The following is a 288,358-nucleotide window of genomic DNA, read 5'->3' on the forward strand; positions in this document are numbered from 1 at the left end:
TTCTTTTATTTCTCATTCAATTTAAAAGAAATTCTACATTTTGATAAGGAGACACAGCAACACTATTTTCATACATGTTCTTCTTCTTCATGAGTCGATGGAGAGAAGGGCACCTGTAGAATTCCAGGTCTCGAATAGCAGCAAACTTAAAGATTCAATGTGTCCATGAGATCTTCTTCTTCCCTTCACGTAGATGTGGTGTCCGTGTGGACGAATAATTGAAGCAACATCACCATATCTTTGTAGGGTATGGCAAGATCATCCCAGTAAATTCCATGGTAGAAGTGTGTTAACTACTTTGCACTCCTCCGTGCATTAGCGCACTTCACAAACTTGAAAGACTTCAGACTTCAGTGATGCAATGTTTGCTGAGAATGTCCCTATTATTCCTGCATCTTCTGTGTACGCTACAAATGCACCATCTTTAAATATGGACTGTCTATGCTCACCATCATAGAAACCCTGAGCGTCTGCAATGATGTTAACGCCTTGAGATCCCACTGTGGAATACTCTAGGTACGGTGTATCACCTGTTCGTTTATACAGCTCGTTGCACAATACTGGTGAGAGGGCAGTAGTTGATCACATAGCCATGGAGAACTAGAGCATATGCAGCAGTGTGTTCTGGGAAATTTGTCAAAGATTCAAATTCAATTCGCACATCTATAAGTCCAGACTTACTTATCTCGTTCTGTTTCGAGCAGTCTATTACGATGATCGATAATAGCTCCTTGAACTTCCATGACTGAGTTGACACCCTCCTCCTCCTCCTCCTCCTCCCCCTTCTTCTTCAGCACTTTCATAGTAAGAAGCACAAACCTTGCATTCGTGTCATATGCTAGGCTGTATACATTTTCATCCCACTGCAGGTGTAAATTGTCATATGGGTAGAATTCTGAATTCAGGTAGACTTTGGCATTAGTTAACTTGCAGTTGTTCGAACACGGCGGAATCATTTGCTATGTTCCATCTTCTATCAGTATGAAACGCAAGTACACTCCTGGAAATTGAAATAAGAACACCGTGAATTCATTGTCCCAGGAAGGGGAAACTTTATTGACACATTCCTGGGGTCAGATACATCACATGATCACACTGACAGAACCACAGGCACATAGACACAGGCAACAGAGCATGCACAATGTCGGCACTAGTACAGTGTATATCCACCTTTCGCAGCAATGCAGGCTGCTATTCTCCCATGGAGACGATCGTAGAGATGCTGGATGTAGTCCTGTGGAACGGCTTGCCATGCCATTTCCACCTGGCGCCTCAGTTGGACCAGCGTTCGTGCTGGACGTGCAGACCGCGTGAGACAACGCTTCATCCAGTCCCAAACATGCTCAATGGGGGACAGATCCGGAGATCTTGCTGGCCAGGGTAGTTGACTTACACCTTCTAGAGCACGTTGGATGGCACGGGATACATGCGGACGTGCATTGTCCTGTTGGAACAGCAAGTTCCCTTGCCGGTATAGGAATGGTAGAACGATGGGTTCGATGACGGTTTGGATGTACCGTGCACTATTCAGTGTCCCCTCGACGATCACCAGTGGTGTACGGCCAGTGTAGGAGATCGCTCCCCACACCATGATGCCGGGTGTTGGCCCTGTGTGCCTCGGTCGTATGCAGTCCTGATTGTGGCGCTCACCCGCACGGCGTCAAACACGCATACGACCATCATTGGCACCAAGGCAGAAGCGACTCTCATCGCTGAAGACGACACGTCTCCATTCGTCCCTCCATTCACGCCTGTCGCGACACCACTGGAGGCGGGCTGCACGATGTTGGGGCGTGAGCGGAAGACGGCCTAACGGTGTGCGGGACCGTAGCCCAGGTTCATGGAGACGGTTGCGAATGGTCCTCGCCGATACCCCCGGAGCAACAGTGTCCCTAATTTGCTGGGAAGTGGCGGTGCGGTCCCCTACGGCACTGCGTAGGATCCTACGGTCTTGGCGTGCATCCGTGCGTCGCTGCGGTCCAGTCCCAGGTCGACGGGCACGTGCACCTTCCGCCGACCACTGGCGACAACATCGATGTACTGTGGAGACCTCACGCTCCACGTGTTGAGCAATTCGGCGGTACGTCCACCCGGCCTCCCGCATGCCCACTATACGCCCTCGCTCAAAGTCCGTCAACTGCACATACGGTTCACGTCCACGCTGTCGCGGCATGCTACCAGTGTTAAAGACTGCGATGGAGCTCCGTATGCCACGGCAAACTGGCTGACACTGACGGCGGCGGTGCACAAATGCTGCGCAGCTAGCGCCATTCGACGGCCAACACCGCGGTTCCTGGTGTGTCCGCTGTGCCGTGCGTGTGATCATTGCTTGTACAGCCCTCTCGCAGTGTCCGGAGCAAGTATGGTGGGTCTGACACACCGGTGTCAATGTGTTCTTTTTTCCATTTCCAGGAGTGTATTATGAATCTAGGTGTCTCTAGCTGCGAAGAGGTTTTAATAGCCCATGTTTGTCTGCTCGCAGTCGGTAACACTGGGTACTCGAAAACCTCGTATGAGTGAAATGTCAGTGACAGAAATGTACCGGAATTTCCACTATTAAAAGCTTCAAACGAAGCTCGTCTGGTACACTGATGTGAGGTTCAAATGGCTCTGAGCACTATGGGACTTAACATCTGAGGTCATCAGTCCCCTAGAACTTAGAACTACTTAAACCTAAATAACCTAAGCACATCACACACATCCATGCCCGAAGCAGGATTCGAACCTGCGACCGTAGCAGTCGCGCAGTTCCAGACTGAAGTGCCTAGAACCGCTCGGCCACCGCGGCCGGCAAAGGATGTGAGGTATTTTCCATGTTATCTTGCTGATTGTGATCATATTTTCCTCTTGAGCTCCTTGAACATATGAATTATTATCCGTCCCAGTCCGTACCAGAATGAGTTCCTGTTTAGCGTTCATAATAATCTGCCTCATGTCCTCCAAGTTACCCACAAGCATTTTTAGAGGTATAAATGCAGTAAATCGCTTGTACTCTGCAACTGTTCTATCCTCTGGATCGTCTATGAACCATTCCACATTTTCGAAACTATGCAGATCCGCAGGTGATACAGAGACGTATGTTTTAAGGATTAATGTTATGCTGACACTGTGTGTACGGTCGATCTCAGACCCATTGAGTTCATAGTGTATCTCTTGGAACAGAAATGCTAAAGCTTTATGTGTAACCTTGGATCCCACTGTATCGCTGCCGTTGGTTTTCTTGAATGACTCCCCTAGATATACGAAACTCTTGCATGGAAGCGTCAGCGCATCTTGGTGCCGGATGAAAAATCCTAATTTCATCGTTCTTGTTAAATGTGGTTGAAGCGTAAGTTGAGATCTAGAACTACAACGTGACCAGAAAATTTACGGACACCTTTCTACAGGTCTTCACTGATCTGCTCTGTACCTTTAACAATAATCTTTATCCAAATTATTTTGCATTCAGAATCTGTAACAAACTCAGTCGGTATTATAGTATTACTTTGCGGCTATAAAAACGCTCCACTATCGGTTTACAGCCTATCTTTGGGATATTCATTCCTGTTGGAATGTAGAATTGCATTGCTATTAGCATCTGGTTTCACCAGCATTCTGCCGCTAGTAGTATGTGTGCCTTATTACTGTTCATAAGTGAAACTAAAAGTAAAACGATGATAATGGAATGGAATCGAATTAAGTCGGGTGATGCTGAGGGAATTAGATTAGGAAATGATACACTTAAAGTAGTAAAGGAGTTTTGCTATTTGGGGAGCAAAATAACTGATAATGGTCGAAGTAGAGAGGATATAAAATGCAGACTGGCAATGGCAAGGAAAGCGTTTTTGAAAAAGAGAAATTTGTTAACATTGAGTATAGATTTAAGTGTCAGGAAGTCGTTTCTGAAAGTATTTGTATGGAGTGTAGCCATGTATGGAAGTGAAACATGGACGATAACTAGTTTGGACAAGAAGAGAATAGAAGCTTTCGAAATGTGGTGCTACAGAAGAATGCTGAAGATTAGATGGGTAGATCACATAACTAATGAGGAGGTATTGAACAGAATTGGGGAGAAGAGGAGTTTGTGGCACAACTTGACTAGAAGAAGGGGTCGGTTGGTAGGACATGTTCTGAAGCATCAAGGGATCACCAATTTAGTACTGGAGGGCAGCGTGGAGGGTAAAAATCGTAGAGGGAGACCAAGAGATGAATACACTAAGCAGATTCAGAAAGATGTAGGCTGCAGTAGGTACTGGGAGATGAAGAAGCTTGCACAGGATAGAGTAGCATGGAGAGCTGCATGAAACAAGTCTCAGGACTGAAGACCACAACAACAAGTGAAACTAGTCCTGGGACCTTTGCTATGACGCTCATGTACTTCTCATTGTTACTACGCAACCTAATCTCTCGTATCTTATACATCTGATCCGTGGCGAGATATAAACTGTTCAGTCACATTAATGTGACCACCAGTAGAACGCTTGGTTCAAATGGCTCTGAGCACTATGGGACTTAACAGCTGAGGTCATCAGTCCCCTAGAGCTTAGAACTACTTAAACCTAACTAACCTAAGGACATCACACACATCTGTGCCCGAGGCAGGATTCGAACCTATGACCGTAGCGGTCGCGCGGTTCCAGACTGAAGTGCTTAGAACCGCTCGGCCACTTCGGCCGGCTAGAAAGCTTGAATAACCACCATTTGCAGTGTGAACCACTGCGAGACGTGAGGGAAGAGAGTGAGGTTCTGGAAGGTATCGACAGGAATGTGGTACCGTGCCGACACCAGTGCCATAGTCCGTTGCGCTGTTTTTGTCGGTTGAGGGTCCGTGACGCGAACAGCACGTTCGAGCTGATCAAACAGAGTCTGGATTGGGTTTAAAATCCTGTGTGTTTGGTGACCAGGGTAGTACGGTAAATGCATCCTGGGATTCTTCAAACCACGCACTCACACTGAGAGATACGTGACATGTTGCATTTTCCTGCTACTAGATGTCGCTGCGCCGAGGAAAAACAAACTGTATGCAGGAATAGACATGGTCCCCAAAGATAGATGCATACTTGTGTTGATCCAGTAGGCCTTCCAGAATGATGAGATCATCGAGGGAATGTCACAAAAACATTCGCCATACCATAACACTCCCACCTCTGGCACTGACCCTTCCAATTATTGTTGTAGGTTGTTTGCTTTCAGACGTTTCACGCCGTACACGACAACGGCCATATGTTCGATGGAGCATAAAACGTGATTCATCTGAAGAGTCACCTGTCGCCTCACAGTGGGTCCTGTTATGGTACTGGGGCGCAAATTTTAACGTTCATCGCTGATGAACAGCAGTCAGCATGGGTGCTGTTGTAACTGCGACCAGGACGGTCGCGGGGTAGCACTGACGGAGGGCGCGGCGGGACCCGCGGAGAGGCCAGCGAGCAACAACACAACGGAAAAGGACGGACACGACCAACATAGGACAGAACGAATACAACACCGAACAACAGAGTCACAAGGAAACAAACTCGTACACGAACCAGGAAGTAAGCAGTTTAGCGCAAGCGAGCAGTAAACGACGTAAACGATATTAGACTGACTGGCTGAGCTTTTTTTTTTTCCTTTATTGATATTCAATTCTCCCCAAAGGGGGTGGGCTGGCAGCAGCTTAGTACGCTGCTCTACAGCCTACAGACTTTTTTAAAAACGGTAGAAGAAAAGAAACAAGAAAAACAGGCGATAAAACGGTGACTTAAAGTGTAAAATGGTGGAAAAATGCGGAATGTTAAAACAGAAAGCAAAGGGGTTGGCAATGTTAATAAAATACACAGGAATCAGACAAGTAACATAGTGGACACACAATTAAAAAAGCATGGCGACAGTCTGGTTTCTGTTCGCAAGAGATAAAAAAATCACACCCAGCGACAGTATGATGGCTGTTCACAACACTTCCCAAAAGACACACAACACGGAACACTCACTGTGAAACACTCACTGTAAAACACTGCACGAAAATGGCGGCACAAAGATGACACTCCCGAGCCGAGGGCAGATGGGGGGGGGGGGGGGGGGGGACCTGGAGGAGGGGGAAAAAACAAGGAGGGAAGAGAGGAAAAAACGAAAAGGGGGGGAACCGAGAAGGGAGAGGACGCATAAGGGGGAGGAGGGGCAGGGCAGATGCGAGAGGGAACGAGGAAAGGCAGAGGAGAGAAATGCAAAAGGACTCAGAGGAGAGAAGGGGGCAGAGAGAGGGGAGGTGGGGAAAAAAGAGGATGGAAGGGGAGGAGAGGGAGCCCGGGAAAAGGACAGAGGAAAGGAGGAGGAGTGAGGATCAGAGTTGATAGGAGGGATAAATGGAGGGAGAGAGGGCATCATCCAGGAGGGGGAGTTGATGGAAGCCGCCTTGGGAAAGGAGATGAAGGGTGTAGAGGCGGAAGGTAGGGGGGACACAACAGTGAAGACGTGGCAGGGGGCGGGGATGGTAGAGAAGAGGAGCAACCAGGGGGTGAGGGGGATCAAGGCGGCGGGAGGTAATGGCTGAGCGAGTGGCCGGGCCTTAAGTACGCTATCGGGGGCGCCGCTATTGGCCGCTGGGACCACGTGTTCCGCTGTGGCACCCCCACACTAAAAGCGGGCCAGGAGGCGAGCGCCGCCACAGCTTGCGGCGCGATGGTGCAGAGACCTCTATGGGTCCTCGACGTCCCTGACGTCTGGCGCGGATTCAAATTCCGCAGCGCGCGGTACAGAGGTGCATGAACCAGCCGCCTGCTGCAGAGTCCCATACACAGCAACGTACGCTGAACAGTCGTTGAGAAGGCACTGTTAGTAGCCCCTTCGTTCATCTGGTCGGTCAGTTGCTCAACAGTTGTTCATCTGCTCGCCTGTACACATCTCCGCAACCATCGTTCATCCCTGTCATCTATGGCCTGTGGTGCACCACAGTTGCCTCTGCACCAGTTTTGGTCAGCGCTGTTTTGTCATGCACGGTATACTATAATCACTGTGGCACACGATAAGTTTACAAACTTAGCTGTTTCGGAAATCCTTCCACTCATGCCCCAAAAGTCAATGATCGTGCCCTTTTGGACATCAGATAAAGCACTCCAATTCCGTATTATGACAACGACTGCATTGTTTCCTGTGTCCCCTCCACACGGTTTATATGCCTTTCACTGCTAGTGTCCCACCCACCTTCTGTGAGTAGTTACTGCACATTGGCGTCGAACATAGTTGGTGGTCACATTAGTGTGACTAGTCCATGTATGTTGGAGGAATCAGAACTGGCTCACAGTTTTCCTCCATTGTCGAGTCTCTAAATCTAGTATACAGGGTTTCACGAAACTGCTCACCTCTCTGCTCTGTAACACTTTCGTACAAATAATAGCGATTTGTTATAGTACTAGTGGCCAACAGCCATACCGCAGCAGTAACACCAGTTCCTGTCATATCGGCGAAGTTAAATGTTGTTGGGCTTAGCGAGCACTTGGATGTGTAACTGTCCAGGTCTACCGAGCACTGTTGGCAAGCAGAGTGTCTCAGCCCTTGTGAGACCAATTGAGGAGCTACTTGATTGGGAATTAGCAGCTCCTATCACGAAATCTGACAATGGCCAGGAGAGCAGTGTGCTGAGTACATGCCCCTCCATCTATGCATTCAGTCACCAGTCACACTTGTCGGCTGAGGATGATACGGCGGTCGGTCGGTACCGTTGGGCCTTGCGAGGCCTGTTCAGTTGGAGAGAGAGAGAGAGAAAGAGAGAGAGAGAGAGAGAGAGAGAGAGAGAGAGAGAGAGAGAGAGATAATCCTTGCAACAAGTCTCTGAATTCGTTCGAAATCTGTTGTCATGCAGATTATAGAAGGTTTCTATAACTGGTCCGACTATCGTCTTGTACACTGCTTCTTTTAAAGATGCACCACACTTTGCAAAAAACCTCCGGCAAATGTAAGTCCCCCAATCACCTTCCTTACTACTCATTCCACATGTTCATCCCACTTTGTGTTCTTTCCTAGCATTATCCCTAAATGTACAAACCATATCATAAATTAGGAAGAGAATCTTTGAGAATGAGAACACACCTGTCAGATCTCTAAACTCCTGATCTGTTGAGGAGAGGATATTACCAGTTTTCTTCACCATAAACGATGAGTTGAGCCACTTGGTGCTCAGCTGTAAAAGAAAACAGGACCCGAAATCACTCGAAGACAACCCAGACCCGTCAGTTTCTTCCTTCGCTGTGACAATACTCCAAAATGCCAATCAAAAATAATTATCTAGCTGCAGTATTATTCAAAGTACCTGAGCGCCTTAGGTACAGCATTGAGCTTGCTCCGTATGACTATCTCGTTTCCAAAACTGAGGACTCTGTTGGAAATACGGCGATTTCCTAGGGATGGAGAGCTGCCAGATAGCTTCGACAATGGATAAATTTTCATATCTCCCAGAAGTCACTTGAAAAAAGAGTTGCTTTGAAGATAAAAAAGCCACTTAGAACTATAAAAATCACTTAGAAAAACTAATTTTTTGAGGCTGTATTGCAAAACTCTCCTACTAACCACCTGACCAAGAGAAGTTTCGCACGGATTCGGGAAGGGCAGGGCTGAAACACCGTTCGGCCATTCATATTTAGATTTTCAGAGGTTTCTTGTAGTCACTTCAGGCGAATTCTGCGATGATTCCATATAATACAGCACAGATGATGTCCTTCCCTATCCTTGCCCATCCGTTAAGCGTTCCACATAAACGACCACGCCGTTGACGGGATTTCAAATTTTAACCTGCGTTTTCCGTACCCTTAAAACTTAATTACGGCTGGTTGAGAGCCCATCCATATCATTTTCGAGAGTTCGCTATGTCGTTATTTCCTTTACTCTTTTGGCTCCAAGTGTTGTTTCTACATTTCTGGCAGCCTGCGCGGCGTTTTGATTAGGTTTCAATTCGTAACGAAACAGTAGATGCCCTTACAGGCATGCTGTGTCCGGATGACATAAGAAGCTAGCTGTCAGTTAAATCGTTCCTCACGTGCGAGGATGCGTACAGTTGTCTGCACAACGCTCCAATAGTTATCATCGGACAGTAGGTCACTACTCCCATAAACTTGAAACTTTGTGTTCTGCCTTACGGCAGGTATTGTCAGAGAGGTCCACCGCATGAGCGTCTAGGGAAGTGGTTCCAGTGGTGGTTTCCCGTTGCCTTCCACTGATGGTGATGAAATGATAATGAGGACAACACAACACCCAGTCACTTAGCGGAGAAGGTCTCCGATCCAGCCGGGAATCGAAACCGGGCCCCTCGGCGTGACAGACCGCCGCGCTCACCACTCAGCTATCGGGACGGACAATGCCATAAAAAGTCGGGGAAATACTTGAAAAAATTCGTTAAGAGAAAGCATAGAGTGAACTGGCCAAAGAAACAGTAATTTCTATTCGATACATAAGGAAGTGTTATCTGCTATTTCTTTGTGGGAGTCCTACAGGGTGAATCTCAGTTCCACAGGAAAAATGTCACAGGCTGTTCAGGGATATTTTCTGAATATTTTGATAGAACGGACCCGTGGTCTCCGGTGGTTCGTTACACAGTAATTGAATTTCGTTTAATTTCCTACCCCCGCTTATCTCTGTATTGCACTGAAAATATTTGCACAATCGTGCAGATGTCGGTGGTATGCACTGTGTGTCTCGTTGGGAAATAAACATGTTACGTCCGTTCGCACACGGTACTTTCTGTTGATAACAATAATGCTCACTTTACTTTTCGCCCTGAAACGTGAGTTCGGTGCTAGTCGGTTCCGTCTGGTGTTTGGTTTTCCGACAGTATTAGTTGTACATTAACACTGATATGGGTAGGGTTACTGATGAAGAGTTGGTCGGCACGCACCGCGTGCATGGGTTCACTGAATACGAGGGAAGAGCAGCATAGCGACGTTATGCTGAGCTGTTCCCGCAGCGATGGCAACCACATCATTGCCCTTTTACATTTTTGTAAATACTGATCGCAAACTTCTTCTTCGCCCCTGAGCGGATGCTGCTGGGAGCAGAAGCTCGCGATCGGCTCGTAGCACATTGTCTGCTGATACGACCCCTGCCTTATTTTCCCAGAGCAGCCAGCTCATACCGTTTAAAAGAATCCACCGTGTAATGGGTTAATGCGTCGCAGAAGTGGCGCGGAAGTTTACGACGAGTCGCTGGAAGCACCAGGTACCGCCTATTCCCCACTGTATTCATAACTGCTATTTATTGTTACGGCGCACAATACCGCTAGTAGCTAAGGTTGACAAAGAGTGAAAATATTCCGGAGTGCCACAAACATAACCTTCCGCCGATCTCAGAGAGGGTCAAGTAAAAGTGTGCGGCCTATAGGCGCCTGCGAGATACAGCATTCTTCCATGTTTTTGTGATAATATATTGCAGGATTTTTCATTCTTGTGAAGGTACTTTCACACAAATAAAGATGACTGGAGTAACAGACAAGTTAGTCGGAATTACATTGTTACTCTGTAGACCGCTCAGAATTCGATGGTCTCAAGAAGAAAAACGGTAAAGGACCTATGGACAGCGTACATCTGTGCGCCGTAACTAGTCGATTTCTCTTCGTCATCGTAATCCATGCCCGTTCACTTTGTTCTAAGCTAAATCCACGTCAACCTAGTTGCGTAAATACTTGTACTGATGTACAACAAAGTCACAAATACTTTACGTTCTTTCAATGATATTAAGTCTTACTGAGTTTCCGTTGTTTTTATTTTCGTCTAAAAAACCAATAAAATTAATTAAAAAGTTATTTTCGTCTCTGATTGTCTATTGAGGCTCCAATTTAATAGCGTAGGCACTTCGGTAAAAAGTGTCATTCTCTAAATCGAAACTGCAATTATTACATTCAGGTCTTTAATATTGGTATAGTTTTCGAAGAATTTTCCCTGAACTGAATGTTAATACTGGAATTTAATTACCTGTTGCATAGTTTTTTGGCTTAAATTTCGTTAATCTACTTCAAGAACTTGCTGAGAAAGAAGAAATAAATAAATACTGAAATAACTAAGCCCTACAACGACATACATTCTTGTTGAGAGTTAACACGAAACACAAAAGGAACTGAAGAACCTTCTGTTGGACACAAAACTGTTGCATTTCCACCCAGAAATTTGACCTATTCTTAATGTTCCTAACATTTTTTTCATTTATTTCACTTGTTTGTTTCTACAAATTGATATCGCACTTTGAGCACATTATTCGTATTTTTATATACATTTTCCACGCTAGTCTTTGATCCTTCCCACATCCCAATTTGAAACTTCTTTCGCTTTTTCGATTTGTGTGGTCGACTGGCATTCTTGCTCCTGTCCTGCTCTGTTTGTTTCCCGTTCGTGGGTTTATTTATCAACAGAGGAATGAACGCTTTACCCTTCAGGTTATTTTTATTTATTTGATTGCAGATGATCCACGCATTCATTTCTGACATGTCTAGGGTATTGTAAAAAGACATACACCGGCCATATCCTGCAAGCAACTTTAGTGGGATATTTACGAGTAATTTAATGAACGACGTCCACACCCCAATTTGTGGCGGTTACAGAAGGTAACAGTTTCCGTTTTCTTCTTTCATTTTTCGCTCATTGCTGCATCAGGATCTTGTTTGCTAAGAATTATGACATTCTTATTCTTCTTCCCTTGGTACATTGTCAAGTGCACTCTGACTTATCAGTCTTTTTCAATATGATGTTCGAAGATAAGTCAGAATTGTTCTTCTTCATGCAGTTGGGCGTTTATCGGGAAATCTTGTTCAGTGTTCTCACTAATGACGTTTTCTTCGGTTCCAATTCCTTGGCAAGCTGAAGGGATGTGAAGAAGTTGTTTCTTCGTTTAGAAATGGCTCCATGAGGCGAAGAACGACATATGCTCCCACTAGCTGGCTGATCGGCATTTCTCCTTACCTGGGTATGGAAAGCCATTGAAAATTTAGTTAGTCTGCAGCTGTCCAAAACTTGAGTCCGTATTTACCAAGCTGGTTTAGAAGAAAGTGGGTAAACCTGTACCTTGCTTTATTTGGAAGTAACTGCTCATCATTTGCAATATTTTGACCAGGGTGGTAACAGCGGAGGCAGTTTTGCACGAACTTTTTTCAGAAATAAGAGCGAACTTGTCAGCAGGGATGTGATAAACTCGGGATGACTTCTCATCGAAGAAGACGAATCAGGGACCTTCCAGTCCACTCCATCTTTAACCGTCATCTTCACTGTTGTGACAATTGATTCGATTGTTGTGAATAGAACTGAGATGAGGAGACATCTAATGACGGCAATTCCTGTCTCGCTATTTTCATCGTCAGATCGCTCTGACTGATGATCACCATCCGAATCTGACGAGTAAATATCTGAGTCTTCGCAATAATACATGAACTCTTGTATTAATCACCAGGAACATATAAGTGACATGGACCCGATGCAACACGCGTGAAATTCACGGCGAAATGAAAACATTTGCTCATTTAGGTGTCGCAAGAAACAAGAATTAATGAGAATACACCAACAACCTGTTCAAAAGGCACCACACTGCGCAAAAAGTATATTTTTGATTTTCGTAAACCAAAATTTGACAGTCGATTTCATGATTAACATTCGGAAGCGCAGTATGACAATTATAAACGAGTTCTGTGGCGGATGCCACCATTGAGGGAAGCTGAAGTCACTAGTTCGAACAATTAAATAATTATTTTATCACGTGAAAATTAGAAATATAACAAGGCAAATGCGATCTGCTTGCTTTCTACGTACCTACACAACTGTTTACTTCTTTTATTATCTATTTTGAGCTTGTAGAAAAAAAATGCATTTTTGTAAATATACTGTAATATATTTCGTTCGATGACAGCTGTTAACTTGAAAGCAGTAACAAATTAGCGTAAGCAAATAGCTTCTTGTAACACTATTGGTATGGTAAGTTCTGCTTTCACGAACTGTGGTACAAACGGAGTCAAAGCTATGTCTGTAATGACAAAAGAATATATTCTGTACCAACCTTTCTCAACAAAATCTTGAAATAACATAGTATTATTGTAAAATATGACAGTATGTGAGCTATAATCAATCTTTAAGAAATTCCTGTTCTTACAGCACAACATCAACTACATACATGTAGTGAACTGCGTCGAACATCTGCGCAGAGTCTCGATTTTGTCGACTGTGAAATTCGTGGTAGGCTTCGTTGTTGATTGTGGAATTCAGTAAACACTATCATTACGTGAAACGGAAACGACGAAATTGTGTTTATAGGTTGAATTGATACTGTGAAAGGTAAACGATATGTTTGAAGTCATTTTGTATGGGAAATCGCTCGCAATGACTGTTGTTACTGTACTAACTTTCGGACGTCAGGAATCGTAACTCAGTGACGTAAATATTGGTCAGTCTTGACGGGATATCTAAGTTCGAAGTATATCTGGATGATACTAATGACTCAAAAATTTAAGTTAACAGCTTGAATACTGAACGGAAGTGCTGTAAAAAATCTTGTAATAACCAACATGGCAGTTTGACAGTACAGGAAGAATTCTATGATACATCAGGTGATGAGTGATACTTCCCACATTGTAATTTCCACTTACGTTTACTCGTTAAATTTTTCTCACATACTCGGCAAACATTACATAGACGCTGAGTTTGACTTAGTGCGTTTCTGTGTGTTTATAATTTGTTACCATTGGATAGGTTTTGTGGTTCTTTAATCTGTCAGCTTTATAAATGTTTCTTTCTAGCCCATAAATCAACTGGGTATGTGCCTATTTCCCGCAGACATTGTGAGAGCAGTCAGAAACTTAAAAACTAGTTTTATAGGTGAGTTGTTCGTGCAACACCATATGCGTCTTGGTGGTAATTGTGTTTAGCAAATTTAATGAAATTTACGGTGCTAAGAGCCCAAGACCCTCATTTTCATTATTTTATATTACAAGCAGTACCGCTAACTTATTTATAATTCGGTTACTACTCGAAATCGTCGAAGAATGCTAAAGACAACATAATTTGTGCATATTACTTTGTGACATTGTATTTCTTTGTTAGGTGCAGGTGCATGACACAACTGCCCTTTTAAGCAAAGTAAAATTAATTTAAACATTTCTATGCCTTATGGGACGATGGATAGACCTGTGTGTGTTGTGTGTCCCAAGGAAATTTTGGAATCCAGTGAAGATCTGTTACATTTGTGATGTAGCAGTTCTGTTCCAATAGGAGTTATAGACGTGAATGTTAAATAATGTATTCTGCAGTTGCCGGTGAATCGTTTTTAGTGAAAAGTGTCATTAAGAGACTTGATACCTTGGTCTACTTGTTATTGTCTGGTAACTGGCACACCATCCGTTACATAGAACATTCAGTAAAAACTCAGCTCTTTTCAACAACACTAATTACCTGACATTTAAAACTTAGTCTTGTGTCTGTGGCAGACTCGTAAAACATTTTCTGCTAAGTAGGTTATGTCCCCAATCTGTCTGTATAGTCAGTATGTATAATATAGTACTTCATGCTATAATGTAATTTCTGTGATAAATGAAACTCTACAGTTGAATTATTTTTGTGTAGGAATGCACTTAAATCAATGTTATTTCCATAGACAATAGAAAGAGAATTTAAATATTTGCCAGTTGTAATGCTTTAGACCCTTGTGACTTTGATTTCAGTTTGTTATTGTGTCATATAGGCCTGTAATATTTTCCCTATGCAAGAAGGTGCAATGGTTAAGGCCCTATGGTGCTATTTGGGACAGTTACCACTCAAAGCATGTGATTCTTTTAATTTAACTTCTGTGTATACAACGGACGATTTCTTTAACAGGCCCTGATTAACTCTATTAACTGTTCCTACCAAGTATCTGCTCTATTTTGAATGACATCACTGTTGTCATATTATTAAATGGCAATCCTTTTTTCCTGTCGTTATCCATTCATAAAATGTTTTGGTGGTTGATGTCAGTCTATGTAGCTTTAAGGATGTATGTCCTTTGTTATGTATTTTTTAACTATGTTTGTATACACTACAGTAAGTAGGTTTGTTTCTGGGTCAAGAGGAATGTTCAGTAGGAGTCGTTGGCTTTGACCAGTGACATAATATTAATGGCTGCTGTCGCATTACTTTTGTGCGTATATTCTGTTTTGGTGTTCGTTGGTGAAGCCAATGAAAATTAATCGAAAAAACTGGTTTTGTTGGCAGATTGATCTGTAGCTTAGCCTAGGGTATAATTTAGGTTGGAAGGTAATGGTTTTGTTGAGAGTTGATGAAGCCAATGCATGTGAGACTAAAAAGATGTGCTTGTGGTGACAGACTGATCTGTTGTTCAGTCCGTTTGAAAAAAATGCTAATATCATCATATTACTGTTGCCATGTTGTTTACACCATTTGTCACATGTCATTGGTCAAAGCTGATGACTCGTATTGAACATGCTTCTATATCCTTGTTTCCAGAGAATATTATTAATACAAAGCCTATCCCATCATCTTACAGGTTTGCATGTGGGACAGTCTGTATCCCTTCTGATAGTTTACTGAAGATGGCTGTATGGTTATTGGCTGAAATATTGGCAGCAGAAATACTTCTGTCTCAGATGCATGCCCAAAAGGTGATGGGATATTCTGTCAACTAGGAAAGCTTTGAAAAACGAAACATAAATCCTGTTTAACATATCTTCTGTTGCCTTAGTTTGTTACTAGATGTTTATGAATCCACTGATTCTACCGAAGTTCATTTATTTCGGTTATACTGAAGTATCCTTATGGTACTTCTTTCCCCCATTTAGGTACACTTGTTAGTTTTGTAGTACATAATATCTTGCTCCCTATCAGCTGTGAATTAAATCTACAGCCGGAAGATCCATTAAAGCATTTGAAATATATGTTTAAATTAATATACAAGTCTATTTAAATGTATGGACTTATTTCTAACATATAATGAGCTTCCACATAAGGAATTCTCTTTGCTTAACTTAGCAGTACAAATATGTGGTTTGCCTCGAGTTCATCTCGTTTGAAAGCTACTTGTGTAGTGTAATATTCACATTGTGTTTAAGGTCGTATAACTAGTAAACTGATTTTGCTTTACTGATTGTTGTTTATTTCTAACTAGTTTTTGGCTTATTGGGCCACTGTCAGGAAACAACTGACTAGCATCCGTAAGTCAATTGCTTCCTGAAGACGGTCCAATAAGCCAAAAATTAGTTAGAAATAAACAAAAACAGTTAGCTTGTTGTTCAACCTTAAATATAGAATTGTTCTACCAAGGCACGATGAAAAAAATCCATAGATAAAGACTCATATTGCGATGAATCCATAGCTTTATTTGCTGGCAGTTTGTTCAGTTTTGTCAAGTAGTTTTTCCAGTATCAGGTCTGCTTACTTTTTGCTTCTATTGTTGTTTATGTGGAACACTGGCTTCTCCACAGATTACTAAGATAAGTGTTGCTTTAAATTGTGATGCCAGTATCTGCAATTACATTAACAGGAGTCATCCCAGCTATTATTCTCAACTTGTTTACTATACTTTTTTTTTTAATTTGGTACTTCTTTCCACTCAATTAGTCAACTGAATTGCAATCATGTGTGAAATTATGTCAAAGGTACTTACGTAAATATTCTTGGTAGTCTGTATTTTGAAAGTTCAATCACAAGCAGCAGTTTTGGTTGGAAGTGAATAGCTGTAATTAAAAATAGGTGTAGTGCCATCCTGGACACTTTTCTTCTACAGTATGTAGGTGGCAATATATTAGTTTTGCATAGTCAAAAGGAGGATAGTTTTAGGTTCCAATGAGAGGCAAGGTGATAAGTGGTGCGCTTTTGTGGTTTAAATTGTAGGTTTTCAGTATTGTTCATACTTTATCATTGTGACAAAAATGATGCAGATGGAGTATGGGACATGTAAGTATGTTTTCTCCTCACCCTCCACCAATTGCCAGAATATGTGGTGTAGCATATTTAGTAGTTCTGCGCATTTGCAGGTAGCCATTTTTTAAACACATTGCATGTTTGGAGGTTGTGGTTAGGTTGGAACATGAATGGGCAGCATAAATTTTAGCTGCCACAGTGACAGTTACTTGCTTAAAACCAGCTGCAGCAAGTACTGCAAATATTGCTATGTCAAACAAATCAGTAACAGCAGTGCCCTTATTCTTAACTTTTACCAGGCAAACAATTCTGCCACACACAATTTCAGTACTACTTGCCTCTTGTTAATGTCGTCATCGTGGGTAGGAAGTTTAATCCGTACCTACCTTCCTTCCTTCCAATTTCACAATTCTGCTGCTTGTGTTTCTGACACCGGTTTGTAATTTTCACAAGTCTGTTCTCTAAAGGCACACTATATTTTATTTTTTTAATCTTAAAACAACATATCAACATTCCTGTGAAACTTTTCATTGTGAGCTGCAGCTAAGTAGTTTACAACTGACAGACCAGTGTTATCCCCCTAGTATTCACTAGTCTACATATTTTAAAGATTTAATTTTTGACCTTCACAGAGTAACTATCACATTTATCTGGATTTCAGGTATCACATAATACTGGCTAACATTTATTGAGCAATGAGTCAAAGACACAACTACAATGGAAGCACTAGAGATGAGGAGAGATGGGCACTCATCTACGATCACAATTGTGTGGTGTATTTTTGAAAGAATGGAATAGGTAATAGGAAGTCGGTATCATCCAAAATAAGCTAGGAATAACTGAGAGGACCACTGCTATTTGGTGATATGCTTTCTGAACATCCTTAACCGACTCAATCACACTATGTCAGTTGCATATTGGACACACACTAGGCCCGCCCACAGCTACATCTTAGGATTAGGGGAACCACCGCTGTATTCATATGATGCTGGCTTGTATTCATGTTGCTTGTACCACTTTAAATAAATGGAGTTGTAACTAAAGTTAAGTGACTTGTTGGTGACGTACAAGTAGCAAGTTTGATCATATTATTTGTAAGAAAGAGTGGCTGTAATTATAAAAATTAACAACTGTTACAGTATAATGTCGGTTGCCGGTTGGATTAAAGAAAGAAATTGAGACAATCCAGAGGCACGCTGCTGGTAGGTGAATCCCAAAAAACATTATTGAGAGAGCTTAAAGTACCAGCATTTTTGACTGAGTGTAGAATGATTGTTCTGCCACCAGCATAGTTCTCACACAAGGTTCATGAAGGCAAGATAAGGGGTATTAGGGCTTGTATGGAGGCATGTAGATATTTGTTTTTCCCTCACTCCATTCACAAGTGGATCAGGAAAGGGAATGACCAGTAGTGGTACAAGGTACAGTCTGCCATGCACCACATAGTGGCCTTCAGAATATGGATGTAGGTATAAACAAGTCCGCAGCTTGTGGTCTTGTGGTAGCGTTCTCGCTTCCCGCGCATGAGGTCCCAGGTTCGATTCCTGGCGGGGTCAGGGATTTACCCTGCCTCGAGATGACTGGGTGTTATTGTGTCATCATCATCATCATCATCCCCATTCATCCCCATTACTGTCGGAGGAAGGCAATGGCAAGCCACCTCCGCCAAGACCTTGCCTAGTACGGCGGTGCGGGTTTCCCGCATTGTCCCCTACGCTCCTCGGAGTATGGGACCTCATCATCATCATCATCGTAATTGTAATCAGATAAACAAACACCTCAGTGTAGGGCCTGAGGGACCTTCAGCTGCACCTGGCCCTGGTGCTAACATAATTTACAAACATTTATGTCCTTTTAAGGGTTTCCCCAAGCTTATATTTTAGGATCCTCATCTCAGAGACATTTAAAAAAAATCATAATAAAGGCCAATTTTAGCACTACCTAATACAGGACACTTTGGCCAGCTGCAATGAAAAAGAGCTTTGTGGGTATGTTTTGTCTTACAGTTGTTGACCCTACTCTCCCCCCCACCCCCCCCCCCCCCACCCTCCTGCGCCCCTTCCCATGCTCATCTCCAATTTCTACATCTCTGCTATTCACAATAAAGTGCCTGGCAGAGGGTTCAATGAACCACCTTCATGCTGTCTCTCTGCCGTTCCATTCTCGAACGGCACACGGGAAAAACAAGCACTTAAATTTTTCTGTGCGAGCCCTGATTTCTCGTATTTTGTCGTGATGATCATTTCTCCCTATGTAGGTAGGTGCCAACATAGTGTTTTCGCAATCGGAGGAGAAAACTGGTGACTGAAATTTCATGAGAAGATCCCGTCGCAATGAAAAATGCCTTTGTTTTAATGATTGCTACTACAATTCACATATCATGGCTGAGACACTATCTCCCCTGTTTTGCAATAATACAAAAAGAGCTGCCCTTCTTTGTACTTTTTTGATGTCATCCGTTACTCCCACCTGATGGGGATCCCACACTGCACAGCAATACTCCAGAATAGGGCAGACAAGCGTGGTGTAAGCAGTCTCTTTAGTAGACCTGTTGCACCTTCTAAGTGTTCTGCCAATGAATCACAAAATTGTCTATGTGATCGTTCCAATTTAGGTTATTTGTAATTGTAATCCCTAAGTATTTAGGTGAATTTACAGCCTTCAGATTTGTGCGACTTATCGCGTAATCGAAATTTAGCTGATTTCTTTTAGTACTCATGTGAATAACTTCAAACTTTTCTTTATTCAGGGTCAATTGCCACTTTTTGCACCACGCAGATATCTTATGTAAATCCTTTTGCAAGTCATTTTGACCAACTGATGACTTTATAAGACGGTAAATGACAGCATCATCTGCAAACAATCTAAGACTGCTACTCAGATTGTCTCCTATGTCGTTAATATAGATGAGGAAGAATAGAGGGCCTATAACGCTTCCTTGGGGAATGCTGAAGATTTTTTGAACTTCTATTTTACTCTATCACTTTCTGTGTATTACTACAAACTGTATTGTACCCCATGAACCATGGACCTTGGCGTTGGTGGGGAGGCTTGCGTGCCTCAGTGATACAGATGGCCGTACCATAGGTGCAACCACAATGGAGGGGTATCTGTTGAGATGCTAGACAAACATGTGGTTCTTGAAGAGGGGCAGCAGCCTTCTCAGTAGTTGCAGGGGCAACAGTCTGGATGATTGACTGATCTGCCCTTGTAACACTAACCAAAACGGCCTTGCTGTGCTGGTACTGCGAACGGCTGAAAGCAAGGGGAAACTACAGCCGTAATTTTTCCCGGGGTATGCAGCTTTACTGTATGGTTAAATGATGATAGCACCCTCTTGGGTAAAATATTCCGGAGGTAAAATAGTCCCCCATTCGGATCTCTGGGCGGGGACTACTCAGGAGAACGTCGTTATCAGGAGAAACAAAACTGACATTCTACGAATTGGAGCGTGGAATGTCAGATTCCTTAATCGGGCAGGTAGGTTAGAAAATTTAAAAAGGGAAATGGATAGGTTAAAATTAGATATAACGGGAATTAGTGAAGTTGGTGGCAGGAGGAACAAGACTTTTGGTCAGGTGAATACAGGGTTATAAATACAAAATCAAGTAGTGTTAATGCAGGAGTAGGTTTAATAATGTAATACAAAATAGGATCGCGGATAAGGGCTACTATGCACAGCATAGTGAACGCGTTATTGTAGCCAAGATAGACACGAAGCCCATGCCTACTACAGCAGTACAAGTTTATATGCCAACTAGCTCTGCAGATGATGAAGAAATTGATGAAATGTATGATGAGATAAAAGAAATTATTCAGGTAGTGAAGGGAGACGAAAATTTAATAGTCACGGGTGACTGGAATTCGAGAGTAGGAAAAGGGAGAGAAGGAAACATAGTAGGTGAATATGGATTGGTGGTAAGAAATGAAAGAGGAAGCAGTCTGGTAGAATTTTGCACAGAGCACAACTTAATCATAGCTAACATTTGGTTCAAGAATCATAAAAGAAGGTTGTATACATGGAAGAATCCTGGAGATACTAGAAGGTATCAGACAGATTATATAATGGTAAGACAGAGATTTGGGAACCAGGTTTTAAATTGTAAGACATTTCCAGGGGCAGATGTGGACCCTGACCACAATCTGTTGGTTATGAACTGTAGATTAAAACTGAAGAAATTGCAAAAAGGTGGGAATTTAAGGAGATGGGACCTGGATAAACAGACTAAACCAGAGGTTGTACAGTGTTTCAGGGAGAGCATAAGGGAACAATTGACAGGAATGGGAGGAAAGAAATGAAGTAGAAGAAGAATGGGTAGCTTTGAGAGATGAAATAGTGAAGGCAGCAGAGGATCAAGTAGGTACAAAGACGAGGGCTAGTAGAAATTCTCAGGTAACAGAAGAAATATTGAATTTAATTGATGAAGGGAGAAATTATAAAAATGCAGTAAATGAAACAGGCAAAAAGAGTACAAATATCTCAAAAATGAGATCGACAGGAAGTGCAAAATGGCTAAGCAGGGATCGCTAGAGGACAAATATAAGGATGTAGAGGCTTATCTCACTAGGGGTAAGATAGATACTGCCTACAGGAAAATTAGAGAGACCTTTGGAGAAAAGAGAACCACTTATATGAATATCAAGAGCTCAGATGGAAACCCAATTCTAAGCAAAGAAGGGGAAGCAGAAAGGTGGAAGGGGTGTATAGAGGGTATATACAAGGGCAATGTACATGAGGACAATATTATGAAAATGGAAGGGGATGTAGATGAAGATGAAACTGGAGATAGGATACTGCGTGAAGAGTTTGACAGAGCGCTGAAAGACACGAGTCAAAAGAAGGCCCCGGGAGTAGACAACATTCCATTAGAACTACTGCCTGCCTTGGGTGAGCCAGTCCTGACAAAACTCTACCATCTGCTGAGCAAGATGTATGAGACAGGCGAAATACCCTCAGACTTCAAGAAGAAAATAATAATTCCAATCCCAAAGAAAGCAGGTGTTGACAGATGTGAAAATTACCGAACTATCAGTTTAATAAGTCACAGCTGCAAAATACTAACATGAATTCTTTACAGATGAATAGAAAAACTGGTAGAGGCCGACCTTGGGGAAGATCAGTTTGGATTCCGTAGAAATATTGGCACATGTGAGACAATACTGACCTTACGACTTTTCTTAGAAGAAAGATTAAGGAAAGGCAAACCTACGTTTCTAGCATTTGTAGACTTAGAGAAAGCTTTTGACAATGTTGACTGGAATACTCTCTTTCAAATTCTAAAGGTGGCAGGGATAAAATACAGGGAGAGAAAGGCTATTTACGATTTGTACAGAAAGCACATGGCAGTTATAAGAGCCTAGGGACAGGAAAGGGAAGCAGTGGTTGGGAAGGTAGTGAGACAGGGTTGTAGCCTCTCCCCGATGTTATTCAGTCTGTATATTGAGCAAGCAGTGACGGAAACAAAAGAAAAATTCAGAGTAGGTATTAAAATCCATGGAGAAGAAATAAAAACTTTGAGGTTTGCTGACGATACTGTAATTCTGTCGGAGACAGCAAAGGACTTAGAAGAGCAGTTGAACGGAATGGACAGTGTCTTGAAAGGAGGATATAAGATGAACATCAACAAAAGCAAAACGAGGATAATGGAATGTAGTCGAATTAAGTTGAGTGATGCTGAGGGAATTAGATTAGGAAATGATACACTTAAAGTAGTAAAGGAGTTTTGCTATTTGGGGAGCAAAATAACTGATGATGGTCGAAGTAGAGAGGATATAAAATGTAGACTGGCAATGGCAAGGAAAGCGTTTCTGAAAAAGAGAAATTTATTAAGATCGAGTATAGATTTAAGTGTCGGGAGTCATTTCCGAAAGTATTTGTATGGAATGTAGCCATTTACGGAAGTGAAACGTGGACGATAAATAGTTTGGAGAAGAAGAGAATAGAAGCTTTCGGAATGTGGTGCTACAGAAGAATGCTGAAGATTAGATGGGTAGGTCACAAAACTGATGAGGCATTGAATAGAATTGGGGAGAAGAGAAGTTTGTGGCGCAACTTCACAAGAAGAAGGGACTGGTTGGTAGGACGTGTTCTGAGGCATCAAGGGATCACAAATTTAGCATTGGAGGGCAGCGTGGAGGGTAAAAATCGTAGTGGGAGACCAAGAGATGATTACACCAAGCAGATTCAGAAGGATGTAGGTACTGGGAGATGAAGAAGCTTGCACAGGATAGAGTAGCATGGAGAGCTGTGTCAAACCAGTCTCAGGACTGAAGACAACAACAAAAACTACTACTACTACGACGACGACGAACTGTGACCCTTCTGACAGGAGAGCTGTGCTCTGTTTTTGTATAAAGGCGTGTTTCAGCTTTGAAAATATTGACAATGTTCACAAGACCAGTCATATAAAAGATTGCTACTGTTTTCTAATTAAATCATTATTGATTTGTGGAAAGGGAACAAACAGGGACGTCATCAGTCCCATCGGATTGTGGAAGGATGGGGAAAGAAGTTGGCCATGCCCTTACAAAGGAACCACGTGGCATTTGCCTGAAGTAATTTAGGGAAATCACGGGAAACATAAATTAGGATGGTGACAAATCTGGCAGACTGTCTCCGAATTGCATCAATATCTTCCTTTAATCTCACCTGATGGTGATCCCAAGCACTTGAAAGGTACTCAGTCGGTCGCACTTGTGTTCTATATATGGTCGCCTTTACAGATGAACCACACTTTCCTAAAATTCTCCCAATAAACTGTAACCAACTGTTCACTTTCCCTACTATCATCCTCATGTGCTCATTCCATTTCATATCACTTTGTAATTATAGGCTTAGACATTTAATTGACATGACTGTGTCAAACAGTGCACTACTAACGCTGTATTCGAAAATTAAGGGATCGTTTTTCTTACTCATCTGCATTAACTTACAATTTTATACATTTGGACATATAACTGAACTTATAACTGGACAGTTTAGTTACTTTAAAATCAGTCCTATAAAGTTATTGACAACCTGTTTATAGCAGTCAAAATCAGTAACGTCTATTCAGTGAGCATCAAACACACATAATTGAACATGTGTTAAGACCTTTTTTTTTGTTTAAAAAAAAAAAAAAAGACAGAAACTAAGAATACTACCCATAAAAAAATAACCAGAAAATTGTTTCCAGATGTAACATTGTGTACCAAATAATGACATGGGTGGTTTATTGATGCAAAGTAGATTAACTGCAAGACTTTTTGGAAAATGATGAGACATTACATCATTTTACCCCAAAACTAATACAAATTCTATATTTTTTAACAAATTTCCTATGTGCAGTGTCTGCATATTGACTGGATTAATGGTTCATTGTTAGCTATTATTATTCTTACTTTCATGTCCATTTTGGAGTGTGATGTGGGAAGTTACATAAGAATCACAGAATTGGCTCTCAAAGCTGTATTTTGAAAATTTCTAAAAGTTTTTACTTTTGTGGGGTATTAATTGTAATATTTAGATTATGCCAGTACAGTATAAAATATAATGTCCTATAGAGGATTTTTCAGTAGGGCACATTATAATGTTAGGTCTCTGTAAAGAAAATAATAGTTTAGTTGCTCATACACATCTAAAGTTACCCTTAAAGTGAGTGGATTTTCTTACATAAACATTTCTGCCAATGTAGTGTATGATAAACCCAGTTCCCCGAGAATCATTTCTATCTGTTGTATACTTATAGTATGTACATAAAACACTAGGAATATTACAATTGAGAGATTTACAATAAATATATGCAGTCAGTGGTGAAAGTATATTTCAAATAATTCAATGAGACTGTAATCCCATATCAAATAAAATTGTGAAATTAATGTGCTTACAAGAACTGTAAGTGCTTCATGAACAACGCAATATGGATAAACATCTTTTGTTAGATTTACTAAATGTCATGGGCACTGTATCTAGTTATTACTTGGGCTTGTCATGGTTGCCCATAGTTATCACTATGAGTTTTGGTCTTCGTTAGGAGTAGTGACACAGAGGAAAGCTGTTTTCCTTACTTACATTAACATTATCACAGTGTTTATGTCTAAGAGACACAACAGTTTCAATGTGTAAAATGCATGTTTAACCTAAGATTTAGATACGCGATGTAATTTACATGAAAGGAATATTGGGAGCTGGAAAGAAAGGTGACTGTATAACCCTAACCCCTTCTCAATCGTTAACCTGAAAGAAAGACCCTATGCTAATTGAAAGTTCCATGTCATGTTTAGTAACATGAACACAATATTCAGATATGAAGTATGTTTAACGTGATTGTTGTTGAAATACAGGTCTCCTTGAAATTGATGGCAAATTTATTACACTGTTAACTTACTGTGGAGGGGTGTTCATAACATTTCACGAACACGAGATTGGTAAATTTACTGCCGTATGATATACTCAACTTCTTGCAGGGTCTGCCAACATTCAGTATGGAATGGAAATGCTAAACTGTGAACATTGTTTTGTGCCAAACTTGTTTTAAGTAAATGTACTCTGTGCTGAGAAGAGTTTTAGAAGTCATTGTACAGACAAGACTGAGGCGTATCATGTATTTCTGTTTCTTTCTAGGGTCACTACTTAGTAGTTAAACAAAACGAAAACAAGGTATTGTCACTAATTAAATGGTTTTTGTTTCCAGGCATTTGCGATCAAAATTCAGTTGTTAACAATGTCGGTTTTAAACCAAAGTGGAGAAGAACAAGTAGAATGCCCATTGTGTATGGAACCACTGGAAGTTGATGACATAAATTTCTTCCCATGCACATGTGGCTACCAGGTTTGATTCTCTTTGTTTTGTTTTATTGTGATGAAACTCTGAACATGTCCTCTAGCTTAAATGATCAGTGTGTGTGATGTCAGTAACGTTGGGAGGGGACAGCGCAAAAGTACCCTTATGTGTATAGTGTGTTCCTGAAACCAATTTAGAGGCAGTTGGGTGGTGCATTGTCTGCTAAAGATAACAGTTGAGTGTGATGTAAGTGAACAAATAGATGCACATGATTAGATAGTAGCTTTCTCTACTATGTTCCAGTGGCAAACATTGGGCAGATAATATCAGGGTCCTCATTTCATCCCATGTTCACTCTTCCACATCAGAATACTTCCACCATCCTTTGAGATTGTTGCATTCAATAAAATAATAAACATACAGTTACATTCAGTTTAGAAGTTGTAATTTGAGGGGGATGTTTTTTTTTTAAATAAGCATCTCTACTGTGGTTTCAAAGAATTAATATTCTCTCTCACTCTCACACACTCCACTTTTTTATGGATGAATTATTTCTTGTCTGTATTTGTTTTTCTTTGGCTTGTTGAGGCAAATATAAAAGGAAAGTTCAACTCACTTGCAGATCTGCCGATTTTGTTGGCATCGAATCAGGACTGATGAAAATGGGCTGTGCCCAGCATGTCGCAAAGCCTATCCAGAGAATCCTGCGGATTTCAAACCTCTCACACAGGAAGAAGTACAGAAACTGAAAGCAGAGAAACGACAGAGAGATCAACAACGAAAGCAGAAGATAACTGAGAACAGAAAGCATCTAGCAAATGTCCGTGTAGTGCAAAAAAACTTAGTGTTCGTTGTTGGATTACCAATGAGACTTGCAGATGCTGAGGTAAGTAATGGTTTGTCGTGTTACTAGCTACCTTAGGCCAAAAAACTGTTCCTTCCAAAAATGTGCACCAAATAAGTGAGATGAAACGGTGATTGACAATTATTCTGTAAGAAAGTGTTTGATTTTACCCTGCCAGTCTAATTTCGTTTTTTGTTGTTTTCATATCTTTTTCTTCAGTAGTCTGTAAATGGCAAACTAATTACAACAGCCAGCTCACTCAATGAAGACATACTTGTCACACAATAATCACTGGTGGGTATGCGTACCATGTGGGAATAATGCTGTGAAAATTACTGCTTATGATAATCCCTTACTCAGACATGTTTCCTGTAACCTTGTGCTCCCTGAAACAGTCTTCTGGAGAATAGCACAGCAATAGCTATTTTGTATACATAATAAGAAGGTATCACTCTTTCTACACTGTATCCAGAGGTGTTGTATTGATAAGGTAATTGTGCTGATTCACTAGGAGTTCACACAGAGTTGCAAATATGAAAGGTTATGCATTAATGACCATAATTTGCCTTCTTCGTAATGTGCGTATAGTGTCTGTTGTTTCCAGTTTTGGATTAAAAATTGAAAAATATATCAGTTGAAAGTTGATACGTAAAGAGGTTTCTCCAGGTGGTTATTAGTGGTTTGGTTGTAGCAATTACATTATTATTATTATTATTATTATTGTTGTTGTTGTTGTTGTAGGTTTGGCAGGCAAACTTCATAAATTCCAAATCTGTAATTGCAGATACTGGGTGAGCTCTACTTCTCATGCAATCAGAGCTCCCACCTAACCTCCTAATGTACTGCCCAATAGGGCACATGAATGACCATTTTCATTGACTAATTACAGGTTTTGGTGCTCAGTGTGCATTAAGAATCATTATATATTACCTACTACTGTATGAAACAATGAACTACAAATAAGTAGTGCAGCAACTTCAGGTTACTGATAGGAAGACTCTTCCAGTAAATTCCTAATTTGTATTAGTGCTTCAGTGACCTGAATGTCAGTGGGATATTAAACTCCAAGAAAAACAGCAGTTAAATATGTTGAAGTAATAGAGAAACTATTACATACATATGTGACTTTTCTATTTGATAATCCAGAGCCTGTTGTTGGATACTATCGGAGTCTTTCTCTTTGTTATTGGCATTATCTCGTATTGATCCACATTCAAACTGGAACCTGCCAGCAATTTCTGCCCATTCATGTTGAAATTGTTTGTTTTCTTAGACTTCATAGTCGGTACCAAACAATTTGGTGCTGTGGTAAAACACTTTCTGTACTGCAAGAAGTGTCATAGTTTTGTCTGCAGATCTGTTCACTAGACAGTATGATGCAGATAGCCACAAGCAGTAGATACATTGGTAATTTAGTTGCAAAAGTAAGTAACAAAATGAAATAAAATAAAGCTAGGAAACATACATCACACACAGCCATACACACCACAAAAATTTACTCTTCCCATATGACCAGGTGAACTTATCAAGCAAATCACTGTTTACATCAGTTGGAAAACATTGCCAAAAACGATTTTAATAGGAGATTATGAAAATACTTTCCCACAATTTCTTCCTACCCTTCTCTCTCCTGTCTGACAACCTCAATCCTCTTATGTACTTTTCTGGTTTTCAATCATACCGTAGCTTAGTCTTCCTCCACAGTTTTTGTGCCCAACACTCTTCTTCCTTTGCCCTCAGTCTTTCTTCATATACATTATGACATTCCCACAATTAAATACAATCGCTTCATCCTCCCCCACCCCCCTTCTCCAGTTTGGTATAGTGAATATCACTTCAGAAATCGTATATGCAGCATTTGCGTCATCCTGTAAACAATACTTTTTTTTTGTTTGTTACTTATTTGCAAGTAGTAGGGTTCTCATCAAGTCGTCAGTGCAATTAATTTTATTACAGCAGCAATTCGTATATGATTAGAATTTATAACTCTAGATCGAACACCTTCATTTGTTTTTATTAACAACAGTAGCCTGTTTCTACAAGTGCTATTATTATTTCATTAACTCATCAAAATTGAAATCTACCCTTCTTTAACTACCAGGAGGGAGAGATCCTGTTCTTATATCAACACTTGATGCTTTGGACACCCAAATAATTTTTACTACGATTTGGAATTTCATACATTGTTTGCCAAGAAAGTGAAAAAGCTGAGTTATTTGGTACATGAGTAATAATTTATGCTACACTACCAGTTGGATGAAATAGATTTTGATGTGTGAATACTTGTGTGTGCGGTTTTGATATAGGTTGTAGATACTACACAAAGTGCTTAATATCTCGACCCCAGAAGTAACTTTAAAGAGTATAATAAATGTCCAGCAATCAGTAGACAATTTCAAAGATGACTGTGTTACAATGAATTCTTAGGAAAATATGCTCAGTTGCCATTCTATTCTCATCTGAACAAACAGTTTAATGAAAAAATCAACAGATTTATTACTCTTAGAACGGACTGAAAAATTTGCACCTATTTTTGGAAAATTTCGTAAATTTTTGGTGAAATTCACTGTGTGTGTGTGTGTGTGTGTGTGTGTGTGTGTGTGTGTGTGTGTGTGTGTGTGTGGGGGGGGGGGGGGCGGATAGTCAAGTTTGAAAGGTAGTCACACTACTAGTGTGATGCTGAAGCCTTAGTGCTTTGAAATTTACTTTAAAAAAAAAAGTGGTGATTGGGGAACTTTTTGAATGGGGTGTTTGCTTTTGCAAGAACTTCAGCAGTTTTTTCTGAAATGGCTTTTGTTCTCTTTTTTTGGTTGTATTTAAGCTTTCAACAATTGATCTGCAGAAATGTACGACCAAAGCATTCAGTAATGGTGAAGTTGACAGTGTCATAAATGAGGTAGTTCAGCCCCAGCCTTTACTAGTATTTAACGCAGCCACAGTTCAAAACACTGCACGCACCATCTAAAACTGCTTTGTTAAAGTGTCCGCATTGTAGCAACTTTTGGACTTTAGCTAGCAGGCAGATTTCTGCGTTTCTTTGTTACAAGATGTTGGGTCCCACAGCCAAGTATTACATTGTATTATGTGACATGTATCTTATACAGACCATTCAACCACCCGCAGTTGATGTGGGGCCAGAGCATCAGAAACACTGATAGGTCATTGCTTTTGTGCACTTTCCATTTCGCACTCAGTCTTGTAAGTGAAAATTCATTACATTTTCGATATTTATCTGCAGAAAACAAATCTACTTCAAACTATCTCTGGCAAAATAGTTCATCTGTTAGATAATTTCCTGTTTTCACATTTTTCAGCAGAACTTGCATATGTATTCTCGTTTATCACAAACTGCAAATTTTTCAAGTCCCCAAGTATTAGTAATTTATTCATCGAAGGATAATTTTACAATAATAAAGGGTGTCAGCTTTCTAAAAGGAAATGGTAAGTCTTATACACGTGTTTAATGAGGTCAGGACTGCTGGTCAACCACAGCCATATTCAAAGAACCATCACAGCATTTGTCTGAAGTAATTTAGCAAAGCCCCAGAAAAGCTACATTGAAATTTCTGGACAGATTGAGTCTTCATCCTCCCAAATTTGAGGCCAGTGTCTTAATAAATGCACTATCTTGAGCAGTTGTACATAATATAAAGTTCTCTTATTTTGTACATATTTAGAATAATTTAGCTTAGCAACATATAAAATAATTAGACACTGTTCATTCAGTCGAAGTGGGCAACATAAGTACCTATCTAACATATGCGAGATGCAGAAATACTTAAACATTTCATCCATTGTAAGCATTTATCATGCATTAAATGTATCCCAGTATGTAATGAGCACATATATTTCATGTCCAGTAATAGTTTGTGTTCACAGAATTAATATATGTTGACACAACCCATTGATAATAGGAACAGGGTCTAGCTAAGTGAAGTTCTCACCTGCGATGTCACGCCACACATTTATAGTGAATCATTCTTAGCACCACCTCAACAATGATAGAGGCTAGACATCAACCTCCTTTTTGGATATTTCTAAACCTGCGCTGCCACGAGTTTTCACTGCCTCAAATTTATAAGTATTTTGCATTACACTTACCAAATAATACCCTTTGATTCTCTACATGTGATCAGGACAAATTATAGAGTACTACTGTAATTCAGCCATTCACTTTTAAGGAAAGTTATTATATAAGAAATAATTTAGTTGGTATATGTTTTACCAAGTTATAATCTAGTCGCAACAAAATCCATTGTGATCCAGGAATGTATTTATATGCTTATTCCAGTTACCAATCACAAATTTTTAATACCAGTTTGTTAATTTCAGTCAGTAATGACCATCTTCAGACCTATGAAGCAGGGGCATCTTGTCATACAAAGTACACAAAGTTTACAAAGCAAAGTATCAGAAATCAGTTTAAGCATAAAAGACAAGTCACAAACCTGAGTACACACAATTTTCTAATCACTCCCAGTCAGCAGATATAAAAATGATATAGTCAAAGTAATCAGTCAAGCATGCTCTGTCATATTTACATAAAACTAGCTGAGTACCCCGCATTGCCAGGACATGTATTTGTTCCAGTTCCATTAGTGCATCTGCTTCCCCTTCTCTCTTTCCATTTTCTGTGCCCATCTCTTCTCCTTTCCTCCCCTTTACTTTCTGTGCCTGCCTCCAACTCCCTCTCTCTGTGTCCATCTCCCCTCTCCCCGTCTTCCCTCTCTCTGTCCATTTCCTCCTCCCCCATATCTTTGGCCATGTCCTCCTTCCCCTTCCCTGTCTGTCCATCTCTTTCTCCCCCTTCTCTAACTGCATGTTATAACCCCAGCACCGCAATAGGAGGTTGCTAGTTCCTTACCCCCCAGAGTATTTCTTCCCAGATAGGAATATGTGTACCAAGTTTGGCTGAAATTGGACCAGCGCATTAGTAGTAGTTTCTCACTTGTGGCTTTGCCTGGATACTTGCGACACATATATTTCAGATATATTTAAAATATTTCACACACATTTTTGCACAAAAATTTCACCTGCAGGTCTAGCAACTTTTGCCCTGCACTTTTGTTTTCAAACTGTTCGGTGTTTATAATATCATATTGCAAATAGGTAGTAGCAAAGAAGTAATAATTTTAAACATCCTGCACATTGCAGCAGTTATTCGTGCATACAAATGTTTGTAATGTCATATCTCATGAGCTGTGTGCAGTGCAGTGATATAATTATGCAGGTATATTCAGGGATATATGTAACTACAGTCTGCAAAATGTGTTGTGAATGCAGTTAGTAGTAAAGAAGTAATACATTAAAACAGCATGCCTGATGTGGCATTTGTATTGCATGAACAGCGAAAATGTATTAAGTGATAAATTTTTGCTTCAGTTATTTTGTGGGTTTTTTCAGTGAAAAAAAGATTTTTTTTTAAACATTTCAAATTGTGTAAAGTTTGTTGCAAGTCACTAAGTGCTCTCATTAACAAATATGGGATGAACAAAGTCTGGTATTAGCGCATTGTGGGCTGTACTTCTTTTTCACTCCAACCAGCATCTGTTTGATGAGAAGATAGTTCTTACTCCCAAAGTGACTCTTTCCTGACAATGAGTGATATGTGTACCAAGTTTGGTTTAAATCAGTTCAGTGGCTTAGGAGCAAATGTGGAACCTACATACTGATGTGTCACACTCTGCAACACAGGAAAACAGTGTCCAGGATATAACAAGTTTGTTGTTGTTGTTGTTGTTGTTGTTGTTGTTGTGGTCTTCAGTCCTGAGACTGGTTTGATGCAGCTCTCCATGTTACTCTATCCTGTGCAAGCTTCTTCATCTCCCAGTACCTACTGCAACCTACATCCTTCTGAATCTATTTAGTGTATTCATCTCTTGGTCTCCCTCTACGATTTTTACCCTCCACACTGCCCTTCAATACTAAATTGGTGATCCCTTGATGCCTCAGAACATGTCCTACCAACCGATCCCTTCTTCTAGTTAAGTTGTGCCACAAACTTCTCCTCTCCCCAATCCTATTCAATACCTCCTCATTAGTTATATGATCTACCCATCTAATCTAATAACATGTTTATTGAGCAAAAAAGTCTGCTTCAATAGTATGGAAATGAAAGCCAAGAATACAGTAACAAGAGTAGCACGATAGGTACAAAATTAACTGTGGATCACAAAAAGGTCAGACTGGCACTAAGAGCCAGAGCACTGGTTGGAGACTTACGTTCACAGAGAAAACACTGGCAGAATGCTCCATTCAGAACTAAACACTGCTTGGGGGAAAGTCAGGAATGAGCACTTGCTGGACACAAAGTTCAGCGATGAACACTGGCTGGATGCTAAGTTTGTGGCCTGTAAGCCTGAGTCCAACAATGGTGGCTGTTCTGGTTTAGGTGCAGTAGGATAGCACTTGGAGTTGGAGGCTGAAGGCCTGAATGTACAATTCAGAATAATGTCACTAATGATGAATACACTGTGCTGCCGTAGAAGCCAACATCCCTGGATATCAGCTGGTGTGAGAGTCTGGAAGAAGGAATAATGTTGACATCTGACAGTAACTTTTGTCCCTAATCATGGACTTGGGGAGCTGCCCTGTTTGATGAGGTGAGTAGCACCCATCACCTGGACCAGAAGAGGCTCTTGAAGCATGATCTGACTCATGCTGCCCTGTCACTGCCTTATATATCTCCCTGCAGCGGAATACTGTTGGAACTATTACCATGTGACATGGTACGCAAATGCAGATAGGTTCCATGTTGACAGGTGCCAGCTTCTCATTCAGGTGAGCAGTCTTGATGGCGTTGTGTTGTACCTACAATGCTGAGGTGTGCAGGGGCAGTGGTAGCTGCCAACATGATGGAGCTGCCCAGAGGGTTGCCAGTGTATTAGGCGAGAGCCTTCGGCAAGGCTCGTATGTATGTACATATGTACATACATACATACATACATACATACATACATGCATGCATGCATGCATGCATGCATGCATGCATATGTCCATTTTTTTTGTAATATGTATGGATGTAAATAGCACATACACAGTTATGGCAGACATTTTGACTCAATGAAGCAGCATTAACTGATATGCCTATTTTTATTGATGGCAGTTTTTAGCAATGTGCTTCTCAAGCTACTCTCGGATGTTGGCTCCCACTCTCTCTAACACTGCTCTGTCAATTTGAACGACTTCCACATGAATTGCTCCCTTCAGTTCTTCAAGTGTATATGGCTGATGTTCCTATACACTTGACTTGATGTAGCTCCACAAAAAGTAGTTACACTTGGAGAGGTCTGGGGAATGAGGCGGGCAACTAATGTCACCAAACCGGGAAATGATGCAACCATGAAAAACAGTCCGAACAGCTTCCATTGACATTCTTGCTGTGTGAGCTGTGAGCCCGTCATACTGAAATTGAATTCGCCAGACAGGAATAAATTTTCTTCTTAGTTCAGGTAGGAAGAATTCAATGATCATCTGCCTATAGTGTTGCGAGGTTGCAGTTACAATGTTCCCATTATTGTCTTGGAAAAAGTATGGACCAGTAACATCTGCACCAGTTAACAGCACATCAGTCACATTGGGACTAAGCAATGGTGTCTCAAGCATTAGTTTTGGATTTTCACGGGCCCAGTAACAGCAGTTCTGCTGATTTACCATGTCATTCAAATGAAAAAGCTTCATCACTCATAAACAAAATAATGTCATTTTGCTCAAGTATGGCGTCGTCGTCTCAAGCAAAATTTAGCCACTGTATGTAATCTAGGGTTGAATTGTCGCACCATGACCATTTTGTAGGGATGAAATGCTAGAGCAATACGCAAAATATGCCTTACTGAATGATTACTGAGGTGCAGTTCAGCAGAATGTCTCCTAGCAGACTGATCAGGACTATGGAGTTTGGCTTGCTGAGCTCTTACAACATTTTCTGCAGTGCGTACTCAGCGAGGAGCCCCTAGTGGTTTTCTATTCATCATTGTTCCTCGTAAAATAAATTATTCAGACCAACGTAAAATGGTGTTAAGATTGGGTACACTATCATATCTTGCAAGATTGAAATGGCTATGAAACTCCTGCCGAACTGCAATGATAAACTCATTATTATGAACAAAACTATCATAAGCAAATGCACGATGTTGCACAGTCCATGGCTCCATGACTTCGACTAAGCAAAATGGCAGGAGCTGCCAAACATGTGACCACATCAGTCCCCCTCCCCACTCTTACTACTTGAGCCTGACTACTATCTGTTCTAAAAACGTCCATCCTTTCTTATATAGTTACAAATAGAGCAGAGGCTTTATTTAATGTAAGTAATAAATATTACAGAATATATTTTAGAAAGTAACTCTGCATTATTTTAAACAGAACCAACCTGAAGCAAAAATTCTAATCCACTGTCTGGAAATTTATATATGCAGAATAAATGTCCTGCCACTACAAACCTGTGACATCAATACTTTTCGTACCTTACGAGAAAATGCATCAGACACATTTCACATCATAACAAGGAGATGGCAGTGCAAAACAAAAAGGTGTTCCATCCAGGACGAGTGCAGCATGATAGTACATCCAGTGACAAACAGTGATAGACAACCAGTTATGCACATGATGGAATGAAAGAGGTCCTGTTGAACAAAACATATTTAGCAAAACCACCTTACATATCAGCTGTTTGTAGCAACTCGATAAAATTCGTGAAATATAAGTTAGAGATCTGATAAAATAAATGGAACAACTATAAAATAAGAACGGGTATAATGTGTGTCCGTGCTACTTCAGTATGCATATAATCTGCTCATTGAAGTTGTAGTGTAAAACAGAAAGTGTCAGTAAAAGATAGTACAAATGGCTATTACATATAAGCATTTGAAACTTGCCATATACCATGGTCAGTTAAATAGTTTTCTGCCTTACATCACAGATGAGATAGTAGTTGAAAAAAAGAAACTTTCATATGTATTAAGTGCTGTATATGTTAGCTTACATCAATATAAAATGTGGAAATCTAGGTAACGTATGTAGATCAAGGCTCCCATAAAATAAAACAGTTATAAAATATGAACACCTAAATGTGCCATGCAAAGTACTGTTTGAGTTTCAACACTGGATTAAATTATGTTATAGGGGCAATCAAATATAGCATTGACTATTTACCATACATTTTAATTAGCCAATCATTGTTCTTAATGAAGTGGTAGGCAGAATAGTCACTGAAAGGACAAACTTTTATGTGTGTTCAAAGGTGTGTACATTAGTTTACATCAGTATAAAACAGCCTTTATACTGAAATAGAAATATAAGCAGAACAACTAAAACTGTGACAATACAAGGTTGATACAGATAATCTAAAAGCCCATGAAACATGAGATATGAACATGGTTTTAAAAAGCTGTACTTATTCATCCATACATGCCTCCCGAAGCAGCCTTGGTTGAGGGAAGTAAAAATTGGCAGAGTTGTGTTAAATGTCATATGGATCCCTACACTGTGTATGTTATTAACACAAAGGTAAGTGAAGAAACTTCACAAGCCAAGATCACGAAAAATGTATTTTATTGGATGACAAGTTTCAACACAACTATGCTGTTATCACCAGATCTTATGCTTTAAAATATTAAAACATATTGTCCATCAGTGCTGCAAGTCATTCCACATTGCATATATACTTCACAGTATCATGAAGATCACTTCAAAGTGGCATGTGTAGAAACACAAATGTCCATCACCAGTTGCTGGGGAACATGAACACTTACAATTTGCACAATAGAGTTATATTTATGTTTGTACGTAGTAATTTTACATTTGACATGCTGATTTGTAGTGATCTTCATGATACTGGAAAGTCACTCAAAAACTGATATTACTTGTGACCACTGTATTTACTAATTTTATACTGCCTTAAGCATTTCGGCCTCCAAACTGTCACACATGGATACAGAGTATCTGGTCTATATTATTTGATGACATCAGAGTGTAAACTTAGGTGACATCAAATAATGTAGACAAGATATTTTGTATTCATGCGTGACAGATTTTCATTTTACCTGAGAATGGGGTTAAGATATTTTGAGTCTTTGAGAGTGGCATAAGTCCGAAATGTGTAAGGTAGTATAAAATTAATAATTACAGTGGTCAAGACTAACAACAGTTTTTGAGTGCATTACAGAATGGCCGCAACATTTCACAAAGCATTTATGCATTTTGCTGCTGATACCGGGAAGCGTATATGCAATGTGAAATGACTGATGGACAATATGTTGTAATATTGTAAAGCATAAGATCTAATTATGGCAGCATAGCTCTGTCAAAACTGGTTATCCAATAAAATGTGTTTTTAGCCATGTCTGCTTGTGAAATTTTTTCAGTTACCATACACTGCAGATCGCCCCCATACTGTCAATTTCATGAATATATAATAATTATTAATACAACTCATGAAATTTGTGGCCCAGATGGAAGGAGAGAAACAGCACAGTGGTCAAAATGAAATATCTAAGAAATCAAACCAGAAACAGATACTACAGGTGCCTATCTAAGCTTTACTACATGCTTCATATGACTCCCACGAACCAAAGAGATAGTTTTTTCCACAGAAAGCTATCAAATGTTGTGAAATATACAGCATGTGCAAAAGAAATTTGATCATTAAGCATTCTGTCGGGTTGAGTTTGACATTTGTAGAGCTAATGGCTCCAGTAGACTAAGTGCGTTGTGGAGAATGTGCGTACTCTTTCTTGTATGATCTAATTAATGTCCACTTTTAGACAAATGTATGCTGTATGCAGCCCCATTCTTCAGTCACAAGTATTCATTAAACCTTACATCAAATGAACTACAAGTTTTTCCTGTATAATAATGATCACATTGGCCACAGTCAGTTCTGTATAGAATAGAATTACACACAACATAGAAAAGAAAAACAGATTTTCAGTGTCAGAGGTACACAGGACTGACTGTTGCCAATGTGACTATTATTATATAGACTAAAATGGCAGATACATTCGATGTAAGGTTTAAGGAACACTTGTGGCCACAGAATGGGTTCGCATTCAGCATACATTCGTAAAAGAGTATGCACATCTTTCGCAACATGCCAGAAAGGATATACCTTTGATCTACTGGAGGCATTAGAGATCTATAAATCTAAGAATCAGCCTTAATCAACAGATTTATTTTTCACATACTGCAAAGTTTGTCCTATTCAGTAGCTTTCTATGAAGAATTCTCCTCTTCTGTTCTTTTACCATTGGAGCTACATCGACTATGTAGTAATCCTTAGATAAACACCTGCAGTATCTGTTTCTGTCTTGACTGCTTAGACTTTATTGATAACTGTGCTGTTTCTCTCCTACCAGGGCTCCACATTTTATATGTTGTATTAGTGACATACATTATGTGAAATATTGTATGACATTTAATATAGCTTGTCCACTTTTCAATTCCCTCAACAGGGACTGCTTTGGGATGTGTGTATGGATAAGGTTTAAATAATGATGGTCCAATGAGTACAGCTTTCTAAAGCCATTTTTGTTACTCATGTCTCATAAGCTTTTGGATTATATGCTTGAACCTTATGTTGTCACAGTTTATACATTTTATTGCTTTTAGCCAATCTTCTTTTTGTATTTTTGAGTCTTAAGTTTCATATTATTGTAAAATAATGCATACAGCATTTAACACATGGAAATTTGTCTTTTCAGCTACTATTTTGTCTACCAAAATAGTGATTGGCCGACTACGATGTGTGGCAAATATCAGATGTTATATTTGATTGTCTGTTGTAATACAATTTAACGCATACTTTGTTTTATTCTACATATCTGATGAGCAGAGTGCAAGCTTATTGAAGCTCCAACAGTACTTTGCATGGTGGAGTTCACTCATTCATATTTTACAACTGTTTTACTTGTTTTATCAGAGCCTCAATCCATATATGTTCAATAGATATCCACGTGTTTTATATTAATGTTAACTAATGCATACAGTACTTATTGCATATGAAAGTTTGTTTTTTCAACTGCTATGTTGTCAATGGCATAGTACAAAATAATGTTTGACTGTAAAGCAAGGCAAATGTCATATGATTCTAGATAATTGTAATTTGTAATATATTTTTGTCATATTTTGTTTTATACTACAATTCTGATTGGCAGGTTAAAGAATATTGAGGATTTAACTGAACATTTCATGATCTTACCCATTTGTATTTCATAATTGTTTTATTTATTTTATCAGAGCTACAATCTGTTTATGATGAACTTTTTTTATAGTTACTACAAACAGTTGATATGTAAGACAGTGTTGATAAATATATTCTGTATGACAGCAGCCTCTCCATTCCATCATGCAACTCGTTGTCTCTCTCTGTTTGTCAAAGTATGTATTATCATGTTATGCATGTACATATGCCAACAGTATATTAGAATTTTTGCTTTAGGCTGGGTTAGTTCAACTACTGTTTTAAACAATGCCATGTTACTTTTTATATCTAATTTTTATTATTTATTACTTACATTAAATAAAGGCAGCCCCCATGTGTGTAATTATAATATTCTAGTGTCCTGATGAGTGCACTTATATTAACTTCATTAACACCTACTGAAACGGTTTTGAGTATTCGTTTATTCTATAAATGGCTGATGTACAATTAATATGTACTGCCACACAGTAGCAATATGTAGCATGCAATAAAGCAGGCATATCAGTCGCCAAAGCACAGCAGCCTAAGATGATTCATAGAGTCAACATGTCTGCCAGAACTGTGCATGTGGTACTTTCATGTTATAAAAGCACTACAATGCTTGTTTGGCTTATTTCTTTGGCTGTACTATTTTTATATCTGCTGGCTCAGAGTGATTAGAAAATTGTGTGTACCCAGGTATTTCATTGTCTTTTATGCTTAAATTTATTTCTGGTGCCTTGCTTTGTATATTTGGTGTACTTCGTACCACATGCCTATGTGTTGCATAGGTCTGAAGACCGTTGTGACTGATTGAAATTAATAACCTGATATAAAATTTTTGATGCATAACTGAAATAAATATTTAAATATGTGTTATAAATGTATTTCATTAGTATAGTTGGCTGTGCTACCAGTACAGTCTCATGAGTGTTACTTTTAAACAGACACATCACTGAATTTTGTAGACTGACACCCTACATTTCTCTAACCACTTGTTTATACCCAAGTATATTCTTTATTGAATCCTCACTCACACCATAATAATATAGAGTACTACTCCAGGGAATGGAATAAAGGTACTCATCCTACTTCTTCAGGGCGATAAACACTATCTTATGATAAGAGAAGCATGAGCTAAACTGCTTGTAAGGCAGCTGTATAGTTGTTCTCAACCCAAAGATTTTGGATTTATTTTTTGAGTGCTGAGGCAAGGTCCTATTGGGAATAGTTATATAGGGACCTAAAGTTTCATATAGAAGCTGGAAGATGAAATCAACAGGAAGTGATCAAAAAGTTCTTAGAGCTAATTACTTTGTCATTTAGCCAGTCCCACAGATTGCATATAAGGAGCTGAATACAGTGTGTTATTGTGGCTGAGTGGCAGTTTGCTTTCTTTTAGCCATTTTTATCGACCACAGAACATGCTATGGTTGTGTGTCTTTCATAGTGATACAGATAGCATGTGTGGTAAAATATTTCAGGGGTAAAATAGTCCACCACTCAGATTTCCAGATGGAGAATAATTGGGAGTGTTTTTTGTAACAGTGGAAAAAAATGCCACCTTGCGGGTTGGAATAAACTATTATATTCATTAATCAGGCAGTTAGATTGGAGACTTTGAAAAGAGAGATGGATAAGCAGAAGTTGGATATCGTGGGAATTAGTGAAGTGTAAGGGCAGGAAAGAAATTGCAGAAAGGTAGGAAATTAGGAAAATTGAATTAGATTGAATAAGTTGAAAGTACCAGAGGTTGTTGACAGTTTTGAAGGAGTCATTAGGTTGTAATTGACTTAATAGGAGAAAGGAATACAATAGAAGACAAATGAATAGTTTGGGAGTGAAGTATTGTAGGAAGAAGAGGCTCAAATAGTCAAAAAGACAAGGCCCAATAGAAATCCTTATTTAACAGATGAGATATGGTATTTAATTGGCAAAGGAATGAAATACAAACATGCAGTAAATGAAGCAGGCAAAAAGGAGTACAGGTGTTTCAAAAATAAGATGGTTAGAATTCGCAAAATGCCAAAACAAGAATAGCTACAAGAGAAATGCAAAACTGTATTCTAGGATCAGAATAACAATATGATTGGCAGCTAGTTGTTGACAGTGCAGCTGCCATTACAACCAGTGAGGGAACAAATTTGATCACACTATCTTTTCTATTCATTGTTGCCACAGTACTCGCACTGTCGTTAGTAGGGCACGTGAGTGTGAGTGCAAGTGCACTGAATGTGGGTAACTGCGTGCGTGTGTGTGCGTGTGTGTGCGTGCGTGTGTGGGTGTGCGCGCTCAAATCACCCACAAACTGCATCAGCCGGGCGGGGGTTGGCCACTAGAGACTGCCGGTAGGAAGTGTGCACATGGCATGGCCTCTGCCGCGCCATCTGCCTGCTGCCTGTGCCTATATATGAATAGAGCAATGCTGACTCAACCTCTTACATTTCTTGTCTGTATCGATCACACTAGTGTTCTGTGTCACGTGGAGTCCCTAGAGACTTAATGTTCAGAGGTTATGAATAAAGCCCTGTTTGTGTGACTTGGATCACTTTTATGTATTACTTGCTTACTACACAATTGGATCCCATCCTTGTTGCCAGTTGTGTAGTAACCAACTATACACAAAACCGATCCAAGTCATGCAAATGTGGGTTTATTCATAACTTCTGGACATTAAGTCACTCGGGGCTCCACAAGACACAAAACGCTTGTGTGTGCAATACACACAAGAAATAAAACAAGAGATTCATTTAGTCAGTGCTGGTCTGTGCATATACAGGTGTGGGCCACTGGTAGACGGAACGACACACCATACCATGTGCACGCTTCTTACAGGCGGCCTCTAATGGCCAGCTCACACTGATACAGTTGGCGACTGATTTGAGCACACATGCACAGCGACCCACACTCGACACATTCACACGCACTAGTAACGGGATACAGCAGATACGATTATTTCTTTCCACATCCTTTCCCAATCAGTGTTTGTACACCATCTCTAAGGACTGCATTGCCAACAGTACAGTAACCTTTAATCTTGATTTATTCATACTCACTATTATTATGCAGTGCAAATATTCAGTAAAAACACATGAATGTTACAAAGGTGCTGTATGTACATATAGACATTACTTTTGCAAACATAGCTTCCACCTTTGTAAGAATTGGTGACACACGCACTTTTTAGTTGTGTATATAATTTTTTCACATTGTGGTATTACAGTATATTTTTGGGATGGGGTGGGGGGGGGGGGGGCATGAAAGAAGTCACTTGCCATCTTTTCATTGACTACTTTGCTACTTGATTTTTTTCTAGTGCCACAATTTATCTAACTAATCTAGAAGATCCAATAATGTGAACTTTGTTTAAGCAGTGCCCCAGTATCCTAAGATCTTGTTTTATATTTGTGGCTGTTACAAATTCACCATCTTTCATTGAGGAGTTACGTATGTAGCGAATACTCTTTACTGTGATACGTATTGCACTACTTTGTGTACATTATTTGCATCTAGCTGGACCCACATTTGCTTTGTATCATAGTGTTGGGGAACTCCTTTGCTCTTCCAGTTTCCTTTATTGTATTTATTTCAAACTGTAGACAATGTTTAATATAATAGAGGGAAACATTCCACTTGGGAAAAATATATCTAAAAACAAAAATGATGTGACTTACCAAACGAAAGTGCTGGCAGGTCAATAGACACACAAACAAACACAAACATACACACAAAATTCAAGCTTTCGCAACAAACTGTTGCCTCATCAGGAAAGAGGGAAGGAGAGGGAAAGACGAAAGGATGTGGGTTTTAAGGGAGAGGGTAAGGAGTCATTCCAATCCCGGGAGCGGAAAGACTTACTTTAGGGGGAAAAAAGGACGGGTATACAATCGCGCGCGCTCGCACACACACACACACACACACACACACACACACACACACACACACACATATACAGATACAAGCAGACATATTTAAAGACAGAGTTTGGGCAGAGATGTCAGTCGAGGCGGAAGTGCAGAGGCAAAGATGTTGTTGAATGGCAGGTGAGGTATGAGTGGCGGCAACTTGAAATTAGCGGAGATTGAGGCCTGGTGGGTAATGGGAAGAGAGGATATATTGAAGAGCAAGTTCCCATCTCCGGAGTTCGGATAGGTTGGTGTTGGTGGGAAGTATCCAGATAACACGGACGGTGTAACACTGTGCGAAGATGTGCTGGCCGTGCACCATCCCCTCATCCCCTCAAATCCAGAACCTCCCACAGAAGAACCACAAAAGTGCCCCACTTGTTACAGGATACTTTCCGGGACTGGACCAGACTCTGAATGTGGCTCTCCAGCAGGGATACGACTTCCTCAAATCCTGCCCTGAAATGAGATCCATCCTTCATGAAATCCTCCCCACTCCACCAAGAGTGTCTTTCCGCCGTCCACCTAACCTTCGTAACCTGTTAGTTCATCCCTATGAAATCCCCAAACCACCTTCCCTACCCTCTGGCTCCTATCCTTGTAACCGCCCCCGGTGTAAAACCTGTCCCATGCACCCTCCCACCACCACCTACGCCAGTCCTGTAACCCGGAAGGAGTACACGATCAAAGGCAGAGCCACGTGTGAAAGCACCCACGTGATTTACCAACTGACCTGCCTACACTGTGATGCATTCTATGTGGGAATGACCAGCAACAAACTGTCCATTCGCATGAATGAATGGACACAGGCAGACAGTGTTTGTTGGTAATGAGGATCACCCTGTGGCTAAACATGCCTTGGTGCACGGCTAGCACATCTTGGCACAGTGTTACACCGTTTGGGTTATCTGGATACTTCCCACCAACACCAACCTATCCGAACTCCGGAGATGGGAACTTGCTCTTCAATATATCCTCTCTTCCCGTTACCCACCAGGCGTCAATCTCCGCTAATTTCAAGTTGCCGCCACTCATACCTCACCTGTCATTCAACAACATCTTTGCCTCTGCACTTCCGCCTCGACTGACATCTCTGCCCAAACTCTTTGTCTTTAAATATGTCTGCTTGTATCTGTGTGTGTGTGTGTGTGTGTGTGTGTGTGTGTGTGTGTGTGTGTGTGTGTGTGTACCCGTCCTTTTTTCCCCCTAAGGTAAGTCTTTCCGCTCCCGGGATTGGAATGACTCCTTACCCTCTCCCTTAAAACCCACATCCTTTCATCTTTCCCTCTCCTTCCCTCTTTCCTGATGAGGCAACAGTTTGTTGCGAAAGCTTGAATTTTGTGTGTATGTTTGTGTTTGTTTGTGTGTAGACAATGTTTGTTTTATGTGATGGTACGCAGAACATATTTTGAATTATTCATTAGCCAGTTAGACTTTTCATCACATTTTGTTGAAACAAAGATGGGGCATAGTGTAAAATACAGTTCCTGGCTATTGAGAACCCGATATTTCTTGAGGATGCATTCTCTAAATGTATCATGCTTCACACAAAGAACAGTAATTGAGAACTATTTGCTTAGGGACACTGCTTTTTTGTACATGAGTAATAATGTCACATTCGCATAATCGCAAGCTTTCCCCACAATCATATGCTAAAACTGATGAAAATAATTGGATCATCATTAATTGTTTTAATGAAAGTAATATGATCCTGGTTGATACTGTTCTGTTGATTGCTCACTTCACCTAATTTTGTAGTTGTGTGTATGTCGGTGTGAAGATATTCAGTATGTGCTAAGTTAGATTAGTTTTAACAGACATTTTGAGAGAAATAAAGAACTTTTATGTACATTATGGTAACTCCTACCATAGACATTAATACATTCGTAGAGTAATTGACTGTCCAAAGTATGTTTATGTATTTATAAAACTGGATATGTGATGACTAATAAAATGTTTATCCTAAAGTGTTCTAATCTTGATATTTCACAGATATTGAAAAAGCATGAATATTTTGGGAAGTTCGGGAAAATTCACAAAGTTGTTATTAACCAGAGCACTACATATGCAGGCTCTCAGGTAGGTGCAATTGCTAGATGTAAAACTGAATGAAGTGTTATCGATCAAGAAATATTTTGCTAATTTTCACAGCAGTGGTATTTGATGAATTATTTCAGTGATACATTTGTTTGTACAGAGGCAATTTTAATTAAAACACCTGAAGTCATAATTTTTTGTGTTTTAATAAAACACACAATGCATTTTGGACCCTGTGGATCCATCTTCAGGCATAAATTGTCTAATACAAAATTTACATTTGGTCTCGACTAAGGTGAAATGCATTTTCCTCGTGTGAGAAAGTTAGATCTTAGGTTTCATACTTCGTGAATCGAGTGCAGAAACAGTGGAAATAACAGAGAAAAATTTACTGAACACATAAGAAAAAACATTTTCAATCTTTCGAGTTCAGCATACATTGGTTTATTCATAGACCTACACTACTGGCCATTAAAATTGCTACACCAAGAAGAAATGCCGATGATAAACGGGTATTCATTGGACAAACATATTATACTAGAACTGACGTGTGATTCATTTTCACGCAATTTGGGTGCATAGATCCTGAGAAATCAGTACCCAGAACAACCACCTTTGGCCGTAATAACGGCCTTGATACACCTGGGCATTGAGTCAAACAGAGCTTGGATGGTGTGTACAGGTACAGCTGCCCATGCAGCTTCAACATGATACCACATTTCTTCAATAGTAGTGACTGGCGTATTGTGACGAGACAGTTGCTCGGCCACCATTGACCGGATGTTTTCAGTTGGTGAGAGATCCATAGAATTTGCTGGCCAGGGCAGCAGTCGAACATTTTCTGTATCCAGAAAGGCCCGTACAGGATCTGCAACATGCGGTTGTGCATTATCCTGCTGAAGTGTAGGGTTTCGCAGGGATTGAATGAAGTGTAGAGCCACGGGTCGTAACACATCTGAAATGTAACGTCCACTGTTCAAAGTGCCATCAGTGCGAACAAGAGGTGACTGATACGTGTAACCAATGGCACCCCAACCCATCACGCCAGGTGATACGCCAGTATGGCGATGACGAATACACGCTTCTAATGTGCCCTCACCGTGATGTCACCAAACTGGAGGCGACCATCATGATGCTGTAAACAGAACCTGGACTCCTCCAAAAAAATGACATTTTGCCATTCGTGCACCCAGGTTGTTGTTGAGTACACCATCACAGGCACTCCTGTCTGATGCAGTGTCGAGGGTAACCGCAGCCATGGTCTCAGAGCTGATAGTCCATGCTGTTGCTAACGTCATCAAACAGTTTGTGCAGATGGTTGTTGTCTTGCAAACATCCCCATCTGTTGACTCAGGGATTGAGATTTGGCTGCACGATCCGTTACAGCCATGTGGATAAGATGCCTGTCATCTCGACTGCTAGTGATATGAGGCCATTGGGATCCAGCATGGTGTTCCTTATTACCCTCCTGAACCCACCAATTCCACATTCTGCTAACAGTCGTTGGATCTCAAGCTACGCGAGCAGCAATGTCGCGATACGATAAACCGCAATTGCGATAGGCTACAATCTGACCTTTATCAAAGTCTGAAACGTGATGGTACGCATTTCTCCTCCTTACACGAGGCATCACAACAACGTTTCACCAGGCAACGCCGGTCAACTGCTGTTTGTGTATGAGAAAGTGGTTGGAAACTTTCCTCATGTGAGCATGTTGTATGTGTCACCACCGGCGCCAACCTTGTGTGAATGCTCTGAAAAGCTCATCATTTGCATATCACAGCATCTTCTTCCTGTCGGGTAGATTTCGCATCTGTAGCATGTCATATTTGTAGTGTAGCAATTTTAATGGCCAGTAGTGTACTATCATTGCACATCACTTCACTCAATACATACATTTGTTTACAACTGTTTAAATACATTTCACAGATGTAGTTTAATCTGATGTGATCAAAGATGAATTTTGTCACATAGTATCAGAAATATTAGATGTAAGAAGTTGTTATATTAAAGGAATAAATTTAAAATAAGTCTTTAAAACTGCTAAAATACCTATGGCTATTGAAATATGTTTGTTCATTTAACATAGATTCATGCTTTTTGATTTTGTGGTTGTATATTTCGAATATTGTAACAGATTTTGGATCTTGCCATTGGCTTCATTGTGTAGTATTACGAAATTGGTTTCTGTCTTGTTGATGCTGTCCAATAACTGATTTTTCTATGTAGTTGAGTCTGAAAGCATTTGTGTGTTCATGAAAATTTTGTCCTGTTTCTCTACATAGTAGGCAGGGAAACTGGGGCATGATACTTTATACACTCCATTTCTGTTGCATTTTTACTTCTCTGTTTTTGTGTTGTGGACTAATGTTATTTATTGTTAGTGGAAAATGCACTTGTTTTGTTGCTTTTTTATTTTATTTTTTTAAAGTTTCGAAGCTTTTTTGTGATGTGGGGCCTAGGTGTGGGATGCTGATAAATATTTTTTCTTCTTTCTTAGTGTGACACTTTGTAGTCTTATTTTTGCTTTGTGTGTCCGAATTATCAGTAGTTTTTGCTGTGTGTCCATTGTATATGGCAGTAGTTTTTGTTTTTTCCAATTCTGTCCTAAAGTCTGTTTCCTTCCAAGTCAAGTGAGTGTGCTCTGTGTAGCATGGTCCTAAAGGCAACATGTTAGTGTGCAATGGGATGGCATGATGAGTTTTCAATTGTTATATCTGTGTATCCTGTGTGTGTTTTTGTTGGAGGTTGATCATTTTGAGATCCAGGAAATTTATGCTTTTGTTGTCCTTATAATCTGCTGTAAATTTTTTACTTCTGCAGAAATAATTGAAAACTTCAAGTAGTTCCTCAATCTTACCCACCGAGCGAGGGGGCACAGTGGTTAGCACCTGGACTCACACGGGGTCAACGGTTCAATCCCGCATCCGGCCATCCTGATTTAGGTTTTTTGTGATTTCCCTAAATCACTCCAGGTAAATGTTGGAATAGTTCCTTTGAAAGGGCACGGCCAACTTCCTTCCTTGACCTTCCCTAATCCGATGAGACTGGTGACCTCGCTGTTTGATTTCCTCTCCCAAACAACCCAACCCTCAATCTTCCCTTTCTTGCCATCATATAGTTGCAATGCATCATGAACATGCTCCAGCAATATTCTATTTTACTTTTGAACCTTTTGATTTCTTAAAAAGAACTATTTTCCAGATAATTGAGAAATAGATCTGCCAGATAATGTGATACGCTACTACACAGAACACACACTTACACAGATATAACAACTGAGAACTCATCATGCCATCCCACTGCACAGAAACATGCTGCCTTCAGGACCATACTACATACAGCACACTCACTTTACTTAGACGAAAAGAGCCTCTAGGACAGAATTGGATACAATAAAAGTTTTGCGATATACAGTGGATGCACAGCCAAAACAACTGATAATTTGGACCTGCAAATACACAAAAGTAAGGCAACAAAGTGCAACAATTAGAAAGAAGAAAAAGTATTTGACAGCAATCCATTCCTAGACTACATATCACAATAAAATTGCTAACAACTTATTATTAGTTGAGAATGCAATTTTGTGTGTGTGTGTGTGTGTGTGTGTGTGTGTGTGAGAGAGAGAGAGAGAGAGAGAGAGAGAGAGAGAGAGAGAGACACACACACACACACACACACACACACACACACACAATTGCATTCTCCACTAATAATAAGTTCGGACACTTACTAGTCCACGGCATAAAAAAAGGAACCAATAGTTCAACATAAGTGTAGTGTATAAAGTATCACGCCCCATTTGTCCTACTACTATGTAGGGAAAACAGGCTGAAATTTTAAAACCCATTTCCAAGAACTCACAAATGCTTTGAGACTCAACCATTTTGAAAAATCAATTATTGCACAGCATATGCTAGAAACCAAACATGTGATATTCCAGGAGTGCTAATCTTACAAGTTTAGCAGGAGAACTTCTGTGAAGTTTGGAAGGTAGGAGACGAGGTGCTGGTGGAAGTAAAGCTGTGAGGATGGGCCTTGAGTCATGCTTTGGTAACTCAGTCAGTAGAGCACTTGTCAATGAAAGGCAAAGGTTCTGAGTTTGAGTCTTGGTCCAGCACACAGTTTTAATATGCCAGGAAGTTTCATCTCAATGCACACTCCACAGAAGATCGTGCATTTCATAGAAGATAGAAAACAGTTTGGTATTACTATACAGTGAAGCCAATGGTAAGATCCTAAATCTGTTACAACAGATCGAAGTATATTTCCACAAAATCAGAAAGCATGAATCTATGTTAAATGAACGAGCAGATTTTGGTAGCTATAGTTATTTAAGTAATTTTAAAGAGTTATTTAATCATTCCTTGCATGTATCGGCTTCTTAAAACTCAGATATGACACTATGTGGTAAAGTTTATCTTTGATCAGCTTAAACTATATCTTTGAAGTGTGTTTAAACAGTTGTAAACAAAGGTGTGCCTTGAGTGAAGTGATGTGCGATAAGTCTGAATAAACCAATGTATGCTGAACTCAAAAGGTTAAAAATGTTCTTCCTTGTATCCTCGGTACATTTTTCTCTGCATTTCCACTATTCATCACATATTTCCGTACTCAGTTAACGAAATACAAAACCTAATGTCTGACTTTCTCATACCAGGAAAATACATGTCCCCCAATCAAGATCAAATGTAAATTATGTATTAGATGATTTGTACCTGAAGATGGATCCATAGGGTCCAAAGCGCACCATGTAATTTAATAAGACACAAAAAAATTGTGACTGGAGGTATTTTTATTCAAATTTCCTGTGCTCCAGATGCAGTCACATTCACAAATGCAAAATATGGATAAAGTTAAAAAATATATATATCTGTGCACCAAGGAAAGTCAGAAGAAGATTATGATCACCTACTCACCAATATTTGCATAGCACCATGCACAACTCTGTCTGCATATATTTAGCTGAGTGTCCTTTTATATTTTCCCACAGTATGTGTATAATATGTGAAGATCTTAGTCAAGACAAGCATGGTCTACAAGTAATAGCTCACACTAGTTTGTCCGTAAAAGGTGAAATTAATGCCAGCTGCCTTTATCCCTAGCAGGGAGCCACATAATAGGCATGGCAATATGCTGTAGTGGTGTGCTAGTAAGAAGGCAGATGTGTGTCATGGTTACCACACAGAGGGAGAGGGCATATTTCATGGCATTGCCAGTGTGCTCTGTGTCTTTCCTAAGCCACACTTTCCACTCATTACCTACCCCAGTAACTATCAATTCTGGGATAAGCACCACATTGGGCAAGTGTATTTGCTTTTGACTGTCTTCCAGAAGGATTTATATCCTCAGAAAACTGTTGCTTTTGCTTCTTAAAGTAGGATTTGTCATTTTTGCTTTTCATTGCCCATAATGAACTCTACAATGGCCAAGTACCTAAACTGACATGAAAATCAATGCTAAATTTTGTACATGTAGCCCAAAGAGCTTGTGCTACAGACAGATGTGGCGGGATGACACTGTTGGCTGTAGTGCCACATGGTACCTCATGCCATTGCTCATTACCTGATCACCCGCCTTCTTATGTGCACAGTCAGGAGTGGTTGCGACCTGCAACCAATAAAATAATAATACAGTGGACATAGTGTGAGAACAAAGCTCACTTTCAATGACCAGTAAGTTAGATGCATTTTTGAATAATGGTGGTGTAACAGAATTTCATGTGATCAAACAATTGTTATGTCATCCACATGACATACTACTACTACATTGTTAAGTTATAGGATTGCCTTTGTATTACTTATAAGCACATCCGGAAATATTGCTTACATAATTTTCCTACACTATTTCAGCTACTTCTTTAATGACTTTATATATCCCCAGGTTAGAGACTAAAATTTGTTAGTGAACTTTCATGTTGTCTTCCTCTTCACAATGGTTTCTGTTGAACACTCATAAATTAGACATGCTTTCAGAGACATATGTCTGCACTTTTTGAAAAATGTTTTCATTGTCCACTTTGTTATGTATTACTCAATAAAGACAAGTGATCTTGATGAAGCCTGCCCTGCTCCTCTTGCTTGCCATCCTTTGTGAACAGAGGACATGGAGGTCAAGGTTCTTGAGTCTTCACTTTCAAAATCTTTGTATCTTGGAAGTTGCAGAAAAGCGATGAACCTGGAATTTTTATATTTTCATCCAATCATAGTGATGTTCAGTTTACTGTTGAACTGGAGTATTATAGTCAGCGTAATGTCTTATTATGAGAAATATACACTGACATATTGTCTAATGGAGAAACAGAATCTGATTACAACAATTAACAAATGTATTTATCTAATAACTATTCCACAATATTCTGTAAGCATAATACATTTAGGATGTTTATAGCTGTCATATGATATTTCATTGTTACACAAATTGTCACAACATGATTTTTCAAGGGCAGCAAAATACGATGTATACTGTATAACACCATGTCAGTATGTCTGATATAAATAGCTGCAGCAAAATTATTTACTACATTTTCATGAACCACATTACAACAGTTAACTGCCACATCAGAAAGTGGCTATAACCTTTGGTAACTGGTGGTATGTATGACCTACATTACTTTGTGTGATCATTACTAAATAAAAGCATAGGTAAATAATGAAAAACCTTTGGCTCATTTAATGCATTGTAAATATATTCACATTGAGATTTATGCTAGCATTCCTGTTTTCTTATTGATGCTTGCGAGGACCCAGGTAAGTAGAATCAACGACATTTATATTGCAGACAGTATAACATTAGACATATTTCACAAACAGTCCAGTTTTGGATAAAACTAATAAAATTCTTCCCCTCATATACTCAGTGTTGCAAAGAATGAATTTTGATAGTAATAAAAGGTTATATGATTTTCTGATCTAAAATTTATTTCTCTAATAACAGATGATTGAAAATAATCAGAATGCTGGATAAATTTTAGGTTAATGATGGCCATTGTTGGCCATTGCAATGATAATAACTTTGATTTTGAAATTGTATTTGTTACTGGAGTTAAATCTTTTAATCTTTTTGGGGCATATACAAGTTCTGTTCAGTGTGGGAGATGTGCTCAAAGTCAAGAAAACTGCCTGTGCATGATATCTGTTGAGTCTTCATCTTGTACATAGTGTTAGTCCAACACATGTTCACATTGGTTTTTCCGAAATGTTGCTTAAATGGTGAATACTGATATCCTCCATAGGGTGTTAAAATTACAATCCTTGCTCTGTAATACTATTTCCAGAGTTGATTGAGTTCTCAGATTAAGGCCAGATGGAGACTATACAGTTAACTTTGCATTGTCTGTAAACTATCATTGTTGCAGAAGAAATTGGAGATTCAGAAAGTATAGAGTGAAGGTTTGTACAGCAGTCACTCTTAATAAATCAGGAGCTATATAATGCACAGCCTGTTCTAGGTTCACAGTAGTGTTGTAAAACTGAGTGACATCTTCAGTAGATGGATTGGGTAGTAACAGAATAATAATGGTTTACAGAGTACATTCAGCAAGTGAAACTGCAGATGCCAACTAATGTATATGATGATAACAAGCAGACCAGTTATGAATAATTAAAGAAAAATAACAATTTAGTTGCTGTATATCCAACACTTAAACTTGTGTGTAAGCTGAGATTATGATCATTTTGTACTCTTACATTCTCTGCCACAAGAGATTTTAGATGAGGCAGGAGATGCAGCAACTCAGCCAGAACACCTGGTCAGTTCCTTGCAGGGGAAGAAAATCAGTCCCAGCAAAGTAACTGCTAAGACATGGTAACATGTCAGAGAATTAATGTTGTTTTTGGTCATGATTTACTAGTTATTCCTTTTGTCTTAACTGCTGCATCCTATAATATCAATGACTTGCCTCATATACTCATACCTATCCCTGCAATAATTTCCTTTCACCATCACGTCAATTACACTTTTCAGCACCAAGTCATGTTGTAATATGTGCTCAACCATTCTGTCACATCTGTTCATTATAGTATTTGCTAGGTATTGACTTGTTGCAAGAAATCTTCATTCTTTACTGATCAATGGATCTGTTCTGCAAGGGTTGCCTGTAACACTGTTTCAATGGCTTTTAGTTGTTTAATTTTTGTCTTCCCCATTGTCCATATTTTGTACGCATACAGATCTGTGCTCCAAACACAGCTTTCATGATTTATTTTGTGGCCTCAAAGTTTGTGTTGTTTGTTAACAGCTGTTTCTTTATGTAAGAAGTTTTTTCTCGTGGTACAATCTTGGCTGCAATTACTTTCTTGTATCATCATTCTTTCTCTTCTACTTCTGAGAGAGCTAATTTTGTTCACCTCTTAGAGTGTCTTTTGTCCATGTTTAATATTAGCTGTCTTTCATCTCCATCTGTTTCATTTTCTTTGTATTTGTGTGCATATTATAGCCATCAGTTAGACACACATTTCATTTCTGTTCACTTCCAGCAACTGCTGCTATACCATTACTGAATCATATTCTGCCGATTTTGTGTGACAAACAACTCTGACATAGAGCTGTTTTACTACTTTCATTACTTCTTCAGTATTCAGTTTGTCAGTGGTAACAATGAACAATCCTGCCTTACACCTTCCATTTTGCACCATAATATTTTGACAGCTTCCCTAGTTGGAGTCATGATTTCCTGTCAAGAAGGTCACAGTTCATAGCAATCGACGGAAAGCCATCGAATAAAACCGAAGTAATATCTGGTGTTCCCCAATGAGGTGTTTAAGCTTTCTGCTGGTCCTAATTTATATAAATGATTTAGGAGACGATCTGAACAGCCCTCTTAAACTGTTTGCATATGATGCTACAATTTACAATCTAGTAAAGTCATCAGAAGATTAAAACCAATTGAAAAGTGACTTAGGCCATATCTGTATGGTGCAAAAAGTGGCAGATGATTCTCAATTAGAAAAAGAGTGGGATCATCCACATGAGTACAAAAAGAAATCCACTAAATTCTGGTTACGTGATACATCACACAAATCTAAAGGCTGTCACTTCAACTAAGTACTTAGGAATTACAATTACAATTACAAACAACTTAAATTGGAAAAGTCACATAGATAATGTTGTGGGGAAAGCGAAGCAAAGACTGTGATAATTGGGAGAAGCCATAGATGATAGGATCACATATACTAAAGACACTGCCTGCACTAGTCTTGTCCACCCTTTGCTTGGCTACAGTATTACTGCACAGGGATCCTTACCAGAGAAGATTGACACAGGAGATAAAAAAATTACAAAGAAGGGCAGGTAATTTTGTATTATTGTGAAACAGGGTGGGAAGAGTGAGTTTTGATATTCATCATTAAAACAAAGGTGTATTTTGTTGTGGCCAGATCCATTTACAAAATTTCAGTCACCAACTTTGTCCTCTCAATGTGAGAATATTTATTTGATGACAACGCACATAGGAAGGACTGATCATCCAAGAGAAATCAGACTTTCATACAGAAAGATTTAAATGTTCATTTTTCCCAAGTGCTGTTCAAGCGTGAAATGGTAGAGGGAAAAGTATGGAGGTGGTTCGATGAACCCTCTGCAAGGCACTATAGTGCAAATTGCAAAGTACTTATTTAGATGTAGATGTTATTTAGGCATTGAGTGCAGATTTCATTGCCTGACACCTGTGAAAGATAATTCAGCATTTTTTGAAATGTCATGTAAAAAAAAAATGGCAGCTTGATTGCAAGCTTAAAAACTTGTAGTAAATTATCAGTTTAGTCAATAAAGCCTGAAAGATCATGAACAGATTTTCTTCTTATCTACTTCCAATTTTTCCTTCCATTCTTTGATAAAGTGCTATTGTGTGTGTGTTTGACATGTGTGATAACAGATTGATTGTTAAACAGTTTTTGCATCTGATCACTTTTGCTTTCTTTGGAAGTGTAATAATTACATTCTTTTCAAAATGTGATGGAACTTCCTCAGTTTCGTAAATTTTTTTCTTGAGCTTGTATAGTGTGTGACCCACTGTTAGTTTGAGGTCCATAACAGTTCCACTGGTAGTTCATCATTATCAGGACATTTATTCCTTCTGGTTTCAAAGTTTTTTGAAATTTGAAGATACAGATTGGATCTACTGTTGTCACCTTGATGCATTGTATCATCATTTCCAATCACACTCATTTCTTTTCGACATTTGTTATGGTTATAAAAGTATTTTCCCCGTTTTCTCCCATTATTTTCTGCTTCAATTACCCAATTAACTTTTCTATCTTTGGGCTATGTTCTCCATAAAGTAATTGTTTATTAGTATGTGCACAGTATTCATTTGAACATCTTACAATTATTTTTGAACTTTGTGATGCCTACCTTCCATACTTTTAGTAACTGATTAATTTCATTTCTAAGTGATCTGTATTGTTACTTTCATGTTCAACATTTTTGTCATTTATTTAATTCCAGTGTTTTATTTGTTATCCATGGCTGCCTTGTTTTGGTCTGTGTGAGTCTTTGCACTTATTCTGTTGCATTTATTATATATCTTGTAAAGTAAGCTCCATTGGTTTTCCACACTGAAAACTCTGTTACAATACTGTCAAGAGTTATGATTCGTTTAGCTTGTTGAGGTTAAAATATATTTTAACTGCTTTCTCTTTTATTTGAATTTCAAGTGGCATTCCATTAGTACAATGTTACTGTCACTATCGGTGCCAGCACATGGGTAAGTCTTCAAGCCCTGAATCTTTGGTTTACCAAAATATAATCAATCTGATAGCTTCCTAGATCCCCTGTCATTATCCATGAATACTTTGTTCTCAGCGGTTTCTCGAAAACTGGAATCAAAACAACTCACTCACACTTGGCATAGAATTGTATTAATTTTTCTCCCCTCTAATTCTGTTTGACCGAGTCTAACTCTCCAGTTATTATTGCTGATATTGATGTATCATTATTTCATTCAGTATGAATAAGCCTATAATCCTCTCAAGAAAGAAAACCTCTAGCCCTCACAAGTCACTGATTCTTAACATTTTAAAATTTTGTTTAGTGGGGGTTCATGGCCTCAACTATTTTTAGAATGAAAAAATGGTCCAGCTTCATTTTACGTAGTAATATATTGGTGGTACATGTGGATTGGAATATATTTTACTTCTTTGTATATGTGACACAAAAATAATATACCATTGCACATTGATACATCTATTAGCGGACACAAACAGAAAGATGACATCTTTTTGTTTGTGTTGGCTAATAGATGTAACCATGGACAATAATATATTAATTTTGTGTTACATGCACACAGAAGTAAAATATAATCCAGTCCACATGTACCACCAATATATTATTATGTAAAATGAAGCTGGAAGCTTAAGATACATACTTGAAAATGACCAAATGTCGAAATTGGCCAGTCACATAGATAATAAAAAAAGAAAGAATACAGCCCACCTGGACAATGTTTTCACTCTCGATTCTTAAAATATCTGTCTGCACCTTTTCCATTTATACCATTAGATTCTCTAGTTTCCCACACATTCAGTGTATCCGACCATGATTAGCGTTCTTCTTCTGTTTGGCAACTCTACACCATCTGGATACCCGTATGACTCGTCTATTTTATCTGTGGACTGTTTCACCCAGAACTAAGCCATCATTACAGTTTGAGCAAAGAAACTGCAAGTACGAGGGAAAGAAAATATGGTGGTTCCCCATTGTCTTCCACATTTCCACATTGCAATACTGTGGCCATTAGTCATCCCAACCACACCTAATGGAACCAAGCGAGTCAAAGCTACTCGGTCACGAAATGAGTATGTAAATAGTTGACAGAATGATGATTAGAAAATACATGAACAAAGAATCAAATAATTAATAAAGTATGATAGAGAGTATAGGAATAAATAACACATTACAGAGAAAAGTTCTCAACTATGGTGAGGAACTCTTGTACAGAATAGTAGTAGTGTGCCACAAGGAAAGCTTTCAAATAGGATTTGAGTACTTGGAGTTTCACTCAGTTTTTTGGTTTTGCTGGAAGCCTATTGAAAGTGCAACCCACTGAATAGTGCACACTTTCCTGTACAATGCTGAAGGAAGTTATCAAAGTATGCATTGTTTTTCTGTCTAGTGTTTCCTGAGTGATTGTTGCAGTTTCTCCTGAAAGTGTCACTGTTGTCAACAACGTTTCCCGTGATGCGATATTTGTACAGGGACGCAGAGTTAGAATTGTGACACATCTTAAAAACTGCCTATATGAAGTTCGCTAACTAACACTGCAGATCAGTGTGACCACCCATTTCTAGTTGAGTGCATGAATTACCTCAAAATGTGGCACCATACAAGATAATAAAGTGAAAGTAAGCAGATGAGCCTTGTGATTCAATGTCAAAGATAATGGAGATCTTTATTGTAGTGAAGATAGCAGTGTTCAGCCTCAGCACAAGATTGTGAACATAGTGCTTCCCAGAATGCCTTCCATCTATCCTCAGTCTTAGGGATTTAAAATGCTTGACTTGACTGACTGACTATCTTTGTACAATAAAATTTCACTATTGTTGTTGTTGTTGTTGAGTAAAGCTATCAAGTAATTATTTGTATTTCTCTATCTTTTTGACAAATTGATTCACATCCCTAAAATAAATATGCTTTTGTTTTGCTTTACAGGGTCCTAGTGCAAGTGCATATGTAACGTACCATAAAGCTGATGATGCCTTGAGGGCTATTCAGGCAGTTAACAACATTTCTGTAGATGGTAGGACTATAAAAACATCATTAGGCACTACAAAATACTGCTCTCACTTTATGAAGAATCAGCCATGCCCTAAACCAGACTGCATGTACCTTCACGATTTAGGTAATTTCTGAAATCAATGGACTGTTGTTATCTTATTACATACTCTTATCTTTCATGCTGCAGTGGTTGAGCAAGAGAACAAAAAAAATGGAATGAGAGATTTGTTGAAGTTGCTGTTTTAAAATCAGTCCTCATGTAATATGAGACACACAAAGCCTTGCACTTATAGTTCATTTTTTACCTTCAAACTCATCCTTGTGTGTTGTTCTCAAAAATGTGTATATATATTTTTGCAAGAGATGCAGAATGGGAAAGTGAGTACTCAATATTCTTATTATTCTTTTTTTATGGGAGGAATGTTGCATTCGTACATGCCTGTCCTCCAAGTCAGGAATTAGACTGACAGAAATATGTGACCGCAATTGCAGATATTAATTTTTATCTCAAATCTGTAACGTAACTATTTTTACACATTCCAACAATGCTGCATTTGTATTTCAGTTTGACTGTTGAAATTTGTTGTTGCACAGTTAGCTAGAAGAATCCTAATACAACATTTTATTAACTTGTTCAGGTTTTTGTGAATGCTTGTTGACATATTGCCTGTTTGTATTTATCTTGGGATCGTTAACCAACATCTGATTAATAATTTTTCTGATGTTTTGGTAGAAGTAGGGGCTTTCATTGTGAAAGGTTCACCCTCCATTACTGATAGTAGACTGGATCAGTAGTGGAAGGTGAACCTCTGACAGAGCCAGCTACTCCTGCTAGTGAAACATCAGAAACGTCACCTAGTAAATGTCAGCCAAAGAGCCTGAGGCAAAAGTGATACATCAGAAATATTTTACATTTGTAATGTTCCTTTTGTCTCTTATTACCAGAAAAAAAAATTATAATAATTGAATTCTGGAGCTACACTATGAGTTTCTTTATGAATGAAATATATAAAAAATATAATTGAGGAACTAAAGAGGCATCTATGTTGCACTGACAACACTGATAGGAAAGTATCTGTATATCCATCTTTTTAGAGATGGTTGCAGGACTCACCTGTCCAGTACAGAATGTCAAATTGAACACCTTTCAGCCGTCTAATTTCCAAACTGTTATTTTATTTGGCTGCGAGTTCTGGCAATTTACTACCCCATCTTCAGGTCCCCTGGCTGATGTGTAGGAAGATACCAACCTCGGTTCGTGTCAAAATAGGGGCCAGCATTCAAATACTGGTATCTGTAGATTTCTGTTTGATACAGTGATCACTTCAACTATCATCTACCTTCTGTCAGAAGATGATGATTGAAGTGATTGCTGTATCAAGCAGAAATCTACAGAAAACAGTATTTGAATGCTGGCCCCTGTTTTGACTGGAACTGAGGTTGGAATCTTCCTGCACATTGGTCATGGGGCCCGCAGATGGCGTAGTAAATTGCTGAATCTGGTAGCCAAATAAAATAACAGTTTGAAAATTAGATGGCCAAAAGCTGTTTGATTTCTGTAATGATAGGAAATGGTGATTCACGTCTAGATTAGAAACAGGTCAGAGTTTCACTTATTATCAATGGAGACATGTTTGGAAGTTTTCCTAATGATTAGATGTTAAGCTATTAATATGATGCAGTTGAGAGTAGGGACATAGAGGATGTTGCACATGTATTTCATTTCCTCAGCATTTGACTAAAATTTTTGGTGTGGATAATGCTTAATTTATGTAATAAGAACAGCAGAATGTCCCCCAAAATAATGAGCACATAAGGCCACTTACTTTAGAGGAAAGCACACACCTCCAGCCCCCATCTCTCTCTCTCTCTCTCAGCGGTGACAATTATTTTGTGTTGGATGGCACACCATTTTTAGGATATTTAGTGTCAGACTCAAAACAGTGGGAGTGGCTTGTGCTGTTCCCATGATGGTTCTGCTCTGTCTAACTTAAGGCAAATGTTTAGATGAGTTGTGTAACATATTCATGTATTCACATTGACAGAAAGTCTTATTGGCCACTGTTATGTCTGCAAAATGTAATAAAATCATCAGAACAGCTTATCAGCTGTGTTTTTGCTTTGGATTTTTCATAAGTTGTGAAATTATTGTTTGAGCATTGGCATTGGTTTTCGTAATCTGCCGGACCTGCGTATCACACTGTGTGGATTTTGTAATAACTTTGGTAGCTGTGGGTTCTTTCAACCTGATAGTTGTTATAAATATTTGGCCTGCAATTTCATTCACTGGTAGCAAATTTCTGATGGGTTATAAATTTATTGTCAGATGTCAGAAAATTCCAAGAACTGGTTTCCAAGGCAGAACCTGTGAATATTCTTCAGCCTTCTCACTCTTCAGCAGAGACTGTGTAGATGAAAGTAGGCTAACAACTACTCATATAGATGTGTATAACCCATCATTTTCCCATACTCAGTGCACATGTTTGTCGTTCGCAGAGTGTACATGACATACTGTATCATTAATGTTGACCTAATGGTCAACTACTCAGTGTCTGTATTGACACACACTGTTAAGTTATTAGAAATAACTTTAAACTTAGTTATCTCTGGTTGCCAACCATTACATCATATTTATGCATGTTACTGTTTAAACTGTAATTGATCCATGATAATGGAAGTTGATCTCTGTGGCTTTGGATTAAATTACTTGAAGAAATACATTAACGTGCCTTGGCACAAATAAAGTTTTATAAAAGCTACTGGTTCAGAGTGCATAAGCTGACAAAAAAAACCCTGGATTTCCTGGTTGAAAATACACTTTTTCCCAGGTGAAAATACTCTTTTCCCATGTTGAGAAACAATATACTTCCCTGGGAGATGTAAACCCTTTACCATTCAAAGGACTGATTTTCTTAAATCACAGAGCATTCGACTCTCATTCAAACACTGATGTACAACTTCCCGGAACTTTAGGAAATGAAAAAGACACGTTTTGAAATATCTGTGGTGCACAGTGACATATTCAGTGCACATTTTTCATGTTATGACAGTATAAATATGAATTCCACCAAATACAGCCTGGTAGCTTCCGAAGCACTGGAATAAAGATTTGGAATGTGCTCATGTCAGCCAGTGACAGCAGATATTCAGAGCATAGGACACATGACGTAGTCAGCCAATAGCAGCATCACTGTTAACTAGTGTGAACACGCAAATTGGAAAAATTGTTTTGAATTAATATACATACAGTATAGCTAAAAGAAAAGTTAAGTTTTCACATATAAGTCTTTTTTTAGCACGTGTTACCCTTTAAGATTTATTTATTTATTGGACCAGTAAAATTTTAAATAATGACATAGATGGCTGGTCTTCTGGGTCCAAAACTTTTTTTTATGCGGCTGGTCTACAGGGTGTTAAGTTTTGAATGAGAGTCAAATGCTCTGTGATTTAAGAAAACTGTAACATAATTCATATTGTGAGAAAGGAATACATTTCAAACCGCCATTTGCAATATTTTCCTGTGACCTGTTATGGGTCCCACATGTAAGTGATGGATCGCAGCAATCCGTCAAATGTGATATTGCCTCTAATCGGTCACTCGCCCTGACACTTAGCACACGAGCAATTTTAGTCAGTATTACGAACGTCACTGCTATGGAAAATGAACTGCTATATTTAGCAGCAGTTGCAGCTGATTTCCGTATCCCCAGGAATACTTGCAAAACATAAATTTGAAATAAATGAGAATTGTACGAGGGTGAGTCAAATGAAAGCCTTAAATTTGTAATAACAAATCGAAATTTCGTGCCGTTATCCAGTAAGTTGGTAAGCATGCTACAAACAACATGCAGAATGGCCTGTAGGTGGCAGCATAGTGCAGATGCACACATACGATTGCAGTATCAGTATAAAACTGGCTGCCCCACTTGTGACTTGGACCAGGGAAGAACAGTGTTCTGTTATTCGGTTTTTGCGTAGTGAAGGTGTGAAACCTATTGAAATTCATCGACAAATGAAGGTTCAGTACGGCGATGCATGTTTGTCACAGCAGCAAGTCTATGAATGGAGTAGGAAGTTCGCAAATGGTGTGATTTCAGTGGAAGATGCTCCTCGTCCAGGTCAGGCACAACGAGTTGTGACTCCACAAAACATTGCAGCCATAGTGAAGGAAAACTGCCAAGTGACACTGAATGACATTGCAGCATGTTTACATGTCATGGGTCAGCACACCACATTGTGCATGATGTGCTCCAGTTTCACAAAGTGTCTGCAAGATGGGTACCACGGCAACTGACTCCTGAAATGAGAGAACAACATGTTGGTGCATGTGAAGAACTTCTTCGGCGCTTTGAATGAGAAGTGATGGCTTCCTTGCAAGAATCGTTACTGGGAACGAAGTCTGGGTTCACTTCCACCAACCGGAAACGAAGGGAGCGAGCAACCCAGACCTTGCCCCCAAGTGATTTCCATATGTTTGGACCACTCAGAGATGCAATGGGAGGAAAGAAGTTCCATTCTGATGAAGAGGTATGCCAAGCGATGCGTGAGTGGTTGCACGGACTACCAAAAGAATTTTTTTCTAAAGGAATTTATGCGCTTTGTCCCAGTACATATACACCCTGTGGTTGCATAATTTCTTCAAATAACTCTTGAAACTATAAAGTGTGGTGACAAATTGATTTGGGCACTGGACTAACATTTTGTGACCAATAGGTTTCAAATTCCTTGTGAGGCCAACCAGATGTAGGTTTTCTGTTGCTGTGTATCATTCATGTGGAATGCCAGAAGAGTTCATTTGAAAAAGAGACAGCCAGTTCCACTGCCCCTTCTTTTCCAATCTAAGCTCGTGCTTCATCACTAATGAACTTATCATCTATATAATAAGCTGAACCATGGTTGTTGACGAAATTTATCACACAGTTTAGTTTAACCTGACAGGATCTGTATTTTGATAAACAACAGAAGTGTGAGCAAGTTAATTGTGATACACAATGTAAAGAAATAATTTTAAAAAAAGACCATTTATGAAACACATCCCCAACAGCTTAAAAAGTCAGTGGTTTCAACATTTTGCTTGCTAGATCAACCAGAAAAATAAAATTTGTTTTAATAAGAACCTGCCTCACATGCACATACACTGTGATCAAAAGTATCCAGACACCTGGCTGAAAATGACTTAAGTTTCTGGCACCCTCCATCAGTAATGCTGGAATTCAATATGGTGTTGACCCACTCACTCTCGCAGGAATATGTTCAGTCAGGTGCTTCAAGGTTTCTTGGGGAATGGCAGCCCAGTCTTAGTGGAATGCTGCACTGAGGAGAGGTATCGATGTCAGTCGGTGAGGCCTGGCACATAGTCTGCATTCCAAAGGTGTTCAGGAGGATTCACATCAGGACTCTGTGCAGGCCAGTACATTACAGGGATGTGATTGTCGGGTAACCATTCGGCCACAGGCCGTGCATTATGAACAGGTGCTCGATCATGTTGAAAGATGCAATCTCCATCCCTGAATTGCTCTTCAACAGTGGGAAGCAAGAAGGTGCTTAAAACATCAATGTAAGCCTGTGCTGTGATTGTGTCACACACAACAAGGGGTGCAAGCCCCCTCCTTGAAAAACTCGACCATACCATAACATCACCGCTTCCGAATTTTACTGTTGGCTCTACACGTGCTGGCAGACGACTTTAACAGGGCATTCGCCATACATACACCCTGCCATTGGATCGCCACATTGTGTACCGTGATTCGTCACTGCACACAACGTTTTTCCACTGTTTAATCGTTTACGCTCCTTACACCAAGATAGGCATCATTTGGCATTTACTGGTGTGATGTGTGGCTTATGAGCAGCCGCTTGACCATGAAATCCAAGTTTTCTCACCTCCCACCTAACCGTCATAGTACTTGCAGTGGAACCTGATGCAGTTTGTAATTCCTGTGTGATGGTCTGGATACATGTCTGCCTATTACACATTACGGCCCTCTTCAACTGTCGGCAGCCTCTGTCAGTCAACAGATTAGATCGACCTGTACACTTTTGTGCTGTACATGTCCCTTCACATTTCCTCTTCACTATCACTTCGGAAACAGTGGACCTAGAGATGTTTAGGAGTGTGGAAATATCGCGTACAGATGTATGACACAAGTGATACCCAATCACCTGACTGTGTTCGAAGACCATGAGTTCCGCGGAGCATCCCATTATGCTTTCTCACGATGTCTAATGACTACTGAGATCACTGAGGCAGAGTACCTGCCAGTAGGTGGCAGCACAATGCACCTAATATGAAAAAGTATGTTTTTGGGGGTGTCCGGATACTTTTGGTTCCTGTATGTCCTGAGCGTTTCTCTAATAAGTACTAAACCTACAATATAAGGAAAAGATAGATGTGACTGACCATAAAGATGACATGTAAAGTTGCGCGCACACACACACACACACACACACACACACACAACACAACCACCATGTCTGGCAGCTGTGTGTGTGTGTGTGTGTGTGTGTGTGTGTTTTCCTTTTCTAATGAAGGTTTTAACCGAAAGCTAATTTGTGTCGTCTCATTGTGCCTGTCTGCAACTCTACATGTTTTCCTTATGGTGAATGGCAATCCGTGTTTTCTTTATGTTATTGTTATTATTCTGACCTGGCGTTTCGATTGTTTAAATACTGTACCTAGTGTAATTCTGAGCTTTATATTCCACTCCTAAGTGGTCTTGCAACACCATATATAATTTAGTCAAAGTGTCATTGAGAATATTGAGTACCACATTATTTTGTGTGCTGTAATTTTATACCAGGTTTTTCTCTATGCTGAATATTTTTAACAGGTTCAGTGTTTAAATGTATAGTTTGAGGTGAGCGTAAATGATGACTGAAATAAAATTTTATATGAAAATCCTCAAACTATTCACTACACAGAGGTGGCAAAAGTCGTGGGATAGCAGTATGCACTCATACAGATGGCAGTAGTATCACATACACGAGGGCAGTGGATTGGCGGAGCAGTTATTTGTACTCAGTTGATCCATGTGAAAATATTTCCAACATGAGTATGGCCACACGAACGGAATTAACAGACTTTGAATGCGGAATGGTAGTTGGAGCGAAACACATGGGACATTCCGTTTTGGAAATCATTAGGGTATTCAATATCCTGAGAACCACAGCGTCAAGAATGTGCCGAGAATACCAAATTTCAGGCATTACCTCTCACCACGACAAGACAGTGGCTGATGACCTTCGCTTAACAATCAAGAGCAGTGGCATTTGTGTAGAGTTGTCAGTGCTAACAGACAAGCAACATTGCGTGCAATAACTGCAAAAATCAATGAGGGACATGCGAGGAATGTATCGTTTAAAATTGTGTGACAAAATTTGGCTTTAATGGGCTATGGCAGCAGATGACAGATGCGAGTGCCTTTACTAACAGCACGAAATCACCTGCAATACCTCTCATGGGCTCGTGACCATATTGGTTGGACCCTAGACAACTGGAAAACCATGTCCTGGTCAGATGATTTCAGAGTTTGCTTGGTAAGAGTTGATGGCAGGGTTGAAGTGTGGTGCAGATCCCATGAAGCCATGGACCCAAGTTATCAACAAGGCACTAGGCAAGCTTGTGGTGGCTCGACAGTGGTGTGAGTTGTGTTCACATGGAATGGACTGGGTCCTCTGGTAGACCTGAACCAGTTATTGATTGGAAGTGGTTATGTTCGGCTACTTGGACACCACTTGCAGCCATTCATGGGCTTCATGTTCCCAAACAAAAATGGAATTTTTATAGATGACAATGTGCCATGTCACCAGGACACAGTTGTTTGCAATTTGTTTGAAGATTGTTCTGGACAGTTTGCGTGAACGATTTGGCCACGCAGATCACCTGACATGAATCCCATCAGACATTTAAGGGACGTAATCAAGAGGTCAATTTGTACACAAAATTTTGCACTGACAACACTTTCACATTTATGGATGGCTGTAGGGGCAGCATGGTTTAATATTTCTGCAGGGGACTTCTAACGACTTATTGAGTCCACGCCACACCGAGTTGCTGCGCTATCCTGAGCAAAATTAGGTCCAACATGATATTCGGACGTCTCCCATGACTTTTGTCACCTCATTGCGTATTGCACATAGCTCTGTAATTATTACCAAGTTTGTTTGGACACCTTCATGAAATGGGAATTTATCTTTTATAATGTCATTCTGCTGGCCAGTGTCATAAATAAAATTGAAGTACTTTTGCTGACCATTAAAAATTTTTTCTTGCTATTCTTTTAAAGGTGATCCAGAAGCGAGCTTTACAAAAGAAGAAATGCAGCAGGGGAAACATCAAGAGTATGAGAAAAAGCTACATGAGCAGCTTCTGAATGGCTACAACAAAGACAGGTATTGTTAGATTTAGTATGCATTACTTCCCTTAGAATATTCATTTGTACATTACTTTTATCATTGACAGACTCATGTAATACTTCAGTAGCTTCATTATGATTCTGCTTGTGTGTGAGCACGATAAACTAAATTTAACTTTTTATGTTCCTTGTGAGGAGAAAGACCACATGTAAATAATGATTATTTGTTATTGTATCTTGCAGTTTTTTAAAAACGCATATATCATCTTCAGTTGTAATTCTTTCCTTTTTTGGGGGGAGGGAGGGGGAGGGGAAGGATCTCAAATCTGATATTTCTATTTCTTGATATTTACTTTGTGATTGTATTTATATCAGTTGTTTGAAAGAATGTTTCACACACTTTGCACTCTAGATGGTGTAGTCCATTTTAGGGAAATAAGAAATAGACAGTTCTTCTTTTAGATTCTCTTAAAGTAATTTTTTCCGACAAAAGATTTTCAAATTTAGAAATATCTTTATAGACGTCACAGGTAAGTACATTGTTAGGTATTTTGTTTGTTTGCTGTTATCTTAAATCAATCATCTGTAGCTGACAGAAGGATAAGAACTGTAGCAGTTCATATCATTCTAGAGAAATGTAACTTGTGTGGGGAAATTATACGTGTAATTTTGTCAGTAAAAATGTTTTTCATTGGCCATACTGCATTTTTGTTATCTAGTTAAATTTGTATTTATGAAGTATTTTTTGTGAAAAATTGTCATTATCTGTCTTTGCCAACAGATAATCGTTGTTTGCGTCTGCATAGAAGCGCATTTGAAGTTCTTTTATTTGGTTCTTGAAACTCGTAGTACTGAAAGCACTGATCACGGAATTTTTATGTTTATTTGGTTCGTTTTGACCATTCAGGATCATGGATGACTTGGTCCTCCGACCCCCCTGACTTCTTTCATGCATTTGGGTTCTTGTTGGTAAATGTTTTTTCGTTCATCCTCATGATGTGCCCAGCAAATCTTCTCCTACATATCATACTTGAAATAAGTTCAACACACTCATAAAGTTCCTGCCTTGATCTGTATATCCAATCCTCACCAATTTTTTTTCCCTTCAGAAGTCTCTCGACATCTTTCTTTCCTCCTTTTTTCCAGATGGATACAGGCTCTCTTGCCAAACGTGGTAATCTCCATTGCATATAATCCAGTATTTCTAATTGTTGAAATAATGTGTCCCAGTTTGACATTTCTAAACTGGTTTCTCTTTCCAAATGTTATCTTTGCTACATATCATAGTTTCTGCAGCATTTGGCACCTGTCTGTTATGTTTTTATGGGTCTGTAACTAACTTGTTATATTTTTTTCCCAAGATGGTAGAAGCTGTTCATATTCTCCACCACTGGTCGTACTGTACACTGTCTTGAGGGCTGACTGCTGTAACTACAGCAAGATATTTCAGTGCCATTTTGCATCATCTTTGTTCTCATGTAGAAATTCCATATCATCAGCAAAGACTAAGCCATCTACTGTGGTGTTGTTATGTTTTATTTTGTACCGTATTTGTACACCATCAGTAACCATGGTTTGGTTCGTCTGTCTTCACTGTTGGACCATTTCATCCAGCAACAAGTTGGACAGAATCAATGACAACCCATCTCCTTGACAAACTCCTGCCTTTATTTCAAAGTTTTCAGACACTGAGCTTTGGTACCTGATCCTAGAAGTTGTGGCTTTCAAGGTGTTCCTTACTAATTTGTGTTTTAAAATATGAAGTTGTTTCCAAGTAACATTAACTTTTGAAGAAAAATGTTATGGGCTCCTACTTACTCTGCATGTTGCTGCAAATTAGTTTCTCATACTACATTTTTCTAACTAAACATATCACTGCTTTTTATAATTTGATATCACATTGTCTGGCTTATATTTGTATGTACATAAAGTGACAGTGTGTTAGTGCTGGAGCACATTTTTCAGTATCCAAAAGTTGTAGACTTAGTAATCAGCTTTGAATGAATGGATAAACAGAAATGGAATGGGGTATGTTGTGTGGATGAATGGGTGGTGGAGTAGGTGATAATAAGTTTCATATTGTCACAAAGTATAAAATTTGTCATCGTCTATAAGAGTATGTATTTTGAGTAAAACATATGAACAACACTGTAAAGTAGTTGGTTCTGAAATACCTTTAATTTGAAAAATAAATTTAGAAGCCTCAGTTGCACAACAATTTATACATACACACACACACACTCACACACACACACACACACACACACACACACACACACACACACACTTTTTTTCCTTTTAAAAATTTTTCTTTGCCATATGGCATTATTTTGGTAGATTCTGATTTCTCCAATGATGTCTGACACCACTTCAACCAGCTGTTTGGGAGTACGTAAATCAGTTGATAATGTATATCAATTCATTCCTTCCCCTTTTCTATCTTCATTTATTTATTTATTCATTTTGTAAGTCTACATTAGACTTGGCATCAATATATGAATACTTCTGTTGTTTCTTACACATATTATTATCATATGTACATAGTGTTTATGGCAAATGTTAAATCCAAAGATGTTATTTTTGTACAAAACCTAAATCCACATTAGCTGCTGAAGTAATGGAAAGAGCAGAAGTCAGATAGAAAACACTCATGAAGTCACTAGGGACCAAATGAAGTGCCGGAACACGTTTTGTTGTTATAACTGAAAAATGTGCTTGCTATAAGACGTAACTATTATGGAGGTGATGTGTGTCTGCCTGAAATTTTGGAACCAGTTGAATTCAATAGCAGTATTGCCTAAAACATTTTCTGGCTGTGAAGATTCAGTGGGTGTAGACTTTAAAACCACTTTCATTAATGGATTCAAAAAGAATAAAAAGTTACACATGATAAATTCTCCAGTTAGTGCAAAATAGAATTGACTGTAGGTCTGAAAGTAAACTTTCTTTAATTTTAGGAGGAAATGTAATGCTGGATCTCAATTGGAAGGACAGAAAGGATGTTGACGTTTTATCAGTTTACACAAAAATGAATACAGGAAAGAGGAGGATGATACTTCACGGCAAGTGTGAAATTGTTGAGATATTCTAGATTTCAACCATATTAATAAGACTGTTACCGATCATAAATATTTTGTGGTAATGGGGAATTCTTTTCAGAAGCATTATTTTTGGCAGTGTGCCATTTTGAATTGGAAGTCCACATCTTTTTTTTCGCTATAGTCATCTGTTTAAAATTTCCTTTCAACTTATTGATCATTGGATCTGAAAATTATTCCCTGCCTATAAGTGAAGTGGATGTTCCTTGTGTTTCTGTGTCATTCATCACATCACATTTGCGTGCTTAAATCTTTCCTGCTTTTGCAATAGAAGTGAACATAGCTTATGTGTTGTGTTTCATTACACTTCAGTTCTCTTTTGATTCACTTTTTTCATCTTTTAAAGAATTTTAAAATTTTGAATATTCTTACTTAATTTTAGATTATACTTTTATAGCAGGCCATGGAAAATCTAATGGAGAAATCATTATATACAGTTGTTTGGTACATGTGCTTTCATATTCAGTTAAGTGAAATTCAGAAACTGCACAGCCATTATTACATACTCAGCAAAGAAATTAATGCTTTCCTGGGAAAGTTTATTCTTACTAGTGAATTGATTTCATTGTTTTGTGTGTTATATCAAATATCAGTGCAGTGAATACACACACAAAACTTCCAAAAGACAAAAAGAGGGAAAACATCAAGAAGACAGAAGTTACCTCTTACATCATCATAATTTTCATGAACATTTGTGAACTGTGATAATAATACACGGGATAGCAAGCAATATGATTTTTACTGTGTTTCATTCCGAGCTGTTTTTACAATATTTGAAGTAATAAGGCACAAATTCAAGAGAAGTGTTTAAAAAAAAATCAAGAATTTGTGTGGACTCACCTGCCCCCACTGTGATAATTATGTCCCCATGAATTGTTTGTGATATACAGTCAGAAGTTGCAGAATCACCAGTTTAGACGTGAATTCGGCAGCCTTTGACCTGTTCCTAGAATTGCGACCTATACTGCACATTGAGCATTTCTTTGTATAGGAAGAGAGTTCTTCACTAGTTGTTGACATGTTGAATAGTTCTGTAGAGGTGATTGGGAGCATTTCAATACATTTGGATGTAGCAAATTTTTTGTGGCAGAGGAAGGAGCTCAGTTTGAATGTTGAACATTTGTGGCACTATTTTGTTGAATATTAAATTTTAAAGGATACACAAAGCTTTTCATGTGCAATAATAATAAGAGTCAAAACCTTGAGGCAAATTGATGGAGAACTTTGTAGTTTAAGTCCAGACCAGTAACTACAAAATTTACTTGTTCTGTGAAACTTCACTTTACTAGAATAGCTATTATAAGAATGAAAGTAGATTTTTCACTGTTTCTCTGTCATAGTTGTGGAATTTGAAAATTGTAGTAGTCATGTCTATTATTTTCAACGTTTTCTAGATCACCTGATACTACTTTTGTTGTACGTGTGATGTCGCAAAAACAAAGTAAAATATGTGTAACAAGAAATTATTAATTGCATATCTTATGTGCTCAAATGGGGAAATGTTGGCAGAAGATGAAGAATAATATATATTGCAGAATAGGGGAGTGTGTGAAAAACATAGTCAGCCGAAGGTTAAACTGTACTTTGTGCGGGGGGGGGGGGGGGTTGGGGTTGGTTGGGGGGGGGGGGGGAGGGGAAATACTGGCATGTAGTATTATGAATATTATAACTTTCAGCCTAGTCTTGGCATTGCGAGTTGAGGAGAGGATAGAGAAAGGTAAAACTTCAAGTGGAAAATATGCAAGATTGTGTGTTGGTGATATCTACAAGAGGTGGAAAAAGACCTCAACACACTAAAACATTGCAAGATATTTTAATTGCTGAGAAATTTCAAAAACAGTACTAATGAGGAAAAATCTATACAGTGCAGTTAATTGTTGAACTGGGAGTGGACAGGAGAATATGGGCAAGAAATAAATTAGAAGAGAATGAAAGAAGAAAGGAAAACTAAAGAGGGAAAGGATGAAAATGAACTTAGAAGAACCAAACCAGTATATAGAAGGATCAGTATTGTCTGAAATGAGTATTTACCCAAACATGATGATGACTGCCAGAAAGATAATACACTCGTGGACATTTGAATTGGATCCACCCACTTAAATTGCATGCAGCACAACCCTTCCTGCTGACGACAGCAGTAATTGATCATGATGTGGCAACCACGAAACACTGAATGTGTTGGGAGTCATTCTGATCCATGACCATTCAACACTGCCCCAACTCATGGAAATCGTTTAGATCTCAGTTCAGTGCATGTCTGTCTCAGTGGCATCCTGTGTATGCTCAAAAGGATTGAGGTCATGTGACCTGAAGCCACAGAAACACCCTTGTGCCATTGGGGTATTCTTCAAGCCATTATGGCAGACTGTGAAGCAATGGTGTGGCATGTTGTTTTGCTGAAGGTACAGGTCATCTGCAAGGGAATGTAGGCATACAAACGATTTTTATTTTAAATTGCAGGCAACCACAGCCAGACTTCCAAATTTTGAAGGAAATAATCCACTTTGGCTGTAGAATACTTTTATTAAAATGACATGACTGGTTTCATGCCACTAGAAGATGCAACCTCAGGTGTTAAAGATTCTTTTTAATGGATCACCACCAAAAGGTAACTGGCCTCAGAGCCATTCCCTGTCATTCGTATCATGTTGTAAACAAATAGCTTGCTAAAAGTGGTAATATTTATTTAAAATGAAGGGGGTAGTAGAACTGTGCAACAAGTGGGAAGGTGGTTAAGAAGCAGCAGCAGCAGGCAAGGCAGTGCTGCCTTCTGTGACTTGTGTTGGCCAGAGGGAAGGAGTGTGGGCCTCTTTACCCCTTAAAAATTTGGTGGTTCTGAATAATATGGTTGGTAATTGTTTTTTTTTAATCCATTATTGAATCAGTGAGTGCTTCATTTCACCATAGCTCTTCTTGCCACTGTTATGCTCAGGTACCCAGGGTCTGGCTTCGATCAAATACATATATATCTTGCATTTTGTGCATCCTGCATTTAGTTGTCTTGCCAGTGGTCAATAAAAGACCTAAAAACATCCCAGTCACCTTAAAAACAAGATGGTTTCATTTTGCATTGTATCAGGATCAATTTCTAACTCAGCGATTGTATTGATTTCAATTGCTTGTGGGTGTACACACTGTGCCCTGTAGTAGAACACACTGTGCAGCACAGAAGTAGTGGTCTAGGTACTTGCTTCACCTTTTGTGTTGCTTAGACACTTATCGTAAAATTGCCATTTCATGATTAGAGGAGTGAGAACATTCTTTAGAGCACAGACTACCAACTTGGTCTTTTCTAGAAATTTCTTATTACTTTCTCCTGTCAATTTACTCTTTGTCCGTTTTCCATCTCTTCTTCTCTGCCTCCCTCTGTTCTTCTCTCCTCAAACACTTTATTTTTAGTGTTTGTTGTATCTTGTTAGTGCTGTGATTAGTCAACCATTTATTCAGTATTCTTTTTGTACTAGTTTGGAAACATACCTCTTAATGCTTCTTCCTTCTGTCCAAACAAAGTATACTCTGAATACTCGAAAAATTCTTAAGCATTTTTAACATTGTCAACCATACACACTAATATTTGTGAAATCTACTGCATGCAGAATAATGCATGTGTCTGAAATGAACTTTGTACCACAGATAAGGTATGGCAACACACAAATGATTAGTGGATAAAAGTTGCACATTACTTCCAGCTTAAATGATTCAGTATGTTGTGAAGTCCCTTTACAATGCAGTCAGAGTTTCCAAACACCATATTATAGAATTAAATAGGGCATGGATTTGTTTGTATGGTAGAACAGGAAGTATCAAGGAGGTCTGTGATGAAAGAGTTGCCAAGTAACCATATTTTAAACATCTTTGATGGATGACATATCAATCAAACATGCAAGACAGGGCAGCAGTGCCAGTCTTTCAAGAAGTCGTTCACATAAATCACCAAATGTGGACAAGCATATCCTGCTGAAATATAGCATATCAAACTGCCTGAAGGAGGAACAGAGAACTCTAAAACTAACTATATATGCTGTTCAGACTGCTCTTAATATGTAGGAATTGAGATTGCATGATGCCCCAAACAGGCAAACATGGTATTTTTCGGCTATGCCACTAAAAATGCAGACTGCCAGTCAGATATTTTATCTGTTTCGTTTACCTGTTTGTACATAGAACACAACATTCAAGCAATGTTACTGAACCATTTGCCTACAGACCCTTTATCATTTGTCAGATACCCCGATACATGTGACAGTTAGTTAAATTGACACTATCTAATTCTGAAAACTGTATCAAAATCCCTCATACAAACAGAAAATCACAGCAGTGGACTTCAGTTTAGTAATACATATAGATAGTACAATAGTACATACCTCTCCCCCCCCCCCCCCCCCCCCATTTGGAGTTCTAGAGTATTAAACGTCAGAAGTGTTGAAATATTTAGTACCAAATTAATTAATTTTATTTGTGAATGGTTTGCATGCTTATGCACTTAACAGCATGCCATGTTTCGCATGTACCTTTCGATTATGCTGAGTAGAGCACCTAACTTAAGCCACCTTATTACCTTCTGTGTATTGAAATGGGTGTGGCCATACCTTTCTTTGTTTTTTTAGTATAAAGAAATTTCGGGCATGTGTTCTTTGGGTTGTTATCTGTTGTTCATTTTGTAGTTTAGGAAGGAGGGAAAAAAATACTTTTGCTTGGAATAGTGCAAGCTAGTCGCAAATGCTGTATACCTTATTTTGTTTCATGTGGATTGTAGTATTATAATAGTTTTCATTACTCAGTACTTCAACTTTTTTAGACTTGTGTGTGTGTGTGTGTGTGTGTGTGTGTGTGTGTGTGTGTGTGTTAGTTACATGCCTCACTGTACAGTGCTTAGGTCTGCTGCCTGAATATTCATATATTGTTTGGTTGATAACTTGCATACATAATGATGGAAACTACATTACAAACCAGAAAAGTAATTTTAAATGTATGTATATTATTGAGGAAATTATCAATTACAAAACCTATTGTTTTTACACTTTTTACAAAACAAAATGGAGTTTACTTGCAAAGTTAAGAGAAAGTTTAGCACTGTATCACATAAATTGCTGTTGGCAGTTGATTAGAATTGGTTAAGAAGCGTAGTGATTTCTATTTATTATGGACATTGATTAGTTGGTGTGTGCTAGACTAAAGTCAAATGGTCCAGGGATCAATCCCCAGTCAGTCCTACGATTTTTTTGTCACTTACTGTTTCTTTCTTTTCTGGCAACAATTATTTAATGTGTGAAAATGCTAAGTAGCTCCATGGTTCAGATAGCACAATGAACTGTAGATCCTCCTATAATTGGCTGGTTAAATCAGACCAAAGGTAGGAGAAAGGCGCTTCCAACAGGACCATTCCAGCATAGTACTTACATCAGTGCCATGTAATGCTTGGCAGATCTGTTATTTGCACACATGTAGTGCTTATTCATACTCTCATAAATATTTGTTTCAAAATGATAAAACATTACGATAGTGGAATAACATGCAGCAACCAGGATGGAAATAATTCTCAGTTTTTTGAAGAAAGAAGTGTGCACAAAGTTCCAATAAATGCCAAAGACATTGTTGAAAAAGTGATTTCCTCCTAGACAACAGATCAAATAAGTATATCCCCTCCCTCCCCACTCCTTTTATCCAGTTATACTAGGACATGCTGAAAAGTAATGCCTCTGAAATTTTTATGTGAAAACTCATAAAGCTATTTAAATAAAATAAACATTATTAACATTCTGTATCTTTACTCTTTATGTCCACACATTTGCAGCCCTCTGCCACTATAAGGCTCTGAATTGTAACATGGCTGTGTGTAACATAACTATGTCAGTGTGTGAGAAACATCATGCTGAAGTTGACTTTCTAACTGCAGAAAGAGTTCGTCCATACATGGAGCACCCTCTCCTTCAGTATGACAATGCCAGACCACATACGCTCAGTGCAATATCTGCAGCAGTCTGATGCCTTGTGTTCACTGACATCTGTCATCCTCTATTCAGTCCTGACTTGGCCTCATCAGATTTTCATGTGTTTCCAAAACTTAAAGAACATCTTCGAGGACTTCACTTCGATAGTGATGAAGCAGTGCAAATAGAGGTGAGGTTGTGGCTCCATCAACAAAGTCAGACAGTATCAACAAACTGGTCTCCCATTGGGAGAAATGTGTTCATTGTCAGGGTGACTATGTTGAAAAATAAATATGTAGACAAGGATAGATGTAGAAAGTTAATAATGTCTGTCTTATTTAAAATGCTTTTGAAGTTTTCATCTAAAGAAATTCAGAGGCATTACTCTTCCGTACACCCCTACATTATCACTACCAGACTGAAGAAATGCCAAATTTGTACCATGTTTGTCTCTCTCTAAGATTACCAGCCTGGCAAACCTTCTCCTCTGAAGTGCTGTTCAGTATCGACCAGGAGAAAGCAGTTGATTAGGTGCTACTATCATATGTACTGGAGGCGCAACAATTCCCTTCTCCTTGTGTCCTCCCTGCCAGAAGCCTGTGCAGTGATAACCTGAAGAGGTAGTAGAGGCCATTAGAGATTATAGAAGAGTGCCCCAACAGCATAAACACTATTCATCAATGAACAACTTAACTTTGATTAGTAACCACAGGTGAAAATGTAATTTTTAATTAAAAATTAAGATAAGAATATTGGAGCAATATGTCTTCCTTATGAGGTTATATACCACTGTACCCTCAAGTATGGTATAAACTGTGTCACTTTTGTAGTCAGCATTTGCCGGCAGGAATCTTTGGTGTCTGTGCAAATGGAGCCTTTTGCACTGACCCTAAGAATATCACCAAACTTCTAGAGACACACTTTACAGAAATGTCTGTATCCAGCAGTTACCATTGTGCCTTTACAAATTGCTGACACCTGAATGAACACAACACTTTATCCTTCTGCTCTCAACACCTAAAAACTTAGTGCTCAGAGCCATTTGAACCTAAAAACTTACAATGTCCTTTTAATGAATGGGAACTCACAGCAATTCAGCTTTGTATCCAGACACTTAACCAAGACACAAGAAGGTACATAATTAAGTGCTACAATACCTCAGCAATAAGAGTAAAACGAAAATATCAGTGTGTTTTAATTGACTGTGCCTAAGAGAATTTCCCTCCCTATTGGAGGAGAGCATCATAGTAGTCATCTTGAAACCAGGAAAAGATGCACAAAATGTAGGTAATTTCAGATTTGTTCAACAGCCAGCCTGTGTGAATTGTTTGGAAGAATGCTTAATAAGTGACTGCATTAGTCCTTGGAAACCAGAAAACTTCCATCTCAGTGTCTGTGTGGTTTCTGAGATGAGTGCACGACTGAGGTACACCTGTGCCTGGAATTTGCAATTTGTGATGCTTTTGCAAATTGCCTGCAACTTATCGCTGTGTTATTTGATCTTCTAAAGGCATATTATGCAACATGGTACTATCATGTTTTATCCACATTAAATAAATTGAGCTATTGGGACACACTGTGCCAGTATTTATAGAGGGCTTCTAATCACTTCCATTGTTTCAGGTCTGAGTGAGCACAGCCCTTAGTAGTTGACACATCAAGGGCAGCAGGGTCCTACAGGGGTAGCAATGAACAATATCATAATTGCTGCCTGTAGCATTGTACATTGACGGTTTCTGCTTATCTTACAGCCTCACAGCATTGCACTAGAGAAAGTCAACTTCAGCAAACTTCACATAACACACGTGACAATATTCAGAATCAAGGGTAATGTTTCTCACCAGTGAACTTCCGTGTTATACACTGATGGAAAAAAAACCAACACCAAAAATAAATAATTTAGAATAATGAAATTTTGGGAAAACTTTTGTCTAGATAACATATTATTTAAGTGTTTAACGTTGCAAGTTCCTCATGTTAATACAAGTGTGCGAAAAGCCAATGCAAGTGTGAAATTCTGGTACATTAATAACTGGTGGAACTGCCAGAATGTTGGAATGCAAGCATGCAAACGTGCATTCAGTGTCTCATACAGGTGCTGGATATCAGTTTAGAGAATGGAGTCCCATTCCTGTTGCACCTGGTCGATCAGTATGGGGACAGTTCATGCTGGTTGTGCATTAGGATGGAGTTGTCATCTGATGATGCCACACACATTCTCGATTGGAGGCATCTGCTGATTGAACAGGCCAAGGCAAAGTGTTGACACTCTGTAGAAAAAGTTGAGTTACAACAATGGTATGTGGGTGAGCATTATCCTGTTGGAAGGCATCCCATGAAATGAAATGCTGTTCATGAATGACAGCACAATACGTCAAACCACCAGACTGATGTACAAATTAGTGCTAGGGATGCATAAAATAACTACAAGTGCATTCCTGTTGTTATATGAAATTGTACTCCAGACCACACACAACTCTCAGGTACAGGTCCATAGGCTGCAGACAGGTTCGTTGCAGGTGCTCTTCTGGCCTCCTCCTAACACACACTCAGCCACCACTGGCACTGAGGCAGAACTGGCTTTCATCAGAAAACAACAGACCTCCACTCCACCTTCCAGCGAGCTGTCAGTTGACACCACTGAAGTCGCAGACAGTGCTGGTTTGGCGTCAGTGGAACGCACACTACAGTGCATCTGGCTTGGAGCTGTTCTTTAAGCAGTTGATAGTAACATTTTGTAATGTCACTATGGTGGCTGCTGCTTGAATTGCTGCTGCCGATGCAGCACACAACCATACACCAAATATGAAAAATGTACCCCGTGGCCACCCAGATCGTGGTTGTCTTGTGACTATACCTTCCTGTGACCACAGCCGCCAGCAAGCACAGACAGTGACTGCATTCCTGCCAAGTCTTTCTGCAATATCACAGAAGTAACATTCAGCTCCTTGTGGCCCTGTTACACGACCACAATAAAAATCCTTGAGCTGTCGATAGTGGTATCTTGGTCGTCTTAAAGGCCTTCATGACTAATCTCAACTCACTGTGTCCTTTCTCAAAAGTAATTTATGCTCACAACGGTTATAGCATATATTTAAAGCAAACCTGATTTGCATACTCATAGTGGCACTACCAGTGCCACTCTTATGCGACTGGCACGAAATTTGATTAGATGTCATATTTCAGGTGTGAAAACACAACTCCCAACGTCTGTTTATCTTGCACAACTCATTCTTGTGTTGGGAATTTTTTTTCCGGCAGTGTATATTTTTGTAGTCTCAGATCTGTAGATGCCCACCCTGAGCTCAGAGTGAAATTTCATTCTGTAAACAATCCTTCAGGCTGTGGTTAAGCTATCCTTCCAACAACTAGTTGAGCAACTCTACTTTTTAGGTTTACTATTTGATAGCAGACTGACATGGTTACCAGATGTACAACAAATAAAAGCTAACTGTATTCAGGAAAAAAATGCGATCTGAGATGTGGATCAGATGATTTTATTATGGTGTCATAAAACTTTAATTTTATCTTGTCAGTGGTTCAGCAGCACCATTCATACTTCAGTTGTTAGACTTCATATACTATAGTGGAGTGAGACTAAGAACTGTAGCTTTCGATGTAAATCCATTAAACAGTTTCCTTAAAGAAGCAGATGTACCACCTTTGAGAGTCCACAACACCTGTAACTCCTGGTAAACTGTGCAATCACGATCAACTAGAGGCCCAAACACCCTTGTTATCCTGCTCTGTTCCGAAAACAGAGAATTGCACTGCATCTCTAGACAGACCCACTGAGGTGCTATTTAAGGATGTATACAGTGAGTTCCAATTTCACCATGCTTGCATTTATACACAAAACTGTGTCAGACTCCCCCATTGTATGTCTACTGTCCAATAGTTTGAATGGATGTGGTCCCAAGGAAAACACTGACCCACCATTTACAGTCACATATTCTATTCAGTCCTTCATGATTATCCACATTTTGAATCATTTATGCAGAAAGCTCAATTGACGGTCATGATGTTGGTTTATGCCTACATGCACACGAGTGGCCACAAGCAACACTCTACCAAATGTGGGCAGCATATTCACCAAAGAAATGAAATGAGCATATGGCATTTATTCACCAAAGAAATGAAATGAGCATATGGCATTGATGGCTGGGAATTGCCACCTGGGGAAGTTCAGGTGCTGAGGTGCAAGTCTTCTCAGCTGACACCACATCGGATGACTTGCATATCATTGATTGTGAAATGGTGTTGAGGGAAATACAACACCCAGTCCCAGAGTGGAGAAAATCTCCATCCTGGCTGGGAATCGAACCTTGGCCCACTGCATGGCAGTCAGATGCACTGACCACTCAGCTAGGGGAGGCAGATTTCACCGAAGAACGGACACCAGTGTAATGGATTCTACAACAGGTCTAAACTCTCCCAACCCAGAAATTTCTTGTGTGCAATAATTCCTTAAGATGCAGTACTCATCACCAATTTATACAATCTACTGTATGATCTGTACAGAGCTGGAACCTCCATAACTTCCCTTAGGACACCCAGCCATGTGGGCATACCAGGCAAAGTTTCAAATCTGTGCACACTCCACTCATAGTGAAAATTAATTGTGGAAACAGTCCCCCAGGCTGTGACTAAGCCATGTTTCTCCACTATCCTTCTTTCCTGGAGTGCTATTCTCACAATGTATACAGAAGAAATTCTGTGAGGTTTGTAAGACAGGCGATGAGATAATTGTGGAAGTGACATTGTAAAAGTGGGGAGTGAGTAGTGCCTGGATAGCTCCATTGGAGTGCTTGCCTGTGAGGGGCAGGGGTCTCAGATTCAATTCACGGTCTGGCACACAGTTTTAATATGCCAGGAAGTTTCATATTTGTGCGTACTCCATTGCAGAGTGAAAATTGACTTGGGATTACAAGATTGTGTTGGCTCAGAACACTGAGTTTTTGCTACTGTGTGTCAATGCCTCTGTGAATGGACATTTGCAGATAAGGTTTTGAGCAGCAATAAAGGAGCTGAGAGAGAGAACTTTTGCTGTGCTACCATAAAAAAGTTCCTATCCAAGCTCATAAAATGTATTAATATCAGGATCATTCTGAGGAATGTAACTAACGTATGTTTTAAAAGTATTAGCTTAATGTGAGAATAGATAGGTCCTGAAATGTTTTCTTTGCATTCCACAGTCCAAATAACTCTCTTCTGTTTCTCACACATTAGCATAGTTAAATTATACACAGCTGTGTTACACACTACAATTCATAGCCCGCCAGTGCAGAGGGCTGCAAATATGTAGACATAAAGAATAAAGATGTAGAATGTTAGTAATGTTTGTTTTATTTAAAAATCTTTAAGAGTGACAAAAAAAAAAATTCGGAGGCATTACTTTTCAGCATGTCCTCTTAAATATCTCTGGTGTACATTACTGTCAGAAATGTTTCTTGTTGTTGTCTCCTCTATATCAGCTGAATCATCTACATTTTAGTTATGATCTGTAGTTGAATGTATTGTTAGCACTTAACTGAAATAAACTTGGGCATCTACAAATACAAGGTAATTGTGATTACCATAATGAGTAAACATTCGTAAAGATTTCTGTTTATATATTGTATATTACAGTTTGTTTAGAAAATGTTTGTGCAGAACACTGAAAATGATTTATTAGGTTTTCAGTGATTTGTTTGTAATTATTTACCCAAGTGTGCATCTGGAAAGGACCACAGAATATGTCTATTTGTATCAAGTTGTAAATTTGAAAGGAGATCTATAACCAGAAATATTTTGGTGTATTAAATTAGGCTAGTATGCTTATGGAAGACACACTTCTGTTTTGAAGTCTAAGATGTTGCCTGAGCTGAAGAAAAAAGTTTTTGAGCCATATAGACTGCCAATAACAACTTGCAGCTGTGAGACATAGACACTGAATGGATTCATTGTTAAAAAAACTAGTAGTAGACCAAAGAGGAGTGGGAAGGTCAGTGTTGGGCCACACAAAAAAAAGACAGAAAGAAAGAAATCAGTTGATATCAGATGGACAACAAAGGTCAGTGACATAATGCAATGAATAAATTCCTTGAAATGGAAATGGGATATTCATATTGCTTGAAGAAAAGTGGTCAAAATAAGTAACAGATTGGTACTGGAGCCCAATTTAAAAAAAAAAAAAAAAGACAAAGGGGAAGACCACTGGACAGATGGGACAGAGACTTAAAAAAGACAGCTGGATGGAATAGGAAGCTCAAGATAAACACAAATGGAAGAACCTGCAAGGCTGCTATGTTGCACACCAACTCAAGTAGGCCGCATCACTGGGTGATCGAATTGCTGCTGCTTCTGGTGGTGGTGGTGGTGGTGGTGGTGGTGGTGGTGAAATAACCTAAATCCATTACTTAGTCACTTCTAGCTGTTTTTCTGGAGTGTATATATCATGCATATAGTTAACATAGTTTTTCTATCTTTTGATTGGTTGGGGATTACAGATGAATTATGAGGAGGAGGCTGAATTTGAGAAAGCAGAGGAAGGAGGAAAACTTTTAACTGTTGTGTAACAGTGTTTTCAGCGGTATTGACAACAAATTTTCATCCCAAAAGAAATACATTGGTATTATGTCAGTGTATCAAATCTGGAATAAACTAGACAGATACATGGGACTTCCTGTTGTATTAGAGCAATGTGCCAGACTGGCGCCTGAAACCAAAACCTTGCCTTTCATGGGCAATGCTCTAACCAGTTAAAGCGTTTCATGCAAAATGCGTGTTTCTGAGTTCAAGGCTTGGTCCAACACGCAGTTTGAATTTATCAGGAAGTTTCAAAACAGTGTTCACTCTGCTACAGAGTGAAAGATTCATTCTTGACCAATGTATGCGTTAGTAAGTGAGGTATTTGTATACAAAGAAAAACTTTCTTTATACTGTCTGAGAATCTTTTATTGTAAGCAGATGATGATACCATTGGTGACAGGATTTACTTAACTGGAAACTTGTCAACTCGGGCAGAGACCAAATAGCTCTTCATTTGATTTGCTATCTGAAAATAAATAAATGAAATTGAAGACACATAACCACAAAACATCTGCAGATTAACCTACAGTGATGTGTAGCTGCACTTACAACAAAATATTGCACCAAGTGGTCACTCTTCTTTTAGCTATAGCTTATGTGCCATCCTCCATCTCACTTAAAACACAACACACATACGGTCATGAAACTGTGTGTGTGGGTGTGTGTGTGTGTGTGTGTGTGTGTGTGTGTGTTTTTGTTTGTTTTGGCTAGAAACATACACCTATTGGAAAGTATGTCGTAATGGATGGGCATTCTGTAAACATCAGGCTTATAGGCACTAACTGCAATGTGCTGGGCATCAGGACACAAAATAATGCTTTTCTACTAGGCTTCAGCATTATTTTGATGTTGAATGGCAAATGCTTATCTTTCATCTGATTCTCTTGACTAATCCTTATTCTAAGTTTATCATCTTTTTTTTTCTGATGGGTGGTACACAGCCTGATGAAAGAACAATTCCAGCCATAATGTCCAGTCACTCGTCATTAATTGTAACGGTCGTACTGGCTAAGTGCAATGTAGCAACACTGCCCCAACCTCCCTGTACTCCATATTCAGATTGTCCAGGTTTCTCTTTATTACTTCAAATGAAAAGGAGCTCCAGAGGATGTTGTTTCCAGATTATTGAGGGGACCAACTGTGACAGGGTTCATGAACAGTCTTTGCAGTTGTTGATTTCTTGTACGCATATGATGACTAAAAACTATTACTATCAGTTCATTATTGATGCACGAGGGCCGCATTTTGATGAATATTAACTCCTTGGAAGTGTTTTTCACAATGTTCTATTTGTGCCTTCGGTTTCAGAATAGAAAAAAATAAGGGAAAAATAGATAATCATGAAAATTCATATACATGTAAATTTGTATGTAACTGTCCATTGAGTGTTGTCATTGACAAAGTGAACTATGAGAAATAAATAATAAATAGTGTCGATAGTTGTTGAGAAAATGTTGTAGGTGGTACATAAGCAAATTTGTGCAGTGACTGGATGTTTGTGAGGGAGTGGTGACTGTGTTAGCTAGAGATGAAATTGATGAAGCCTGTATCTTTGTTGTTCTGTGGGCAAAAAAACGTTGCCGCTTCTGGCATATTGACAACTAATACCTCAGTACTGAAAAAGCCAGCTTAAAAAGTGGATGAACTATTGATATACCTGTGCCACAGATGTGTACGCTGAGATTTGTATACACAACTCCATTTTAAATGCCTCTTTAAGAAGTTTACTGCATCTGGCCCTGTATGAAGACACTGGAATGACAGGTTCGATGGAATACATAGCTGTCCAGCCCACAAGTTACTGAAAAATGGGATGGCCAGTGATAGAGATACTTCAAAAATGCAATACAAAGGCAGATAAAGATACACAGAAACAAATGTACAGGCAATTCAACAGTGTTGCACACCCATAACCTGCATGCAGCAATTGAGCAACATGTTGAAGCAAAAGCACGTAGACGTCCCGATTCTAAATAATGTTCCCTGCATTTATTGCTCCGAGCAAGATGGCATAGAGGTTAGTGTACTAGACTCGCATTCAGGAGGACAATGGTTCCTATTCCTGTCTGGCCTTCTAGATTTCCCTAAACCACTTAAGGCAAATGCTGGAATTGTTCCTCTGTGAAGGACACAGCCAGCTTCTTCCCTGGTCCTTTTCTAATCTGAGCTTGTGCTCCATTTCCAATGACCTCATTGTCAATGGGATGTTAAAAATCTAATCTCCCTCTCTCTAATGTTTCTTCTACTGGCATACAGCCTACAGTTCAATCAAGACACATGCTTCAGATATACTGTATTTTGGCAGTAATGGGTCTCAAACAGGATCTTAAAACTGCACAGAGGAAAGTAGATGTGTCTAAAATACTAGATGTGTATTTAAGTTAAACTGGATTCAAATTCCCCTTTCAATTTCCCGATTTATGTCTTCCACAGTTTCTCTAAAATCATATCAAATGGCTGATAAGGGCTGCTTCAAGAATGTCGCAGTAATGAAAATTTGAGGTAATAGGTAAACTCTGTCAAAGTCAATCAAAAGGGGAAAAATGCCTTTCTTATGCTTTGTTTGCAGAGGATAGCATTGGCAGAGTTCGAGATAAAGTGGCTACACTTCGGTTCATGACATTGGTATTCATCCCCTATTCCCATTCAGTGGAGTAACCAATGTCTTAACGTACATGAATTGAAAAAGACATCATACAAAGCATGATAAGCAATGTGAAATCACATATGATGCCGCCCTTTCAGCTCTGTAGAACACACTGTCCCCACTACCACCACCAGTATCACCCACAGCTAACATGTTTGTTCATGATAGTGGTAGATGGGAAAAAGAAATGTATAAGCATTAATATCATTTGTTACAAGCAGAGGCTTCATTGTATAAGGAGCACTCGTGGTAGTGGAATAGTTATTTACCTTATCGAGGTATCAGGCAGTACCCTTAAGAACGTAATTTTTGCATCAGCCAAGGTTTGCTTCCACTTTGTTGTATTCTGTTACTCTGTAGAAATTCTAATTATCATGAGTAATCACTGAGCCTCCTCAAAGTTTTTGTTATTTCTTTTATTTTCTTGTGTCTTTTTATGCATGCTGGCTAAGAATACAATTGTATAGTCTTCCACAGATACAGTTGTCCTCACTCAGATGGAGATATTTAGATTTAATTTCCACATTAATCCAAGTGAAATCTTTTTGTACCCTTTTCTTTCTACAAGGTATACACAAAGCATTTACATCATGAACAACTATCAAATTATCAGACATCCAGCTTTACAGGGAGACCTTACCATTTGTATTTGGTGTCAAGAAACAGCCCGTCCCTTTGTTTATGATTGCAATAATTATTGAGGAAGGAAAAAAGTTTTACTCAGTATTGAAGGCTTTGGTGTTCTACCATAAATAACTTCACCAATATTTCTGATATTTGTGAAGAAATCTCAGCATTTATCATATTCCCAGCAGAAATGTAAAGCTCTAGTGATAAAATGCGTAACTGATGCTCTATGAACCATGTGCTCCAAAAGCAAAACAAATGTTCCTGGTGCCTCATGTTTCTAATTGTCACAAATAATACACTGTATAGAAACATGTAGATTCTGTTACCAGTGTTCACATCAGTTGTTTGGTTTATTCAGTTTGAATTAAAGTTTTTACTTATCCAGTTTTTGCATTTCCACTTGCATGCAATGAAAGCTTTCCTACGGCATTCAGCATAGTTTCTTGTGCAGTTGGTCTGTACCTGTATGCTGCAAGTGAATTCATAATAAATTTATCAAATAGTACCTTAAGCAACTGGTTTTTTTATTCATCTTCTCTGTAGAATTCATTCAAATCTCAATATTTATCCATTGTTAAGTGGTGACATGGCTTCACCGATTCTTTTATATTTAGTTAAAGCATCAGCAATCGTTGTTAACATGTAAGTTGAGAGATACTGGACAAAAAGTCTGCGATGCCATATGTGGGAAACCCAAGAACGTTACATTTTCTGACGGGATGTGTTAAAAGATGTCACTTAGATCACGCCATTAATTCCTGCAGGATTATTTGATAAAATCATTTGTTTACTGGCTGTGTAAAACCTTATCCCATCTGTTGAAATTGGAAGAGGTTATTGAATAACATTCACAACCATAGTTGTAACCATACCACCATTTCACCTAAAAATGATTTATGATAATCCAGAGACAACTACTACACAGCAGGCAATGACATAGCTCCTGTGCAATAACTTTTTTGTATAGTTAATATCGATTCAACTTAAAGCTACTACAAGTTTTGTTCATTTGTAGATAATTTTTGTAAAGTTAAATCACAATTTTTTTTTCTTGCACAATGTGAAGTTTATAAGGATGAAAATGAAGGCTGAGAAACCATTGCACTGAATTAACAAAAATTAAAAAGCTGTAGAATGTCACTGAACAGAAACATTTGCAATATCTTATTGCATTTGTAAAGTCTGCACAGCATGTTAATTCTCTCCAGATGTACTGTTGCTGTCATATCTTTTTAAATCAAAGAATATAATCCACATCATAATTGTGAGATATTTTCTCATTTTCTCATTATATATATATATATATATATATATATATATATATATATATATATATATATATATATATATCAGATTTTTGAATTTTGTAGTTTTTGCCCTTCAGTGTTTGTTAAGGAGACCAGATAAAAATCAAAATTACACACTTGATAGACATTTATATCATCAGACTGCAGTATAAATTCGAACTTTCAGTTGGAAGGTATGAAAAAAATAACAAATATGAGTCAAAAATATGTTTTTAACATCTGCAATGTGCAATAAAGTATATCAGTTATGTAATTTGAGCATATCCATGACTACTTGTTATTTTACTAAAAATGAGCTGTCTAATTATATTATCTTGTTTTTGTCTCATTTGTTTTTACTATGTTCTTCATTGAGCATCTCGGAAATTTCTTCACTCAGTTAAGGTGTTAGGTCAAAAGTTCAGCCAGTCACAGTTGTAAATTTCAGGGGAGACAGCTTCTTAAATACATTTTTAATTTGTGTCCAAACTTGATACTTCTCAACTTTTTTAAACGATGTCCTTGGTCATGGTGGATGGTAACATGTAACATGCACATCTTGGTTTTGTCAATTGATATTATTAAGTTCAACAATCCACAGCTGTTTATGCTAAACACAAGCCACTATGTTGTTATTTTGAAGTGCAAGGTAACAAGTTTTCCACAGTGATGAAGTTCACTGTAATGGGATGTGAATGCGAAACCACACTTGGGCAAGTTGTGTGACTGCAGTATAAAATGGTGAAAAGACAGAGTACCTTTAATCTTCTGATAAGTGTTGGATTTTTCCTCTAAGACATTGGTATAGCGTTCTTGTATTTCCTCACATTTTACAGAAACATAGGTAATTCTTTTCACCTGTTCTTTACAGAAGTTACATTTTTTTTGAGGTATCCAAATTCGGTTAAATGATGATGGCGTCCTCGTGGGTAAAATGTTCCGGAGGTAAAACAGTCCCCCATTCAGATCTCCGGGCGGGGACTACTCAGGAGAACGTCGTTATCAAGAGAAAGAAAACTGGCGTTCTACAGATCGGAGTGTGGAATGCCCGATCCCTTAATCGGGCAGGTAGATTAGAAAATTCAAAAAGGGAAATGTATAGGTTAAAGTTAGATATAGTGGGAATTAGTGGAGTTCAGTGGCAGGAGGAACAAGACTTTTGGTCAGGTGAATACAGGGTTATAAATACAAAATCAAATAGGGGTAATGCAGGAGTAGGTTTAATAATGAATAAAAAAATAGGAGCGCGGGTAAGCTACTACAAACAGCATAGTGAATGCCTTATTGTGCCCAAGATAGACACAAAGCCCACGCCTACTACAGTTGTACAAGTTTATGTGCCAACTAGCTCTGCAGATGACGAAGAAATTGAAGAAATGTATGATGAAATAAAAAAATTATTCTGATAGTGAAGGGAGACGAAAATTTAATAGTCACGGGTGACTGGAATTCGGTAGTAGGAAAAGGGAGAGAAGGAAACGTAGCAGGTGAATATGGATTGGGGCTAAGAAATGAAAGAGGAAGCCGCCTGGTAGAATTTTGCACAGAGCACAACTTAATCATAGCTAACACTTGGTTCAAGAATCATAAAAGAAGGTTGTATACATGGAAGAAGCCTGGAGATACTGACAGGTTTCACATAGATTATATAATGGTAAGACAGAGATTTAGGAACCAGGTTTTAAATTGTAAGACATTTCCAGGGGCAGATGTGGACTCCGAAGAAACTGCAAAAAGGTGGGAATTTAAGGAGATGGGACCTGGATAAACTGACTAAACTAGAGGTTTTACAGAGTTTTAGGGAGAGCATAAGGGAAAAATTGACAGGAATGGGGGGAAAGAAATGAAGTAGAAGAAGAATGGGTAGCTTTGAGAGATGAAATAGTGAAGGCAGCAGAGGATCAAGTAAGTAAAAAGACGAGGGCTAGTAGAAATCCTCGGGCAACAGAAATATTGAATTTAATTGATGAAAGGAGAAATTATAAAAATGCGGTAAATGAAGCAGGCAAAACGGAATACAAACGTCTCAAAAATGAGATCGACAGAAAGTGCAAAATGGCTAAGCAGGGATGGCTAGAGGACAAATGTAAGGATGTAGAGGCTTATCTCACTAGGGGTAAGATAGGTACTGCCTACAGGAAAATTAGAGAGACCTTTGGAGAAAAGAGAACCACTTGTATGAATATCAAGAACTCAGATGGGAACCCAGTTCTAAGCTAAGAAGGGAAAGCAGAAAGGTGGAAGGGGTATATAGAGGGTCTATACAAGGACAATGTACTTGAGGACAATATTATGGAAATGGAAGAGGATGTAGATGAAGATGAAATGGGAGATATGATACTGCGTGAAGAGTTTGACAGAGCACTGAAAGGCCTAAGTCAAAAGAAGGCCCCGGGAGTAGACAACATTCCATTAGAACTACTGACGGCCGTGGGAGAGCCAGTCCTGACAAAACTCTACCATCTGGTGAGCAAAATGTATGAGACAGGTGAAATACCCTCAGACTTCAAGAAGAATATAATAATTCCAATCCCAAAGAAAGCAGGTGCTGACAGATGTGAAAATTACCGAACAATCAGTTTAATAAGTCACGGATGCAAAATACTAACGCGAATTCTTTACAGACGAATGGAAAAACTGGTAGAAGTCGACTTCGGGGAAGAACAGTTTGGATTCCGTAGGAATATTGGAACACGTGAGGCAATACTGACCCTACGACTTATCTTAGAAGCTAGATTAAGGAAAGGCAAACCTACATTTCTAGAATTTGTAGACTTAGAGAAAGCTTTTGACAATGTTGACTGGAATACTCTCTTTCAAATTCTGAAGGTGGCAGGGGTAAAATACAGGGAGAGAAAGGCTATTTACGATTTGTACAGAAAGCACATGGCAGTTATAAGAGTCTAGGGACAGGAAAGGGAAGCAGTGGTTGGGAAGGTAGTGAGACAGGGTTGTAGCCTCTCCCCAGTGTTATTCAATCTGTATATTGAGCAAGCAGTGAAGGAAACAAAAGAAAAATTCAGAGTGGGTATTAAAATCCATGGAGAAGAAATAAAAACTTTGAGGTTTGCTGACGATACTGTAATTCTGTCGGAGACAGCAAAGGACTAGGAAGAGGAGTTGAACGGAATGGATAGTGTCTTGAAAGGAGGATATAAGATGAACATCAACAAAAGCAAATTGAGGATAATGAAATGTAGTCAGATTAAGTCGGGTGATGCTGAGGGAATTAGATTAGGAAATGAGACACTTAGAGTAGCAAAGGAGTTTTGCTATTTGGGGAGCAAAATAACTGATGATGGTCAAAGTAGAGAGGATATAAAATGTATATTGTCAATGGCAAGGAAAGCATTTCTGAAAAAGAGAAATTTGTTAACATCGAGTATAGATTTAAGTGTTAGGAAGTCGTTTCTGAAAGTATTTGTATGGAATGTAGCCATGTATAGAAGTGAAACATGGACGATAACTAGTTTGGACAAGAAGAGAATAGAAGCTTTCGAAATGTGGTGCTACAGAAGAATGCTGAAGATTAGATGGGTAGATCATATAAATTGAATAGGATTGGGGAGAAGAGAAGTTTGTGGCATAACTTGACTAAGAGAAGGTATCGGTCGGTAGTACATGTTCCGAGGCATCAAGGGATCACCAATTTAGTATTGGAGTGCAGTGTGGAGGGTAAAAATCATAGAGGGAGACCAAGAGATGAATACACTAAACAAATACAGAAGGATGTAAGTTGCAGTAGGTACTGGGAGATGAAGCAGCTTGCACAGGATAGAGTAGCATGGAGAGCTTCATCAAACCAGTCTCTGGACTGAAGACCACAACAACAACAACCACCAAATTCGGTTCTCATAGGTGCGCTGCAGACTAACTTATGTGACAGCTTGCTTTGTTGTATTCTCTGGGCATGATGTGAAAAAGTGCCATTTTACATAAAGTCCTAAATATTCTTTGTGAAAGGAGAAAATATATATTTGCAGTTGAAAAGTGTGCAGTTAGCGTCACCCATTGTTTGTATTCTATATTGTCAGACGTCAAATTGTAGTCTTCAGATTCTTCAGGCATGTCAAGTAAAGCTTGTTTGCCTGGACAATCTTTACATTCCCCTCCCCGTCATGTAATTTCCAATATGGCATACCAGAATTTCCTAAAGGTCTTTATAGTTAACTCTAAGATTAGCTCAATCTATCAAGAACTTGACATTCTGATGATACAAACAAAGGTAAATGTTATGGGTGCCAGAGGGCCCTGCAACAGTGTACCATTTATTTCTGAACGTGCAAAATTTCAACCTTACGGTTTGTAATGTCAGAATTTTCATTTTAGAATTCAGTAAATAGTTCAATTAAATTACACAGCATCAACCTTTCTTGTCTTTGAATCTTAGTACTATTTTCTTTCACAGAAACACAATTTTTTTTGCCAGGCATCAAATGGCTATTTTGTCATCTTCATAAAACCTTTTAACCTTGTTTTCATCTGTCAGGTCAGATGCATTTTTCTTTTGTAATGCAGATAAAATTCCCTGTTCTTTTACTACATGCCTTGTTAATATAACTACACATTCTGACACAATAATCACTAACTTTTGCTCGATTCCAAGAATTCGGCAGTAAACTAATAATCTCACACTTACACACATTGTTTGAAATACAGTATTTGGTGTTTAGTTCTCATATCAAATCATAATATTTGGTTGGTGAATTTTTAGATTTTTCACGTGGTTTAGTACAAATTTGCTTTTGAAATGAAATTTCCAAATTCTTGTTGCCTGTAGTTGGCAGTTTCTCAGTTTTTGCAGTCGGGGCTAAAGTTCTTTTTTCTTCAGTTAGTTTATAACTGTACTAGCTGACAATAACCGAGCGAGGTGGCGCAGTGGTTAGACACTGGACTCGCATTCGGAAGGACGAGGGTTCAATCCCGCGTCCGGCCATCCTGATTTAGGTTTTCCGTGATTTCCCTAAATCACTCCAGGCAAATGCCGGGATGGTTCCTCTGAAAGGGCACGGCCGACTTCCTTCCCTAATCCGATGAGACCGATGACCACGCTGTCTGGTCTCCTTCCCCAAACCAACCAACCAACCAACCAAGCTGACAATACACCTAGGATTTTGCAAACTGAATCTACTTTTTCATAGTTCCTATTAAGGCACAAAATTCTTTTTCTGAACTATCACTACCCCTTTCTGTATTAATTAAAAACGTCTTAGAATAGTGTGTTGGGTATGATAATTTTCCTGGTATTATATTTATGAAAGAGCTTTTACTTTTATAATAACCGTTTGTTATAAGCTTCTTACATTTCTTAAAAGGTTTCAAGTAAGACTGGAGAAAGAGGTGATTACATTTTTGTAAGTATTTCATTTCATAGTACTTGCAAGTTGATTTAATCTCTGAGTCAACTCTTGAATACAACAACACTTCTTCTTCTTCTTCTTCTTCTTCTTCTTCCTTCTTTACCATAATCTTCAAGTAATGTCATTAGGAAACATGTCATATACACTTTTATGACAAGCTTTGTTAACAACACCAGTAGAACACTGAGACTCCATTTTTAAACTGCACACTTCGAGAGCTCATTGTTAACTGAGTGCGAGTGGAGATATGTTGGTGGAAGGGGGACGACAATGCACAGGATTGTACAGGTTTGTCTGTGAGCTTGTACAGACTTGCAGATGCTGCCTGCAAGCCTGCTGAAACTTTCAGAAGAGGATTGCCTCCTCAGATAATCATTAGTTACTTTGATTTGATGTGTTTAAATTATATAATTGATATACTTTATTCCAATAGCCTAGATATTGCAGATGGTAAAAAAGTTTTTTTACTCATATTTGTAATTTTTTTTTTGTAACTTCCAATTGAATCTTAAATTTAAAATTTATGCAGAAGTTTGATATCATAAGAGACTATTATGTGTTAAATTTTGATTTTTATCTGGTCCCGTAACAACAATCCTGTAGACAAAAAATGAAAAATTCAAAAATCTGTTTTTAAAATATTGTTATTTTTAAGTGTTAGCTTCTTGCCATTGATGCCGAATACAAAGTAACTGTACTAGTTAGTGTAATAGCACAAAAAATATTAAGGCTGAGAAGTAACTCCTTCTTTGATGAGAATATAAAATGGAAAAAGTACATTTTGGAACTCCTAAAACTTCAGCCACATTTGCACTTAGTCATTGCAAATCTTGGGGAAAGACAAATCACCAAGTTGGCATATTTTCATTCAATGATGTCATGTGGAATAATGTTTTGGGGTAACTCATCTTTAAGAAAGTAAGTCTTCGTTCCTCAAAAACAAAGCTGTAAGAATAATGTGTGGTGCTCACCCACAATCATCTGTTTAAGCAGTTGGGCATTCTGACTACTGACACTCAGTATATTTAATCCCTCTTGAAGTTTATTGTAAATAATCCACTATAGTTCAAAAGGAACAATTATGTACATAATTACAATACCACGAAGAAATATGACATTCATTATTCCACATTAAGATTGTCTTTAGCACAAAGAGGGGTGCACAATGTTGCAACAGAAATTTTTGATCACTTGGTAACGTGCCGGGCTGTTTCCTCACCCGGGGCACCACTTGTAATGTGCTGGGACACGCCCTTATTTATTAGTGCCACTTGAAGTTCACGTCACAACCAGATGTAGCTGTATTGAAACATTTCCTCACCCAGTAGACAGTGCGCAGTGTTCTCGACCTACCTTGCTTTGTTTATTCAATATTGTCTTCCCAGTAGCTGCGTACATCTCACCTAAATCACACTGAAATTAAGTAGCCAGGATCCTAGGTGAAGTTTTCCAAAATCAAAAGTCAAGATCGTATTCATTGTTGAACATTTATGCCAACCACAGTGCGATTTATTTGTTATCACTCGCACACACAGTATTCATGTGACCAGGCCTCTTACACTTAATCGTCACAATAGGTAGGTCAAAAACTTCCTGTCTTTAACAAAGTTCACAATTACAATTACCGAAAAATTAACCAACTTGCCGCACTTTTGCTCCAAGAGAATTTGACCGAGAACTAACTAGAGCTGCACCAGCTCGTACCTTATATAGACGAGCACTTGAATATTTTACTATTTCTGTTAGTATATTATAGTTTATAATTTCCCTGGGTTAAAATGATCCTTTCTAACTGGTTTTGAAGTTAACTATTGGGTTTTACTATTTAAATAACATGAGTGAGCTATATCAATTTAAATACGCGGAACTAACTTACGCATCCGCCGTGGGAATTCCCGACTTATAACCATGGCAGCCCTTTTGAGCAATAATTTTTACATATTCAAATTTACTTAATTCTTAATTAATGCACTTACAAAGTTGAGACTGGAGTCATTTTATGTAGAAAAATAAAGGTAGCAAAAGTATCAAAACAGATCTCGGAATTATTTAGTAGTTTGGTCACAATTGGAACTGAAAGTCATACAGGCTACAGATTTCAAGTCTTAATATCTATTTAACTAACAGTCTTTAGGTTAATTTAAACACTTTGCTGGAATCAGTAAAATTTAGGCTTTCTTTTGGATGCAGTCTTATAGCTGAATTTGATCTATTAGCTCACTCGAATTTTACTTAATATGTATTGCACAATATACGTCATTGTCCATAACTGTTAATAGTATGCATTTCCAATAAAACTGATTAGCTCATTACTTTCAGAATAGATATTAGAATATACTGAAATAATAGATTTTACTAGTGGAATTTTATTTAAACTATTTCTGAATTCCGTACTATGAGGCTGAAGGCAACAGAATCTGTAGTCGGAATCTGAGTAGTGAAAATGAAAAAAAATAAAAGTTCATTGCTTAACTAAGTTACTGAAGGAGTGTAAAACCAAAACAGGATAGCAGTGGGCAACCCTGCTTCGTTACAACTTACCCATTGATATACACTGAAGCGCCAAGGAAACTGGTGTAGGCATGTGTATTCAAATACAGAGATATGTAAACAGGTAGAGTATGGTGCTGCAGTCGGCAATGCCTATATAAGACAACAAGTTTCTGTTGTAGTTGTTAGATTGCTACCGTGGCAGTTTATAAAGATTTAAGTGAATTTGAACGTGGTGTTACTGTCAGCACACGAGTGATGTTACACAGTATCTCCGTGGTAGCAATGAAGTAGGGATTTTCCGTTATGACCATTTCATGAGTGTACTGTGAATATCAGGACTCCAGTAAGACATAAAATCTCCAACATAGCTGAGGCTGGAAAAAGTGTGATATGGGAGTGATATGGGATTCCTGATATGGCGGGGTACTATTCTGACAGGTGACACATATGTAAGCATTGTTTCTGATCGCCTGCATCCATTCATGTCCGTTGTGCATTCCAACGGACTTGGGTAATTCCTGCAGGACAATGCGACACCCCACACATCCAGAATTGGCTGCAGAGTGCTACAGGAACAGTCTTCTGAGTTTAAACACTTCCACTGGCCACATTATTGAGCATATCTGTGATGCCTTGCAATGTGCTGTTCAGAAGAGCTCTCTAACCCCTCATACTCTTACGGATCTATGGACAGCCCTGCAGGATTCATGATATCAGTTACCTCCAGCACTACTTCAGACATTAGTAGAGTCCATGCCATCTCGTGTTGCAGCCCTTCTGCGTGCTCGCAGAGGCCCTACACAATATTATGCAGGTGTACCAGTTTCTTTGGCTCTTCAGTATAAAATGTCTGACAAACAGCAAAGTAAAATTAGAAAACAAATTGATGAAATTCCTCCTTGACAACTGCGTCTATTGTGCAGATTAATTTGTGTTACTGTAATGTGTTCAAGGTGCTGGGTAAGAGTTACTGACTCTTATCTATATATCTTCCTTCTTTTGGTATTTTAAAAAAAATTAGAAATGTTCAGTATGTAACCATATGAACAAATTATTTGTGATGGGAATGTAAAATGATGTGTTCCACATCATTATGATGTGTCGTGCAAAATGATTCATGGAACATGTAACATGTAACTAACTACTGTTCACAAATTGAGTTTTTAAATTTGCAGCCAATAACTTTGAGCTATTAAAAATATACTAAAGAATACTTCAGTTAGGTGGTAATATTTCTAATATGCAGACCAGAGTATGCCAAACTAATGCTTTTTTATTTGAAAGGCCTATGGCAACCCATTATTCAATAATTTAAAAAAAACAGACACTTGCAGATGCAAAAAAAGCATGTGGCCTGAAACAAAAATGGCTGCCATTTCTAAATGATAGACAATAAAAATATTTTTTAGTCCACTGAAGATTAGGGGCTTCAGCCAGCAAATATCAAATTTTTCTTAGATGGTCAAACAAGAATGACCCAAAAACGAAATGGTTGCAGTTAGAAATTTTCATCAGGAACAAGAAGCAAGAATTATAAAAGGCATGAGACTAGGATGTGCTCTTTCAGCTCATATTCAGTGCTTACATCCAGGAAACTACAGATCAAACTTGTGAAACCGGTGAGATGGTGATCAAAATTAAGGGGCAGAAGGTAGATGTGCTGCTTCATGCAAATGATACTGCTGCAGTAACCGAGATGAAAGATGATGTACAGAAGGTCCTCTGCACAATGGGATAGATGTTCCATAATCAATATGTTATAAGAATAAACAAGCAAACTACTAAAGTAATGGTATGCATTGCTGAAGAATAATGTGTGGAGAGGAGGAGGGAAGGAGTCACTGGGGATGACCAAGGATGTCATACATGTAGCAGAGTATGAATGGTGTGGGATGCACTAAGTACATGGAAATAAAGGAGAAGGCAGACAGAAAGGGTGAGTGGGGGGGGGGGGGGGGGGGGGAGATGGCAAACTGCTGCGAACCAACCTCAGAGTAGAACACTTCAAAGGGAGATTATTCATATAAACATGATGTTATTGAAATATAACACAAAATTGATTTTGACTGCCCTGTATCAGCATACAGTGAAGGTAAACGTGATAATGTAACTTGTTCACTTGCTGGAGTTGACAGTAAGCAAATGGAAACACAAAGAAATAGCATACCAGTCATTTAGTCAACCATCTTCAGTTGAAGGTTTATGCAAGTACAATGTACAACAAGGTAGAGATGCTACTCAACTATAGAGAATTTAACTTAGCAGAACAGCAATTGCAATAAAGTGGAAAGGTGGGTTCTTGTCCATATATCGCTCACTGCAGAGTTCCTCTGCCCAAGTTACATTGAGCCACAATTTCACACATCAGAAGGTTTTTAATTTTTTTTTTATTTTTTCCCCCTCTCCTGTTTATTGTTTCCTTCTCTACATTATCAAAACATCTTGCACATATCTGTGGCATCAGGAATAATTCATCCCACAGAAGGATTTGTTTTCCTCAACCATATTGTACTGAAGGAAATGGTGACACAGCCGTAATTCCATATGTATGACATAGTATCTCCTTTGATTGCTCCTACCACCTGCTAAAACACACAGCGAGCAACATGTTAGAGTAAGCGGTGAAAAAACCCTGAAATAGCTAATATTTTGGAATCTCGTTTAGTGTAACTGCAAATAAACTATTTTTCAAGCTTCATATTGAAGGTTGCTCCATATTATAACAACTTAGTTCTGTCATATGTTTTGTTCTTTCTATTTTTGTGTTGTGTAGTCAAACTTGCATGACTCTTCTTGGTACTTTTATTGGCCTAAGTAAATTAGGTTGCAAATAATAGATACTGTAATTATTTCTCATGCTTGTTATTTTCTTGGGGCGTTATACCACGTGTGTGTGTGTGTGTGTGTGTGTGTGTGTGTGTGTGTTTTCTAAGTGTATAGGCGTTTTTCATGTCTCGTGTAGTCTTTTGCGGAACATTTAACTTGTGGCCAAATACGTTCTCAGAAAGCATTTGCTTTACACTATTTCTTGGTAGCTCATAAAATTTTTCATGTTTCCAGTTTTATTAAAAGACTAATTTAGAAATGCATGCCACCCAAAAATTATTGATTAATATTAAGATAATTGAAAACCATTAATGGGAGGTTTCTATTGGGAAAAGTTATAATTGGCTATCCTGAAGAGTTTTAAGATAAGAATGTCTGAACTGGCAGTCAGGGTTCAAAACATGTTTTTGCACTACTTACTTCAAAGTGATAAATGGGATGTATTGTAGTTTGTGACTGAGATCATTTTATGTTCATATTGAGTAGTAAGATCAACAAAAACCTTTAAAAATTGTTTTTTCGTGGACCACCAAAAACAGAGTTATGGTTATACACCATGTTACAACTTCAGTTAAAACAAAAAGCAAAACGAAAAATTATGTGAGATTTTACCAGATATAGATATTGCAGATACTGAAATGCCATCTTTTACTTACAATTTTCCTACACATTAGGACATCGTCATCTTTCATTGGTTATAATACAAATGCCCTGCCCACCACACTATCAGTAATCTTCATCCCGCAATTTCCACGGTTTACGTAAATTAAAAACTGTATAATTGTCTTTTTGTTTGGCAGATGTTCTGAAAAAAAAAAATGTTGTGATACCATCCAGTCACAGTATGTCTAAATTTCAGTGATTGATTAAATGAATCCAACTTGTGAAATGTCTTGGACAAAGAGAAAACAGTGACAGTTTTTGTGTAGACAGCATTACAAACATTAATGACACTCTAATAATGAACTCGCAATAATCTACACTTATATTCAAGATTTGTAAATACTTTCATTTTAGGTCCCAACAATTTTTCCATTTTCGCTCTTTCTTGTAACATTAACTAGAGATCACACAATTGGCAATTCCATAAACTTTTGCTCATTCTTGTAACATTAACAAGAGATCACACTTGGTGTGAAGACAAAATGCGATGTGCTAGTAAGTGTTGCAATAAATACATACTAAAGGTCAGCCTTTAGTTGTATTACTGTTTGCCGGCCGGAGTGGCTGAGCGGTTCTAGGCGCTTCAGTCTGGAAGCGCGCGACTGCTACGGTCGCAGGTTCGATTCCTGCCTCGAGCATGGATGTGTGTGAAGTCCTTAGGTTCGTTAGGTTTAAGTAGTTCTAAGTTACAGGGGACTGATGACCTCCGATATTAAGTCCCATAGTGCTCAGAGCCATTTGAACTATTTTTTTGTGTTACTGTTTCAGGCAACTATTTTTTATCAGTAGCACTGTTTTTACAGTGTTTCCACATTAAAGATAGAAAAGTCACTGTTGGCATATCACAGGAATCTTCTTCCATTCATACCTTACGAAATTCACATTAAAAATGCATTCAGTACAGATCTTTCAGTTTTCTTATTCGCCACCAGAAAATATTGGGTGGACTGCAAAAGTGGAATTAATAAAGATCACAATGTACCACATAGTAATGGTATTATGTGATAGCTAGGCTCATAGATAAGAACTTGAACATAATACTTCTGCTTATACACTTGTGTTCATTACTAGAAGGTGCACCAGATAAGTACAACAGATATTGTGTGTCCCTGCTTATTGCACGCCTTTCGATTTGACACTTACTTGATCCCATTTCAACATATTGCACTGCTGTGGGGAAAAAACCAAAATAAGTACACTCCCATAAAGGTTTCTAATTCACTGCATATTTATTGTTGTCACAGTGCATGTGGAGTACATGAAATGATTACATTTACAGATCAATAGGAGAAGCAATTCTGAGTTAGCATGTAATGACCCATGCTGAAATGCCCATATTAATACATGTCATAGCCTCCACAGGCATCGGTGCTGGTGCTGTCTCTGGCATCCAGTTGATCATACAAATGGTGAATACTGCCCTGGGATACGTTATGCCACACCTGCTCAACCTTTTCACATAGTTCTGTAAGAATTGTTGGTTGACGAGCTGCACAAGTCTCTTTTTCCCCCTTCATATCCCACACATGTTTAATTGGACACAAGTCTGGAGATTGCGCTGCATTTAATGGGCAGCATGTGGATGGGTATTACCATGTTAGCACAACACATCACCTTCCTGTTGCAAGAACGGCAAAAAATGGCTCTAACAACATTCTGGATGTACTGAGTGCTGCTTAACATCCGCTCCAGAAACACTAAAAGTGAATAAGAGGTGTAGCTTTGTCTTGATCTGATGCAGTCTACAAGACACCACTCACCAGATCTATGTCACACACACAAATGACCATACCTTGCATCCTTTCATTGCTGAAGACCACGGTGCAGCATTCCATCTTCCAAGTGATCCTCTGACGGCATCAGTTGAGCCGTGCATGTCAATGCTGTGGCATGAGTGGAAGATGAGCTGAAAATATTCATGTTGACATGTCTGGGGTCACAAGTTCTCTTATCTGTGCTGTGGTAGTTGTATGATCTACCACGTCTAACCGTACAATACCCTGACTGGCGGGTGTCTGTGCTACTTGAATGTCCAGATCCTCGTTTTCTAGTGCGAGAATGTTCACATGACCAATGATATCAGCATCGTTGCACAGCTGATGCAGCACATCCAATTTGTTTTGCAATTCTTCAAAACTACCATCCCACCACTTGGAAGGACACAATTTGACTCATTTCAAACTTGCTCATTTGGCTGCAGAAAGCACGAGTGTGTCTCCATAGTGTGGTTGCCCACTTGCTTCACATGTTTACACCACACTCATCCCCTGTTAAAGGGTAGACACAGATCGCCACTATGCTATCTGTTGGTGGACAACGTTGAAACCATTATCAGTACGCCAACTACATTCCAGGTGGCATATGCCATCATTCGATCAAAATTAACGTTGCCTTTCAAGATACTCCCCTCCCCTCCCCTCCCCTCCCCTCCCAGTGTACATGTCATGTCGGTGCGTTATTTATTTGAGTGCATTTTCACTTTGTTTCATAAGGCTCAATAAATTCTGTTCCATAGCCATCCACCCCAAAAACCTCTTGAGGTAGTCAGTGATAATCAAACCCAGAACCTTAGCATCAGCTGCCAACATCATCATCCAGGCTGCTTAGGAGGTCAACCCTATTAGGTAAATGTAGCATATTATTAAGACACTGGGCTGCTGTTCAGTAGTGGTGTTCCCAGCCCCACCTGGCCATCTAGATTTATATTTGTATGTTTTCCCCAAGTCATAACATGTAAATTCTAGAATGGTTCCTCAGCCTTTTCCAATTGCTGGAGTACTCTATATCCAATAACCACACCAGTAACAGAATGTTAAACTCATAAACCACTTTCTACTTGCATAGCACAGGCAGTTTGTAAATGTTAGAAATTTAGATGTGGTTCAATGCATTTCCTATCTTTGTAAGGCATGAACTGTGTTTGATCACAGAGAAATAGTTTCTTAGGTAACCAGAACATGATGGATGGAGGAAAACCACAAATGCAGATCCCTAGAAAATTTTTACACAAAAAAATTTAATTACTTGATATATTATCTACAACATCTAGAACTAGTTTTTGAGCAACTTACTTTTGATATCAAAAACTGATTTTTTCAGTTCATTCACTATGCTTTTTCATTGTTGGATGCATATACATTAGCATGTCACACACACTTTAGAGTGTTTCAACTTGCTACACTTCTGGATCATGCAAAATTTTTTTGGAGTATGTTGTTTGAGACCATTGAACAAACCCACTGTAATAGACAACAGTACTGATAGTATGCAATAACAAAGGACTGCAATGAAAAAATCGCAAATATACCAATAACTCTTAAAATAATTCTAACATCTACATTTTGAAACTCTTGCTCTCATCTGAGATGACAGCAACATTAGATAGTGTGTTAAATTTTTGTCCACACAGGTTAGCACATGGAACTCACAATTTGAAGATGATGGTTCAAACCAATGTCTGGCCATCCAGATTTAGGTTTTCTGTGATTTCCTGAAATCACATAAGGCAAATGCCGGGATGGTTCCTGTGAAAGGGCTCAGGTGATTTCCTTTTCCGTTCTTTCCCAATCTGAGCTTACACTCCATCCCTAATAAACTCATTGTTGACAGGACGTTAAACACTAATCTCCTCCTCCTCCTCCTCCTCCTCCTCCTCCTCCTCCTCCTTTGTCCACACAGTGGTTTGACATGTGTGAAACAAACTAGAAGAGCTCTCTGGGTTTCATTGAGAGTGGATTATTAGAAATGCAATAGTGCTAGTGTATAAAAGGCCGTCAGTGAATGAGAAGTTGAAATCGAAAATGAATGAATCTGTTTCAGAATGGTTTGGTTATTTACCAGTGACCCCTGGGTCAATGACTTTCCCATGTTTAATTTCAGGGGTACCATGCAAGTTGACCTGTAAGGAAAGTAGCCAAAATATTTGTGGTTCTATATTTTTAATTAATGTGCTTTTGAACATGTGTGACAAGTTAAAGTTGTGTGCTAGAACTAGTGTAGTTGCACTTCTCAGACACACTCAACGGAGAGAGACACTTTTATCAGCTGGTCACTTGTTTCCCTCCATGCTTCCTAACCACGAAAGTAGTAGTTCTCAATCTGCAGGGTGCTGCTTCCTCCAGCCCCCCCCCCCCCCCCCCACACACACGGGGGGGGGGGGGGGGGGGGGGAGGTTATGGGAAAGAACAAATTTGAATTCAAAAATAGAGAAATTTACTGAAAGTATTGTGAAGCAAATTACAGTCTGATGTAATAAAAAATGCAAATCCACATTTACTCTGATATAATGCTCTTATAAATAGAACTGTGTCAGTACCACAAAACACATTTAATAATTAACTTTTCAGTACTAAACTAAAAATAACTTTAGTAACTGTCAGTGACTCACTTGGGCCTCGCCTGCTGAGCAAAGATTTGTGAAAGAGGATTTGATATTAGAAATAGACAGTGTAAGCTCATTATCTACGTTTAGCTGAAATTTGTCTTTTGTCGTGAAAGCAGCCAATGCAGAAAATCCAGTTTTGCAAAGGTAGGATGTTGAAAATAGCATATGAAATGCTCTTGTTTCCAATGCAGAAAATAATCATCCACCCCTGCCCAAAATTAAAAGAAAGATTTCTTCCTAAATTCTTTTGATTTCACCACTTGCCGTGAAGTCTATGAAAATTTCTTCTTCGGCAGTTGGGAGACCTTCGGGAGTATTTTTGCGTGCTACCTGTAGGACAGAGAGGAATAAATGGCCATCAAGTCTAGTTTTTTCGGTGTACCATATGGGTGTTGTGAAGTAACAATAAATTTAGTAACTCTTTTTAATTTGTAAGGTTTGTAACTTTCATAGCTTTAGCATCAATATACTCGGCATATGTATATTGTTATCGTATGAAGAATGGTGTGTGTGTGTGTGGGGGGGGGGGGGGGGGAGGATGAAAATTATGGTTGAAAATTGGGTCACGAATGCTGAAAGGTTGAGAAAAACTACATTAAAGAGTAAAAAGATACCATCTCCAATATGCTTTTGTATTGCTGCAGTTTAATGGCACTTATAAGACGCATAATAGTAACAGATATAGAAGCTTGTCTTGAAATGACTTCAATATATTAAAGAATTATTGTGTATGGTTTGCAGTTCAGTTCATGTTAGTCGGATTAAATCTTTATACTGGAACATATTTTAGTCACTATGATGTGGTATTCAGGAAGGGTAGAGATAATAGTATATCTTTCTATTCAAGAGATTAAAGCACAGTTTATTCAAAACAAAGTTCTAAGTTGAGGACAATGTTAATTAACCAACTTTGTGTTGGTAAAAACCTCAGTGATCCCCTTGGCACACAGGAAGAGTGATAGATGATTTGGTGGCATCCAGTGTCATCTCTATTAAAACACAAACACACACATATTTTCCAAAGTGTCCATTACAATCATCCAAACTGTATAGATATACTCAATAAATGTGTTGCAATTAGACAGTTGCATTTCATCTCCACTAGGGCCTAACTTTGAGTGAGTGGGGAATCAGGCCATGTTACCACCTCGTTCATATTGTTTACTAGTACTGGTTCATCTGTGCTTAGGAGTTGCTTCTTAATGGGTGTGTTAAGTCTAAATGAGGCTGTTCCAGTGCTGTCCCCATGAAGCAAGGGTGCCTGCCGGCTCAGCAATGGGTAGGTGCAGGTTACCAACTATGGGACCTTATTGCACCAAGTTCACATTTGATTCTGTCATGTCCTTGAGCCATTTGCCCACCCATCTAGGCTGTTGGCTGAGCCATTGGTTATGAAGGCTATAGCCTGGCTGCCTGACAGCCTTTGCATGAGCATTTTGTCCACTTCTGCACATAGCCATGCTGCTGCTTGTGCTTGGACACTCAAAATGGAACAGTCTGGTCAAAGCTGTTAGACTTAGGTCATAACAGTTTTCTGGCCAAAATGCAGGTAGTTACAGTAATAGATGGATATTGATCATGTCTAACTTGTCTGTGAGTTCCAATGTTTTATGAAGAATTAGAGTAGAATAGTAGCTATACACTTTGATGAACTCTACTTCCTGACAACTGTGTGCCAGACCTGGAGTCAAATCTTTATCTTTGCCAATATCAGGTAAATCTGTTTCTTATTAGCAATCTGATAATGCCTTCAGTTGATTCAGGGTCTCAATTCTCACATTACCCAAACTCACTCCCTCCCCCTCAATTTTTTGTTGTTTTAGTAATTTTTGGTACTCAAGACCTTTTTTTATTTCCCATGTGAAGCTTTTTTTCCCCACGTAGTCATAAATGTGGGGAGATTTTATGTTTAGACCGATAGTCATTGTTGATTTTCTTTTTATATTCACTAAACTGTTTTCTGCTCTGACCAGTTTAAAAATGAAGATTCAAATATTCCTGCTGAAATGACTGCTAGCTTAGAATTCTACAGTTTATTGCCATATTGTCCATCTATTTTTATCATTTGCTTGCTAAAGTGCATTTGCACAAATAGCATCAGCATGGACTTTTCAAAAAATGCATTGATTGGCTCTGTGAGTGAGGTGCTGGCCTCATATTTAGGTTTTCTGTGGTTTCTGTAAATTAAATCTTGTAAATTTTGTAAATTTTGGTAGGATTCATTAAAAATAATTAAGACTTTTTACTTCCCACCTTCCTCAACAGAACTAGTGCTCTATCCTTAATGACTGATATCAATGGTATATTAATCTTCAATAATTCTCTCGCAGCAACATTTTAGTTTTGCTCTCTTGGCTGTTTGTAAAACAGTTGCCATTATGAATGCGATTTTTTACCAAAATAATGTAAACAGTTTGCTGCTATTTTCACTCTGGTATGTGATTGTACATATATGGTGTAGTGTTTTCCACTATGATCAGTTTCACAAAGAAATCTTTTGAGCATTAAAAAATTATTACATTCCTGATAACTGCCGCAGTAGAAGCAACCTATCATGTTTTTGTATGAAGTTACTGATTCAGAATTCAGAGATTGTTTGACGGTGTATTTAATAATTGCTAGATTTATCTGTAGAATATATTAATGAATTTTAGTGGGAAAGATACAGCAGTTTCATAAGTAATGCATGACTTAGTGAGGCAAAAGGAAGTGTGACACTTCATAAGATGCATATTGCAAAAGTTAGATAAAACTACTCCAACTTTCGAAATGCTATCTGCAGCACAAATATTTATTATTATTGGGGGCAGTGCTTTGCTCTTTCTTCATGTACATACTCTCACTGAATATGTATCAGGAACCTGTCTGAAATTTTCACAACTCATCGTCCTTTACAACACAGGTTAGTTAATATAAAGGGTTGCAGTAAATGTAGTTGAAACCTTCAGTACACACTCATATTGATACCATTGTTTGGGAATTGTTGTGATAACTATTAATATGTATTCAGCTCTGTGGAATAGTAACTTACGGCATGATTGTGTAAGCTGTTCTAATAAGCTGTGCACAAAACAATAAATTAGTTGTCAAAAATTGTTGAGGCTACCATGGCCACTTGTTGACTTACACCTGTCAGGTTTCATCTCAGGATCTTCGGTCAATGTTGTGGTCAAATATCAGAAAAATCGCAAAATTACCATCAGTTGAAGATCCCAACACAAAAGCCAACAGTCAATATGCCATTAATTAGTAGCTTTGTGTCATGAAGTTGTATGATGTCAATAGATGTGATGGAAGAAGCCTGTTAATAGTCCTTCGAAAATTTCTCTCACTGTGCGCTGTGCAATGTGTGTCCAATTGTATTCTTTACCTGCGTGTCAGTTCCCATTAACAATAAGTCAGTTATTGTGCATGGTTTAAGGGCAGGAACAGTACAGAATGAAACTGGAATTAGTGTCAGTTTTCAGGATTTTTAAGCTTGACTTCAGACTTTGTTGCTTTTGATAATTTCTCTTAAGTCCCAGACTGTACACACTTGTGGCCACTGTTTCCAGTGTGATCCATTCACATTAATTTAGCCATGAAAAACACAAAGTATTACAGGAGAATTTGTTTCATAAATATAGCTGGAAGTTGTCTGCAGTGCCCCCATTGCAAATGGGTGCAGGTATACTCTTCTTCCAGTACGTTTATATCACACAGAATCTTAAGAATTACTTCAGATGTCCTCTTCCTCAGTCCTGTCTCTTTACTACACAGAGATTGTAATTGCAGTATGTTACAAATTACAGACCTATTGTGTTGTTCCCATAGACTCTTTGGTACCTTGGTTATTTTTACTTGCTGTAACATTGTATGTATATAAAGGGTCTTTCACTCAGAGTGATATTTCTTAAAATTTGAAAGAAAAATATATGCGTCTCACGTTCTAGCCATAGAATGTGAGACCACATATATTGAAAATGTGATTTCACCAGGATGGCATTACATGCCACATAGCTGATGCTACACTTGATTTGTTGAGGGAGAAGTCTGGTGACTGGATCATTTCAAGATGGGTATCTGTGAATTGGTCATCACAGGTGTGATGACAGGTCTATGCTGACAAGTCACAAACTTGTGAAGATTTTGAGGTAAACACTCACCAGGCTATCACAGATATCGTGCCACTGATATTGAACAGACTGGTTAACAACTGTTTGTTGAGGGAGAAGTCTGGTGGCTGGACCATTTCAAGACGGGGATTTGTGAATTGGTCATCACAGTCGTGATGACAGGTCTATGCTGACAAGGCACAAACTTGTGAAGATTTTGAGATAAACATTCATCAGACAACTGCTACAGATCCATGTTGTACAAATTTCTAGCCATAGAAATTTGCGTAACATGGATCTGTAGTGGTTGCCATTGATGGTAATGGTTCTTGCCTCATCTCGAAAGAAATAAGGCCAAATGACGTTGCCACATCATAAATTGTACCACACAGGGTGTTTTCCTAAATGAAATCTCGTCTCGTGAATCACTTGTGGATTCTTCTCACTCCTTTAATGAAAATTTTGCATATAGATGAAGCCACTAAGATAAAAATGCGCCTTGTCTGACACAATCATTTTTCCACAGACATCAGGATCAGCTTCCAACTTCTGCAGTGCTCAAACAGTGAACTCATGATACAATCTGTGATTGTTTGGCTTCAACTCTTGAGTCAGTTAACTTTTTATGGCTGCAGACCCAAATCCTTTAGCAGGATTTGCCAAGTTGATGTCTCAGATAGCCACCTTTATTGAGATCGTCTTAAAACAGACACATTCAGCTCTTCCTCAATACTGGCCACTACTGCTGTGATATTGTCCTCACTTCATGCTTTACATTGGTGGCTTCTGGTCGTGTAGAGTGAAATCTCACTCAGACTTGGTCACAGTATGCTGTAGAGCCTGAACAGAGAAACTTTGATGATCAAGTCTCTGGTGAATCAGCGATGAGCACCCACAACTGAGCTGTCACTTTGGTAAAAATATGTAATGACTTGTAAATGTTCGGGATGCACGAGTTGCTGTGACGGAATTGCAGATTGCAATGGGTATTTTCACACTTAGAAGTGCAAAAAAAGGTTACATTTTAAAAATGTATTGCCCTTAATGAAAGACCTTTTACTTTTGAAGACCTTTTACTTTTGAAGACATTATTGCAGTTCCCTTTAATCTAACTTCTAAGGAAATCATTCAATTCTTATCTTTTACTTCCTCTTTATTATTGTGTGGCATGATTTGTAAGATCTTGCAGCCAACCCAGTTCCTTCTCCATTCCGAGTCTTGTATTTCACTGGTTATATTCAGTTTAATTTATTTCTGCTTCTTTTTCTGGGTGTGAGTGCAATATGCTTGATTTTTGTGGCTGTAAATATGTGTATTTTATGGTGCATATTGTGTGGCTTATGTTACCTGGTATTCTGAAATGGGTCATCTTTTCCCCTCTTTATCACTGTAGTCACTTTTATCCTGCTGAACTTCAATTTAATTTGGATGTAATTTGTTGCAGTATCTGTTTGTGGGTTGTGTGTTTGTATTATATTCACATGAAAGGTTTCAAAAACATAAATGTAACTTGTTACACTGTTTATCATTATTTTATCAAAGAGTAGCAACAACCACATCACTGAGTGCCTTAAAATCATATTGCTTATGAACTTTTCCTCTATTGATGATTTTGCAGTGGCTGATAATTATCGTGTACATGCTTTACTTGTTCTGTGACAATCTGAACATGCATTCTTGTACTTGAAATAACAATTCCCAAGAAAACATGAGTTTGCTCTGAATAATTGCTTACTTTTTTGGCAGTTCTCAAATCTATACATAAAAAGAAAGAAGCCAAATTTTGTCTGCGTTGTAGAATCAAACCTTTGCAAAAACTTTCATGTATGGAATTTTCATTTGCAGTGTTGCTAGCTCTGAAAGCTTTTTTCCATTAGTCTCTTTGTACATCTGTTGGATTCAGAATATACATGAAGCATGTTGCTGCTGTAGCCTAAACTGATGTTTGGTTGTGGGTCTAGTTCCATGTCTGTGCAGTAACTTTGGTGTAGTATGCTTCTCTGTATTACTACTTAACAGAGTGCTGAGCATTCATTATGCTTGTAGAAACTGTTTAGTATGAGCATAATATGATAGATAACAAAGTTTGATGTGATATATGAAGTGCCTCTAAGGCTACTAATAGTTATTACACTTAGATGTCAGTGTTTGAGGTTCAAACTTTTGTAACTGATGTGTTTATTGTAGTTTTGTAATATTGCAAAGAATGACACTAAATACCATTCTCAAACAAATGTAACAAAATACAGTTTCTGAATTAAAAATTATGTGGAATGCTTGGAAGTACAAAGAAACCCATAACTTGTTGTATGGGTTATACAAAGAAAATGTTTTTGTCACTCAAGTATATACATATTTTCATTTTTAACTGATGTATCAGATTTTTATCACATTATAATATTATTATATTTCCTCTTGTGAAATGGGAGATAAGTGTCTTTGTTATTGAAGTGAGATAATTTTATTAATTATTTTAGAGTGTTAATGGTTTTATAGCAGCAATGAGCAACGGGAGAAACATGGATTGAAATTACTGGAGGTTAGCTGTACACATTGGTGGCTTAATCGAAAAATAACATACAGTAAAAATAAATTTAAGGTAACAATTGACTATCTTGTCCAAAGTATAAGCAGGCTACTTTGAGGTTAACCCTGTTGTCAGAAGAAAGAACGTTTGTAGTAAAACAGTGGAAAATCCAATTGCTACTCACCATATAGTGGAGACGTTGAGTCGCAGGCAGCCACAACAAAAAGACTTCCAAAGCCAAAAGCTTGCTATTTAGCAATCTTTTTGTTGTGTGTATCTGCGGCTCAACATTTCCTCTATATGGTGAGTAGAAATCTATCCTTTTCATAACATTGTCATTATAGAACATTAATAGGATGGTATATATTTGCATAGATTAGATAAGTTAAAAGTGAGTTGTAGATTCACCATCAGTTATGTACTTCATTGATTTCAAAGTTACTCGTAGTTGCTCTACAGGCATAAACTGCGTCAGATCTGCAAGGAATATTTCAGACCTATTTTCCCAATTTGTACAGTCCTCAAGTTCGTGAGAGCCATTACTTTAAAAGAATGGGATGGGAGAAGACACAACAATTTATTTATATTTATCATAAGTGAACTAAGATTAAACTTGTAAAATAAATGTGATTATTGTGCATGTACAGTTAAGATTGATTTTGAATTGGGAAAATACATTAATAATGGTACTGAGCATGTTATTTTTTTAAACTAATCTGTCACGGCTTTAGTTTGTGTTGTCTAGTGACCACACATTTCCTATCTTGGTTATTGTGGACAATGATTATTGTAAGTTAAAATATTAACTACCTTGGGTGTGGTTTTTTGGGGGATTTTTGGATTTTTTCTGACCTTTGCTTACTGTGCTTTTGCTTTGCTTTACTTTGTGGCTTCCTCTTCATTCCATTTCAATACTAGCATTGTACCATATTCAGAGGCCACAGCTGCTTCCTCTCAATTCCTAATTATTTCCCTTGTGTGCTAAGGGTACTCTGGGATCAGCTTCATACTCAGTGGCACACAGATCAGGAAAACTCAAGAGATCCTAAGCTTCCACACGGGAATAGAAGGAAAGGAAAAAAAAGAAGAATGTTAGTCATTAATCAGCATAACACTCGCTACAGACAGTCTCAAACTAAAAAAGGGCAGGTCGGTCCAGATGTGGCCCGGTCTAGGCCATGTTCCGGGTAAGAAATATTAAAGTTCTGTTTATTTAAAAAAAAAAAAAAAAAAAAAAAAAAAAAAAAAAAAAAAAAACTCAACAGGTAGCTGGCTGAAATGAAACTTGGTACTAGAATTGGAGACAGTGGTCAGATGATTCCTGATAGTAGAGTGTTGGTCCAGTTCAGCAGTGCTGGAGCATTTTGTGAGAAAGTTTCATTTCAACAAACTACCCAGTAATAGTTCTCCTTAAAATAATATAATACAATAAACATTAAGTTGACTTGGTACTAGCCACTATTCTGTTACACCAGGTGTGTAAACCAGGATTCAGCATTTATTTCTTCAGTGGTGGAACTGATTCAATAATTAATCTTGTGCATTAGTTAGAATTTCGTCCTTGCACATCAATGGTGTATTCTGCAATAATAATATTATTCTTTGAATTCTGTCCAGAAAACCGGGATCCTCACCACCTCGTAGCACACAGAGTTCTGTATGTGCATCTTCAAATTCTCCATTGTCTTCAGGCTCTGCATCTACATCGTCCCAGTCACAAGTGAATAAACAAGGCTGGCAACATGCTTCTGCCAATGGTGAGTATTTTGATGGAAAATTGTTCAGTGAACAAAAGGAGTGTGTGTGTGTGTGTGTGTGTGTGTGTGTGTGTGTGTGTGTGTGTGTGTGTGTGTGTCGGAAAATTACCTTCTCTAATTGTCACTTCAATGCTCAAAAGATGTTCAGGTGCTTCTTTTGTATGAAATTAGATTTTAATGAAAAGAAGTGAAGGGGTATCTATTAACATTATTTTAGTGCATTTAATGACTGGATCGATTGAAGCCTATTTTGTCCTAGTTGAAAATTTAGTTTTGAAGTATGCTAAACAGAAATTTTAAGGAATTTGGTATTTGGAGAGTAACTGATATTTCTGTGACTTAAAAAAATTCTACTGATAGTCAGTTTGGATCCCATCATAATTGCCACTTACGTCTGTTCATAGCCAGCATTTTTCCAGACTTCTAAAAAAAATATTAGATTCAGCTGCAGCAGTTTGTTTTGACTGGTATTATTTCATTAAACTTGAGTATTCCCCAATTGATCTGTTAGTTGTACTTTGTGAAGAGAAACTGGCAACAGATGTGTGCACAGGTACATTATCACAGAGAGAGAATTTAAGTGCTTTGAGTGCCAGCCATGTTGCAAAAGGGTCTGTAATGTCAGTGAGAGATTGATTGTGTGGAGTATATAGTTTAAAAATCCTGAGTAAATTAATGAGTGCACATGTGCAGAAACTGGGCACAGTCTTGCCATTTGCTGACTTTGTGATGCATTGAGCATTAAGCAGAAATGATACTTTGCCGATGAATATTCTCACAGAAGAGATACCGAATACCTGAAAGCAAACAATTATTTCAGTTTTACAGTACTTAGACAAAGAAATAGCCTACATTCTCCAAGAATAATAATATAAAGAGAAAAAAATGTTTTTTTAACGAACATTGTTTCAATGGAGAAACGGTCAGCTGTATAAAAGGAAAAAAGATTTTGGATGTTGCGCTCAAAAGAATCAAAGGATAAAGTAAAACGATTATATGAATGGCCCTCTAAACAGTGTGTGATGTTTTCCTATGTATACAGGGTGTTACAAAAAGGTACAGCCAAACTTTCAGGAAACATTCCTCACACACAAAGAAAGAAAATATGTTATGTGGACATGTGTCCGGAAACGCTTACTTTCCATGTTAGAGCTCATTTTATTACTTCTCTTCAAATCACATTAATCGTGGAATGGAAACACACAGCAACAGAACGTACCAGCGTGACTTCAAACACTTTGTTACAGGAAATGTTCAAAATGTCCTCTGTTAGCGAGGATACATGCATCCACCCTCCGTTGCGTGGAATCCCTGATGCGCTGATGCAGCCCTGGAGAATGGCATATTGTATCACAGCCATCCACAATACGAGCACGAAGAGTCACTACATTTGGTACCGGGGTTGCACAGACAAGAGCTTTCAAATGCCCCCATAAATGAAAGTCAAGAGGGTTGAGGTCAGGAGAGCGTGGAGGCCATGGAATTGGTCCGCCTCTACCAATCCATCAGTCACCGAATCTGTTGTTGAGAAGCGTACGAGCACTTCGACTGAAATGTGCGGGAGCTCCATCCTGCCTGAACCACATGTTGTGTCGTACTTGTAAAGGCACATGTTCTAGCAGCACTGGTAGAGTATCCCGTATGAAATCATGATAACGTGCTTCATTGAGCATAGGTGGAAGAACATGGGGCCCAATCAACACATCACCAACAATGCTTGCCCAAACGTTCACAGAAAATCTGTGTTGATGACGTTATTGCACAATTGCATGCGGATTCTCGTCAGCCCACACATGTTGATTGTGAAAATTTACAATTTGATCACGTTGGAATGAAGCCTCATCCGTAAAGAGAACATTTGCACTGAAATGAGGATTGACACATTGTTGGATGAACCATTCGCAGAAGTGTACCCGTGGAGGCCAATCAGCTGCTGATAGTGCCTGCACACGCTGTACATGGTACGGAAACAACTGGTCCTCCCGTAGCACTCTCCATACAGTGACGTGGTCAACGTTACCTTATACAGCAGCAACTTCTCTGACGCTGGCATTAGGGTTATCATCAACTGCACGAAGAATTGCCTCATCCATTGCAGGTGTCCTCGTCGTTCTAGGTCTTCCCCAGTCGCGAGTCATAGGCTGGAATGTTCTGTGATCCCTAAGACGCCGATCAATTGCTTCGAACGTCTTCCTGTCGGGACACCTTCGTTCTGGAAATCTGTCTCGATACAAACGTACCGCGCCACGGCTATTGCCCCGTGCTAATCCATACATCAAATGGGCATCTGCCAACTCCGCATTTGTAAACATTGCACTGACTGCAAAACTACGTTCGTGATGAACTCTAACCTGTTGATGCTACGTACTGATGTGCTTGATGCTAGTACGGTAGAGCAATGAGTCGCATGTCAACACAAGTACCGAAGTCAACATTACCTTCCTTCAATTGGGCCAACTGGCGGTGAATCGAGGAAGTACAGTACATACTGACGAAACTAAAATGAGCCTTAACATGGAAATTAAGCGTTTCCGGACACATGTCCACATAACATCTTTTCTTTATTTGTGTGTGAGAAATGTTTCCTAAAAGTTTGACCACGCCTTTTTGTAACACCCTGTATATTCTACTGAGCAGACAAATCTAGATGTTTGGAAATGTTTTGACTACACTTTTCCTATTCTTTTAGTTCTCAGCAGTGTGGAGAGTTTAACATTTGACCTTTGTCAAGAAAATACATTACAAATTTTGCTTAGATGATTAAAGAAATCGTATGTTATTGCTATTTCTTAACACAGAGAACCGAAGCATTTGAGATGTGGTGCTATAGACGAATGTTGAAAATTAGGTGGACTGATAAGGTAAGGAATGAGGAGGTTCTACGCAGAATCGGAGAGGAAAGGAGTATGTGGAAAACACTGATACGGAGAAGGGACAGGATGATAGGACATCTGCTAAGACATGAGGGAATGACTTCCATGGTACTAGAGGGAGCTGTAGAGGGCAAAAACTGTAGAGGAAGACAGAGATTGGAATACGTCAAGCAAATAATTGAGGACGTAGGTTGCAAGTGCTACTCTGAGATGAAGAGGTTAGCACAGGAAAGGAATTCGTGGCAGGCCGCATCAAACCAGTCAGTAGACTGATAAAAAAAAATACTACTCCTGTACTACAAATTGTTGTGTGAGAGCTGATACCTTATGACCCCTTTTTCACTGTGCAGAACTAGTTTAAAGATCATACAGCACTCCAAACACATTTAATTCTGATATCAATGTGTAAATATCTACGACCAAATAGGAATAACACACCAAGGACAGCGCAATAGACTCGCTTGCTATGAATACTTTATTCAGGAAAGTGTCTCCTGCAAAAGGGGCTTTAAGCTCTCACTATGCAATAAACTTCATAGGTAGTTTTTAAAACCACACATTAGGTTTCTCTGATTTTTCGGTAATGCAGTGTATATATGCAAAGTAAATAATTGATAAGTAGCAAAAATTCAGTACTTATGTTTAGAATAGTCCTTAATTTAATGTTAGTGTTCAATCTCATAAGAAATGTTTTCACATTTTCATACTGTCAGTAGTTGGAGTGCATCAGAGCCTTCTAGAGATGGGAGTGTATTAGAGGATATTTTTGCCCCATTTCAGTTATTGCATGCATCATTTATGTTTCTTTTAGTTGCAGGAAGCAACAGCCCAATATCAAGTGTCAGCAGTGGCTGCAGCAATTCCATGGGTCGATCAACTGGTGGTGGAAACCAGAGACGTTCAAAGGATTCTCACAAGAAAAGGCATGCGCTACCTGATGACAAAGGGTGTGTAGGCATAGAATGACAACTGATTAGTTTTTATTGAATATATTGGAAAGGGAGGACCCCCGCCCCCACCCCCCAAATTATGTATTGCAGGTTTTTCAGGATGATTGGTACTGGTGTAGTCTGTAATACACGAGGGTTGAAAGTAAAAGTGTGAAGATGTCCTGTAATCAGAAAGTGATTTGCAGTCTTTAAGTTCTGCATTAACACACAAAAGCTGCAGTCTGTTCAGATCTCTCAGCTTTTACCAAAATGTAACTTGTCTTCTCACTGCAATTGTATATTGACATTAATGTTCTATTAAAATTCTAGACACATCATATGAACCCAGCCTTAAATTTCCTAATAGAGCATCAAAGATTACAATATATAGTCCAACTGATTTTACAATAAGAAAACTTATTCTTATTGTTTTGTGCCTCTTTAAAACTACACTCAACACATGTTGGATGTGTTTATGCAGTATACAGGGTGATTCACCTAAGACTTGGCACCATAAATGTTGCTGAAATGGGAAGTGCTAGTGATGTGTGGTATCCACAGAATGGAGTGGTAATCAGGGGCTGGTATTGTTAGCCAATAAACATATTCTAATAATATTTATGAAGTGTATTTTTTGTGCAGATGTACACTTTTTTAATGGAACAATGCCTATTGAAATGAACAAACTGAAAGCAGGGTAAATTAGAATGACAGTTCCAGAATGAGATTTTCACTCTACAGCGGAGTGTGCGCTGACATGAAACTTCCTGGCAGATTAAAACTGTGTGCCCTAATCTGCCAGGAAGTTTCAGAATGACAGTTGTCTGTTATAGGATTCTAGTGGTGATTGTTTATGAGATATCACATTTGGAAAAGTTTCCACACTGAAACTTGTTTGTGCCATTCAACGTGCATAGTTGCTAGGTACGATGTTGTTATGTTTGCTTACGATGTGCTTATGTGTTCCTTGAGTGCATTGCAGCTTGCTTGTCAATTAGTGTGTGACATTCCTACATTTTTGTATTTATATCCCATTTTTATGAATGTGACAACTTTTCCTTTATCCATATTGAATCTACATAAATATGTACGGAGATGGATGAATGAAATTCCAGGTATTTGTGCACTGTCAGTCATGTTCCTTCAACACAAACACACAATTTCAGACTGTAATACTTCTTTAAGGTTGAATAAGAAGTGCACTATTTTTGTTATACTGATTTTCGTTTATTTCAGATCAATAGAACAAAAACAGTGTGCTTGTTATTCAGCCTTAAATATAGAATTGTTCTACCTAGAAGTAACTGAAGAATCCGCAAATAAAATTTAATACTAGTTTTATTGTGTTAAGATTATGCCTCTTAATGAGTAGATTGACAGCATTCTAATTTTTTTAATTCAGTCTGTAATTACGTGAAATATTGAAAATCGAATTTGTGTTACTCCCATGCTACAACTGGTGCTGGGTCCTGAGATACCACTTTGATAATGTAGATATGAGATTTAGCATCCATTTGAAGGAGCCCTCTCAACTCTGTGTTTACACTTTGCAGCAGAGTTCGCCCAGGGCTGGTCGTGGTGCCAGAGAAAATCCATTAAACATTCATTCTTGTGCTCAGTAGCTGCTCCTATATTGACAGGTCATCCCAGCACTATATTTTTCGTTTTTAGGAAAGATGTTTCTAGCTCCCCATACGTCAACAGCTGACCTTGTACCTTGTTTGTTAAAATCCTTTCACATTTTTCCTACATTTTCTGTTACGTGGGTAAGACCCAATTGGTTTCAAAAAAATGTATACATAAAAAAAGAACACACACCTCTCCATTAAAAGAGATCGCGCATATACTATGTGATGCCATTAAATATCTGACTGATGTTCCTGTAAAACTAAAAATGTTGGCACTCTGAGCTTTCACTTGAGCTAGCATATATGATTGTCATGGTAGGATTCATCTCTGACGCTGGAAAAATGTCAGACAAATGACGTGGAAGTGAATGACTATCAGTATGCCCCGGGGGACGCATGTGTAAGCTCGTGTACATCCCTGTTGTGCTGTGTTTTTGTAGTTTTATGTTGTTTGTTTATGCTGGGGGTTTCACATTTTATGTCTGCATCTCAACTAGTGAATATTCCAGTCTGTCGGAAGGCTTCAGATGTTACATTTAAAATTGATATTTCACCATTAGGTTTAAGCATTAATTGCTGTCATCAGAACACTTATTTAAATTTTACAGTAGAAATGCTAAAATGTAACAGTGCACATCAGTTCTGGGAATAAGATCACTGGACAAAATACTACACACACCCTAAAAGAGCACAGTGGTCACTTTGGAGTGCTATATGTACCACTGAACTGGTACCAGACCTTCATATGACCCTCCATTGCTGCAATAAGTCATGTCAGTGAGTTGATGTGTATGTGCAAATGGGTTGTATGGAATCAGTAGTGAGAGATTGATTGACATATGTGTGTGACAGAATGGCAGAAAGAAGTTACGGTGTTTGGACCTGTGGATGACCAAACCAGATTTGTTGGTGTATCAACAAGGACTGTCCAACATCTCTACAACAAATACTGTACCACTTGCAGGCATTTAACACTACTCAGAAACAGTGGTCACAAAAGAGCTAAACTGACAAGTACCAGAGACAAGTGTCATGACTTCTTAATGAGAGTTGTCATCAAACCCAACAGGAATTGCAGCTGTCGGTGAATGCAGGTCCCTCTTGACCAGTTGCCAAGTGAGCATTGTGAAGGGAACTGTGTGGAATGGACATTTAGGCTATTGGTAACAGCAGCGTATAAAGCTTGCATGTCTTCACAGGGTCAAACAACACAGAAATTGGGAAGTAGGTGACTAGAGGAATGTTGTATGGTCTGGTTTTGCACAGCGAAGTGTTGATGCACAGACTGGCCAGTTGTAGATTTAACCCACAGTGTGTGGAAAGTGTAATTCAGATCAGAGGTGGTTCTTGATGATGTGGAGTGTTTTTCATGCTATGCTTAGGATCCGCTAAATCGAATTATCGTCAATGGAGATGTTTATTTGAACAGCCTCAGTCATCAGATGTTATGCTTTCTTCAACATCTTCAAGATGGGTATGCTGTTTACCTCCCACCAATGAAGATAACAGCTGTTTTTACAAGGCTGCATTCATGCATTCGTAGTTTGACAAACACTCGAGCTATCATCCTATCACTCCCTGAGTGGCCTGCAAAATCACCCGATCATAATCCCATAGAAAATGCCTGTAACTGTTTGCAAGAGTGGGTGAAATGTAGCAATCAACATCCCCACATTTTGGTAACTGTGTAATCTAGTAACCGATGAACGGCTTCAGCTAGATATGGCATACCTGAAGAAACTTGTGGACACTTCTCGCAGAACTAAGATTATTACCAAGACGAGAGGAGATATTACGTGGTATTAGCGTGATTCCTCATAGTGGTGATTATTTTTTGTCTAGTGTGCTTGTTAGACCTCCAAAAACAGTTAACATAATACTGTCCTTCATGTTAGTGTAGACTGGTGACTAGTTCGTAACACATTCTTTATGTTTTCAGAATTTCCACTTGTACCACATCCAAACATGTATATACATGGTCATGGTTTCCAATTTTGGAGATACAGTCAGATATGTTACAGATTTTACAGTTCCTTCATCATCTGGTTTTTCTATTCTCAGAATCTGGCTTCCAGCTTTTGTGATCAATTTTCATCACACCAGTCAGTTTTTTGAAGCTTTCATCAGGACCTGTGAACAGTTTGATAGTTGTGCACAAAGTCTGTTATTGCAAATAGGTGTGTACCTTTTTTATTTGTGCCATATTGTGTTCCAATGAATTAGCTGGTAAGGTACCTGCTTGTAGAGTGTAATGTGTACAGTGTGAACACCTGTGAGAGACAGTTTAATGAGAGGTCTTCAGTTGAATGTATCAGATGAATGGCCAGAGATATGCGTACCCTCTTGCTCTTTCTCTGCCTGTGCCTGTGCCTCTCCTCCTCCCTCCCGCTCTCCCCCCTCCCCCCTCCCCCTCTCCCCCCTCCCCCTCTCACCCCTCCCCCTCTCCCCCTCCCCCTCTCCCCCTCCCCCCTCCCCCTCTTCCCCCTCTCCCCCTCTTCCCCCTCCCACCTCCCCCCTCTTCCCCCTCCCACCTCCCCCCTCTTCCCCCTCCCACCTCCCCCTCTTCCCCCTCCCACCTCCCCCTCTTCCCCCTCCTACCTCCCCCCTCTTCCCCCTCCCACCTCCCCCTTCCCCCCAACCCCCTCCCACCTCCCCCTTCCCCCCAACCCCCTCCCACCTCCCCCTTCCCCCCAACCCCCTCCCACCTCCCCCTTCTCCCCAACCCCCTCCCACCTCCCCCTTCCCCCCCAACCCCCTCCCACCTCCCCCTTCCCCCCCCAACCCCCTCCCACCTCCCCAACCCCCTCCCACCTCCCCCTTCCCCCCCAACCCCCTCCCACCTCCCCCTTCCCCCCCAACCCCCTCCCACCTCCCCCCCAACCCCCTCCCACCTCCCCCTTCCCCCCCAACCCCCTCCCCCTCCCACCTCACCCCCTCCCCCTCCCACCTCACCCCCTCCCCCTCCCACCTCACCCCCTCCCCCTCCCCCTCACCCTCTCCCCCCTCGCCCTCGCCCTCTCCCCCCTCGCCCTCTCCCCCCCTCGCCCTCGCCCTCTCCCCCCTCGCCCTCTCCCCCCTCGCCCTCGCCCCCTCCCCCCTCGCCCTCGCCCCCTCCCCCCTCGCCCTCGCCCTCTCCCCCCTCGCCCTCTCCCCCCTCGCCCTCGCCCTCTCCCCCCTCGCCCTCTCCCCCCCTCGCCCTCTCCCCCCTCGCCCTCTCCCCCCTCGCCCTCTCCCCCCTCGCCCTCTCCCCCCTCGCCCTCTCCCCCCTCGCCCTCTCCCCCCTCGCCCTCTCCCCCCTCGCCCTCTCCCCCCTCGCCCTCTCCCCCCTCGCCCTCTCCCCCCTCGCCCTCTCCCCCCTCGCCCTCTCCCCCCTCGCCCTCTCCCCCCTCGCCCTCTCCCCCCTCGCCCTCTCCCCCCTCGCCCTCTCCCCCCTCGCCCTCTCCCCCCTCGCCCTCTCCCCCCTCGCCCTCTCCCCCCTCGCCCTCTCCCCCCTCGCCCTCTCCCCCCTCGCCCTCTCCCCCCTCGCCCTCTCCCCCCTCGCCCTCTCCCCCCTCGCCCTCTCCCCCCTCGCCCTCTCCCCCCTCGCCCTCTCCCCCCTCGCCCTCTCCCCCCTCGGCCTCTCCCCCCTCGGCCTTCGCCCCCCCCCCGCCGCCCTCGCCCCCCCCCCCCGCCGCCCTCGCCCCCACCCCCCCGCCGCCCTCGCCCCCACCCCCCCGCCGCCTTCGCCCCCCCCCCCGCCGCCCTCGCCCCCCCTCGCCCTCTCCCCCGCCCTCCAAATGTCACTTATGTACCATAGCATGCTTTAAACAATGTCTTCATGAGATCTTTCTTAAGATGTTCAACTATGAAGCTGGCTGTGGCAAGTTTCTTCTCTTCATAAAAGCAGTTTACCTGGTAAATTCAGCTTGCGATATCCCTCTTCGATCATCCATCTGATGTAATTTTGCTCCCTAGATAGGTGAAGGATTCAGTTGTCTCCAGTCACTCATTGTAAAGTGATCATTGGGCAACAATGTTTTGCCTACTCATAACTAAGATTTTTCTTTCAGCTTTATTAATTCCATGTTATAGGGAGGGTGAGAGTGGGTTCCATTGGGACTAGCATACCTTCTAATTTTTCTGCATTTTCAATTGACATTGTGATATCATCAGCAAATCTCAACATATTTATTTTCTTATTCTGGACTACAATTATTGTCCCCTCGCTGCCACAGGGAAGTAATCATCGGGAACTTCCTTTCATCGATCTTAGGAGCAAGACGACATTCCCTAGTTTCTCTAGTACATTTAGAGAGGATCTTGATCTGATACACCATCTTAACTTGTTGTTTTCAGGTAGTTTCCTAATCCAGCTGCAGTAAGTGAACTACATTCTTACCTCTAGGCCATAATACACAAACAGTTAAAAGTATGAAAAGCAGTAATGGACATTCTGTGGCATATTCATTCCACCCTCCTTAATCAGTGCCAAAACCAGGAAGCGCAACTGTACATCAACACCACTCTCGCTGTAGCAAGTCTAATGACTGGTGACCAATTAAGGAAAAGAAAATGCCATTACAATAGAAAGAAGGGACAGAATTCTTTCATTGTTATATTAGTGTCATAGATAGAAATTGTCATCCAGAGGAAGACTTATACAGCGATTTCATTCTGCTCCTTCATTAAAAGAATGGAGGGGGGGAGGAAAAGTAACTCCATGGTTGGACCCCATGATACTGACTGGCCTCTCTGACATCCAGTGAGATATGGTGTCATTTGTATGTGATATGGAGGGACATGGGATCAGCAGTTTATTCATAAAATTATTTTCATTGAGTTATAAAATTTGTACATTAATGTGGATACTATAAATTCATTTTTAAAGTTTATCAGACAAAGAACACAGTTTTATAAAGAAATCCTTGCCTCTTACCTTAGTTCATTGTACCGAGCGATGTGGCGCAGTGGCTAGCACACTTGACTTGCATTCAGGAGGGCGACTGTTCACCCCGTGTCAGACCATCCTTATTTAGGTTTCCTGTGATTTCCCTAAATCGCTCCAGGCAAATGCCGGGATGGTTCCTTTGAAAGGGCACGGCCAACTTCCTTCCCCGTCCTTCCCTAATCCGATGAGACCAATGACCTCGCTGTCTGGTCTCCTCCCCCAAGCAGTCCCAACCCTTAGTTCATTGTAGTGTCTTTTGTAAAAATCTGTATATACATTTTATTTCTATAATTAATTCAGTCGTTGATTTATGGAAGAACCTTGCTGACAACTAGTAAATTCATTGTCATAGATGGATACCAAATTGTTCATATATAAATTTAGAAATATACACACATTCCCCAGCTACTTCACTAACACTGTGTTCTCAGGGTTACAGAGTTTGAGTGTATTCAGTCATCAGGATACATCATCCTACAAACATTATCCTATAAACATTCGTGTTTCTGTAAATTTTATCATATTGAAATTTATTGTTAATAAGACATTAAAAATGTCTGAGTAAAACACACATTAAGGAGCAAAACATCCTAAATGTGACGCAGTGTTCTGTCACGAAGTGACAGCTAATGAAATAAATAGCATAAATATGCAACTACCTAAGGAATTACAAATACTGGAATTAAAGAAATTGTTAAACTACAAATGCAGTGTTGTAAGCAAAATTTAATTCATTGATCCTACACGATACTAAATGCTTCAAAAGTACAAAATGACAAAATGTATGGAGAGAGAGAGAGAGAGAGAGAGAGAGAGAGAGAGAGAGAGAGTGTGTGTGTGTGTGTGTGTGTGTGTGTGTGTGTGTGTGTGTGTGTGTGTGTTTCTTTTGATTGCTTTCGTGTTTATGGTAAAACACAAAGTTTTGTATATAATAAAGATTACCATTACCGCCATCACGCCAGTCAACATTTGCTAGCTGGCTGCTGTGGCCGAGCGATTCTAGGCGCTTCAGCCCGGAACCGCGCTGCTGCTATGGTTGCAGGTTTGAATCCAGCCTCGGGCATGGATGTGTGGGGTGTCCTAAGATTAGTTTGGTTTAAGTAGTTCTATGTCTAGGGGACTGATGACCTCAGATGTTAAGTCCCATAGTGCTTAGAACCATTTGAATCATTTTGAACATTTGCTGCAAATCAGACTACTCTTGTCCATGAATTGACGATTCAAATGTACAGTCTCCTGTTTGAATTAAACTGTGCTTCATGTACAGCACAGTTACATTATGCATCGTCATCATCATAATCATCAATTTCGGCTTTGTCCTGTACCTGATATATGATTAAATGGTTAACAATCTTAACATAGCCATGAAAGAGGAAGGAACAGAGCTTTTAATTAACTGCCTGCTAGTTCTAGGCATCATAATCATTTGCTTTAATATTCACCCTGCTTGATGACCATAACAAAAGTTGCATACCGGCAGCCATGAGCAGTTCAGTTTGTATCAGAAAATCCAAAAATATTGATACCTCAAAAACTCGAGTTTTTCGAGACTTTTTGATTACTTTGATGTTTCCTGACATGCCACGCCCCAGTAATAAAACCTGATACAGCCAAGTGTATTGGCTTCGCAAATTCCTATACTTGAGTGTGTTGTAGAAACTGTTGAACAAGGCCCTTGTGATAAAACTGTTTTCTGAGTTTTAGAAATTTCGTGGAATGATATTTGGTAGTTGTAAGGGGGGGAAGGAAAGGAAGAGCCATTTTTGTAGGGAGATGTCTTTTCAAGAGGCAGTATAGTTGCCTACAAGAAACAGGATATTGTGGTTTACTTTTAGGAAAACATTGATGTAACTCTTTGAATTTAATCTTGTGAATTTAATCTTGTGTGAGTATCAATTTAATCTTCATGTTATGTCCGTATTTGCTATGAAAATAGGACTAGGAATTCTGCCTCATGCAAGACACCTTTTTTCTGATTTGTTTTACCCAGACACGTTTCAGCACTTTCTGTGTCATCTTCAGTGGGTTATTTTTTATTTTCTAACTGTGAGATTGTTATTACGTATTGATTTTTAGTGAAACTTTTGGTACATAATATTTACGATTGTGAATGAATAATTGTAAAATATTCTACATCGTTTGTTCATAGTTCTCGTGTGAGATGTGTACCAACGACCTGATGCACTGTGTCTTGTTTATAACATTATGTCAAAATTCTGTTTATAGCTGAACTGGCAAAGAGAGTGGATGTGTGCCTTACTTTACATACCTTACGTGATGCTATAGGACGTTTATTTTGGTAGCTATTCTACTACACAACCTAAAACCTCTAACCTGCAAACAGTAAAACGTAATTTTTTTTTTTATTTTTCTGTTTATTATCACGATGTATATGATCTGGGACAACCGGGAGATCCGGGAAAAACCCGGGAATTGTTTCAGGGTGTATACGACTTGGGAGATCTGGGAAAAACCCGGGAATTTTTTCGTCTGAGAGAAAACAGGGAAAAACCCAGGAATTTTTTAGAATTCCGGGAAGTTTTCCTTGTTTTAGTTACCAGTTAAATTTTTGTGATTTTGACTGGTAAGAACCAATACTCTAACGAAGGATATTACTGTATCCAGCTTCTGCAGAATAATGCTGCAGCAAAAAAAAGATGAACGAGAGAAAAAACTAAAATAAAACGTAAGTCGCAAAGGGAATGCGCCATATACAACAACAAAATGCAGTGCTCATATAAGCGTCTGCCAACCAAAGTGTGTCAAAGGCTTTAGGAAGAACATGCAGTGCTTCCTAACAACAAATTGCCTCCGATGAGCGTGACATGAAAACTGTTTACATTTGATTCATTTGAGCAGTTGCGGGCGGGCTCTTGCATATGCACAGTTGAGTTACCTATGAGTAGTACCTTCTCCTGCTTCTGGCTACAGATGTGTGGCTGGGTGCCACTATCTAAATTGCTCCGGTTCAGAAATATCGTAGATCCAGGGTTGATGCACAGAGCAGTCTGAGTTGTTGTGGGGAGGTGGGTAGTCTCCACGTGACCTGTGTTTACGTTTAGTGATTTTGCTATTTCCTCTTCGTTTGTTGCTCTCACATTAAATGAAAAGAAAATGCAATTCTGGGGCCGGGAGCTACCAAATGAATTAAAATACATTCGCATGATTACGGAAGGCTTAGTTTCAGGTTTTATTTCCACCTTTCTGACAGTCAAGCATTAATCACCTTGCAGAACAATGAAGTTATTTTTGTCGGTTTGCTAAAAAGATTTAGTTTTTATTAATATTTTCCACTGAGGCAGTCAATTTATTTGAAACAAAGTGTTTAATTTCACACTGTTCGCTGCATTTCAAGTGCACGTTTTCCATCTTTCTAGCCCGTATGGCATTATGCCATAATAAAGAACCAAACATGAGATAATACAGTACTGGTACTCAAGAAAATTTACATCCGAATCTGGACACATGATTGTGCACTTTAAGCCGAATTATGCATTTTAGTATGGTGCACCAAATTCCGATGCTCTTGAAGTATTCTCTGATGTCTTGTTTCTTTTATGACATAATGTAAGGTCTTTTAATGTTTTACACGTAGGAACATTGGGCTTCCTGCGTCATCGTAGCTGCACAAGGGCGGTGACGCCTGTTATTTGGCGCTCTCTGCCAACTGCCGAAACGAACCTATTTCTAACAGGTCGCGGGAAAATATTGCGAATGGTGGTTTGAAAAGCGTTACATTAAAGCAAATTTCCTTTTACGCAAGATGAAATATGTGCGAGAATGTACGATGAATTTCCTAAATCACAAAGCGTTTGACTCTCATTTAAAAATCAACTCTTTGAGGAGGACCGTTTAGAAGAATTTCGAGCCCAGAAAATCAGACATTTAGGTCATTATTAAAAATTTTACTGGCACATTTGTGTGATGTGTCTTTAAATGTAACACGCACAAAGATGATCAACATTATATGTGCAAGCTTAGCTTCTCTTGCAGCTTATTAATCTTAGAGACCAATATTATATGTGAATGCTATGTATATTAATTTAAACCATTAACTTTTCTTATTTGTGTGTTCATGCTACTTAAAGAGTGATGTTGCTATTGGCTGACTACATCACGTGTTGTGTGCTGTCATGAGCTGACGAGATCACGTGACATGAGCTAAGGGTGGCTTACAAAAGCGCAGCACAATCTCAATTTCAGTGCTTCAGAAAGTAACATGCGGTGTTTGATGGAATCCGAATTTATACCTTCATAATACGAACATATGCAGTGTACATGTTGCTGCACATCAAAGGTCTTTCAACAAATTAGAAATTCAGATGAGGTAGCACTTTTCTTATTGAAATTTCTGCTCATTGGAAGCACTTTCTTCAGATCAGTAGTAGGGTGGACTCTGTAACAGTTTGGAACCAGATGAAAAGAGAAGTTAGGTCCTTACTAAGAACAATGCGACTGAGCACCCATTAAGTGAGACTGAGGAAGTAATATCTATTTCAGACACTACCTCCTCAGAGCACTAATAATAATAATTATTATTATTATGATAGTATTCGTAAAATATTAATGCTACTTTAATGTTGTCTGTAACAAGATTAAAAACAAAAAACTACACAAAGATGGGTTCCCATGTTAATATTAGAATTGCGTAAAAAACTATACATACTAGCATGAGTTTGGATGTGCTGAGAACTACAGGGATTTTCAATAAAGTAAGCAATAGTGACAACAATTTTAATGATCCAAAATAAAATTAGAAACATTGTGGGAAGTATTTATTGGTGAGAATGGTAGTAGAAAGGCCACAAGCAGTGATAAGATAAAAACCAATTAAATTGGAGGACACAGTATTTAAAGACAGGAAGATAACTGCAACTAGTCTCACCTATAATTATGGAGCAGTACTAGAAAATTTGAAGCATGAATGGGACTGCACATAAATTGCAGATCGAGTGCACGTGCTTTGAGTACATTACCAGCCATTTAACCTGTCATCACAGTTTCTGTCCAATATACCCAGTATATCCAGAAAAGATAAAGGAGATGGAGACGATGATGATGATGATGATGATGATGATGATGAAGACGATGATGATGAAGACGATGATGATGATGATGATGAAGACGATGATGATGATGACGATGATGATGAAGACGATGATGATGATGATGAAGACGATGATGATGATGATGAAGACGATGATGATGATGATGAAGACGATGATGATGATGATGAAGACGATGATGATGATGATGATGAAGACGACGATGATGATGATGATGATGAAGACGACGATGATGATGATGATGATGAAGACGACGATGATGATGATGATGATGATGAAGACGACGACAATGATGATGATGATGATGATGATGATGAAGACGACGACGACGACGACGATGATGATGAAGACGACGACGACGACGACGATGATGATGAAGACGACGACGACGACGACGATGATGATGATGATGATGAAGACGACGACGACGACGACGACGACGATGATGATGATGATGATGAAGACGATGAAGACGACGACGACGACGACGACGATGATGATGAAGACGACGACGACGACGACGACGATGATGACGATGATGATGATGATGATGAAGACGACGACGACGACGACGACGACGACGACGACGACGACGACGATGATGATGATGATGAAGACGACGACGACGATGATGATGATGATGAAGACGACGACGACGATGATGAAGACGACGACGACGACGACGACGATGATGATGATGATGAAGACGACGACGACGAAGACGAAGACGACGACGACGACGAGGAGGAGGAGGATGTGTCAATTGTGGCATGTTAAATAATAGTACGGATCATTAGCTTAACTTATTGTAGGTTTGGTGCTGGTTTCACCCAAATCTTAAAGCTGAATTGACAGGCTGCAGTGCTGCTTTTCGTAACTAGACGTATCCAGTATTTGTTTCTGCCCACACTGCCTGTTTGTGTCAGTGTAAGACTAGATAAGAAAGAGAATGTACCCTTTGCAGATAAGACTTCTGACACGCACTAGCATAGGATTAATCTAAACACCATGGCTTCCACAGTTCCAATTTGTCTTTCTAGTTACATAAGTAAGTACTACTACTGTAGCTAAAAGAAGTAGGAACAAAGCAGGACTGAAGAGAGTTTTTGTTTTCTATCAATGGCCTGGTTTTGAGTCGGATAGTACAGTGAGTAAAGCACAAAACATTTGTAGGTTTGGTTCAAGTGATATGATGGTTGCATTGAAAAGAACACTGCTGAATTTCATTCCTCGTCCTTGTATAAACCGATCTTGTGCTCTGCTTCAATGATCCCCTAATCCAAAGGAACAGTAAACTCTAGCCTTTCTACCCTCTTTCGTTTCTGCCATATCCTGGAAAGGTAAACACAATACTGCTTCTTAAACAAGATCGTGGCCCAATCTGTGCTTCATAATTGTCAAAATGAAAAAGTTCTCTGTCTATATAAATCTCAACATTGGCAGTATGTCACGCATATTTATAACTGTATACTCTGCCTGATGAAAACTGTGAAGCAGCCAGATGACACGTTCAGATGTCAATGAAACTTTGTACATATACACACTGTCAGCAGGTATATAAATGATAAAAGTTGCATTTCTTTGTAATGGGCAGAATGACAGTGTCGTTACCATGCTCGATAGGGTATATAAGAGGCTCAAGTGGCGTCAGATGTTGACTGTTAACTGTGAAGGACACGGAATGCCATGTTCTTGTGTGAGACACCAGACAAGAGTCTAAAAGGGGCATCGTCATGGGTTTCCATTTGACCAGCTGATTGAATCGTGCAATTCCAGATTTGTTGGGCATTAAGATGTGACAGTGTTCTGATGTCGAACTGCGTGGTAAGGTGAGGGCAGGCATACAACTGCATCTGACCACTGCGAGAATAACTGTATTGTGCATCGAGCACATCGTCACCCATTCACATCTGTGACTGCCAACAGAGAACGAGCAGTGGACTCCATGCAACATTCTGTGTCATCTCACCCCATTAGTCAGAGACTAGCAGCTGCCATACTAGGGAATTACTTGCCACACCACAAACAGCTGTGTTTGGAGTGATGCCACGAAACTGGGCCAGCTCACCTAAGGAGAGGATGCAATGGCTTTGACACTTTTCCCATCTGAATCAGTGCATGGGTGCGTCACTTCTTTTGTCGGGCAGCGTATTTGCTGTGTGGTATTGTTTGGAGTCAGAGAGAAATGTGATTAAGTAAAAGATGGCCAGTGCATTATTACATTATGGAGTTCTGTCACATTTATAATACTGATGAACAAGAAGAAATCTCCCAGAATTTATTCCATTATTTCTAACAGTGTGTTTTCAGTTACTTATGTTGGTAGGACATAGGAAAGCGAAGTCCATTGGTCTGTTTGCGCTTGATACCTTTTGGTGGTGGCACACAGTGTCAACTGTTTAGATGCCAGTATAATATATTTTTCTGCTCATCATGCAATCAAACTTTGTAGGTTGGACGAAAATGGCAGTTGACAACATTGTGCTGTATGACATGATATGCAAATAGTAATGGTTTGGCCATTGCCATGAAAACAGATACTATGTCCATTTATGACTGTGCCCTCACGTTTTACTCTTTCTTTACTGATGATGTTTTTGGTCTTGGAGAATGGGACTTTGATTACTTGCATCTCAGGCATCAAACCATAGTAGTAAGAAGAAAAACACACATTTTGCACATTAGGTTATCAAATAGTGTGTGTAGAATATTTCATTGTTAATGCTTTGTTCAGTTTGGTAATAGATATACATGTTGTTTTGTAATATGTGTTGCTTTCTTTTCTTGTTGATAGGAGACTGCGTGATAAACTTCAGAATGCAACTGGAGAGGATCGCCAAAGCAAACCGACTCGTAGCAAGATGAACTCGTCAAATAGTGAACGCCCTGCCAATGGTGTAGTTAAGGACCCATCTCGAAAATCATCAGTAAATTTCAATCGCGCATGTCGTACACGGTCCAAAGAAAGAAATAGTGGTGGTGTGAGCTGTAGTTCAGCTAATGATGTGGCCAGTAATTTGCCAGCAGGAAGGTTCCACAAGAATTCCGGTAGATTGCCTGCTGTGAGAGCTGCGGCCTTGTTTGAGCAAGATAACAACTCTTTCTTTTCATCAAATACCTTCACCAAAGTGTCCACAACAGTTTCTGGCACAGGTAAAAACATAAATTTGTATCTAAATTTTAGTACCTAGCCAATAATGTGGTTGCATCTGACTAAAATTTCTTTTACAGTTACTTTCAAGGTGTACTTTGTGTCACCATATTGTATGTTTGCTATGAGATATTTAGTTGGCCGACACCAACTGAGATTGTCTTTTACATTTGGTCCCTCTGTGCAACCAAACAAAAGTCTCTTAAAATGTTAGCCATGTGCATTTCACTTCTTTTTACTGTTGAAGTATTTCATTGGTCTGTGATACATGTTCCTACACTGGTGGAAAAATAATTGCAACACCAAATTAATGTACAATTATGAAATTTCTGGAATACATTTGTTTAGGTAACATATTTGATTAATGCTATATCTCATGTCGTGAGATGTCTGAGAAACAATGTCCAAAATCTATAAGAGAGAGGTTTAGTACAGCGCAGAGGTTTAGTACAGCGCAACAGGATATTAGCTAAACAAAAACTGCTTACGAGGGGCATTTGAAAAGTCCATGCAAAAATAAAAACTAAAAACTACTTACGTGTTTGAGGTAAACCTTTCTTATTTTTCGACATAGTCACCTTTTAGACTTATACACTTCGTCCAACGCTGTTCTTATTTGTTGATCCCTTCCGAATAATAGGAATTGTCCAAGTCTACAAAATAGGTATTAGTTGCTGCAATCACCTCCTCGTCTGAATAAAATCTTCATCCTGCCAGCCATTTCTTCAAATTTAGGAACAAATAGCAGTCCGAGGAAGCCAAGTCTGAAGAATAGTTAGAGGGGGGGGGGGGGGGGGTGAAATGAGTTGGAATCCTATTTCCATTAATTTTGCAACCACAACTGCTGAGGTGTGTGCTGGTGCATTGTTGTGATACAAAAGGACTTTTTTTGCAGTTCAATCGCCAGAGTTTTTCATGCAGCTCGGTTTTCAAACAGTTCAATAATGATGAATAATATGCACCTGTAATAGTTTTACCCTTTTCCAGATAGTCAGTGAGGAGTATTCCTTGCGAATCCCAAAAGACAGTCACCATAACCTTTCCGGCCGAAGGAATGGTCTTCGCCTTTTTTGGTGCAAATTCTCCCTTGGTAATCCATTATTTAGATTGTTTGTTCTCAGGAGCATAGTAATGTATCCATGTTTCATCCACAGTGATGAAACAATGCTTAAAGTCCTGCGGATTCTTCCTGAACAGCTGCAAACCATCACTGCAACACCTCACACGATTCCGTTTATGGTCAAGCGTGAGCAATCGCGGAACCCATCTTGTGGATAGCTTTCTCGTGTCCAAGTGTTTATGCAAAATGTTATGTACCCATTCATTCGAGATGCCCACAGTACTAGCAATCTCACGCACCTTAACTCTTCTGTCATCGATCACCGTATCATGGATTTTTATTAATGATTTTTGGAGTTTTAACCTCCTCAGGGCGTCCAGAATGTTCAGCATCACTTGTGCCCATATGGCCACTCCGAAAAATTTGAAACCACGTATAAACAGTTCCAATCGAAGGTGCAGAGTCACCATAATGTTTATCAAGCTTCTCTTTAGTCTCATGAGGCATTTTGCCTTTCATAAAGTAACGTTTACTCACCACACAAAATTCTTTTTTGTCCATTTTTTGACAATCCTTCGACTTCGTTGATTCACATGAATGCCAAACACAAAGAAATAGACCAATACGGTTGAAACTTGGTGTGCATTCTTTCCAAAGATGATACTAACTAAACATGACCTCGATATGCACTGGTGGTGCCATCTCTCGGACTTTGCGCAGACCTTTCAAACGCCCCTCCTACGAAAGTTAATACCAAACTTTCAGGGACTTCTGTCAGGTGTTTGCCTGGGGAAAAAGTTAATTAAGATGAAGGGATGTAAGGACTAATCCAACAAAAAGTTTCCCACTGGAAGGAAGGAGAGTTTACTCAACAGCAGCTTCTCAGAGGCAACGTTGGAGAGGTCCGAAATCCCATGGTGGTGACTCCAGCCAGACTCTCACCGCATTGAGAGAATTTCAGGACCCAGATATCATTGTGGATAGAAAAATAGTGCTCGTGACCCCATGGAGGGGGCTCCGGCCACCAGTATGGGTGTAGAAGGAAGATCTTTGATCACTGGGTCATCCAGCTGAACTGGCCCCCCTCCTACGGGGTTGCCTGATAAGAGACCAGAAAGATGGAGAGTGCATTGTTCAGTGTGGTGATGATGGAGCTTCGACAGCTGATGTTTAAATGTTAGAACCAAACGTTTTGCCAGACCATTGGACGCGGGGTGGAATGTGTGCTGTGTGCACCAGAAAGATTCCGTTGGACACACAAAAGGATGTAAACTCGGCAGACATAAATTGAGGTCTGTTATCTGTCCCAGTTGTTTAGGGAAGACCTTCAGTCACAAATACCTATATCATGGCTTGGATCACATGCGTTGATGACATATAGAACATCAGAGATACATAGAGAAAACCAAATCTGGCATCAACCACAGTGATCCACAAATGGCCCAGGAAAGGACCCATGATATCCAAATGGAGCTGCGACTTCCATGTTGATACTTCCAGCCATGGGACCGCTTGTTTGCTTTGCCAGTATGTGTAGGCTGCCACCATGGTGACAATATCTGCTTAAATCCCTTTCAAATATGCATGTTGACATGCCAGGCCTTAAATTAGCATGATGCCTCAATGGCCAAGGTGAAGCAGGTGTAAGATACAGACAGTGCTGGAGGGAAGTTGGAATGATGATATGAGTCCGCCCCGGAGCAGCACGATACCATTGAGGACAGAGAATTCGTACCTGCAATGCCAAGAAAATTGAACACCTGGGTTGAGCACCTTCCCGTGTTGTGACGGCCATCCCTGTTGGGCCAGGAGGAGGAGCTCACAAAGAGTCTTCTGCCAAATGCTGAGCCACCAGTTTAGCATCAATAGGAAGTGAGACAATGGCTTCTTCGTCACTAGTGCCCAGGTGGCAGCATAATTCTGAATTGGAATCAAAAGAGGAGTCCTGACCCACAGGCAATCTTAAAAGTAAGTCAGCATTGACATGATAATACATAGAATGGGACTGGATATCATAGGAATAACTGGCGAGAAACAAAACCCATAGTTGAAGGTGACAAGCCGATTATGTGGAATTGTTCATGTCAGATTGAAATAAGGTCATATGGTCTGTCAACAGGATAAAATGACGCCTATACATGTAGTCGTGGAATTTGTAAAGCGAAGAATATGGCCAGAGCCTCCTTTTCAATGTGTCCGTAGTTGCACTGCAACGATCTCAATGTTTTTGAGACGAAAGCGACAGACTGTTCCACGCCATCAATGATGTGAGGGAGGATGGATTCTAATCCATAATCGAATGCGTCTGCTGCAACAGCCACAGTGAGCAAGGGAATGTGAGCCATCAGACATGGGGCGAAGTAACAACTGTTTAAGGTCCAGGAAGGTGTTGTCCAAATTCCATGCCACATTTTTACGTAAGAGACAGTGCAGTGATTCTGCAATTGTGGCAGCATGGTGGATGAATTTAAGACAGTAATTCAGTTGGCCTAATATGGACTGAAGTTGATTCGCATTTGTCCAAGGTAGCAAGTTCTGCATAGCCTGGACATATTCCAGCATCAGCCAGATACATGCAGCACTGAAGATATGTCCCAAATACTCAGCTTGAGGAACAAGAAACTGACACTTCCCAAAGTTGCAACGAAGGTTTACTACCTGTAGGATGGAAAAAAGGATGCCCAGGCTACCTGCCAGGTGTTGGGCAGACTCGCCTGCAACAATTATGGCATCCAGATAATTATCCACATCTGGCACTTTCTGTATATGTTGTTCCAAATATCTCTGAAATATCATTAAATAGAGTAAGAACAAGGACTGTGCATAGGGGTGTGCTTGAGGTTGCAACACATACAAAGGGAGCTGTCAGATTTGTCTACGAGCATGATGGGTGTTGCCCACTAACTGTTAGACAAAGCCGTCAAGATGCCAGAATCTTGCAAACATTGCAGCTCCACCTGTAACTTATCCTGCAGGCAATGGGATGTTCCGAGCCTTGAAAAAAATTGGATGTGGCCGTTGATAGGAGGGTGATATGGGCTTCAAATCCCACAAAACCTGTAGTAGAAGGCTCAAAAACTGAACTATACTTAAAGTGAAGAGCATGAACGTAAGAACTGTCCATGCCAGGCTGGATTCTATGGCTTGCATCATGCACTTCTAGTCCCAAAGTGTACAAGAGGTCAAGTCCCAATAAACCCGTAGCCCCAGGCATATCGATGACGCAGAAGTGTACCCTACATGTTACGACACCATGTTGGATGAGAGCTGTGAACTGTCCTTTGAACCCACTATGCCATTACTATAACTGCAAAAGCACTGGTCGAATGTTTGGAGGGGAGGAGAGCCCAACGGCCGTTGTGTGTTCCACACAATAATCTACCAGGCAGGCCAGGTGACTATTGATGAACGCTTTCTGGAACACATGTCCATCCTGGACGGGAAGTCTCACATGGACATGGAGGACCTCCAGGTCCCCTAGGTCAGGATGCTGTAATGGGAAGAGGTCCATTTGAGCATAATCCACATTCATCTTGAAGGAGGCTCTACAGACCACTGTTGTGTGACCTGTTTGGCCACACACACATTTGGCAGGGCGGAACTGCCACTGACGCCAAGGATGCGTGGCAAAACAAGGAATAGAACATGGCAACTGCTGAGGGTTGTGGGCTGAGAATGGCAGTTTACAGGGAGGGAAAAGCTTTGCAGAGGGAGGGGGGGGGGGGTGCGCTACATGAAATAGTATGCAGGAATGCTGATGCACAAAGGGATTGCCCCAACACGCGAATGATCAAAAGACAAGAATCCAAAATGGGTTCTTTCAACTTCAGTAAGCTCCTCATTTGTGGCATGCACTAAGATCATGTCTCAAATGACCGATGTGGCATATGACTGTTGACAGTTATCATTTGAACACCAAAACGATGTTCCTGAGGCATGCCTATAGTGTCATGAGCCATTCCCAATACTATTGCTCCTGTTGCTTACAACAGCTGAAGAAAGTGCGCTCTGCTGCCGCAGTGTGCACCTGGCAGTCAAAGTATTCTTACAACCAAACTTTCAATTCCTTATATGACGGGACGTGCAGTTCAAGTTCAGGGTTTAACTCCTAAAGAAAACAGTAGAGCACCTGTCCATTTCAGGTGACTAGGACTGCCTGACAATGGGTGTTGCTGGAGAAAATGCTGCCCGGACGAGGCCATATAATTTTCCCTTAGGTTCCATTTTCCTGTTGAAGGCCAGGAATGGTGGACTAGCTCCACTGAGGCATTTAGCCACAGAGTCCATTAGAGAATAGAGTTGCGACCCATCAACGGATGCTGCAGTAATGTCTGCCATCATGTTTACCAGATCCTGCAAGACGTTTTGCATATCTTGCAGGAAGAGCAACATCTGTTATATCACATTGAGGGGTTCAGGAACCGGGTGTTCGGCCATAGGGAAGCAAGATGATCTGACCTGTCTGTTGACCTGGAGCGACTAAAGGACAAAAGAACACACATGTGACCACCTGGGTCCAAAAAAACCTCATCACCAAACTGCTGGACCTCACATAGGAAGATGATTGAGCAACAACATGTCCCAAGTCAACAAGAGAAAAGTTTATTATGGCACTACAGGATGTTAGCTAAACAAAAGCTACTTGTTACAAAACTTAATGCCAAACTCTCACTGACTTCTAGGAAAACAAAATTAATTAAGATGGGTACATAAGGACTAATCCAACAAAGTTTCCTACTGGAAGGAAGAAGGGTGTGCTGGCCAAAGAAGCTTCTTGGAGCTACTTCTTGGAGAGGTCTAAAGTCCTGCAGAAGTTCTGACTGAAAGTATAGTATTAGCTGGCACAGGAGTTGACCCAAAATGTCAGCAGAGAACTGCTGATGAGTGGAGCTGCTCCACTATAAGTAACTGGTATGCGCACGTATACGTCTGAATCTATTTCCTTGCACATGACTCAGCAGATCCCCAGCGAGGAGGACCTCTGTTTGGACTTACCTCACCACCTATCGCTTGCGATATGAAACTCACCGGTGGCCGAAGCCCTGGGAGGTAACATCTTGGCGGTATGCGTGCACGCGAGGCTTCTCCGTTTAGGGTTGCTGATCCATTAGGTGTATTGCGTGTATATGACAATTGACTCTGCAAGGTCGCAGGTTAATGTAAGTGTGAGATAAGCCATTAAATGTGACATGCGTGTACATTAATAGTCGGTTGAATGCAAGCATGCAAATGTAAATGCTTTGTGTTGTACAGGTGCCGGGTGTCAGTTTGTAGGATGGTTTTCCATGCGTGTGGCACTTGGTCTGTCAATATAGGGATGGTTAGTGCTGTTTGTGGATGACGTTGGAGTTGTCATCTGATGATGTCCTATGGGCATTGGACACATTGGAGACATCTGGTGATTGAGCAGGCCAAGGCAATGTATTGACACACTATAGAGCATGTTGGGTTTCAACAGCAGTATATTGGCAAGCGTTATCCTGCTGGAAAACACCCACTGGATTGCTGTTCATGAATGACAGCACAACAGGTCAAATCACCAGATTGGCATACAATTTTGCAGTCAGGGTGCGTGGGATAACCACAAGAGTGCTCTTGCTATCATACAAAATCACACCCCAGACCATAACTCCAGGTAAAGGTCCAGCATGTCTAGCACACAGGCAACTTGGGTGCAGGCCTCCTGCTAACTGGCACCGAGGCAGTTTTCATCAGAAAACGCAACAGACCTCCACCTGTCCCTCCAATGAGCTCTTGTTTGACACCACTGAAATCACAAATGGCAGTGGTTTGGGGTCAGGGGAGTGCATATAACAGGGTGTGTGGCTCGGAGCTGTCCTTGAAGTCAGTGGGGCGCCATCTGCTGCTCAAATCACTTTTGCAAATGCAGTGAGATGCAACAGAACCATACACCAAACATGATGGTCTTTCCTTTCTATTGTCCCACGTGGCCGTCCAGATCCTGGTTTTCTCGCGACCATACATTCTTGTGACCGACACTGCCAGCAGTCATGTACACTGGCTACATTCCTGCCAAGTACTTCTGCCGTATCGCAGAAGGAACATCCAGCTTATCGTAGCTATATTACACGACCTTGTTCAAATTCAATGAAGTGTTGACAATGGCATATTTTTTGCCTTAAAGACATTACTGACTAACATCAACTCACCACGTCCAGTCTCAAAGGTAACTAATGCTCACAACCATTACATTGTGTTTTTGAAGCAAACCTTATTTGCATCCTCACCATGGCACTACTAGCACCTATCTTATGCAACTGGTGCGAAATTGGAATAGATATCATCTTTCAGATGTGGGAACATGCCTACTAACATTCATTTGTCACGCAACTCCTCCTTGGGGTTGCTTTTTTTTTTTTTTTTTTTCGGCGGTGTACTGTATTTTATAGATATGTGGAATACAATTTAGAATGGCTATATTACATCAGCATTTTTGCTTTACCTTCTATTTAGGGATTACAAATAATGTGTACCAAGAGTTGTTTATAACCTGGAAAAGAGGTTACCACTAAAAATCATCATGTTAAAGAAACTTCAGAATAAAGTCTTCACATACTTAGTGCATATAATAGATTGCAGATATATATTACAGGCCATTAAAATTTAAAATGCCTGAAAAGTAAAAGTGGTATGTTTGCAGATGACGTTTAAAAGTATTCTCTTTACTTGTGGATGTGAACCAAATATAAAATAAAATTACAGTTAATTTCCTTAGAAAAAATGTGTGTGTGTGTGTGTGTGTGTGTGTGTGTGTGAGAGAGAGAGAGAGAGAGAGAGAGAGAGAGAGAGAGAATGAATGAATGAATGAATGAATGAATGAAGTATTGCGTGTCCTCAGCCATGAAAAACTTAATGGTGAATGTCATTTGTTATAGGTTCTGAGTTATATTTTATGAATATTTAGTTTAATGATGTTGTGAGTTATATTTTATGAATATTTGGTTTAATGTTATATATTAATATAACTGTTGTTCTTGCAAGGGGAGGCCACGACGTTTGTAATGCAGATTTACTTCAGACTCCGAACACTCGTAGTACTCCATTAGCAAAACAAAATGTGTAAGCAGTAGTGCGTACTTCTCAAGCGTTATTGAGAAAATCGCAAGATAATTTTGGTCGTCAAATATATACCTGTGCGTGACCATTTTTACCATGAAGCGGCGGCAGCCAAGTGGAAGCCGGCACGGTAGCTCAGCATGTTCAGTCAGAGGGTTGAGCTACCCTCTGTAATAAAAAAAAAAAGTTGTGAACGGATCAACGAACAACCTGAACGAGTATTCATTGGACGTCTGCCATGAACAAATTCAACGAACAATATAGAACAAGATAATATCAACAACAAAAAAGTTTTCAGCGTTCAAACCCCGTAACTGCGGGATCGAGTCCCGTTCGTCAGTTTTTAACAGTGTCTTTTTTTTTTTTTTTTTACGTTACAATTGATATAATGGGAAAAATACGTGTAATTGGATGGACTTTTATTCAATTTACAATGTTATTTGGCAGTCTACAAATTTTTATTATCGCAAATAATATAATATTCATAACTATCGACTAGTAAACGACCAAGCGCATAAAGTGATACTGAAAATGTATGCTTGTCCGTGTCTTCAAAATTGTTCGTATTTAATTGAAAGAGAATGAGAAATTGCTTCTCGTGAAGACGCTATTAAAATACACTCGATACTGCATGACCAATTATCAGTGCCGATATTTAAGGAAATACCCTGCTATGCATGGTTTGCTTCCAAATTATCGGCTGAAAGAGATGTTTTTGAAAATGTTAACAATGTTTGTTTTTCCATGGAAAACCTCAAAAGACCTTGCATATGCAGAAACATAGCATTTATTCAATGTAACTGGTGCCGTTTAACTTTGTTTTCCATGTTTTTACGAAAAATTTCATCCTGCAACTTGTACTCGTAATGTCGAAAGCGACTATTAATTGTACATCTTTCAAAAGCCGTCTGTGCCAGTCAAAACTTGCAGGTAACAAGTTGTTTCGGGCTCCTTCCAGGTATAAGGGATTTCTTAAATCACGGACAAGCATACATTTTCAGTATCACTTCATGCGTTTGGTCATTTATGAGTCGGTAGTTATGAATATTATATTATTTGTGACAATAAAAATACGCAGACTGCCAAATAACATTGTAAATTTAACAAAAGTTCATCCCATTACAAGTATTTTTCCCATTATATCAGTTGTAATATAAATAGTAAAGAAAATTACTGTGCTGAAAATAAATTTAAAAAAAAAAAAAAAAAAAAAAAAAAAAAAAAAAAAAAAAAAAAAAGCACTGACGAACGGGCCTCGATCACGCGATCACGGGGCTTGAATGCTAACCATTCGGCTGCCGCCGCTTCATGGAATAAATGGCCACACACAGGTATATATTTGATGACCGAAATTATCTTGCAATTTTCTCAATAATGCTTGAGAAGTACGTGCTAATGCTTACACATTTTGTTGTCCTCATGGAGTAATACGAGTGTACGAAGTTCGCAGTAAATCCGCGTTCCAAACATCGTGGCCTCCCCTTGTTAGAAGAGTACTGGTCGTTTGAAACAATTTCTACATAAATTTATCTGTATTATTTGAAGATTTTGTATACTTAAGTGTGATTTTAAAATAATCGTCATCTTGGCCCCGGTCTTTTTTTTTTTTTTTGTGGGCAGGGTTTTCCTAAATGAGTTAAAGTGAGTGCTCGGATGGTTCCTGCAAGAACAACATTGATTATTTCCCATCCCATATATGTCCAAACTGAGCATGTGCTCCATTTCTAGTAACCTCATCATTGGTGATGTGTTAAACACTGGTCTTACTTCCTGCCTTCTTCCCCTCACCTTCTCAAAACGAGAGAATGCTTCTCTAACGTTCGCAATACCCCACTTTTGGCAGGTTTGTTGTAATCATCCAGTGTATGACTGTCTTCGTCTGGCCTATGTACTGGCTTTCGTTGACAATCAACAAGCTAAACTAGTTTGTGGTGTAATTTTAGTCTTTTTTTTTAACTGTAAATTTATTCTTTAATAATAGGTTTTATGAGATGATATATTTATTCCATCTACTTGCCTGTAGTTTTTTTATTTTTTTTATTTTTAGGCGCCTCTTGGTAACATACTCTACTTAACTATCATCGTAACATTGCTAAAATTATTTTTTTACTTTTAAAAAGAGAAAGCTGTGGGCTTAATCTAACATGGGCAACCATCAGCAGTACAGTCAGTGTTGGCATTGGTGATGGTTGGGGCAGTTGGCTCTCCCTGGAGGTACGACGTTAATGATGAGTAGTATTCCTCACCTTCCTAGACACTGACATATTCTAGCCAGACAATCTCAGAAAATTGCGGATACACGTATGTAAAAAGACTTCACTGTACTGCAATGATTTGCATGTATTGTCAAGTGAATAAAAGTAATCATTTGTAGACTAGGATAGAACTGTATTGGTGAAGGTGACTAGTAGTACAGCCTATGCATCTTTATCTCCACTGCCCTTTACTACCAGTCTCTCCCCCCCCCCCTCCCCCCCCTTTTTTTTTCTCAATCCATACATGACAGCCTGATGTAATGCATGATTTTGTTACTTGTGCCATAACAATCCTACAGTTATCAACATTTGTCAGTTGCTTGTAAAAGATTCAGTATTACCAATACCAGCATGTACAACCATACTCTGAAAATCAGTCCAAAGACCATAACAGGTACTGCCATATTCGTGTAGCATTAACCGCTTACCATCTCTGCAGGATCATTATGCCGATACTGAAGACAAGGTTGTTTCCACATTTCACTGCACTCATAACCAGTAACAATGTGATTATGAATATGAGGAGAAATTGGGATCATGTGCTTAGCCTTTAGATTTTAGGCTTGTAGCTTTGTTAAATCCAAGCATTGTATGTTCTTTTGGTTATACACTTAATACTGGTAACTCTGGCAGTTATATTAGACTCAGTTTTCACCCATACCATTTTGAGATTTTTCATCCCAATTTGTCTGTACATGTAGCATGTACACGTTATGCGCACGTTGTCTTAGCAGTGTGTCCACTTGGTTATGCAGTTTTGCCAAAACTTCTTTTGGAATTTTCTCAAGGGCCAATTATGGACTGTCCTTAATATCATAAAAGTTTCTAAGTAGTGTCCTTTCACACCAGTTTTAATTTTGGATCAAGGGAAAAGTCACGGAAAGTGCCTAGGAGAAGGCAGTCAACTTTTTTTTTTAAGCACAAAACTCATGAATTGAAGTTTAGAAGTGAGCAGATATCCTGTTTTGGTGAAGGAGCAATGAGTTGTCTTACTGCAACTATGATCTCTGTTTGCAAAATTCCTTTCAAAAAATACTTGCATACTGATAACAGTGAAAAGTTTAATCTTGAGGCAGACTATTACACAATAAGGTAGTCAGTTTGTCAGCAGCACTGTTCACCGTTTTAATTTTAATATTTTTATTATTTACTGTGTGGGCATTGGTGACTGTTTCATGGTTAAGTTTATTGTTGAGGAGCACCTTGGTAATCTCACCCTTATAGATATTATGAACAGTGAACACAGAGAACTGTAATTATGTTTGCAGAGATAGTGTTTATTCTTTATATTCAGCTCATGTAAAAACTATTAATGAACAGACAGTAACTTCATGATTTTCAGGGGGTTCGGATTGGTCCTCTAATGGGCTTTCTGTGGCACACATACCAGATGTGCTGCCTCCGGTACACTCTTCAGAAGACTGGCAAGCAGCATTTGGATTTTCAAACCGGACAAAAGAAACCACAACTTCACAAGATAAGTGTGTCCGTGAAGATAGTATGGATGACGACGATGATGATGATGAGGAGGAGGAGGAGGAGGAAGAGGAAGAAGAGGAGGAGGAGGATGAAGATGAGGAGGTGGAAGATGAAGAAGAAGAAGAAGAAGAGGAGGAGGAAGAGGATGAGGAGGAGGAGGAGGAGGAGGGGGCTGAAAATGGTGAAAAATCAGTAAGAATTGCTTCAGAACGATTTAAAAATGCACAAGGGGGCTACAGAATTAATAATATTGAACATATTATACGCAAAATGCACAAGCTCCCTTTCAGTGAAGTAAATGGTGTGGACAGCAGTGTTATTGTTAACTGTGAAACTACAAAAATTGCTTCAGGAAATGGGTATGTTTTCCACAAGGTGCTTTCTAATGGGTTTGTTGAAGATCCAACAGTATATGTGATAGGTAGCAGTCGTCATGAATTCTCAGGTCTCCAGAATGGCTCGATGCAACATGTGCGTAATGGATTCTCTTCAAAGAGTGTAGACAAACGCTACCCCGATATTCACAGGAGGCGGGAACACCGTAAAGAAAAGCAAGGTTGTGTGTCTAATAGTAACAGAGGAGTTGTGAAGCAATCTAGGAAGAACAATCGTAGTGCTACGGTTAGTGAACTGCCACACCACAGTTGTGACATGAATGATTCTTCTTTGGAAGATGATCGTTTTTCAAGCTACGGTGGCTCGGAAAGACAGAGAAACGGTAATGACTCTTCAGACAGCTGTGGGGATGTAGATAGAGAGGATGAGTTTTGTGAAAGGGTCAAAGAAGAAATCAAACAAGAAGACAATATACGTGCCCCAGATGATGAACTGGACTTCGATCCTTTCCATGAAACCCAGAAGGCCTTGGCTGAAATGATTGAGAAAGAGACAATGATGTTATCTGTTAGGCAGCAGGAAAGTTGTGGGAATGACCAAGTGCAGCACATCCATCTGAAACAGCATCAGCGGCAACACCACCAACAGCAGCATCACCACTACCATCACCACCACCACCATCACCACCATCACCACCACCATAGCCACCACCACCACCAGCAACAACAGCAGCAACGGCAACACCACCACCAACAACAACACCAGCAGCAGCAGCAACAACAACATCAACAGCAGCAGCAGCAGCAGCAACAACAGCAACATTATCAGCATGGGGGTCACAGTTTTCATGGATCAGCCAGTACACAACAGCAGTTTCTGTATGGAGGGAAGATACTTCCACCATACACTAATGGTGCAAGTTCATATCTCCTTCATAATCAAAGGTAAAAGAAATAGAGATTTTTTTATATGTAATTTTGTATAACTTTGCACTTTTGAGAACTTATTGCTGTTAATTGAAATGCAGAAAAGGCTGAGCACTAAATAAATGCACAAACACTGAAGTGAAGCACGCAAGTTGGATATCCAAGTTAAGGCCAATTCAAATTGGCCGCCAGGACATGGCACCATCTCGTCAAGGTGTATTCACACTGTCAGTCACATCACAGCGTGTAAAGTCAGTTAAAGTCATGTGATATCAACACCCATGGCTGTCCTCAACTGTTTTTTTGTGCGAGTTGCTATCTTCACAAGATTACTTTCAACTGTTTCTACGTGCAAAGTGCACACACAAAAAGCGATAGCTTACGCTAAGGTGAAAGTCATGGGATAGCAATATGCACATATACAGATGGCGATAGTGTCACCTACACAAGGTATAAAAGGACAGTGCATTGGCAGAGCTGTCATTTGTACTCAGGTGATTCATGTGAAAAGGTTGCCAACATAATTACAGCCACACAACGGAGTTAACAATCTTTGTACACAGAATGGTAGTTGGAGCTAGATTCATGGAACCTTCCACTCTGGAAATAATTAGGGAATTCAATACTCCATGATCCACAGTGTCAAGAGTGTGCTGACAATACCGAATTTCAGTCACTACCTCTCACCACAGATAGTGCAGTGGCCAACAGCCTTCATTTACCAGCTGAGAGCAGTGGTGTTTGCATAGAGTTGGCAGTACTAACAGAGAAGCAACAGTGATTGAAATAATCACAGAAATCATTGTGGGACATATGGCAAACATATCTGTTAGGACAGTCCAGTGAAATTTGGCTTTAACAGGCTATGTCAGCAGATGATGTGTGCGAGTGCCTTTGCTAAAAGCACGTCGTCACCTGCAGCGCCTCTCCTGGGCTTGTGACCATATTGGTTGGACCCTAGATGACTGGAAAACCATGACCGGGTCAGATGAGTCCTGATCTCAGTTGGTAAGAGCTGATGGTAGGGTTAGTGTGTGGCACAGACCTCTTGAAGCCGTGGACCTAAGTTGTCAACATGGCACTGTGCAAGCTAATGGTGACTCCATCAACTGAACTAATCATTGACTCAAAATGGTTATGTTCGCCTACTTGGAGACAATTTGCAGCCATTCATGGACTTCTTGTTCCCAAAGAGCAATGGAATTTAATTGACTTGAAGAACATTGTGGACAATTTGAGTGAATGATTTGGCCCCCTGACTGCCTGACATGAATCCCATTGAATAATTATGGGACATATTGAGAGGCTAGTTTATGCACAAAATCCTGCACCTGCAGTACTTGCACAATTATGGATGGCTATAGAGGCAGCATGGCTCAGTATTTCTGCAGGGAATTTCCAACAACTTGTTGAGTCCATGCCATGTCGAGCTGCTGCACTATGCCAAGGAAAAGGAGGTCTGACATGATATTACAAGGTCTCCCATGGTTTTTGTCACCTCAGTGTATATATGTGTATGCTGGAGACCACATCTGAGCAAAAATGGCATTTATTGGACTCAAGTGTTTTGCAGCTTGCAGACCTATCTTGTATATTAGAGAAGGAAGACAGAAGTGCAGAACAACGCAAAAAAAGATTGTGGGACTGAAAAATATCATTATGTGGTACAGAAGGGAAATTTCACACATTATACAAGGAGCTCGAGGGGGAAGAATCTGCGTTTTATAAATATTTGAGAAAGTCAAATCGTTTTTCATTTCTTATGTCAAATTGCACCCATAATTACTACAAGGAACACAGTGTTATGGGCTGCCATAGTGAAATCTCTCTCAATATCTTTCCCTTCAAGATTTATAAGTTTTCTTTACATCTTATTTTTGGCTTTCAGCATTCTCAGTACAGCCCCAATACTTGTCAATGTCTGCAGAATCCAGGCAATTTTAGCTATGTCCAAAAAATTATGTCTTGGAAAGTTGTAAACATGTAAATGTATAAACACAAAATTAACAACAGTTTAAGCCCAGTTTGTCTATGAACAAAATCCAGTCTGGTATGACATGGACAAATTATATTATTTAAATAACATTGTTTTTGTAAAATTAAAAGAGTCATACATTCGTATAAGTAGAGTAAATGAGTTCATAAATACATAATGATCAGTGCTGAATGTAGAATTTAAATGCAATATCACTTTTTGCATGGAATCTAACTGCTTTTTGGTATGGAATATTTTAAAACAGGGTTCCATACATAACCCCACACAGCTCTGTCCACACTGATACTTTGTCTTCTTGCGAGATGCTTTCCCATTTCCTTTGATTTTGAAAAAAGGAACATGACACATGAGGGGCGTACTTTTTTCTTGTGGATGGTAAATGTTTCAGGAAATGTCTGTGTGTCAGTCTGCCTACAGATCTGTTTCTGGTATTTGGAGCTGATGGCATATGATCTTGAGCCATCTTCATAGCAAGATTGGTAATGAAATCAGTTACTATCATTTTCTTGGTCTGTAATGAACTGTGTAACCAAAATGCATTTTAGACTCGTAGTAGGAGCAAATGAAAATACAGCTTCCACCACAATTTTACAGTTCTGTGCCTGAACTCACATTACTGCAGTCACTGGTCTCCAAGGTCCACTCCAACCTTGTTCACTTCAATTAACTAAGATGTGAAGGGGCTACATGTCTTGTGAACAATGAATGTGCATCCTTTTTGTCCTTCCACTTCATTGCCAGGACATTTACTTTTTGTCTGTTTGTCATTTCGCCCTTCTTCAATTTAGGTGTAATCAAATGTTCAGGCACTGACTCTCTGTTCTTATTTACAGTCCTACAACACCATTACCTTTGCAAGATAACTGCTCAAAGACTTCTGGACTAGACTAGGATCTATCGAATAAATAAACAGTATGTCCTCATTCAAGCAACTGCTGCTAGACAGCAGCCTTATAACAACTGCTGCTGATGAATTGTCATTGTTGTGCTTTCCAGTATAAACTTTTAAGTTTGCAACATAGCTACTGTTAGTGTCAGCATGTATAACTTCAGTCCATACTTCTGTGGTTTATTTTGCATGTAAATGTGAAAACTGACATGGCCACAGAATGGGCATATACATTGATCAATTTTTCAGAAAGCCATCAGCTCGAACGTATTGCTCTTTCAAATTACTGTAGCAAGAAGGCACTTTGAAAAGTGGATGAAAGCCTCCTTCTGCTGGTTTCTTTTGGTCAGAGTTATCAACAGTATGAAGACATAAAAACATTTGCATGAAATGTAAATGACTCATTATTTGCAGACAAAAATTACAACTGACTACATTGTTAGTGCTCCAGTGATCTGATAATTTTGGCCTATGTGACACACACACACGACGCACAATGCTCAAAAAGCCATCTAATTTCAGCTAGAGATACTGGCTTCCAGGAACTGAGTACTGAATGAGGTTTCGCTTTATTTTTCCAGAACTTTCTTTGAATTATTTGTGATGCATAGAGACTTGTTTGAGCCTTCCGTCATTTTGTATCCTCGTCAGTTATGTGAATACACTAACAAAACTAGCACTGAACTCAGGTGATCAGTGTCCGGAGCTCTGTTCAGTGGTATTTCTGGAGCAGCCTCACATTCACTTCATTCACCAATTTCTGTCATGGAAGGAGCAGTAGCACTATATTCATTATCACTACTGTAGTTTTCTGATGAACTGCTTTCGGCTGATTCTTCAACTAAAAAAATGGGAAGAGACATAAAAACTACTAATTTTGTGAACTTACACATGCTATTTATCTGCTTTTGTCAAATGCTGTAAATATGTTTTGTTGTAGAATTTTACAGAAAAACATACTCCAGAAGACAACTGTTTCACCCAAGTCGTCATCTTCAGCATCAAGAATATAGACAATGTCACCAAAATTCAGCAAATTGACAATTTCTTCATCAGATAAACCAAAACGTGCCGCATCTGTTACAAAGTATACCAATAATGTGCTCTATTATCAGTCGAAAACAAAACTCATAATGAATGAAGTAGCATGAAAACAAGATGCACATTCATGTCATCTGTCCACACAACTAGTAACTACAGTATAAACATCATATACCAATAGTCAGAAGTGCGAAAACAAAACACAGTGCTTTTTAATCAACACAGTAGAAGCCCGTAGAACCTACGGGCTAGGTGCTTTTGGAAGGATGCACGGTGCATAGAATCTACAGGCTTGGCACTTAGTGGTAATAGTTAAGTGCCTTACTGTGCTGGGGTTAGCTAGTGAAATCGCATAAATATTGACCACTGGTTCTTGCAAAACTGTTTCACACGCAATCCAGAGAGCTAAAAAACAATAAATAAGCCTACCACAAACACACATTGAAATGAACAACTCTATTACACTAGGTGACTCTATTACACTAGTATCTGGACACCCCCAAAAACATACATTTTTCACATTAGGTGCATTTTGATGCCACCTACTGGCAGGTACTCCATCTCAGTGACCTCAGTAGTCAATAGACATCGTCAGAGCAGAATGGGGTGCTGCACGGAACTCACGGACTTCGAACGTGGTCAGGTGATAGGGTGTCACTTACGTCATATGACTGCATGCAAGACTTACACACTCCTAAACATCTGTAGGTCCACTGTTTCTCATGTGATAGTGAATGGAAACGTGAAGGGACACATACAGCACTAAAGCGTACAGGTCGACCTCATCTTTGACTGACAGAGACCGCTGACAGTTGAAGAGGGTCGTAATGTGTAATAGCCAGACATCTATCCAGACCATCACACAGGAATTCCAAACTGCACCAGGATCCACTGCAAGTACTAAGACAGTTTGGCGGGAAGTGAGAAACCTCAGATTTTAAGGTCGAGCGGCTGCTCATAACTCACACATCACGCCAGTAAATGCCACATGACGCCTCGCCTGGTGTGTAGGGAGTGTAAACATTGGAGAATTGAACAGTGGAAAAACATTGTGTGGTGTGAAGAATCACGGTACACAATGTGGCTATCCGATGGCAGGGTGTGGGCATGGTGAATGCTCGGTGAACGTTATCTGCCAGCACGTGTAGTGCCGTCAGTAAAATTCAGAGGCGGTCGTGTTATGGTGTGGTCGTGTTTTTCACTAAGGGGACTTGCACCCCTTTTTGTTTTGCATGGCACTATCACAGCGTAGGCCTACACTGATATTTTAAGCACCTTCTTGCTTTCCACAGTTGAAGAGCAGTTCGAGGATGGCGATTGCATCTTTCAACATGATTGAGCAACTGTTCTTAATGCATGGCGTGTGGCGGAGAGGTTACATGACAATAACATTCCTGTAATGGACTGGCCTGCACAAAGTCATGACCTGAATCGTATAGAACACCTTTGGGATGTTTTGGAGAGCCAACTTTGTGCCAGGCCTCACCGATCGACGTCAGTACCTCTCCTCAGTGTAGCACTCCGTGAAGAATGGGCTGCTATTCCCCAAGAAACCTTCCTGCACCTGGTTGAACGTATGCCTGTGAGAGTGGAAGCTGTCATCAAGGCTAAGGGTGGGCCAACACCACAATGAATTCCTGCCTTACCGATGGAGGGTGCCACGAACTTGTAAGTCTTTTCAGTGAGGTGTCCAGATACTTTTAATCACATAATGTACATTACTTGATGGGTACTTCACAAAACAAGCATTTTGCCACTGTTGCAGTTTCTGAAGGTGACATTCCATTTCTGTATGAAACATTACAAATACCTGACAACATAGAAATAAATTCCACTTACTTGTCAATTTTATTCTGCCCACAGTAGTTTTTTTTTTTTTCACTTCAAATTGCAGCCATATTGCAATCCATTTCATTGTAGAATATTAAATACGGCACTGGTATGTATAAAAACCCACTTTATAAATGTAATAAAGGGCAAGTAATTTAGTGTAGTCAAGTCGTATGGTTCAGATTGCTGCCTGACTGTTTTTATCAATCTTTTGTGATTGATTATAAAATTATAAATTTCAACAAAAGAAATAATAAAACAAAAAATTTATAACCAACAAAAAACAAACAAACACTAAGAATAACAAGTGATATCAACCCAAAAACCATGAAGAAACAAAATATGGAGATGGGTCTGTGGCTGCGTATCAGGAGGAGATGAAGTGGGGGGGTTACAGGATCAACAACGGATGATAACATTAGCCATCATAACTTCTTTCCCGAGAAACCTTGACAGCGACATGACATGGTGGCCAGCTCAGATTGCTGCTATTTGAAATGAGTTGCAGAATGTTTTGACATGATGTGACGGCCAGTATGAATTGGCCTTTAGTGTACAGCACAGTATTTCTGTACATAGCTAGTTTTAAACACATTTTCAGTATGCTGAGTGGTTGTTTTGTTTCAGATAATTGTTTGTATTCCACATAGTATTTTCTGTTATTCCACATAGTATTTTCTGTTGTTGTTCTAAATTCTGTTACAGAGAAATTATTATTTTTTTCAGGCTGTGACAAATGCCATTAATTTCTTGAAATTAATTGTTCATGACCAAATCTGTTCTGTTTTGCTGCATTGTTGCTTGCAGATCTTGTCCATTATAAAATCACACACAGTGATGAAATTTAGTGATAGGCAAAATGCTAATGCTTGGATAAAATTACTTTGTGATTGACATATCAGCAAGTTGAGCAGTAGGGGCCATGCATCAGCCAATTGTAGCTGTTTCTTGGGCTCCACATGCTCATTGTGTTGCCTGTTCTGAAGAGAGAAGTCTTGCCAGGTGATGTGGACTGCAGGAGTTGGGAGGGGCTGGCAGGACAGACTGGAAGGGCGGGGGGGGGGGGGGGGGGGGGGGGGAGGGGGGGGGGGGGAGGAGGAGAGGGGAGGGACTGCCTAATATCTAATATGTAGTGATTTTTTACGTGTTTTGTAGTGCCACTACAAAAATATTTTTTGCAAATAAGACAAAACTGTATGTACTGCTGAATTTAGTTCTCTGATAAACATTTTAGTTTCTGCACATAAATATATAAAAGAGCAATGTCAAATTCACAGTCTTTAACAGCCATTCATAAACAAACACTTTATAGTGGAAGGAGGGCCATATCTACTGCAATGTGGAGTACACAAAATTTACATGGTTGCTGTATAATGCTTAGCACCAAAGTCAAAATTGTCCGTATGTGCAATGCTGCATTCATTTGAGTGTGTTGTACTTAAATTATTGGGTGCTTCGTGACATGTGTGACCCAATGCTCATCTTTTTGCTGTTATTCACATATAACATGTGCTTATTGTGTCATTACACATTGCTGGTCCTACAGCAGCAGCACTTCCCACCACTGCCTTCCCCACTACCTACAAAGACATTAACAGCAGTCTGTAAACAAACAACTTATTTCTCTTTTGATGCGTGTGCAACTGTTGATCACATGAGCACGTGGCATGTTGCCTGAGTTGGCAACTATGCTCTGCACCAGTGCATTCTGTAAGTCATAAAGTAATTTTAATCGAAGTATAGCGTACTGCAAAAATGTTTAGCTGCACGACTTGGCGAATAGTTGTAGTGAACAAAGGCATAAATTGAAGGATTTCATAAATAATAGGTAACTGCTATTACCTGTTTCCACCGCTTCACAGTTAATGTTAAAGTAAAGTTATAAAGCACTAGAACTTCATGCAACTGTTCTTCTGTGAAATTACTGTTTGTCATCGTCGTCATCATCATCATCATCATCATCATCATCTTGGAAAGGATGAAGAAATCAGCCAACTAGTTTCATAACACAATTTAATTATAACCCTTGAAGTACATTCTAATAAACCTGTGTTGTGCAGCTGGCAGCTGGTTGACTGTGTCCCCCCCCCCCTCCCCCCCTCCCCCCCTCCCCCCCCCCCCCCCCCCCCCCGCCACCACCAAGACTATCATCTTACAATTGCTGTTTACACCACTGTTCAGGATTTTAAATCATCATCAATAATAATAATAATAATAATAATAATAATAATAATAATTGTTTGGTTAACTGCCCTCATTCTGCTCTTTGTTTCTCAGTGCATTTGTCCTAAGTCAGAGGTATTGCAGCAGTCAATTTCAGTTTAGCCACTCAGTTAGGTTTAATAACTTTCCTTCAGCTCCATTCTGTTTACACCATATTTCCTATTTCATCATCTTATCAGTACAAAAAAATAGACAAACAGCAGTGTCTCTCTATTTGTTTCCACCATATTTGTAATTACCTTCAATAAACTGCCTGAGTTTTGTGACATATTGTTTATAAAGATCTTCATTGTTTCCTATATGGTGTACTGGTACAATATGAAACAAGTCATGTCAGTTATGTGATCAATGCCACTACTGTGAACCTAAAAGGTATCTTTCAGTATTATTGTGTAGATTAAAATGTCAGTGGTTCTCTTTTAAGTATTGTACACTACTGGCCATTAAAATTGCTACACCAAGAAGAAATGCAGATGATAAACAGGTATTCATTGGGCAAATATATTATACTAGAACTGACATGTGATTACATTTTCACGCAATTTGGGTGCATAGACCCTGAGAAATCAGTACCCAGAACAACCACCTCTGGCCGTAATAACGACCTTGATACATCTACATCTACATCGATACTCCGCAAGCCACCCAACGGTGTGTGGCGGAGGGCACTTTACGTGCCACTGTCATTACCTCCCTTTCCTGTTCCAGTCGCGTATGGTTCGCGGGAAGAACGACTGTCTGAAAGCCTCCGTGCGCGCTCTAATCTCTCTAATTTTACATTCGTGATCTCCTCGGGAAGTATAAGTAGGGGGAAGCAATATATTCGATACCTCATCCAGAAACGCACCCTCTCGAAACCTGGCGAGCAAGCTACACCGCGATGCAGAGCGCCTCTCTTGCAGAGTCTGCCACTTGAGTTTATTAAACATCTCCGTAACGCTATCACGGTTACCAAATAACCCAGTGACGAAACGCGCCGCTCTTCTTTGGATCTTCTCTATCTCCTCCGTCAACCCGACCTGGTACGGATCCCACACTGATGAGCAATACTCAAGTATAGGTCGAACGAGTGTTTTGTAAGCCACCTCCTTTGTTGATGGACTACATTTTCTAAGCACTCTCCCAATGAATCTCAACCTGGTACCCGCCTTACCAACAATTAGTTTTATATGATCATTCCACTTCAAATCGTTCCGTACGCATACTCCCAGATATTTTACAGAAGTAACTGCTACCAGTGTTTGTTCCGCTATCATATAATCATACAATAAAGGATCCTTCTTTCTATGTATTCGCAATACATTACATTTGTCTATGTTAAGGGTTAGTTGCCACTCCCTGCACCAAGTGCCTATCCGCTGCAGATCTTCCTGTATTTCGCTACAATTTTCTAATGCAGCAACTTCTCTGTATACTACAGCATCATCCGCGAAAAGCCGCATGGAACTTCCGACACTATCTACTAAGTCATTTATATATATTGTGAAAAGCAATGGTCCCATAACACTCCCCTGTGGCACGCCAGAGGTTACTTTAACGTCTGTAGACGTCTCTCCACGCCTGGGCATTGAGTCAAACAGAGCTTGGATGGCATGTACAGGTACAGCTGCCCATGCAGGTTGAACACGATACCACAGTTCATCAAGAGTAGTGACTGGCGTATTGTGATGAGCCAGTTTCTTTGCCACCATTGGCCAGACGTTTCCAGTTGGTGAGAGATCTGGAGAATGTGCTGACCAGGGCAGCAGTCGAACATTTTCTGTATCCAGAAAGGCCCGTACAGGACCTGCAACATGCGGTCGTGCATTATCCTGCTGAAATGTAGTGTTTCGCAGGGATCGAATGAAGGGAAGAGCCACGGGTCGCAACACATCTGAAATGTAATGACCACTGTTCAAAGAGTCGTCAATGCGAACAAGAGGTGACAGACGTGTAACCCATGCCACCCCGTACCATCACGCTGGGTGATACGCCAGTATGGCGATGACGAATACATGCTTCCACTGTGCGTTCACCGTGATGTCACCAAACACGGATGCGACCATCATGATGCTGTAAACAGAACCTGGATTCATCCGAAAAAATGAAGTTTTGCCATTCGTGCACCCAGGTTCGTCTTCAAGTACACCATCGCAAATGCTCCTGTCTGTGATGCAGCACCAACGGTAACCACAGCCACGGTCTCAGAGCTGATAGTCCATGCTGCTGGAAACGTCGTCGAACTGTTCGTGCAGGTAATTGTTGTCTTGCAACGGTCCCCATCTGTTGACTCAGGGATCCAGATGTGGCTGCATGATCCGTTACAGCCACGCGAATAAGATGTCTGTCATCTCGACTGCTAGTGACATGAGGTCATTGGGATCCAGCGCAGCGTTCCGTATTACCCTACTGAACCCACCGATTCCATATTGTGATAACAGTCATTGGATCTCGACCAACGCAAGCAGCAGTGTCGCGATACGATAAACCGCAATTGAGATAGGCTACTATTCGACCTTTATCAAAGTTGGAAACGTGATGGTACGCATTTCTCCTCCTTACACGAGGCATCACAACAACGTTTCACCAGGCAACGCCGGTCAACTGCTGTTTGTGTATGAGAAATCGGTCAGAAACTTTCCTCATGTCAGCACGTTGTAGGTGTCGCCACCAGTGCCAACCTTGTGTGAATGCTCTGAAAAGCTAATCATTTGCATATCACAACATCTTCTTCCTGTTGGTTAGATTTCGCGTCTGTAGCACATAATATTTGTGGTGTAGCAATTTTAATGGCCAGTAGTGTAGTATTGTTCAGTTAACATCTTGAAGACTGCTATTTTTTCTATGGCGAACACACAGTAAAAGTAAATACTTTCAGTAAATAAATCTTAAGTGCTGTTCTGTTAATACATTGATCAATTGAAGCTCAGGTTAGGTCATCTATAGTTCATTTTTATTTTGTCTGATTTCATGTACCACTTTTGAGTGAACCACTAATGGTGATGAAAATTGCACACTTTAGGACCACTGTGGAATTCACACAATAGCAAATGAAAGTCAACTAAAACCTATATTCAGCCGTAGTGAGATCTTTGATAAAATACAGTTTGTCAAAATTATAGTTAACAGAGCGATAGTTGCAAGAAACTTGATCCACTTAAGTAGAATGTCAGTCTACAAAAGAGGTTTTACAATGAGACTGACTGTTGAGAGTGAAATGAAACACTCTATCACCACATGGTATAACCAGAGAAATAAATGCAGACTTACGAAAACATCCAGTTCACTTGTGCACATGCTTATCAGCTGTAACATTGTAGTTGAAAGTTGCAACCACCCAACAGTGGACTAGGAACTTTACAGTTATACAAGTGACACACAAGACAAAATTTACTCTGTTCTAAAAGCATTACCAGCCAACTACCTTGAGAATTAGTTTGAAAGTCTATCTGACATGAAAACACTTAAGATTTTCTGAGCAATAGGATAGTTTTACTAGTGTAAAATATAACTCCCATCTTTGAAGCCATTTACGCCGACACTGGACTAAGAGATTGCGAGGCAGTTGTAGAAAAAATTATTGCCACAATATGAAGGACAACTATCTGCCACGGTAGCTGAGTGGTAGCTGAATAGTTAGCATGACTGACAGCCATGCCAGGGACCTAGATTCAATTCCTGGTATTACCAGGGATTTTTCCATGGTGGCAGGACTGGTACAGGGTGTGCAGTCATCCTCTCAAGTCCAAGAGAGGAGCTTCTCAACCAATTGGTAATGGTTACATGCTCAAGAAACATGACAGCAACCAGATGAGCTGTGTGCTGACCACATGCTCCTTCATACCGCATGTGATGGTGATACCATTGGCAGATGATGTCAGGGCAGTCAGTCGCCCAACTGACCCGTCTAGGGCCAGAATGCAGAACTTTACGTAGGGTACATAAAACATCTTCATGTCCAGCGAACTGGGCATGTTTCCAGCCAAGCCTTCTCAAACAAAAGCTTAAACATTTCACTGTGGCAATAACCAAGGTGGCCTCAATCAAGTTTTGGAAAATAACTGGAGTCTTCCAGAAAAACAGATGGAACAGCTAAAAATGATGAAGACCCTCCACAGCACAAGGAGAGTGTACAAAGCTTCAAAAGTAATAGCGATTGTTGCATAAAGGTTTTGAAGGAAAGTGGAGAATTGTAGCGTAAAAGTGCCTAAACGCAATCAGTTTATGGAAACATGCCTGTCTGTCAGAAGCACAATATGTCTTCAATGAAAGTTGTAGTTTTGAGGCAGCCAATAGTACATACTTAATGATACACAAGTAAAATGAAAGCTGACAACTCAACAATGCCCCAAAGGCCCAATGCAATTTGTGTCACATTTTACACAGATGTGATAGGTGCATTAGTGTCACTTGTAAATAAAATTTACTACAGATGATTAGAAGAGTAAATTTTGTCCCTGTGATTGCAAGACAATAAAAGTCACAGCTGCCTGAAAGACCAACAGCAGAACGTACTTCATAATTGCTGCCCAGCATCACAGATTTCTATCTGCTGCATAACACTGAAATTTATTTTGTGATGAAACAAAAGGGCCCAATTAGTTAAAAATTGCCCAACATAAAATTAAAGTGGTTTCCAAAAAAATAAATCTTTTGAACCCCCAACTCTCATTCTTCACACATGAGATCCTGAACTACGTGTCAAGATAACCGAATGGACTCATGCTTTTGAACTTCTAGAAATCACTGTTTACGTAGAGAGTACATTTCTAAGATATACTTAGCTGCATTTGTGACGAGAGAGAGATTATTAATAGACTACGTGAACTTTTATTAGTAGTCATGTTACCACCCATAGTAGATCATATCAAATCTTTAGCCAAGCAGGCAGGCTTATTCTTCTCTTTGCATGGATGTGTAAGCTAATTTCCGTGAGAAAATCTAAATTTGACAGGAAGAGTTCTATTTGGTTATGTTTTTAGGTGGTGTATTCCTTTATATTATCTGTAGCCACTTGTCTCATCTCATTCTCCAGTGCCAATTTTATCAGTTCAGTTAACAATGAAATCCTGACAGTGTTTTCCATAATTTTCCGAAGTCAGTCAACAAGATGGCTTCTTCAGACAAACCCACAGTTATTGCCTTCCTAATTTATTCCATTGCTGATGATCTCAGTAGCAACACATCACTAAAAATAATGTGCTTCTGTCTTATTTTCCATGGGTCCATTGTGGGCAACTCAAATTTCCATTCTTTTAACGTGGAACACTTCTTTGAATTTTAAAGTAATTAGCTTCACTTGCTGAACTGGCCTTCTTTGTATTATTATTATTACACTTTGTCCTATAATTCACTTTCTTATTTCATTTTCAACATTGGACAAATCTGAACAGCCATTATTAGTCAGGCGTGCTCCTTTATTTTCACCATTTCCATGCTACATTACTTAAATCTTTTCTTACAAATATTAATATGAAAATTTATCATCAAATAAACCCAGAAAAATAAATATGAGTGTCAACTGTCCACACAGAGGCGCTCTGTTTCATACATGTGGATAATTTTGTTTTGGGCACACACCTGTCTTAATCAAAGAATTTTATTTATAGTTAATCAGTAGTTGTATTTATCCTTATGCCAAACATTCATTTGTTTGAGGATTTCATGCTAGACAGTTGCTATTTCGTGTGCATAGGCAATGTGGTGTTGTGTATCATTATAGTTGTCAGGTGATTCTTTTTATAAACAGTTGTTAACAGCTTATTCTGTAAATTGGTGCAAACATGATGATTTTTTTAGGGACTGTTTTTATCATGTGATTTTAATATTTTGTGTTTTAGCTTCAAATTCAGTCAGAATCCCTTCATTTTGACACGATGTAGCCTGGCAGTTCCTTAGTTCCCCCCCTCCCCCTAATCAGAAATTCCCAGCAACTTTAGCTTGGTCCGCTCTCGCCATCTACATTTACTGCTCAACAAGAGACGACACAGCACACTGTCAAAGCTGTCACATTACATAACACTGTCACCTGTCATCTTATACTGTCACCTGTCATCTTATACTGTCACCTGTCATCTTATACTGTCACCTGTCATCTTATACTGTCACCTGTCATCTTATACTGTCACCTGTCATCTTATACTGTCACCTGTCATCTTATACTGTCACCTGTCATCTTATACTGTCACCTGTCATCTTATACTGTCACCTGTCATCTTATACTGTCACCTGTCATCTTATACTGTCACCTGTCATCTTATACTGTCACCTGTCATCTTATACTGACCACTGGGGTATACAGAAAGAAATTTACGAAGACTTTATGCCCTGGTATCAGCATGTCCTCTGTTTACGATCCTTGCCAGCTGCACAGTGAAACTGCACTGCAGTCACACACATTTATCCATCAGCTGTCAAAGTTTACAGTTCTGCATTTTCTGTCGATACCTCTATGAATATCAATTTGTGACCAATTTGTGTAACTACTTCGCAGTGCAACGGTTTTTTCTTAGGGTATATTTGAGAAAAAAAAGTTTGTATTAAGTATTTGAACTGATTATTACCAACATTATTCTTTTATGCACGTGAAAATTTGTGTCTGCTCAGGCCAATTTAAATAACTTGCTTTTCAGGGTTTCACAAAATTCTCCTGCTAGAAGTAACACCAATGCAAGGCTGCCTCCTCCAGGCTTCTCAGCTGGACCCAATCACATGAATGCCTTTGGTCTTGGGATCCCTCGTGCTCCCACGACATCAGGTTTGTATATTTCTAAATAAATCAGTTCAGTCATAACTGAAGTAGTTTTGCTTTCCTGTGAAAAATTTTATTTCAGCAGGAGTGGTGGTGTTTTTCTTATACATCAGCTGTTTATGTAGTTTGATAGGCCTTAATGCCATTATTCTTCCTTGCTTCATATTGTGGAAACATTTGTTTTCAGTTATGACTTGTGGTGTCAGAAGCAAACCACATGAAACACCGTTGTACACATATAACTAAAATCAGAATATAAAGACTATAGATCTCAGACAGCCACAGGCCAGAATTTGGCAACTTCCATAGCACTGATAGTAACTTTTACCAAGTCTCCCATGGTGGACATAAGTGACATTGTGAGGTATGTTTAACCTTACAGTCAAAAGAACAGACTCCACACTGAAACCCCACCTCTGGCGACTGATTTTATTCCTTATGCTCCAGAAAGGATTTGGTCAAGTGCATTCTAGGTAGCCTCCTCTCCTGTATGACTGTGATGGAGTCCTTCGTGCATCAGTCATATTTCCAGGTGAAGTATTCTAGTGCGCCCTGTTTGTTTTTACTCTGGTAGTGCTGTAAGGATCTTGCATGCTGTAAGATAACACTCTCTCAACTTCAGTCATAAACATGCTTACTGACAAGCAAACTGAGGAAAAATGTTGGATGTTCGGCTTTGGTCATGTTGTTGGTAGCTGCTACTCCCCTTGAAATGTCAGTAGGAGATATTTCAATAAGACTAATATAACTTCTCCAGATGGGTGGTTGTAGACAGCCTGTAATACTGTCACATGTCTCATTGATTGCTACTACATCCATTATTTTGATACGATAAAAATTAATGAAAAGGAAGTTATGTCAGCCGGTGATGAAAAAGCTTGCATTCCAAATCTGGAACCATTTCTGGATATATACAGAGTGTTTCAGGAGAACTGATATGTTGTTATTAGAATAGATGCAACAACATAGGTGCTTGTAATAACAAATCTTTATTTTTGACAGGCTGTTTCAACATGTATCGCTGTTGTCAAGTACGTCTAGACTTCAGTGAACTGTCGTATAACTGTCACTGTTTTATTAAAGTGATAAATAATGTAATGTATTGAAAGTAAAATGTTAATTTTGGTGTGACAGTAGTTTGACAGTTCCTTTCTTCTGTCAAAATACTGTCACATCATTATTAACATTTTATTTTCGTTATATTATGTCATTTACCACCCTATTGAAACGGTGAGAGCTATAAGACAATTCACTAACTACACAATATTGATATCACTTCAGACTAGACGTGCTTGACAATGGCGATAAATACCGAAACAGTCTGTCGTAAATAAAGATTTGTTATTACAAGCAGCTATTTTGGTGCATATATTCTAATAATCATGTCCTTATCAGACATATATTATACTGGTGGCCCTAAAGAAGAAAAATTGTTAAGGAGGTGGTAGTATAGACTAATTTGAATAAAATGTTACATAAATGTGTGTGTAGTTTTTGCTAGTTACAAACATCTCTTACATTCTAACCCAAACAAATATTCACTGATGATGATGATGATGATGATGATGATGATCATGATGATGATGATGATCATGATGATGATGATGATGATGATGATCATGATGATGATGATGATCATGATGATGATCATGATAAGCAAAGGTAAATGATTAAGCTCTCAGTTGATTTTCATAATCTCCACCTCCAACTTAAACACACATTTAAAATCTCTTGACATCATCATATATAGCTCTGCTAGGGTAGTCTTGGTATTCATTTATGAGGGCAGCATTAGTCATAATCCATAATCGAGAAGGTGATTTCTTCTCTTGTGTTTACATTTTCTTTGTAGACTTTGCCTCTCAGCCATCCCCAATGGCAAAAATCTGAAACGTTAGTTTCGGATACCTTGGTGGCTGAGACTCATGACTGTTTTTATCAGTACCTCATTTGAAAAAGACTAGGTTTAGATGAAGTGTCACTTGATGACTAGTTGTGTAGGCACCCTGTCATGCTGGAAGAACATACCATTATCATAGCCAAAGAAACCTCCTCTAAAAATGATGGAAGCTCATTTTCAAGACATGTTTTACATAAAAGTGTCCTATAAAATGGCATGATAACACAACAGTCCCAATAAACCAATTGTCTATCATACCACACCACACATTAACAGAAAAATGTTCTTGAAACTGTGTCTTTACAAATGCATATGGATTTTCGTCAGACCACCAGTGAAAGTTAACATTGTTATATACTGTCACAAGTGAAAATGGCTTCATCAGTAAACAGTAGTACTGGGATTACTGGGAGTTTCGTAACTAGCTGATGACAAAATTCAAACAGTCTTGCATCATCTCTTTCTCAGAGGAGTTTAATCCACTTCATAAATGATACGGATAGAGCACGTGCTTTCTTAATGTCCACCATACACTCTTATGTGGAACACAGATAGGTACAGAAATTTTTCGTGTGCTTGTTGAGACTATATTATACTAACTGAATGATGTCTTCTACTTTGTCCACACTGTATTTATTTGCATTTTCGGATGAAATATGACTGATGGGCACAGCATCAGTCTCAACACAGTTTAGTGAAAACGTTAGTATACACTCTGGAATATGGCACTCTGTAATCATCTACCATATTCTCTTCAGACAGCAGTGTTGTCATTACAAATCCCATACACAAATGCCATATAGGCATATCTGTCATTTGTAAATATGTTTGGCATGCTTAAATTATACAGTAGAATTGGCCAATAGATCAGTCACAGTTGAAATATTCAGTCATGTAAACTGAAGCACACTGCTTCAGAACAAAAATAACAATCAATAAATAAGGTCATAGTAACTGGATTACCAATATGCAAAATGAAAACTTGTCTCTGTAACTAATAAAAGTAGGAAACATGCAATGTGGAATGTTCTATTTTAGTTAGTCTACACTACCACCTCTTAAAATATTTACTATCCCTCCAGAAATACCTTGCATTACAATATGTCCTTGTAATGATTGAACATGCAGTTATGTACAATTACGAGGTTTTTAAAAGGTTTTGTTCATTGCTGCACTTCAGCAACTGGGCATACAAGAGCTTCAGTTCATTTTGAGACAAAGCACCACGTTAGATGGCTACTAGTTTTAAATGGTGATTAAGTGGATGACATGTACTAGACTGTTTCAATGACTCCCACATTGACTATAGATCATGTGATTTTATGTCCTACATTTTCTGAAGAAAACTGTTTTAAAACTGTCAAACCCATAGTCAAGGTTTATTAAAAAGTGCATTTTGCAACAGGTTGGATTTTATTTCTAATGCATTGAAGCTCTTGCATGCACATCTGCTGAAATGCAGCTGTGTTCAAAATCTTGAAATTTATGCCTGGCCAGGTATCCAGAGCTACATCTAAATACAGGGTGTTACAAAAAGGTACGGCCAAACTTTCAGGAAACATTCCTCACACACAAAGAAAGAAAATATGTTATGTGGACATGTGTCCGGAAATGCTTACTTTCCATGTTAGAGCTCATTTTATTACTTCTCTTCAAATCACATTAATCATGGAATGGAAACACACAGCAACAGAACGTACCAGCATGACTTCAAACACTTTGTTACAGGAAATGTTCAAAATGTCCTCCGTTAGCGAGGATACATGCGTCCACCCTCCGTCGCATGGAATCCCTGATGCACTGATGCAGCCCTGGAGAATGGCGTATTGTATCACAGCCGTCCGCAATACGAGCACGAAGAGTCTCTACATTTGGTACCGGGGTTGCGTAGACAAGTGCTTTCAAATGCCCCCATAAATGAAAGTCAAGAGGGTTAAGGTCAGGAGAGCGTGGAGGCCATGGAATTGGTCCGCCAATATCAATCCGTCGGTCACCGAATCTGTTGTTGAGAAGCGTACGAACACTTCGACTCAAATGTGCAGGAGCTCCATCCTGCATGAACCACATGTTGTGTCATACTTGTAAAGGCACATGTTCTAGCAGCACAGGTAGAGTATCCCGTATGAAATCATGATAACGTGCTCCATTGAGCGTAGGTGGAAGAACATGGGGCCCAATCAAGACATCACCAATGTCTGCCCAAACGTTCACAGAAAATCTGTGTTGATGACATGATTGCACAATTGCGTGCGGATTCTCGTCAGCCCACACATTGATTGTGAAAATTTACAATTTCATCACGTTGGAATGAAGCCTCAGCCGTAAAGAGAACATTTGCACTGAAATGAGGATTGACACATTGTTGGATGAACCATTAGCAGAAGTGTACTCGTGGAGGCCAATCAGCTGCTGATAGTGCCTGCACACGCTGTACATGGTACGGAAACAACTGGTTCTCCCGTAGCACTCTCCATACAGTGACGTGGTCAACGTTATCTTGTACAGCAGCAACTTCTCTGACGCTGACATTAGGGTTATTGTCAACTGCACGAAGAATTGCCTCGTCCACTGCAGGTGTCCTCGTCGTTCTAGGTCTTCCCCAGTCGCGAGTCATAGGCTGGAATGTTCCATGCTCCCTAAGACGCCAATCAATTGCTTCGAACATCTTCCTGTCGGGACACTTTCGTTCTGGAAATCTGTCTTGATACAAATGTACCGCGCCACGGCTATTGCCCCGTGCTAATCCATACATCAAAGGGGCATCTGCCAACTCCGCATTTGTAAACATTGCACTGACTGCAAAACTACGTTCGTGATGAACACTAACCTGTTGATGCTACGTACTGATGTGCTTGATGCTAGTACTGTAGAGCAATGAGTCGCATGTCAACACAAGTACCGAAGTCAACATTACCTTCTTTCAATTGGGCCAACTGGCGATGAATCGAGCAAGTACAGTACATACTGACGAAACTAAAATGAGCCTTAACATGGAAATTAAGCGTTTCCGGACACATGTCCACATAACATCTTTTCTTTATTTGTGTGTGAGGAATGTTTCCTGAAAGTTTGGCCGTACCTTTTTGTAACACCCTGTATATGGACCTTAAGCTGAAAATGGCAAAAACAGGTATGGCCATCGATTTTAACACAGTGTTTAAAACTGGGCATAATGCCGGATTATGTGAAATCTTACATAAATATAAAACAGTGCAACAAAATGCTTTCCATTACGAAGAATTTAGTCCAGCAAATCATATCAGATGGGGCCATAGAATGCCATAAGAAAAAAGAAAGTTTGAATGTGGAAGCGTACTGTTCATGTCTTTTCTAACAAAAGCGTTAAAAGAACTGTTTGATTATCAAATTGATTTCATCTAGAATGGTATAAATGAATGGCCTTATAATCATAAGTCACAAATTACAGCTAGATATCAATAGAAATGTCAATATTTAAAAGCAGGACACAGGTTATTAATAACATTAAGACTACTGCAATACTAGTGTTAAGCATCATTTTTTGACAGAATATTGAACAAGACTGAAATTATTTTCCTCAAGAGTAAAATATAATGTTGCTTAAAAGTATCAAGTACAGTGTTGCCCCCCAAGCTTAATGATCTGTCTGTTGTTAACAATTTTGTAATCAATTTCAAAATAGGTGTAGATGCCTTCAGATTTGATAAGGCCAAACAGGCCAAGATTTCACATGGGTATAATAATATTATAGAAAAAGAAATTGCATTAAAAGCTAACTTTTGTACAAAAGAACGAAAACTTATTGTTAGTATTAATCTCAAATTGAAATAAAATGATGCTTTAATAACTAAGTGTGACAAAGGTAACTCTGTTGTTACTGCCTACATAAAAGAATATATAGACAAACCTGTAAAGGTTTTTGGACAAAACAACATCGTTTAGGTCACCATCAATCCTACTGTTAACCTGCAAAAGGAAATACGGCATTTCTCTGCCTCGTGATGGCTGGGTGTTGTGTGATGTCCTTAGGTTGGTTAAGTTTAAGTAGTTCTGAGTTCTAGGGGACTGATGACCATAGATGTCAAGTCCCATAGTGCTCAGAGCCATTTTGAAATACGGCACTATTTAGCTAACACTAATAGCATGTTTCAGAAGTGTCAAAAGAAGTGACTTGTCAACATGAATCTGAAGCCACCAGTTTGTAGGACTCAGTTTAAGTTACATAAACCCACTTGATCCGTCCTTTAGTCAACAGCATAGGGTACGCATGCTATAGTTAAACTAGGCAGCTTCGTTACAAAATCAAAGGCTTGTTCATTTTCAAATGCAACTTTTCAGTTAAAAATAGAGCTGACTTAGTCAACAAAATAAAAACAGTACAATGTACACCAGTCACTAGATTTGTCTCGTTTGACACAGAAGGTCTTTGCACTAATGTACCTACTGATTTGACTCTCAGCTTTATCGAGAAGAATTTATTACAGTATAAAAAATTAACTGTGATACAAATTACTGAGCTTATTAATTTGTTACAGGTGGTACTTAAATATAATTATTTCACATTAAATAGTAAATTTTACATACAATCATATGGCCTAGCAAGGCGTAGTCCTCTCACTGGAATCATAGCTGACTTTGTGAATCTGTGAATTTCTCACTCAGAATTACAAAGGAAAATACACTTTTATTCTCATTATGTAGGCATAGAATTATTGTCATTGGCAGCGATGACCAATAATTAGAACACTTGTTCATCATATTCAATAGTTTCCACGATAAAATATGCTTCACAAATGAAATTCACAATGAAAAATGTGGAGCTACACTTCCTCAATCTTAAAATATTTATAGTACATAACTGCTTCAGCTTTAATGTTTCCTGTAAACCAACTTATTCAGATAAAATCATCCCAGATAATTCTTCTCATCTGCGAGCGCACAAATTAGCACTTCTCTTCCGCTATCAGTCGTGCCATAACAATGCCTCTGTCCCTTAGTAATGTACAAAATGAAATTAATGTAATAAAATCCATTGCTACTAACAATGGAAATAAGCAAGATGTAGCAGATTGTATCCTCAGTAACAAAACCATCAAAAAATTTTCAACTCTACAAGGTAACAAATCCGCTTACAGGAAAGAGGAAATAATAAATTCATTTCCATCCCATTTTTAGGCAACGTGTCCCATAGGATTAAATGCCTTTTGGTGAATAAATATAAATGCAGGGTAACTTTCTCTATTAATAATAACCTAAAGAAGCATCTTGGGCATGGTATCAAAAATGCTGAGGCTCTGTTCTCAGATTCTGGCATTTACAAAATGATCTGCAGTAATTGTCGTAGTTACTATATCACACAAACTGGTAGAGCAATCAAGGTGAGATATAAAGAACGCCTATCGGGGAAGAAAGATAGTACACAATTCCACTTTCGCAGAGCATTTGTTCATTGCTGGTCATACTCTGCAGGATTTAGACGATACTGTAATTTTGCACAAAGAAGTAAAATGGTATAGACTAGATTTATGGGAAGAGATTGAAATTTTCGAATACATAGAGAAAAACAATGACTACAATTGCCTTCAACTTGCAGGTAGACATTTCCTGGTAGCCTTTAAGCCTCTACTTCTGGCCGAGTAGCCGAGTTGACAGCTCAGTGCTGGCCTCCACATAGTGGTCTTCCAAAAAATTCTGTGTTCAGCAAGAATACATTTCTTGTTGTTTCATAATGTAATCCCCACATCCTGTTAATTTCTAGTGTGTTTAATTCTACCTATAATATTGTGATTTCTATGCATATACACTGGCTAGTGAGGCTTTGTTCACTATTTTTCTGGTTATTTTGTAGTGCCCAACTTGTAGTATATTTGTTAATATAGCATGCTTTATCAGTACAACCACTCCTTGTAGCATGATACTTTTATGGTTGCGTATTCACGCCCAAGTGCTTCTTGTGTGGTTTGCTCACTTTGTAAAGAGTCTGCTCTGTTTACCTGAGCCTGCGGGCTACTTGTAATGATACTCTTTTTTACTCCCTCTGCTCTCCCTCTTCTCAACTATTTAGTTAATCTGTTAATTCTTTTGATAATGTGTACAAGTGGAATCTCACACACCACTGATTACAGGAGCACCACCTACCAGAGATAACTTCAGGCTAGTGCCTCTACTCTTCAGCCAATCGGTGCATGTTGCTAGCTCTGAACATGACATATTAATGCTCTATAGAATCTGACACTGTGTTTTATATTTAAATGTCTGTTTTATACAAATCCTTCAAGTGGCATAGTATATACAGTTGTATTTCCACAAATATGCGGTACTTAACAGATTAAAAAGTTTTAAGACAAAGCCCTTAACATTCCAGGTTTCTTTAGAGACATTTCGCAGAACATAGTGCAGCTCTGAAAACTTCTTGACTCCTGTCACTCACTCACTGGCGTGTTTATTGGTGATGGATTCCAAATACTTACGTCAGTAGGGGGAAAAGTAATTCTTTCTCTCTCTCTCTCTCTCTCTCTCTCTCTCTCTCTCTCTCTCTCTCTCATGAATTAATTCATTCTTGTTTAACTTCTGCTTAATGTCCACTGCTTCAATCTACAGCCTGTATTGTACTGGAGACTTATTAGATGCCTTGTCATAGGTTTCAAAGGTCACTGTTATAAAGAACTAGCAATGATTTCACAACTTATGTTTTAGCTGTCAGTAATGAGTTAAAGAGAAAACTGTCCACCGAAGTTTGGAAATTACTAGACACATTTCTCTCCAGCAGCTTACTCACACAGCATTAATATAGGAAGGGGAGGAGTTGTTACACATATTAAGAAAGAACTCAAGTTCAGAAGCATTCAGACAAGTACATTTTGTAGTGATCAACACACAGAAGTGTGTGCTTGTGAATTGATACTGAAAAATAGGTCACTTTCAATTGTAACTTTATTTAGATCCCCACAGGAAAATTTTGAACTGTTTGAGGAATCTGGATGCCTTACTATGCTATCGGTCATACATCAGCAAGCAGTTAATAGTCTTGGTGACATCAGAGTAGATTCTGTAAAGGATTCTGATAGAAAAAAATATGGAAACCTAATTTGGATCCTATAATTTGATTTCAGGAATTAACTTTCTAATGCGGGTGGATAAAGACAGTAGGACCCTAATTGATCATGTTTCCTTTAGTAAAGCTCAAAGCAAGAAAATAACTGCTCACTCAATAACAAATGTTCTACCTGATCATAATGCATGGTTGGTTTGGATAACTAACAAAATACCTTACAGGATGGATACTCCGCAGTGGATATAAGTTGCAATAATTAATGATCCAGGACAGATGTTTTTAAGAACAGTAAGACATGACCTGATGTGAAATTTATTTTGGACCAAATGCTAACATAAAATTTAATCTATTCCATGATAAATTTAAATCATATTTGAAAATAGCTTTCTGCATAAGCTTATGAGTAAGGACATTAAACAGCCATGTAAAAAAAAAAAACCAACATGGATCACTAGAGAGATTAAAGTATCTTGTAAAAGCAAAAGCGAAATGTGTGTTGGCAAGAACAAGTAGATATACTGCAGTAGTTGCACACTACAAACACTACTCAGAGTTACTAAGAAAAGTTATTTAAAAAATCAAGGCACAAGCGCATAATGTCAGAAATCAGTAATACTGCCATCAGACTTAAGACTATATGGAATGTAGTGAAACAAGACAAAACAAACAACCACAAACAGGATAACAACATATTTAACCTGTAATGTTCGGAAACAGTATTAGTAGCGTCCTGCTTGATGCAGTCAAGTCATTTAAATATTTGAACATAACGTTGCAAAGCGATACAAGATGGAACGAGCATGTGAGAACTGTGTTAGAGAAGGTCAGTGGTAGACTTCATTTTATTGGGAGAATTTTAGGAAAGAGTGGTTTACCTGTAAAGCCACATATAGGATGCTGGTGAAACCTATTCTTGAGTACTGTTCGAGTGTTTGGGATCCATACCAGGTCGGAGTGAAGGTAGACAGCGAAGCAATTCAGAGGCAGGCTGCTACATTTGTTACCGATAGATTCGAACAATGTGTAAGTGTTGTGAAGATGCTTGGGGAACTCGAATGGGAAACCCTGGAGGGAAGGCAACTTTCTTTTGAGAAACACTATTGAAAAAAGTTAGAGAACCGGCATTTGAAGCTGACTGCCAAATGATTCTACTGCCACCAGCATACACTGTGCGCAAGGACCACAAAAATAAGATATGAGAAATTAGGGCTCATGTGAAGGCATATAGACAGTCATTTTTCTCTCGCTCTATTTGTGAGTGGAACAGGAAAGGAAATGACAAGTAGTGGTACAGGATCCCCTCCACCACGCACCAAAAAGTGGCTTGCGGAGTATCAATATAGATATAGAATGGGAGGGCTATAAGTGATGAGCCACAGGTAGAAAATATATTTAATAATAATTTCTTAAATATATTAAAAAGTTTAGGGAAGAACAGTTAAAGAGAAAAATCTCAACGGTATGTTGAAAAAGCAACTCTCAAAAAATTCCATAGTATGAATGTATCACCAACTTCTCCTTCTAAAATCAAGAAAATTATATATTCACTCAAAAATGAAAGTTCATATGGTTTTGATGGTGTTTCCAATACAGTAATAAAGATTTGTTACTGTATAATAAGCCAGACTGATCTTACCTGAAATATATAATAATCACTAACTCGAGGCACTTTTCCAGAGAAACTGAAATATGCTTTTTTCAAACCCCTATTTAAGAAAGGTGATACGGGAGATATCAATAACTACTGATGTGTTTCACAGCTGACACCATTTTACAGAATTTTTGAGAAGGTGATGAACTCTAGAATAGTATGTCACCTGAGTGACAATAATATCCTCAACAAATCACAGTTTGGCTTTCAGAAGAGTTGCTGTAATGAGAATGCCATTTATGTACTCACTCAACAAATTTCACAAGCATTAAGTAATAAAACAATGCCAGTTGGCATTTTCTGCAACTTGAGTCTGTGAATCTCGGTATTCTCCTAGACAAATTGCAGTTTTATGGGATTGTGGTATAGCCAAACAATAGATAATGTCATATATAACCAAAAGCATGCAGAAAGGTTTACTTAGAAATTGAGGGAATGTGGTACAGGGACATCATTCCCACTAGGGAAAAGTCATGTATGGGGCTCCCAAAGGCTCAGTCTTAGGTCCACTATTATTCTTCAGATATGAAAACAAGCTTCCATCTAATATAAAACAAGTAGAATGAGTAATTTTTGCATGTGACACTAGTATTGTAATCAATCCAAGCATACGTACAGAAATAGAGGAAATGGTAAACAATGTTTTTAAAAGTATCACGGACTGGTTTTCTGCAAATGATCTCACCCCCAATTTTAAAAAGACACAACATATTCAGTTATCGACATCTCGAAATACTACACCTATGGTAAGTGTAACACCAATGGTAACTGTAACCCGTGATGAGGAAATAATAAACAGAGTGGAAACTTCAAAATTCTTAGGTGTCCATATTGATGAGATTTTAAACTGGAAAAAAAACACATTTTTAACTCCCAAAACAGCTTAGTGCAGCCACATTTGCACTTACAATCATTGCAGGTCCTGCAGACAGACAAGTCAGTAAGTTGACACATTTTGATGGAATAATGTGCTGGGATAACTCATCTTTAAGGAAAAAAAAGCTTTCATTTCTCAGAAACATGCTGTAAGAATAATATGTGGTGCCCACTAATGATCACCTTGTAGATGCCTGTTTAAGGAGTTGGGCATTTTGACTCCCGATTCACAGTATATTTAGTTCCTCATGAAGTTCATTTTAAATAATCCACTGCAGTTAAAAAGGAACAATGATATAAATAATTATAATACCAGAAGGAAAAAGACATTAATTACTCCAAATTAAGGTTGTCTTTAGCACAAAAAGGGATGCGCAATTGTGCAAATAACATTTTTGATCACTTACCCAGTGATATAAAATTTCTGATAGATAGCAAAGTAAAATTGTAAACAAGCCAAAAAAGTTTCTCCTCGACAACTACTCCTATTCCATAGAACAATTTTTGTTATTGCAATGTGTAAATGGTGATGGGGTTGAATTAATAACTCGCATCCATATATTTTAAAAAATTTAAATGTTCAGCGTGTAGCTATATTTACAAATTAATTTGTGATGTGAATGTATAATGACTTGTTCCACATCGTTAAGATTTATCATGCAAAATGGTCTGTGCGACATAAAACTAAGCTAACTAATTTTATACAAGTTTAGGTCATTTTCAGAAGAGAGCTGCATCCAAAACTTAAGAATGTCAGTGCATTTAAGATCATTTAGTTATTTATTCCAAGGCTCATAACTTGGTGCCTTGTACATGTGAACTTAGATTATTGGTATATAAGAACATAAGAAAAGAAAGTCCTGTGTGAAACATAAATAATGATGTAGTGAAGGTAACAACTCACTGTAGTTGAGCCATTGAGTTATCAATAGCACACAAAAAGGATGGAGAAGGTGCTATTACTGTGCATCAGCCGTCATTTGTCTTCATCTCATTCTGCATCTGACGTGTCACCCCCCCCCCCCCCCCCCCCTCTCTCTCTCTCTCTCTCTGTGTGTGTGTGTGTGTGTGTGTGTGTGTGTGTGTGTGTGTGTGTGTGTGTGTGTGGGGGGGGGGGGGGGGGGGGGGGTGCACGCCTCTTTGTAATACCTCAACTATATGAGTAGAGTTATTGCCTTTACCCGTGTTGTTATTGGTGTATAAGAATGTTTATTTTAAAATTTTGTCTTAAGTTTATTGTCTTTCACATGTACATTGGTGTCCAAAACTAAAGCAAAGCAACAAATGGAAATTTTGTAAGGTTGGATTTATTTTGCCACAAAGCAGTTGGGACAGGTGATAGTAATGTAGAAACAATGTTGTCACATAGAAGAAGGTGTAATTAGATGAATGACGAATACTGACTTCACATAACGAAAGTTTATTCAGCACGTGCGCATACAAAGCGAACTGCCTCTGGTCAGAACACATATGGTATATATACAGTTACAGAACATTCCAGTACAATAATTCTTGACATTTGTGTATACTTCTAGAATGTACTCAAACCGAATATAGAAATTAAAATTGTACAGTAGGTGAGTTTTGAACTCTCAACAGACCAAGTACAGGTTCAGTCATCAGAGCTTTTCGCAGCACATCGAAAGAATCTTGTTAAGCACCACCCCGCATAAATTTAACATCAGCATTTAACAACTCTTGGATTGGCCTGGCTTTGGTACAAAAATCTTTGATACAATGACAGTAATAAGAACATAATCCGAGGAAGCTTCTCACATCTCTAATACTTTTAGGAATAGGAAATTCCATTATAGATCTCATCTTTTCTGGGTCTGGCCGCACACCTTCATTTGACACAAGGTGTCCAAGTATTTTGATTTCTTTTGTTCCGAAGAGAGACTTTCTTGGGTTGAGTTTTAGTCCGCCTTGTTGGAGATACTTACGAATGGCCCTCAGTCTTTTTATACGTTCATCAAATGTCTCTGAGAACACTGTAATGTCATCTAAATAACAAAGACACATCGTCCACTTCAGGTGCCCTAGAAGATTATCCATCATCCGGCCAAAAGTTGCTGGCACATTACACAAACCAAACGGTATTACCTTAAACTCATACAGACCCTCAGGGGTGATGAATGCAGTTTTCTCACGATCAGCCTCATCTACTTCGATTTGCCAGTATCCCGAGTACATGTACATGATTGAGAAACACTTAGCCCCCTTCAGACAATCTAGTGTATTGTCAAGACAATCTAGTGTATTGTCAATTTGTGGAAGAGGGTAAACGTCCTTTTTAGTTATCTTATTAAGCTTCCAGTAATCAACACAAAAACACCTACTGCCATCCTTCTTCTTGACGAGAACCACTGGTGACGACGATGGGCTCTGTGAAGGCTGAATGATGTTATTCTTCATCATTTTCTCTATCTCATCGTAAATTATTCGACATTCTGTTGCTGACACATGGTATGCTCTCTGGCTTATTGGTTGATGGTCTCCAGTGCTAATCCGGTGCTTCACCGTCAATTTGTCTAATTTGCTCTTCACCTGTGGATTGAAGCATTCAGAGTACTCTTGAAGAATGGCAAATAGCTTCTTATGTTGTTCCTTAGTGGGATCTGGTGATAGTAGAGCTAGAAGATCTTATCTTGTAGTGGTTGGTGCCAATTTCGCCCACAGACTTGGCATGGGAGGTTTCTATGACGCTCAGCTGTTCTGCAATTATCAGCTCAGCATTTGCTACGCACTCGCGCCTTAGAAGGGTCTCTGCGGTTCTCGGCGACAATTAACTACCCAAAATTCACTGAATCTGTTCATAAACGAGACAACAGAGGCTGGGATGACCAAGTTATTCTTCAGTGATATGCTTCTCTTACATTTCACTACAAGATCCATGGGTAGATGCATGGCATGACACATGACAGTTAACTTTTTAGCGCTGACTGCAGGAATGATCTCTTCATCCAGCACACACAGTCTCCATTCACTTGGATGCCCATCTTCCTGTTCACAGTATCTCATCTCGTCTAGCATAATGTTCAAGCAATCACAATCTATAATTGCCTGAGAAGCTTTGAAAAAGTCCCATCTGAGAATGACGTCATGACCACACTCTTGTAAGACAATGAATTCTAGGGGCTGTGTATGGCCACTTATACCCACACGAAAGACACATCTTCCTATAGGTTTTACATATTTCCCATTAGCCACCTTCAGCAGAGATGTTTCGTTGTCGATGAATACGGTTTTCTGCAACTGGCGACAGTACTTCTCCGAAATGACTGAATATGATGTGAGTCCACAAGAGCTTGGGCTGGTTGGCCATCCATGAGAATATCAACGTAGTTTCCTATTGCTTTTGTAGTGATCGATGGTGGAGTATTTTTCTCTTCGGTGGCCTCATTTCCCAGGAAGGTCGCACCCTATAGTTTTTCAGGTTGCGGCGGCTAGGTGATTGGCTGGAGCTTCTAAACGGTGATAAAGACCTTGATCGACATGTTGGGGAGCGTCCTCTCCAGCACCTAGCTTGCAGAGATGGTGCCCTACGTCGTCCTGCACCCACATCTTGTTCATCTTCGTCATCCCGGAGTTGGCGTTGGCTAAGGGTGGTCTACTGTCTTGTGACACGGGCGCCATCAGATATCCACTGCCTTTCTCAACAATAGTGCACCACATGTCCCGGTTGTCCGCAGTGAAAACATACTGGTTGGTTATCCTGAGTCCTCCAGATCTCAGTCTTCCTTGGTGCCCAAACAGGGTCCTCATGTGGCATTGTAGGAACATAACTCGACCTGGGTCTTGACTTTTTCACTGCTTTAAAGGGAAATGAAGGACTAAAGAGTGGCTTCATTGTCTGTTCCACTTCCTCCCTTATGACCTCTTGATGCGCCTCAGTCTTTTGCTCACCGTGCAATGCAAGTGCCTTCTGAACTTCCTCTCTCACTATCTGACGAACACATGTGAAACGAGTTCCTTCCTCCATCACAGACATCGATACAATGTTTGGAAGCTGTTCAAACTTCTTGCGTGTAATTCTTTTTTGATGCATTGTCTCGATATACTGGCACCATTTTATGAAGTCACCTGCTGTCAAAACGTCCTTCAGGAGCAGGGCTTGATACATTTCCTCAGCAACACCCTTCATGAGGTGTGCAACCTTATCTTCCTCCTCCATTCTAGGATCTACTATTTTACACAGCTCTAAGACGTCTTGAATGTAGGATGCTGTAGTTTCTCCTGGACGCTGTGCTCTGCACTATAATTTGTCTTCAGCCTTGCATGTCTGTCATTGTGTGTCGCCGAAATACTTGCGCAGTTCTGCCTGGAATACTTCCCAGCTTGTGAACTTCTCTTTGTTGTTCTCATACCACTGCTTGGCAGTGCCCTCCAAGTAGAAAAATACATTAGCCAAACACACAGTGTCATCCCATTTGTTAAATTTGGCTACATGCTCATATACCTTCAGCTACTTGTTTGGATCTTGGCCATTGTCACCAGAGAACCTAGACAGATGTCTCATGTGGTGGCACACCGTTGCTGTCATCGTAATGTCGTCTTCTTCTTCTTCTTCTTCTTCTTCTTCTTCTTCTTCTTCTGTCTCCAATAGATTGCGATCTGTTGAATATGGCTCTAACTCAGGTTTCTCACCACATAAACAGCAGCTCTGTCGTGGCCTGATGGGAGCCGCTGTGACGTCGATAATGTGCACTATCGCATGTTCCAATACCCAGCGTCTCCACCAGACCACCAGATGCGTGGCCTGCGGCCAGAACACATACAGTATATATAGAGTTACAGAACGTTATGGTACAATGATACTTGACATTTGTGGATACTTCTACAATGTACTCAAACTGAATATAGAAAATAAAATTGTACAGTTCAGGTGAGTTTTGAACTCGTGACCCTCCACCCAACAGTCTAGTATCATAACCACTACACCACAATGACTGTGCTTCTCAGTTTCTTCTGCAACAATATAGATACAGCATGCTTAACAGTAGACAAAAAATGTTTCTCTCCTCTCTCTCTCTCTCTCTCTCTCTCTCTCTCTCTCTCTCTCTCTCTCTCTCTCTTTCTTTCTTTCTTTCTTTCTTTTCCCCACACCCGGAACTTAATGGATTTGCAACATGTTCCAACAACTGTTTAATGTGCCTAGTATTGTGTGTGACCACCTGTGGCAGCAATAGGACTGACAATGATGATGGGGCATGCTGTGAATGATGTCATCAATCTCATATTGCGGCAGTAATGCTCATTCTTCCTGCAGAGCTGCTCGAAAGCCTTGTAGATGGCCACACCATGCATGCAATATTTTCGATTTCCTAAAAACCATCAACCACCCATGCTATATGAGGTCGAGCATCATCTTCCATCAATAAGAAGTCGCCCATAGTACCTCGCAACAATCACACGTGAGTTCCGAAGATCTCATCACGATACCTGACAGCAGTTAAACCTTAGAGTGGTCAATGTAATCTCTGCCCATACCATTAGGGATCATCTTCGATATCAGCCTTTTTTCACAATGCTTGGGTCCCGAAATTGTGTTCCACATTCCTTCCATATGCAAATTCATTGAGAATCACTCTCTAGACAGAATTGGAAGTCATCTGTGAAAATAACATTGGCCCACTGTTTGACCATACTGGTGGCATGTCGACAACTCCACTCTAGACATTGCTTTCTGTGAATTCATCAGAGGTACACATACAGCAGGTCTCCAACAATAAAGGTCGCTTTGCTAAAGCCTTCTGTACACTGTTTGCCTCGATATATCACATCCAGTGGATGCTGTGAGGTCAGATGCCAGTTGCCATGCAGTACTAAGGTGGTACTGTCATAGCCATACAGCCAAATAACTGCCATCTCTTCCTTATGTCACATGTGGTCAACCCTGCCATTGTCTTTGGATACAGATTGGTCTCTCTAAACTGTCACCATGCCCAAGAAACAACAGAGTGATTCACATTCAGCCATCAGGCCACATCAGTTTTTGACTGTCTTGCTTCCATTTTTCGTATGGCACTTCTCTGCAGAGAGAGTGTGGTAGGTCTCATCTCTGTGCCTTATTGCACAGTCTGTGACTGTGTACACAGTGATTGTGGATGTGGAATTACCCGGCAAACACTACCACAGTTGTGATAGCGTTGATTTTCCCGGCGTATAAAATGCTGATGATTTTCACGGGTGTGCAGCCGGGTTCCATCGTCCTGACGACAACACGATATTTCGGCGGACCATCTGGTCGCCATCGTCAGGTGAGATTGAGTGCACAATCACGCCGGAACTGAAGAGACCTCAGATTCTGCAGCTCCTTTATACCGCGGATACTGGCCGTTGCGCGTGCGCAAGCAACGGAAGAGCTGCCCTCTGTGAGGCAAAGAATTGCAGCGGCGCCAGCGGTGAAAACTGTCAAAAGCGAGGAATCGCAAAATTAAAATGCAGCCGGTCGAAAACCAGACCGTTGTTGTTTTATCTGTGATAAAATAGGATTCCACGTCTTGATTAAAGGAAAACCTTTGTCTCTATTAATAATATCATCAGACAGACGTATTTCAATTGATTCTTTCAATACACAATCCCAGTAACGGGAAGCCGAGGCAATAATTTGCGTCTCTTTGAAGGACATATTGTGCCCTTCATTAAGACAGTGTTCGGCAAGGGCTGATTTTTCCAGCTGGAGCAGATGTGTATGCCGTTGATGTTCCACACATCAAACTTGAACTGTACGAATAGTCTGTCCAATGTAGGCCTTGCCGCAGTGACAGGGAATCTTGTATACCCCAGGCTTCCTCAGTCCCAAATCATCTTTCACCGATCCAAGAAGGGATCTAGTTATGGGCAAAGGCATGAGGACATTTTTAATATCATATTTCCTGAGGATCCTTGAAATTTTCAAAGAAGTGCTTCCCACGAAGGGTAAAAAAGCAACAGATTTGGAAGTTTCCACCGTTGGTTCTCGTGGGGGTCCAAATTGAAAAGCACGAGTAATTTGGTGATCAGAATACCCATTCTGCCTGAAGACAACCTTGAGGTGATCCAACTCCTGTTTCAAGTTATCGGAATCCGAAACAGCATAAGCCCTCTTGACCAGTGTGCGCATAAAACTCCCAAGCGTTGATGTTGTGGATGACAACTTGTGGCATGGAGGTAGCGGTCCGTTTGCGTAGGTTTTCGGTATATGCTGTGGCCGAAAGTCCAATTTTCTTTCTTATGTACTAAGACATTCTGATCTCCAAATTACTCGTGCTTTTCAATTTGGACCCCCGCGAGAACCAATGGTGGACACTTCCAAATCTGTCGCTTTTTTACCCTTTGTGGGAAGCATTTCTTCGAAAATTTCAAGGATCCTCAGGAAATATGATATTAAAAGCGTCCTTATGCCTTTGGCCAAAACTAGATCCCTTCTTGGATCGGTGATAGATGATTTGGGACTGAGGAAGCCTGGGGTATACAAGATTCCCTGTCACTGCGGCAAGGCCTACATTGGACAGACTGTTCGTACAGTTCAAGATCGATGTGTGGAACATCAACGGCATACATGTCTGCTCCAGCCGGAAAAATCAGCCGTTGCCGCTGCTGCAATTCTTCGCCTCACAGAGGGCACCTCTTCTGTTGCTCGCGCACGCGCAACGGCCAGTACCCGCGGTATAAAGGAGCCGCCAAATCTGAGGTCTCTTCAGTTCCGTCGTGATTGTGCACTTAATCTCACCTGAAGATGGCAGCCAGATGGTCCGCCAAAATATTGTGTTGTCATCAGGACGATGGAACCCGGCTGCACACCCGTGAAAATCATCACTACCACAGTTGATTGCTGCCCTGACATCTTGAGTGGCATAGTTGTCCGTTGACCAGAATGCTCTCTTAAGTGCAGGCCATCTTAAGAGCAGAATATGGTCGTATGGACATCTGTTGACAGTGTGTGTTGCTATATCATAAATTGGACAAAGGATGGGGAAATAGTGATGTATTGTTTTAATTTTGGACACAAGTGTAGTTATCCAACCACAAGTGTACAACTGAGGCTGGACCATGACTTATAATTTTTATAAAATTTTTCTCTCTATCGCATTTATTTTTCTTTGAAATGGAGAAGATGGTACAGAAGGGATACATGTTACGACTTGTGTCTTTAGCAAAAATTTGTTGGTATAGTGATTTCAATTTGAACAATAATATTAACTTTTCTTTCTTATAACTACCTTTTTAACGCCATGTTAGGTGACAATTACACATTACTGAAAGCCTTCTTTGTTGTCCAAAATCTTTGGTCTCTCTCTTTTTCTTTTCCCCCCCCCCCCTCCCCCCCCCTCCCCCCCCCCCCCCCCCCTTAACAGTTTTTGCTGATTGTGGAAGTCTTCAAAGCTGTTAATCCCTGACCAGTACTTTGTCCAGTCTGAGATGTCTCCTTGATTTAACCCAGCCTGTTTGACATCCTTTTTCACCTCTTTGAACCATTTGATGTAAACTTGAGATGTACAGTCCAGTATATTAAAATGTGTTTTGTCCACCTTTTCCCAGCCATCCTAAAATCTTCATCTTGTTTTTCTAATTGATTTGCTTAATCTTTTATTTTCCTGGTACAGTTTTCCCCTTCCTCGTAACCTGTACTGTCCACCACATATCTCTCTCTCTCTCTCTCTCTCTCTCTCTCTCTCTCTCTCTGATTTTATGGCTTCTAGTAGTCCTTACATTCCTGTCATTCGGAGTCATTCCCTAACATACGAACACACTCTTGTAATAGGAGTGTTGTGCGAAGACATGCTGAAACAGTAATGCCTCCAAATGTTTTACATGAAAACTCTTAAAGCTTTATAAACAAAACATATGTTATTAACATTCTACATCTATATTATAAATGTCTACATATTTATTCCTCGACATCGTCACACTGGCTGTGAACACATTTCAAATAATTTTTTAGAACATTTCTCATGGAGAACAGTGCTCTGGCTAAAATTATTTTAAAAATGGACAGAAACAGTCTAGATCACAAAAACATGTATTTTGATTGTAACTGGTTTGTCAGTTTTTGACGATCCTCATACCACTATGGTAGGCAGTGACAGTGAATGGAGCAGGTGGTGTAACTCCACAAACGTCAGCTGCTCCATTCACTGCCACTACCTACCTACCATCGTGGTGTGAGGAGCTGAAGATGGTCAAAACCTGACTGAAACCAGTTTACATCAAAATAAATGTTTTTGCAGTAGAGATTGTTTGTGTCCATTTTTAAAGAACACGTTTCTCCCAACGACAGAAGAGTTTATTGATACTGTCACTGTAGAGTGTTTGATGTATTGATGGAGCCACTGTCTCACCTCTGCTTGCACTCCTTCATAACTATCAATGTGAAGTCCTCAGAGGTGTTGTTTAAGTCTTGCAAAGAAATGGAAATTGAGTGGGGCCAAGTCGGACCTATGTGGAGGATGAATCGATGACAATGGACCTGAGGTGTCGGATTGTTACAGATGTCACAGCATTCGTGTGTGGTCTGGCATTGTCATGTTGAAGGAGAGGGTGCTTCATATTGGACACTCTTTCTGTGGTTAGAAACTCAATTACAGCACACTGTTTCTCACACAATGACATAGTTACATTGCACAATGACGTGTTACACACTAAAATTTGGAACCATCTTGTGGCAGTGGACTGCAAATATGGAGACATGAACAATAAAGATGTAAAACGTTAATAATTGTTTTCTTTGAAAAGCAATTTTTCAGTTGTCCAATTTGCTCAATATATTTAAAGCAGTCAATTCTTTTCATGTTACTGTGTGCTGTTTTCTGGGTAATGAGAAGGGGCAGATTTGTGTTTCTCTCTCTCTCTCTCTCTCTCTCTCTCTCTCTCTCTCTCTCTCTCTCTCTCGAAAGTAAATTTAGATTTCAGCTTTGTCTGCCTGTTCTTTTGGAAGCTGTGTTAGTGTTAGATAGTATTGTAAATGCCAGGTAGTTGCCCATGGTACTGCTTCTGGTTCCTCCATTGCATACTTGATTGAGCAACCCTTTCGTGTTTACTTCTTTTTCCTATTTGTGGATGATCTTCTCCAAAATGCAGTTGAAGATAACCAGAGACAGCAAATCACTACTGTCTGTTCCCTGTTTTAATGTCAAAGAACTAGTGTTTTGTAACTTCTACGTATTATTGCTCTTTCGACATCGTAAACGTTCCAAGGATGGACATATGTTCATTTATAAGCCCATTTCTTAACAGGTACACCATTTCATCTTGTTGTGCCCTTCACATGGATCTACAAAATAGGTGATGTAGATTGAACTATTATGTTAGTGATAGGTGGATGATCATGATGAGAGATGAACAGTAAACAACATTGTTTGAGACCACTAGAACCAGAAATTAGCTTATTATAAAGTAACTGCAAAAAATGAAAATTCAAAGAGTATATCTCCTGTAACAGACTGGATGGATAGGAGGTTGGGTGGGTGGGAGGCAGGGTAGGTTGGTGGGTGAGTGGATGGGATAACATTTATTGTATGTTGACAGAGATAGTATGTTTACAAAATGTGTTCGAAGTGCTGCTAGTTACTGTCACTCTGTAAGGAAGAATATGGTAGATTGTTCACGCTGTGATTGTGGACGAAAGCTGACTAGAAATGAGTAGTGATGTACAGTGTCTTGGTGAAAGAATAATAGAAATGAATAGAAAGAAAGGAAGATGTTAATAGAATAAACAAAAGTTATGGAATGTTAAGTTTCTTTTACAGTTGCCTTTCTTTTCTAACATGTTTGAACAACACAAATTCCAGTGTGTAGCAGTGTAACATTTTTTGTACTACTGCATGTTACAGCTTGAATTTGCCAATAACATGTCTTGCATAAATAATTCAAAAACTTTCTGCAAAATGCAGACATCACTTTAAACACTGGCAAGTGAAGTTAAACATTGCCTTACAATCTTAAATTAATATTCTAGGTAGCAAAATTCTGCCATTCATGGGACTGAGTAATAGCAGTGCCAATGGTGGTGGCGGTGCCAGCAGCAGCAGTAGCAGCAGCAGTAGTAGCAGCAGCAGCACAAGCACCACCACCAGCAGTGGTGGTGGTGGCGGCAGCAATGGTGGCAGTGGTGGTAGTGGTGGCAGCAGCTCAACCACCACGACCACTACCACGACCACCACCACCACCACCACCAGCAGCAGCAGCAGCAGTAGCAGCAGTAGCAGTAGCAGCAGCAGCACATGCAACAGTGGCCAGGCATCTGGTCCACCTGCTCCAGACAACTCTAACTCCTTTGGGCTGGAGGACTGCTACAATACACATGAATGGTCAGAACATGGAAGTCCATCACATCCACCAGTTTTTCCTAGTGCCACAAATTCAAAGAACAATACTTCAAAAGGTATGCGTAGTAATTAGTGCAACTCGTGAATTTAATGCTGTTATTCAGTGCATTGCCTATTTTTTGTGCATCTGCGGTCATTTTAGTTTATTCTTCTGTTGCTGCCTGGTGGAACGACTTCATAATTATAAACGAACAGTCACAGTAGGTGCCTAAACAACTGAATAATTTCGTTGTAATATGAAACACACTACCTCGAACTGATAGGTATATCATACATTGAAGTCAAGAAAGGCTCTTTGATATCATCTTGTCAGGGAGCCGTGTCATTATGTGATAAATGGGAACTTGAATAAGGAATTTGTGAAGTAGGCAATATTTACATGTGCAGGAAGCAAGAATGTGAAGATAGTTATTGGCTTTGGTTTACTGGCTATTTTGAAGGAAAAAAGTACCATTAATCTTAACACAAGCTTTCTTCAAAGTATACATTCCTGTATTTATGTATAAAGTAAAGATAGAAAGTATTTAAATTCTTGAAGGACAGTAGCATTTGCATGCCAAATAGCCTTTATCGACCTTACATGCTGTTTCACAGAAGGTGAAGAGAGTAAAATGTTGGGTGTGCTCTCTCATTTGTGCAGTTCATTCTCAATGACAGAGGATAACATGTACTTTTTCTGAAGGAGCTTACTTCTGTGCACCATATATCTTACACATTTTCAACACAGCATATATTTCTTGCATGTTGATATGAAGTGTGCAGCATTTGAAACAAAGAGGGTATTGTGCTAAGATCACCTTTGTTGAAGAGAATTTGCATATGATGTATGTGTTTTGCTTATTCTGCTATAATTTGAGGATCAAACTTAATAGTCTAGTGTGTAATTACCTATCGACCGACCCAGGCTTTGCATAAGTAGACTTAGTATCTGTGACCAGGCAACTCAAATAAGACAGTTTTCACAAAAAGAAAAATGATAGTGACAGCCATTATATAACAGTGAACAGGCAAAGAAACGAAAACAAGTCCACTCTCTGATTAATGATGAAATAGCGAGGCAAAAGGAAGTAGCTAGGATTCACAAAACACGGAAAAGTTCATGGCAGTTGCAAGGGATATTACCAGGAAAGGGTTAGTTGGACAGGATCTGGAGTATATTGTTCATGATTGAAATAACATATGGTTGAACCGGTGTGCGTAGCAGGATAATGTTACAGTAAGTTTCATTTTATACTGTTGTGAACAGTGGATAGGCAAGGTGTCTGCTCTGCATAGCTTTGCTGTATTGGAAGACACATGACTCAGTTATGTGATGCTCGAAAGCTTGTTTTACATACTAATATTATAGCCAGTTTATCTAGAACTATTGAGTGTTGTAGAAATATTACTGCTTGTCCTCCAGATGTACTTCATAAGAAGTGTAAGGTTGCGTCTACATTGAGCATGTGCCGTATTCACCCAATTATAAGATGAGGTTTATTCCTCAAATTCGTCATTAGAAAAATATAAGGTTGTCTTATATTCACACATTAAACTATTGCTGCTGAGGTCAACATTTGTATGTTGTTTAGTAGAGTTTATATGAGTAATCTCACATTTGTATGGGTTTTCTTATATTTGGAGATGAAGCTTTGGCTGTTGAGGTCACAGGCAGAGTTATTTTGAAGAATTCGAAAGGGCAGGGCTCAGCAAATGATATCAGTGTTCCATCAGGCTCAAGATTTCCTGATACGCTGAAGCACTTGATACAGTATTGACATTGCTCGAAAACTCATGTGACACAGTGCTAGTGCAAGAGATACATGAGAAACTATGCACTAGCCACTACAACAGTCTAATGCTCTGATTCAAATATGACAATTTTGTGAAACAATGGAGGAAATAGTATTAGATTGTGTCATCTAAAAACGTTTGTTGTATTTTAACTGTTTTTCAATAAACATTCTCATACATGTAGGCTTGTGGGTACCAGTACAAACATTAATGCCGCTTTTTAAGAAAAGGTAACTTTCAAAAAGGGAAATGTCCTTCAAGAAACATTAGTTGATTCAGAATCCAGACCAATATTTTGTTTAGTTATATGAGACTGCAATGATTTACTAAGTGTATTGCAAATGTCAGTCAGTCACTGTTCACATATTAGAATTCCGGGTAAAAAGTTACTTGCTTGAGAACATGATGGTGACATTCAGATCAAACAAGAAGGATTCTTAATCCAAAATTAAATATCTAACAAAGGAAATAAATTATATTGAACTGACTATAATTGTTATCGTGAGGCTAAATTTCAGCAGCAGGACCCGTCATGGAGATAGTAGCAAGTCATCACTAGATCTTGGGATGACTGAAACTTCGAGAGTGGGACTGAACCGTAATTGTGATCCTTTGTTTATGTATTAATTGGATTTGTTACCTGTAAACTAGAAGATATTGCAGTCAGTTTTTCACAGTTGCTCGAGCACAGCACTACAGAAGAGATGGAGGGGGAACAGTGACACCAGTTTGACAGAGAAATAAGAGTGATTGCTGAGAGGAGAGCGGTGAGGAAGCAGCAAATTTCGTCATGTTGCCAACCATGCGAATCTATACCACGTACTTTTGGGTTTTTATGAACATCTACCACATTTAAACTGCAGTTTGCCAAATCAATACGTAGTCGGAGTCAAACTGACTTTAAAAATGGACAAATACTCAACAATAGCTTTCATTTCTGCAGGAGATGGTAAAAGTCTAGATTGGTGTCAATGCTGTACGTACATGTTTCTTGCTGCAATGTTGTCGATATTCGCCATGACATACGACGGGGGGAAGTAAGAGGAAAAATTTCTTAAATGTGAATTTTAAAATTCAGCTTTCATTTGCTGTCATCAACTGCCACACCAGACTGGTCAATGAATGAGTGGATGGAAGCCTTAGACCTGCTTAGCACTTTTATGAAGGACCAGAATTTCCTTGGGTTCCCACCCAGATCTTTTGCTAAGGTATGATTGTGGCAGTTGGTTCATGCATGGATCTTTTCAAACATGTCCGAATTTCTACTACCTTTGAATATCCTCTTTTGAACCAAGAGTGCAACAGCCTTTGCTTCCTCAGCATTTTACAAATTTACTTGTTAAAGCATGGTGGGTCTTTTCTGTCCTTAATACGCTTACTAGGCACATAGTGCCCCAGATCACGATTTACAATTTTTCAGTCATTTTTCACACAATTTTATTTTTAGTAACTCTTTTTTTCCTTAACAGTTCTACAGTTTTTTCCTGTAAGTCTTGAGTAACACCTGATGTGTTCGTAAATGTGCCAACACCTTATAGATAGAGGCGGGGGCCGACAGGCACGCTATCTAACGCAGACGGGCGTGACTTCTGGAACAGGATAAGTAGTGAATTCTAATAAGAAAAGTATGCAGCTCCTCGAATACTTAACTTTATTCCATCCTTGTGGTACATCGCTCTTGATAATACAAATAAGACTATCTTCAGATACGGTTAATGGCGCCTTGCTAGGTCGTAGCCATGGACTTAGCTGAAGGCTATTCTAACTGTCTCTCGGCAAATGAGAGAAAGGCTTCGTCAGTATAGTCGCTAGCAATGTCGTCGTACAACTGGGGCGAGTGCTCGTCCGTATGTCGAGACCTGCCTTGTGGTGGCGCTCGGTCTGCGATCACACAGTGGCGACACGCAGGTCCGACATGTACTAAATGGACCGCGGCCGATTTAAGCTACCACCTAGCAAGTGTGGTGTCTGGCGGTGACACCACATTCCTCCCCCGCAAATCGGTGAACGGTCGTGTGATAAGGCTTCCGCCCGCCGTGGGGAGGACCCCATGTTGACGTATGCGATGAGGTGGGGAGCCTAACAACAGGCGAGGCTGTGCCACCCGCACCCGGCCATTCGGTCCGAGGGGAGCTAGGAAACGCCTGAAAACCTACTCCAGGGTGCACGTCAACATGCGGTGTATGCGCCCGTAAAGAGACAGGAGGGGCCGAAGGGTCGACCTCCATTGCGTCGGGGTATCCGACGCGCGATGACGTCACGTGGTCCGGAGCGGGCAAGAGTTCCATGGCGGAGGACAGCTGGTCACGGGAAGCGATCGGCGGTGCGTGACCCAGGGAGGCGCTTGGCGGCTGCAGCGAAGCGTCGAATGCGGGCGGCGCCGGCGGGAGAACAGGCGGCGGCGGCGGCGGCTGCGGCGGCGCGTCGCCATGGGGCAAAATGGAAGGCATCGTCGGTAACACCTGGGGATGAGGCGAGCCAGTAGATGGGTCCCCAGGGTGCTGACCGGACGGCACCGTCGCTGAAAGCAGACGGGGAGCGGCAGAACCCGTACGACGACAGAGGCGCAGCTGATTGAGATGCCGACGCACCTCACCAGAGGCCCCCAAAACCAAATACATCGCGGCCGAGGCAGCGAAGAGTGCGCCCTGCGAGCCAACGCCGTGAACCTCGATAGTTGCGATAAAATACAACGTCACCTGGAGCAAAAGCAGAAGTCTGCCGCTGCACAGGAACCTGATGCGGCGGATGCAGCAAAGACATCAAGGTTCGATGAGGACGACCGTGGAGCAACTCAGCCGGCGAGCGACCATCTCGGGGCTGAGAGCGATATGATGACAAAAAGAGCAACAACGCGTCCTCCCTAGAATGGGACTCTTTCAACTTCAACATCTGTGACTTGAAAGTCCGGACCAATCTTTCAGCGGCACCGTTTGACTGAGGCGAAAACGGCGCGGATGTCAGGTGTTGAATACCATTGGCCTGGCAGAATGACTGAAATTCTGCGGACAGGAATTGTGGGCCATTATCGGAAACATAGTCTGTGGAAGACCTTCAATGCAAAAGATAGCAGACAACGCTTGGATGGTGGCAGAGGACGTCGTGGAAGACATCCGGACAACAAAAGGAAAATTACTGAAGGCATCTACCAGAACCAACCATCGAGCATTCCAGAATGGACCAGCAAAATCGATGTGCAAGTGTTGCCAAGGGGAAGTGGCTTTTGGCCATGCAAAGACTTTCCGCGGCGGTGCGGATTGTTGTTCGGCACACGCCATGCAAGAACAACACACATTCGTAATCGCAGCATCGATTCCGAACCAAGTACAGTGCTGACGAGCAAGGTGTTTCGTTCGAACTATACCCCAATGTCTTTGGTGAAGAAGCCGTAAGACAGAGGACTGTAACGAACGTGGGACCACGACTCTGCACTGATCATTATCAGAACGCAACAACAAAACACCACGTCGTACAAAAAGTCTCTCCTTATGAGCAAAAAATCGGCAAACCAACGGATCCTAGATCCGAGACTTTGACAAAGGCCATTGCGTAGCAACAAAACGCAAAACGGTACCAAGGACAGGGTCAGCAGCTGTGGCTGTAGCTACACGACGAAAATCAATTGGAAACGATTCGACCACTTCATCGGTTTCCGAATCAATGAACATGCAAGCAAGTTCGGAAGAGTCGAATGCTTTATCCTCAGCAACAGGCAAACGGGACATCGCATCGGCGTTTCCGTGCTTAGCAGTGGACCGATACAAGACATCGTAGCGGTACTGCGAGAGGAAAATAGACCAGCGAATGAATTTCTGCGCTGTACGCGGAGGTACAGGCTTGTTCGGATGGAAAAGCGACGTCAAAGGTTTGTGGTCTGTGATGATGGTAAAGTGACGACCGTACAAGAAATCATGGAACTTTGTAACACCAAACACGAGAGCCAAAGCTTCTTTCTCTATCTGTGAATAATTTCTTTGCGCAGACGAGAGCAATTTTGACGCAAAGGCAATAGGGCGATCATGCGAGCCAACTTTGTGCGCAAGCACAGCACCGATCCCGAAATCCGACGCATCTACCATCAACAAAAGGGGTTTCTGGGGATCGAATGGCGTAAGGCAAGTATTAGAAAGCAATGCCGATTTCAACTGGCGAAAGGCGCGTTCGCATTCCGTCGTCCAGAGAAACGGAACACCTGTACGGCGTAAGCGATGAAGCGGAGCTGAAATGGAAGAGGCATTGCGCACATTCACTCACACCTTGTGATTCTAAATCGTTTAATGTTCTTGCGACCTCATCACGCAATGCGTGAGGAACATTGCGCACTCGGAAAAATTTCTGTTGCGCGTTTACTTTCAGTTCCAAGTGTGCTTCATAGTTCTTAGCGCAACCTAAGCCCGGTGCAAAAATGTCTGCAAATTCTTCACATAGACGAGAAACACTGTCTGAAGGCACAGTCTGATTCACTGATAGGACCTGATTTACGATAGACATGTTAAACAACTGAAATAAATCTAAACCAAACAAGTTCACTGCAGTAGAAGAACGAAGAACGTAAAATGACACAAGTTTTGTTTGTCCCTTGTATGTTGCAAGAAGAGTGCACTGTCCTAACACAGGGATCTGCTGTCCTGAATAACTTTTTAACTGAACCTTTGCGGCACGCAACGGAGGTTTGCCCAGTTGTTTGTACGTGTCATGATTGAGCAATGAAACTGCAGCTCCGGTATCGAGCTGGAATGGTATGACCTTGCCATTAAAGTCCAAATCTACAAAAAGAAAAAGTTTATTGTCCTGCTGACGACAAGAGCGACCGTTTTGTGCAATGTGAACAGACACTGGTACAGAATCACTTGCTAATCCAATGTGCTTTGCACGCGTGGGTTCGAATCCCATCCTCGTCGCCAATGATGTGTTGGTAAATGTGCCAACACCTTGTAGATAGAGGCGGGGGCCGATAGGCACGCTATCTAACGCAGACGGGCGTGACTTCTGGAACAGGATAAGTAGTGAATTCTAATAAGAAAAGTATGCAGCTCCTCGAATACTTAACTTTATTCCATCCTTGTGGTACATCGCTCTTGATAATACAAATAAGACTATCTTCAGATACGGTTAATGGCGCCTTGCTAGGTCGTAGCCATGGACTTAGCTGAAGGCTATTCTAACTGTCTCTCTGCAAATGAGAGAAAGGCCTCGTCAGTATAGTCGCTAGCAATGTCGTCGTACAACTGGGGCGAGTGCTCGTCCGTATGTCGAGACCTACCTTGTGGTGGCGCTCGGTCTGCGATCACACAGTGGCGACACGCAGGTCCGACATGTACTAAATGGACCGCGGCCGATTTAAGCTACCACCTAGCAAGTGTGGTGTCTGGCGGTGACACCACAACACCCATACAATTTACCATACTTAAGTACTCAGTGGGTTCTTTCAGAGGCGATCTTCGAAGCTGTAGGTATATATGTTTTTACGATAAAAGCAGCAAAGACATCTAGTCCTTTGGGCAGCTTCTGTTCAATCATTTAAAAACTCCTTGCTTCAGTGGTAATATCACAGTTATTGACATGCTGGACCAATCTCTATACCTCCTGGTAGAGGTTGATCATTCACTTACATGTTGAACAGATAGGAGGCATTGTACTCCCATGAAGTAGGTCATTCTTCTGTCACCTGCTTCTTTGCTCTTGCAAGTAACCAAGAAAATCTTATACTAAAAAAGATTTCTGAAGAGGCATGCAAGATGCTATCCAACATGATACTGTTGTGTTGTTTTATGTTTGTTGTTGTAGGGGTCATGGTCATTTATCTTTTTTTCAGAGCTCCATAATGTCGTAAGTTACTGAGGAATCTACTCTTCAGCTCTTGAGATATGATTTCTCTTCAAAGACAGTCTATATGAGTTGAGGTAGTTTAAGTTTGAAGTATAGAGTTTTCGCTTTCATGAATACAGATCATTGTAGAATCGTAAGTGGTTTTTTTCTGCCATCTTCTGCAAAATGAGACTGCTGAAATTTATAATGATGGCTGAGCAAGGCAATAGTTTATAACTTTTAGGGTCACTACAGTCTTCCCTTCTTTTGAAATAGAAGCAACACTTGCTTTTCTCTAGTTTCTATGACTCTGATAACATTTAAGTCAGCTGTTCAACAGCTTCATCAATCAGCACCTAACTCTGGCCAAAGTGTTTGACTTATACCATCTGTAGAACATCAGGGTCAACTGCTTTTGTATTCTTGTTTTTGACAGGTCCATTTCATTTACTGTAAAGGCTCAGACTATGCGCTGTTTGATGTGGCTTCATGATGAATATCAGTTTTGAAAAGCCTCTTTCTCAGGTATCTTAAGATTCTGGGCCTTCTGCCTGTTTCTTCCTACATCAACTTCGGTTATCAGTTTTATTCACTACTGTTCATTTGATTTGAAGATGAACAGAGTACTGTGTGTTGACTGAAGAATTTGGTCTCATCTTGGATTAGTGCTGTGGAGATTGTAGTAATTTTTCAAGATGGTAGTTATTTTTAAGTAATGCCCTAAAGATACCATAATGAAATTGTCACTGTGCAGTAGAGTATGCACATTCGTGAAACTTCATGGCAGATTAAAACTGTGTGCTGGACTGAGACTTGAACTTGGCACCTTTGCCTTTTGAAGGCAAGTGTTGTACTGCCTGACCTGTACAAGCACGACTCACAAACCTTCCTCACAGCTTTGCTTCTGCCTTCCAAACTTCACAGAAGTACACTCTGCTGCAGGGTAAAAATTTTATTCTGGAAACACCTCCAAGGCTGTGGCTAAGCCATGTCCCTGCAATTGTCTTTCTTCCAGCAGTGCTAGTCTTGCAAGTTTCACAGGAGAGCTTCTATGAAGTTTGGAAGGTAGTAGACAAGCTGCTGGCAGAAGTAAAACTGCGAGGACAGGTCATCAGTCGGGCTTGGGTAGCTCATTCAGTAGAACATTTGCGCATGAAAGATGTAGGTTCTGAGTTAGATTCTCGGTCTAGCACTCTGTTTTAATGTGCCAGGAAGTTTCACACTGAAGATATGTTGTTTTCTGCAATTTCCTATTACAACCACATGTGAATAGATTGTTACTGTCTGTAAAACATCTGTAATTGTGAAGAACAGGAGTAACTTATGATCTTGATACTCAACATGGGAGATAATTTAGAGCAATCTCTTTTTCTAAAGTTCAATCTTCAGAGGTGTGAGTTATATCGTCTTCACCATCTATCGCTCTTATATGATGATGGAAATTTACTGTCATGAGTAAGAGACAATTTATGCAATTTAGCCACTAAAAGTACAGTATATCCATTTTCGTTATCAAGGACATAAGCCTGTAGGTGGCTATGGCTGTTAAAATTGAGAAACATGGATCTTACTGGGTTACACACACACACACACACACACACACCACACACACACACACACACACACACACTCTGTTCTCTTCAGGGCATTAAAATCTTTTGTTTGGTGGTCTGCTTTTACATGTACAGTATTTCCGTCCTGCACATGTTGTCTTTCCATAACTAAAATCATTCCTGGAACTTTTGATTGACTTCATAGTTGATCCTTGTGTGTGTTGTGAACAGTGGACTCACATTCAGGTGGCACAGGGTAAAATCTTGGTCCACCCATCCTGATTTGCATTTTCTATGGCTTCCCAAAATTATTTAAGGCAAACATTGAAATGGTTCCTTTGAAAAATGTGCTATCAGTTTTCTTCTCCATCCTTGCCCAATCTGAGGTAGTGCTCCATCTGTAATGACACCACCAGTGGGATGTTAAACTCTAATCTTCCTTCCTTCCTATTGGACACACACAACGTTGCCTTTCTTATTTTATATAGTGTATAATCAGTTGTCTTTTGGCTCTGACATGCTTGAATTATTGTCCTGAAAAAGCAAGCTATCAGTTTGATGTCAGTTCTTTCCTACATAGTTTATCATCATGTACATTCTTTATTTGTGTGTTTGAAACTTGTGATGATTGTGGGGCACATAGTGCAAATTTTGCAATGACACTGATTTATTAATGGGAACTGTGTGATAAACACAGAAGTGTGGAAATGTCCAGTGGACCTGCTTGTGGATTTGGTGTTAAGTTGAAACCATAATTTAAACTCTCTTAGGTTGGCTTTCGCCAAGATATCCATATCCTGACCATTTCCAGCATCACATTCTATCATCACCATGTCATCTTTCCCGCACTAATTTCTCAGTGGGTCTATTTCTGTTGTGTCTTTTGTCACTTTATTTTATTGAACACTCAACTGTACAAAATTTGATATGATTGCTTTTCTTACTAAACTGCATCGCTCTCAGAACTGTTATTTAACAGCAGAATATCCTGTTGTTTTTTGCTCCTAACTTGATTGTAATTTTTATGTTGTAATTCTGCACCACATATATACCAAAATATTTGTGGAGACTTCACAGCCATTGCTCATGGGACCAGTTTACATATAAACGTATACTTCTCAACCCTACATGGTTCATTTACTTATGGGTATTGGCTTCTGCTTGATTATGTGAACAACAAAACACGTTTCTGCACAGTTGTGTCATAATCAGTGGGTCATGTTTTATTCTAGTCTTAATGTCTTGAAGGTTAGGTTTCGTAGGACATCTATTAAATGGTCATATAACTTCTAATAGTTTCTCTCGTCCACATTTTCCTCCTGTTCATATACAGGAATAGAAACATGAATACATGTTGTTTTAGTGGACATTACACACAAGTTGAAATAGAGAACTTAGTGGAAATGTAACACGTGCTGTGGGTTGGGCCCTGCAATCTCACAGACCTTTTTTATAGGGAAGAATTAGGCGGTAGTAGTTCTGAATTGGATATACTATTATTTTGGATCGTGTGTGCATGATTATACAGTATTTTTAAAGCACTGGAAGTAACAAATCATATACACCAAATTGTGTGTATTTTTTTAACATTTGAAGAATACATTTGTTGTAGTTCTACTTTGTTAAACAACACGGTATGTGTAACAAATTGTCACAAGAATTTTACTAACATTTTCTTTTCCAATCTGGTCTACAGTGCATTATTGTCTTTTGAATCACAATATTGTTGACAGAGGAAGTTCGCTTGACACTATTAAGTAAGTTCACTTAAAAACCATTTACGATTCCCCCCATATGTCAAATGATAGGCCACTAAATGAAAAAGAAACTACCAGAATACTCCTTAAGTCTGACAACTATTCATTTGAATTAAGGTTAGTGATGTTCTTGCTCACTTAGTGATATTTCTCTGATCCAATCTGGACAAATTAGCACCAACAGTGACTGTTTTGCTTGCCAGTAATTCCAGCAATGGTATAAACATGCAACATTGTTTACTTTACTCTTCACGCTTAGAGAAAATGAAAGTAAGAATTCCCTTGTCTGTAGGCCTGTTTCTGTGTATACGTAGTGTAAGTTGCAGTAACAGGTAGGTAGTGGCCATAAATTGTTGTTTCAGTTTTATGATGTAAATAATTATTGTTCCTGAAAGGTATGCTGAAAAAAATTTTTGGCAGGTTGTCAGTGCTGATACAACTGAAAAAAGAGGTAAGCAAAAACGGTAGTTCTCTTCAGCATTTACAGAAACATTGTATATTGATAAATACAGTGCTGAAAAGTTCGGTATGATTAAAATCATGGTTTCACCACGTGTTGAAGACTCTCACCACAGCACTCCTAGAACACCTGACAAGTCATACAGTTTCCAAACTGCTCGTGCTGAGTCTCTGGGCCATCACAATGTGCTCTCTGTCAAACTCAGATCACGCGCCTTCCCAATTTTACAAAAGGACAACATGCTCAGTGATATTACATGCATTGTGTGTTGTGTGTGAATAGTAGGTGATGCTGCTATCACCTGAATGGGTTTATATCAGTAGTAGGTTGGTGGTCATAATGTTCCGGTTGATCAGCATGTGTGTGCAGGTAATCACCAGATTGAGCTGTGGTCAACTTGAGATACCACTGGCCTTCGTGATCTGACAAGCCTGACACTTTACAGGTTACTGTATAACCAAATTAGAGGGCTAACATTTTCCTAATTAGGGAGGAACATGAAACACATAGTGAAATTTAACTTACTACTTAGCACAGGTTTTTCCCTGCTACATGAAAGGAGTTAATAAAAGTCAGTTGAGATTGGTGGCTTTTAAGTGTCTTCACTAATATTTATTGTGTTGGTCAGGTAAGGCTTCAAAAAAAAAAATCAAAGTTACCTTTTAGTGTAGTAAAATAACTGTCATTAAATATTACCCACATATATTATGTGGAACTAAATCCACGTTAAAAAATGCTAATGCTATTTGTTAAATAAAGGCCCCACAGTCCATCAGAGTACTGTCGAATCAACATGACCATGAATCAGCTCTGGTTTTGAGTGTGTTCACTAAAATAATCTGTCATGTTTCTGGGAGACTGTGTGCTAGAGAGGAGCATATGTATGAAGATTAGAACAATGAGAGAAACTACACTGCTTGAAAAAAAAAAAAAAAAAAAAAAAAATCGCACGTGGGAAGACAAGGTCAATTTTGGTCCAATGATGGCATATGCCACCTGAGGGATAGTAGATGCAGTGACAAGGATTTCTGCATCATCCGCCAACAGATAGCGTAGTGGCATAGCTACCAGAACACTGTTTATGTCTACCCTTTAATAGCAAGTGCTCTGTCAGAAGGCTTAGGATGATGCAAATCTAAGAAGCAAGCAGGCAACCATGCCACACACACACACACACACACACACACAAGCACACACACACACACGCGCGCACGCTTCCTACAGCAAACTGAGAGAGTTTGAAAAGAGTCAAATTGTGGCCTTCCAAGTGGCAGGGTGGTCCTGTCAGAGAATTGCCACACAAGCTGGATGTGCTGTGTCAGTTGTGCAGCACTGCTGGTATCATTGGTCACATGAACATTTTTTCAACCATAGACGAGGTTCTGTACACCCATGCAGCACAGTCGCCCATCAGGAGCAGCTGTGGCAGGTTGTACAGATTCACAGCTGAGATAAGAGGGTTTGTGAGCCCAGATGTGCCAACATGAACTGTTGTGAACCGGTTATTACTAGTGGGATTACAGGCATGCACATCTCTAGCCAATCTTCCACTACTCCAGAGCATCGATGCGCATGGACTGGCTGGTGCTGTCAGAGGATCATTTAGAAGACTGAATGGCACACCCTTGTCTTCAGCAATAAAAGCAGTTTCTGCCTGGACGCAAGTGATGGATGTTTGCTGTGCGACATAGACCCGGTGAGCGCTGTCTGTTTAGAGTACATTCGTCCAGGCCTTATGGTCTGAGGTGTGATGCTACAACTCTCTTTCAACTTTGGTGGTTCTGGAGGGGACGCTACAGTGCTTGGTATGTACAGAGTGTTGTTAGGCCCATTCTTTTGCTGTTTCTGCAACAGGAAGATCATGTGTTGTTCCAACAGGATAATGCTTGCCCACACATTGCTCATGAAACTGAAGGTGCAACAACTTCCGTGGCCAGCACAATCCCCAGACTTGGCTCCTGTAGAACATGTATGGGATACAATGGGACAAAAAGTGACTCGTGCGACTCCTCAGCCAACAACTCTTACAGAACTACGTGAACAGGTCGAGCACGAGTGGTATAACGTATCCCAGGACAGTATCCCCCATCTTTATGATCAACTGGATGCCCGTCAGTGTCTACATTGCTGCCCGTGGAGGCTGTACACTGTGTACTAATATGGATTTTTCAGCATGATTCGATACCTGGTACCTCAGAACCTCTTGTGCTATTGATCTGTAAATATAATCATTTCATATACTTGATATGCACTGTTGCAACAATAAATCTTGAGTGAATTTGGAATCTCTAAAAGGATGTACTATTTTTTTCTGGCAATGTGTGTGACCATTTAAAAGAAAGTCTTAAAAAATGTGCCCTTCTAGACACTGAATAAAATATGACCCACTGATGATAGCACGAATGTGATGGTTCAATCCAAATGAAGTGGTCCAGTAAAAATTAAGTTGATTGCTTGACCATTTTTAAATATTTTAATTTTTTTATATGTGATTGTCCTATATTTGAGGAGTTCAAAACAGTTTTTTTAAAATAATTTATCTTGCACCTTTACTGGATGGCGGCAATTTTTATTTGTAGGCGCGTAACGATTTTTCAGTCTGGAGACATTAGCGAAAATTTGAGTATCTCTGCAATGAGTTAAGTTACAACACTGCAATTGACATGATTGCTTTTGGAAAAGTGTCCTCTACAACATTGTCTATTACACAAAATACCCTAAATTCAAAAATAACCAGTCAAAATGACCAAGTTTGCTATCCAAATTTACAAAAATCTACTTTTTAAGCCCAAAAATAACAAGCAAGGATTGAGTTATGAGAGTGTTTTTTTTCCTATAGTTAGATATCATACACTACTAGCTTCATATAGAGCAAGAACCCTTACAAATGTTTCCTTAATTTTTTATGAATTTTTGAAATGTGAAAATTTTCATTTTTGTTAATTTTGGACTGAATATAAAAATATGATTTTTACACAGTTTGTATACCTATATGATAGCAATGTACTGTAAAAAGTTCAACATTGATATCTGACTGTGAACAAAGATATGAATTTTTGAAAATGAGGAGAGAATTTACATTACTCTACAACTGATCTTAGGCGGTTGCCTATTCATGTGTGATATTTGTGGGATGTATTTAATTATTATTAAAGTAAGGTACTGAGTGATATACAAAGAGTGGAAACATTAGTGAAATTAACATTTATATTATCTTGACATACTTAAAATAAATATTTTCAATTAACATCCTTAGAGATGCAACTGTTCCTAAACCTGGTGGTGAATGTTAAGAACACTTATTTATTCAGACAGCTTCTGTGATATAGAATAAGACCTCCCAGTTGCTGTGGTAAGTTCAAGCACTGAAAGTTTCCTTAAAACATTTTTCATTGGTATTCAAACTTTGTCACTAGTAGATTTCTTGAATGATTTTCTTGGACCAGCAGGTTGGTAAAAATGCACGAAAACGTCATTGTGTTCCAAACTTGTTCTTTCAACCTCTGCAAGCAATCACTGTCCATCATAGACACATGCTGCTATGTCATTCAACATTAAAGACAGAGATGTAATTTTACCGACACAATGATCCTCATAAATTTTGGTTTCTGAAGTTCGAACTAAGTTTGCTACAATGCCAAGGAATTTGTGGAAATGCCTTGTTCGTTTTATTGCTATACAGTTCTCAAATCTGGTTTGAAGTGTTGTTTTCATATGCAACCCACTTCTTCTTTCTTGATCAGAAAATAGGTAATGCCTTTAATATTATCCTTGAAAAAGACATACATGTCCTGTGCTGTGAGAATTTGGTCTGTGGTTGTTCTTTGTTGGCTGGCTTTACTTGCTTCACGTTTTGTTGTACCTCCTACTCCATCACATTCAAGATACAAAAAAGTGCCATTCAACCTCCAACCCAAAGTCTACTTTGTGGTTGCACAGATTTGAGAAGTTCTTTTTGTCCTTATACTGACTACCACTTCCATCTGAAAAGTATATCAGCTTCTCAACCTTGGGAAAATTTTCTTTTGTGTAATTTATTACATACCTTTGAAACACATGTATGGCCAAAGTGATGTGCTCCAAGTAGTCACTTAGAATGCAAATTGAAGAACTGCAAACTCATCTTTCTCATGTTTAAAGTAGAGAATAAATGGATGCACTGTTGCCTGGCCATTGACCCAGTGGTACCCTTGTGTTGCATCCTGAATCACAAATGTAAAATTTTCTGCAAAATCAGCTAGAACTATACATTCCGTTTCATGAAGTTGTGCTTTTTTGTCCTTCAAAAACTTACTTTGGATTTTAGAAACATAGTGGTGACTTGAGTTTTTGTAAGTTATCAGTTAAAGATTCCAAGTACTCTTCCTGAGATTTAACTGCTGTTATCATTTCTGCCCTTTCAGTTGTGATCCACTACTTGAAGTTAATACTGTCTGGCATTTCCTTATAATGTTTGTGAAACAATTCAATAATGGTTTCCTTACCAGGGCATTTATTACACAAACTCATCATGCAGTCATAACTTCTAGTGTCACAGACCATTAAATCTAGTAACTCTTTGTAGTTAATATCACTGAGTTTTGCACCCACAATCGTCAGTTTGACATTATGATGATATTAACAAACACATAGAGAGTTTGTCCCCGAGGATCCAGCCAAAATAAAACCACTTAGGGCGGAGGTCACAAAATTTTGACCTTTCAATTTTGCATTCAGAATGACAATTGTGAAAGCTGCATAAAGTTTATTTAAATTTGACAGCACTAGTCATTTCTGCTTTGTTACTTTAACTCCATTTATAACAACTCTTTAGCTATCTTTGCAACCTGGGCACATTCTAATGTTTTCATCATCTTGAAAAAACTGTAATTGTTTCTTCACTTATACCTACTTCTTTCTTCTTTCCTAAAACTGGAAGAATGCCTTGCTCTTTCACTAAGTTTCGGGTTAGTTTAACCAAATGATGAGAAATGTTGAATTCATGAACTATTTTTTCTCTTGATCATGAGTAAGGGAGCAAACTCAAAATTTTAAATTTTTCCTCTTCAGATGTCACAGAACATTTAATTTTTAAATTCTCTATTAAGCTCAAATATTCAGTGTCAGTTGATGCTGGTGGTAGATTTTGTTCTTCTTTAGAAATAATGTTGGTATCTGTATTATTAAAGCATGAGTCAAAGTCTTTTTCTAATTTTGTCTGAAATTTGTTGCACCTTATTTTTAATAGCTGCTTTTCTTTTTCTGGCACTTAATTTTATTATTTTCAAAGCTGGAGATAGGTCTACCTTAGGACAAGCAAAACCCAATATGCTTCCTCATTAGGAATATAAACGTCATTAACAAGGTTAGATGATTCTGGTTCTGGATTCACAACAAATATTTTTGAGTAACAAGTTGGGCACAGGGAATTCCCAGGAATCACATTATGTATCACTGGGGAAGCTGTTTCACTCTCACATAACAAGGACAAATGTTCAAGTTTTATTTCCCTCAAACCTTTAATAATAGGCTTTTTATGAACTTCAAGTGGACCACAGCACTTTCTTCCAAAAATGTGGTTGTACCTCAGAATATATTTCTTCTCATGATACTCGCACACTGATGTTACAGAAGAACTTACTCGAAATTTAAACAAAGTTTGTCTAACTTCATCAAAGTCATTGATATTTTTCAAAGTTTTTGAAACTGAACCATAAACTGTTTTGTAACACACTTCACTTGCTATCTGTCCAACAGAGCACTGTTCATCCATGTTATTGCATTCCAGTTAATCTCTCAAAATTAATTACTAATTACACACAGAACAAAGCACATAACACCTTCTACACTCTCGATGAAGTATGTACATCCACTCTAACAGAGGTTTCAGAACAGACTGATTACAACAATGCCACACCCTGCAATAATGCACTTCTTTATTGACAATAAACTTAAACGCAGATGGGTATTTTTATTACCATAGAACCAAAGCAAAAGCTACTATTTTTTTAATATTGCATTATTAAAAATAAATAAATTAAATGAATATTGGGTGATAGTGGTAACTAAATATGTCACAATTAAATTTTATTACAATGAAACAATAAACCATTTAAATAGGCAACAGCCATAAGATCAGTTGTAGAGTAATGTGAATTATTTCTTCATTTTCAAAACTTCAAATCTTTGTTCACCGTCAGATATCAGTGTTGAGATTTTTGCAGTACGTTGCTATCATATAGGTGTACAAACTGTGCAAAAATCATATTTTTATATCCAGTCTCACCTGAGATAACTAACCCCTAACTTGAAAAAATGAAAATTTTCAAGTTTCAAAAATTCATAAAAAATTAAGGAAACATTTGTAAGGGTTATTGCTCTATATGAGGCTAGTAGTGTATATTTAACTATAGGAAAAAAATACTCTCATAACTCACTCCTTGTTTGTTATTTTTGGGCCTAAAAAGTGAATTTTTGAAAATTTGGATAGCAAACTTGGTCATTTTGACTGGTTATTTTTGAATTTAGGGTATTTTGTGTAATAGACAATGTTGTAGAGGACACTTTTCTAAAAGCAATCATGTCAATTGCAGTGTTGTAACTTAACCCATTGCAGAGATACTCAAATTTTCGCTAATGTCTCCAGACTGAAAAATCGTTATGCGCCTACAAATAAAAATTGCCGCCATCCAGTAAAGGTGCAAGATAAATTGTTTTAAAAAACTGTTATGAACTCCTCAAATATAGGACAATCACATATAAAAAAATTAAAATATTTAAAAATGGTCACTTCATATCGATTGACCCTGACGTAATATGTGTGGGAAATACAATTCCCCCCTCCCCCCCATACGTGTGTGGGAAATATAATTTCCCCCCCCATATTAGATTGAACCCAGTTCCCATAACTTAGTCTGCGTGCCTGGCTCCTGTTGGAGCTTCGAAGGTGATTATTTTGTTTAATTCTTAATTCTGGTTTCCACACCCATAAAGTATCTGTTTACTGTGTTAATCGATACAGATCAGCCAATAGCAACCACTGTATTAGCCAGAAGTTATGATATGAGTATTATGACTTGCCAGTGGCCCTAATAAACTGCAATAATGGCTAAAATTACATATTTACATCATCCACTGTAACACCATGAGACATTTTGTTTTAAATGGAACTTCTTCCGGATTCTACAGACCATCAAAGGACAAATATTGATGCACCTAGCATTGTTGTTATGATTTTACTTTGCTTATTATTGTGTATCTGCAGACATTTGTAATTCTACTGCAGTTGATTGAACAGATATTGTCAATCAGCAATGTAGACTATTTTCACTGCTAGTGCACTCACTACACAAGAGTTCAAATACAACTTCTTTTTTACCTAGTCAAGACTCTACTATACTAGAGTTTTGACAAATACATTTTTAAACTTTGCAGTCGGATGATCTTTCTATTGTTGCAGTCATCAGTTACCTAAGGGAGGGAAGTCATGTGTGCCAGCTGTGTGAACTTCATTTGATTATGTTTTAGCTGTTTGTGTTTCATATTTTCTGAGGCGGAAAGTGGAGCCCAGCCCAATACGTATGTAAACGACCATGGAAAGCTGCCTAAAAACCACACTTAGGCTGGCCAGTGCCCCAGCCATGGTCGCTAATCTGCACTGTGGATTCAGTATGGGTCTGGCTCACCTTCCTGTCCTGGAAGCTAGCCCGCTGTCCATTATGCTGTATGAGGAGGTCACACAAGTGCTCAAATACTGTTGCAGAGTAATTCAGTGTGGAAGACCTAAAAAGGGCCTCCAAATGTAAAGTGATACAATTCTGTCATGGACCTACAGAAAGAATTTGCCATTCTGTATTGTTTGTTAGTGCTTCTGTATTTCTTACTTTTCCAGATCTCTTCAACATTCCTTGTTTTGTTTCTTCATTTGTGACCTGTATTGTTTTACATTTAAATATTACCTTAAAAAGTGTTTTAGCTTTCACCCAATGACAGCTAGTATAAAACCTTCAGTAGCCTCATAATTTTCCTGTGAAATTTGAATAGAGTGCCATTACTCCAATAACTCTTATGCACATTTTGTAATTTTCTTCTTCAAAACTATTTTCAAACAACAGAGAAGTTTTTTATGTATAATGAAGTAGAATATGTACTTAACAGCCAAAATTCAAAAGATGACCAATATGAATTGGTGAGATAAGATACTATGTCAAATTAGTAGAGATGGGACATGCTATGTGAAAGGTTTCATAATTCCATATGCAGACTGTTTTAGAAATACATTTCTCTGTTACTTACAAAATAATAAGTGGACAAGATGAATGTAAGAATTGTTACTCTTTCTGCAGAGTTATGAAAACACACTACCTGATGAAAAATATCCGGACACCCCTATGTATTGACTAGATGTCATGAGAGATGAACCCACCAGTATAAAAGGCAGACGGGAGTATCGTGTCAGTAGACCCACAGCAGCAGCAGCAGCAGCAGAGTGGGTCAGCCAGGAGAGCTCAGAGACTTCGAACGTGGATTAGTCATTCTATTTTACCTATGTACTAAATCCAATAGGCAAATTTCAACCCTTCAAAAGCAGCCAAACTCAACTGTTTGTGATCTGATTGTGAACTAGAAACATGAAGGACAAACCATAGCTAAAGCAAACCCAGACAAACCTCATGTATTGCCGGACAGGTATTGTCGAGTATTGCAGAGGCTGGTTTTAAAAAATTGCATATAATCAACAAAAGGAATATTTGTCAGTTCCAAAGTGATACCAGCAGCCCAGCTAGCACAGTGACTCTGCATAGGTGGTTAAAAATAGTCTAGCAGGCCCTTGTGAACCACACATTCCTGTAGCCAACACTAAACACGTTTGAGGTAGTGTAAATAGTGATGCCAGTAGACAGTACATGACTGCAAATGAGTGATGTGGAGTGATGAATTATGCTATACACTGTGGCAATCTGATGGAAGGCTTTGAGTTTGGAAAATGCCTTAACAATGTTACATGACTTCATGTGTAAACAGTGAAGAACAGAAGAGGTAGTGGTTTGGTATGGCGCTGCTGTGGTGGTTATGGTGTGGTTTCCTCATTGCACTTACGAAAGTGCTAAATGTGGAAAGGTGTCAATGCGATTTACTGCATTGTGTACTCTGTACAGTAGAGAAACAATATGAAGATGGTGATTGTATTTTTATGACACTCTTTCGTGAAGCAGCATTTGTGAAGCAATGGTTTGTGGGCAGTAACATTCCTGAAATGGACTGGCCTGCCCAGAGCCCCAACCTGAACTCTGTTGGAACACCTTTGGGATGGAATGTTGACTTAGTTCCAGACCGCAGCATCCAGCCTCACTACCTACTCTGGTTTTGGCTCTTGAGGAACAGTGGGCTGCCATTCCTCCCCAACAGACTTAAAGCCAATATAACAGTGAAGGGTGGATGTATCCCATATTAAAAAAATATCTGAATGGTGTGAAAAGTGGTAGTTGACCCTAAATAACGAAAAGTGTGAGGTCATCCACATGAGTGCTAAAAGGAACCCTTTAAACTTCAGTTACACGATAAATCAGTCTAATTTAAAAGCCGTAAATTCAACTAAATACCTAGGTATTACAATTACGAACAACTTAAATTGGAAAGAACACATAGAAAATGTTGTGCGGGAGGCTAACCAAAGACTGCGTTTTATTGGCAGGACGCTTAGAAAATGTAACAGACCTACTAAGGAGACTGCCTACACTATGCTTGTCCGTCTTCTTTTAGAATACCGCTGTGCGGCATGGGATCCTTACCAGATAGGACTGATGGAGTACATCAAAAAAGTTCAAAGAAAGGCAGCACGTTTTGTATTATCGCGAAATATGGGAGAGAGTGTCACAGAAATGATACAGGATTTGGGCTGAACATCATTAAAAGAAAGGCGTTTTGTGTTGCAACGGAATCTCCTCACGAAATTCCAATCACCAACTTTCTCCTCCGAACGCGAAAATATTTTTTTTTTGGCACCAACCTACATAAGGAGGAACGACCACCAAGATAAAATAAGGGAAATCAGAGCTTGTATGGAAAGATATAGGTGTTCATTCTTTCCACGTGCTATACGAGATTGAAATAATAGAGAATTGTGAAGGTGGTTCGTTTGAACCCTCTGCCAGGCACTTAAATGTGATTTGCAGAGTATCGATGTAGATGTAGATGTATATTTAATGTCTACTAATAAGTGTACAAGTAGTTTGAGAATGTAAGATGCTAGCAGACAAAGAGCAGCAAGAAGTGAGAATATCAAAATGTTTGTTTAACTGCAGTACAATACAGTCTTCATTTCAGCTTATGAGAAGTTGCTGCAGCCACTGGTATCAGCCCAACATCTGTGTGGCAATTATTATATGGTTCCAAGTTACATCCCTACCAACTGTCACTGAGAGGAGGTGAATGAAAATCAGTTCAATCAGTTTCTCTCTGTGAATAAGCCATGAATATGAAACTTCCGGGCAGATTAAAACTGTGTGCCAGACCAAGACTCAAACTGGGGACCTCGGCCTTTTGTGGAGAAGTGCTCTCGGACCAGTACACAGTTTTAATCTGCCAGGAAGTTTGATAGCAGTGCACACTCTGCTGCAGAGTGAAAATTTCATTCTGGAACCATGAATAATTTCACTCTAGAAGCTTCACAAAGTGTAGTGTCCTTTGATGAAACCCACGTTCGTGAATTATTGTGTGGTGAACCATCATCATATATGCTAATGTGAGGCACAGAAAATCGTAGGTGGGTTTGTCATGTTGATGGTAAGAGAAGGTGGTCTATTAATTTGTGGTATGGAATTCTTAGAGATGAAATCATCAGCTCGTTCAAGCGTACCCTGAGAGGTGAGCTACATCAAGCTTTTACCATCAACAATTTAGATGCTCATGTCGAAAATTTAGACATTGGAGGCGACATTTAGATTCAGCACAATGCTCACCTAGTTGATTCTACAGATGATGTTGCACAAAAACTGATCAAATATTTCCTGGAAGATGATTAGGACATAAGTATTCCCTAGGAATAGAACACAAGGTTACGTGACTTAACACCACAAGATTTTTCTTTGTTGGGATATCTAAAAAATCATTTTTGTCACCGAACCCACAATCCCAGATGACTTAAAACAGCACACCCAGGAAACTTGTTCTATGATGCTGGCAAGTTCTGCACATTTTGTCCACAGGTATTTTAGAGAGCACATTGAGCTGTGCATTCAAAAAATTGGGCACCGATTTGAACACTTCACTTAAATGAACATTCTGCCACTTGAACACACCCAGTTGTGTACAGCATGTTACATCCCCTCCTAAAACTTTGAATGTTTCCATCTCTGTAACTAAAACTGACAGAAATATGATTTAAACTGATTTATGCACAGTTGGTTTAAATACATCAGCTATGTTATAGAAGAAAATAATGTTGTATTAAAAAAATTACCGCTCATTGTTATACCTCTCAGAAAATAACTAAATAAACTATGTTCACAACCCTGCAGAAAAAGTAACATTTCTTATGTTTACCTTTCTAAATAAATAATCCATTCAGTTATTTTGTAACTTAGAGAGACAAACATATTGAAACACCCTGTATATACAATTATGCAGAAACACCCTATTTAGAGAAAAGGAAAATGTAGATATAATTTGTATACACTCTTTTAAACTGCAGTAAGTAATACTGTCCTCAGCTTGAAGACTGGTTGTAATGCCACACAGTTTTGTTGGGCACAGGTCCTTGGAAGGAATGGTGTGTACTTGTCTTTCTATGACCTTTGTATTGACATATCCAGTTAGTGATGCACACTGAATGTGAATACTAATGACTTTTTCCACACATACAAATCATTGTCAGATACGAAAGTATTGTTAAGTGACAGATAAAAAATTCCTTTGACTGACCATGGGTATAGCACTGAATCTTTGGATTTGTAGTTTGACATCCACTTGACTATTGAGAAACAAGCCCAAATTTCAATGAGGGAAGACAATAATTTTGATGAAAGTTACGTAGCTACAAAAAAATGAAATTATGGTATGCCATTATTCGCTAGGAGAACCCATCTGGGATTGTTTGGCCACCTGATGCATCTCTTTCTATTTGACGGCACTTCAGCGACTTGTGTGTCATTGAATATGTAGGGAATGATTTGGACAACACACACTAAGAGTGTTCAAAATTTATGTTTGATGAAAAGTCTTGCATGTACTCCATAACACTTTAAATTTTCATTTGATTAAAGAGAAACTGTTAAATAATTACAGTGAAACACTGTGATGCAGTCACATGGAATATTAAGTATCTACAGTTGTGGGTAGCCATTTGATTTTGTGAGAAGGGAAAAATCTTTATTTTCCAGTGTTGTTTGTGTATTGGACAGTTAAAATAATTTTTTGCATTTGTTATTTCATACATTTGCCTTTGTAATTTGTACAGAAAATATCTGATTATGTAAATAATTGTAAATTGTTAGTTTGCTTTGACTTTATCCACTGACAACTTTTCTAAAAAGTTAAAACTCAAATTTCTGGGTATAATATCCATGTTCACCATTGTCGAGAGCTAAAAATCTATCCACCTGACTTAACTACCTTATATTCGAAAGAACTTCTGCTGTTACTTGTAGGTGTTCTGCAATAACCAGTCAAAATGTTTCCCAGAAATGGACTGTTATGTCTCTGCCCAGCTGTGGTCACTTACATGAAGTTAAGGTTGGAGTCTAGCCACCACAAGCACTTCAGGTGTTGACGTTGACTTCTCTGCTGTTATTCTACTGCATAGGTCCTGTCATCATCAAACTTGGGATACAGCCATTTTGTGTGTGTGTGTGTGTGTGTGTGTGTGTGTGTGTGTGTGTGTGTGTGATATTTGTAAGACACATGCGTCTTTGCTTACTCAAATTCCTCAATCCAAAAGGCCGTTAAACATTGAAATAGAGGACAACGTAAATGCAGTAGCATAATTACAAGCCTCCCTGCTCCCACCTTGACGTAAAGATCAATTCCCTCGAGCCAGATGTGAACACAATTGATGAGTACTGATTGGCCACTTTTCAAACATTTTGTGAAAGCCACACATGATATCAAAAGCCAGTGTGAATATTAGAGGGGACAGTTTGATTTTATATGACGGTGAGAAAAAATGGCTATTATCCTCATAAGCTCAATTTTTAACTTCAGTTTAATGTGGTTTATGTCCCAAGAACTTTTTTATTATTGCTTGCTACCTCTAAAAGCTCCACAGTCATACTCCAATATAAATTGTTTAGAACTTGCTAAACAGATAAATTCACATTCCTGGTGTTTTTTAGGGTGGACGGGATCAGATTGGGATGCTCTAGACCCTGCAATAGTAACATCATCACGGCCAGGCAGTTCAAATCATGGTCAATCATGGGTGCAGAATGTTCCTGTCTATACTTCTGCTCCTCCACCTCCGCCTCTGCCTCCAGCCCCTTCGGACTGGAGCTCCATGTCGCAGCCTGTACCTCCACCACCACCTGGGTTTGGGCACCGACATGTCACAAGAAATCATAGCAGCAAATCACCACTGCATGAGGTTTCAAAGAGTTGAAAGTAAGTATCTTTTATATCATTGCCTGTTACACATTCAGTCAGTCATAGGTATTTCTTGTGTTTAATTTTTGTTTGACAGTGTCAGAGGACACATCCTGCCACCATTTGAACAAAAATCAACTTACACAAAACAACACAGTGTCATTCAGTATAGTTTCTTTGGAAAACACACATCACCCAACGTTCTGTTGATTGTCCACCTCAGTGTTAAGAAATTGTTTTTAATGTTATTCTTACATTAATTGAAGTAAATTATTCTCATTTTTACCCATTTGCTGTTTTAGGTTGAAAATGGGCTGTGAGTACAACGAAGTGCATGCCATTTGAGGTGCTGCTTTGGTAGCTGCTTGCATATATCTAGGAACTGGATTATGATTTTTGTTTTACAGTATTTATGCTTGTGTGCTGCTCAGGATTACCAAGACTGTGTGTGAGATCAAAATGCACTAATATATCATTACATATTTTTTAAAAAAAGCAATAATGTTTCCAGAGTTTGAAAGAATTGTGTGTTGGCTTTCATGTACTCTCTAAGAAAAAGACTGTTTTTGGGAGAAAGTTGAGAAATTGAAAAAGTAACATAATAGCTCCTGCGATTGATTTTGTTAACTTTTGTGACCTTAACAAAAGTAAAAAATGAATTTCTCTCTCTCTCTCTCTCTCTCTCTCTCTCTCTGTGTGTGTGTGTGTGTGTGTGTGTGTGTGTGTGTGTGTGTGAGTGAGTGAGTGAGAGACAAACAGGAGTTTTCTTGATACACCATCTTGTTTCTGTGGCATGGTACCACATTGTCCAATTGTTTCTTTTCTTTCTATATTTTTCTTACCAAGAATGTTAAAATTTCAAAATAGTTTACCAAAGAACAACTCTTGCTTTGCCAGATCACTTGGTGAAGTGCCTTATTAATCTATGTACATTTATTCTGTTCTGAATGAAATAAATGGGTAACTGCAACTGTTCCATTTGTTTTTTGGCATATTTTCTTCAGTTATAAATTTTCTTTTGCTCAGATATTTTGAAGAGGCATATACTTTTTTCTTAAGTTATTAAATTTTATTTTGCTCAGATATTTTGAAAGTGATATGTTAATTAGCAGTGCAAGTTATCTGACAGAAGTAGATATTAAGAAAGTGCACCAGTGTTAATCGTACATCAAGAATTGCACATGTCGCAAAGAAACAGTGTAAAAGGATATTTACTTTTATTTGATACAGTGCTGTAATTACTTGTTGGTGCTTCATTGTAATGCTTTGTAAGTAATGACAGAATGGATTTGTTTCTGATATCAAACTTGCGACACTCTATTTTTTGGTACATACTGTAACAGAAATAAGAAAGACTGTGAATTTGTTGGTTAGCAGGAAATTCATGATCTTATTGGGCTCTGTTCCTTGTGAAAATAAGATTCTTGAAATGTTGACTTTCTTTTCAGTTCTTCTAAATATCTGTTTTTACTTTGTACCGTATGCTAATGAAGGCCCTCAAAATTAAATTAAATATTTGTACACATTGAAGAACTTCACAGATTTGTAAAACGGTAAGTTTTACACCTCTCTCTGCAACTGCAGGCAGTTTCAGATACCTGTTCTGTTATTCAATGTACAAAGCAACTGTTTGAGTTAATGTGCAACTTTAATAAATTAAGTAATTTCTATATGTTGATATAATTTTGTTATAAAATCCTTTTGCACTGTTTCTAGTGACATTTTGTTTATTTACAGCTTATGCGTTAAGGTTGTTAAACAGTATAGTCATAACTGTGGGAGAGTGATTACTGTCTTTTATAGTTAATTAAAGTGATTTGTGCAACGTGAGGTTTATTTTTATAATTGCCTAAACTGTGACATCTTCCTGTGACTTTCGTCCTTTCTGTTACCACATTCATTCAACTTGTTTGCATATTGTATTTTGTAATTTGGTAACTGGTGTTATATTGTGATGTTTATTGTGGTACAGATTGTACTTAGTAACCTAGCAGTTTGATTTGCTATACCACAGTCAAATTGCTCTTCACACAAAACTAAATTATATATATGATAAAACCTGAATCTAATTATTGCAACTGTGCTGGTAATTTTGTTTGAACTCTTTTTAAGTTCAGACATTTATTTGTATACAGATCAAACCTTTTTGTATTTACCTGTAAATAATTAATTTCCCCATTGTATAAGTGAATTACAAAATCGACATGCATGTTTTGCTTTGTTCTGTCAATAATTATAACATATTTTCTGTGGCAGTAATTATTTTCTTGGTATTTTGAAGAATGCTCAGCAAAGAAAATGATGGTATGTTCTTCACACCATGTGTCTGATTTTTGGGCTACTTCATGTAGCTAAATTTCATCTGTGGCCACTTTAATTTTAAGTTACATAGACTTTAGGTTTGTGCAACATAAGAAAATGAGACTCGCAAACCAAGTAGTATTTTATTGGTAATTAATGCTTTTTTCCTTTTTTGTGTAATATTTGTGATAGTTATTTAGAAACATAAAGGCATAATTATAATTGTTTTGAGTCATTAACTGAGAGGAAAAACACACAATCTGGGTTCTTTTTTGCTTCAGTAAAATGTAAGAAATGAATCTGAGCTATTTTTGTTTTCCTAAGAGATGATTCAGGCTAACAACTTCAAATTATTTTACATAGCCTCCTGTATTTCCTTGGCATTTGTTGTAACCTTTTCCATTAATGTGAATGTGTTTATTATATACATGAAATTATCATAAGAAAATGTTCACTTTTGCTGTAAAGAAATGGAAAAATCATGGATCACCTTGCATAAGTGAAACTTTCAATGCTTTCAAATCGCATCATGTCTAACCACCAAAGTGTTTGCTTGTCATTAGAGTTCTCACAGATCTGTGGCTTTCATTAAGCAAGCCAGAGCATTTTAATACTGATTCTCCTGAAGGTACATAGACAATTACAGCATTTTTCCAGTATCTCCATTGCAGGTGCTCTCTGCAACATTTGGAATTAAGCTTTGTTCAAGACATGTAACAGGTAACTCACTATCCTGGAATCATTATTGATCTTCTTCCCTTTTCCACCAAACTAACAGTATGCTCACAATGGCAACATTTGCAAACAATGTCAACATTCCAGAATGAGATTTTCACTCTGCAGCAGAGTGTGCGCTGATATGAAACTTCCTGGCAGATTAAAACTGTGTGCCCGACCGAGACTCGAACTTGCCCGCGAAAGTCAGAGGTCCCGAGTTCGAGTCTCGGTCGGGCACACAGTTTTAATCTGCCAGGAAGTTTCAATGTCAACATTAGTTACGCAATACATTACTAGTAAAATCCATTGTGTATCCCTGTACTACAGAGTGTAGTATAGATAAGTGTTTCCAGGTCTTCTGTTTGCCTTGCTTGCTATTGTTATACTTACTTTAATCAATAGCCATTCTAAAACTGGTAGTACTTTACCATATTTTAAGAATTCCCAGACGACACTATCAACTTCAAATAAAAATGATCATTTGAACCTACGTGACTGTTGTTTCCAGAGTTTTTACTTGGGAGTTTATTGCCAACAGTGAACCTGACCATTCAATTCTACTTTCAGCTAACAGAAAGAGTATAACTGTCGTTCTTCGTATCCACCCCATATCTTAGTTATAAATATGTGTGTGCTTTCCTGAGATCTCCTGTGTCAGTAGCTGTGGTAGATAATTATGTTTTAAATAAAACAAGATCTGGGACTGTCCATTCACAGTAGTTTCTTACATTTCTAAGAATTAGCCTATCATCCTTTCCTAGCACAATAATTTCATATCTTTCCAATTGTTGATCATGATTACTTAACTGTAGTTATGATCTATGTCACTATGGATACTGTAGGTGATAATTTTTTTTCCAATTAGCTGTCACCAAAGTAACTTATCCATACTTTTACGCGATTACAAAGTCTGGAGGTTAGTTATACAAATATTTCATTAATGCACTTGAACTTCTCCAATTAAAAGAATATGTATAAAATCAATTTGAGCCTAATGACCCTAATGCTTTCAATATAAAAGGAAATCCCTCACTTCAGTCAATACCTGGGCCATTGTTCCAATATATACCATATTACACTTAACATTGTGCTATGATTCATATTGAATTGCACTGGCTGTATGTACCCAGTATTGCTACTTTTATAAAGTGAAATCAGTTTTGGGCATTTAATTAAGAATTTTTTGATAGTTCATCATCAATAACTTTTATATTTACCTACAAGAGCTTGCAGATGCATTGAACCACTTAAAACCAAAGTGACATCAAAGGTTCTGAAAGTGATTTCATTTGGAAGAAACATTCTTTGAAGAGTCACACATTCAGCCCAAAGTGCTTGACTTCAAGGAAGGTTGTTTGGCTCAGAGGAGAAGTATCGTTTAAAGTACTGTAGTTGTTGGAGCCTTGCCTGTGGTGCACAGAAAGATATTAGTGTATGAACTGTATTGCTCAGGCTCTTCAAAGAAATTGCTAAATGTCTGTACAGTGATTTTTGTATTCATCTACAGCAGCAACATTTCATGTAGTCCTCCAATTTCAATGTTGTGTGTTCATGTTACACACTTCACTGTAAACAGCTGGTATCCTTTCCAGATCATGCAGAAGCTATTACTGCTTTAAAACCATCTTCATTTATAGTCTCTCAAATAAGGTGTCATGATTTTGCCATTTCCTTAATCAAAATTGTAAATAATAACTCATGGGTATAACTATGTCTTCGATAATTTTGTAAGTAATTACGTGGCAGACATTTTCGTTTAACATTCTCTCACTTTCAGCACTTGAGCAGACTTTGTGCAAAAATGAAGTGTTTAATGGAGTAATGAATCTTGTTTGTAACTCTAGTGAGAACTATGGCTGAACGAAACAGTAACTAAAGTATCTTGGCTTTGAAAGCCAAGAATTGCTTGGTCGGGGAAGTGAGAGATGTTTTATTAAACTTGAACAAGCTGATACAAGTAAAAAAGGTCAGAGATGGCAAGCTGTTATGTTTGTGTTTTGTGTTAATTATTTGAAATATTAATTAATTAGAGCACAAACATATACTGCACAGGTTACAATGTTGTTTGTTTCTTTGCATTTTGGGTGTTTTACTTGGCATTATTTTGAGCTCTGTTGTATATTCTTTGTGATGTTATGTATTGTTTGTGACTGTTCAATGAGGCAGGTCCTATCACAGAAGAAAATGTGTGTAATAATGGCTAATTTTTGAAAATATAAGAGACATGTATGCTGCAAAAATGTACTTCCTGAATTCTTACTCAGCAAACACTGGCTATGGTTATGATATTTTGATGTGGAGCATAGCAAATGCTTAAAAACTATTTACTTGATCATTACTTTGTTTACATCTATGTACAGAAAAAACTTTCATGGTTGCATTTTTTTTCTTTGCAAACAGTTAGTGTATTGTTTAATTCTGTACCATTTTGAAGTAACAATCGACATTTCTCATTAAATATCACTTTACGTGTTTGGGGGCTGTGGAATAGACAGTCTGTTTTCGCGTGTGTGCGTGTGTGTGCGTGTGCGGGTGTGTGTGTGTGTGTGTGTGTGTGGGGGGGGGGGGGGGGGGCACGTGCCTGTGAACAGGTATAATTCAGTTTTCAATTGCACACTACTTAGTTTACAAATATATGCATTCATTTGGAACAAATTGAAAATAATGTGCTACACTGTAAAACGTCCTGATACCCAGTTTCTTATGACAGTGAGCATTATAGGTAATTTCAGAACTAGGGTTTTGAAACACAGTTACTTAGTAAATCTATAGCTCTTCATTTCCTGTGTCTGATATTATGTTTATGTTCCCAGAGCAAACTCAGTGGTATGGTTCAGTGAAGATTTTAAAACTCCAATTTTTATTTAAAACATTCTCAGTGTATTGTCATGTAATAAAAATTTCCTACATGAAAATGTAATTGGTACACTTATCATTTATTGACTTTCTTATCAAAAGTGCAATTTAAGAACAAAATATTTACATCTTTGAACACTAATAATAAGTAACATCAGATGTAAAGTAGTGTTCGCAGACTACTACCAATTCATTCATTCTTTGACTGTGCATATAATAAACTGCTTTATGAAACCTTCTTTGTTATAGTTAAGGTTTTGAGCACTTCATGCACGGTCTGTACATAGCATACCTGAAAGGACTAAATGTGCTTTAAAAGTTGTGAATTGATAACAGATGATGTGCATACACTCTCTCATTCTCTGCTCCCCGCACGCGCGTGTGCATACACACACACACACACACACACACACACACACACACACACACACACACATACACACACACACACGCGCGCGCGATTTAGCTTAAAACACAGTAGTTCATGAGCCACAGATTTCATAAAATGAAGAGGAACATAAATAGCTCAGCATAAATAGTTACATTATCTTGATGTGGTTAAGACACACTACAAATGTTTACAAATTCCTCTCTTGCTAGTACCTCTCCACCCCAAACTTGGTTTTGCCCTATTATTTCCTCTTAAGGCTTTAAGCTTAAATTTGCTTTATATAGTGGCACTTTATACATATACCTAGTTCTGAAAGGAATGTTGTCTGTTTCTTTATTTTAAATTCTCTCTGCAGAAAAATATGGATAGGCACCATGCCATTTAATATTTCAAGCATTGTTATACTCTCTCTCTCTCTCTCTCTCTCTCTCTCTCTCTCTCTCTCTCTCTCTCATGTATTCCCCACCACGTGCCCCCCCTCCCCCCCCCCCCCCCCCTCCCTCTCTCAGCTACACATACACGTCTTCCACTCTGTTTTATACATTTACTTTTTTTTTCTGAGAAGGAAGTTATTCTAGAGTGTGTTAAACATTAAGCTTTTAAAGGTACAGCAACTTGGATATGATCATTGAACAGCTTGTTATACTTTGCAATATTTGTTATTCTTTGCAATATAATTGCCTATTCAAGTATTTTTTTGTTGTTAGCTGTTGTTATTACACTTTCAAATCACAAGTTGTGACATAATTGCAGCGAAATCCACAGTGATCAAGGAAGGTATTTACATATTTATCCCAGTTACAGTTCACAAAAATTTTATACCAGTTTATTAGTTTGTGACTAATGACCATTTTCAGATCTCAGTACACACACTTTTCTAATCAGAATAAGTTTTGACAATTTTATATAAAATCTAAGTACCACATACATAGTTCTAGCAGGATATGTTGACTCTACGAAGCATCTTACATTTTATATAAATATGACTAAGCTTGTCTTGCTTATTAGTTTTACTGCACCATTTTTACATATACTGACACTTTGTGATTAAAAAAATAGTGTGCATGCAAGTCCGAAGATGGTCATTACTGACCAAAATTAATAACTGCTATAAAAATTTGTGATCCATAACTGGAATACAGATATGAACACTTTCAAACGCTATTGACATTTTATTTTATGTAGAAAGTTCCTAAAGTAGCAAAAGTTATTCATGGTGCAATCATTATTTTATTCTGCAGTATTTTTGAATATAAATTTAAAGATTCCTTTTTGAGTTCATAAGATGCAAACTGAACAAAGAATTGTGCAGCTGCTACATGGCACAAAAATTGTTTGAGGATCTTGTGATAAAAGGACAGCCATCATTAAACAGGAGATGGGATGTTTTATTCCTGTTACATTTACTCTGTTATTTGTGTCAAGTTATTTCTACTGTGGGAACTTCACTAATTCAAAATAGTAATAAAAATTTAAATGACTAGGCTTGGTATTGTTAGTTTATTATTATTATTATTATTATTATTACCATCATCATCATCATCATCGTCGTCGTCACTGTTGCAGCTCTTTTCATTTGTATTTAAAATTTGTGTTAGTGTTGTTTTGTGTATTGTGGATCCATGATTTCCTCAAAAATAATTTATTATAATAATAATAAAATTATTATTATTAATGTTTTAAGACATGTAAGAACCATATACTGAGACAGTCTTTGATAAATATTTATGTACGTACATATATGTATACATTTCTTGCAACTGTTATGAGTTGGTGCTGGTATCAGTTAATCACTTCCATTTAAATTTGGAAGCTTCAAAATAACTTTGCATTTAGTAAAAGACAAAAAAAAAGTGAAACAACAGTATTTAGTTTGGCTTTTTATGTTTCATGTATTCATACTGTGTGTGTGTGTGTGTGTGTGTGTGTGTGTGTGTCTGATTTCATTACTATGAAGTAATGATCCTTGAATCAATTTTGTGGAAGCCACCACATGAGAAAAACAGTTAATAACTTGGTTACAATCGTACTGCCCATGACAACTGTCACCTATTCTAAACTTTAATGGAAATGTGCAAAAGCAGGAACTTGTCTTGCACCACGGAGTGAATAAACAGAGTTATTTGAATCATAGGCCGCCTTTTTTTGTGTTGCCTTGTGTTGTCACCTGTTCCTTTTATGCAACAAACATCAATATTATGGTAAGCAAAACACCAACTAAGTATAATATGTACATTTTTAGAACTGTTGTGTGGTTCACCATTCTTACAACCACTTGTAACAATTAGTTAACCTATTTTTTATTTTTTTTGAATTGATGTGTTTGATTTGTGAGGATGTTTCTTTAAATCTTCTGTGCATAATATTCTGCAAACATTTTCCAGACAACCTGGGTAAATCTTTTAACAAAGAAGTTATCTTAATTTTTATTTTATAGCAACAACAGTGGATAACATGAAGAAATATTTTTTCTTCAGTAAGTAAGTAGGGAGCTCAATGTCTTAACTTATTGTAAAGTAAATAAATCTATTTTGTTTGTACACCATGCCTTATTATTTTGGAAAATAGTATTGTTTTTTGTTATACCAGTGGTGTACTGTGCCAACCTCCCTGTTGCACCGTTTGCACATTTGCAGTAACCCTGTTTAGTATCTGACAGTGATTTTGATTATCCACCTAGCCTGGGTATCTATAGAGAGAAAACGTCACAGGTAGTCGGGCTCCAGGTGACAGCTGCGACCCATAGCTGCACGGCCGCAGTGGCGAGCTCATGAGATGGTGCTGCCATCTGGCGACTGTTTACTAATATACTGCTGCCTGACAATTACAGCCAGTTTCTTGCTATTCTCTGAAGCCTGAGCCTCATGCCATTGAATAACAGAGTATTTTGACCTTGCCTGATTACATTTTGAGCTATATTCTTTCCCTTGGGTTGTAGTATACATATAGATGACATGGCTATGCTTTGAAGTTGTGTTGGTTATTCACTTGCCTCATGATCTTTGCTGTCATTCATTCTGCTGATCTCCGTGTTGCCACCTGTGCAGGTTGCTAAAAAACAGTGTTTCTGCTTACTCAGAGTAGAATAAAAAACTGTGGTTATGTTACACAAAATTGAAAACAGCATTAACAGCTGGGTTTGATGGTCACGATTCCTAAGCGGGATGGTGTGCTGCATGTTTCATATACCTTTTCCAATGCATCAAAGCTTGATGTATTATTTCTTATATGTATTTTTCTAATAGCTCAGTGTGTCTATGCTTCTAATGTTCCACTTTAATGATTCATAAATTTTTAAAGAAAGAAATGCCTTTGCTTTGGCATCTACTTATATTTATTCTAGTATTCTCAATGCTCTGTTGGTAGGAAACGAGAGCAGATGTAGTATAAGAAGACGAAGACAGTAAGTTTGTTTTGGAGTGCTCAATGCAGACATTAAATGGCTAGCCCAAAAGTTAACATGTGTTGTGATCTCTCTCTCTCTCTCTCTCTCTCTTTTTCTTTTTGTGTGTAAGCAGAAGCTTAGGTTGTATGCTTTTTAAATTATTCTTTCCTTGACTTTGGTCACATGAAGTGACTTCCTCATGATTTGGTCTTCTTTCCTGTTTTGTTCTTTCCAGTATTTCTTCATTCTTTCAGTGTGCTCTTTTCTTCTTTCATTTGACCATACAGTGATGAGTTACCGGATATATTCTGAAAACCCTCAAACTTCTGAATCTTGTTTAAAAAAATGAGCAGTTCAGAATTTCTGTTTTTGTAGTTTTAATTTTTGCTAAGCCCTTTTCTTTTGGGGGGGGGGGGAGATTTTTGGCAAAATGTTCAAACATGTTTTTTTTAGTCAGTCTTTCTGGGACCAGTTGTACCAATTGACCATAAAACAAAATTCTTCTTTTCCTGAGAGCATCTAACAGTTTTTCAGTTTGGGTGTAGATATCTTCATTACTTATTACCATCAACGTTCTCAACTTTTCTTCGACTAAATATCTCCCACAGTCCTAGTATCTTCCTTTCCTTTTTCTCCAACTCTTTAATTTCACCCTTTTTGTTGAAAACTAAACATGCCACTGCTTAGGGGTACTTCAGTTTTATGACAGTGTTGTAATGGATAAGTGATTTCCATTTTCTGGGCTCTATTTTGCTTTGGTTCTTTATTTTACAGCATTCAGCTGTATTATTTCCCCTAATTACTTAAATTTATTGTTGATTCTGCTCTCTCTCTCTCTCTCTCTCTCTCTCTCTCTCTCTCTCATGCTTATTAATTTTGAAGTACTTGTAATATTCATTATAAAACATGTCTCAAAAGAAATTTGTAATCTAGTCTTTTCCACCATCTATCAGCAGATTGATTTGCTCAATTGCTGTATGTATTTCTGGAAATATTGCTAAATTATATGCTAAGGCAGTTGGGTTCCTTATTAAGTCTTTATATCCCTATCCAATGTCTTGGATTCCGTTTTCTTGAAGTGGATTTTCTTGAAGTCTTAAGATTCCATTCCCTTATCACCCTTTCCCAAATGCAGTTGAAGAGCATTTGAAAGAGGCCGTAATCTTGTTTTGGTTTGAAGTGGCTTCTAAATTTCTCTGTGGAATTTTGTTTGGGATTTTGTTTCTGTCAGTGTTTCCTTAATTATTTTGAAAACTTGCTTTTTATTACTATGCCGAATTCTCCTAGTTTTTTGAAAATTGTTGTTCTGTGTAAGGATTCATAGGCTTTCTGGTCTGTAAAGGTATCAACAAGATTTTTGCTTCTTAAACAATAGTTCCTTATGATCAGTTTCAAATTCATAATCTGCTCTATGCAGGACTGGCCCTTTCTAAATCCCACTTGGTATTCACTGGGCTGGTGGTCTAATTTCTCTTTCAAATGATTTTGAAGGATCTTGAATAGGATTTTGTACATAACAGCAACTAATGGGATTCTTCTACAGTTGTCATCACCTGCAATAGTTCCTTTCTTGTGTGAAACTATATGAGAGCACATTTCTATTCTTCAGGAATTTTCTCTGTTTCCCAAATTTCCTCCAAAATTTTTCAAACATATTTTCCTAATTTCTGTGACAACAGAAACCTAAAGATACCACTGGTTTCTCATAACTGAAGAGCTTCTTGAACTACCTTGCTAGAGTTTTCACTATTAACTGCTAGTTCACCACTTTTCTTTTCAAACAGACTTGGCAGTTGATTCTTTGCTAATTTAGTTTCCAAAGCTTTATAGAAATTTCTTACTTAGTTTTTCTGGAAATCGTCTTCAATTTCATGTAGAGAAGATTTTTTTCAAAATTTCTTGTAGTGGCATGTAGATTTTTGCAATTTGTTTTCTTTGGTTTATGAATTCCAAATAAACAACTAATTTATCTGTAGTATATCATGTTTTCCATGCTCTCAATCTTTCCTCTAAGGTATGTTCAAGGTTGATCCACCATCTGTGTTTCTTGTTCTTTTCCAATGGATCTGTTTTCTTCTCAACATCTGTTATTTTGGTACGGATGCTTTTTCAATCAATCGTTCCTAAGTTGTTTAATTTGGTCTGGAAGATTTTGTTGTTGTTCTGTAATTCCATTAGTCTATTTAATTCCTGTGGCTCTTAATCTTGCACTGGGGAATGCATTTTACCATAATTGTTGTCAAGTTATGGTCTGTTTCAACATTGTCTCCTTTCTTCACCTTGCTGTTCATTATTTCTTTGGTGTTTCTAATCCTAAATTTCAATTTGGTAATCTCCAGGTGTCTTGTTTTCTTGGGAGCTTTTCGGCTGGTTGATTTAGGGGAAGGGACCAAACAGTGGTTTTAAGTAGAAATATTTGCACAGACTGCTCAGTCTTTCCCAGTTCTAATTTGTATTTGTTTTTAATTTTGATTTTCAGTATTAGTGCTAGCAGAAGGTGTGATTGACAACTTGGCATAAAACGTGGGTTGGCATAGAGAAAATAATAGATGGACTTGATTTTGGAATTTCATAAATAGATTTCAGGGTATTATGATTAAAATACTCTTTCAAGGAGAGTAAATTATGAATTTGTAACACGAAGAAATATAGCTAAGTGCGTCTATAAGGGAGACGTATATACATGAGGTGGTTTTGGAGTTGCAAAAAACTGTAGGTAATGTAATTATCATGCATTAGTAAAAATGTTTACTTGTAGGCTGGATTACAGAAAAACAGATAAAAATATGGAGAGAGGGAGGGAGGACATTATAAAGTTAAGGGAGTGTTGCACAGATTAGTAAATCAGTGAAGTTGCACAAATCAGTAAATCAGTGAAGTTGCAATCAGCACCTAAAGCACAATTGGCAACCCATCAGAAAGTAGTGTTAAGGAAAAATAATTTAAAAAGAAAGAAGAAAAAGTAGTGGGGATGATGGAACGAAAGATGTAATAGTACAGGTTTTGGGAAATTAAAGAATCAGGAAACTTGGCACAATAAAAATGACTAAAAATGATTTTAAAATGCAAAAAACACACAATTTTGTACCACAGTTTTAGTTTAACAGAGCTTTAAAATATCACTGTACTACAATTTTTGAAAAGTTAAATTGTTGTGATGTAACAGATGTGGACTGCATGTGGGTTATGGTTCTCTGGTGGAGGGGGAGGGTAGGTGGTGCAGAAGATAAATTCAGCTAGTTGTCACAGGTAATTTATGGACTTTTAAGTTGGACAGGTGTAAATACAACACCCAGAGGCGGCAGTGAAGTTTGGTGAACTCGGACCAGCACGGGCTGGCGGGGATGCATCCTTTTTGTTGGAATGGCTCAGTGGCGAGCTTATCAGTGCATCATTGTACCTCATTGTTGGGTCCTGTGGCTGTGACTCTGTTCTCATAACTGCAGTCAGAACAATTTGGTTTGTGGCCTTGTCGGTAGCCAAGTGTCAGGACACAGGGCCAGTGACTAGAGAGCAGTGGCTGGTATGGTTGAACTCCAGTGGCTCGAGACATTAGCTTGACCCCAGCTCATCCAGGCTGTGGCTGTATCTCAGTTTGAGATCCCGTCAAGATAGCAGAAAAACACTGGTAGCCTCGCAGTCGCAGGCAACACACAGTGGACATTGGTTCAAAGCCCAGTCACAACAATGTGCCCAGCCTGGCAGTCCAGTCCAGTTCAGAAGGCAGGTCATATATGCTACCTGCCAAGAACTACCAAAACATCTTGAAACGCCAGTTATCACCGCAGAAACTAAGTCATAGAAGCAGAGCCACTGGTGTGGTATAAGTGCTGAACTAATGGATGTCGGTAAGCACTTGGATTTTGGCATCGGGCCCCTCACATCTTGGAATAATTTGGCCCATCAAATTCCTGACTAGATATAGTCTGGCTTATACAGAGGTGCTGTTACCTTTACAATTTACACCTTCCAAACTCCCCGTTAAAAGACAAATATTGAGTACAGCTTGGTCATTTCCTCACTTGTGCTTACGCTATTAGTGGAAGTCACAGGTCACAGGATGGTAAGGGTTATATCCAGGCAATATGCTTAAGTTAGCAATAAACAGTGTCTACTGTCACTAAAATGCTGAATGGCATCAACATGGCAGTTCCAACGGCAATGAGCCGACAGTGATGTGTGGGTAGTATTTCTTCACTTGGACAAACAGATGCTCCAATGGTATGCAGTCTGGTCCAGGAAGGCTAGAACGGTTGAGTGTAAGGTGACATCAGATGTACCCAACACATTTACGGAAGAAGGGGCTGCAGATTCAATGGATTATGGAATGTGAAGAAGTCTTTGTGTGGTTGAAATGAAGTTCATAAAACTGCAACTCCTGACTCGCACCATAGTTGCATGTGCAGGGTGATTCTGCCCATTAAAAGACAGCCATGAAGCACAGTCTCAGTTGCCAGCAGCACCTTTGAAAGCGAGGTGGGAAATAGTAAGGAAGAGCGAAAGAAACGAGATACCCCAGTGATTACAGTGACATATGGATATGCCCTAAGGTCACTGGGTGGTCTAGCAAACTAAGACACGATTTCTGTCTGCCTCTTATATGTGGTACAAACTTGGTGAATAAGACACTATGCCTTAACCAGTTCTTCATTTTCTTTCAGGGGCTCAACTGTACATACATAAGATATTAACTGGCTTGTCCACTCCTACATCCACCCAGTCTATCCCCTATACCTTTCAGTATTACATCCCACGACTTGAGTCTGAGACTTTATATGCAGTTTCATTGGCTTCCCTAGTATCTGGGGTGTGCCTTGCATCTGTTCGGTACTGGCAGCAGTAAAACTGAGATGGAACAATGTCCCATCCAGTTAAACTATGTGCTGTTGTAGATCAACTTTGGCGTGATGTTTAGTCAGGAAATTGAGCCCAAGTATGATGTCACAGCTTAGAGCCATGCTAGAAAGAACTTTGGTGCAAGCCTGGAAGCCTCCATTCCAACTTTGCCGCCGCCCCCCCCCCCCCCCCCCCTCCGAACTCATAAACCCAATAATGCTGAATAAAGCAAGTGAATAATGCCTCCACCTACACAACTTAGCTTACAATTAGGTGGGTACAAATTCCTTATATGGAGTACGCCCTAATTGGCTTCAGATACTTGAAATGTGGTATGTAGAAAAAAATTTTAGTCTTCCTCCAAAATAGTCATTTAAACAATAGACTGTCTGATTCTACAAGGGGACACATAGAGCTAATATCCGCTGGAAACTGTGCACTGTGGCTACACTGTTCCCTCTTTCATTTAACATTGCTGTGGGAGATCTGTCCTGTGAGCCCCACCCTTGTGTTTACATGTTCCTTGCTGGCAATCCCATTTGGAGTGCCAACCTGTTTACATTTCTTACATTATGATTCCTACAAGACTGTAGAATGTGTCCCAACTGACAACATCTGTAACACAGTCTCAGCATTAAAAACTACTTCCTCTCTCTCAGCTTGGTCACCGCATCAGTCTCGGCCAAAACTGCCTTTGCTGTTACAATCTTGTTTTAAGTTTGTGGAAACTCTATGTACACTATATGTGACATCTCAGGAGGCAAGCCCCACAAAAATGCATTCAATGGTCTTTGTTCTGCCTCCCGCAAAATTGGCGTTTTCATCATGTAGCAATTCATATATATTAATTATTTCTTTTCTTTATGCAATCCACAGAGCTCTCAACAGATTATCGGTTTCTGAGTTACCCCTCTAAGTTGTTTCCAGTAGAATCCAGACGTTTTCTTTCTTTCTTAATGCTCCACTAGTCACTGCAAATCCTGGAAAGATTGAGTATTTCACAATTTCGTGTGCCGCATCACATATACTTTTGTATCACCTGCTAGTTTCAGTTGAGCCATGTGTTTTTAAGCAAAGTGTAGCATAACTAAAATTTTGACATATCCAAAGACTAATGGAAGTACATTTTGTGTCTAAACAAAACTGAATGAGGCACAATTTTTGAAGTCCATTGATTGGTACTACGTAACACTTTCACATGATGAGCAGTTTGTCACAAGCATTTTCTTTGTGCATTGCCTATTGCTTCAGGTCATCAGATTTGGATGTGTCGGTTTAGGCTGGTAGAATCATTGGTTACATTTCTTGATGTGATATAGTGCAAACTTTTCATAGAAATGCCAAAAAGAAAGTGTATATTTACTGATGAAATTAAAGCTGAGTTTCCATATCTGAAACTAGAATAACAAATTAAGAAATTAATTTGCACATTGCATAAAAGCACTTTTTCAGTCGACAGTGGATTCCGATCTCATATTGCGCAACATGATAATGTAGAGAAACACAAGCAAAACTTTGTCTCAAAATATGATTTTTTGCTATGTCTTTTGTTACAGCAGTGCCACTACAAATTATGGAAAAAAAGCATCTTATTGTTGAGGAAGGTACATTTCTTTAACAGTGAGCAACTTGATGGTGAATATTTCAGTACATTTACAAAAACTACTGTAAAAGATATAGAAAATGTGATACTGTCACTAAAAAGTAAATCATCAGCAGGATGGGATGGGATACCAACAAAAGTGTTAAAAACAGTCTCTAAAATTATTGCCCAGACACTAACTACAATAGTTAACCAGTCCCTTCAAGAAGGTTATTTTCCAGGCACACTGAAGTATGCAGTAGTTAAGCCATTATTCAAAAAAGGCACAAAAGAACACATGGGAAACTATCATCCAGTCTCTCTTGTTCCATCACTGTCAAAAACATTTGAGAATGTAGTCACCATACAAGTTCAAAATTTAATAGAAAAATTTAAAATTACCTCAAAAAAATCAGTATGGATTTCAAAAAGGCAAAACCATAATGTCTGCTATAAATAATTTTGTTGATAAAATTAGTTCGTCTCTAGACAACTCACTGCATGCCACAGGAATTTTTTGTTACCTATCAAAGGCCTCTGATAGTGTGAATCGCTCCTTGCTACTCTGTAAACTGGAAAAGTATGGAATTGGGGGTGGTTTAAATCCTATCTAACCAACCGAAGGCAAAGAGTGGTTATTACATCAGAGAGAGGAACTTATACTTCAAAATGGAAAACCATTTCACACGGAGTAACCCCAAGATTCTGTCTTAGGTCCCATTCTGTTTTTGTTTCACATAAATGATCTGCCACTTCATATTGAGTGTCACTTAGTTTTATTTGCAGATATGACATCTTTAATCAGTGAAAGTAACATTACAGATGAAATTCCACAAACTGTTTTAAATACTTTAGAAAACTTAGATAACTGGTTTGACTTAAATTGGTTAAAATTAAACATGGAAAAGACTCAGTTAATGCAATTTAAAACAAAACGAGCAAAATTAAATGATATTCAGGTCAGTCGCAGAAACCAGGATTTGCAGGAAGCTAGCTGTGTGAAATTCCTAAGAATGCAACTAGCTAAAAATATATCATGGAGGTCACACATACAGTACCTTGCAAATAAATTAAATAGCCTAGCACGTGCAATGAGAATATTGTACAATGCCACCAGTATGGGCATAAGAAAAGTAGTATATCACAGCAACTTTGAATCAGTAATAAGGTATGGAACTGTATTTTGGGGTAACTTGAACAATGTGTGTCGAATACTAAAACTTCAGAAAACTCTCATTATAAATATGCCCAATGTAGGGTGAGTAAAATCATGTCACCCACTCTTAAAATATATGATTATACTAAGTGTTCCCTCATTATACATATATGAGCTGATTATCTTTGTACACAGTAACCCTGATTTATTTGTAGCAAATCATTTTCGACATTATTTATTTATTTATTTTTTTCATCAGTCTACTGACTGGTTTGATGCGGCCCGCCACGAATTCCTTTCCTGTGCTAACCTCTTCATCTCAGAGTAGCACTTGCAACCTACGTCCTCAATTATTTGCTTGACGTATTCCAGTCTCTGTCTTCCTCTACAGTTTTTGCCCTCTACAGCTCCCTCTAGTACCATGGAAGTCATTCCCTCATGTCTTAGCAGATGTCCTATCATCCTGTCCCTTCTCCTTATCAGTGTTTTCCACATACTCCTTTCCTCTCCGATTCTGCATAGAACCTCCTCATTCCTTACCTTATCAGCCCACCTAATTTTCAACATTCGTCTATAGCACCACATCTCAAATGCTTCGATTCTCTTCTGTTCCAGTTTTCCCACAGTGCATGTTTCACTACCATACAATGCTGTACTCCAGACGTACATCCTCAGAAATTTCTTCCTCAAATTAAGGCCGGTATTTGATATTAGTAGACTTCTCTTAGCCAGAAATGCCTTTTTTGCCATAGCGAGTCTGCTTTTGATGTCCTCTTTGCTCCGTCCGTCATTGGTTATTTTACTGCCTAGGTAGCAGAATTCCTTAACTTCATTGACTTCGTGACCATCAATCCTGATATTAAGTTTCTTGCTGTTCTCATTTCTACTACTTCTCATTACCTTTGTCTTTCTCCGATTTACTCTCAAACCATACTGTGTACTCATTAGACTGTTCATTCCGTTCAGCAGATCATTTAATTCTTCTTCACTTTCACTCAGGATAGCAATGTCATCAGCGAATCATATCATTGATATCCTTTCACCTTGTATTTTAATTCCACTCCTGAACCTTTCTTTTATTTCCATCATAGCTTCCTCGATGTACAGATTGAAGAGTAGGGGTGAAAGGCTACAGCCTTGTCTTACACCCTTCTTAATACGAGCACTTCGTTCTTGATCGTCCACTCTTATTATTCCCTCTTGATTGTTGTACATATTGTATATGACCTGTCTCTCCCTATAGCTTACCCCTACTTTTTTCAGAATCTCGAACAGCTTGCACCATTTTATATTGTCGAACGCTTTTTCCAGGTCGACAAATCCTATGAAAGTGTCTTGATTTTTCTTTAGCCTTGCTTCCATTATTAGCCGTAACGTCAGAATTGCCTCTCTCGTCCCTTTACTTTTCCTAAAGCCAAACTGATCGTCACCTAACGCATTCTCAATTTTCTTTTCCATTCTTCTGTATATTATTCTTGTAAGCAGCTTCGATGCATGAGCTGTTAAGCTGATTGTGCGATAATTCTCGCACTTGTCAGCTCTTGCCGTCTTCGGAATTGTGTGGATGATGCTTTTCCGAAAGTCAGATGGTATATCGCCAGACTCATATATTCTACACACCAACGTGAATAGTCGTTTTGTTGCCACTTCCCCCAATGATTTTAGAAATTCTGATGGCATGTTATCTATCCCTTCTGACTTATTTGACCGTAAGTCCTCCAAAGCTCTTTTAAATTCCGATTCTAATACTGGATCCCCTATCTCTTCTAAATCGACTCCTGTTTCTTCTTCTATCACATCAGACAAATCTTCACCCTCATAGAGGCATTCAATGTATTCTTTCCACCTATCTGCTCTCTCCTCTGCATTTAACAGTGGAATTCCCGTTGCACTCTTCATGTTACCACCGTTGCTTTTAATGTCACCAAAGGTTGTTTTGACTTTCCTGTATGCTGAGACTGTCCTTCCGACAATCATATCTTTTTCGATGTCTTCACATTTTTCCTGCAGCCATTTTGTCTTAGCTTCCCTGCACTTCCAATTTATTTCATTCCTCAGCGACTTGTATTTCTGTATTCCTGATTTTACCGGAACATGTTTATACTTCCTCCTTTCATCAATCAACTGAAGTATTTCTTCTGTTACTCATGGTTTCTTCGCAGCTACCTTCTTTGTACCTATGTTTTCCTTCCCAACTTCTGTGATGGCCCTTTTTAGAGATGTCCATTCCTCTTCAACTGTACTGCCTACTGCGCTATTCCTTATTGCTGTATCTATAGCATTAGAGAACTTCAAACGTATCTCATCATTCCTTAGTACTTCCGTATCCCACTTCTTTGCGTATTGATTCTTCCTGACTAATGTCTTGAACTTCAGCCTACTCTTCATCACTACTGTATTGTGATCTGAGTCTATATCTGCTCCTGGGTACGCCTTACAATCCAGTATCTGATTTCTCTGTCTGACCATGATGTAATCTCGACATAATTACAACACCAGAAATCAAAATCATTTTATGCTGCCCACCCATCGTTTAAAAGTTTATGCTCAAACTTCACATTATATGGGTATGAAAATTTATAACAAAGTGAAAGGAAGAGAATTGCTCAGCATAAATCTAGAAACACTGAAAACAAAACAAAAGCAAACCTCATATGAGAAACTAGTGCAGAAATGTTACTATTCAGTAGAATTCATAAATGACAACCTGAAAATTTGAGCAGGAGAGAGCAAGTACTTGGGACTGTTAATCTTAAAAGTTTGTTACTTTTGAAGAAAAATTATTAATTGCTTAATTAAGCAATTATTCAGTACTGTGTATTATATTAATGGTATTATAAGGAAAATTGTGAACCAGTTTTTGTGTTTTGACGAGTCTCCTGTACTTTTAAGTCAATGGCTTGAAATTGTATGTTATGAGACAATAAACTTCTACTTTCCTCCTGACTCACTCGGTCTTTGTCAGGTAAAAGCATTCTAGTAAAGGTGATTGACTTCCAGAATAACAGCTGAAATGTCTGATGATATAACAAATATTATCATGAAAGCTCTTAATAAATTCAATCTGAGGTATAAAATTGTTGCAGTCTGTGAGGTCAACAGCACAAATTTTGGAGAGGCGGGAAAAAGGGATGAATTAATTGTTTTGAAAGGCTTAAAGTTTTGCTGAAGAGAAACATTCATAGTGTTGTTTGTGCTGTGCACATAGTGCATAATGTAAAACAAACCAGTGCTGATATTCTCCAATTGGATATAGAAACCATTTTAAACAAAATGTTTCTGTATTTCCACATTCACACCATTAGTGCTGAAGAACTAAAAAGAGTTTTAGGAGTTTTCTGAAGTGGAATATAAACAGGTGCTTGGTAGTGTTAAAAGCAGATGGCTTTCCTTGAAACTGGCTGTTAACAGAATTACTAATATTTATGAGGGACAAAAATCTTATTCTTTATATCAAGTAAAATGTCTTACTCTCCCAAAATTATTCTTTTGTGACCCTCATTCACTGCTTTGGCTCTGTTTTATTCAGAGCCAATTGGAAATGGTTTCACAGATAATAAAAACTACTGAGGCAATAGACATGTCGGCAAATGAAGTTTTGGAGGAGTTAGAAACATTGATAAGGAAAGTAAGATGGAGGGAGGAGGAAAACTTTGATAAGTACATTGTAAGAAATGGCTTGCTGAAAGATTCTAATTTTGTGGACATTTAAAATTTATTTTATGAGACATTCATTAATATATTGAAATATGGGCTTACCCGTTTCATGTGCTGAAGCCTTTTGACAAGGTGCGGCTCAGTTCAGCAATGTCTTGTAACTTTAGCAGAGTTTGAATGAATATTCTGAAAGACGTATGTGAAGATGAACGTTATGAGGAAGTGAACCATATTAAAAATGTATGTGAAGTGAAAAACCATGAATTAACAACTGTTAAGTGTGTTGGTGAAAAATGGTATATCATTTTCAATTTCCTTGCACCTCAAGATACCCGCTGCAAACATTTGCTGCTTATTACCGAGCTTGTGCTAACTCTACATGGCTTTAATGCTGCTGCAGCAAGTGTATTCTCTATCAAAATGCTTTATGACCGAGCGAGGTGGCCCAGTGGTTAGACACTGGACTCGCATTCGGGAGGACGACGGTGCAATCCCCCGACCATCCTGATTTAGGTTTTCCGTTATTTCCCTAAATCACTCCAGGCCAATGCCGGGATGGTTCCTCTGAAAGGGCACGGCCGACTTCCTTCCCCATCCTTCCCTAATCCGATGAGACCAATGACCACGATGTCTGGTCTCCTTCCCCAAACCAACCAACCAACCAACCAAAATGCTTTATGGGCTGATGAAAGGGTTCATTTTCAGGATACTTCATGTGCTGATTTTTATAAAATTCTATTTCAAAATATCAAATTGCTGCATGACATACTTTTAAGTGCAAAATATAATAAAAAAGATTTTTCGGAAACTACCTACGGAGAAACTTCGAGGTCAATGAGAAGTAAGTAACCTATTTAAGTAATCGTCATTGTCTATCTAGTTAAAGACTTCATTATATTGAAGTGAGGCATTGTTTTGCATGTACAACAATAAAATATTTATTGAGTGTTGCAAGGGTTTTCTGTGCAAGTTTGAACAAAAAGGGATAATTAGCTATGTAGTTGCAGCATAAACTTAAATATTTTGACACAGATCTGCCATATAATTATAGTATTAATGAAAAATTCCAGAAAATGCAGGTTCGTTCCTGTTTCTAATTTGTGTCCTGTATTTTGGTTTTGGAAGTCTGGTCAGCCTAATCTATGGCAGGTGAGGATATGTTAGGAATTGACTGTTCCCTTCTTCCCTCCCTTAGCCTGTCTACCTCCCAGTGTAAATCCATGTTATCAGTCTGCACTGGAGCTAACTTACCTAACAACTGCTGATGTTTTGATGTTTTTCCACTTACTGCCATTTCGCTTGTCCATTACTGTTAGAAGCGTATAGGCCCATACAGAAAATCTTATTCAGCACTCACCCGTTTTTTTGTTGAGTGTACTGCCTGTGTCATCATCATCATCATCATCATCATCATCCTAACTGCCAACACATCTTCTGACATCACTTTGAACAGGTATAGGCAAGTGGTTCTCTGATGAAGGCGGAGAGTAGATGCAGAAGATGAAAGCAGTCAGTGGTGAGAAATAATTTATTGACTTCTAAGTTGGGCAGGCATGGATACAGTGCCCATAGGAATGAGGGCAATGGCAGGGGTTGTGAACTCAGCACAGGATGGGCTGAGTGGGATGTGCCGGAGTCAGTTTTCAGTGCTTTTCATCACTATGGCACGGCAGCGATCTTGCTAACAGCAAAATGTTCTGCCTTGATGGTGCAAACCAGAGTATCTCCCCCAGACAACAATTTCAGGGGTCGCCAAATTCATACTCGTGAAGAAAAAAACCTTGTTTCACAAAGCGCCTAGCATCCAGCATATGTGGCCTGTTGATCATTCATATGATTTGGAAATGGATCCCTGTTTGTTTTTGAACAGATTCTAAGTTGATTTCTGAACGAATCATAAGTTTATTTTTGATTGCGTGCGTGGCATACATGGTGTATCTGCCAGGGGAATGCCCATCACATCAAGGAATAAACTTTCCCGTAGACAACACCGAGCGAGGCGGCGCAGTGGTTAGCACACTGGACTCGCATTCGGGAGGACGACGGTTCAATCCCGTCTCCGGCCATCCTGATTTAGGTTTTCCGTGATTTCCCTAAATCGTTTCAGGCAAATGCCGGGATGGTTCCTTTGAAAGGGCACGGCCGATTTCCTTCCCAATCCTTCCCTAACCCGAGCTTGCGCTCCGTCTCTAATGACCTCGTTGTCGACGGGACGTTAAACACTAACCATCACCACCACCACCACCACCACCACCGTAGACAACAGGGGACGGGGCTATATGAGCTTCACCGAATAAACTTGAATGGGTTAATACCAACTGCTGTTTGTTTATGTGGTTGACTGGGCATGCAAATGATAAGCATTGTTATAATGATTAGCGAAATCCATAGATTCAGACTACCAGAGTGCAAATAAATGATTAATATGAATACTAGGTAAGAGAGATAACATATTATCTCCTCAGTGTATCAAAGAAAATGAAATTTTGACATAAAATTTCTGCCAGATTGCTACACTACTAAGGGCTAGTTGTAAAGTATCTGGTTAGCAGCCACATAATTGGTAATCTCTCAATAGCGCAGAAAATGCTTTGCACGAACGTATAATAATGCTTAAATAGAGAATAAATGCGGGATAACGAAACTGGTGATTCTGGCAAGGTTAATAAAGTTAACCAGAGAATAAGTTTTGACAATGGTGGGAATAGTTACAGAGTTAGTGATGATGAGATTGTTCTTTGAAACGAGGGAGGAGAAGAAATGGGGACATCACACAAATTATGTGAAAGAATATGACCATTTTGAATGTATATAAAAATTCATACTGTTACTACTTTTTGATCTCATACTTGTAAGACTGGAGCATTTATTTATTGTCTTCTGAATCAATGCTGTACATGACATACACATGGTGATGCACAAACATACATTTGATGCTGGACATTATGATAATTTGCTGGCATGAAGTAATATGCCAAAAGTTTACACAAACATGAGCTTACATACATATTTTCTGAGAAGTTATGAACACACAAATTACTCAGTTACACATTTGTATTTTAGTGCTGTATTTCGCTAACACATATACACAACAGCACCTGGTTGGATACTCTTTCTGCACTTAATTTGCTTACAAGGGAACATCCCCATCGCACCCCCCTCAGATTTAGTTATAAGTTGGCACAGTGGATAGGCCTTGAAAAACTGAACACAGATCAATCGAGAAAACAGGAAGAAGTTGTGTGGAACTATGAAAAAATAAGCAAAATATACAAGCTGGGTCGTCCATGCGTAACATAGGCCATATTAAGGGAGGTGTGAGATGAGGAGCTCCGTGGTCCCGTGGTTAGCGTGAACCGCTGCGGAACGAGAGCTCTCCAGTTCAAATCTTCCCTCGACTGGAAATTTTGCTTTCTTTATTTTCGCAAAGTTATGATCTGTCCGTTCGTTCATTGACGTCTCTGTTCACTGTAATAAGTTTAGTGTCTGTGTTTTGCGACCGCACCGCAAAACCGCGCGATTAGTTGACGAAAGGACGTGCCTCTCCAATGGGAACCAAAAACATTTGATCGCAAGGTCATAGGTCAACCGATTCCTCCACAGGAACACACGTCTGATATATTCTATACGACACTGGTGACAGCATGTGCGTCACATGACAGGAATATGTTGTCGACCCACCTAACTAGTACACTTGGCGAATGGGTAAAAAGATTCTTCTACATTGACCGATTTAAGTTTTCTTGTAGATGTAATAATCACTCCAAAAAAAGTGATAAACTGAAAATAAAAAGTTAAAATTTTCAGGTGAGGGTAGATTTGAACTATAGACCTCTCGTTCCGTAGTTGTTAACGCTAACCACGGGACCACGGCGCTCCTCACCTGATATTCCCCTTAATATTGCTTATGTTACGCATGGACGACCCAGTTTGTATATTTTGCTTATTTTTTCATAGTTCCACATAACTTCTTCCTGTTTTCTTGATCGATCTGTGTTCAGTTTTTCAAGGCCTATCCACTGTGCCAACTTATAACTAAATCTGAGGGGGGTGCGATGGGGAGGTTCCCTTGTTAGTAGCATATTATATAGATGCAAGATTTTTGCACATACTTGCATTAATGTTTTACTCTTTACAAAATTCTTTGCTGCAATTTGTTTCATGTTTCTTTCCACCCATGTGGAGCAGAAATTCACTTGCTCTGTAAAAGCAATGATCAAGTAGGAATGATTTTAATTTTTTACTAAATACAGTCAGGAACTTACTGTTTTTTATTTCTGATGGCAGGCTATTGTATATTTTAATGCCTTTGTTGAATGGAGAGTTTTTAAAGGCAGAGGTGCACATTTCTTTAACATGGAGTTTCATTTTCTGTCTAGTACCATAGTCGTGGACATTTACAGTTTTATTAAATTTTGTGATATTACTTTTTACAAATTTGCATAGTTCTAGTATATACAGGCTGCCAAGGGGTAGGATGAGCAACTTTTGGAAGAGAGGTCTGCAGCTATCAGTCGGCTTTGCCTTGTTCATTATTCTTATAGCTCTCTTTTGGGTGAGGAGAATGTTTGAGCTATGAGTAGAGTCCCCTCAGAATATAATATCATACTGCACTACACTGTGGAATTGTGCATAGTAGACTGTGTGAACAGTTTTTGGGCTTGTGTAGTATGCGAGGATTCGTAGGGCATAGCACACTTGGTTTAGCTTACTATTAGTTTTATTAATGTGTGTTTGCCATTTTAGACTATCCTGAATCCATAGGCCTAGAAATCTTGTTTCTGTATTTGGGGATATTTGGGAACCGTGTAATTTCATATCAGGCATAATTTTATTTGATCTTAGGTGGAAGTTTAGGTAAGTGGTTTTCTTTGTGTTAACTATGAGCTTGTTTTTTTTCAAACCAAGTTCATCTGTATTTCCATTTATGGCCTCTTGGAGTTGATGTCCATTTTTTCTTGTTATGAGGATACTGGTATAATCCCCGAAGAGTGTACTGGTGCTGGCATTGATGTTTGACGGTAGGTCGTTTATGTACACAAGGAAGAGCACTGGTCCAAGTATTGAGCCTTGGGGCACACCTTGTGTAATATTGCAATAGTCATAGCAGTATGTTTCGACATGTCCATGGTTGTTATGTTTTATTGACACTTTTTGTTTCCTATTTGTCAGGTATGAGCTGAACCAGTTTAGTGGGGTGCCTCTGATGCCATATGACTCAAGTTTGTTGAGAAGAATCTTGTGCTCTGTGACATCAAATGCCTTGGACAAATCTAGGAAGATCCCAACTGCTTTTCGCTTTTTGTCTAGAGCATCTAGGGTGGAGTGTAAATACTCATATGTGGTAGTTGTTGTGGATTTGTGTGTTGTTGTTTTTTTAAACCATGCTGGGCATCAGGTAGTATCTGGTTATTATCAAGAAAATTTATTAGTCTTTGGAGGACTAATCTCTCCAAAAGTTTAACAAACACAGTTAACAGCGATATGGATCTGTAATTTTCTACGTTGAGTTTTTCACCTTTCTTAAAGATTGGGCTGACTTTAGCCACTTTCATGCATTTTGGAAATGTACCTGCCATCAATGATGAGTTGTACACATTTGAAAGTGGGAGAGCTATTTTTTGATGCACTTTTTGATGATAAAATCTGGGATGTCATCGATTCCAGATGAGAATTTATTCTTGAAGTACTTTGCACTTAGTACAATTTCTTCAGGAGCAGTTTCCCAGATTCTACAAGAGTTGTTATTTTGTTTTGTCTGTTGGGCGTGGGTTTGTTGACGCTTTGTAACAGATTTTTAACAATATTTTCATAGTAATTGTTGAAAATATTTGCAATTTCTTGTGGATTAGTAACTCTGTTGTTGTTGTGGATCAGGATACAGTTCTCATGTTTGGTTCCTTATGATGTTCCACACTGCTTTGGTTTTGTTTGAGGATGTTGCCACATAGTTGTCATTTGCTCTTTGCTTTGCTAGTGCTATGACATTTTTAAGGATTTTGACATATTGCTTGACATATCTTTCTTGACATGGGGTGGTGATGGTGTTGTTATTTTTTAGATACTTCAACAGATCTCTCTTCCTTCTGCAGGAAATCTTTATACCAGTTGTTATCCATGGCTTCTTATTGGGTTCTTTTGATGTGGTGCATTTGAGTTTAAGAGGAAAGGCAATATTGAAGTGATATAGAAATGTGTTTAGAAATGATTCCATTTTGTTGTCTGTATCGTCTGCTTCATATACTTTGTTCCATGTTTCTGCAGCTAAGGAGTCATTGAAGATTTTCATGTTTTCATTGCTGTAGTTTCTTACTTTAGTTGTGTATTTGTTGTTGCAGTCTGAAGGGAGAACATGTGTAAGGTATAGGACTTGGCCACAGTGATTATTATAGCCTGTGTCCAGAGGTTGAACTCTGTGGTAGGGACAGTTTACAAATATCTGGTCAAGTGTGGTTTTGGAGTTGATTTTGCACCTTGTGGGGAATATTACTGTGGGATTCAGACTGAATGAGTTAGTGAGATTCAGTAGGGATCCTTTCACACACCCTGTAGACTGGAAATCAATATTGAAATCACCGCATAAAATTAGTACCTTTTCGTTTTGGTGAAGTTTGTTTAGGAGTATTTCAAGGTTTTTTAGGAAGACACATACACTGCCTGTTGGAGAATGATAGATACATGTTATGATTATATTTGCTTCTAGAACTTCGATTACAGCTGTCTCAAAATCATTTTCTTTATTTAAGTGGTCAAACTGGTCAAAACTTCTATAGTTTACGGAATTTTTTTATAAATATGGCAGCACCTCCACCTTTCTGGTTTTTCCTGCAATAGTGGGAAGCTAATGTGTAACCAGGTATGCTAGCTGAACTAATTTGGCCTGGTTTCAGCCAATGTTCAGTAATGCAAATGATATGTACATATTGTAGGTCTGTTGTGAATGTTGTGAATAAGAATTCGATTTCTACAAGCTTGTTTGTTATTGACTGCACATTTTGGTGGTATATGGAGAAGTTGTATATGTGGACACTGATGGCTCTTTTTTATTTCCTCTGCGGAGGTATGGGGCTTGGGCATATGAATGAAATGTGAAACTATTTGTTTTAATACGTCTCATACATATTTGATATTGCTACTTTGTGAATTATAGTTTGTCATGTTATTTCTGCAAGTGAGGTAGATAAAATCAACCATTTGCACCAAAACAGTCTCACTTTTTTGTTGTGTGTTACAACTGCTGCACTATTAAAAAGGCCTATTTCGTTTTATCAAGCAGACAGTTACAAAATAGACATAATCAAATTGAGAAACCACACAACTCTTGGGTACTGTTCTTATTAACAGATTTTCAGTATTAGACAACAACATTTTGATTTTTCTCGTAAGCAAACATTTGGCAAACTTTGATGAGGAAATAGATTATTTCGCAGGAAGGAAGGATGCCGTGTAAAGCTGTAGCAAGATTAGAGAGGCAAAAATGCTGGAATCTGAGGATTGAAGAAATGTATGCTATCTTGATTGTCTCTTGTCATTACTAGTTTTATGTTTCCTGTATTTAATTTTATACCACACAAAAGAGAGAGTTATTAGCTAACAGGATATAAAGAGTGCAAATTTTCTGAAGAGCACTTATTTTACCAGTCACAAATAATCCCACACAGTATTAACTGTCATTTTTTTGAGGGAGGGGCACGGGGGGGGAGTATGTCAAACCAGCTGACTGGGAATAGGAAGGGTATCACAGGAAATTTTAATTTCCATTGTCCTGAATGTAGGTTTGATGGCTTCCATTACAAAATACGCACATTTGAATTCCACAGAGTGAAATACAGTGACATGCGAAAGAAGAATGCTGTGTGAAAAGGCATTGTGCTGCACTTTGGCACACATAAGACCAAAAACATATCTTCGAACATAAATGTTTTATATATCAAACTCTACAAAGATATGCGCTGAAAATGAACATATCTTTGAAAAATCGATTTTTTTTTTTTTTTTTTTTTTTTAATTTTTGATGTCCTGTCTCAAACGCTTGAGTAGGAGGGGGTGCCATTATCAAACTTTTGCCTCGGTTCAGAAATATTGTAGATCCGGGGGTTCAGAAATATTGCAGATCTGTGGATGGATCATGGTCGTGGTATAATATTGAGTTCATCCACGTATGCCCCCCTTGTGCCTCTCTTCCAACAACTCCATGCTTCTGCTGTTTGATGAGCAGTCTTCCAATTATTTACATTCTACCAGAACTTTCCTGCTATATTTATATAAGTCTTGTTCCCCCCCTTCAAGGGGAGACATTTGTTTGCATGGGGAACCATACAGAAATAATAGTCATTTGTGTTGATGAGTTCCCTTCAAACCACTAGCAATCCATACGGCATACAATATTCTTTCTCCTTCGTCTGTATCTTGAAGCTAAACGAACACACAGTATAGGACATGTGTGGTGGCTATTTTTTGTCTATTTCCCATATTCTACATCCAGAAAACCATGAATATGTCTTTTTTTTTTTTGTATAGAAGGTGTAACTGAACAGTTCCTTAATGTAAATGTCACTTCACCACAAATTTAGAAGTAGTTATCTGCATTATTAACACACTTACAAGATGATGAATGTACTTTTCAGGAAATTGTAGTACATCACAATACAATTCGCCTGAAACCACTTTGAGAAGCATCAAGACAACATCACTTTATTGTAATAATTTGTAAGAAATTAAAACCCCTACCAGTCAGCAACACCACTGATCTCCTGATGAACACATGTAGAACATGTACCAGATCACATTTTATGGTACTGTGCCATGAGAATTAATGCTTGAAATGCAGTGCTGTCAACTGCTTATTCATGTGCCTGATATGGAGTGAAAAAAGCATAGTTACAGGTAATAATGGGTACTATTTCAAAACTGAAGCCTATGTGTGATTTTTAATGATCTCTTTGAATTCAGTGTCACCAAATTAACAAAGTTTAGCTTATTTCATTTCTATAATATTTTGTGTGCAGAACAGACAGTGAGATGTATACCATTTAGAGGTAAGACTCAAAAATTATTTAGCCTTGTATCTATAATATACCGGGTGATCAAAAAGTCAGTATAAATTTGAAAACTGAATAAATCACGGAATAATGTTGATAGAGAAGTACAAATTGACACACATGCTTGGAATGACATGGGGGTTTTATTAGAACAAAAAAAATACAAAAGTTCAAAAAATGTCCAACAGATGGAGCTTCATCTGATCAGAATAGCAATAATTAGCATAACAAAGTAATCAAAGCAAAGATGATGTTCTTTACAGGAAATGCTCAATATGTCCACCATCATTCCTCAACAATAGCTGTAGTCAAGGAATAATGTTATGGACAGCACTGTAAAGCATGTCCGGAGTTATGGTGAGGCATTGGCGTCAGATGTTTTCTTTCAGCATCCCTAGAGATGTCGGTTGATTATGATACACTTGCAACCTCAGGTAACCCCAAAGCCAATAATCGCACGGACTGAGGTCTGGGGACATGGGAGGCCAAGCATGACGAAAGTGGCAGTTGAGCACATGATCATCACCAAACGACGCGCGCAAGAGATCTTTCACGCATCTAGCTATATGGAGTGGAGCGCCATCCTGCATAAACATTGTACGTTCCAGCAGGTGTTTATCAGCCAGGCTGGGGATGATGCAATTCTGTAACATATCGGCATACCTCTCACCCATCACAGTAGCAGTTACAAAACCAGAATCACACATTTCCTCGAAGAAAAAAGGCCAGATAACGGTAGATGTGCTAAATCCAACCATACCGTGCCTTTCTCATCATGCAATGGAGTTTCCACGACAGTTCTAGGATTTTTGGTAGCTCAAATTCTGCAGTTGTGGGCGTTGACAGACCCTCAGAGCATGAAATGAGCTTCGTTGGTCCACAACACGTTACTCAACCAATCGTCATCTTCCGCCATCTTTTGAAATGTACACACCACAAATGCCCTCCGCTTCACTAAATTGCCAGGTAACAGTTCATGATGCCAATGGATTTTGTACAGATAGCATCGGAGGGTACGCCTCAGTGCCAACCAAACAGTAGTGTATGGAATGCCGGTGCAACGTGCGACTGCATGAGTGCTGACTTCCTGTGCATAGACGAACCTGCTACAGTCTCCATTTCTTCCCAAACTGTCTCAGCAGCATTACACCTTGTGCTCGATTGGGCCCAATGGGGTCTATCGTCTAAATAACCCGTGGCTTTGAACTTCGAAATCATTCTCGCCACAGCTGCATTTGTCAATGGACCTTTACCCATTCGAAACACCTTCCTATGGCGATAGGATTGTAATGCTGAACTAGCACATTCCCCATTCTGATAATACAGTTTCACTAAAAGCGCCTTTTCAGGTAATGTCAACATGCTGCGACTGCTGGCACATCTGATTCTCTCTCTCATTACAGCTCCTTTTATACAAGATTGTCACGCGCTGTCACTGACATTTTGCTGTCCAGTGCCGTCTGTCGGACATTTTGTGAACCTCCCCCCCCCCCCCCCCTAATAAAACCCCATGTCATTCCAAGCATAAGCATGTGTGTCAATTTTTACCTCTCTATCTACATTATTCCGTGGTTTATTAAGTTTTCAACGTGGTTTATTAAGTTTTCAAATTTATACTCACTTTTTGATCACCCGGTACAAAAGGGGAAACAGGTTTCAATCAATGCAAAGCTGCAGCAAGCTTCCAGTGGAAAATTAAACTGCTACACGCTCAATTTCATATTGATACCTTGTGCGTATTAACCAGTGACTATGAAAATAAAAACAGAAATGGAAATTTTGTTGATGATTTATTATCATGACAGTTTTTTTAACACTTCTATAAACATATTTCACTTTTATCAAATGCCGTATGAATGAATCAGCTCTGATGTGTAAGAAGAAACCCGTGTTGAGTTGCTGTCTCCCTTCGGGCACCTCCCCAGGTGGCGGATAGGGGAATGTTCACCAGATATGGTGGACACCTAGGAAATAAAATGCCCAGGGCAAACCAGAACCAGCAAATTGCTGCCTTGCAGCTGGGAGTTGGGTCTCAGAAGGATATGGGAAGAAAACGCTGAAAAAAAATTACACATCCTCCGGTAGAGGTTGGATGTAGGGTTGACAGCCCACTCTGTAAAAAACACCAGTTATGAAACTTCAACAAAGAAAAGCTGGATGGATAAAGGATGATGGACATGGCATAGGCAAGGCTATTGAGGACGGGCAACCAAATGATGGAGGAGACAAGAAAAGTAAGAAAAAGAATATAAAGAGTAAATCGGATTTATTCATCAATACTTGGAATGTGAGATGAGTATACCGCCCTGGAGCTCTGAAAGTGATAATAGGCCAAATAATTAACCTGAAGCAGAGCATCATAGCATTACAAGAAGTAAGATGCACTGGGAGTGGAATCCTTGAAAGGAAAGATGTAAACATATTTTATAGCTGTAGTGAAAGGAAACATGAGTTTGGGACAGGATCAACTAAAGCACTTAGAAATTGGATTCAACCCCATAAACCCAAGTCTATCAACACTTAGGATAAAAGGGAAATTCTTTAATTGAATGAGGAGAGAGAAGCTTTCTATGAATCTCTGAAAAAAGTATATGATAAATGCCCAGGACATGATACAAAAATACTAGTGGAGACCTAAATGCCCAGGTGGGAAGAGAGCAGATCTATAGGCCAATAATTGGCATCTATAGTAAACATATCATAAGTAATGACAACGGGACAAGGTTGACACTATTTTCAGCATCTGGAAACATAGTGGTAGGCTCAACATTGTTCCCACACAAGGAAATATGTAAGGGAACACGGGCAGTACCCAATGGAAATACAATAAATTAGATCGACCATGTACTAATTGATACAAGGCACAAGTCTGACTGACATCCAGTAAGGAGTTTTAAGAGGTCCAAATATAAACATGGATTACTTCCTAGTTTGGGCAGCAGTGAGGGCAAGAATATCCAATGCAGTGAAAGGAACCTGGCCCAAGACACAGAAATATATCATCACAGCTTTAGAATAGGAGGAAGCAAGGAAACGATATCACGGGAGACTAATTCAGGCCCTTGATAACAATGGAGAATGTACCAACATTGAAGATCAGTGGGAAAAGATAAAAAAGACAGTGCAAACAGCAACAAGCGAGATACTTGGGAACAGCATAAGGCAAACAAAACCCTCGTGGTTCGATACTGAATGTGAAACAGTAACAAATGGAAAAAAAAGAAGCGTACAGAAGGACATTAGAACCACATTTTACTAGGAGGATAATGGAAGAATATAAAGAAAAATGGAGAATTGAAAAAATGACTCATCAAAGGAGTCAAATATTGCAAATATTGAAGGCAAATATTGAAGAGACAGAGCTTCTGAGAAGTGCAAATGAGGCAAGGAAATTTTATAGGGAGGGGAATAAGATACGGAAACCTTTCAAGGGCAGAACAAGTATAATAAAAGATGAGAATGGTGAAATTATAAGTGAAGAGAAGGAGATATGTGACAGTTGGCATCTTAATTCCCCAATCAGAAATACAGGAGGGAGAGGACTCAGATAACAGTGTGGACCCTCCTAACTTAGAAGAGGTGAGAACTGCAATGAGGAAATTAAAGAACCACAAGACAGCAGGAACAGATAGCCTTCCAGCAGAACTTTTCAAGCAAGGAGGCTCTGAATTGGAAATGAACATCCTGAAACTGGTTAAACTAATATGGGAAGAAGAGGAAATGCCTCAAACATGGGAAGAGTGAATTATGTGCCCTGTATATATGAAATGAGCCAACGGCCTTGCTACAGTGGCAACAGCAGTTCCCGTCAGATCACCGAAGTTAAGCACAGTTGGGCTGCGTTGTTGGCAAGTGGGGTGCACTCAGCCCTCATGAGGCAAACTGAGGAGCTACTTGATTGAGAAGTAGTGGCTCCAGTCTCATAAACTGACATACGGTCGGGAGAGCAGTGTGCTGACCACATGCCCCTCCATATCCGCATTCAGTGATGCCTGTTGGCTGAGGATGACACGGCGGCCAGTTGGTACCATTGGGCCTTCCAAGGTCTCTTCAGACAGCGTTTAGTATATAAGAAAGCAGACCAGATGGAATGCGGTAATTGTAGAAGGATCTCAGTCCTTAATCTGGGGTATAAAATCCTCTCTAACGTTCTGTATGACCAACTCCTTCCAATAATAGTGAGGGAAACAGGGCCATACCAATGTGGATTTATCCCTGGTAAGTCACCTATCGAGCAGATATTTGCCCTAAGACAAATTCTGGAAAAAACAAAGGAATATGGGGTTGGAACATATCATCATCTTATTGATTTTAAAGTAGTGTCTGATAGTATAGACAGAGAGCAACTGTATCAAGCTCTAGGTGAATTGGGTATTCCAAAAAAACTGATAAGGGTAGTAAGAATGACAATGAGAGAAAAGCAAGGTTGCATAAAAACTGGAGGAATGTTGTCCAATACTTTGGAAATTAAAAATGGAGTATGGCAAGATGATGCACTGGCATGCCTCCTATTCAATGCCGCCTTGGAGAAGGTGATGAGAGAGGCAAATATCTTGAGTAGGGGAGCGATTTTCATAAATCTGTGCAGATACTGGCCTATGCTGATGTCATTGACACGGTAGCAAGAACTCCGACGGCAATGGAAGAGACATTCATTGGGCTTGGAAAGCCCAGCAAGAATATACGACTAACTACTAATGAGCAGAAAACAAAATACCTAGCTGCTGAGAAAGCACACAGGGAGAACATGCCAGCTGAAATAACGATGGGTAGCAATGCCTTTGAAAGAGTCATCATTTTGAGTACCTGGGTTTGATTGTAACCAGCCTAAACCATACCTCACATGAAATAATGCAAAGACTAATTGCAGCCAATTAAGCTTACTTCACTTTAACAAAGCTTCTATCTTCAAGCCTCCTGGCTAGGACCACAAAACTAACCATTTATAAAACACTGATCAGACCAGTGCTTACATATGCCTCTGAGACCTGGGCTCTGACAGCAAATGATGCGGAATCATTGGATGCATTCGAGAGAATACTCAGGAGACTAATCAGCCCAATTTGTGAAAGGGAAAGATTGAGGAGGAGATACAACCACGAGTTGTATGGCATATAAAAAGACCAGCCTGTTAGAAGAATTGTGAAGTCATCTAGGCTGAAATACCAAAAAAGATATTACAAGGAAACCCAGGTGGATGGAGAGAACATGGTCAACTGAAAACTAGATGGGAGAATGGAGTCATAGAAGACTTTTGGAAGATGGGCTACAGGAACTGGAAAATGCTAGCAGGGCATCAGGATAAATAGAAGGAGATAGTTGAAGAGGCCAAGACTCGAGTTGTATCACTGCAGAAGAAGAATAAGAATAATAAGAAGAAGAAGTGTAAGAAGAAAAAGAAATGTTTTTACATTGTAAAGAATATTGACAGGACAAGTAGCATGTAACACACATACACTCCTTTCATTGGCACAGAGATATGCAGACCGTGGTATCATATATCAGTACCACCCCATGGGTGTCTCAAAGTTGGCAACAAGTTGTAAGTTTCTGTCAGATACTGATCGTGTCTGCGCATGATGTGGCAAACCCAGTGGTGCACACATTCTGAGCCATGCCTCCAGCAGCTTTGTACAAGTGACCTCTGCCATCACAATACAGGACGGCTAGCGGCAGCCCCACATCCCAGTTGCATTTGGAGCCACTTCGCTATGTGGTGCTATGCAGGTGCCACCATCGTTCGTGCTTGAGTTCAGAGAGCCTCATCCTTGTTGCTGTTGTATGACCTGGACTCTATTTCTTATTATTTGTAATAAGTCTTCATACACTCAGAGAAGTACAAGTTGAGTGACTCTCCTGTTTACCGTGTTAAATTGTTTACTAAATCATTTCTGCTCCTGTCCAGCTTTCCTACAATGGCAGTTGCCACGCCACTATGTAGCCCACCTCTCTTTACTATTGTGTACGAAGTCTTCATACACAATACAGACTACTATTTAACATGTTGACTGCCATGTGGCCGGCAGAGCCTATGTGCCTGATGCGTTGGTCAGGCCTGGTAAAACATCCATCAGTATGCGTGAGGCAGTCACAATCTTTAGATTTAGTGAAAACCAACTAGCTGACTTACAGTAATACAAAATGAAATTAGATACTCCAAATTCAACATTGCTAAAGGCTTGACATGTTTATCTCTGAAGTTGTTCACACATTGAATATTCTTAGGTCTAACGTGTTGTGACTGCATAGAGAACTGAACTGAAGATACATCATCTGAGCTACAGAGCACTCAGCCCAGTGGTCACAGCTCAATTTGTGACTTATTGATCATAACTACCTAGAATTACCTGTAACAGTTAATGTATTATAATGGTTATTGTTGTTGTTGTTGTTGTGGTCTTCAGTCTTAAGACTGATTTGATGCAGCTCTCCGTGCTACTCTTCATCTCCAAAGCAAGCCTCTTCATCTCCAAATAACTGCTGAAACTTACCTCTTTCTGAATCTGCTTACTGTATTCATCTCTTAGTCTCCCTCTACAACTTTCACACCCCCACACTTCCCTCCAATACTTAAATGGTGATCCTTTGATGTAATTCCTTCTTCTAGTTTGCTTGTGCCACAAATTTCTTTTCCCCCCAATTCTGTTCAGTATCTCCACATTAGTTATGTGATCTACCCATCTAATCTTCAGCACCACATTTCAAAAGCTTCTATTTTCTTCTTGTCTACACTGTTTATCATCTGTGTTTCCTTCCATACATGGCTATACTCTATGCATACACTCTCAGAAAAGACTTCCCAACACTTAAATCTATATTCAATGTTAACAAATTTCTCTTCTTGAGAAACGCATTCCATGCCACTGCCAATCTGGATTCTATATTCTCTCTACTTCAGCCATCATCAGTAATTTTGCAACCCAAATAGCAAAACCTGCACATTACTTTATGCGTGTTGTTTCATAATTTAATTCCCTCACCATCACCTGATTTAATTCAACATCATTCCATTATCCTTGTTTTGCTTTTTTTATGTTGATCTTGTATCCTCTCAAGACACTGTCCATTCTCTTCATCTGCTCTTCTGTTTCTGAAAGAATTACAGAGTCATTGGCAAACCTCTAAGTTTTTATTTCTTCTCCATGAACTTTAATTCTTACTACAAATATTTCATTGGTTTCCTTTACTGCTCACTAAAGGTACAGATTGAATAACATTGGCAACAGGCTACAATCCTGTCTCACTTCCTTCTCAGCCACTGCTTCAATTTTATGCCTCTCAACTCTTATAACTGCCATCTGGTTACTGTAGAAGTTGTAAGTAGCCTTTCACTCCCAGTATTTTACCTCTGCTACCTTCAGAATTTCAGAGGGAGTACTCCAGTCAACATTGTCAAAAGCTTTCTCTAAGTCTACAAATGCTGTACATGTAGACTTGCCTTTCCTTGACCTATCTTCTAAGAGAAGTCCTAGGGTCAGTATTGCCTCATCTGTTTCTTTATTTCTTCAGAATCCAGACTGATATCCCTTGAGGTCAAAGTCTAACAGTTTTTCCATTCTTCTATAAAGAATTTGTTTTAGTATATTGTGAACTGGACTTATTAAATTGATAGTTTGGTAATATTCGGACCTATCAGCACCTGCTTTCTTTGGAATTGAAATTATTACATTCTCCTTGGAGTCTGAGGGTATTTCTATCATTTCATACAGCTTACACATCAGATGGAAGAGTTTCATCATGTCTGGCTCTTCAAAGGCTGTCAGCAGTTCTGACAGAATTTGTTCTACTCCCGGAAGCTCGTCTTAACTTAGGTCTTTCAGTGCTCTGTCAAATTCTTCTTGCTGTACCATATCTCCCATCTCATCTTCATCTTCATCCTCTCCCATTTCTAAAACATTGCCTTCAAGTTCATCTCCCTTGTATAGACCCTCTATATGAGGTGTTCAAAAAATTCTGGGACTTTGTCCACAAAATTCTTCTATGCTTACCTTTTACTTATGTCTCTTGCTGGATTGCTTGAAGCACTATCTGTGAATTTTCTTTTATCTTGTCTATTGTTGGAATCTTTGTTCTGTCGATGGGGTTTTCAATGTTGGAAATAAACAAAAAGTCCACAGGGGCCAGGTCTGGAGAGTACAGAGGATGAGGCAGCATAGTCATTTCCTTTTTGTGCAATAGTCATGCATCAACAGGGACGAATGTGCAGGTGCACACAAGAGCCACGGATTGTCTCGGCATATTTCATGCCTTTTCCTTCTCACAATTTCTCGCAGGCATCACAACGTGTCCCGATAGTACCATTGATTAACAGTTAGTTCCTGTGGCATGATTCCATGATGAACTAATCCTTGAAAGTCAGAGAAAACTGTCGGCATTGCTTTGAGATTTGACCTGACTTGATGAGCTTTTTTTTGGTCTTGGAGAACCTTTCCCAACCCACTGTAAAGACTGAACCTCGGTCTCAACACCATAACCGTAGACCCACATCTCAGCACCAGTTACGATTCTCTTACGGAACATCTCATTCTCATTTGCGTGGTCCAAATGCTCTTCACAGATTCCAAGGCGAAGGTCTTTCTGGTCTTGACTCATGAGCCATGGAACAAATGTGGTGGCAACATGATGCATTCCAAGATGCTGTGTCAGGATTTAATGACACAATACAACTGCAATATTACATTCTTCTTGAATCTCTCAGTCAGTCAGTCTTCGATCGGCACCCTCAGTTTCGTTGAGATTCCTGACGTAAGTGTCATTGGTAGACATCGAAGGGCATCCTAATGAGGATCACCTTTAACTTCTGTCCGGCAATTTTTAAACCGTGTCAGTCATTCATAACACCAAGTACGGCTTAAGCACTCATCACTGTAGGCTTCCTGCATCATTTTGTGCGTCTCTGTAAAGGTCTTCTTGGGTTTTACATAAAATTTAATGCACACGCAATGCTCCTCTAACTCTGTCATCTTGAAATTTGTAGACTGTGTGACACAACTACTCAATACAGCACTGAACAATAATGAACAGACATACAACAATGATACTTCCAGTAGTTACACATTAAACACAGGCACGTGCAGGGATGCCAACCACATTTCGCTCCAACACACTATTGGTAGAAAATTATGAATGTTCACATTTCGCTCCAACACACTATTGGTAGAAAATTATGAATGTTCTGGAATTCTTTGAATAGACCTCATATACTTCTTCCATCTTTCCCTTCTTTCCCTTCTTTGCTTAGGACTGGTTTTCCATCTGAGTGCTTGATATTCAAATATCTGTTTCCTTTTCTCCAAAGACCTCTTTAATTTTCCTGTAGGCAGCATCTATCTTTCCGCTAGTGTAATGTGTTTCTAAATCATTACATTTGTTGTCTAACCATTCCTGCTTAGCCATTCTGCACTTCCTGTCAATCTCATTTTTTAGACTGTTGTATTTCCTTTCATTTGCTTCATTCACTGCATTTTTATATCTTCTTCTTTCGCCAATTAAATACAAATTATATGTAAGTCCTGGAGTTATGAGAAGTTTACTTGACAGCACCTAAACAACGTCTCAAACTCAAGAGAGAACACAGCAGATAAGCATAGCAGAAATCCAAAAGGTGTTTTTATCCACGTGGGAACAAATTCGCTTCAAAACAACAGCAAGGAAGAAATTGTAAACCACACAAGGAACCTCATCCGACTGGCCAGAAGACTCTACCCGACTTCCAGAATAATAATAAGTGGCCATCTTGGGGTTGAAGCTCTTTTCTTCTGTGTTTGCTTTAACAATACGTATGTTTTTGGATAGGGTCCGCCTTTAGCAAAACGCAATTTTGTTTTTTAGCCCAAACATGTTTCACTGCAGTTGCAGAATCTTCAGTGGGCTTTTATTTTCCATCTGTTAAAGAGTGTTCTTTGTTGGCTGTATACATGTAGCTATTAATTTTTAAATCATAATTACAGATATTTGAAAAAACACATACATTACGAATTCATACCTTTTTGAAAAAACACATAAATTATGAATTCATACCTTTACCACACCATGTGGTAAATAGGTATGAATTCATAATTTATGTGTTTTTTCAAATATCTGTATTTATGATTTAAAAACTAATAGCTACATGTATACAAACAACAAGGAACACTCATTATCTTTAACAGATGGAAAATAAAAGCCCACTGAAGATGATGCAACTGCAGTGAAACATGTTTGGGTTAAAAAACAAAATTGTGTTTTGCTAAAGGCGGACCCTATCCAAAAACCTACGTATTAATAATAAGTGGCATTGTGTACAGAAGATCAGTGAGTGACAGCTATGTGCAGAGAATAAGCAGCAATATTAAAGAACAGTGCAATAAACTAGGAGTCTTTTTCATTGATCCCAACAAATTTCTAAGAACAAAGTGTCTTGCCAAAGATGGTCTACATCTGAATAGGTTGGGCTCAAAAATATTCAGTAAGATGTTCATAGATACTTGCCAGATCATAAAAAATAAGGGAAACTTATAAGTAGTGATGGGGGTGAAAAAACTTGTGTAGCATTAAGAAAGACAGAACCAAACCATTATCTGGCAGGAAATGTGCTAAAGCCTGTAAGTGATATTCAAAGTAGGTGTGTTATCCATTGGAATATAAATGGCTTAAACACTGATGCTTCTAACAATAAAAGCTCATAAATAGATGAACTAGAAATCATTCTGTCACAATGTGCAAATATTAAATTTGTTTCTTTAAATGAGCACTGGTTTACTGAAGACACAATTAAAATTCTAAACAAAATAGGGAACTTCAGATTAGCAAGTAGCTTTTGTAGAAGAAACAAGTCACGTGGAGGCTCATGTATACTTCTTCATAGTGATATAAATTATGAGATCAGAAACTGTTTTAATTATTTAAATGAAGAATGTGTGGGGTTGAGAGCTGTTGTGTAGAAATAGTGGACTCACTAGCAAATGTTATAATAATCTCAATATACAGAATTCCAGGGACATCAACAACAAAACTATTCTAATTTAAGCTTCAAATTTTACTAGAAGACCTTTGCAGAGAAAAAAAGAAAAAAAGTTGTAATAGCTGCTGATTTTAATATTGATATCACATGTGGTAGGAGTCATGCTTCAAGTTTCACTGACTTAGTAAAGAAATATGGTTTCAAATTTAATTTCTTTGAATCTACCAGAGCCAATGGGCAATCAGCAACATGCATTGACAATGTTCTAACTAATTATGTACGTGGAGATGTGTATAAATTTTGTCTAGATCTAGGTATTTCAGATCATTGTGCATTGTTCATTGAGCTGCCACAGACAGACAGGAACATTTCACGTATGAGAACCCAAATGAGCAGGAACTTTAGCAAAGAAAACTTGCTAACATTTGGTGAGAAGCTAAGAGATAAAACATGGCCTTTTGATTATTGTAACTCAAGTGACAAAAAGTTTGAGAAATTCCTAAATAGTTTTCTTGGAGACTGTAATGAAACATTTCCACCTAGACTCTGCAGCAATTAAATAACAAATACAGTAAAGTGGATTACCCATGGCATAAAAATTTCCAGTGTAAGGAAAAGGCAACTGCACAGAGAACTAAAATATAATAAAGATATTGTTTTCATTAAATATGTTAGACTCTATAAAACCATACTTAAAAGAGTTGTGAAGGAAGCAAAACAACTGGCAAATAACAGGATAATTTTAAATCATAAAAATAAGACAAAGGCTGTGTGGTCAGTCATTAAATCTGAGTTAGGTGTTAAAGCCTGTAACCAAGAAATTCCAAAAGTTGACATTGAAGAACTATTGGAAATCCAACTCAAATACCAGAGTACTTTAATGAATTCTTTATAAATGTAGCAAAGTCTGATGTAGATGTAACAGATTATCACAACAAAGTAAATCCCTTTGGCCTAGGCAAAAACTCTGAAGCCAGCCGTGGTGGCCGAGTGGTTCTAGGCGCTTCAGTCCGGAACCGCGCGACTACTACAGTTGCAGGTTCGAATCCTGTCTCGGGCATGTATGTGTGGGATGTCCTTAGGTTAGTTAGGTTTAAGTAGTTCTAAGTTCTAGAGGACTGATGACCTCAGATGTTAAGTCCCTTATGGCTCAGAGCCATTTGATCCAAAACTCTGAAAACTTTACAAAATTCTCAAAAGTTTCTATGGAGGATGTAAAAATGCTATTCTAACATTCAGAAACAGAAAATCTGCAGGTTGGGATGGAATACCTACCAAAGTTATTAAAGTAATACACAATAGAATTGCAAACCCACTAGCTCAGATGATAAATCAATGTTTTGAAGAGGGCTGTTTCCCAGAGCTACTGAAATATGCTTAAGTCAAACCAGTCTTCAAGAAGGGATCAAGAGAGATCATGGGAAATTATTGTCCTATCTCCGATTGAAAAACTTGCTGTTGCACAAATCCAAAACTTCATTGCAAAATATTTTGTTATTCTAAACAATCAATTTGGTTTTCAGCAGGGTAAAAACACCATCGCTGCAGTAAACAGTTTCAATGAGAAAATAAGTACATCATTAGACAAATGAAATAAGGTGGCAGGAATTTTCTGTGACCTCACAAAGGCGTTTGATTCCGTAAACCATGCATTGGTTGTTTATAAACTTGAAAAGTATGGCATAAGCGGCAGTGCCCTACAATGGATTAAATCCTACTTATCCAACAGAAAGCAAAGAGCTAGCATTTCTTAAAATGGCACATATTATTTTTCTGACTGGAAAAAAATATCTCACGGTGTTCCACAAGGCTCCATATTAGGCCCAGTCCTATTTCTCTTTTATGTTAATGACTTGCCATTAAATATCAACTCCCCATCAGTTCTCTTCACAGATGATACTTCTGTGTTAGATTCCCAAATCTGTGATCAGTACCCTCAGTACCTTAGAAACTTGGTTTCAGCTAAATGGGTTGAATCTAAACATATCTAAGACTCCCATGATGCAGTTCAGAACCATACAGTCAAAATGTGAGCAGATTAAGATTGTAAAAAAACAACCAAGGTATAGAAGAAGATGACTCAGTCAAATTCTCAGGTTTAAATGTAGATAAAAATTTGAGCTGGCAGGCACACATTGAATACCTGGCAAACAAACTGAGCAGCTTTGCATTTGCAATGCAAATATTGTCAACTGCAACTGACATGGACACATGAAAAGTAGCATATACAAGCTACTTCGAATCCATTATTAGGTATGGTACTGTTTTTTGGGGTAACTCGACAAACATAGTGCAGATACTAAAAATATATTAAAAAATCATACGAAATATGTGCACTGCAAGTCACAAAGAACCATGTCGACCATTATTTGGAAATCTTAAAATATTAACTCTGCCATCTTTATATGTATCTGAGATTATTATATTTTTGTACACCAGACATGAATTATTTGAGGGAAACCATTTTGTCCATTCACGTTATACCAGAAACAAAGAAAATTTTATGCTCCCCACCCACTGCCTCAGACTGTATGCCCAGGGACCTCAATACATGGGAATGAAAATTTGTAATAAATTAAAAGGGAACAAGTTGATACAGACGAATTTAGGTTCACTTAAAAGAAAGCTATATGAGGTACAAACACTGAAGTGTTATTACTCAGTGGATGAATTCATGCAGGACAAACTGGAAATTTGAGCCGGGTACAATGTGTTATCCTTATAATGTCGTTATGTATTATGGTGCTATTATTTATTAATGTAAAAATCATTGTAATTGTTTTATAAATTTTTGACATGTCTCCTGTATGCAAACCAAATGGATTGCAAATGTACATAATGAGATGAATAAAACACAATTCACAATTCACATTGAGTATAAATCAAGTTTCATGAACTTTGGTTGGGTATGCTCCACCAAAGTGCATCTCCTAAAGCCTCAGAATAGGACTCATTGTATTGCCCAATATAAAATAACTCATTAAACTATGGTGAAAATATTTGGCTTTGTTACATGACTCAGTATTGCCTATTTTGAGCTGATAATGGAATTCAGATTGTATGAGAACATAAATTATGTTTGTCACTGAGGCATTAAAGGTGCTTAATAGTTTCTTGAGGCATAAATTGCCTCTAACGACCTTTCTACTCATACTAGACGGTGTTAACTGTTAAAAAGCCTGCTTGGAAATTCATCACCTTAATGCAGTTTCGATAGCTGAAAGCAACGGCGCATGACAAGAAAATAATGCATGGCCTTTAAGCTGTAAAATTGGAGACTTGGTTTCAAGAACATTGTGAAGAATTTCAAACAATGGTCCAGGTGTTAGGTTCAGCCAACAAAAATTGGCTAAATACACTGGTATGCAAAACTTAAGGATGAAAGAAGCTTTTGTGTGATGTGCCACTGCCGAGTAACTTGTACAGCACATGGAAAGAATTCCTACAGTAGAGTACAGAATGTAACAGAAAGAAATATGTAAGGAAACAAACAGAAATGATACTTTTTATTCAATGACAATAATTACAATTAAGCCACTGCAATTCAGTCCCCTGGACATTACAAAGGATGGGACATGGTTCATAGTGGGGGATGTGATTACCACAGATGGCAATGCAAGCTCTGTAACGTGCTCCCAGGCTGGTGACAAGGTTGATAAAGAGTCCTTTCAGTAAGTCATTCCATCTTCCACCAATGCTGTTGATAATTGGTGTATGTCATTGGTGCACGTGGATTTGCTGCAATAGACCCCCAACACATCCCACACATGCTTGATGAGATTAACTTGGGGGGAACAGACAGGCTACTTCCAAGAGCTGTTCTGCCTGCATTATTTGATGCAGTTATGCATTGTTATCTGTAAAAATGTAATTGGGGTCAAATGCACCCCTGAAAAGATGTACATGAGAATGGAGTACAGTGTCACAATAATTTTGACCAGTGAGCGTACAGTGTTCAAAGATTTGGAGATCAGTACACCCATCCAACATTATGCCTCCTCACACTATAAAATGTGGACCACCAAAACAGTCATATTTGACAATGTTCCTGGATGCATTACATGTTCCCACCTCCTGCCATGTGTGTCCCCTTTTTCAAATGTCATGCAGAGTTTCTGTAGTTGAAGTCAGAGAATGTTCTACACAGTATTAAATTCCTGTCTCTTAACTTCCATCCTATCAATATATGGCAATAGACACTGTAGAAGAGTTATGAAGTTAAAATAAGGATCTTTCACAGACACACCAAAATATTTCCAATGCAGTGTCTCAGGAAAATGTGGCCAGTGAATATTGGGAAAAACCAGACTAGCATTCAGTCAGTGTGTTGCAGCTTTTATTGTGTAATACTTGGTAAACAATTTTAAATACATACCAGCCCCACATGCTGATGAAAGTATCAAATGCAGTAGGTAGTTAAATTATTAAAAAGTGGGATACAGACTGTAAAACGTTAGTTTCTCTTACTTTCATGGCTTTCCCAAATATCTGTTGTGACGGAAGCCTGTTCTATTCCTTTTTTTATATTTGTGTTACACAAGGGAGAAATTTACTCCAAAAGTGAACAAAGTGGAAAATAATCTACATATGCATGATTACTCTGTGGTTTACATTTAAGTGGGTAGAGGGTGCACAGAACCACTTTTTGACTATTTCTCTACTAGCCTTCCACCCTCAAGTAGAGCATGTGAAAAATTAACACCTAAATCTTTCTGTGTGAGCTATGACTTCTTCCTATATCAACAAAATATTTTGGCATTTGGAAAAGACAGTTGGGGATTGTAATTTCACGAAAAGATCTTGTCACAATGAAAAATGCCTTTGTTTTAATGATTACCACCCTCACTCTCTTACAATATCCATTATAGACTCTCCTCTATTTTGTAAAAATTCAAAACAAGCTGCCCTTTGAATTTTTTTATGCCCTGCATCAACCCTATCTGTTAAGGATCCTATACCACTCTGCATTACTCCAGAAGAGGATGGACAAGCGTAATGTAGACAATCTCTTTAGTAGCATTATTGTTCTATTAGTAAAATGCAGCCTCTGTTTTGCATTCCTCACAACATTTTCTGTGTGATCGTTCCAATTTAATTCATTCCTGAATGTAATCTTTAGGTATTTAGTTGAACTGACAACCTCTAAATTTGTGTCATTTATTGTGTAACTGAAATTTAACAAAATGTTTTTAGTACTCATGTGGAGAACCAGATATTACTTATTTTTCAGAATCAATTGTCACTTTTTGCATGACGTAGGTACCTTGTTTAAATCATTTTGTGACAGGTTTTGATCATCTGATGACTTTACTAGATGATAAACAACATTATCACCTATAAATTATTCTAAGAAGGATGCTCAGATTCTCTCTTAAATCAGTAGTATGGACTGAGAACGCCAGAGGACATATAACTCTTTCTTAGGGAACCCAAGATATAACTTTGATTTGATGAAATGTCTTCCTGTCAATTACTACGAAGTGTGACCTTTCTGGCAGGAAATCATGAATCAAGTTGTGCAGCTGAGACAATACTCCATAGTCGCAAAATTTGATTAGAAAGCACTTGTCAGGAGTAGAGTCAAGAGCCGTCTGAAAATCTAGAAATATGGAATCAGCTATAGATCACCTGTTGGTGGCACTCATTGCTTCCTATAAAAAAGAGTCAAGAAAATTTTTCCTGAATCAACTCTGGCTGTGTACAGTTGATCACTTTCTTTGAGATGTTTCATAATGTTGAAACACAGTATATTTTCCAAAATCCTACTTCATATCAATGTCCTTGACACAAGTCTGTTCCTTGATACAGGTTTATAATTCAGTGCAGTACTTCTATTCCCTTTCCTGTGTGTTGGTGTAACTTGTGCAACTTTGCAGTCTTTAGTTACAAATCTTTCATCAAATGAGCAGTTGTACATGATTGCCAAAAACTGAGTTACTCAATCAGCACACCTTGAAGAGAACCTAATTCATACACAGTGTGGACCAACAGACTTTTCTTTATTAAATGACAAAAGTAGATTCACTACACCAACGGTATCCACTTATAAATTATGGACATTGGCAGCTGTTCTTGATTCAAATTCTGGAGTATTTACTGCATCATCATTGACAGAATAATTATGGAAAACCATATTTAGTAACTCTGCTTTAGAGGATATTTCATTTTTAACATTACCCTTGCTATCACACAGTGAATGTATTGATTGTGGCTTGCTGCTGGCATGCTTTACATACAACCAGAATCTGTTTGCTGATCATTGAGTTTCCAGTGCTGTTAAGTATGAATGAAAATGTGTTTCACACTGGGAGCAAAGAAATCTCTTGGAAGCTATTCTTGGACAAAATTCTGGAATATTTACTGCATCATCTTGGGTGAAATAACTCTGTAGCTCCACAAACATATATTAATGAAGCCCAAAAACAAACCTTTATTATTTTCTTTTGTTTTGTGAATGGTATTTGTCTTAATTGTGAGTTTCCCTGACTGTTTCATCATATTCATCATTTGCACATTGTCTGCCCCAAAACTTTGTGATTACTTTGATCTCTTAAGTAACTATGTCTCATAACTATAAAGTATTAACAGTATGTTCACATTTATCTGTCACTTATCACTTCTTTTGACTGTGCCAATGTTTGTTAATGTGAAAAAATTTTGAAATTGTGGTTCAGACCACAATAAACTGGAGGTCCCCCCATAACTGGCGGGGTAAGTCAGTATAAGGTCAGAGGTAGGCAAGGACATACCATCTCCAATAGGATCATGCCTAGTCAAGCAATGAGGTGCTCAAAGCAACCTTTGTCTTGATAACAGCCTTACTTGCAATTACCATATTAGAAATTGTTCTTAGATATTATTACTTCCCAGAGTGTGTGCCACAGTGCCCCAGAGTGCTATAGCTATGATGTGAGGGCATCAAAAATATCTGTGGACTTATGTTTGCGGTCTGTAATAGTTGCATCCATGAAGTCCTAGTCAGCATTATATTGAATATGTGTGTACTGGAAATAATGGGCACATTCTGGTTTTGATCTTTGCCTGCACATTGGTTTGTTATCTTAAGGATGTGATGTGCAGAATGTAGGACATAATGTCAATAGTGATTTGGGCAGGTCCTCTGTGTCAGCATGAGGAGGCCGTAATTATATTTATAAAAACAACTCTAGCACACACTGCTGAAAAAAATTAAAGTAAAATTGCCTGTAGCATACTCAGTATGAAATGCTGAGACTAATTCAGTTTCTCCTCCAGCAAAATCATAATGGGTAAAATCTGTTTCCACTAAACATGAAGCAAAACAAGCTAAGGCCAAATGGAAAGAAACAAATATAAATCAGCAATCAAGATGATAATTTATGAATTTGGAGATGCTGAATCTTCCAATTAGAGATGATAAAATTACCGCCAAGCCAAAAATAAAGCCAATGTAAGCGCTGCATGAAATGGTTTGAATGGCAGAATGTATAGAAGCTAATAAATAATAGTCTGAATTTGACAATTAAACAGTAATTGTTACAGTATAACCAATTTAATCCACTGTGACAAAACATGAAATAACATTAGAAAAATACATGGAACACAATTAAGGAAATGTAACTCAAACAGTTAAAGAAACAATAAAATAAAAAATAGGGGAAAATAATAAAGTGAATTATTTAATCAAATATGAATGCTGTTTCCCTTAAAAACTAATTTAATTGTATCTCTAAAAGGTTGACGAATAACAACAAAATCTACCTTAATAGAACCATTGTGTCATTGAAGTTTAGATTCTAATAAAGCTAAAAACAAACACTCTCTCTGTAACAAATATAATAAAAAAATTAAAATAAACAGAAATAAATAATGAAATATCAATACTACAATGCCTGACAAAAAAATTAGTCAACCGGAAGGGGAGAAGTAACTGAAATAGAACTTACCAGTTTGAGAGAGTATGTGATGTTATCTCACTGACAAAAGTGAGTGCTCCTTAGTAAACCACTTTTTTTGCGTACGAACTCTTTTTTTGTATTGTTTTTGTGTGTGTATGTTCGTTTGTGAGCTGTCTAGTGTTAATCTTTTTTGTGTGTTTTCCTTTGTTATTTTGCGAGCTTCCCTATAGTGCCAGGATTCGACTCTGAGCTGAGATGGCGACATTAGAAGAGTTGCGAAAGACCGTTGAAGACCTGCTCGCATGCAACAAAGGGCTGGAGAGTGAGTTACACGCACGGACTACACAGGCGGATGCTGCACAGCCACAGACAGCCCAGGACGATGTTGGCGCACAAATCTCCACCACACCGATGCCTCCTACGATCGCGCTGACAAGCACTGGACGGGTGTTGATCAAGCTGCCCCCCTTTTGGCCACGCGATCCTGTAATATGGTCCAGCCAAGTGGAGGTGGTTATTATGAGCAATAACATAACCTGTGACCTGGCAAAACGTAGTGAGCCAGCTCGACCAGAATTACACGGCCGAAGGGCAGGATATAATCACTACCCCACCAATGCAGTCATCCTATAGACGGCTCAAGGAAGAGCTGATCCGGTGGATCTCGTCGTCTGAAGAACAACGAGTGCACCAACTGCAGCGGCAAGAGGAATGTGGCGACCGGAGGCCCTCACAGTTATTGCATCACTTACGGAGGCTTGCACAGTCCGACACGGTGCCAGATTCGCTGGGTGTGCAACCTCCCAGGTCAGGTGCAGTCAGTGACAGATGGATGCTGTCACTAGCTTGGCCGACCAGGTTCATGATGTGCTGATAGCGGCCCCTAGCACCGTGGCCACAGCAGCTTACGACATCGCCCCCCCCACCTCAGTGGCATCACATGCCTCCCGCACCCGCATCAGATGCCGACCTCCAGCAGCTAGTGCAAAACTTGGCCGCACTGGTGGCAGCTCTCTCCATGCAAGTCGAACAGTTGGCACACTCACGGCAAGAGGGCAAGAGGGCAGGGCAGCACGCATCGCAGCAGCAACAGACCAGGCTACAAGCGGCACGGCTCGTGCCGCAGGCAACGCATCAACAGCCTCTCCAACGGTAGCCCGCAGACGTCAGAGCACGCACAAAGTGGCTACTGCTGGTACCACGCTCGTTTCGGCAACAAAGCAACCGGGTGCCGGGCTCCTTGCTCGCATCCAAATGCCAGCTGCGACCGGACCTAGGTGCACCCGGCTGCAGTACGATATTGAAGTGTCTGTTTGTCGCTTGTCGTGGAACGGGGTGTGGGCACAAGGTACCTTATCAACACCGGTTCAGACCTTTCGATATTCCCCAGATCTATGTTACGAGACCGCAGGTGGATCGAGGCACTCTCCCTCACAACGACGAACAATTCATCAATTAAAACTTACGGCACACTCAACCACAATTTAGATCTAGGTATACGCCGCACATTCTCGTGGACTTTTACTGTGGCCAATGTCAATGAGCCAATCCTGGGCACAGACTTTCTCGTCCACTACGGGCTGCTAGCCAATATTGCAAACGGCCAGCTCATCGAGGTGGCAACAAACTTAAAGATAGCAGGACAGCGCCGTCAGACCGCATTCTACAGTGTTAAACCTGTGAAGTGCCCCAGAACTTACACTGACATCCTCGAAACATTCCCTGATCTCACCCAACCAGCCGGCGCACGTAGAGACATTAAACATCGACGGTGCACAACATAATAACCACACCCGGATCACCCACATCGTGCCGCCCACGTCGACTTGCGCCTGATAGACTAGCAGGAGCAAAGGCAGAGTTCGAGGCCAAGCTGCGGCAAGGCACCGTTCGACCATCGAGCAGCCCACGGTCGTCAGCGTTACATTTGGTACCCAAAAAAGACAATTCGTGGCGCCCTTGTGGGGACTACTGCGCCCTTAATTTGTGAACGGTGCTGGACCGATACCCAGTCCCACACCTATAAGACTTCAGTTACACTTTGGCGGGCTGCGCAGTGTTCAGCAAGATAGATTGCACAAAGGCATACACCCAAATTCCGGTGGCGCCCGAAGACATAAAAAAAACAGCTATCGTAACACCCTTCGGGCTTTTCAAAAGCCTGTTTATGACTTTCGGTCTTCGGAATGCTACCCAGACTTGGCAGCGGCTCCTGGATGGCGTCTCGCAAGGCTTGCCATTTTGTCTCATGTACCTCGACGACGTCCTGGTGTATTCCAAGTTGCCCGAGCTCCACCGCCGCCACCTAGCGTCCATCTTTATTAATGACGACATCGTTATTAATGCAGCGAAATGCGAATTCGGTATGACGGAAATCGAGTTCCTAGGCCATTTAATTACCCCCACGGGATCAATGCCACTACTGGAGAAAGTGCAAGCGATACTGAATGTGCCGCGATTGCAGACACACAAAGAACTACGCCGTTACCTCAGCGTGCTGAACTTTTATCGCCACTCCTGCCCAACGCTGCCCCCGTGCAAGAGCTGTTGACTAAGGCATTACACGGTCCTACTTCACGGACTCAAAATGGAATCTCGCAGAAGCGATGCTACTCGCGCACCCGGTACACGACGCGGGCTTAGCTGTAGTCGTGGACGCCAGCCAGGCCACCATCGGTGCGGTGGTGGAGCAGCGTGTCGGTGGGAGTTGGCAGCATCTCGGTGTTTTCTCTACAGAGCTATCCAAATCGCAATGTGCTTGGAGCACTTACGACCGAGAGTTGCTTGCTGTATATGCAGCGGTGAAATACCACTGACCGTCCGTAGAAGCCCGACAATGCGTCATTTTCACCGACCACAAACGTATTATGCATGCGTTCCACAACAACTACACTAAGTGTTCACGGCGCCAACTCCAGCAATTAGAGTTCGTGTCGCAATTTACAACAGACATCCGACACATTTCGGGGATACACAATACTGTCGCCGATTGTTTGTCTCGAGTGTGTGCCATTATCTCAACCCCTGTGAACTTTGAGGACGTCGCCCAAGTAAAGGAGATTGACGAAGAACTGCATTGCTTCTGTCACGACACTTCCAGCAGCCTGCGACTGGAGCTGTTGCCTGGTCCCGGCTCCGCACGGAAGATTTGGTGTGACATCTCAACTGGCATGCAACGAGTGTTTCTTCCAGAGAAATTCCGGTGCAGTGCCTTCGACCGTGCTGACGGGCTTTCACACCCCAGCACCGACACCACTGCGACGGTCATGGCGGTGCGTTTCGTTTGGCCCAGGCTTTGGAAGGACTGCCGCGAATGAGCCCGCACTCGCTCAGCATGTCAGCACGCCAAAGTCAGGAGTCACACCCACGCACCCGTGGGCACCTTCCCTGATGCGACCGCCAATTTGCACAAGTTCACGTGGACCTCGTCGCCCCGCTTCCTGTCTCAAAGCAAGCAGTATCTCTTAACCGTGGTGGACCACTTCACTTGCTGGCTGGAAACAGCGCCCGTCGTGGACATCACCACCAAGACCGTCGCCACCACATTTGTTGACATCTGGGTGGCACGCTTCGGATGTCCCAGTCCGTGACAACTGACCGTGGCTGCCAGTTTGACTGCGCATTGTTCACGCACGTCGCCAGACTGTGTGGCATCCGGCTACACAGGACAACAAGCTACTATCCGGCAACGAATGGTGTGGTCGAACAGTTCAACAGGACTCTAAAAGCTGCCCTAACTTGCCACGACACCTCATGGCCAGAGGCACTCCCACTGATGCTGCTCGGCCTGTGAGTAACGCTGATGGAAGAGATAAGTGTGTCACCTGCCAACCTCGTTTATCGTCAACCTCTCATGATCCTGGGCGATTTCGTCGAAGAACTACCACTCTCACACAACACCGTGGCCCCCACTCTGGCTGAATGTCTGCGCACTCACATGGCCAGCCTTCGAGCGAACGCACCGATGCGGCACGGCACCGAGAAGGTATCCGTGCACACCAACCTACAGTGCTGCACGTATGTCATGTTGCGTACTGACGCAGTACAGCCACCTCTCCGGCTGCCCTACTGTGGACCGGACTGAGTGATCGCCCGAGGTGACAAAATGCTTGTCATCGAGTGCAACGGGAAGCCGTCTTCAGTGTCAATCGACCACATCAAGGCAGTCTACATCTTGCCCACTCTAGCAGCTGCGAATTTCTTCGACCCGGCAGAAGACCTGATTACAGACGAGACTCCCACTGCCAACGGCCAGACGGAGCTTGCACCCGTAGCTGCCAGTGACACACAGCTGTAGCTTGCCATGATCGCGCCGCCACATGTGCCTCCCACCACCCCGCCCGGGCAGCCTGCATGGCCGCCCAGACCACGCCCTCCACAGGCGCACCGGCCGCCCCACCACAGCCGCCAGCAGACTATGTCATGCTCTCCAGCCGCCATGTCCAATTCAAACGGCCGTGCTGCGTCACCAATGCGCCATGCCACCCAAAACAGAAAATATGTGCCTGTGCCGCCGAACACCATCAGAGTCCGGCGTCTGCGAGCCGCCGTCCACTGTAGAGACCCGGTCTCCAGCTTCCCGTGCCTTCGGCCGGTAACCCCAGTCGAGCCCTGCACAACGCCTCCCGTGTCCGTCGCAGCTCCTGGACCCATGTTCGCGTCCCTGTGCCTCTGCTGTGTCGGGTGTTGAGGCCAGATCGGCATCCGCACCAGTTTACCAATTCGCGTCACCATCGAGCTCCAGACATCGCTCTCCACACCGCCTGGTTTGTCCGTAGCAGCTCACGGACCTGTGTGCGTGTCCCGATGGTACCGTACTCGCACATATTCCCCGGACCTCCGCTGTCTCGAACATCAAGTTCAGTTTGAGTGCTCCACTGTGTTTCCACGATTGAGCCACTCGGCGAACTTGTGGAACGGTGGAATGTGTGAGCACTTGAACTTGTCACTCTTAACACCACTCTGAGCGAACATTTTCTGTAGCTCTTGTGAATACCCAGCGTTGTTATAAGAAGTCAGTGCCCTCGAGATGTCACACCAAATTACCTGCAGCGTGCGCCTTCGCCACGCATTGCTACGGACAGTTGTAGCCAATGCCTGCCATTGCTGTCACTAGCTGACCGCGCGAGGACAGGCCCACCGCACGCTCGCCGGTCCAGCCGGCCGGCATAACGGGGCGCCACCCTTCCAACGCTGACTGAACCCCACCAATGCTACCGCACTGACATCACACGGTACGCAAACTTTAAACACACATGTGCCACAGAACGATAGCCGTGTTTTCGCAGCTATGGAGCTCGGCTCTCCAAAGGGTATCTGTGTGGTGGTCGCACCGTTCAAACGCGTGAAGGGCTGAACTATGGCACAGCCAACACAAGTAAGCAACGCCCGGCATTCACGAGTGCAGCTATACGTTACGTCGAATTTTGGCAATGGTGTGTCATGCACCGGACCGCATGGGTCTGGTACATGAGGTCGCGCCACAGCTCATCACTGGAGTGTACACCCTCATGGATTGGTGTTCAAGCCATACTGCTAGCACAACGCACCTGTACAGTCGGACATTAATGATGAATGGTATTTGTTACTTATTATAGAACTAGTGAAGAATAAATGTGTCACGACCAAAAACTGCCCTAATCGTTTCCGTCACCAAGCCTCTCCCTTGAACACAGTGTGTGGGCACGGCAATAAAGCCGGTTCACTGCACGTAATGACTGTAAGCAGTGATACCACACGTCCCATCTTCTACTGAGACAAGCTGGCCCAAAACTGTTGTTACTGGTCTTTGATATCCTTGACTCTGGCACTGAGACAAAACTGACACCAAAGCTAGTCCCACATAAGTTCTATTTGGGATGAACTGGGGATCTTGCTCTCCACGGGAGTACCCCTTCATCATGCAGACAGTTCGTAGAGACACTGCTGTGTGTGGACAAGCATTGTCCTGTTGAAAAATGGTACAATAATACTGAGTGGTTGTGTATGATTGCTAAAGATGGAGTTATTTGATAACACTGAAAGGAATCTAGTTGGTGTACAATATGAACCGAAAGACTGAGAGGTAACACATGAGGATGCAGAATTTTGTTGACTTAAACTCAGTCATACAGAGGACCACTGACAAAATCTAGATCCAGGATGTTGTAATTGCCTCCAGTGAGAACTTCTGAAACAGAGTGTCACCGTTTCTCCAGGAGAGGGTCAGTGCCACAGTAGTAAATCACCTCTACATCACGCAGCTATCGGTGTTATCCAGAGACTTCAGTCAGGATGGCACAATCCAGCAGTGGTTCGAGAACAGTGAAAAGAAGTTCAATAGCTGCGACAAATTCCAGGCGAAACTGAAAAAATCATTTGGCATAGCGAGTTGAAGAGAAAGTGTGCTGACACCTGTAGTTTAGTGGTTTAGCTGCGAGAAGTCAGTTGCTCTGCTTGTGACCCATGGATGTACGTGCTACTACCGCAAAAACAGCTCACGGCCTCATCCATTCTTGAAATTTATGGCACTGATCGGATTGAGCCTCTGTGAAGTTATGTGGAACACACAGCGTTTTCTTAAATATGTTTTACTGTTCCAGAACTCTGTCTCGGATTTTCTGTTGCTAGTTTCTACCTAACATCTGCATTTGGCCTATGTAAGTTAATGAAAATGTACGTTCATGTTCACAGTTTCCATAAGATAATGAAAGTTTTACAGGAATGTAAACACACTGTAATTTGTGCAAGATGAGGAAGCCTATTATTGACGAATCATAACTGCAACTTAGAGACCCTATGATACTGAAATGATTTTACTGTCAGGGAATAGCTGAGACCTCTTTTCCATAAGTATTGAAATATTCCAAAGGTACCACCAGTAGCTAATCTTAGAAGTTGGAGAGTTCTTTCGGAAGCACAGTTATTACTCTTATCGGCGAGAATGCTTCTCCATTTCAGTCATTTTTTTGAGCCACTGCATTTTTATATACAAAGCGTCATTACAACAATAAAAGTGCGTACACGAAGATGTTCATACATCTAATGAATAATTCCGTTGAGTCGCTGTTTTTGAAGAATACTGCCTTAAATTCCGCAAAGTATTTTATGCCATTGGCTACTGAGTTACTGCAGCGCTAATCATCAGTCCATTCGTTCAAATGACTTCGGATCTAAGTGAGTGGAAGTTCACTTGTGGCAAACTTTTAATCCAGCGAACTCTGGGGAAGTATATTGTCCGTAAATATTGTAGTTAATGGTGTCATCGTTAAAAAGTACATCAGTTTTATTACGTCAGTTGTTTCTTACGCACTTTAGGACATGAATAGCGTTTGAAAATGCCCACAGTCTTCTGGTTTCGTCAACTAGATTTGATATACAGCAGGTAACTACTTTGATGCTAATAATTCCTAGACATTGCCAGATCTTTTTATTCAGTTGACTACCACATGAAGCGAGTGCAATAAGTTTCGTTCGAGCTTGCTCTGACCAGTTAATTGCTTGATTCAGTATATGCTTCACATCACTAGGAGCGGCGGTGCGATTTGCATATACAGCAACAGGTTTAATCTAGCCCTGCAGCAGAGCACCAAACATGAACACCACAGCGTGATTTGCAAGGTTATTATTACAATCCTCTGGAATGTATTCCCTAAATTGATGATCCTGTCAACTTTCAGCGAAGTGTTTCTGAACTGTAGCTTTTCTTGGAGGTTAACTTCATCAAAAATCAGCACACCTTTGTTTTCATCTTGTTCTCCCCGACAACAGATCTTAATTGCTTCCGCAGCCTGTGTGTTAATTCTACATGGACATTTGAGATCATTTACTAAATTTCGAGGTCTTGCTTCGGTAGGTTGTTGCAACAATCCGTGCTTGAAACAATGTCTGCATCCTTTGGGCTTCTTAATTTTTAACAGCACGCTGTCCAAAAGAAACTCGTTATCATACCGCATTCCCTTGTAGTTTTTCAGTTGGCATTTCCTTAACATAATGTCAACTACGATTTTCTGTTTTTTACTGAGTTTACTATGGTCTAGGGCATTTGATTAAGCTTTTCATCCTATATTTGCTTTCGCAGGAAATTGATTTCGACATTCGCTGTTCTTAATTTCTAAAATTTCCAGTTTCTTGCTCTTCGATATTTTTCTTAACGTAATTACTGCTCTGTCTGGTACCGATCCATTCCCTACATTTTCCTCGAAAGAAGAAATACTGGCAGACATCCCAACTGAGTCTGGTTTACCGCCTTGTTTTCGCAGCTTCACTTTTGCGAGTTTTAAACTGGCGATTTCCTTTCGAGTAATATTTTGGATAGATGTTTCAGTAAACTGAGGAATGTATGAGGTGAACTGCTGAAGCGCTCCTCGTTCCAGCACTGTCAAGGAATTTCAGCTTGTTTATTGATCTTAAAGAAGTCTGCTGACGTTTTTCCACACTGAAATGAGAATCACACACAAAATTACTGAGAGTCAGCTCTTTGTCTTTCCGAGGAATTTCTCTCACCCATTTTGAAAATTCTACTTCGTTTTTTGGAAGCCTAAAAATATTTACCTTTATTTTCTCTGCAGCCATATCTGCACACTGCAACGAAAAACGTGTGCATTTTTATTCTTTTTTCTGTAAATACGAGTAACTATAATTTTTAACATCTCTTTGTCATCGCAACATTCAACTCTTCAACGTTTACTCGCAATACTTTTAACGAAGTTACAAAATAAGTGTACACAAAGGCAACAAACACCGTTCGACTGCACATCAAATGAGTCTCAAGCGACAGTGCTGCTCGTAGTTCGCGAGCACGCCACCTTTCCTATGCTATCTGTGTTACTGGGCGTGGAGTCAGCACACTTTCTCTTCTACTTCCTATGCATTCGATGGCAATTAACAGCAAGTCAGCTTAGCAAAAGAACAGTTGATGAACAGGGCACAATGTCATGGTGAAATGACAATCATATATGCAGAATATTTTGAGCCTTTGCAACATTGTGAGTTCAGATATAACATAAGCTGACGAAATCTCTCCTTCTTGCGTTATGGCCTCTGTAGGATCACAGGTAGCCCCTTCGTGGACTCCATTTTCCTCTCCTTCTCCCAATACCTCTTCATTCTCTCTCTTCTTCTCTCCCGCGCTTCTTCCGAGATCTTCAGTGTCCTGTCCTTTTCTCCTGTCGGCTCCACTGGTGACACACTAATTTTTTCCTGTATTCTCCTCTGTCGTTGATCTCCGGCATATTGGTTGGTGTATATTTGTTCCTCCAATTTTCATTTCCTTCGACCTTGATCCCCAATTCCAACAAGTCCTTCCAAAGTTCAACAACCCTCTTGGTTCCTGTGTTTCCCCTTGTCCTCCCTGTTGTTTCACACACTCTCTTCGTCATTCTGTCCATACTCATCTTATTACATGTCCAGCAAACCGTGCTCTTTTGAGTCTGATTTCCCCAGATATTGTTCTCATGTTCCAGTACAGTTCTTCCCTAGGTCTTCGCATCCATCTCTCTCCATCTCTTTTGGGACGTAGTATTTCTCTGTGTTTTTCCCTCTTCTTTCTCTAGTTGTTCTGTTCCATTTCTTCCTAGTGTCATCGTCTCAGCAGCATGTAATACTGCATTCCGCACCATTGCCTTATAGTGGCTTATCTTTGCCTCTGTGGATGTGTTCTTTTTATTGTATATCTCTCTCGTCATACAGAAGGCTGACCTCATCTCGTCTGTTATTCCCTCCACGCTCCTGTTCCTTCCTCTTATAAATTCTCCCAGGTATTTAAATTTGTCCACCATTTACACAGTGCCTTGCATTGTTTTCCAGTCTGCAGTGGTATTTAATGTCTTTGTCTTGTTACAGGCGATCCTCAGTCCCACCTTTCTGGCTACCTTACCTTAAGTTGTTGAGTAGTGTCTGTGTGTCTTCTTCTGTCTCACTTACTATTGCTATGTCGTCTGAAAAGGTAGGCAGTCCACTTGAGCCCTGCTGTCCTTTTCGTCCCCCACGTAGGTCTTTGGTATACCCATGTCCTCGTTTATTTCTCTCCACTGCCTGATAACTTCGCCCAGTGCTCTATTGAAGGAGCTGCAGAAGACATGTAGAGGAATGGGTGTAAATGTGGAAGCGTGTGGGTAATGTGGATACGTCTAGTATCTGGCCTGCAGAGTGCTGCACTGTAGTGGGGCAGCCAGAAATTGTTGCAATAGTTCCTGTTTGTCATGGTAGAGGGTTAGAACTCAGTTGAGCAACAGACGCCGTGACAGTGATGCAATTTACGTTCGCGCAATTTCTAAACCTTTTTCGAGGTAAATTGTGCTATTATATTTACCTATATACTTTGTAGTTATCTTTCTTCACGTCTGATAGCTTATAAAGGGAGGTGCATAGAAGGTTTTAGCAGTCCTTTGTCAACCTTAAATGGATAGTTGCTTAGTGTAATCTACCGAAATTTAAAATGGCTATTGTGTAGGTAATGTGGAAGCATATATACGATGGCATTGTGGAAACGTTTCCACAATACCAACATCAAATACATTACTTATAATACGTTTTGCGTGTGTTTCTAGATGCCACGAAAGCTAACAGATCGGAAACCAAGAGCTATTGTGAAGAAGTGGGATGCTGAAAACATGATTAAGGTTATAATAACCTCAAGGGAAAGCAGGTGGGGTTAAGAAGAGCAGTGAAAGCTTTCAGTGTACCTCAGACGACACTTCAAAGGTTTGTGCATAGTGATATGTCACCTGAAGAATGTGTTTCTTTGAGACTTGGACGTAAGCTTGTACTGATGCTATTGAGAAACAGTTGGTGCAGCATCTCATTGAAATGGATAAAACAGGTCAACATCGTTGTCAAATACCTCATCAAATACGTGTGTGTCTCCACAAGATATCGTGCCAGTCCCTCCTCTAAAGAGGACGGTTTCCAACAGAGGTCGTAAGCCAGGTTCATCAGCTGTTTTGACATCTTCGCCGTATAAAACACGCCTTGAAGACTCCTTACTGAAGTGTAAACAGAAGCTTCCTAAGGCACCTGCTAAAAGCAAGAAAAAACGTGAAGCTCCTCCTGTCTTAAGTTATCTAAGGATTCAGATGAAGAGCCCAATGTACCAACTGTCTCTTCAAGCGAGTAAGTTCTCGCAGTTGGTGAAGAAAAACCTACTGAAGAAGATGCAATTTGTATTTTTTGTGAAGGCGCATTTTCCAAAGACATTCGGGGAGAATTGTGGATTAAGTATGTATGTGAGGAGTGGAGTCACTCTTTGTGTGCCGGAAATGAAGGAGATATTTACATACGCGATTTTTGCAAGTGAACTTCGCTTGTGAAGCATTTTTCTAATACAGTTGCGTTTAAAAATATTTTTGTATAATTTAAATTTGATATAAAATAAAATAGTTTCTAACATTTTCAATAGTTTTCGTTTGAAGTAGTCAGTTTCCCCCAATTTTAAGGCGTTTCCACATTCCCTGCACTTCTTGAAAAATTAGTGAGTTGTTGTGCAAGCAGAATATGTTTTTTAATTTTTAACATATTTAGTTTTTGTGTTTCATAATATTACATTCATTGCTAAAACATTATGAATTAGCTTTGGCTAATTTTTGAAGCTGAAAGAGAAGTAAACATTTCTTTTATACAGCAAAAACAAACTGGGTTTCCACATTTACACCCCTACCTCTATGAAGTATTTCTGGTAAAGGATGTCACAACAACAGAAGAATTCATCAAGTGGTACTAGGACATTAAGGAAATGCAACAGAAAAAGAGTCAGACGAAAGAGGTATGATCAAGTCCCAAACATCATCCCTATAGCAGCTGTGGAAACCACCACGGCCTCGTTTGTCTCATATGCCATATTGTAAGAAAAGAGATAATACAACATTTGGTGGCAGCCAGAACTGTCAGAACAAGCACATAAGAGATGGCCACCAGGCATGTCGACCATATGTGACAGGAGACAATAGAGAATGTTGCGGAAGAGGGGTATCTATCTTTGGTACCAATCTCCATGTCAGCCTACATGCCTCGAAGAATAGATTCAGCCAACTTGGACTTACGCCACCATCAAAGGACAACTTAGCATCCAACCCACACAAGTGCAATCAACTCTTCTACCAAGTGAAACACCCTGCAGAAGAACAGGCATTTGTAGGACTGTAGAGAAAGAAGGTGAGTGTTCACCGACTTTTACGTTTTGATTACTATCATGAACGAATTTTTGAAGTTAATTTAGTTCAGTGTTGAATAATTTGCCTTGAAAAGTAAAAACATAAACTATTCCAAGTGAAGCTAAGAATTAAATTTAGTTGAATTTTGCTACTAAAATAATCATGTAGTTTGACTAGTGATACAATATCAGTTTATGGGTCCCCACCATATTCTTCTCATATTAGAAAAATAGGTGGAATATAATTGCTACTAAGGGAAACAAATAGAAGCAGAAGGATATAAACAGTGTATTTATGATATTATTTATCTTTATTTGTGGTATTTATATGTCAGTTAAGTCAGAAGCCCCTCCTGGCCAATTTAAGTTCTGCACTTCTTGCAGGAACATTTCAGTACTGATCCAAGCAACATTCTTGAGTGTAGCTCCTATTAGTGTGAAATGGTACAATTTTGCTTTCTATGATTACTAGTATGTGCATTATTGGTGACTGCTGCTACATGCAGCTCAGAGTGCCCTGTGGCAGTTTGTATCCTATATGCCATTCAAAGGGAAAACTTAATGAAAGTCACTTCAACAGCTAATATTCAATTTTCTTAAACGTATATTTCCAAGTCAATTTGCCTAATTGGGCTGGCGACTGTTCATTTTTTCATTCATACATGAATTTTACTACTTTCATTAACCCCCCAAAGTTAAAACCTGTGTAGTTTTTTGTATTAATTGCAATTTATTCAAAATTACAGTCCGATACCCTTATCCGTTAGACAAAAACCCGGTCAAAATTCCAAAATCCTTTCAGAGTGAAACATTAGCGTATGTCACATTAGGCTAGTGTTATAGTACGTCATGCGCTGGAAATATATTCCTTGCAATGGGATATTAACAGCGGAGCATTCCACAAAACCAATAGGCCGGAAACCACACAGCTCTAGCATTATAGCGAGTTTAAGAGCAGAAACATGTAGCTCTTCCAATGTTTTATATTCCACGATCATTTCTCTCGTTCTGATATCTTCTTAGTATGGACACCGTACACTGGAACATTTCTTCAGAGTTGGTATAATGGTTGATTTGCATAAAATATTTCAAAGTCCGTCCGTCTGGAGCTTCATCATGCATAAACCACATGTTCCTTCTTAAACTTTTGTTATATCATCATAACACTCTCATATCTACTATACACCAACAAGGTGTGCTAACCTCCTCGATAAGCGTTTATCTGTAGAGATCTTGTGCACCTGGATGGGTGCCATGATTAAGAATGGTGGGGAACAGTCTTTGCTGAACAGCTCGCTCTATTTCTTCATGACAGTTGGAATGTAGTGGATATAGTACCCTCCTACTTCTGGTTAGCTGCAAATTAAATCAGTGACAGTGTTGTAGTGAGGGTTGGTCAAAGACAGTGTGCGGAGATCTTTCAATCTGCAACTTTATACTAAGAAAGCGAAAACACTCTATAACTCCCATGCACGTAGGGAAACGTAGGCAATCGCACTCGTAAGTTAACCACTATGATTGAGGTGCTAGAAGTATGTAGATGACCTAACTAGATCGGTATACGATACTGTCTGGTATACTTAGGTGTATGTGTTCGAGAATTAACCATGAATGGACATACTGAATAATCGTCTGTCTACATTCGTAATCTAGTATACGGTACACGCAAAATATTGGAAGGGTCGTTTAGTAATGAGACAGAAATTGGGAAGCATGCTGCCATGTCACTGGTCAGCGCTGGAATTACGGAAAAGCTTGTAAAACCGCTAAAAGTGATCGCAACATCAACTGCGGTGCTTATCACAGTACATCCACAGCGTCTTTTCCATCCCATCCCTCCACTGGTATGCTGTTGACTGCCACATAATGATGGACTGACACCACTTTTTGAGATGGAGAGAGGCTTGGCGGGAGCAACACTTTCCGGGGATGGCCAGCTGCGAATCAATGATCGTGTACATGGCTGCAATATAACAAATCAGTCGTAACGGTACAATGAGACATATGCTACCACATCAGTTTAAATACAGAGGTCATCAGTCACCCTCGGATAGCTGTTTGGAAACGCCCCACAGTGTCACAAACTCTTTCGGTTTCCATATGTCACAACGTCTTCCACATTTTTGTCAATAACAAACACTGCCTCTGTCTTTTATCTCAACCATCCTGTGTGTTTTGGGAGCAGCAGTACAGTTTAACCATGCGAATTCCAGCTTTCAGTGAGAACTAATGGAGTGATACATGTTAATGTAGGTGTAGCACCTGACACAGACCTCGAAGTAGTGGTAAAAAAAAAGGGTATGGCTGTGTACGAAGCTCTTCCTACAGTGCATATGACGAAACCTTACACTGTTCTGTGATCGTGTCCGCTTCCAACGACATGGCTGAAATTATCTCTCCTTGAACAAAGCTACATGCTATCGAAGTAGGATCTAGATAGAAAGAAAAAAACACAGAATTTGAGTTAAAAATTCATTTATTTTTATTAATCCAACTTAAATGTAATTTTACATTTTCATAAGCAGATACAAGATTATTGTCATACATCTTCTACTTGAGCTTATGGATAGCAGGGCACCCATAGGGTCTTGAATAGACGCAAACTTGAAGATTCGCTGCATCCATGCGATCTTCTCCTTGCCCTTGACTTTGACGATGGTCTGAGGATGATCGAATATTCGAAGTGACGTCCTCATTTCTTTATAAGGTATACCAGGATCGTCCCAATGGAGTCCATGAAAGAAACGTGTTAGCCACTTTGCACTTCTCCTCGTTTTAACGCACTTCACATCCTTCGAAGGTTTCGGCGATGCTATACTTGCTACGAAAGTTTCTATTATTCCATCACTCTGTGTGAAGGTTATTATTGCACAGTCTCTAATTATGAATCGTCTGCGTTCGTTGTAATAGAACTCTTGATCGTCAGCTACGATCCTTACACCCTGGGGTAACATTGTGAACTGTGCCGGAACTAGCAGAGCACGGATTAATTTATACAACTCTCTGTACAACACCTGTGAGTGGACAGTAGTTAACAACACGATCATGCAGAACTAGAGCATACTCTGCCGTGCGACCTGGGAAGTTTGCTGAAGATTCAAATTCAATCCGTATATCTACTGGTCCTGATTTTATTATCTCATTCTGTTTTGAGCAGTCAATCACGATTATTGGTACCAACTTCCTGAAATTCTGTGGACTGAGTAGACATCCCTCATTTTCAACTCCTTCATAGTAAGATGCACGGAATCTCGCATACATGTCAAATACTAGACTATATACATTGATGGGCAAACATCTATTAGGCTCACTATGAATGTAGTGGTGTGGACATGTTGGGAATGTGGATCTCACAGGGAGCGTGCAAGGGATAATTCCCTGCAGGCGCGCTAGCCTCTGTGTCCTTGGTGGCTAAGATGGATAGAGCATCTGCCATGTAAACAGGAGATACCAGGTTTCGAATCGCGGTTGGGGCACACATTAACATGTCCCCAGTGATATATATCAACGCCTGTTTGCAGCTAGGGTGTCGATTTAATTATCATTTCTATGTACATTTCTGTCCCACTGTAGATGTAAATTCTCGTATGGATAGAATTCCGAATTCAAATAGACTCTTGCGTTAGTTAACTTGCAGTGGTCAAATTCACTTGAGTCTTTTCATATGTCCCCCCACCTTTGAGTTTGAAATGCAAGTATGATGATTCGAGGTGCTTCCAACTGAAGTGATGTTTTAATAGCCCACGTATGTGTTGATGCTTTATGTGGTGTCACCGCCAGACACCACACTTGCTAGGTGGTAGCCTTTAAATCGGCCGCGGTCCGTAGTATACGTCGGACCCGCATGTCGCCACTATCAGTGATTGCAGACCGAGCGCCGCCACACGGCATGTCTAGAGAGACTTCCTAGCACTCGCCCAGTTGTACAGCCGACTATGCTAGCGATGGTTCACAGACAAAATACGCTCTCATTTGCCGAGACGATAGTTAGCATAGCCTTCAGCTACGTCATTTGCTACGACCTAGCAAGGCGCCATTACCAGTTACTATTGATGCTGTAAAACATGTACCGTCAAGAGCGATGTTCACCAATTATGGATTAAAGTTAAGTATTCCAGCAGCTACGTACGGTTTTTGTTAGTCTCATTTCCTTGACCTGTTCCAGACCTCACGCCAGCCTGCGTGAGCTAAAACGCGTGCCTTTCGGCTTCCTCTCATAGTGGATTGGCTGTCTTTAGGTAAGACAAGGTATTCAAAAAGCTCCCATGACCGGAAAGTTAGCGGCAGATAAATTTTTAAAAATTTCAAGCGTTCCTCTTCAGCAACACTGATGTGGGGCATTTTCCATACTATGCTATTAATCTTGATCTCGACGTCTTCTGCCGCTGTCTAAGTGTATGAATTGGCGTCACATGCACTTCGCATGAAAATAAGTTCCTGTTTGGCGTTCATAATAATTCGTTGCATGTACTCAAAGTAACACATAAGCATTTTTAGAGGCACGCAAGCAGTTAATCGAGTGTAGCCGACATCTGGTGCGTCTATGAACCAGCCCGCATTTTCCAAGCTGTTCAAATCGGAGGTTGAGGCTGAAACGTATGTCTTAAGGGTTGATGCCAGCCCGACATTACGTGTACGATCGAATTCTATTCCATTAAGTCCATAACGAATCTCTTTAAACAGGAATGCTAGAGCATTACGGGTCAGCTTCGAGAATGTTACAGGGTGTTTCAAAAATGACCGGTATATTTGAAACGGCAATAAAAACTAAACGAGCAGCGATAGAAATACACCGTTTGTTGCAATATGCTTGGGACAACAGTAAATTTTCAGGCAGACAAACTTTCGAAATTACAGTAGTTACAATTTTCAACAACAGATGGCGCTGCGGTCTGGGAAACTCTATAGTACGATATTTTCCACATATCCACCATGCGTAGCAATGATATGGCGTAGTCTCTGAATGAAATTACCCGAAACCTTTGACAACGTGTCTGGCGGAATGGCTTCACATGCAGATGAGATGTACTGCTTCAGCTGTTCAATTGTTTCTGGATTCTGGCGGTACACCTGGTCTTTCAAGTGTCCCCACAGAAAGAAGTCACAGGGGTTCATGTCTGGCGAATAGGGAGGCCAATCCACGCCGCCTCCTGTATGTTTCGGATAGCCCAAAGCAATCACACGATCATCGAAATATTCATTCAGGAAATTAAAGACGTCGGCCGTGCGATGTGGCCGGGCACCATCTTGCATAAACCACGAGGTGTTCGCAGTGTCGTCTAAGGCAGTTTGTACCGCCACAAATTCACGAAGAATGTCCAGATAGCGTGATGCAGTAATCGTTTCGGATCTGAAAAATGGGCCAATGATTCCTTTGGAAGAAATGGCGGCCCAGACCAGTACTTTTTGAGGATGCAGGGACGATGGGACTGCAACATGGGGCTTTTCGGTTCCCCATATGCGCCAGTTCTGTTTATTGACGAAGCTGTCCAGGTAAAAATAAGCTTCGTCAGTAAACCAAATGCTGCCAACATGCATATCGCCGTCATCAATCCTGTGCACTATATCGTTAGCGAATGTCTCTCGTGCAGCAGTGGTAGCGGCGCTGAGGGGTTGCCGCGTTTGAATTTTGTATGGATAGAGGTGTAAACTCTGGTTTCCAGCACGTTCATCCGTCACGTTCCCAGTCCGTTGAAATTTTTCAAACAGATCCTTTATTGTATCGCTTTTCGGTCCTTTGGTTACATTAAACCTCCGTTGAAAACTTCGTCTTGTTGCAACAACACTGTGTTCTAGGCGGTGGAATTCCAACACCAGAAAAATCCTCTGTTCTAAGGAATAAACCATGTTGCCTACAGCACACTTGCACGTTGTGAACAGCACACGCTTACAGCAGAAAGACGACGTACAGAATGGCGCACCCACAGACTGCGTTGTCTTCTATATCTTTCACATCACTTGCAGCGCCATCTGTTGTTGAAAATTGTAACTACTGTAATTTCGAAAGTTTGTCCGCCTGAAAATGTACTGTTGTCCCAAGCATATTGCAACAAACGATGTATTTCTATCGCTGCTCGTTTAGTTTTTATTGCCGTTTCAAATATACCGGTCATTTTTGAAACACCCTGTACGACAGCGCCATCAGTTTTCTTAAAAGTACAGTCCAGATGTGAGAAACTCTTGCAAGGTAGTGTTAAAGCGTCCTGATGTTGAATAACAATCTTAATTTCATAATTTTTGTTAAATGTGCTTGAAGCATAGGGCGTATGTGAGTGCGATTCATGACGTATAATTCGATCATCATACTGCACTGACTGCATTGAGTGACGTCATTGCGTGGCTTGAGACCAATTGAAATAAGAAACTCGTAATTAACGCATGTTATCACCTTGCGCTTCTGTGGTACACTGACTGACTGTGAGCTCTGCCTGCTAGCTTTATACCTTACCCCCATCTTGTCTTAGATGCAGACGTACAATGATTTCTTCACCCCGAAAGTCGACAAGCTAGTTATTCTGATCCACAATACATAGCTCCAGGTAGTCCAATGTCTGAACTGTTACTGGGAGGTATATCGCGTTTGTAGAGGTCTGAACCATCTTATACCCGGTTCCAAATGTAGGGAAGAATCCGTATATAGAATGAATCAACTTACCGTTGAGATATGAGTTTGTAGCTATATTGCACTCAACATGGATTGTGCTGACTGGTAGTATGTCCACAGCCTGATCTGATGCGTAGAATTTACTGGAATCCTACACCAAAACACTGTCTTTCGCAAAAGCTATTGAATCTTTCTGCCTAAAGTCAATCGTAGCACTCTCTGTTCGAATTTCAGATTTAAGGGTATTGATGTTTGCGCGTAGCTCAATTCCCTTTCCCGAGTATTTTAAGACTTCGTTTAAATCATCAGTGTCGTAGGCACCAGGTTGTATTCCTAGAATCTCCTTGTTACCGTCAATTTTGAGATGCAGTTTATTGTTGGCCCTTGTGATATTTGGAATGCTGTTATACGTCTCCAGAGCAATCAGTGCAATACTCCAATCACCAGAACTTAAATCAGTTGGTGGAAAGTAATTTGCACGTAATACAGACGCTCGATCTTTTAACTTCAGAGTGTACGACATCGCGTCTAAACTTCAACTGATGGCGGCGACGTTCAATGATGGTTCTTATATACATCAACCGTCCTGGATGTTGAAAAAAATGGTTCAAATGACTCTGAGCACTATGAGACTCAACTGCTGAGGTCATCAGTCCCCTAGAACTTAGAACTACGTAAGCATAACTAACCCAAGGGCATCAAACACACTCATGCCCGAGAAAGGATTCGAACCTGCGACCGTAGCGGTCGCGCGGTTCCAGACTGTAGCGCCTAGAACCGGTCGGTCACTTCGACCGGCGATGTTGAACATGTGAGAGGGAACAAGATGCATAGATGTCCACACAAGTATGTGTTAAAGCCCTGATATCGTTGAAAATTGTACAAGACACGCCTTTTGCTCGTGAAGTACTGTTGCAATTGTTCAGGTGGTTGTAAATCTCAAAATGAATCAAAATAGTAAACTGTATTTGCACTTTTCTTGACATATGAGACCCAATGGCTTCCTGGACCGCCTGCAACATCTAAATTCACAATTGCGCATTCATTAGTTCGACGCATTGTCTTCGGTAATGTATCTTGCATAAAGACACCACGGAATCCTGGAATCTGGAGCTTTTCTTTCACAACCTTAAGGAGATCTTTTTTCATGAACGCTCGATCAGGTAGAATAACTAACTGGCTTCTTTTTATTTATGAAGAGGCCGAGTCCTTTCTTGTACAGTTTCAAGTATAGACCCTTTCCAATGTCTGCAGCTTCCATGACACGGTTATACCTTCGTTCCTCCTCTAGCTGCACTTGGACGTTTTGAGCATTCTTCACTGTTTTCGCTATAGCCGCAGCCCCTCCTGTTAGTGAGCCTACTGCTGATAGAGCCGCAAGGGCTGGAACGAGGAACGGAATAATTCCGCCTGATGTCTTGGGTAAAGGTAGAACGCGAGGTGGTTTAATTGTACCCTTCTTCTTCTTCTTAGACATCATTGCGTGCTTAGCTGCACACATCGATGTGAGAACGCTGCTTTACAGGCAGCCTGACTTCTTCTTCTTCTCTCCCAAAGCGGACCGCGCTGCTTTCATAATTCGTTTGAAATTCATCGCTCCTGAGCCTAACTTAATTTTACCATGCATGGTTTTATCAACAACGAATGCAGCCACACGTTGACCTATGGCAATAACTTTTCTTCGTCTTATTTCCTTGGCTCTTTCAGCTAAAATTCGGTCTGCGACGTGACGTGCTGGGAAATCTTTATTTGCGGCGTAGGCTAGGTCGTGCTCGAGGCAGGCTTCGTCGAGTATGTTAATATCTCTATCGCCACGTGCCAAGCGTTTCTCAAGCTTTGTTCCTGGTCCACAGAAGTTATATCCCGGAATGTGCAATTCAACTGGTTTTTCATATGTAATGCCCATGCGAATTTAGAGTAAGTATCAATGACCATTAAAATATACTTGAAACCTTTATTCACACGGTTGTACAGACCCATATCCACAAGATCTGCCTGCCATAAGTCATCCACTCCTTTAATCATGATATGTCTGCGAGGGTATGGTTCAAATGGCTCTAAGCACTATGAGACTTAACATCTGAGGTCATCAGTCCCCTAGACTTAGAACTACTTAAAGCTAACTAACCTAAGGACATCACATGCCTCCATGCCCGAGGCAGGATTCGAACCTGCGACCGTAGCAGCAGCGCGGTTCCGGACTGAACCGCCTAGAACCGCTCGGTCACAGTGGCCAGCTGTCTGCGAGGGTATGTTCTGCGTGCGGGCTTGTGCAGCTCGTCAACTACTGTTTCCATACTTGTTATTATTCGATGATTCCTCTTTCTCTAAGTTCTGAAATTATTGAGACAACCTCATTCGAGTGTGCTGTATTACCTGCTGCAGCTGAAGCCGATAACAGTCTATTAGTTCATCTACCTCATTGTAATGGACGGTTTGATTGCTCACTCGTCTATGTTGAATGTGAAGACCTTTACCAATGCTTTGGAGTTGCTCATTCAGTAAAGGTTGTGTAATGCTAGTGTATTTAGAGTTTTGTGGGCTTTTCAGTGTGCCGTCCGCATTCTTATATACTTCAGTCAACTGTAGTATTCCTCCATACGCCTGCGATCACTGGCAGAGTATTTTAAGTTTTTGACGCTCTTAGGAAGATGAGTTTCACTAAGACAGGTGTTCTTTTAAACTCTTTATCCCCGATCCGTATTGTGCTAGCTGTTAAGCTTATAGATTGAGAGCCTAGCATGTACGGTCTCTCCTTATTGACATCGAATGTTCTATCTATCCTTGTCGTGTACTGGTTAGTGAAGTCAATAATTGGATCGTTCTCAACACTATCATCATCTCGTGATGCTAGCTTTCTGATAGATCCAGTAACGAGTTTAAATGTCTCTCTTAGTGTTTGCTTCCGCTCCATATGCCCCACCCTCAACAATCGTAATTTCTCTCGAACAGCTTTATGCGCTTGAATGACTTTATTCTTAGTCGACATCTTGACGCCTACTAATCTGGGCTCTGTATATTGCGAGGTTTTATATATGCTTTGTTCTTCTTGTTCTTCTTTCCCTGACCCTCACCCCCTTCCTCCTCAATAATAAGAGCCTCAGTTTCTATTTCCGCCCCAATTGCGCTAATTCTTTTCTCCAGCCGGTGCTGGTCATGGGAAAAACTTTCTGATAGTCCTTTAATTCGATTACAGCCTTATGGAGTATGATGAGTCTTCCCTCAAGACTTTGAAATTTCATATCATAATATGTCTGCGAGGGTATGGTTCAAATGGCTCCAAGCACTATGGGACTTAACATCTGAGGTCATCAGTCCTCTAGACTTAGAACTACTTAAACCTAATTAACCTAAGGACATCACATTAATCCATACCTGAGGCAGGATTCGAACCTGCGACCGTAGCAGCAGCGCAGTTCCGGACTGAAGAGCTTATGTAAACCTAACCTCTCAGACTGAGCGCCCGACAAGCGTGCGAACTTGTCCATGGTGTAGACTGTAGAGTATACTGATGAATACACCTATTTTGTATGATTACATACGGAGAAACTCCTGGAAGTTTCGACTGCACCTACCATCACTCAGTTTTCGAGCTTTATCAATAACGAGAAACCCATACTATGAGTGATTCCAGCAATCTGCACATATCTTTCTAAATTCATTGTACGACATGTCTGGCCCGACATGAGCCTGGTAAATGTGTTTTAAATTGAGATTGTCTTGTTTGAATGCTATAATGGGGTTGGCGTTATCCCTGGCTAATTGTTTTGGGATCCTGGAATATGTCTGGCTCAGATAAAATACGTCAACACCCATATGACGACCAAAGCAGAAATAACTACGGATCTGGTCTTGCTTTTCAACAGCTACATCGTCAAATGTGAAGACCATGTTTGGCTTTACTTCTTCAGGTGGAGGGATGTCTTCGCTTTCACTGAATGCCCTGTATGTTACACCATCTATGCCATCTAATATTTTCTGCAGTAACTTATATTTGGGTTGAAATAGTGTATTGGCGAAACTGTACACATGCTCGAAGCAAACTCCGTCAATGTCTGATAGTAGAGTGATGAGGAGATTTGTTTTGCCACAGCTGGATGGACCTACAATTATAGCTCGTATGCTGTCAGGGATGAGCATTCCATTCTTCTTAGTCTTCTTCTTCGTATCTTAATCGTCGCAGGACCAGTCACCTACAACGAAGTCCTTGTGGCGAAAGTGCTTCACTCAGCCTGACATGATACCTACTGTGTTAGGTCCTGGCTTGCAATAGGCTTTTATATGAGAAAAAGAGAAAGTGGGCGTAATGACAGGTGACATTATAGGCAGGGTCATTTTGTCTAGAGAAATAACAAAAAGATGAATTTGAGATGATGAGCATATTTCTTTATGCACGAACTACAGTTATACATAGCACTATGAAAAAAAATCAGTTGCTTCGTTTTTAATCGGTGCAGCAGCATTACAGTATTTGGAAACTAGCTGCTTCTTATATCCCTCAAATTCTACACGTTATCTCGCAAAGTTATCGGTGCATTGCAGTAGTCTGGTATTCCATCAGTAAATTTAATTTCAACATTTTCCACACCTATTCGGCGAATAGCGCAAGATTTCGCCACTGCACTTATACAGGTACTAAAACAATGATCTATATCTTCTATGTGAATGCTGCATGTATGAAGCTAGTTAATGATATCAATGTATACTGTGGTGTCACCGCCAGACACCACACTTGCTAGGTGGTAGCCTTTAAATCGGCCGCGGTCCGTTAGTATACGTCGGACCCGCGTGTCGCCACTATCAGTGATTGCAGACCGAGCGCCGCCACACGGCAGGTCTAGAGAGACTTCATAGCACTCGCCCCAGTTGTGCAACCGACTTTGCTAGCGATGGTTCACTCACAAAATACGCTCTCATTTGCTGAGCCTTCAGCTACGTCATTTGCTACGACCTAGCAAAGCGCCATTACCAGTTACTATTGATACTGAATCATGTACTGCCAAGAGCGACGTTCACCATTAATGGATTAAAGTTAAGTATTCCACCAGCTACGTCCGTTTTTCAAAATTCTAATTTCCTTGTCTTGTTCCAGACCTCACGCCAGCCTGCGTGAGCTAAAACACGTGCCTTTTGGCCTCCTCTAGTAACACGGTGTTGGCTCTCCTGCCAACCACAGCATTGGCGACGAGGCAATACCGCGTTCTTCTCTAAACTGCCCTGATTTCTTGTGTAATGGCTTCGCCACAATCTCCAGATGTACTGTCCGAATTTTATCGCTTACAGAATCAGCAGACGCAGGCCTTACTGGATGCCCTTGGACAGCTATTCCAGGGTCAATGTGCGATGCAAAACGATGCGACAACCGCCGCTCCACCGCTAACGCAGCCACAAAACGCAGTTGCACCAACTTTTCGTCCTTTTGATGCTGCACTGGAAAGCTGGACGGAGTGGTCACGCCAATTTGGATTCCATCTCGCCGCCTACAGAATTCAAGGTAACGAGCAGCAACTGTTTTTGTTGTCTTCGGTCGGCGTACAAAGGTACCGTGTGACAGTCAAATTATTTCCCAGACGCGACGTAGCAACTCTGTCCTACGACGAAATTTTGTCTGCATTAGATGCATATTTCAAAGAATCAGTCAATGTAGTTGCCAAACGGTATACCTTCTTTCGTACAAAACGTACAGCAGGTCAGACTAATCGGGAGTGGGTTGCAACCTTGCAAGGCCTTACTAGGGATTGTGCTTTTGAGTGTCAATGTGGACCCCCATATTCAGATACTATGGTACGTGATGCAATTGCACAGAACGTTTCCGATGTTTGTATAAGGGAATAGATTTTGAAACTAGTCAATCCCTCCCTTCAACAAGTGATGGACATATTGGATCGGCAGGACACACTTGACTTTGCTCAGGAATCATTTGAAACTTCGCCAACCGTGTGTCAGGTTAACCGGCCCGCCGGGCGAGCTGCACGGAACTGTAAACAGCCCACACGCCGCTGCCGCCAGGCTCTCAGCCATGTGTGCCGCGCAGGCAAGCAACTGCAGTGCTAAAATCATGCCCGCGGTGTGCTACTAGATATTTGCGTGAGAATTGCCAGTCACGCCAAGCTATTTGCTTTTACTGTAATAAAAAAGGACATGTTCAAAGTGTTTGCCAGAAACAGCTCAGATCGGAAACTCAAAATCATTCCAGGCCCTTTGCTTCGTGCCAGAATCGGAATCGAACCAAGGATACTCAGGCTCGTGAAACTTCGCCCATGGAAATTCATATAGTTCATTCCACTCTGCCCAGTGCCACTCTCTCTAACAGTGACTGTGTTCGTCCCACAAATAGTGTGTGTCGACATCGCCGGAACTCCCGTCAAGTCGCAAGTGATTTTGTACCAGTGTCAGTTCACGTTGCACGGGACAGTCGCTCTTGTCGTCAGCAGGGCACTAAACTTTTTGTGGACTTGGACATTAACGGTTAAGTGATACCATTCCAGCTCGATACCGGGGCTGCTGTTTCACTGATCAGTCAAGACACTTACAAACTGCTGGGCACACCTCCGTTGCGTGCCGCAAATGTTACGTGAACTAGCTATTCAGGTCAAGCGATCCCTGTGTTAGGACAGTGCAGCCTTCTTGCAACATACAAAGGACAAACAAAACTTGTGTCATTTTATGTCCTTCATTCTTCTTCTGCAGTGAACTTGTTTGGTTTCGATTTATTTCGTTTGTTTAACTTGTCTATAGTAAATCAGGTCCTATCAGTGAACCAGACTGTGCCTTCAGACAGTGTTTCTCGTCTATGTGAAGAATTTGCAGGGATTTTTGCACCGGGCCTCAGTTGCGCTAAGAACTATAAAGCACATTTGGAACTGAAAGTAAATGCGCAACCGAAATTTTTCAGAGCACGCAATGTCCCCACGCATTGCGTGATGAGGTTGCAAAAACATTACACGATTTGGAATCACAAGGTGTAATTGAACGTGTGCAGGCTTCTCTCTGGGCATCACCCTTAGTAATTTTGCCAAAATCTTCAGGACAATTGAGACTTTGTGTGGACTTCAAGGCAACAGTGAATCCACAACTAGTGATTGCAACTATTCCTTTACCCCGCCCGGAAGATCTTTTTGACAAACTGTGCCCGGGTAAATATTTTTCGAAGTTCGACATAGCAGATGCGTACTTGGAAATACCGGTGGACGAAGAATCCCAGCGCGTTTTGGTGGTTAACACACATCTTGGTTTGTATGGATTCAAACGACTGCCATTCGGGTGTGCATCCGCCCCAGCATTGTTTCAGCAATATCTACAAACTGTTTGTGCGTCGGTCCCTACTGCAGCAAACTATCTGGACGATATTGTGATCTCCGGAAAGACGGAAGAAGAACACTTAGCCAATCTCCGAACATTATTTCAGGTCTTGCAACAAAATGGTCTTCGCTTGCGGAAGGACAAATGTGTATTATTTGCTCGTGACTTGCCCTACCTGGGACATGTACTCAATGCCCAAGGCATATATCCCAGTCCCGAGCACCTCCGTGCCATACAAGACTTGCCTTCACCGCAGAATTTGAAGCAGCTACAGAGTGTGCTGGGAAAAATTAACTATTATCACAGATATGTTCCACATGCCTCTTCCATTTCAGCTCCGCTTCATCGCTTATGCCGTAAAGGTGTTCCATTAATCTGGACTACGGAATGCGAACGCGCCTTTCGCCAGTTGAAATCGGCGTTGCTTTCCAATACTTGCCTTACGCCATTCGATCCCCGGAAGCCCATTTTGTTGATGGTGGGTGCATCGGATTTCGGGATCGGTGCTGTGCTTGTGCACGAAGATGGATCGCACGATCGCCCTATTGCCTTTGCGTCCAAATTGCTCTCGTCTGAGCAAAGAAATTATTCACAGATCGAGAAAGAAGCATTGGCTCTCGTATTTGGTGTTACAAAGTTTCATGATTTCTTGTATGGTCGTCACTTTACCATCATCACAGACCACAAACCTTTGACATCGCATTTTCATCCGACCAAGCCTGTACCTCCACGTACAGCGCAGAAATTCATTTGCTGGTCTATTTTCCTCTCGCAGTACCGCTACGATATCTTGTATTGGTCCACTGCTAAGCACAGAAACGCCGATGCGTTGTCCCGTTTCCCTGTTGCTGAGGATAGAGCATTCGATTCCTCCGAACTTGCTTGCATGTCCATTGATTCGGAAATCGATGACGTGGTCGAATCGTTTCCGATTGATTTTCGTCGTGTAGCTACAGCCACAGCTGCCGACCCTGTCCTTGCGACCGTTCTGCGTTTTGTTTCTACGCCATGGCCCTTGTCAAAGTCACGGATCGGGGAACCGATGGTTCGCCGATTTTTTGCTCACCAGGAGAGACTTTTTGTACGACGTGGTGTTTTGCTGTTGCATTCTGATAATGATCAGTCCAGGGTCGTGGTCCCACGTTCGTTACAGTCCTCTGTCTTACAGCTTCTCCACCAAGGACATTGGGGTATAGTGAGAACGAAACAACTTGCTCGTCAGCACTGTACTTGGTTCGGAATCGATGCCGTGATTACGAATATGTGCTCTTCTTGCATGATGTGTGCCGAACAACAATCAGCACCACTGATGAAATTCTTTGCATGGCCAAAAGCCACTTCCCCTTGGCAGCGCTTACACATCGATTTTGCTGGTCCATTCTGGAATGCTCGATGGTTGGTTGTGGTAGATTCATTCAGTAATTTTCCTTTTGTTGTCCAGATGTCTTCCACGACATCATCTGCCATCATCCAAGCGTTATCTGCTATCTTTTGCATTGAAGGTCTTCCACAGACTATTGTTTCCGACAATGGCCCACAATTCATGTCCGCAGAATTTGTCATTCTGCAAGGCCAATGGTATTCAACATCTGACGTCCGCGCCGTTTTCGCCACAGTCAAACGGTGCCGCTGAACGATTGGTCAGGACTTTCAAGTCACAGATGTTGAAGTTGAAAGAGTTGCATTCTCGGGGGGACGCGTTATTGCTCTTTTTGTCCTCGTATCGCTCTCAGCCCCGAGATGGTCGCTCGCCGGCTGAGTTGCTCCACGGTCGCCCTCATCGAACCTTGATGTCTTTGCTACATCCGCCGCATCCGGTTCCTGTGTAGCGGCAGACACCTGCTTTTGCCCCAGGCTCGTTGTCTACTACCGCCTCTATCGAGGTTCAAGGCGTTGGCTTGAAGGGCGCATTCTTCGCTGCCTCGGCCGCGCTATGTATCTGGTTTTGGGGGCCTCTGGTGAGGTGTGTCAGCATCTCAATCAGCTGCGCCCCTGTCGTCGCACGGGATCTGCCGCTCCCCGTCTGCTTTCAGCGACGGTGCCATCCGGTCGGCGCCCTGGGGACCCATCTACTGGCTCGCCTCGGCCCCAGGTGCTACCGACACTGCCTTCCATTTTGCCCCATGGCGACGCGCCGCCGCCGCCGCCGCCTGTTCTCCCGCCGGCGACGCCCGAAGTGGACGCATCGCTGCAACCGCCGGGCGCCTTCCTGGGTCACGCGCCGCCGATCGCTTCTTGTGACCAGTTGTCCTCCGACATGGAACTCTTGCCCGCTCCGGACCATATGTCGTCTTCGCCCATCGGGTGCCCCGGCCCGATGGAGGTCGACCCTTCGGCCCCTCCTGTCTCTCTGCGGGCGCATACACCACATGTTGGCGTGCACCCTGGAGCAGGTTTTCAGGCGTTTCCTAGCTCCCCGCGGTCCAAATGGCAGGGTGCGGGTGGCACAGCCTCGCCTGTTGTTAGGCTCCCCACCTCATCACATATGTCAACATGGGGTCCTCCCCACGGCGGGCAGAAGCCTTATGCCACAGCCGTATGCCGATTTGCGGGGGAGGAATGTGGTGTCACCGCCAGACACCACACTTGCTAGGTGGTAGCCTTTAAATCGGCCGCAGTCCGTTAGTATATGTCGGACCCGCGTGTCGCCACAACAGTGATTGCAGACCGAGCGCCACCACACGGCAGGTCTAGAGAGACTTCCTAGCACTTGCCCCAGTTGTACAACCGACTTTGCTAGCGATGGTTCACTGACAAAATACGCTCTCATTTGCCGAGACGATAGTCAGCATAGCCTTCAGCTACGTCATTTGCTACGACCTAGCAAGGCGCCATTACCAGTTAATATTGATACTGAATCATGTACCGTCAAGAGCGACGTTCACCATTAATGGATTAAAGTTAAGTATTCCACCAGCTACGTCCGTTTTTCTTAATTCTAATTTCCTTGTCCTGTTCCAGGCCTCACGCCAGCCTGCGTGAGCTAAAATGCGTGCCTTTTGGCCGCCTCTAGTAACACGGTGTTGGCTCTCCTGCCAACCACAACAAATACAGCTTGGACATACGGGAGCCATCTATTTAGCCTGACCATCGTAGTAGTTATATCAGAGTCTAGACTGAAAAAGTTATCAACAGTCGAGTGCTGCATGTAGATAGTCTGACCCTCAGCACTTTTAACTCTTACTGTAGCATCATCATACATTGATAATATACTTTCTGTTAGACCTCCACAGTAGATGTCCTGGTAGGACTGGGACGGAACATATTCTGTAGTCATATGCTTCTTAATGTATGTTTTTGCGTGACAGAGTTCATCCCACTCTTAGTCAAAAACCGCACTTTAATATTTTTCGGCACATTTTCGAGCATTAACACAGATGACAAGCTACCGTCTTGTGAAAATTCAATTCCTAGATGAAGACGTTTTGAACCACTAACCAAATAGTAAAGGTGGCGGTGAACTGGAGGTTGGTATCTCTCCTCATCCACAACATCCACACCAGCACGGTTAGCCACCTGTTCTTGCACTGATGCTACGCCAATGGAGCCCAGTTCGATATTGCACCCTGACAGTATCTTGCGGCGCAGACAGTAGATTTTCGTTATCCTGATCCAACGTGCTGATAAGCTGTATTAGAGGAGCCGCCGATGGCACGGGTGTGGATCCCTACAGAGTGGAACCTGCCGCCACCACTGCCACGGGTGCTGCTACTCCGAACGAGTTGGAGGGGGGTTCTATGGATACATCTGGGGGCTAGAGAGTGAAGAATAATCATCAGCATTACACGTTGCTGTTAAAGAAATATTAATAATATAATAATAATAATAGAACACTGTATATATTTACTTTTCTGCTGCATCCTCCTCCTGTTCTGCTGGTGCTTCATCATCCTGGCTGAGGGACGATGATTGATTTTGAACAGCTGTTGGTCCCCCTTATACACTGTAACTGGGTTTTCTCTTTTGATGCTAGTCAATTGTCAGGATGAGCATTACTGCAAAGGGCATTTGATTCTAAAGCATTATGACAGGGTGAAGAAACACTAAAAAAATTACTTTTTCTCTCTTAACAACATTTGGGCAGGGTGGGTTCTACCTTGGCTCGGGTATGAGATAGAATGAAACAGCATAAGACAACTTTTATTGAAAGTTCTGTACAACGGTTTCCTTACTGGATTGTTCTGGCTGGGAGAGCAGCAGCTGTGTCGTCTGCGAAGCCTTCTGCTGCAGCAGCGGCGGCGTCGTCTGTTTATGCCAGGCAGTGTGTATCTCGTGTCACTGTTTCGCCCAGTTGACTGGAGACGCGCCCCGTGCAGTGGCCCGTTTAATTATTGAGAACGAAGTCGTGAATCGAATGGTGATACCTTGGATGTGGCGTCCCAGTCTTGGATGTGGCGTCCCAGCGTTTCTCTTCTCTATACGGCCGCGTGTGTTGTGTGTCGGCCAGCGGAGTGGCACGGCTGGGGAAGGCCAGTGTCCTGGACTCAAACGACGGACTCCAGCTTGCCAGTCTTCGGCTGTCAGATCTTCATCCCAGCTCACAGGTGACTGCTGATGTGAGGCCATCTCCTTCCCGTGCTCACGAGTCACCTGGGTACGTAAAAATCAGTCTTCGAATACCTTCTAACTTCTGTCTTCTGGCGGCGAGGCTGCTGCTTACTATTCCATTACAGCGGCGGACTTGGTGCTTCTGTGTACAATGTAGTCTCTTCCTGCATGACAGTCTTCAGCACCGAAACTGAACTGAAAACTACTCTCGGGCCAACTGCGTCTCGCGTATTTATTTACTTCAGTTCACTGGAGGTGAACGACTTCAGGGTCATTGCCTCTTCTGTCACGTTGAAAAGCTTCTCGAAGAATCTTCTTAACGTCGGTCAGTGGCTCTTGGAATGTAGGGGAGGGCTTTTGATCACATGTGATAATTGAGAAACACGTGAGCCAGTTGAGTGATGCCCTGATGGCTGAATCGACAGCTTCCATTTATGTGGGGAGGGCGATGGCTCCTCCTCAACGTGCTGACTTGCAAGCGCCGGCCGTTGCCACTGCTGCTCTGTCTGCTGTTTGCTAGTGTGTAATTCTTCTAAATTAAACTAAGTTTTTCGTTTATTTTCTAATTTCTACTTCACATAGATTTCACTAATTTATTTACCTATCTTAAGTACCACTCAACATTCCTCCACTCTTCTGAGAAATTCGCCCTCGAATTTACCACTCGTCATTCCTCCACTGTTTACATGGCTAAAGAACTAACACAAGCAATGAAAACTCTCGACTTATCTGATTACACACGCTTCGCATTATGTATGTTGAAAATACTTTAACACTTTACTAAAGCAGTGTACGCACATGAGTCACATAGTTCACACATAAATCGTTATAATAAGTGTAACAAATCTTGATGACAATGAATAAACAAAAATAGATTTTTCACTTAGAAAATTACACAGCAACACCTGTTTAATCTACCCTATACTAATGCAAGAATATCTATTCTACAGTATTGTTTATTTTAACATGAGACTGTTTAATAAAGACTGAAGTACAATAAACAAAATTAATACACTAATGCTCAAAAGTACCCACTGAAGTCCTCCAGTTAAGAGTGTGGTATCCAGTTAACAGGGATTTGATGAAGTGGTATATTATTATTTGGCTTATCTTTTCGTCTTAAATAAAACAAAACTGTACAAAACAGAAACACCAACACAAAGGTTCCAGATATACCCATTCCTAGCATTATAATTTTAGTTTTGTGTTCAGTTCTTAACTTTAAGACATGTTGCATCATAACATTGGCATCAGTTTTGCTTTGCTGTGAGTTTATGAACGAACATATCTAATGACTTCAGAAGGGAACTGTCAAGGGAGTCATTGAGGTAGGATAGGTTTTGTGTAGGAAATGTTTGCATGGGGTTTTCTGGCCAATAAATTAGAGGGAAGGATGAATTAACATTAGTTGTACCATTATGCTAGCGGTGTTACCTTAAAAAAACAAAAAATGGCTCTGAGTACTATGGGACTCAACTTCTGAGGTCATTAGTCCCCTAGAACTTAGAACTAGTTAAACCTAACTAACCTAGGGACATCACACACATTCATGCCCAAGGCAGGATTCGAACCTGTGACCGAAGTGGTCTCGCGGTTCCAGACTGCAGCGCCTAGAACCGCATGACCACTTCGGCCGGCTTAAAAAAACAAACAACATGGTTATGGACCTAACAACCTAGTAAAAACAAAAACAAAGAAAAGTAGGAATACATGGTTAACTACAAGATCTACATATTTCTAAGTTCAACTTTTTTTTCTTAAAAAACCATTATCATTTATTAATTATTTACATTTGTTTACTATCCACAGTCTACTATGATTCAACTAGGACAGTCGCACCCTTGGTCGAAAATTGTATGGTGCCACGTCTGTATGTTGTGCTGGTGTGGCCACTCTTTTTCCTTTTCGGGCGTTTCCTCCACCCTTCGGAACAGCAGACACTATTGTTGAAGGAATTACATCTGGAGCGCCCTTAGAAGGTTTTAAACGACTTGCATGGACAATAGTAGTTCGGGTGGGCAGTTGCAGTTTAACGTTGACTGGTGACGTGATCTCAATAATTTGATAAGGACCCCTGTAGTTTGTTACTAATTTCATCGTTTTTCCTTTCGCAATGCATGGGGTTGACAGCATCACCCACTGACCGACTTTGTAATTTCGATACTTAGCTTGGGCATTACCTAATATTTCCTGCCGTTCCAAAGCCTTTGTATTAGATTTTTGAACCTTTTTCCATACATCCTTCATCATTCGACAGAAATCTTTTACTGTTTCTCCGACTTTTCCGTTTTTCTGCCTGGTTACATCAAAAGGGGACGGCTTTTTTCTCCCATAGACCACTTCATAAGGTGCCATGCCAGTTGCTTCATGCGATTATTGGTAAATACGTATCGCAATTAGAATGTTGTTCATTAATATAATAACTAAGCATCTTGCCAATTTTCTGATGAACTCTTTCTGTGCGTCCGTTGCACTGAGGGTGTAACGGAGCTGTGCGTAATTTACGTATTTTTAGTAAGTGGCATAGCTGTTTCATTAATTCAGACATAAAATTAGATCCCTGATCTGTGATAATAGCTTCAGGTACGCCAAATTTAAGTATCCAGTTGTTAACTAAGGCTTGGGCAACTGTATTTGCTTGCTGATCTGGAAGACTCACCATAGCTAGATAGCTTGAAAAGTGATCTATAATCGTAAGAACATACTTACTACCAGCAGGTGTTTAATGAAATGGTACGTAGATATCTACTCCGCACATTTGAAATGGACATGAAGCCTCGGGGAGCCTCTGTAAGGGTATTTTTAAACGAGAAAGTTCAGCTCGTTGTGCGCACGCAATGCAATTACGAACGTACTGCGCAATATCCTGCTTTCTGGTTTGCCACCAAAATCGCTCTGCTACGCGTCTTTCGGTTGTCCGCTGTCCACCGTGTCCTGCAAGGATATGATTGTGGGCCTCTGCCATTATTTCTTGTCTAAGGTATTGGGGAACAACAATTCGCGGTCCAAGTTTTGTTTTACGGCATAATACACCATCTTCAAAGCAAAATTGTTTTTGTGTTGCGTATTTTTTGCATTCTGTGTCCTCATCTTGTGCCTTTCTCCAGTCCTCAGTATCTCGGCCTGTTGCTTCCAAAAGTGCTATTTTCCGACTTAGGCAATCTGCATTCGTGTGTTTTTGCCTGGATTATGGATAACTTCGAAATCCATTTCGGAAAGACATAGGGCCCAAAGGGAGAGACGACTAGATGGATTCTTTAACCCAAGCAACCATTTTAAAGCTACATGGTCTGTAATAACCTTGAATTTCCTACCATACAAGTAGCATTTAAAGTATTTGATGCCATAAATAACACTTAACAATTCTTTCTCCATTGTGGAATAATTTCTTTCTGCCATTGTTAGTTGTCTCAAAGCGTAGGCTATGGGGTGTTCTGCGCCATTAATAGTCTGACTCAAAACAACTCCTACTGAATGACCACTTCTCTATGCAGCCATGTGTATCATGCGTCGGCCAGCGGAGTGGCGTGGCTGGGGAAGGCCAGTGTCCTGGACTCAAACAACAGACTCCAGCTTGCCAGTCTTCGGCTGTCAGATCTTCATCCCAGCTCACAGGTGACTGTTGATGTGTGGCCGTCTCCTTCCTGTGCTCACGAGTCAAGCGAGTACGTAAAAATCAGTCTTCGAATACCTTCTAACTTATGTCTTCTGGGTGGCGAGGCTGCTGCTTGCTATTCCATTACAGCGGCGGACTTGGTGCTTCTGTGTACGATGTAGTCTCTTCCTGCATGACTGTCTTCAGCACCGAAACTGAACTGAAAACTACTCTCGGGCCCACTGCGTCTCGCGTATTTATTTACTTCAGTTCACTGGAGGTGAACGACTTCATGGTCATTGCCTCTTCTGTCACTTTGAAAAGCTTCTCAAAGACTCGTCTTAACGTCGGTCATTCGCTCTTGGAATGTAGGCATGGACCTTTGATCACATGTGACAATTGAGAAACACGTGAGCCGGTCATTGCCTCTTCGGTCACGTTGAAAAGCTTCTCAAAGAATCTTCTTAACGTTGGTCAGTGGCTCTTGGAATGTAGGCGAGGGCTTTTGATCACATGTGAGAATTGAGAAACACGTGAGCCGGTCGGGCGATGCCCTGACGGCTGAATCGACAGCTTCCGTTTATGTGGGGAGGGCGGTGGCTTCTCCTCAACGTGTTGACTTGCAAGCGCCGGCCGTTGCCACTGCTGCTCTGTCCGCTGTATGTTGGATTGGAGGCAATTGTCTGACGTCATGGCCGCCATATTTCGATAACGGTACTCGCATCATCATCTGCTAACATTCTGGCCGCCATTTGGGATAATGGTACTAGCATCATCAGCTGAGCTCACGGTCGGTTTTTTGGGATAATGGTACTCGCATCATCGGCTGACGACACTTCCGTCATTTTGGATAACGGTACTCGCATTTTCAGCTGACGTAACGGCCGCCATTTTGGATTTGGGGCGACGCCGGCCCTTGTGGTGATCTACTTTGGGGTGATGGCCCCCTTGTCCCACTATTCACGTGACTGCTTCCAGCCCTTCCATTGGCTGGCTGAGGTGCTCTTTGAACGTCCCTCGATCAGTAATGCTCGCACGATAGCATCTCATGGCCAGTTGTACTTTCTGTGGCAATGCTGACCATGTGAACTGAGCATGGGTAGTTGTGTGTGTGTGTGTGTGTGTGTGTGTGTGTGTGTGTGTGTGTGTGTGTGTGAGTGAAATCTTAAGGTCATCAGTCCCTAAGCTTACACACTACTTAATCTAAATTATCCTAAGGACAAACACACACACCCATGCCCAAGGGAGGACCCGAACCTCTGCCAGGACCAGCCGGATAGTCCATGACTTTAACACCTTAGACCGCTCGGCTAATCCCGCGCGGCTGGGTAGTTGTGTATGTAGCAACATCTGGTACCAAAAATCAGCCCAAGCCCAGTAATACTTCTTACACGAGAAAATGTTCTAGATAAATGAAATGTGATTAAGTAAAATTCTGAAAAAAATTTATTTCTCAATCCTTT

General features: G+C 39.9%; 1 protein-coding gene across 1 annotated transcript; it reads left to right on the forward strand.

Annotated features, from left to right (window-relative positions):
* Positions 1–13,256: 13,256 nt before the first annotated feature.
* LOC124556821 (myb-like protein Q) lies at positions 13,257–210,727 on the forward strand. Its single transcript, XM_047130836.1, has 15 exons — positions 13,257–13,522; positions 25,499–25,636; positions 26,211–26,474; positions 44,508–44,594; positions 57,201–57,390; positions 65,552–65,657; positions 109,115–109,315; positions 109,746–109,885; positions 113,570–113,705; positions 128,103–128,461; positions 140,194–141,610; positions 156,183–156,307; positions 178,701–179,126; positions 203,732–203,996; positions 204,281–210,727. Exons 1-14 carry the CDS (start codon positions 13,511–13,513, stop codon positions 203,992–203,994), a joined length of 3,864 nt encoding a protein of 1,287 aa, XP_046986792.1. The 5' UTR covers positions 13,257–13,510; the 3' UTR covers positions 203,995–203,996; positions 204,281–210,727.
* The last annotated feature ends 77,631 nt before the right edge of the window (positions 210,728–288,358 follow it).

This window comes from Schistocerca americana, chromosome X (assembly GCF_021461395.2).
Source record: "Schistocerca americana isolate TAMUIC-IGC-003095 chromosome X, iqSchAmer2.1, whole genome shotgun sequence".
NCBI classification, from domain to species: Eukaryota; Metazoa; Arthropoda; class Insecta; order Orthoptera; family Acrididae; genus Schistocerca; species Schistocerca americana.

Excerpts from the sequence above, each read along its gene's own strand:
- LOC124556821 (XM_047130836.1), top strand. Across the intron at positions 65,658-109,114 it reads AATGGCTACAACAAAGACAG|GGTACTCTGGGATCAGCTTC; the intron begins GTATTGTTAGAT and ends TTGTGTGCTAAG. Across the intron at positions 109,316-109,745 it reads CGGTCTAGGCCATGTTCCGG|AAAACCGGGATCCTCACCAC; the intron begins GTAAGAAATATT and ends AATTCTGTCCAG.